We start from the raw sequence: 256,414 nt of genomic DNA, 5'->3' as shown, positions 1-256,414 counted from the left end.
GAGGGCACTTTAGCACAAGCTTGGGCTCTCAAGAGGTCACTTTAGCACATGTTTTGGCTCCTAGAGGGCACTTAAGTACACGCTTTGGCTCTTAGAGGGAACTTTAGCACACATTTTGACTCCAAGAGGGGACTTTAGCACACGTTTTGGCTCCTATGGGCACTTTAGCACATGTTTTGGCTTCCAGAGGGAACTTTAGCACACATTTTGACTCCAAGAGGGCACTTTAGCACACGCTTGAGCTCTCAAGAGGTCACTTTAGCACATGTTTTGGCTCCTAGAGGGCACTTAAGTACACGCTTTGGCTCTTAGAGGGAACTTTAGCACACATTTTGACTCCAAGAGGGGACTTTAGCACATGTTTTGGCTCCTATGGGCACTTTAGCACATGTTTTGGCTTCCAGAGGGAACTTTAGCACACATTTTGACTCCAAGAGGGGACTTTAGCACACGTTTTGACTCCAAGAGGGCACTTTAGCACATGTTTTGGCTTTCGTTGTTGTTGTTATGTCTTTTCGAACTGAACACTTGGGCTTCTCACATTAACACCAGTGACCACTGATCTCACCCAATGGACCAAAACCAAAATCTTAAGGGTCTTCCGTGAAATATTTTGGCATTGGTTTTAAAAGACTTAATGGAATCAAATTATAGACTAAAGACTTGATGAAAACTGAGCTGGATTAACCTTTTAGAGCAAAAATGAGCCCCTTCTGAGCTCTCCATACACAGGCCAACCAGTATATCTACACTGGATAACACACTGCTAAAAAAAATTCATTATCTTGTGATATTTTAATTAAAGACATACTTGTTTAGGAATGTATATCAGCCAAGCATAATATTAACAACATTAAAGCATTGATTTAAAGACAGGGCCCCTCTTTAAGACAGGGTCTCATGGTTGGCCCAAAAGGCATGAGCCACTTTAAAGGCAAAATGAGAAGGATTATCCTTAAAAAAAACAATGTGTAGACTAATACAAGAGTAATCCCTCTCAATCATCACTTAAGACCTGCTAGAAGTGTGTAGTGGTGTGCACAGGGGAACTGATGATTAGCATTGTGAATTCAAACAAGACTATGTAGTTAGGTTTAGACAAGAAAACTACTTGTTTAAGGTTAAGAAAAGATGTGTCAAACAAGTGTTTTTGTGACTTAATAGTAGTACAGTGACGCATGGGAGTCAAAAACCCCGGCCTCCTGGGTGAAAGTCTGGGGTTTGTTTGACCCATCCATCACTCCAACCTGCTTCCAACCTTCAATGCATGTTACTAATTCACTTCTTTCCCGGAGTTTTTTGTGCTTTGTCATCTCCCAGGTCTCTGTTGATCGTGGTGGTGCCTGCTGCCATGGTCCTGTATGACGCTTCCTGCTGCTATTATTACTATTAGTCATATATATTTATATCATTAGTCTTAGAAATTATAAAATTTGTAGCCATAAAACATCATCAGAGATATATGTCATTGTATCACAGCTGTTGTTACTGCTACTCTTCATTGATCATATTTACACCATAATTATTATCATTTTCATATTCTATCACCCTAGCTGTGCTTGTTTCTACTATTCTACTATATTAACTACCATAACATATAAGTCATATTCACATTACTTTAGATATTATTGTAGTTACTGTTACTATTGTGGTTGCTTGCATCTCTGGGACTGTTTGTCTGTCTTTGTGTCTCTCTTTGTCCATCTATCTGTCTTTTCTCTCTTTCTCTCTTCTACCTCCCCAACCGGTCAAGACAGATGTCTGTCCTCCATAGAGCTAGTCCTGTTCGAGGTTCCTGTTATAGGGAAGGTTTTCATTGCCACTGTGTGCACAAGATTGCTGTTGCTGCTCATGGGGGAATTGTTGTGTCTCTGTAAACCATAAATAAGTCATAGAGTGTGGTCTTTACCTACTCCATATGTGTAAAGTGTCCTGAGACAACTTTTGTTATGATTTGGTACTGTAAATAAAATTGGATTGAATTGAACCTAAAATAGCTGGTGATAGATTTACAGTTAAAAGCCTGACACCTTGTGCAACGGTATTTAACGCTGAGGGATGTGACAAAAGCGCATTTTCCGACGCCCTGGCAATGAGAATGGACTGTTAATCCAGCCTTGGATAATTTATGAAATTAAATCAAATTATGACACCTGAGCCAATTTCACTAATGAAGATCATAAGGTTGAAGTCCCTGAAAAATAATAGTAAGTGGACCATTGAGTTAAAGTAAAATTGCATGTCCAAATTTGTATCATGTAAGGGCCAAAAATAAGCGTGAATGTTTGCTCTCTGTGCTAGCAGAGGCAGTAGAGGGTGACTGAAGCCTGCTCAGATGCTGAGCGTATGTTTCTGGGTTGGGGATAGATAGATAGGATCCTTTTTGTTGAGAAACAGAAGGGGCAGGGAGGTGAGCAGAAAAGAAAAGAAAGGAGGGGCTGTGCTTTAATAAATCCTCAGCTCTCATTGCTACAACATTGCAGTGGTCAAGCATTGTTGCCATAACTCAGCCAGCAGAGCTGATGGGATCCTGCTCTGAATGGCCCAGATAGCCTTCATGGGTCCAGCATGGCATGCCGTGGTAGAGCAGACAGAGATAAATCACCAGATGCTCGCCGACTTCCATTGGGGCTGTAATGAAGCACAAGCTGCTCTGTGGTAAACTAAAGGGCCCATAATTCAGAATGAACTCAACCTTCCCACGTTGTCGATCAACGATGGTTGTGTCTAGAACGTAACATCCACCTATACTAACCTTAACAATTCAAGTTCAATGCCTAATCTTAACCCCAATCTTAATAATTCAAGGTCTTTGTCTAACCATAAGCATCTAACCTTAAAGGTTGAATATGTAGAATGAGCAGAACACCTCCATCTAGTGTCTCAAGATCGTATTTGCAACAACAAAAAATAATTCCAGCAGTCGGGTTGCCAGGTTTGTTTCCGAATGTGTCAAGTGATCAGCCTGCTCCATGTCAGTGATGAATCATACAGGGCAACCACTAATTTGGACTAATCAATGAATTTGACAACATTATTTATCGTTAGCCAGTCTTCGACTGAAAGTCTTTCTCTAAGTGCTGTGTAATCAATTAGCTAGCCCTCAACTCAAAATGATTCCTTGTTTCTGTAGCAACAACATACAACCCTGGCAACCCACAACGCCCAACGCTATTGGCTGCTACAATGAAAGCAGAATGTCGAAAAAAAATTCAAATATTAATTCAGACTAAATTATTTTTTATGGAAAAGCAATACTTTCCATCTGTACCCCTCAAAACGCCCTGGTGTATGTTTTTTTTTTTTTTTTTTAAATATATAGTTTTTGATAAAGATTCTACACATTCAACCTTTAACTATTCAATGCCTAACTTTAACCATCTTACCATAACCATCCAAGTTCAATGCCTAATTAAAACCATTTAACCATAATCATTTCAGTTCAATGTCTTACCCTACGTTGGACATTTCTGTATCTCATGATTTATGTTCAGTGTCAGTTCTTCAGTGTCACTGCTGGAGGTACTTTGTTTAGAGAGGCAGAAATTAAAGGCATGGAGATCGGAGTGGTGGATGAGCATGGTGCACATTCAACTTTCAAAGACTAGAACTTATGTTTGATCACAGATCTGCTTCCTGTTTAACACAGACTCTTTCTTAAACCTTAACCATACAGTATTTGAGATGCACATAAACATGAATTTTAAAAAGATGGCATTTGATGTCAAAATATATTATCACATAACATAATAGAGGGATTCACAGAATCCTCCAATATCAGCATTCTTGTTTAGTGCCAGGGTTGCCATATGCCCTAACCAAGTGTGAAACCTTAACCACAGTTTATTTACCATAACCACAATATCCTTTCTAATTCTTATGAATCATTTTAAAAACATCAAGGGATTTTACAGAATCCGTCAGTAGCAATGTTCTGCCCTGCAGTTGGGTGAAGGACCATACAACATAATTTACTTATATCTTAGGTAAATATCTTAGTGTCCCAGTCAAACTGCAGTCCTGATGGTCCAAAGGTGCAGACACAACTTCTGCCAGTCTTCATCCAAAGGTAATGTAAGTCTGTGAAAGCTGCGTAAAGTGGAGCTCCACATGTTGTTGGCACAATTCTTTCTTATTAACAGTTCACACTACTTCCTACATTTTCACTGGAAGTAAATCCTGATGTGTGGCATCATTCAATAAGAATGTTATTCTAAGGGTAACTGGGCGGGTTTAAACTGTTTGGTATAATGCAGCACTTGTGTGGTTAACAAGAGACTTGCAATAGTTGGTGGAATGATATAATGACTCAAATTCATAATAGATGTTCCCTTAATGATTTCTAAAATCTAACAACACCGGCCTCTGTAGACATGGAGGACAGAGACACTTCTCATGTTAAGGCAGTTTGGCCTCGCTATAGTGTCAAGATGTATGTAGTAAAAGGGTGAGTAAAAACACAGAAGCTATTTAGTGCACTGACTAATGCTTCGGAATGGGCTCCCAGTAGCTAGTCAGCGGGGAAATATGAGTCTCATTGCATTTCAAGGGCATTATAGAGCATCAGTGAAGCACAGAGTTAGAACTGAGCCACTGAGTTGTGTCAGTGTCACAGAATGAGAACCATTCACAAGAGGGATGTCAGTGCTTGCCAACCACTCCAAAAAGCTGAGAAAGACAACATTTCTAACTTCTCAATCAAACACCTGCCCTCCTTCCTCTTTTCAGCACCAACTCATCTCTCATTGATAAAGTATAATCAGGTGGTCAGATTGCTAATTTTTCAAGCACACCTTTTTGTGCCCATTCAGTGCTGGGGGACAAAAGTACACAGTTGCCTTTACCTAATAGCTTACCATTGGGCTGTAAAGAGGAGGGGCAAGAGATAAAGACGAAAGAGGAAGAGGATGATTGCACAGCTGAGTGACGCTGGCGTGCGGTAGCATGAATATGTTCGGCTGGCTCCCCTCCATCGCCGATTGTGAGGGCAGATGTTGCTTCAGCCCCTCAGGCGTGGCCATGATGCAGTGGCAGCAGGTTTGCCATGGCTGCTGCCCAACCAGCTGCCATCTGAAGTGTCACTCCAACGCGAGGGATAGGAGTCAAACTGGGCTTGACCAGAAGGGCCGAGGGCGTGCTTCGCGCCATGTGTGGTGACAAAAGGCCCGGTGGTCTGCAGTGTGGGTCGGAGCTGCCGGTGCTTTTCAGAAGGATGTGAAGGGTGGGCGGGCTGAGGGCGAGCTGACAGAGACAAATGGCTGAGCGGAGCATCAGTCACAGGATGCAGCTGCTGCACATCAATTGCTTCCTCATCACAATTAGAATGACTGCCGGCTTCACCATCGAGGAGCGGGGACGGAAGCATCCATTTGGCTTATTGAAGGGTGTGAATACAAGTCTTCAAGTGAAAGACAGCCAGAGATCTGATACTTATTTTTACTGAAAACTTTCAGAACTAAACTTGGGTAGAGGAAAATGACTCTTGTCCTTATGCTGTTATAAACCATTAGGGAGTCTGCCCTAAAAGAATTATTGGGCAAAGGGAGATAGAGCCAAAGGATGAATCAGGTTTATTACAACTCTGGTCTCACGTTTTGTAGCTTTGGCCATTGTTTCTGTTGGTTCAGATAACATTGTTTATGATTTAAATGTATTGTTTAAACAAGTTTATTGCTGAAATTTGAGAATGTGGTGACTCTGCTACCCAGTTTCCCAAGGGAATAAATTCAGAAAGAATGATTATACCTAAGATTTACATCCAATGCCAGTTAAGTACCAGTTTAGCAAGTAGTGTGCCCTTGATTAGCGTTAAGGTTAGAAAAACTTGTGAGACAAGGACCAGTTTGGAACCAGAATCAAGTTATAATAAAAACAAAATTTAATCTTTTACAAGAAGAGAGCAGATAGTACACTTAACACCAGCGTCTCAACTTTTCAACTGCATGTTTAAAAACATAGTAAGTTATCTCGGCTCTTCCATAGCAATCGCCAACTCTCCTGCCGGCTCCTCAACAGGCACTGTGAGAAAAGTCAGAACAATTTATACAGCCAGAGTTCCTACATATTACTAATAATACCATGCCGACTTTTTTTCATCAGTTAGCTGGCAAAAACTTACGAGACTTGCTTCCCAACTTGCCTCGAAATCAATACCTAACCATAACCATCTAACCATTACCATTTAAGGTTAAAGGGTAACTCCACCCACAAGTCTGAGCTTATACTTCTGAATAATCTGCCCACCCCACATTAGAGGGTGTTAACATTTTTAATTTGAGAACATAGAGACGTCCTAATTGGTCAACTTTATATCAGCATGGAATTGCAAGGTTAGAGCTGATTTAAAACAGTAGGTGGCGTGTTGAGCAATTCTCAACCCATAAAATGTATTATTATTTTTAAAAATTTGATGTCAATATTAACACCAGCATTGACATGTTTTATCACAGTACAGCCACATAAAATAGTTTATAACTAAAAAAAAACATGTTTATGTGTGCACTACCTCTTTCATTCTGAACCTTAAAGATATAATATGACCCGCTCATAAAATCACTTGTATTTGCTGCTTTGCCCAGAAATACACCTTAGTGTCTGTGGTGACATTCCCGCACAAAAACCAAATGCAGGTGGAGCTATTTACTAAAGGTCATGCTGCGTTCACTTGTAATCGGAAAGCAGGAACTTCCAACTTCTGAGTCAGGCTTTTAGTAAGGGCAGAAGTAAAATAGGAACATGTGTGTGTATGGATTTAAGAGGGTTACATATAGGGGACGGACAGGAAGTAGAGAGGTGAATGTGTTTCATTAGAGTTTACAAAGAGCAAACATGTCTCCCGTCTGGATATTTATATAATGGGTGAGTGCGGCATTATACCAGGCTTGCTCCTAATGTGTCTGAGTACTGCTGACTCACAATGGAGGATCAACAGACAGAGAAAGAAGACTGCTCAACTTCCAGTCTAAAGAAAAAGAAATAAAAATTAATCTAAAGTGAGGAATTCAAATAATCAAGAAGCATAGCAAATGTGACAAGATGGAGGCTCTGAAAGAACAGGCTCACCTGCAATTACATCTTACTGCCACAGAGGCTGCTAGGAACAAGATATCTCAAATCTTACGGAGTGCAACTTTAACCATCGTGCGAGACCTGCGCAAATCTTGGGTTACCATCTAGACACAACTCTCCTGTAGAGTATGCAGCGATGACGGTGGTGTGTGTAGCATGTCCAGCTTTCATGTGAGAGACATGTGCATGTTGTAGGATTACTGAAAGGTTGGCAAATATGTTATTAAATGGGATCCTTTTTGCAGAGTCGTCCAATTACAATGGTCTTGATACCAGAGCAGTCAGACACTCAAACAGTTGGTAAACAAGCCAACTGTTCATCCATATGAACTAAAGCAGTTCATAAAGTATAATCTAAATGTGATCACTCATGTTTCTAATATAGGTCTGTGATGGACGTTTATCCGGCTGTTCAGTCTGACGTAACACCCTTTCAAAATATGATTTCTGGGTCCAAACGCTCCAGTGAAACAAAACAGACAACAACTGCCAAACATGTGAACAATTAGGATCACCTTATTCAGTTAGACATCTTTTTCATAGATAAGAAAGAGGTCAAATGACAATTACGTTGTTTTTTAAAAAACTCAGATATGTTCAAACAACAGGGAACATGGCACTGCGGCATTGTAGAAATACGAGGCTCGGACAGGCTTGGACTAGGAAATCCTATTTTGAAAGGGTGTTACGTCATGTCTTAACTGGCCCTGCCATATAACTTGACTGACCGCAGGGTTTGAATTGCGCTTCTCTGACTGTCGTGTTTCTTGCTCCATTAACACTTTTTACAAGGCATGTTATAGTGTTTCGTGATCCCAATGAACTTGTTAAGAACAATCTTACTTTTAGTGCATTGATGGATAAACCTACGTAAACAAAACCCAGGTTATAACAAACCAGAATGATGCTTTAAAGGTGATGGAATGCTTGAACCAGAGATGTTAACTTGAGACTTGGTGACTTGGACTTGAAGTGACTTAAGTCACTCTTTTGATGACTTGCAACAATATAATCCCTAAGATATTCATCTAGTTAATTGCCTTTTAAGTTCCTATTTATCACAGAGTGAGTTAAAACAAAGGTGATGGATCATATGATCCACCAATGAAAGCACTTGTTGCCTCTTTGCTGAGTATTCCAATATCCCTGTCTGTTGAGACATTCCCTCACTGTATTCAGATGCAAAGTTAAGGTTAGTGACACTTTTCCCATCAGTCAGCAGCGGTTGGTCTGCCTCGTCACTGCAGATAATGCTGAGTTCAATTGTACTACTGACAAGTAAAAGTGCAAGTTATAGAAGTCAGGCTCACTCTGGAGGATCAACAGACATATGGAGCATGTGAAGGCAACAGCCACATCACAGAGGTGAGAGCTTCCAATCTGCTGACGACACAGTTGACACTGTTCGGTTTCCAAAGGAACTCTGGGATATGAGGCTACATCGTACGTATCTACAACGTCTCTCAATTCTTACAGATTACAACTTTAACTTGACAGAAAATAAAAGACTTGGACTTTCACATACACCGTGTCTGTATAGCGTTATATTGGTGTCTGTGAGGGCTGAGCTAGCATAGCCAGATGCAATCTGCTCCCTCATGACTCTGAAGCTTAGCCTGGTAACAACTGATATTACTAATAAACTCAATTAGCTTCAACACTGGCAATTTGATTACACATATTAAATATTAAATAAATAAGCTTTTATAAAGTTTTTTTTGCTCAATCAGTAATTACTGTAGTGACTAATTGGCCCAATGCTGATAGTCACGGTAGTGTGTTGAACAGTAAGAATGTGTTCTTGATGCACACACCTTTGGTTGTCTGTTCACTGCTTGCTGTGGTGTTAGTAATTGTGCAAATAACTTAAAGTATCTTTTGTTTTCATTCATTGTGTTAAACATTCATACTCTGCCTTTGAATTATGTGCGTGGATGGGGTAAGAACTGTTTTTATCATGCTCCTACCACACACCTGTGTCGTTTATCACTTAATTAAGTGACGTGACCCATCGCCGTCAAGTTACTGCCCTCTTGTGATGTCATAGACCGATACTCAAAGTATCTAATTTAAGCTTTCAAAAAAATTCACCAAAAAACACCCAAATGGCTCCAACAATTATAATACAAATGCAATATATTGACATACTATTTGAACAGGTAAAACAAATTGGCCGAGGTATCAGACAGGAACCTTGTCTTTTCTCTTTATGAAGACCAGATACTGCAGGTAAGTGGAACAGTGTAAAGACTAACTGAGACAGGGTTTTTTTTTACACAAATACCATCACTCTGTATACAACGGTAAAATGAGAGGGTATAAAAGTATGAAAAAATAGATACCGCCCAAGCCTAGAACAAAGGTAAACTAAATTTACACTTTGCTCATGATAGATTTCTTTAGTATTATTGAGGCATTTGTGCAGTGTATGGAAGGTGGACAGTAAGCTATAGAAGTGTCAGGAAATAAGGGGAGAGAGAGAATGACACGCTACAAAAGTCCCCGGCTTGAAGCATGTTGTGGTCACAGTAGATGGTATACATCTGTGATCTGTTATCTTTCTTTTATTGTGCACAATGTGGAAATTTGTCTCTGGCTTCACCACATAAAATCAAATAAAATCACACAATAACACGCATTAGTCATTCAATACACAAAGAAAAAAGGTGATGTACATAGCTCTAAAATGTCCTGGAATGCGTTCATGAATTTAATATTGTAATTGCATTCGGTATGGATGACTTCCTATAAATATTTTTCATTGTTTTGGCAGCTCTATAGCGCCTTCCTGAGGGGAGTTTTTGAAATTCATTTGCCAGGGTTATTTTTATAAAGCACAATTCAACATCAAGGCAATTCAAAGAGCTTCACACAGAACATTTGAAAACATTTGAAATAAACACATATAACAGCACTTACAGTATATATCACAAATAAAATGACATTCAAATAAAATGAATAAGAAATCAGAAGGAGGTTCAGATATAGTACAAACAGTTAAAATGATTTAATGAAAGGCAGCAGAAAACATCTTCAGTCTTGATTTAAAACAACTCAGTGTTGCAGCAGACCTGCAGTTTTCTGAAAGTTTGTGGAGCATTAAAACTGAACGCTGCCTCTCCATGTTAAGTCCCGACTCTGGGGACACAGAACAGACCTGTCCCATGTTTAGTCCTGACTCTGGGGACACAGAGTAGACCTATCCCATGTTTAGTTCTGACTCTGGGGACTCAGAGCAGACCTATCCCATGTTTAGTTCTGACTCTGGGGACACAGAGCAGACCTGTCCCATGTTTAGTCCTGACTCTGGGGACACAGAGCAGACCTGTCCCATGTTTAGTCCTGGCTCTGGGGACACAGAGCAGACCAGTCCCATGTTTAGTCCTGACTCGGGGGACACAAAGCAGACCTGTCCCATGTTTAGTCCTGACTCTGGGGACACAGAGCAGACCTGTCCCATGTTTAGTCCTGACTCTGGGGACACAGAGCAGACCCGTCCCATGTTTAGTTCTGACTCTGGGGACACGGAGCAGACCTGTCCCATGTTTAGTCCTGACTCTGGGGACACAAAGCAGACCTGTCCCAGAGGATCTGAGAGGTTTGGATGGTTTGTAGCTGAGCAGAAGATCAGAAATGTATTTTGGTCCTAAACCATTCAGTGCTTTGTAAACCAACAGAAGTATTTTGAAATCTGGGATCAGCCAAAATCCTCTTTGCTTTCCGTTCAACTCTATCGTCATAAATCCTGTTCCTGCTCCCTCCCTATGATTTTACTGGGCATTTTTTTTAATCATTTTTGCCAGTTTTGGCTCTCGTTTGAACGCCCATTTGACCAAACCATGTACACACAGTATATTGTAACACAGCAGGCTTTTTACAAGACCCTGATAGACCAGATCCAAAGTATTCTTACTCACATGAAAAAAAATAATTTTTCTAATAAGATGCAAGTGCTCCATTGCTTTAAAAAATATATATACTCAGTGTTAAAAGTAAAACTCAAATTGCAATTAAAAAAAAGTTCCTAAATACTTAAACTCCTACACTACTTCAACCTGCTGATTGTCAATCATTGCAGGTAGATATATCTCCATCGATTCTCTGGTGACCGATTTAGCTCCTTAGTCTTAGCTGTGTTGATGTAAGCTCAGCAATATGATCAAAATACATTGTCTGGCTGGCCTGTCGCAATAAGCAATAAATCAATAAATCGCATGATAACTTCTAATGATCCTTTTCCAGCCGTTTCTGTTCTGTTTCCACTGAGCCTCTCTCTTCCTGGGCGTAATGAGAAGTTAACCCTTGTCTCGTGTCGTGTCAGTCACTTGTCAGCAGCGTGGTCTCTGTGTAGCAAGTGAGCCCTGTGAGGAGTAAGTTAGAGGACACGCTAGTTGAGATTTGGAGGCATCAAAACAATGATTGAATTGGTTTCAAAGTGAACGCCACAGCTGCCGTGTGGGAGCACTTCAGGTTCAAACCCAATGACCGCGGTGAACCACTTCACTTGAGCGAGCCGCTGTGACACATTTGTTTAAAACAGTAGCAACTAAACAGCAATGTGTTCAAATAGACAGAGAGTCCATTTGATTTATTGCTTTTGGTTGTTTTGTTTATTTATTTTGTGATATTTAAAATGTCTTCCAGTTCTAGTGTTCAATATTCTTTAGAAATAAATGTTTATTTCTATCTTTGAAAGGGTGGACGCATTATTATTTCATTATCATTATATCAGTTGAAAATGGTCTCAAAACAGCAATATTATCGCTTATCGCAATAATTTCTGGGACAATTAATCGCCCAGGAAAATACGTTATCTTGAAAGGCCTACTGGTTGTATCCCCCACCTTCATGAGACCCACTAACACCATATCATCAGCGTATTTATACAGTTGACAGAAAGGTTTTACATCTTGACCCCTAGGCCTCCATGGTGCCAAGACAGCTCGAGTTCTGTGTAAAAAATCTAGCATCAAAATTCATCTGATCATGCACAAATGAGGGACAAAAACAAAGACATTCCACCTGCTCTAACCTCGTCAAATGAAATTCTGCTCTCAGGTACGGGTCATTTTCCAGCCACAGGAAGATAACATGTGAGAACTTAAAAGCAAAAACATACTGAATTTCGCTTCCCTTGTTCCTTCGGTTTCTTTTGCTATAAATCATTAAAGAGCAGCTTGCTGGTAAATATAAGTGCACTGTGTGCAGTTTTCTCCAGGACTGAGTTCAAAAGGTCCTCCCTTATATCCATCTTGGGCAGTGAAAAAGGCTATTTTTGTCAATAGCTGTGGCCGACAAAAAGAAAGACAGAAAACATAAATGATATTTAATCAGAGATGTCCATGGCTTTCTCTCACACATCACAGTAGTTGCAGCCTTTTCTGAAAGCCTTTTTTAAAACAGACCACTACTTTCCTTGATTGAGGCAGTGCTTTATTTTATCAGGTGGAGATTATCAGTTAAAGGAGACATCTTTTATCTCTGGGCTCAGGGGAGCAGAACTTAGAAACAAAGAATGCTGCAGAGATGATCTTTAGTGTTTGACCCAGCATCCTTAATCAAATTTTTCCGCAGATCTTGATGTCTCTGAGGTCGCGGCAAAGTCACCCGTTTGAAGTGGGTTTTACAACATGACTTAATTGATTAGGGCAGCCTTTTCTTGGCAGAGGGAATTTAATTGGAAGACAGAGACATGATTATGTGAAGTGCTGATTAAATGAGAGGACCAAAACCATGTAGCCTGTCTCTGTTTTACTTCCCAGTATCCGATCATAATCAGGGGCCCTGTTGATAAAGGCAATTACATTACTTCAACAAGCAGAGGACAACAATTTAACCAATGGAGGGATAGAAGAATTACAGCTACTTGTCTATCTACATGACTGTCTGGACAGAATCAGTGTCTTCAGGGTCCAACCATAGCAAAAAACAGAATGCATAATAATTGGGCAAATATCTTTCAAACACAGAATAGTGTGCCTCTCGTTTCTTTTGTTTCTGTCTGTATCACTCATGTCTTATCAACGCATGTTACTAATTCACTTCTTCCCTGGAGTTCTTTGTGCTTTGTCGTTTCTCAGGTATCTGCTGATCACGGTGGTGCCTGCTGCCGAGGTCCTGCATGACGCTTCCTGCTGCTTTTATTATTGTTACTCATATAAACTATCATTAGTTTTATAAATTATAACATTTGTAGCCATAAAAACATCATCAGTAATATATCTTATTGTTTCACAGCTGTTATTGCCGCCACTCATCATTGACCATATTTACCAACATAATTATTATCATTGTCATATTCTATCACCTTAGCTGTGCTTGTTTCTACTATTCTGCTGTAGTAACTGGCATGACATATAAGTCATATTCACATTACTATAGATGTTATTATAGTTACTGTTACTTTTGTGGTTACTTGCATCTCTGGAAGTGTCTGTCTGTCTGTCTTTGAGTCTGTCCTTGTCTCTCTCTGTCCATCTGTCCGTCTTTTCTCTCTTTCTCAGATGTCCGTCCTCCACAGAGCTGGGTCTGTTCGACATTCCTGCCTGTTATAGGGAAGGTTTTTTCGCTGCCAACGTGTACTCATGGGGGAATTGTTTGGTCTATGTAAATTATATATAAGTCATAGATTGTGGTCTATACCTACTCTGTAAAGTGTCCTAACGTTTGTTATGATTTGGCACTGTAAATAAAATTGTATTGAATTGAATTTTGCGTGTGTTTTTCTGCCACATTTCTGTTTCAATTCCTCATGACAGTGGTTGCTTTGCACTAACTCATTTCTTTCCAGCCAAGAACTCCTCTTTTGTCTCTGACAGAAGTGGAGGTTTCACTCTACCTTTGAGCTCAGTTTTGAACGAGTTCTGAGAGTATTGTTCCACCTCTATAAAGGCTGACAGTCCTCTGTCTAGAGATACAAATGAGACAAAATTACCTGAATGTTATTTTCAAAACACTGCATGGATGAAGGCCTCATAGTACCACCCAACCAAATTCCTGCATGCATCAAGCTGAGCACACTGCACACCTTTAGCTGTCTTGTACTGACCTCTGGTGGAGATATTACTGCACTGTTAGACTTGAGTGTGCTTCCTGCAATCATTTAAGATTTCATGGTCCTTATGTTTATTTTATTCAGAGGTCAATACACATTAATTAACCACAGCACTCAAGTTCATCATAAACAATTTGCCAGGTTTACCTTTACAGACCAAATTTTCATCTGCAGCAGTCCCTGGTAGGGTAATGACATTAAAATTGAATACATTTCATTTTTGATATTTAAATATATATAACAATACATGAATGAAACAAATTAACCAACAATAATATCAACATAACTTAATATTTAATGTACAAAGCAGAGTAGGAAGAAGCACTACGTTTATCTGGTCCTACCCCTATTGTTCATTAATTCATCATCAATACATCAGTTACATGAACCAACACTTTTCCCTTGTGTTCATCCTATCAACTCAACCACTATATCCCTCCTCTTTATAAATAATCAACAGCACTACCCAAGAATGTGGAAAAGATAAAAAGAAAACAAATAACCCTTCCTCATTAATATACTGAACCTCGCAAAAATACTTTTTAAACTGTTTGATATTTTTACTTTGTTTGATTTCCTCCTCCAGTCCATTCCACAAAATCACGCCCACATATTGATATTGACATACTTTTAAAAGTGGTGCAAACACAATGTTGTTTCAGATTTAGTTTCTCCCTTTAAATTATGACCCCCTCTCTGAAAAGGAAACATGCAAAAGCAGATAAGCTCAGACATAAACACATAAACACAAATAAAAGCTCAGATTAAAGTTCATATGCAAAGACAAAAAGGAAAACCATAACCGCCGCTAACATCATAAACACTGCTATGAATGTATCACATTATTTTAAATCCATCTATAAGGTTGTACACTTTAATGAGTGAAAGAAACTGTCCCATTGTTCAGCTGAGAAAAAAAAACACAATGCTGATTTCCACTGAATCATAGCCTGTTATTCACAAACAACCCAGAGAACACAGTATGAGTGGGAGAAGAACTGTTTAAGCCAAGGCATGGACAATTTGAAATGTTCAGTTGTGTTAAGACCAGCTATCACCTGTTACATAGATGTTGTGACACAACATAGTTTGTCACAACATCAATATTCTATATCAATTTTAGTAAAAAAGCACCACTTCTTGAGGTCTTGCACTCTTTGGTCTTGTGCCTTGTTGCACCTGGTTGTTGACAATTGGTCAATTTATTCCTGACTGCTGATTCAGATTCAGTTGTACAGAACGTTACCTATATTGTGCTGTTATGATGGATATTCCTAAATGAATTTTGTATAAAAACAAATTACCACACATAAAACCTGGGGCCATGGAGTATTCCAGCAAAGGAATACTGAAAAACAATGTGCATGAGGGAGAGTTACGGGCAGGCCAGGCCACTGTGATACAGTGTTTGTGTCTTTTAATTAATGTGGTAAGTTTCTGCTTGAATCTCAACAGTGCGTTTACATGAACATTAAAGGTTGAATATGTAGAATCTTTATTAAAAGCTCTATTAAAAAAATGAATTAATATTTAAAATAATCTGACAGGTTTGACAATGACTTTCTGTCACGTTCTGTTTCCATTGTACCAGCCAATAGCGTTGGACATAGAGGGTTGTCTGTTGCTGGGTGCTGCTACAGTAGGTAAGTAGGTACTGTTTATTTATTTGTTTATTTCAAGCATGTCAGTTACATGCACACACATTATCTTGGTTTACAATTCACATGACCGAAAGGGAAAGGGGGAGAAGCAAAAACTTATCTAGTCCCGCCCCCGTTACCCACAGAATACATTATCTAATAAGTAGGTACTGTACGTCCAACCATGACCCAACTTGGACGACCTATTGACGTTCATCATTTGCCCATTAAACATTGTCGGATGTCATGTCTATATTGAGTCCGTTGGTCAGTGACCAATTCTGGACATCTATTCGACATCCAAACCTAGGTCCACTCTTTGGACATCCAAACATGAACCTGATAATCAAGTTATTTATTTATGCATATATGTCTTTTTGCATTTGTCTGTTTGTTTTTTTATTCGGAAATGCAATTTGTGGGAAATAAATCCACGATAAATGAAAATGGAGGATTTGATTTCTAAACTAAGACATTTTTCAAAGCTGGACTTTCAGTCAAAGCAAGAAGTCATTTACAAGTAAAGGTAAGATATACTGCAATATACAGTGGCGCTGATGTTTTAAAATGGTTTACAGCATCCTATTCGCTCCTATTCTCTCATCCTATCCTATTGGCATCCTACTGTATGTTTGTAAATCTGACTTGTGAGTCAGTGCCTGGCCATTGTGCGGAGGGTTGGCCATTGTGCGGAGGCTTGGCGGTTTGATCCCCATCCTGCCTTGTTTTATGATCGTTGTGTCCTTTAGCAAGACGGTTCACCCACCTTGCCTCATCTGAATGATGTTTGGGGTGGTGGCTTGAGGGGCCGTAGGTGCTGAATGGCGCCTTATAAAAGTGCCATGTTATTATTATAAATCTAGTTTAAATTTGATGATGATGATGTCATTGTTACTGTCATCCTTTCAAAATGCATTCCTGACAGGTGTTATCATTAAAGCTCATGGAGATCTTGCCCACACATAAACCTGATATACATATCTGACCTACATTATATTGTATAGCACTGATATCCAAAACATAGAATTCACACATACCATATATTTCAAAATAGGGCAAAACTAGCAGTTTTCATATGAGCAATATCTTTTTTGCTCATATGAAGTAAGTTTACACAAAACACATATTTCCTTAACATGTTGATAAATGTGCGACATATAGGTATGTCTTTATGTACTTTTGTACCATAAAATATTATTGATATTAACTATCCATCTACTCAAACTCATAACCTTCTCGTTGTGAGGCAACAGTGCTTACAACTGCATGAACAGTTAGTTACACAAATGTCCCAACTTATGAATATATATTTACTTGTTAGTGTATTGTATGGGCTTCATAATTTTAAAACAGTACACCGTTGAAATGGAATAAGGTGATACTATACTTTTTAATTTAAACCTTCAGCTTCCTCTTTATCTCTGTTTTGTTGTTTACAACAGCTGCGTGAATTTGCTTTGCGTTACCTATGCAAGTTTGATCGCTTGAATTGAAATATTTCAGCTTGCGCAGACGCGTAAATTACATAGATGATGCAAATTTTGTCATTTTTATTGTCCACTATTGTCTTTGGATTGACTTGTATGTAAATGTACCCCGCAGGTTGCATTTAGTGCATGCGGTGATTATAAAACACTACAATAAAATACATTACATTATGGGATAATGGCACCTTTTAAACTTTGCAAAAACAAACAAAAATAGCGTATGATGCTTATTTATACAGTATGTAATGCTAAAGCACTGAGCCAAAACTAAACTTGCATTCCTATAATCTTCTCACCCACATTTACATTTCACATCAGGCTCTGAAGCTTTAAAAAACATTTGACAACACTTTCAAATATTTCCCTTGTTTATTATCAGCAATTAGTCAAATACATATAAACAAACAGTAGGAAAAGGACAGAGTTCATCAGCAACTTTGTTTTCACAAGGTTATCAATATCGCTTTTAGCACACCCACATTCACGCCTTCAATTTTTTTTTTGCATAACATCTTGTGTAGTAAAAAAAGGAATTATAGTACATGAACAATAAATTAAAAAAGAAATATTTAGCACTTATTTACAAGTCATAACCCAAGAGAAATAAATTAAACATTCCATCAACTTACTAGCAACTCCACATAAACTTAAACTGCCATTCTCTGGCAATAATATGATCTCATACTGATGAATAATGTTGTTTTCACTTTGGGTGGCTGGACGTAATCCCTTCAAAATGCATGTCAATAGAAAAAATGGGCTCCTCCTGAACTGAATCTTTATCAGTAGAAAAACATTTGGAAAGGATTTTACAGAATGGGTAGTTTCCTGGTGTACTACAGCATACTACCTTAGACTGGATTTGACATGAAGGCCTGTGTAAATTCAGATGGGTCAAGAATCAAAATGACCTTTTGGTTGAAAAATACCAGAGTAATAACTTATATTTATAGATGAATCTGGCTAGCTGTTTGTGTGTTTTGCCATTTAGTTTGCGTGCAATTGAATGGGAGCTGTCATTAGAAGTGTACCTTTTCTACTTTTACCTGTTCTTTTAATGCAGCATTACTTTTGACAACGATGTATAGGAAGTCGAGAAGAAGCTGTGCAATTTTCTGCTGCTCCAACAGCAGTGGGAAACTTCAACTGTCTGAGGCCGTACGGTCTACATTGATTCAAACCTTTACCTCATGAAGAGTGCCCCTGTCTGAGGCTGTACCGTCTACGTGGAATCAAACCTTTACCTCATGAAGAACGCCCCTGTCTGAGGCTGTACGGTCTACATAGATTCCCTGAGCGTGCAGATGTTCTCCAGAAGTGGATCAAGAATATTAACAGAGGGGACTTTGTTCCCAACGGCAACACGACGAACAGCATGCATCTGCCTAGATTAACACAGTGAAAAAGTAACGTCAGCTAAGCTAACACTGCTTAGCAAGCTCATGTTAGCGCCTCTTTTAAGGCTGCAGTGGTTGAACAGAGTAAATTAACTCAATATATTATCGTGAAATATAACGTAAGTTGCTCTAACTAGGGCAACCTAATGACCACAATGTAAACGTCAAGTAGCTGAGTTAGTAAGTCAGTAATGGAGGTAAATAATTACAAGTACTCTTCATGAGGTAAAGGTTTCATTCAGTTTTTTTCCAACGTTGAGGTTTCCTACTGCTGTTGAAGCAGCTGAGAACTGCACAGGTTATTCCTGACTTCCTAAACATTGATGTCAAAAGTAATGTTGCATAAAATGTACAGGTGAAAGTAGAAAAGGTACACTTATTATGACAGCTCCCATTCAAGTGGGCATGCATACTGGAGGGAGACACGACCGCAGTGATGGAGGCTTGTTCACTTCTGGTACTTTGCCAGATTCGTCTATACCTACAGACTTGTTTGATTGTTTAAAAAAAGAAACTATTAATGGCTCACTACCTTTTAGAACCCAATACCTGATGGCTTATGAAGGATAATATCATCACAGGGATCTATTAAGCATTAATAAAATATCAATATTAATAAAGATATTATTTGTAATGTATAAACCCTTTAGACTGGGTTCTGTATAAGACTGCCAATGCAAATGGCAAAAACCAAAGCAATAAAACGCAGGCTCCATGTTATCCAAGTTTACAGTGGGACATTTTTAGCAAGAAATTATGGACAACTAGTACCCTGTAATACCCTGTTATGAACAATGTGTCCAGGCCGCTAACAAGAACAAACAGAGAAATTTAGGTTTTGCTTCCATTATTTTTACTGGGTAAATAAAGCTATGGTCACAACCTGACAGCAAATAACTGACGAACACAATGGGATGGTGTTTTACTTCCTGACATTACAATTTGCTGACAAGAATCAGCAAAATGCTTCATTAAAGACATTTCTGGCCTACAAAAAATATTGGAATAGATGGGATTTTTCATCCAAATTTGTGAAAAGGAGAGCAATGTTTTCAGTACCTTTCACATTTGGAATGGAACTATCTCATCCAGTCCATCATACTGAGATTTGACTAAACTCTTAGTCTCCATTCTCCATTGACGCGATGTCCAACCAGATGGGAAATCAAGTGTGTATAACTGTTCCAAAACAGCCACAAGCACATGAGATGGGACTGAAATAGTTCTGTCATCAATGAAAAAAAAGAGAGAGGAGTGACTTCTCTCCTCTGCACAGCTGTCCGATCTCTACATAAAGAGGGTGTGATATCGGATTGTGTCTGAAATGGTCACACATGGACCATCCCAATCCTGAGCGGGGAAAGGGGCACTTCCACTTTATCAAGGCATTGGCCAGGTATGTGGATGTTAGAAGTAGCTGTATGAATAATGCACACAACCAAGTATTGAACCGTGGCTCTCAAAGTACTGTATGTGCTTTTATCCCCATTTATTGTGTCCAAACTAAGACAGGCAGCCCAGTCACCAGAAAAAAATATTGCCATTGTAGGTTTCTGTAAAACACAGATGTACAGATGTTTCTCCTTTCATCCAACTGCCCCCCTGTCACTCCACAACAGGGCCATCGCGGCGGTAAGCAGGGGAGACTGCACTTGAGAACAGCAGACACTAGGGGGCAGCAGTGTGCTTGGATTGAAGGAAAATACACCCTCCGACCACAAAGTTGGTTGCAATGACAGAGTGGCTCTGTCTGTATTTCTGCATGTTGACTCCATAGGAAATAAGCAGCTAAAGCAGTAGTAGTAGTAACGTGACACTGAAAACAATAACCGAAATCTGAGATAACCGTGTCTTGCCATGTTTGTGGTGAATGAAACTAACAGGACTTGATGTTGACTGGTGGACTGATATTCATCTTATTTATTCAGACAATTCTCCGCTGTGGAGCTGGATCAACAAGACATGATCGTCCTGAATTTCATCGTTGTTTACATGTGTTTGTTTGTCCACCAAAATCGGCACTTTAACTAGCGTTAATGTGGCACAGAGTGTATTCATATGCATTTACTCAGCTGCACGTCTGTCCACTTATTTTATACCGTCTATGGTCATAACACGATGCCCAATATGGAATTAAGACTGTGTTATGTGTAAGTATACAGTAAAACTCCTGAAGATAATTTGATAGAGTGCTGTGATTCATTCCCAAAATGTTTTCATCTCATTTCTCTCATTTCCCGTCACTCATCTGAGCTGCTCACATGTTCCACCTGGTGGGCACTGAAGCAAATGCAGCCACTGAAACACCTGAATAAATCACGACTGACCCCCTTAATGACGCAGGTCAAATGAAAGGGGAGACATCTGTAGTATAACTATCTCCAAGCACTTAGGGAGAAGGTTTGGTCATACACACTGAACTTTCATCTGGGACACCTTGGTTCCTGTCCTGTTTGTATCTGTCCCATGGCAAGGTGAAGAATGGAGACAACAAAGAATTAGACTTACTTATTTTAACCCAAACCAAAATCTTTTCCTAGACCTAGAGAAGTAGACCTATTAGTTTGAGGCGTAAACCTAAGCAATGACTGTTTGGAAGGAAGAGTTTTGGTTTGGATTAATAATGTTAACCCACTTAAAAGTCCAATAGTGGAGTGTCAAAAAGTGTCACTATGTGACGAGCAGTGAATGAAACCAGTTGCAGTGCTTCAGTAAGATTCAACATATTATAACCATGCCAACATTTTATTCTGGCAACTGGGTTGAGAAAGAGTACACAAAAGACAGAGTTGTTGGATATAAAGGGAGGACGCAGTGAGACGCAGCCAGGAGGCGACTATAACGGCAGGCTTTTCACCTTTTCTTCAAATGTGGCCAGAATGTGCAGGTTCAAACTCTTTTGCCTTCAGACATGGTCCGGCAATAGTTAAGAGTGAATTAGTTAGTTGGAAGCAGAAACACCTTTTCCAAAATCGACTGAGAATGAAATAATTTTGCGAATAATCAAATAAGTCAAAATCCTCTTCAATCTCTGACTTTCTGAAACTTTTAGCTGTCAAGTCTGACCTATTTTAACTGACTTCCATTTGACTAAACTAAAATGCCCACAAATATTTGAAGCCAGTAATTAGTATTCAATTATCCTCCATCAGGTTTTGTTTCCACTTTCACTTTCTTCCCATATCACAGGTTTCTGTGTGTCTTCTGTAGTGCGAGTTGATGACAGTAATGTCGATTAATAATTTACAAAAGTAAGAGATCATGATCTTAAGCCACAGTCAAACAATCGTCAGAGAATAAATGAACTCAGGCAGAGTTTGGGAAGCGTAGCTGTACATAATAGAAAGGTAAAGTTGAGACAAAAAAAATGATATTTACACTGTCCCACTGTATCACACATAAGAGGTAATAGAAGAAAAATATTAACAAACATTGGTGAGTTCCGTTTGCAAAAAATGTCTACTTTACATTTCTAGCACAAGACTGTACACCATCTTGTATTGAGAGAGGCAGTTTCCTATGGCAAAGCTAGACATAAGTACATATCATGCTGCACTAATATAGTGCAATATTATGCCCGAAATCAGAGAAGTCAGAAACAGGCAGAAGTGACGGTGGTTCTGGGAATCATTACGAGTCTGGTTTTTGTTTCTTGCGAGATGGACCCACGTCACATTAACACCGATGAATTTGAATGTTCTCAACGCCAAAAAGAATGACAGGTTAAGAGATGATCCCACTCAGCTGTGACAAAAGATTAACAAAAAGTCAAATGACGATTCGTGCTTTTGGAGAATTTTTTGTTTTGGGGGGACCCCCTTCGACGATCATGATTTCAATGTTACCGGCAGTAGTAGATGGCAGAGAACTAAAGGCAAACTTCCAGAAGAAGATCAAGAATTCATGAAGGCTCTTGTGAAACAAAGTATCAAATGGAAAATAAAAAAAGAGGATGGCAACATTAAGGCTGCCGATGGATATGGATTCTGGTTCTTGAACTTTGAGGTTACTCTTTCCGTCAGACTCATCTTCCCAGGGTGTCAACATGAAGTTTGAACAATGCCCAGAGGCAGCCCTGACATCAAGGGTTTCCATAGCAACCCTGTGTGTCCTGCAGTAGGACGAAAGTCTGTAGGTCACTGTGGTCGGCTGGAAGACTTCTACATGTCGGCGTCTCCGTCGTAGGCCAGAGTCAACGGCTTCAGTCTGTTGTTCATCTGCCGACGCTGTGGCTTCTTTGGCTTTTTGCTACAGAGCAAACAAACAAGGAAAAGCAAGTTTAGAGAATCTGATCACAACTGTAATTTTAACCTTCAGTGTGAGAGGCCTAATGCTGCTGAAAATGAATATCTATTTAGATGTACACTGGAGATCAAAATTAGACTAAAGTTATTAAAACTTGATTTATTCTGAAATACTGTTATTTTTTATTGTTCAGAATGTGATAGAATATCCGCTGTGATTATACCACTGCTGTCCTAGCAACAAAAAACTTTTATGGGGACTCTCAATGGGGAATCGGTTCAACACTGCAGCTGGAGTTGGTCTCCAGTTCAGTGCTGAACAGGACAAGATTCTGTCTCTGCACATTGTGTCTCAATGTGTCTGCCCATTCTGCAGTGACCAAACCTCTCATCAGCAGAAAGAATAAACAGGCTGGACTTGCCTTTGCTGAGGAGCATGTTGTGTGGACAGAGGAGAACTGGTCCAGAGTGACTTCAGTGATGAGAGGACGTTCAGTTTATTTGGGTCTGATGGAAACATTATGTTGGCCGTAGGACTGGGGAGAGAGTGAACCCAAAGTGTGTGAAGAAGTCAGTCAAATGTGGAGGAGGAAGTGTCGTGGTTTGGGGGATGTTTTCTGCAGCAGGATTTGGGCCTTGTGTAAAGCTACATGGCAGAGTGAATGCAAATGTTTATGTGAACCTCCTTCAGCAACATGCAATACCTTCACTGCAATTGTCTCCCAATCAGCTGCAATTTTCATGCAAGACAATGTCCCCTGTCACACTGCAAAACAGGTGAAGCAGTTTCTTTAACTAAGGGCGCACTCACACTGTCCTTCTGGACGGGGCCAAAACCGGTTTTTCAGCTAAAACCTAGTACCTTTAAGCAGTGTGAGTGCACCCGTTCCGCGCATAACTGCGGCCAGCGGGCCGTCCCACGGCCTGCTTGAAAGAGGTGGGCTTTAGCGGGGCCGTTTGCACATGTACGAGCACGAGCGTGCGCACGTGTACGAGCACGAGCACGAGCCCTACGGCAGTAGCGTTATGTCCGCCTGTTCGGACATGTAAATAGAAGGACAGACCATGCACGGACATTTAACAACAACAACAATGGCGGTGAAAGGTTCACGTTGATGTGATGCGGAGGTGGAGTGTTTACTGCAGATTTGGTCGGATGAAAATATTCAATAACAGTCGACAAGACGCACAAAAACTCAGAGGTCTGTGGAAAGATTTGTAAACAAAGCCACACACACGCGATCAATGAGTGTGACGTGTTACGGCGTGATGGTGTATGGACAGCACGAAGCATTGGCCGGCCCTGGCACTGTTAGTACAAACGGGGCTGGGGCGCAGGGGGAGAGCGAGGGGGGACAAGTACCCTAAAGCCCGGGTCGCGGTGCGGAAGGACAGTGTGAGTACGCCCTAAGAATACTGAAACAATGAAATGTCCAGCCCAGAGTCCAGATCTAAACCCCATAGAGAATCTCTGGAAAATCCTCAGCAACAAAGTAATGTCTAAGAAACTCACTACAGTCACTGAACTGTGGAAGAGACTGAAGAAGAATGGACCAAGATCAAACCAGAGCAGTGTGAGAAACTAGTGATGTCCTGTGGGCGCAGATGTGCTGAAGTCATTCAAAGCTGTGGCCTCTACACTTCCTGTTCATTTTTGAATCCTATAAAAGAAAACATTGTTGAAATCCTCTCTTCTGACACAATGGTTACTGTTCTCTAATTTAGATCACTGTTTTTTCACAAAATAAAGGTATTTGTTGAAGTGCCTTGGTTATTTAAAAAAACATGTTAGTACAGCAGTGGTATAGCCACAGCTGATATCCTATCAAATTCTAAACAGTAAAAAATAACAATATTTCAGAATAAATTGTTTATTAATAATGTGTTCTCTAATTTTGATCTCCATGTTTATATCTAAAGAGAGAGAGCCCAGGCTGGAATCAAACCCACAATGATCATCTCTTTCTTTAACCCCTTGACTTGCACCGCCCTGCTGACCTTTTGTCTTTCTGAGGCTGTAGCAGGCTCAGGCTCATGCATGTAGATGAAGTAAGGAATATATTGGTATCAACCATGCGACACTAGCCTGTTGGGAATGGGAGGTGAGCTGAATAATGCTCCATAGTTAGGCCAAAGTTTGTCAACGTTAAGCTGTAATGGCCATTTCCAAAGAGGTCCCTTGACCTCTGACCTCAATATATCTGTAAAGAAGTGGGTTCTATGTGTACCCACAAGTCTCCCCTTTACAGACATGACACCTTTATGATAATGGACAGATTGGGGCAAAAACATGCAGTTTTTCTCCTGAAGTATCAATGTGTTATTTTGTCCTATTCTAAAATGGAGTATTTGAATATTTTTGTATACTGGTGTCCATAAATAGTGTTGAATGTAAGCTGTGTTTTTGATACCAAATCCCTGCATGGATTTTTCTATTCGACCATTGACCATTTGTATTAATTCTTTGTACGTAAAAAACGGTTAAATTTAGCACCAAATCTGTGAAACAAATGGTATCAACCCAAACATTGGGAGACTTTAGTGAGCATGGGAATGGGAATCATTGACTTAAATCATAATGAACCCTTATACATATTTACAGTTTTCTTTGAATTAATTAATTTTTATTTTTGATATCTAACAAGAAGAAAGTGACACACAGTGCTGCGCTGCATCTCAGATTAGTCATCACGTTCCATCTTTCAGATGATGTTCCACTTCGATGGGGCAGCTACTCTTAACCTGTGGACTCCCCCTGAACATCCCCTGTCCCCCACCCTCATCCCTCTGGATAAAGTGGGCAGCCAGTCATGGGTAAAAAAAAAAAAGAAATGTAAAATAAAATAAAATAAATGTAAAAAAAAAAATTCTGCCCTTATTACCTATTTAGTAATGCTTAGTAGAAGAACCTTGTATAAAATATGCCGTTATGTGTGTTTGATGAAAGCTGGATGGCTCACCTCCAGTAAATTATCCACTGAAAGGAGTGAACAGGCACTGGATGTTTTTGGGCACAAATGAATATCAGGCACAGTGAGTAACTGGAGTGAGGTGAGGCCCTGACTAAGTGATGAGAGTTTCAAAGTGAGGTGTTGGGGGTGGCGGTGACTGCTGCTGTGGTTGTTGTGAGGGTGGAAGATGTGCCTCATATTGCTGCTGCTGCTGCTGCTGCTGCTGCTGCTGCTGCTGCTGCTGCTGCTGCTGCTGCTGCTGCTGCTGCTGCTGCTGCGGCTGCTGCTGCTGCTGTTGGAGGTGGATGTGCTGCTGTAGCTGGTCTTGCTCTAGTTTCTGGCAGGCAGGACAGGTGTAAGGCACTGTGTAGTTGTTTGGGTCCATCCAGTAAACCCCATCTGAGGGGGACTTGGAGCCTGACTTGCAGCAAAGGCAACAACCACAACTAAGCAGGGAGAATGAGGATGAACGTGAAGAGAGAAAAACAAGAAATGAAGGGACAAATGATGCGGGAGCTCAAAGTTCAAATGAAAAATGACATGAACTGAATATATGAATAAGCAGTGATGTAATGGAGGATACACAGAATTGACGCAATGATCAAAATAAATTATTAAAGCTGAGGCGATTTAAGGAAAATTTAAAGGATTAATGTGCTCTGGAGTCTAAGGAAGATATTAATGATTTTATAGAACATGTTTGGGTTTCTAAACATCTTCATTACACATCTTTGTCACACATCATTCAGGTTTGCACTTAAGTGAGCAGGTTTGACAAACTGTCTTTCTGACCTGATGATTATAACCCTGATGAGGAAAACTCAGAGGTTTAGATTCCAGAACAGCTAATAAGGGTCAAGTCAATCAGCTCAGTATGTTCACTCTGACTTGGCTGCTTTAATCCAGAGGATTAACATTATTGCATCATATTCAGCGCTGTCCACTTGACTCCAACAACTCAGTGTGTATTTTTTGGAATGGGTCTAAAATCTGGTTGGGACATTTTTCAGACTATTGGTGTGTCAGATTAATGGGCCATCAGAGAAACCAGGACACCAACTGGGTGGATGACATTTGTTAGTTTTTAGTTGTTCATTTATTTTGCTAGCTAAACAGAGATACAGTTCACCTCAACACATCTTAACGTTAGCCGAACTTTACTGGCTACTTTTAAGATACAGGATTGTGTTTGTTATCTTCGCTGGTGTGGGATGAATGGGAGACATTTACTTTGAGGCAGAATGTTATGGGCAGGTTTTAGAGAAATACTGTCCTATATTGGAAAATTAGGATTTAGTATTGTAGTTCAATAAAGTTGGGTTATTTGTAAGAGATATGCTTAAAAAATGATGCTCAAAGCAAATGCAACCATCCATTTCATAGCCCTCGTTAATAACTTCCTGTTAAAAATGTGACGCTTCTAACCCGATAATCTCAGTTACATCACTATCACATTATCAGGGTTATTTTCTTAGACTTAACTTAGACTAAGCTGCATAATACAGTATATACCCAGTTAGTAGTATGTTAGTTTAGTAGCAAGTTTATAGATGTTGATGATTTCTGCACTTTTTGTAAAATTGTGATGTATCGGAGAAGTGAAGAAGATAATGTTCTTGAATGCTTGATGAACTTTGTTATCCAATATGCAAAAAATTCTTTATTCACAAACAAAAATTTGCAAAATCAGTATCTAAATTTGCTCCTTTCTTCCTGGAACTGAGCTCTTTGCTTAAATCAGTAATACCTTACTGAGTCATTATGAAAAGTTTTCCCCTGAAATCCTTATCTATTTCTATCTGTTTATTTATCTTAGTTAGTTTTATTTATTTGTTGTTTTTTTGTTTGTTTTTTGGTACTATATCTTGTATTTATTTATTAATTATGTCACCAATGTGCCATTTATTGTTAACCTTGTATTTTTGTTCATTTAAATTGTTCAATAAAAAAATAAATAAAACTTAGACTAAGCTGTTTAGGACTCCCCATGATGAGTCAATGGAGCGTCATGTGTAAAATTGCTGAAACACTCCTCTAAGTAATACAATATATAAACAATACAGTAGTTCACTAATACAATATTAGTAAACAATACATTGGAATTTTTGTCATTTAATGTTTTAGTTCTTCACTTGATGCATATTTATTATATCAAAGTGGAGATACCCACTGAGACCACACCGATGCTTCATCAGAAACTGTTTTCTTCAAACAATGTGTCTGTTCTTCATTGTGATCTCCATTACATCACTGAATGTAGATGAATGATGACATGAACAATCACTGATGTGATAACAGAAGCAGAAGGTCATGGTCGAGACAGACACTGATAACATGTAAGAGCGGCTACGTTACCATGCTAAGTATGTCATGGAGATTATGAAGACGAGCAGAACAAACGCTCCTGCTGCTACTCCATACACCCAGGTCTTCAGCTTTCCATCTGCACAGAGAACCACACACACACACACACACACACACACACACACACACACACACACACACACACACACACACACACACACACACACACACACACACACACACACACACACACACACACACACACACACACACATTACTGAAATACACTGTAGGGATACACTGGATGACACTCACTTCCTTGTCTGAGGCAGAAGGGGGCAGTAGAGTCATACATATTGTTTTGCTCCCCTTCACTGAGGAAATAACAGTTGGTCACTGGGTCATCAGTGTAACACACACACACAGACACACACACACACACACACACACACACACCCATACATACACAGATCAACCACACAGCCCTTTTAAAGTGTTATTCCGGCATAAAATCATCCCATGGTCTTTTTCAGCACTTGCACACATCAAATAAGCCATCAAGACGGTTAACGGAGAAATCCGGTAAAGTCGCTAATAGCGGGACATGGCTAACACTGATTAGCTCGGGGCAGTACGGTGAAGGTATTAAAACATCTTTTTTAACCACTAATACTGCTCAAAATAACACCAAACCTCTGCAGCAGCATGAGAAGAGTCCCTACACAGAAAACAAAGCACCAATGGACTCCTTCCTTTTGGATTGACTTTGGTAATCCTCTTGAATGGATTTTACTATGAGAGGAGCTGGTACAGGGGCCAGTTGGTAAGTCTTTAAAACACTAACTACGTTGTTGGTGATTAGTTTTCTGTGTAGGGACTCTTCTCATGCTACTGCAGAGGTTTGTTGTTATTTTGAGCAGAATTGATGGTTTGAATGCCTTCACAGTTCTACCCTGAGCTAAACAATGTTAGCCGGCTGTTAGCGACTGTCAGCTACTCTTCAGAATATTTCTGTTAATTGTTCATACACGAAAGTCTCGATGACTTATTTGATGTAAGGGCTGAAAAAAAGACCATGGGATGATTTTACACCGGAATTACACTTTGACACCACAGTGAAATGTGTTGTAGAACTGGAACACCTTCATCTATAAATATGCTGTGTTAACGAGAACAGATAAATATGAGCATGCTCATCACACACTGTCACATGTATGTGCTGCACATGAGCCTTAGTTCTAGAAGTAGCAACTTATTTCAGTTTGCACTCTTATGATGTGAACGTCTGATTAGAAACTATTAAAATAACCTTATAGCTGTTAATGTGCATTCTATTTTAATTCCAATTTTTATTCCTCTTCCTTGTTTCAAACAGATTTTCTTTTTTTTCCACCTTTCTTATCCTTTTTTCTTCTCTTCCCTTCCTTCTTTATTCCTTCTTGCTGCTTTCTTCCGCACCCATTTTCCTGTTTCCATCCTTTCCCACTTCATGCTTTCTTCCTATTTTTATTGCTGTTTTTCTTATTTACTTTCCATCCTTTGTCTTCTTTTATTTTTCCTTCTTCTTATTTTCCATTCCTTCTCCATATTTTTTTTTACTCCCCTTGAACCTTTATCCTTGTTTTTCTTCCTTCCCCACCTTCATTCATTCTTGGGGCTTTTTTCCTTCCCCTTTTTCTGTTGTTTCTGTTGTTCTTCCTGTTCCTGCCTCCATTCCTTGCTCCTTCTCTTTTCCTTTTCACACCCCTATCTTTATTCTTCCCTCCCTTTTTTCTTCTTCCATATTTGTTCCTCTCTTGTATTATTATTCTGGATCGTCTTCCTTTTCCCCTCTTTATTCCTTAATTAATTTCCCCTTTCTTTTCTTCCTTCCCCTTCATTCCTTGCTCTTTCATTTCTTCCTTTTGATTATTCTGTTTCCCATTCTTTCTTCTTTCATTCATCATTTCCTTTCTGTCAAAGGACCTCCTGGCATTTATTAGCCCCTTCCACTCCTCCTTTTATAGCTTAGTAAGCAATAATTTTGTGTTCTCAGCACTCACACACAGCACAGGATGCATTAATATGAATGTATTGTTTTAAGTGATTTTCTTTCTCTCTGTATGTTCTGCTACTGTTTCTGTGTGTGCAATGGTTTCTTCTGCACAACATGAGACTCCACCATTTACTCATTACAATACTTTTTCCATCTCAAAAAAGTCTTCATACAACATGATAAAAACAGCAGTTGTGTTACCTGGGCTGAAGGGCTGCAGGAACCAGGTGCGTCCCGCCCTGCCTGGCGTGCTAGCTGCAGGCTGGGTGGGGTTGAAGGCTCGGATGGTCTTGACATCGGCCCTGTTGTCGCCTGCGGTGGGGATCTCCAGCACCGGGATGACTGTACACTGGTCCAACAGGCCGTCAGACGTCATCACTTCAGTGTAGCCCTCCTCACAGCCACACACTCCGGCCTGACAATGGAAGGAGGAAAGGTGAACTCAATGACATGGACAAATCAGTGACCATATACCACAAACACCAGTCATGAAACACTGCAGCCCTCTTTGATTTAGTGATGTGACAGCACAGCACACTTACTAATGGATCCTATTTCCCCAAACACGATTGTAAAACTCAACACATTTTTAATATCTTGAAAAAATCGAAGTAAAAACCAGTATGTTTTTAAAGTAGGATCCTTTACTAAATATCTTTGGCTTGTGACCATTTAAGCAAAACAAGTACAACTACTCCACTGACATGTCACAGGCTGGGCTGGACTGGCCATCTGGCAGATTGGCGCAGAAAGGCAAGAATGTGTTTAGCACTGAGTGACACAGTGGGAAGAGTAGTGGTGTAATGATGGATGATTTGGAGTTAATCTTTTCCGATTTTTCCAAAAAAGAACAAATGATACTGTGGGTTTTTTAAATCAATCAATCAATCAATCAATCAATCAAACTTTATTCATCCCGGAGGGGAAACATGAAGTGTTTGTTTGTCACAATATAATTGAAGTTATGTTATTACTCACTGTGTATGTACAGAAGTTAAATAAAAATTATTTAGAATGCTTCCACATTATTATTAATTTAACACAGATAGAATAATTAAATTATGTTACAGTTAAGCTCCGGGTTAAAAGGCATCTGGCACAGGAGGTGAAAAGCTAGAGAGTAGGGAGTGTTCTTTCAACAGGAACTGGCTGATCATTGGTGGAATAGTGTGACCAGGGGCGGAGGATTCATCTCGTGAACGAATGAGAGCCATTCTAAAGCCTGAACCAGGGACTGCCTCAGTAACATTCTGAACCAATCACAACAACCCAATGAACTTTACTGCTGTATAAATTATTTTGTGAAGGGAGAGGGCTCTACGCTCTTTCTAGCTCATTGGTTGCAGCAACAGTTTGTCTGAAAGCCAGGATGACTGTGATTTCTGACCCCAGAGAGACCGCTTGGCCAAGCAGAATATTTTGCTGTTTTTATAATAAACTCGTTAAACTTTAAGAAGCAGTATGGCTTTTCTTGAGTAAGAACATGACAATACTAAAAAAGTTAGACTATGTAGCAACTTTTCAGTATTGGTTGAAATTGCCTGAGAAGAAGCAACTGTGCACAGTTAAAACAGGAAGTACCATGACATTGACACAATAAAGTGAAGCAGGAAAAGTACAAATTGGTGCAAACAAATTCACCAGAATGCAGGAAACTCAAACTGTCATGGGGGAGGTCCCCCTTTGTCCCCAAAACAACAATAACAAAAAATCCCCAAATCAATCATGGTGGCCGGTCAGGGCCAAAATGAAAGATCATTTTTCCCAGTCCAGCCGTGGTCATAGATTGTTCATTTCATTAACAATAAAATAACATCTTCATTATGACCTTTATTCCAAGAATAAGATAAGACGATGATGAGATGCTGCCATTTAACACTTAAGCTCTTTGTTAACCAAAGTTCAATGCAATGCAACATGAGTGACGGCTTGTGTACAAGCAATACAAACAAAACATGAATAAGAAACAAATGCAAGAAAATAAGCCTACACAGGCTACATAAACAAGAATGGATGAAGGGAAACCACAGGGGGAGAAAAGATTCTGAAGAAAATCCTGAGTAACTTACTGACAAACCAGCTCTTCAGTAACCCCTCTGCCTTCTTACTCACAGAATGCCATTCTACTTTACGTTCAGATATCTGTATCTTTCATTAGATTCACATAAAATGTAAAAGTATAATTCATCATATCAGACAACACACACCATACATACCAATAAACAATAACTGGGCTTTATTTTTACTGGTACGTCTCTTATAAAGTACCTGTGTTGATGTGCGGTCATTACAACTTTCTCCCCCTTTTCTTGATTTTCCTACACATTCCCAAATTTGCTAATACCTTCTATCTCTCAACTATGTAAACTGAAAGTTTCTGGCCAAAATTACACATTTTATTTGCAAATACTTCCATTTACATATATATATATATATAATCTATATCATTACAAAATGGACAATCAAATACAATACCCAGCTAATAACATGAACTGGTCCAACCTTAGTTTGTACTGTATGCCTGTGTTGATACTTTACACAGATACAGTTTGTGCAAAAAAGGCAAGGAAGCAGATCACAGCCTGAACTGTATTCTTTTCTCCAGAGATGATTTTTACTAGAGATAACCAACTCTGCTCCACTGTTTTGAGACGCTCTGCTGAAATACCGTTAAAAATAAACATTTTATACTTGTGTGCCCATGAACTGCTCTTTATACTCAAAAACCTTTATCGTCCTGCATTAGATTTTTCCATGTCATTCTTTTTCTTTGCTCTAACAGTCATAATCAAGGTTTCAACCTACAGTTTTGTTTCCTCTCTTTTCAAACTCAGAAATGCTGAATCCTGTAAATAAAAATAAATATACGAGCAGCCAGAAAACTTGTGAGTAGAAATGACTTCAAAACACAATAAAGAGTTGGAATACAGGGTGATTTCTATCAGTTGTGAACAGATATTTTTCTTTTCAACACAGTTATTCTAACAGAGTTTTGTGTCTTTGTATGAAATCCGAGCTAACTGTTTTGAAAAGGAGAATGTGTGAAACAAATGAATAAGTGTGATCACGTTTGCAAGAGAAGACTTACGGTGTGCTGAGAAAGAGATGATGAAGATCAAGTGGATGCCAGTTTCATTAGACATGCCTTAGCATTCGAGAAAAACCTGCCTCTGCATTTAGCTGTTATGTCATCTTTACTCTTCCACCATGACACACATGTGCAAACTGTCACTAATTAAACAGGCTAAACTACCGAACAAATAGTCAAATATTCTTAGTGAACAACCAAATCCTGTTCCACTGACGCATTCTAAGTGGGGTACAGCCCTTTCATCTGCACTAGGCCTTTTACAAGGCTGTTCAGAGTCACACTTAGAAAACACAGCTAGCCTCGAGGATTAGGTATTTAGAAATGAGACCCTGATCTGCTGGCAAACAACGTATACAGCTGTGTTAAAGTGAAAATTCCGGCTTAGAATCATTCCAGGGTGTTTTTCGACAAATAAATACATCAAATAAGCCATTGAGACCAATTTTTTTCGTGTAACAACTATTAACAGGGATATTATGGGGAGTCGCTAACAGTTGTATGTGGCTAACAGAGCAGCTGGTACCGGGGCCAGTAGGTAAGTTTTTCAAAACACTCTTTTATATAAACTCTGGGTTCACTAACTACGTTTTTGATGCTTCATTTTATGTGTAGTGACTCTTGCTACTGCAGAGGTTTGGTCTTATTTTGAGCAGTATCTGTATGATTAGTGGTTAAAAAGACGTTTTAATGCCTTCATCTTAATCCCCCGAGCTCATCAGTGCCACGTAATATCTCCGTTAGTAATTGTCTCAATGGAAATACATACAGTATATGCATCTTTAGCATATCATAGAGTACCTGATGAAGCTATGCTCATCATAAAATCAGCTCAATGACCGCACTGCAGTCTGATGCTGTTGTCTGTTCTGTCAGGAAGGGTGTGTGTTTGACTGTGTTGGGTGAAACCACCCCTCCTCCACATCTCTCTCTCTCTCTCTCTCTCTCTCTCTCTCTCTCTCTCTCTCTCTCTCTCTCTCTCTCTCTCTCTCTCTCTCTCTCTCTCTCTCTCTCTCTCTCTCTCTCTCTCTCTCTCTCTCTCTCTCTCTCTCTCTCTCTCTCTCTCTCTCTCTCTCTCTCTCTCTCTCTCTCTCTCCCTCCTCCTGGCTCTGTTCATCACCCTGCAGGGCTGCAGGGGGTCCCCAGCTCCCAAACAATCTCTGGAGGATAATCGGCTCCAAATATCCCTGCCATACAAACAGTGCGCCCAACAGCACACAGAGCAGGAAACGGGGGAATGATCATTTTCATCTCCTCTGAGGCAAACAAAGGAAGAGAAGTGTTGTTCGTCAGCATGTTATCATTTCATATATATATATATATATATATATATATATATATATATATATATAAATGGGTTCAGTCTCTGGAGGGTGCTGCTGTAATGTTCATACATACACAGTATAAACTCACACATACTCCTCTCATTCTCCAGACATGTAGCTTCGTTCCAGCAACCGCAGCTCTGAATCATACAACCACATGCTAAAACAAACACAGTTCATCTTCTCTACTGTGGTGTTAAGTGCCTTGTGGCGTATATATCTGAGCTGTAAAAAAACTCACTCTCTATGAAAACTACAATACTTTTTCAGTTTGACGAAAATAGTTCTTCTAAACATTAATCAAGCATTCTTAGTCAGCAACATTTGTTTGATCATATTCACTGAAACCAACACTCTGCTCCGATAGAACAACATAAATCATCCGGTTTTAGAAAAGAAAACGTGCCTCTACGTGCACCTAGAGCTTGTTGTTGGTTTGCAAAAATCCACCGCACCCATATCACCCTGTGCACTCAGCATGGTTCACAGTTTGTGCACACGCCACAGGTCCCACCTCCCCCCTCATGTTCATTACAATATCACAGGCACACGTCTCAGGCTAGACAGACGCTAAATGATGTTAGCAGTTGCTATTTATGAGTAAGTTAGCCAGCCAGCCTCTATGTAGCGTGTACTCCATGCTGTTAATTGATGAGAGAAGACACAGGCGCATTCACAGGAATCTGGTGCATGCGCACTGATGATCACTTGATTGCAGGGAGGGGAGGAGCTCGGTGGCAGAGGGGGAGGGGCGTGAGAGTTGTAAAACATGTCAACATGTTCTGCCAGGCTTGCCGACTGCAGCTTTAATCTGGGCCCTCTCACTTTGTTTTTGATTTTCCAATGGGCGTTATGAATGGATAGATAGACATGGCGGTGCTTCCTCAATGGAAAACAATGGCCGGGTCCCAAACTCTCAAATTACAGCTAAACAATAACTAAAATGTGTTTCTGAAAACGTTTTACGTGAGAAATAGGACACACGGTAACAGAATATATTTGACCAGCGCTGCCTAGTTTGACGGTTTGATCTGAATTATGTGAGCCTGAAAAACTGCACTGTTTAGACCTGTCAGTCATCGTCTTAAACCTGTCCGTTATGAGATAAACAATGATTTCCCTGTCATTCCTCAAGCTACTCGAAATCTGTACGTACCTGCTTTGAGTGAGTCTCCGGAGGCTAATGTTAGCTGTGAGCTGTATGCTTCAGGACCATCTCCACATCTTAGTTCTCAGCAGTCTTTGTGTTGTTGATGCATGGATAGTAAACTGACTTGATGGACGCACGTGTTGCTGTCTTGACTCAGCTTAGACCCAGCTAGCCTCCAGCCTGCTGAGACCCCTGGTGCTGCTTTAATTTAAGTTGTTACAGCAGCAAAAAAGTCTTGCTCGCTCTTCAGCCTAGCTTGTTTGCCTTCTCTAGCTTGGTAGCTATGAGACAGACTTCGTTCAGCCCACCTCAGCTCTGCCTCTTTGCCTATTTTTGGGGATTAGCCGGGAGCTATTACACTGCCAAGATGGCTACAGATGGGACATCGCCCAGCTTCATACTGGGTCTTCAGAAACCTATGCGTGACATCACGGAAACTAAGTCCATTATATACAGTATACAGTCTATGGTGTTTGATTATAAACCAAAATCTTGAACAAATTAGAACTTTGACCTTTACATATTCTATATGTCTCTGCCTCATTAAAAAATATTTTTTCATTTGCCATAAATCTCCCAATCTAACTGCAAAAAACAGGGCCTTGTCGAAATAAAATGGTCAAATTTACCTATTTCTTACTGGCCTACTACAAGTCCTTCTAAAATCTGATTGGGTTCCACATTACCCTATGGCGGCCCCCCAGAACCACGCAGAACATGAAACAACTGATTTCAAAGGAAAGAAAGAACTTCAGTGATTGCAGAATACAGAAACTCAACAGCCTATTAAAAATATTCTAAAACTGACCACTATTTATAATTGCAATAACAATGTGCTATTTTGGATAGATGGATATATATATATATATATATATATATATATATCAGGTATAACCTGTGGATGGATGGATTTTTTATTTCTGTGTATCCTGAATTGCCCTATTTAGAAGCAGTCTCTCTTTTGCTGCTGTGTATTTCTGAAAAAAACCTTTGCATCTGTTTTTTTTAACCATGCTTTAGTCCAGGTGTGTTCAGAAAGGATAATACGAAAAGCTTAACAACAGGGGGAAACACCAAGTGAGTCAGATTTGTATGTTTTCTTTCCTCTTATTTTTTTTCTAACCCTTTTTTGTTCTCTTAAACTATTCAGATGCACTGCTTTTATCCCAACAGGGAGTCTGGCGCTCAATTGGCCTTCAGCGCACCTTCTCTAAGCCATATTAGAGGTCTACAGACACAGGACTTTGAACTGCTGATTTATTTTGAACATGGTCGAAAGAAGTTGTATATATATCTGTTATGTGTTATGATTTCACTGGGAAATGTATCTTGTATTGTAGTATCTGCAGTAGGACACAGAATGGTTTTTTTCTTAAATTCCCCTGAAGGCTATTGAGGAGGCAACTAAAGCCGAAACAGGTTTGTTCAGAGGAACTCACTATTCAGTGTTTCAGTGTAGATACTGAGGTCAAAGACAAAACACTTTATGGTGTCATATTGAGTTAACATTTGTAAATCAATCTAATTTATGATGTATGAGGGCCATCTGAATCACAGCAATTGTTTGTAGCCCCAACAATGGAAGCGGGTATCTCCGTCATATTGCTGGTCTTGATTATTATCAGTGAACATCTCATTTCCTGTCCTGCAACAAATGTGCAGTGGGAACCTGGATTATGTTGAATCTACTCCAGAGCTACGTTAATGTCCCTCCGATCAAGTCAAGCCACAACACCGGATCATCTACTGGCAGCCATCCGAGCTACACACACCGGCACAGGCCGCAACGCAAGCGAGGCAGACAGGGAGGCGTCCGAGAATGCCTCTTCCAGTGAACCCAAAGATCACAGCTGCCGTCAACAATACTCGTCAACCCGTGATTGCTGACATCACAGTTAAGACAAGCTTTGGGTTATCTTAAGGAGCTGTTTTGAATACCGGAAGGCTAACCTTGTGGTGTTCATGGAGACGTGGCTTCACCAAGGTCCCCCAGATTCCCTGCTTAACTTTGATGGCTTCTCTATGGAAGTAAATCTTTGACATCCAGTTTTGAAATTAAAAAGCCATCGTATTTCTAGCACTGAACATTTATGCATTGAAAATATGCATCTGAATAATTTGACTCTGAATGTAACTTTATTTTAGGTTAGAGAATTCAATGTTTAAAAAAATCAACATCATTTTTTTAATTAAATTTTAACATTGAATTTTTTAACAATGACATTTTTAGCCTTAAGTTTTTTAGCTTTGAATTTATGAACATTGAAAGATAAATTCAGATAGATATTTTCAATGCATAAATTGAAAAAATCTAGATAGATATTTTCAATATCTAGATAGATATTTTCAATGCATAAATATCCAGTGCTAGAAATACAATGGCTTTTTAATTTCAAAATCCCATGACACAGATTTACTTCTATACTTCTCACCTCGAGGAGACCACTCCAAAGCGTCCAGGAAGAAGAAGGGGGCCTGTCCTCTTTAATCACTGTAAACTGGAGAATACCTTGCCAGGCTTTGAACAATATGTGAAATGTGAAAATGAGAAATAACACAATTTTAGATAAATATAAAGGGGGCAAATGCAGCAATACCAAAGCCCCCCTTTTTAAATGAAGTAAACCTGAACATAAGACTAGAGACAAGAGACATCAAACGTCAAAGGACAAAGAGGTACACCAAGAGACTGCAAAAGAAGCCAAAAGTGCCAAAAGACACCAAGAGACACCACAAGAAGCCAAAGTCTATTTACCATTTCCACTCAGTCCCTAATCAAACAGCTTTACAGAAAATACAATCCAGAGCAGCAAAGCAGCATCCATATGGAAGCTAGACCTGGATGTCACCACTAATGTATGTGATATTTGTCATCACTCTATCTAAAACTCACCTCTGTGCACAGGGAGCGTGGCTTGGTGCAGGGCGGGTCACATGATCTGTCAGCCATGGGCTTGGCTGTCACTAGGCATCCACCTATGGAGCAAAGGCCAGAAGGTCAAACTCAAGTATCAGAGGTCGACAGCTGGTGTTTCTGTCATTGGATGATGTTTCAACATGTTGGGGTCATGGAGACCGTTAAACAGCATCAGGAAATAGCCTTCTTTAGTCTGATAGAAGTTGGCAGAGTGTGAACAAGGTTGTGGAGACACTGCTCGACTTGAAAGTTCTTCCTAAATAAGGAATGATATTGATAGAGAACTGCTACGTATGAATTTACGCCATAGTTCGTTTGTGCATTTCTATAAAACTGATCTCAGGTCACTTTTTTTTACTGTGATCAACTCTGTTATACATTTTCAATGAGTCAATGAGTGTCATGATGGTAATCAGGTTCACCCGGGGTTTTGCTGAGTTTTACGCAATGTGTGTAAGGAGCGTGTATTCCCACTGCGGATCAAATAAGCTGGATAACGTAGACAGACAGTACCAGTGACATTGATCCAACCAGCAGACATTCAGAGAAAACACGTGCCTGCAAAAACATGGTAATCCATCAGCACTTCTTGAATATTTATTAGATGGCATGCTCAGGGAGAGATCTCAGTATGAATATGCATGAGGGGAACACCAGTGCTTGTGAGGAAACTACAAAAAGGTAAAAGATGCAATGTGCCAATCAGAGGAACCGCACATAGGCACACCATCTGGAGTAGTGGGTGCACTGACATTCCTCGTTCACTTACACTCAGGGGTTAGTGTTGTTTGCTCACTGAACCCAGAAATAAGACATGGCTCCAGGCCTGTATGATGCAGGGGCTGTAAATAAAAGCAGATGCCCTGATGGGAGAGAGCTCATTCTTTCAGATAGCCCTTCAAATCAAATGGCCTATCAGCTAAGAAATGATGCTTTGTGGAACTGGGAACAAACCCTTCTTGTACCGAGCTTAACCCTGACATGTGATGGACAACAGGATTAAACTTTGAATGTGGCAGTGCTATGGATTAGCACCTCATCTGCTTACAGTTTCCTGGAACTCGCTGCCTAGAAATGCTTTGAGAGCTATCTGGGATTCTAAAACTCCAGAGGAGACCATTTTAAGTAAGCTTATCTACGTTATCACCTTGGCACACACAGTGCAAGACCTCAGGTCATCAGAGCTGTGAAGTGGCAGCTTAACTCATTAGGTCACATCCCTGCTATTTGACTTAAGTCAAGACAATGGCCTGATACTGACACAGGCTGTTTAAGTATTCACATCATCCACGTGGACTAGACTTTGATCCAAATTGTTAGACTGCAGACATCTCATTTCACTGGTTGCAAGCTGATTTTGTTCTGCTTAATTCTGCTGCTATGGGCCTAGTAATACTTTTCCTGATACTCTGTGCTTCTCTCCTCTCTGCTTGTATCATTCATCAGTGCATGTTACTAATTCAACTTCTTCCCCAGAGATGTTTGTGCTTTGACGTCTCTCAGGTCTCTGCTGATTGTGGTGGTGCCTGCTGCCGTGGACCTGCATGACGCTTTCTGCTGCTATTATCACTATTATGAAAAAAGTGAGAAGGCATCTGACCCGGAGAATCTCCTGTTGTGTGCTGTTTGTGTGAAAGAGAACCTCCAGACTATCTCCGGACCTGATTATCCTGACATATCCAGGGTTCATATGTATGTAGAGTAACAGCTGAATTATGTCAGTATGGCAGAGTAGATTCACATTAAATCAGACGGTGGTGGTACCAAATTTCCAGTACCTAGAGTGTTTAAGGCCAAGCTTCTCTGTCCTCTCCTTTGCGTGCTTGACAAAAGGCGGCCAAGCTCACACACACACAAACACACAAACTAGGACACTACGTCACCCCTGCCACTTGTTCATGTCACAGTGAATCAGGGCAAGGGCGAGCTAAAAGTGGTTACAATCTTCAAAACTTTATAAAGACAACGCAGACAATGCTGGAAATGTAAATAACACACAATATTATATGATAGAATGGCGAGCCGAAAGTCTTTGGTTACACTTCTCAGATGGAGGGCAGATGGAGGTAGGGAGGGGGTTTATTTTGAGTTGTGTGTGAAATGTTAAATAAATAAAATAATGTTGGACTTGGTAAATGGACTACTTGTGTAGCGCCTTTCTAGTCTTCTGACTACTAAAGGCGCTTTCACACTACTTGTCACATTCACCCATTCACACAGATGGCAGTGGACATCTACATACCATCTAATCCAACCCTTCACACCACATTCACACACCCACGGGGTTCAGTGTCTTGCCCAAGGACACTTCCACATGCGGACCTGGGGAGCTGGGGATCAAAACGCTGATCTCTCGAATGGAGGACGACCCACTCTCCACTCTGCCGAATTCCAGTATTCAAATTGAATATATAGTTCAAATGTGAATTGTACCAACCTGACTGGCTAAACTACAGAGCGGTCTACTTTGCTTAAAGTGTAATTTTGGCGTAAAATCATCCCATGGTCTTTTTTGGCGCTTACATGATTTCAGGCCATCATCTTGATGGCTTATTTGATGTATACATCAAATAAGCCATCAAGACAGTTTTTAGCTGTCAGCAACTGTTAGTGACTCTCCCGGATTTCTCCGTTAATAGTTCTAAAAAAAATTTTTCTAGATGGCTTATTTGATGTATGCAAGTGCTGAAAAAGACCATGGGAGGATTTTTTTTACACTTTAACCGGGTCCTAATGCCAGTTCACATTCAGCAGCTATCTCCTTTTCACCCAGAGGTGTCTTATGCTTACCTGTGACATTGAGTCCGTCTGAGCGCTGACACCAGACTTGGCGAGATGAACCCCTCCATAGTCCAGTCCTCCACTTGTATTCAAAACACTGACCCTCTGCAGAAAAATAATTACTTTAATACCAATGTACTGTAGATATAACAACTGCACTCCAGGAATAAGCCTGATTCACTTTAGTTTTTAGTTTTTTCACTCTGCCAGACTGACCTGTGCACGGCCGAGCCTCCAGCTCCTGTTCTGGACACTGTAGCAGGTTCTCTGGATCCTGGGCCACAACAGCTCGGGATCGGACCTGGACTGAACCAAAACCCAGGTCGTCCCCGCTCATGCAGCTTAGCTGGCACGGACTCCAGACGGTCCAGTCTGTCAGGTAGCACTCCCCTACAGCAACAGAGAATTTAAAATCACTGGGCTAAAGAAGGTGTTTTTGCTAAAGCTAAAGCAAGTGCAGTGAGTGCAGCCATAATTCACATTATTTAGCATGAAACACCCGTATAACCATCCTTTTTGAACTTTAAAAGCTGACAATTACATATATCATAAAATTGTCAAATCCAAAGCAGCATTCAAATAATGGCTGAGTTGTGACTAACATTAACAAACAAAGGCAAGTAGCTTACAAAGGCCAGGTAAAAAAACACTGAGGGGGCCGAAATTAATTGCACTGTTAAAGTTGTACTCCGTAAGATTTGAGTTATCTTGTTTCTAGCGGCCTCTGTGGCACTAAAATGTAACTGCAGGTGAGCCTGTTCATTCAGAGCCTCCATCTTGTCACGTTCACTATGTGTATTGACAATTTATTTTTATTTTTTTTGCTCTTTTGTAAACTTTATTGAAACAAATTCACCTCTCTACTTCCAGTCAGTCCCATATATGTTCCCCTCTTAAATCCATACACACACATGTTCCTATTACACTTCTGTTCTTACTACAAGCCTGCCTCAGAAGTTGGAAGTTCCCGTTTTCCAAGTACAAGTGAATGCAGCATAACTGTTGGTGACGATCTGGGCCGACAGACCAACCACTGTCAGCAGCAACAAGTAACTCAGTCTTTGATAAATATTACCTTAAAAGGCAATTCATTGGATGAAAATCCTAGGAGTTTAACTCTGACTAACTGTGAAGCTACCTTCAATAAAACACAACACAGTCTACATTTTAATATGTAAGTTAACTCTTGACATTGTAAACAATAGTTTGGCAAAAAGAAAATACATCAAAGTGATGATAGCTGAGTTCATTCTATAACAACTGAGCCAAGTGCATTCAATAATGAAGATAAGGTTAAAAGCATAGAAAAAAACGCTATTACTTTAAGTTGATACTTTTTTTTGGTCAGACGTCTGAATTCATGTGTTTTTCAAATTAAAAGCAGATAGGGAGCAACTACATTTTTTAATGTGACTATTGCTGAATGTGCTGAGTGCTGCTGAATGTTGAGTTTGCATTGAAAATAAACCTAACCAGGAGCAGATCAGGGAAAAGGGAGGGTTACTAAAGTACATATTATAGTATATAATATGTTTATAAAACAGAGGGATCGCAAAAAAGGCAGTTTAAATAAAGCTCTGAAGTTCCCTGCACTATGAATGCCATGATTGCGCCAATTTTCAGCATTTGAAGTGGAAAGCCTCCAATCAGCACTTCAGCCAATCAGGATTAAGAACTACGAGACTAGTAGACTGATTGGCAACATCACAAACTGAATGTTACCCTAAGCTGTATAATATCTGTAAAAAGAGGCAAAACAGGAAAACTGAATAATTGTAGTTGTATCTTTCATTCAGGACCATTCAAATGTCAGCTTTGCTCACTAGCAGTAGAAGGTTGGTCAATAACACACACTGAAGTGAAATCCAAATGAAAACACCTCCTTTGAGATATTTTACCTCCAAAATCCTGATCCATTTTCCATTATGAACACCTGCCCAGAACAATATCTTCAGCAAAGAAAAGATTCTCTGTAAAATAGGTAACACTGCTCCTTTTTTATGTCAATGTCAAGCCCCCACTACAGCAACTTCCTGATTTATCCAATCAGGAAGTGCCAAAAATATCAGTTTGTAATAAAGCAGTTTCTCATTGACCCCCATGTTAAACAGGCCGTTTTCACAGCATAATTAAACCTATTTAAGGCCTGGTACAAAAACACATTATAGTCTATGTTTAGGTCATATCTCCATGACAACACTGAGGGGGTTGAATTTTTTTGGACCAGGCTAGTTTTTATTTAATTGGAGGTTAAAGTTTATGAATAATTAGAGGCTTGGCCTTTTGAGTGACAGCTAGCCCCTGGCCGTGACTTCTTCTCAGAGGTATACGTCAGCCAGATGGACATATCTCCCCCCAACGTCACATACATGCCCTTTTTTGGTAAGAGGAAATGAGGCGGAGTCAAAGTCTGACAAGATGGCGACTCCCGTATGCGAGGACGATTGGATCGAGTTGAGAGAACGGACCTCAACGGAGAGGCTCCATCCATTTTTTGTACACAGTCTATGGCCAAAGCTAATGGGAGCTCATTCCTACACATTCAATTAATCATGAAGCGCTGTGGAGCTGTGGGGATGAATGAGAAGGAAGTTTAACATTTTAGGGGAAGCCGAGCTTCCCTTGCAGTCTTAGAGCAATTGCCACTGTGTCATATAGCTATTTAGTTTTTATTTATTCTTTCTTTCTCTTTGAATGGTGAGTATGTAAGATTTAGGAGTTTACTTTTTTGCATTTATTCTATATTTTCTCAATGTCCATTTTTTCAAGAATTGGTTGGCAATGCAATACATAGTGTAAATATAATGTGTAATAATGTTAAATATTCTTTAATGAAGTTATCTGTTTAAGAAAAGCAGACTTCTGAATAATTTTGCGGAGTCAAAAGGTCTATTTTCATTCCAGTTTTTAAAAAAAAGTCACTATGGGTCCGTTCCACACGAATATGTGTTTTCCTGTAACCGCACAACCTTGGTATTGTTTTAGCCGACCATCCGAGCGCAGCAAGCTGTATCGGAACATGAAAACGATCTTTTGAACCAGGGCCCAGAGTGGAAAATTTTGAAAATGCCCCCATGGCGTTGTCGTCTGGATGGCCAAACCCCATACTTTGTTAAACAATGACATCATCGCCCCACCTCTGACCTCTAACCCCGCGGCTTCACATAACAACAACAGTGCTGCTGCATAAGAGGAGAGAGACGGACCCATAGAATGTTTACTGAGCTGGACTCTGAGCCACATGCTTGGGAATGAATTAGGCTGACCACAGATTTCTCCCTTTTCCCTGATGCTCTGAATAAGTTGCTAAACTGGTCGCCAGTTCCTTTTTATAAATAAAGTTTCTAAGAAGGTGTGAAAAGTCTCTAAATCTAGCGAGACAGCAGCACCCTCTGCTCGTTGAGGACACTAACTGCAGAGGGATTGGTGCATCAGAGTCCGAAACAGCATAAAAGTCTCCACTAACACCAGAAACAGTGACACATTTCTCTCTAGGATGGAGGAGGATTTGGGAAGTCTCAAGATTTGGAGAGAAACTCCTCTTCTTCTCCTTGTTGGTGTATTTCTGTGACACACCCAGGCCTGGAATGTGTACTACAGCGCTTTTAGTCGGTTTCACTGGTTTCGTGTGGACGCAGATATTTCTTGAGCCGAGCCCGAGTGGACAGAAACCTTTTAAGAACGACGGAGAAAAAAAAGGTTGTTTTTGATGGTGTGACATACCCTATTTCAGCCATCATATGGTTAATTGGTGCATTTTCCCCCTAAAATCGTTCTCGGTTGGGCCTTAGATTGGACACAAGCAGGAATCAGATCTGAGAGTCCTCTCTGACCTTGTGGTCTCCACTAAGCCACTTAACTCATTTATGGGCTGATTACACCCACACACAATCCAAGCTGGAGTGGTTAGTGTATGTATACACATGTACACACATGCTTGAAAAAATACTCTACACACACTGCTGCTGCTGTAGCCACAGCCAGTTTTTGAAACAAATATGGGCTTTGTAAAAGCTTCCTGCATTCTCCTCAGCCCCCTTCCTGCCACCTGTTTGCTTTGTTGTGGCGTACTCTTGAGCTCTTGAAGCACCTCCAATCAAACACATTCAACAGTGAGTGCTTCTACTGTCAGGACTTTGTTGTTACTGTGACCTGGACCGAGCACTATTGGAGGTACTAGAGATCAACACACTGAATACTGTTTTTGATGTTGTCCACCAGCAGTGTTTCCCCTAGGATGGAGTTGCAGTGGAGGTGAAGCACATGTGCAGGCAAAAACATGTGAGCCTGCAAAGTGCGTCCTGCTGGGACAGGCTCTTTGGACCCTAAGTACAGTACTTTGGTACACAGTTAGTCATTTGGAAATGAGTACATGTGATACAGGTCAAACAAGAGTTTGTGTGACCTGTATCACCTTGTGTTCATTTAAACAGCCATTTTAAATTTAGTCAAAGTCTTAGTCTTTTAGAGGAAAATGCAAATGATAAGTAAATTAACACACTCTTATTTTACATATTTAAAATGCACTGAATGTCAGGTTATCATATTAAGACACAATATAGGCAAAAATGCCTATATCTAAATGCATTGTTTCTCTTGTCTTAAAGCAAAACATATTATTGATCAAATAAATTAAGGTGTCTTTTTACAGAGCAAACTAATGTTACTGTTGATTAAAATATAGGGCTGACCCCCAAATAGTCATTAGCAGACCCCAAATTTCATTAGTCCATTGGTCGCAGGAAACAAAACATTTGGAGCTGTGTCTTGTCAAAATCTAGTTAAAATCTATGTGACTGGGGCTGGCCTCAAAGGCTGGAGGGCTTTTAATTTGAAGGGCAGGATACAGGAAGTTATGAAACTCACTCACTGTCAGTGTTTTGTTTTGTTTTTTACACAGCAGGCAGCTCCCTTTGTTGTGCATCGCAGTTAGACAGTTAATAATTAATAGCCAATCATATCAGAAAAGACATCTGTCTTTTACAAATAACTTCTGTTTGTGATGTTTCTTTGATATGGGCAAAGTATCCTAACTAACAGATAATAACTGTTTGATAGCTAACTGTAATAATAAATGTCTGAGGGAATCTGTATATAGTCTGAGATGATACCTTTTGTGCGTCAGTCACGTGTTTGCTGTTGAAGTTACTGTGCGATACTCAAATGAAATTGCAGGACTGTTTTCCCTTCAGCGAACGATAATATCTGGGACCAGCAGACGGAGCACCGTGTCCTTACAGCACGCAACACAAGATTAGTTTGGGTACATTGTTTTTTATTCCTTTAATTGATCCCTCTGTTAATTATTTTGTCTGAGTACAATGTGGAACTGATATGAATGACAGCCAAAAGTACATAAGACCAAAGTAGTCATCATTTGAGATGATCTGAGTATGCAAGGCTGCTTTTGTTGTTTTTAAGATGATTGCTGCAGGGATCATACCTGTACACTTTATTCAATGGATCATTTGACTACTCTGGGACCTCCCTCTCTCTCTGTTGGAGCTTGTGTTATCTTCTTACCTGGACAGGGTACAGTACAGGCTTCCTGCAGGACAATGTGTGTATCTCCGTCCACTGAGGGTTCCAGATCTCCACACAGCTCCTCATCCACCAGGCTGCTGTCCTGCTGACCTGAACCATCCGACACAAAGCACGACACATTCCTGAACCGCAGGCCTTCTCCACACCTCGCCCCCTGATGGAACACAATACAAATATATGTATGGGTCAAGTATAGCTTTATATTAAGGATGTATTTAACACATGAAGGAAATGCTATCATGAAGAGCTAGCTAGCTGTTTACACCAAATCCAGCTGGGACTTCAAAGGACTGATGCTAACTTCTCTGCTCTTTTTTATTAAAACGACAGCACCTATGGGCTTATGATCAGCTGCTGTTTGTGAAAAACATTTTAAAAAATAACCAAACAACTGAAATGTATTTTCTCAGAAGTCTAGCAGCATGTCAAAGTAATAAGATGCTTCAGGGAAGGAAGGATTAACCGTGTTGAAGGCAGGGTGGGAAACAGGAAGAATAAGAGGGAAAACAAGTCAGAGATCAAAGAGAGGAAAGAGTAAGAAGACATTTACCAAGTATAACATGGTTCAGTCAATAAAATAATAAGTTGAGAGGAAAAAGAAAAAGAATGGTGGATGGGGCCAACCATTGGCAGTCATCATCTTTACTGAATTTGTTGGGGAAATATTTTTTTACATTCTGGATTTGAATGACCCCACGCCCTTTCCTCTAGAGGTGCATTTCCCCACTGTGGTCGACTACCCTGAATGAGGCCGGTCTATCGTGCCAAAACGCCCCTAATTTGCATGTGAGTCACTCGAGCGGTCGTTTTTCTCCCCTGAGAGAAGCCTGGTTGCTGGTTGGATGTAACTCTCAGTGGGATGTGATGTGTGGTAGTACAGATGCCACAACAACACAGCTAGGTAGACACTTTTATCCAGTGGATTAGAAGAACGCCCACTTAAGGCCCACTTAAGGCCCGTTATGGAGTGGATGAATTTGGGATTTAGACATCCCGGTAACGGGACTGCAAAGTCTGAAAGTCTGCAAGTGCGGTGACTCCAGACTTTGGATTCTGCCCAAGCCCCCACCACAGCGACTTCCTGGTCAATCCAATAAGGAAGTTGCTGTTATCTGAGTTTCCACCACGAGGAATTTGCATAATAGAGCATTTCCTCATTGACCCCCATGTTAAACAGGGCGTTTTCACAGCACATTCATATTCACAGCAATGCAATTCAATTCAATTCTATTTACAGTGCCAAATCATAACAAAAGCTATCTCAGGCCACTTTACAGAGGTAAAGACCACACTCCATGACTTATTTATGATTTACATGGACCCAACAATTCCCCCATTGAGTACGGTGGCAGCGAAAAACCTTCCCTATAACAGGCAGGAACGTGGAACAGACCAAGCTCTATGGAGGACGGTCATCTGTCTGCACCGGTTGGGGAGGAAGAAAAGGAGAGAACGGATGGATCGACAGAGAGAGACAAAGACAGACACAAAGACAGATACAAAGACAGACAGAGAAACACTTCCAAAGATGAGAGCAACCACAAAAGTAACAGAGACTATAGTGATAGCTAAAGCAATGTGAATATGAGTTACAAGTTATGGCAGTTAATACAGCAGAACAGCAAGAAACAGGCACAGCCAGGGAGACAGAACATGACAATGACAATAACAATTATGGCGGTAAATATGAAGTTGAATTAGTAACATGCTTTGAAGAGACATGATTGCTACAGACGGAGAGGATATAAGCTCATAGTATCAGCAACAGGATTATCCCCCGGCAGACTAGGCCTATAGCAGCATCATTAAACGGGCTCGTAAGCCCTAGCTGTAAGCTTCATCAAAGAGGAACGTTTCAAGCTTACTCTTAAATATGGGGACAGTGTCTGCCTCCCGAATAACACTTGGGAGTTGGTTACAGAGGTAGCTGAAGGCTCTGCCACCCATTCTACTTTCGGAGACTCTAGGAACGACAAGTAGCCCTGCATTCTCAGAGCGCAGCGATCTAGTCGGGTAATACTATACTCTATTACTGCACTATAGTTCTGTTACGTCTGCTCATTACACACATGTATCATGTCTGACCTCATCTGAATCCGATCACTGTCCACTTATATCTTTTCGGCACTACAGTTCTGTTCATACCTGTTTTAACAGTCTACTGCATGTTTACATTGTTTACATCATATACACCCGTTCACATGTCTGCTTACATCTGATACATGCATGTCTTTCTACATCTCACGCCGCGGTGTTCTCTGTATCTAACCTGTACTAACACACTAACATCCTGACACTTATTCTACCTGTACTAACACACTAACATCCTGACACTTATTCTTCTCTTACACTTTATTCTTGTGTTAGGTTTAAATGTTTTTGTATAATTGCACTGTCGTTATTTGCTGCTCTGTGTGCCCTGAATTGCCCCCCGGGGACAAATAAAGTTTTTTTGAATTTGAATTTGAATTTGAATACGATACTATGAGCTCTTTAAGATAAGACGGAGCCTGACCAATAAGCGCTTTGTAGGTAAGGAGAAGGATTTTAAATTCTATTCTAGATTTTGCAGTTAGCCAGTGCAAAGAAGCTAATACAGAAGAAATATGTTCTCTTCGATTTGTTTTAGTCTGTACACGAGCTGCAGCATTTTGGACCAACTGGAGACTCTTAACAGACTTATTGGAGCAGCCTGATAATAAGGAGATGCAATAGTCATGCCTAGAAGTAACAAATGCATGGAGTCATTTTTCTGCATATTTCTGAGGCACAATGTTCCTATTTTTTCCCAATATTACGCAGGTGAAAATATGCAGTCCTTGTCGTTACTTTTATGTGAAAAACTGTGACTCTGCATCCTGATCCCAACACTGGGTGGTTGTCAGGAGGTGACAGTCAGGTCAATGTTGGCAGATAAAAGTCTTGACCCCTCCTGGTTAGGGTGCAGGCCGTCGTGACTATAAAGCCTGGGTCTGTTTAGAAAAGCCGTAAAGTTGTCCACAATGGAATCATTTTCCCCAGGCAGTATCCTTTAAGCCACAGGTGCAGCTGGCAGAGGCGGCTTTACTTGACGTCACCAAAATGCAGCGGGGGAAGCGGGCTGGAAATAATCAGTCGCTTCCCCATGTCTAGCAGGCTGTTCACCATGGACCTGAAGTCCTAATTGAGGACCTCGGACTGGCGGTTCTTTAAATCATTGTAAGTTGTGCTGTGAACATAGCTGGAGGGCAGAGGACCTAACCTCCCTGACACGGGCTCCAGGGCGGCAAAAGGTCTGGAGGAAGGTTGGACGAGAGGACCACGGCTCCTGAGTCGGCGGGAGCCACGACCGGCTGGATGGACGGATCCCGGGGGACGAGCTGGAGCACACACCCAGCCTATTTAAGGCCTGATAAAAAAAACACTCTAGTCTGTATGTTAAGGTCATATCTCCATGACACTGAGAGGGGGGAAGGAGATTTTTGTGCCAGGCTAGTTTTTATTTTATTGGAGGTGAAATAATTAAGGGGTGCGGGCCTCTTGAGTGACAGTTAGCCTCTGGCTCTCACTTCTTCTCGGAGGCTAGTTGTCAGGATTTGCATGCTAACTCTGTGATGAACTGTGGGTATTTGTGTGGTGGTGTTGCTATAAGTGACAAGATGGTTTGCTCTTCGGTTTAGGAATACAACACGTTAGCTCTGTCATGCTAATTAAATAGCGGCACTTGCTCCACGACTTGCAGTACAGCCTACTATGGATGACACATTCATCAACTAAATGCTAATCTGGAGCACCGGGACAATTTGGGGCATGAGGGTCGGTGTTTTATAGTCTATGAGCATGGTACTGTGTTGAATATCAGTTTAAATAAATGCTGGCTGTACTTGACTCCCAGAGCCGTTGTGTTTTCCACTAGAGACACAGGAGTGTCTGTACTTGACTCCCGTGTCAGTCTCTACCCTCTAAAAAATTCTGTTCTCGGTAGAAAAAAAAAAGACTCCTGTTCCCTCCCGGTCCCGAAAAAAAAAATCTCAACATTGACTCCCACTCCTGTTTATCTAGTAGCTTGTGCAGTTAGCCTAGCTCCTGAGCGGTGATGGCCTTAGTGTGGTACATTCCCAAAACAATTTGGCGGTAATATCACTCTTGATACCATGTAGCTGTATCTTTTTAAAGAAGAATTTGAAAATCTAAATGACAGTTCCGGAGGGCACAATGATGGAGGCTGACTGACCTCAGACTTGCAGTCAGACCAGGCGCTATATCTCCAGCTGTAGCAGGGCTTCACTAGACAGGGCTTCCACTGCTCCATCTGGGATGGACAGGGCCTCCCGTCACCCTGGGGAGCCTGGATCACTGTTCGCCTCCTCCACAGCTTGCCTGCAAAACAGCAGATAAAAAGAAGGAAAAAAATGAATTATTTATTCATGAGGATGTGACTGAGATGAGGAAGGCAGTCAGGTCGGAGCAGCTGGAAGAGTGTGAAGGTGTCAAGAGATTTGGAATACTATATTGTCTGTCAAGGTGACCTCTGGGCCTTTCAACACTGGAGCTGTTTAGTAGTTGTAATATTCTAAAATCAAAGCTGGTTATTCAAATGATGGCCATCATGAATAAATAAAAGCTAGTTCCTAATAACTGCCAGGGAAAAACACTGATATGGATATATATGATATTACTCTAGTTCACATGAGTAATGGACGGATGTAGAGCTGGCTGCCTGTCTGAGGGACATGGAGAGATAGACAACTCAAGCCATGTAGGACTGAGCTCCAGACGAGGAGCCGCACCCCAGTCCCTCCAGCCCAGCTATCTCCTGGCCACCATAACCACCCGGTGTAACGATACATTTTCATGTAAGGTTGGTGCTCTAGGCTAAGTATTGTGAAAAGTGTAAAGGTGTAATTCTAATTCTCAGCTCTATTATGTCTAATTAGTTGTAGCAAATTGAGTTGATACCATTTGTTACACAGATTTGATGCTAAATTGATGTAGGTGCAACGGGCATCTCCAAAGATTATTGTTCATTTCTGGATTAATGTGAACTTTCAGTTTGATTATGAGAAGGCTTCAGCCTGCTCAGACAAAGGGGAAAGACTAGGCCCGAAAGCCTGGGAGCCTTTGTCCCTGAGTGCATGGTCACAGATCTCCCCCACAGGTCACACCCAGGTGTGAATTCTCCAAGGGACCCCCAAACTGTTCATTGGCTGACCTGACCTCTGGTGATGACATCATCAGTGTCTATAAAACTGTAGGACACTTCCTGCTCTCTCTCTCTTGGCCACTCTTCCTTGGACCCTCGTCGAATCTCCACACTCTCGATCCAGGGACCAGCTGCCCGCTGTCCCTAGGCCCTAACATGGCCAGTATGGTGTAGGATCACCAACTATGTTAACCCACCAGTTACCGACTCAACTGAGCAGAACAAAGAGCGATCTGTGTCCTCTTTTATCTAAGAGCAACAACCAAAACAAGAACCTTTCTTCAACCAGCTTCCTTCACAAGGACCAGCCACTGGCATCAAGTAACGCAACTTATCTTCCCATCTCATGGACTGGTAACTAATCACTTACTGGGCATTATAACATCTTATAAGACTGTATGAAAGGCTAGATATAACTGTAACTTTGTTATAACCTGAATTAGAACTTCTGAGGTCTTCAGCCTGCTGGCTTTTGTGCAACTTAATGTTCACATCTTTTCTGCAGGGGTCCAAGCCCACAACCTTCCTCTCTCTCTCTTTGTCTTATTCTCACACACACACACACACACACACACACACACACACACACACACACACACACACACACACACACACACACACACACACACACACACACACACACACACACACACACACACACACTTTAATATATTTAATGAGACTTTTATATTAGTTGTCATTCCGTCTATGATGGTGGTGCTCCGAGGAGGTCTGGTTTAACTAGAGTAATTTTTATTAACTAATATTTACTTGATTAACGATAAGTTTATTGAGAATACTCAATCTCATAATCTGAACTTGAGTCAAGGCCCTACATTTAATTGGTTCTCCGTGTGAAGTTTTTAATAAATTAAAGTTATTAATTTTTAGTAAATTTTCTTTATTAATTTTCTTTTTCAAATATTTAATTTGATAGTCACACTTTTGCTCCAATTAATCCTAAAGTACCTACATTTAACAGTTTTTTCGTCTCAACAATAGCTAAAAATGATCAACAACCCCTCCAAATTCCACATTAAGACCTTCCAGAACACTATAGAAAAATAAAATACTTTTGCCATTCAGATTTCTGCAAGAATTGCATATTTGGGAAATGGATGGCAAGCACTTGTGTTGCGTGAACAAAGGGACACTCTCCATCCTCTGAATGCTCTAGATCTCTAGTTTGTGGTTTTAGAGTTTTGTGAGGCTGTGATTATCCTAGAGGTTACAACAGCTCATTTTAGACAGTGAAGTCAAGTTTCAAATGCTCTCATGTCTACTATGAGGACTGGGGGCTCATTTAATCAACAAGAGTCTCAGCTTTACGGTAAGACCCACTCTATGTGTTTTCATGAACAGGTTCAAAGGAAATCCTGGGCAAAGTTATGCCCAGAAGTCCATACAATAAGATACGAAAAACACCCTGAGGAACCGCAAGCCGGCACTGACAAAACTGACTGGAAATCAAAAGACAATGAGCCAGAAGTGCAGCAATGCACAAAATATAATGTTACGTCACCGATTTTAGCCAACAAAAAGTGACAGTTAGGGTTAGCCATGAAAAAACTTGGTTCAGATTAAAAAAGGGCTGTGGTTTGGTTTAGTATTGATGGTACCAGGACATGAATGGCCACCACCCAGGATTTGAATCCCACTTCCCTGGCTTAAAGGCCCATGTTTTAGGACCCGTGCCACCACCTGCCATGTTACGTGGCAGATCACTATCTTATACTACGTCACATGCTTTCACTACAGGGAATACACACACAATAAATATGTGGAATAAACATGAATTACCGCACATAACTTTTCATTGTTATATGTATGAAAACTGCTTGAGAACATCCTGGATATTCCACAGTGATTATGGACCCCAGTATGCAGAAATATTCATATACTCCATTTTAGAATGCACAAAATAACATAGAAGAACTGCATGTTTTTGCCCCAAAACTGTCCAGTATCATAAAGATGTCATGTCTGTCAAGGGGCGACTCTTGGGGACACATAGAACCCATTTTTATTCAGATATATTGAGGTCAGAGGTCAAGGGAAAATTTACATACATTTCCTTTACCAACAAAAACACTCTGGCTTAAAGCACCCACTGCAGTCTCTAAAAGATAAAAAAGTTGGTGGGCCCACTAGTGGGCAGTTGGAACGTTAATGCTGTGATCACACTGCCCACCATGGACGCGATAGAAGTGCGATTACATATAAAGTCAATCTACAGACGCACTTTGAACGTGGGAGGCGCGTTCCTCGCTTTACTCGCATTACCCGCAATGCGATAGATGTGAAAATTCATCTATATTCGCATACAATGCATCCAAGGTACAAGTTGAAAATATTGAACTTTTCAGCTGATTCGCGTGACACTATGGCGCGTAAGCCAATCAACATTGAGATTGCGGTAAGCGTCATAATATCCGGCATCAGCAGGGGATCACCACAGCCGCCATTTTTGCATTGTGCTTGACTACATCATGGAAACAGGACTGTTCCTACGGGTATAATGTAACGGATATAACTCACACACACTTCATCTGAGAACTAATTTCTGTTCTTTTAAAAGCCTTCAGATCCCTATTAGCGCTAGCATCACTTCCCATTTTATCACAACAGAGTAGACTGACCTGGGGGTTAGCTTCAGTTAGCCACCCACCTTGGCTGCTACCTGCGATTGAAGCGATAAAGTGATGATCAAAAACGTGACAAATGTGATGCGACAGTGCTAACCACCACACCGCCGTGCCTCCCTCAATGCAACAAGCTTACCTTAAAGTACTTGTATGTGCTGCTTAAAGTCAAATCTGTTCTTGTGAGAATTTCCTGCATGAGGCCCATTGTTTCAGTCACAGAGGGGGCTGGAAGCTCCCTCTCTTCGTGCACATTGGTCGGTTTGTTGGCAGCTGGTGGGACCTGCTGCTTGGGAAACACCACCCAGGGAACTATCACTGATAGTGTTCCACATTAAGTGGAGTGTTACAGGACTTAGCAATAACAACACTGGAGATAATATCAATTAATCCTGCATGTATTTCAAGAATGGATGTTAATGATTTTTCTGAAAAGGCCTTGAGCTCTGACTCTTGTACATGTATTGTTTACATTCAAAAGAATACTGTAAAAAAACACTTTCAGTATAAATGGCAGAATGCTTTATATTTTCTTTTACATGTACGGCACTCAATGAATTTTGGGACCTTCTTTTCTATTTTCTTAAGTAAGATGTAGTATTTATTTTAGGTGGCACAAAGGACAAAAACCACATGCCTCCCTTTGAGACAGCAACTAATTAAGAGTTTTCTCACATCCCTCCCCTGGGGCACTTTGTTAAAACGCAGAGTGAATTTGGTAAAGGGCACTTCTACCATCCTCCCTACTTGTATGTCCCCAGCCTTAGATAGTCCCTTGTTTAATTTGAACACAACAAAGGAATCTGAACATTCAAAAGTTGCTATAAGCCGTATGATGAAGCCCCAAAATTGCACCATATTGAGCTAAAATAAAAGTTTAAAGCTGTAAAAAAAATGGTTAAATTTAGCACCAAATATATGTAACAAATGGTATCAACCCAAAAACTGCTGCAACAACTTAAGAGACATAATAGAGCTGAGAATGGGAATCATACCGTACACACTCTATACTTTCAACCTTTGAACAAAACACAATGTTTATTACAGAGTTATGACTACAAGAACTTGACAGTGCTGAGCTGCATCTCAAATTAATCTTCAGGTTCCAGCTTTTGACGAAAGCAGCATAACCAACAGTTACAAACTCCACCGGTAAACCAACCGCTGTCAGCAGTGTCACTAACATGGCGGTGTATTGAAATAGGGAATGTCGCCACAGACACACACGTTGGAATACTTGGCAAAGAGACAAGTAGAAGTGCTTTCATTAGTGTGTCATGTGATCAATCACCATTGTTTTAACTCCCTGATAGATAATAAATATTTCAGACGCTCTAAACTAAACTTTCCTTTAATCTCGTCCATTGCGCCTGGTCTGAACGTGGCTTTACAAATCCTGAAGTGAATCTGGGGCCCAGAATTCTACTCAAAGTTCACCATCTATGTGTGCTTCTTCGTTCACTGGTTGCTTTGCAGAAGATGCAGAAGCACCTTATGTCGACAGAAATTACTCTCATGCTTCAATGGTCTCCCCGCGGGCTGCCATGGCATTGTTTGGGGTTGAGCAATGGTTGGCAGTGAGGCCTGCTGGGTATAAAAAAGGCCTGTGCCAGCTGTCATTATCAGTGTTTGGCTTGAGAACACACAATGTTATGATTATCTATGCACACAGGTTGAACACATCCAGGAAAATAGGTGTGTTTTTACACCGCCTGATTGATAACAGCACCTTGCCGCTTCCAGGTATGATCATTTGCTTGAAATCACAAATCCACCTCATTGCTATTCCAGGAACAGAAATGAACTCTTCCAGGAAAGTACTGTATGTCCTCGCAGCCAGCCAGGAGATAAAAGGAAACACGGGAAGGAAAGCGACGAAGCCCTCTATTTCTTCGGCCTACCTGCTGTTTCTCCATACAATGAAAAAAAATACCTCTCGCCTGGGGACAGATTAAAGTTACCACAGTAGCTAAAGCCTGTATTGGTTTCATATCTACTATTTGCTCTTGTTGCTTCTGGCAGCTGCTCTTCTCAAGGACTCGTGGAGAGCAAAATGCTCCCTGAGCCCCAGAGCACACACTCATAATGGACCGCCAATCAATTGCCTGATCCTATGGAATTACATGCAGGGCATTATTATCCCTTACTCAGTTGGTTTAGGGTAATAACCCCATTGTTTCTCACATCATAAAGTGTTTTCGGTTTCCACCATTACCGTAGGAGAGGCCGACAGCTGAGAGCTGGTTACTACAGCAGTGATGGATCACTCGCAGCTATGAAAGCACTATGCCAGCAAAGCTGTGTGAAGAGACTGCTATGTTGGAATTTCATTGAAATGTAACCAAATAATATAAATCACTACATTAATCTACATTAAAAATTGTGTTATTTAACTGATAATTTCCTGTTTTCATCCTGTGTCCCTACGGCAAAGTTTATTCATCTCTTGATGCTGAATATACCAACATATGTCGTCCAGTGGTGGGTGCCACTAATGACCAGTTTGTGTGACGCCCTTGTTGTGTTCTTAAGTCCCTAATGTATCAGTAGGCAAGTAAATAAGTAGACAATATTTGTCAATTGGGCTAAAGTTTTTGGTCCGATCGTTCCACATTTCTTACTGCACTTAATGTCACGAACAAAAAGTAAAAGAAAACAGACAGAGGGAATGAGTAACTGTGCTGGAGCTTGTTGCAGGAAACAATCAGCTGTTTTACAAAATCTCTGGGCAGTAAAGTGTTCATAGTTTGTTTTGTTTTTTTACCCTCATGGCTTTTTAAAACTTTCTTGTAACTAACCCTGTTCAAAATGAATGGGAGACTGCCTGATCTAGTCTGAATACCCACTTCCTCCCATATTAAACTAAAATGTCAAGATCTGGTTCTGTCAGTACCCTCCTCTCTTCCGTTATGTGTGAGTTTGTCTCCCCCTGTCTGTGTTTCCCTGCATGTTTCTCTCCCTCGTCTCTGTGTAGGTTCGGTAGGCGTTACCCCCAAGCTGCAGCCTGTTATGCTGATTACCCCACCTCCTTAAATACCTGAAGCTGACAGGCATGCAGCGCCGGACCGTCGTTGACCCTGTATTGGTAAAACTCTTCCCCCCGGACTGACATCCCCTTTCTCATTGTGGTTTTCACGCTCCCCGTAGTAAGTTGATTAATCGTGTTTGTTTTCTGTTTTCTCCGTAGTTTCCCGTTTCCCGTCCGTCTCCCTGATCTTCCGTCGGCGTCCTGCTCCTGTTATTCCCGTGTTCGTTTAGTTAGTCTTTGTATTTGTATTCTCTCTGTAGTGTTTTTGCGTTTGTCCGTTTATTATATTAAACGTTTATTTTGTAACTTTACTTTTTGTCTGTGTCTGCATTGGGTCCACCTTTTGTGTTATACCTGTACCGTTCATGACAGAGCGGTCCGGCCATAACATGGACCCCGCGGACATGGAAACCGAACCCCCCGGGTTTTTCCGTGCGTCACGCGGTTTCTTCTCAGGGAGTACTCCTCGGTAAGCACTCACAGACGCTGGAAGGAATCCTGAAGAGTCTCAGTCAGTTGACTGCCTGCGTTGTTCGTCTGGAATCAAGACAGGTGGGACCTCTCCTTGCTGCTCCTGTGAATGTTGAGTCACCCGCTACTATCGTGAGTACTCTCCTCCCTCGTGAGCCCTATGTTACGATGGCTGGATTTATGCCAGGGTTCCACCAGTGTGGCAGATTACTCTGTTGAGTTTTGCACTTTAGCGGCAGAATTAGGGTGGGATGATCGGGCTCTTCAGAGCATTTTCGTTAAGGGGCTTAATGAGAAGGTTAAGGACAGTTTAGTGGGTATATCTGAGACTGCTAATGTTCAGGAGCTCATTAGCCTCGCTATAAAGATTGACCACCGTCTGCGTGAGAGACGCGGCGAGAGACGTTCAGGGTTTCCCGTGAGTCCTGTTCCTCCTATTAGTTTTCGCAAGTAGATCCCTGTGGTACCCGTCAGTAGTCGGTTTCCTTTATCCTCTGCCCCTGACCAGGAGGAATCCCTGCAGCTAGGACGTAGCCATCTGACCCCCGCGGAACGTGAGCGGCGTTTCCGTAACAGGCTATGCATTTATTGTGGGGATCCGAATCACCAGATCTCTAATTGTCGAAAACGGTTAAACTGTCAGACTCACCAGTCACAGGCGGGGTCCTGGTGAGTCGTTTAGTGGTCCCAAATAATCCCCGTCAGCGCATTAATCTGGATGTGGTGTTGTCTTGTGAGGGCAGGGAATATTCCCTTCAGGCTCTCATTGACTCAGGTGGCGACACTAATATCATAGATTGTGATTTTGTTGCCGTAAATGCCATCCCCGTGAGCACGCTGGAGACCCCCTTAATTGATAACAGTCTCAGTGGGAGCGAACTCGCTCAGATCTCCGCTGAAACCTTACCCTTAACTATGTCTCTGGCTGGTAATCACTCTGAATCGATTGCGTTTCATGTTATGCCTTCCAAAACTCCAGTAGTTCTTGGACTTCCCTGGCTTATCACTTACAACCCGGTCATCGATTGGTTAACGGGTCGGATTGTGAGTTGGAGTAGCTTTTGTCATTCTTCCTGTTTACGCTCAGCTCCTCCTAGTGGTCCTCAAGCTCTCAGTCCCACCGTACCTGATCCGCCTGATTTGTCCTCCGTACCTCCTGTGTATCACAATCTCGCCGAGGTCTTCAGTAAGACTAAGGCGCTATCTTTACCTCCTCACCGTCCTTACGACTGCCCCATTGAGCTGTTGCCCGGATAAACTTTTCCCACTAGTCGTCTTTATAATCTGTCCGGTCCCGAACGGGAATCTATGGAGACCTATATAAACGACTCACTCAAGTCAGGGATTATTCGTCCTTCATCTTCTCCACTGGGAGCGGGGTTTTTCTTTGTGGCCAAGAAGGATAAATCCCTGCGTCCCTGCATAGATTACCGGGGACTTAATAACATCACCATAAAGAATAAGTACCCCTTACCGTTGATCAACTCCGCCTTCGAGCCGCTGCATGGCGCAACCGTTTTCTCTAAGCTCGACCTCCGTAATGCATATCACCTTGTGACGGTGAGGGAGGGGGACGAGTGGAAGACAGCTTTCAATACGCCACCTGGACACTTTGAGTACCTGGTCATGCCTTTCGGTTTAACTAATGCCCCGGCTTTATTTCAGGCTCTGGTTAATGACGTTCTTCGGGATATGCTCAACCGCTCCGTGTTTGTGTATTTAGACGATATCCTGATTTTCTCGAAGGACTTGAATGAGCATGGTGGAGCATGGAACATGGTGCATGTTCGTCAGGTTCTTCAGTGTCTCCAGGAGAATCGTTTGTTCGTTAAGGCCGAGAAGTGTGAATTTCATGTGTCGTCGGTAGCCTTTTTGGGGTATATGGACAGGTTAGGGCTGACCCTACAAAGGTCACAGCTGTGACCGAATGGCCCACACCTACCTCTCGTAAACAACTTCAGAGATTTTTGGGTTTTGCTAATTTCTACCGCCGGTTTATTCGTAACTACAGTCAGGTAGTTTCCCCGATGACCAGATTAACCTCTCCCTCTACTCCGTTTGACTGGACCCCTGCCGCCAACAGCGCGTTCTTGACTCTGAAGAAGCTTTTCTCTTCCGCTCCTGTTCTTGTGCAACCAGACACTAGCCTCCAATTCATCGTTGAGGTGGACGCTTCAAAACTAGGAGTGGGGGCGGTCTTGTCCCAGAAGCTGCCGTCGTCCATGGAAACAGCACAGATCCTCGTGGACCACGTATTTCGCCTCCATGGGATACCTGCGGACATTGTCTCCGACCGTGGCCCCCAATTCACCTCCCGGGTCTGGAAGGCTTTCTGCCAGGCCTTAGGGGCCAAGGTCAGTTTATCCTCGGGATTCCACCCCCAGTCTAATGGTCAACTGAGAGAGCCAATCAGGATTTGGATACTGCTCTCCGTTGCATCTGTGCTCGCAACCCTTCTTCGTGGTCTTCGCAGCTTTCCGGGTCGAGTACTCCCACAACTCCTTAACCAGCATCGCTACAGGTATGTCCCCCTTCGAGGCGTCTTTGGGCCACTTACCTCCTCTGTTTCCGACCCAGGAAGCGGAGATAGCCGTGCCATCCGTCCAACACCATCTCCGAAGAGTGCGTCATATTTTGGAGGGAGACCCGTGGGGCGTTACTCCGAACGGCGGAGCAGAACCGGAAGATGGCAGATCGTCATCGCATCCCTGCACCCAACTACAGACCTGGACAAATAGTATGGTTGAACTCTCGAGACATTCGAGTGTCTCCTCTAAGAAGCTTGCCCCTCGGTTCATTGGTCCTTTCGAGATCGAGGCCATCGCAAACCCCAGTTCTGTCCGTCTTAAGCTCCCTGCGTCTCTCAGGATCCACCCAACTTTTCATGTCTCCCAGTTAAAACCAGTAACCACCAGCACGTTGTGCCCGCCTGCCGTAGCCCCACCACCCCCCCGTACCGTTGACGGCCATCCGGCGTACACAGTCAGTGCAATCCTGGACGTGCGACGTTGTGGCCGGGGGTTTCAGTACCTGGTGGACTAGGAGGGCTACGGTCCTGAGGAGAGGAGTTGGATCTCCAGATCTCTCATCCTGGATCCGTCCCTGATCCGGGATTTCTACCGGGCTCACCCTGAGAGGCCCGGTAGGGCGCCTGGAGGCGCTCGTTGAGTGGGGGGGTACTGTCAAGATCTGGTTCTGTCAGTACCCTCCTCTCTTCCGTTTTGTGTGAGTTTGTCTCCCCCTGTCTGTGTTTCCCTGCATGTTTCTCTCCCTCATCTCTGTGTAGGTCCGGTAGGCGTTACCCCCAAATTTCGTCAGTACATTCAGCACGCAAGACTGATCAATCCCGTGAATTATCATGTAATGGCGTCATACCGTTCAAAAGTTATCCCCGCAAACCTATTTTTGAAGCAGGTAAGGAAAATCTTTTGTGCTGTGTTTATTTGTAATAAACATAATAATATTACTATATAACAGATTAATTAGTACTTAAACATGTTTAAAGGCAAGAAAGGTTTAAATGTCAGGTTTAAATGCTGTCGGGATGATTGAAAAACTTGTTTCAATCGTCCCAACAGCACAACCATGTGTAATCGTGGTCACAATGCGTGCTCAATACCTGCATAAATCACAGAATTAATAAATAAATTATTTTAAAAATTGTTTTGCAATGAATGACAACTGATTTGAGTACCATATTTTTAATGAACGAAACATGTTTATGACATGTAACAACAGATTAATCACCAAAGAGAGAATAAAAAATGCCAAAAAATGACAGCATGTCCAACTGTGGATCACTAAACATGAATTGGAAGGGAAATAAGTCAATTAAATTAAAATGTTGTCGTCCAACTGGTATAAAAGAATAAAAGTGAGTTTTAATCGAAATGTGCATCTTGACAAAAATCATTTTTCAACCTATTTATATTCTGAGAAATTATGTGAAATTTTAGCAATAACGAGTTCACTAGCATGTTGTCTGGTATATTGCATAAAAACAAGAGTAAGTGGTTCAGTACATTATGCTGTTTCAAGTTCAAGTTAAAAAACAGCATGATCATCCGACATATGTATTAAATTACACTTGTAACTAAGAGAATACACATGTGAATAGTTAGTCACATGATAACATTATTTGTATACATAATGTTATCTTTAAAAATAGACGTTTAACTGAAAAGTTTTTCAATCGATCTGGCTCTCCCCCTTTGTGTTATTTCCAGGGCACACCTCTGCTTTGAAACCTCTGTGAAGCACACAGAAATAATAATTTCATAGCAACTGGACTACATCTGCTGATGGAGATGGTGTGACTGAACATTACAGAGCAGCTACTAAATGGACCTTGTGGTCACGTTGATTTCTCTACTAAAGTATTTCATTTCTGAAACCCAAATAGCAGCCAGAAACTCGATCCTGCTCATGTCTTAAAAACTGGTCAAGTGTTACTGCAGTATGGGGACATCTTAAAGGGAAAGTTCTGGTTGTTTGAAGGGTGGTTGTATAAGGTACCTCAGTTTAGAGAAGCAGACAGGAGTACTGACACAGAACATAAGAAATGCACTGCTGTGGATAAGACAGCAACTAAACATTATTTCAGTTTAAGATGACACACTACAGGCAACAACACTGTCTTTTCATGCACTAGTCAATTAAGAGGTCCTGAACATGTCTTTTTCAGACTACTGGACGGAAAAAATATATACCTTAAGGTGTTTATTTGACTGAATCACCAGAACTTAGCATTAGATAATGCCTCATTTGCATATTTAAACGGAACATTTCAGAAAACTTGTAAAACAAAAAAAGTGTCTGAATGTAAGTAATCAGCTGGGGAGGTTTCATGGTTAAACCTTGTACAAGTGATTGTGACTAATTTACACATTTTATTCCTAAAAACATGTTGAAAATGGATTTGTTATTATTGTTGAAAGTATTTTCTGGTTGATGGAGTGATAAAAAGAGATATCTGTAAACTTTTGACTAATATGTCAACAAAATGAAACAAGGATCTATCCAATTTTCACATCTGTTCTAGACATGTATGCTAATTAGCACATATGTCATAAGATAATGCCTAATTTGCATATTTAGACATAACATTTCAGTCAACCAGTTGATTACTTCAGAAAATGACTTTGCAGTCATCAACAGGGAAACGTTCATGACGATATATATTAGCTAAAAATATGCCCTATTCACCTAATCCAGTGTAAAATCATCACAGCGTCTTTATTCGGCAAATACACTCATCAAATAAGCTATCATAGCTAGAGTCACAAACAGTCGTAAATCGAAGCAGCAACAACGTAGTTAGTGAACCCAGAGTTTATTAAAAGAGTGTTTAAAAGACTTACCTACTGGCCCCTGTACCAGCTCCTCTTATAGTAAAGTCCATTCAAGTGGATTACCAAAGTCAATCCAAAAGGAAGGAGCCCATTGGCGCTTTGTTTTCTGTGTAGGGACTCTTCTCATGCTACCGCAGAGGTTTGGTCTTATCATGAGCAGTATTAGTGGTTAAAAAAGACGTTTTAATGCCTTCTTCATACTGCTCCGAGCTAATCAGTGTTTGCCACATCCGGCCATTAGCGACCCCCCGGAATGTCTCTGTTAATAGTTGTTACATGAAAGAAATAGTCTTGATGACTAATTTGATGAGTGTATTTACCAAAAAAGACCATGGGATGATTTTACGCCAGAGTTACACTTTAAGTGTACATATACTGTATACAGAATATTTTCTCGGCTTTACTGTGCCACCAGACAGCTTTTTCTGAGAGGGAACTGAAGCGTCTTTAGACATCTCGTGAAACACATGATCAGATAACTCTATGGTTGCTCCCATTGTATTTTCACCTTAATTAAATCAAACCAGAGTTTTCAGGCGAAACAATGCCATTATTTGTTTTGGAACATCTCAGTAGTATGATCCATACTAGGTTACTTTGGTACACACAACTACACACACATACCTGCCAGCCCACAGGTGTGGGTGCACTCAGACCACGGTGACCAATCAGACAGCTGGCAGTTGACAGGACATTCCACAACACAGGAAGCATTCATCTGCCACTTCTTCTCCAGGCCCAGCTGCAGGAGAGAAACGGGTATATTTACTCTCTATTTTCTTTTTGTCAACAACAAACAAACAAACAGGAAACAAATGCTACACAACCCACCTCTTTACAGAACTTGAGGTCTATGGATTTGCTGTCGCTACGCACACAGTCCAACATGCGGGTTTTGATGCCGTTTCCGCACACTGCTCTGTCACTGAGCTGACATGTGCTCCAATCTGTAGGAAGACGTCTCATCAGTAAAAAAAAAACACTCAAAAGTATTCAATGCGATCCAGCTCAAGAGCATGATTTTACATTGTCCTTTAAATTCTGCTGCCTCTGATAATTGCATATAGTTGACGCTGTAAATGGTTCTCACCGGTGATGTTGTAGGAGTAGTGAAAGCAGTTGCTGTTGAGTTTGCAGAGCTCAGTCTCTTTTGTCGGAGGACACTGCTTCTCCTCTCCAGGCTGGCGGAGCAGGTAAGCACTCCTCTCTCGAGTACTGTTCCCACCGCATGGCTAAGGAGCGGGAGAAAGGATCAGGACTTATGCAGCCATTCTGTTACAGCTGATGCATGTGTTGAGCAAAACACTTTTGTTATCTCCTTCTCTCCAGTGAAATGAAACACCTTTCATATAATTTCCCTTACTAAATTATTTTTAGGATAGCATGTTTTTTTCTGCCATTCGGCTTTTAATGCTCATGCTGTAGTTTGAGGAATTTCATGAAAAGAGCAATGAATGCACGCTATAAATCACAAAACAGATCTAACACCAAGTATGTTTTACTTTAACTGGTGCATCCATGCCACAGACATGGACACATTTCTATACCAGCCTGAATTTTGACAAGTTACGAAAGGTAACGGTTAAGTTTAGACGACAAAAGGTGGCGGTTAAGTTTAGACAACAAAAAATGGTGATGATTTGTTGGGACACGAAGACCAGTCCCCCAGGTCAAAGTCTTGTGTTTTGGGACCCATTCACCACCCCGACTCTCCTCATGCAGAAATTTTGACGCTCTTCTAAGTCACATGATTTCTTTCTTTGCTCTGGGCGTAATTTCTACAGTAATAAATATGTGGATTGCATACACATTAGAGTGTATTTCTTTTCATAGGTTCAAGTACTGTACTAACAGTGAATGAGGACAGCCTGAAGAATCTAGTAGTGACAGTCCATAGCTCTCTGGGATAGCATGTATTGTTTAAATAAGCATTATGAGGATGGTCTAGTGGTTTAGCTGATTTGGAAATTAATATTTACTTAAATAATATTAATACTTAATATTTACCTCATATACAGAGGCTAAAAGTCCTCACCACAGTGGCCCAGGGTTCTATTCTTACCTGTGGCCCTTTGCTGTATGTAGCCCCCTCTCTCTCCCTCATTTCCTATCAAACCTCCAGCTGTACCCTCCAAGTAAAGGCATAAAAATGCCATAATAATAATACAAAATAAATATAAATGTTTTATGTATTATACTTTTTGAATTTACTGACATCATCTTTCCTGACATCTCTAACCTGTCCACTATTAACCCGAGGCATGATTGCCTGAAAAGTACGGGTAACATTCCCAGTGTGGAGACTGTTCAGTTTATATGTGACCAAAAAGCACTGACAGAGGAAGTAATATGTCATTAATACCAGTGGACATGGGCTCCACACTCCCCAGTCTGATAAAACGCAGTCCTCGGGGCAGGGCAGTCGGCTGTTACGGGCCCCCATAGGCATCTCCTCCGGATCACACAGGTAGTCCTCCACCTGCTCAGAGGGCCCATCTATAGTGTTCAGCATACATCTGGACACAAAGGGATTCAGGTAAGAGTTAGTGTAAGCCTATTGATCAGTAGGACTAGTTACATCTGCCATTTCTGGATGTACCTATATCCTGGAGAAGAGGGAATGATTGTTAATGTTGAGGTGCTATTGTGGAGTTGATAGAGTAAGATTTGTTTCTAAGAGCTCCTTTTCATTTTGTTTTAAGTGTTTCAATTTACTGTCTGTTACTTTGCCCTCTTATCTTAACCTGGTTATCCATCTCTATTTGAACCTAAACCTGCATGAAAAGCACAGCAAATGCAGAAATCCAACACTTATACGTAAATGAAAAGCTAATAACCATCATGGTGTCATGAATATTCCCTTGACTTCAAGTGGATTTGTCATGGCAACAAGGATGTTACTACGTGTGAAGATAGGCTAGGGTGAGTCACCTTACCGGTACCAAACACAGCCTCTGTGACCAAAGGAGATCAGTTTTACAATAGGGTACACCGTAGAGGTGGTTTTCTTGCCAGGTTTGGCTCCTGGCTCCTCCACGGTTCAGTCTGCTAATAGGACCACTAGCTGTACGGCTAACAAAGCTAACCAGCTAATGGGGTCATCCCTATGTTTCCCGGGTCCTATGTTCCTTTGTTTATTTTATTAGGGTTAGAGGTTACAGTCAGAATCAGGCTTAGAGGGTAGTGTTAGGGTCTACATAGGCCTATTTCAACTGAAAAAAAACAAAAAAAAACGGGGAAAATAGGAACCTTTTTTTAAAATAGGGTTCCTCGGTCACAAACAAAGCGGGAAACATAGGACCTTTCTTGGGCAAAGCGGAGAACATCTGACCTTTTTTTAAAAAAGAGTCCGATGTTTTCTGGTCTGTGAATCACTTCGGTGCTATATTCTCTGTCCCCTGTTTAAAAATGTTAAAACATAAAGCTTAATATGTTCTTTAAGTTTGATAATTAGCCCTGCTGTGACATATTGTTGACAGGTTAGGATGTCTAAGTTAATGTCAGGTTGTCAAAACACAGCCATCTTAAATTTCACATTAAATGTGTCATAATTTACCCAGTGAAACTTAGTGACAACAGTCATAAATATAATGACTCCTTTATATTCATGACAGGTCTGATGTCAGTTTTATGCACACCCCTCCAAAAAAACTCCTACTGAAGTTTGGCTGTCCTCCATCATCAATTTGACGCTTGGATATTTGAGAACCCAAAGTTCTCACAGTTAAAGCTATTCTTACCTTTCTGGCACATTGCACAGCACTTTGAAAAGAAATGTACATGAACAGCTCCGCCTCCCTGACGCTCCCTCCTCCCCAGACACGTGCGCTGAGAAAGTGAGCAGCAAAAGTAAAACGGCTGGGTTGTTTAAACTACCGCTGGTGTTTGCACTGACACTAACGCTTATCTTACTTGCACAAATAACATAGTATTACAGAACTATAGTAACTGATAACTAAAACTCTGCGACCATCTCATCTCTTTTTAGCTCCGGATGAAGCTGCATTAACCTCCACCATCGCTGGAAAGCAGAGTCGATGTTGACTCTGGTCTTGCCTCTTGATGCGTCAGTTCCTCGCTGTTCCTTGCTGTAGTAGTCAACTGGAAGGTGACGATGACAGGCTGGAAGCCCGACAAATCAATGTACTGGGGCCGAATAAAATGATTGGTCAGATTTTTATCTGATATATATGAGAATTGAATATTGATGAGTTTCAACACCTGTGTGGCCATATGCTTACAAAAGAAAAGTGTAAAAATCCCAGAAAGGTAAGAATTGCTTTAGTGACTGAAATTAGTTACTGAATAGGAACATGAGCCGTGACTGGATAAAGTCCACGACAACACAAATACAGACGAGAAAACTGATTGAGAAAGGCCTATTGTCTGACTGAGTGAACATGGTTTGACATCTTACCTGACTTTCCTGGTCTGAACACCCTCACCACAGTTATCCTTCGGATCCACATTGCTGACCTTCCACACACTCCAGGGCTCTGCCATCCAGACATACTGACCACAGTCACTGAGGCACGGAACCACCTCATACACCTGACACACACAAACATCACCGTTACCTGTCTGATTCTCTACAGGAATGTGTCGTTCAGAATCAAACAAAATACACTATCGATACACTGAATTTTATACGTGTCCTTAAACCCTAAAACTGATCTGCAGTTATCAAAGAGAATATATACTGAGATTAACAATGGTTCATTAGAATAAAATACAGTCTAAATTAGACATAATATAAATATAACATTGGACCTTCCTATACAAAAATGACTAAACACAAGAAAGAAAATATTTTGGAAGTCTAAGAAAAATCCTTACAAAAAGGATAAAAAAAAAAAAATGAATTAACAGAAACCAATGGAAGAAGCAGCAGTGTACTCACCTGAGCCTGTAAATGGATTCATCCATTCATCAAAGAAGAGAAAGGAAGAGCAGAAAACAAATTGTTGTGATTATTGTACTCAGGAACAGAAATCTACCATTCAAGCAACAGTAAAAGTAAACTTCATCTCATTTGGCATTATAAAGAATGAGAACCATCCAACATCACTCACACAAGTGTCCCATTGTGATATTTCTCTCACCTGGTTGACATGATCCAGTTTAGGACACGGTCTTCCACCATTGTAGGGCTTTTCTCTGAGCCACTTGGAGCGAACTTTAACCCCACTTCCACAGGACTTACTGCAGCGGGACCAGTTTGACCACTCACTGAGTTTGCAGTCAGATGGACAGGGGATGATGCAAGCCTCCTCTATGTAACCTGTCACCAGTCACAGAAAAACAAACTTACAATTAATACACATACAACACCATGAGGTGAGACCAACCAGCCTGGATGCCAATCAGAATCTTCCCTCAGATAATTACCATGTTACGAACACAACACTCTCCAACAAGCTCAAGAAATATCTGCGTCCACACGAAACCAGTGAAACCAACTAAAGCGCTGTAGTACACATTGCAGGCCTGGATGTCGAGCTGTAACTGCCACAGAAATACACCAACAACAGAGAAGAAGAGACGGGGAGAGAGAGTTTCTCTCCAAATCTGGAGACTTCCCAAATCCTCCTCCATCCTAGAGAGAAATGTGTCACTGTTTCTGGTGTTAGTGGAGACTTTTGTGTTGTTTTGGACTCTGATGCACCAATCACTCTGCAGTTAGTGCCCTCAACAAGCAGAGGGTGTTGCTGTGAGCCCCGTCCCAAAGCACTCACAGGCGGCACTTTCTCACACCCTCTTAGCAACGTTATTCATAAAAAGAGTCCAGTTCAGTAAACAGTCTATGGGTCCGTCTCTCGGGGTTAGAGGTCGGAGGTGGGGTGATGACGCCATCGTTTCACAAAGTATGAGGTTTCGCTGTCCAGATAACAACGCCATGGGGCGTGGGCATTTTCAAATCTACCCACAATAGGACCGGGTTTCAAAAGAAACCATTTTGCTCCGATAACGCCGGCTATGTGTGGATGGTCGGCCAAAAAGATAATAAAGTTGTACGGTGACAGCACTGACTATAACGATAACTATCACAATAGTGATGTGAGCATCCACACTGATAATGAATGATAACGCTCTGTAAACAGCAAGCACACGCTGCACGCTCCAGCTGTGTCAGAGCCCCACATGTCCCTCATCTTCTGCATTATTATGTTTCCTAAATGCATCAGTTACCTTACATTACAGAGGTAGATAACACATTTATAAAGCACTTGATTAAGCTTTTATTTGTTTTTATTTTTATTAATAAGAATGTGAATAAGAAAAATAGTAAGAAAACAGTTAAAATGTAGTCGCACTCTGTTTATTTCTTTAACTAGCTTACACTTTATTATTAGTATATAGAGTTTGAAGACTTTATTATACTTTTTTATTAGTATGTAGAGTTTGAATGTGTAAATTCAGATGGAGGTGCTACTCTAGTGCTGACAACATTCACCAATAAATGATCTTCTGATTAGAAATAAACCTCCTGAGTGAACTGTCCGTAGCTGAATAGGGCAGGCCTCCGCTACTATATTTTAACGTCAGCCATTAGGGTATTACTTGCAGAGCCTAATATTTCCTGAGATTGTACATGGTGTAAAGAGTTTGGGGACCACTGTACAAACATAATAAAAGTGACTCTGAGTCCAGTAAGGTTCTACAGTTGCAGCCAGTTACCATCAAGCAGCCCCATACTAGGAGGGAAGATCTGACTCAGAAGAAAGGATTCTCAATGAGCAAACACAGACATTTTTCGTTCCCCCTAGTGCTCTGATGTGTTCTCTCTTTTCCCAGGGTTAAGATGCAGAATACGACAGCACTGTGATTTGTAATTCCCTTTTCTGCCTGTTTTGGAATATACTATGGAATGCTAATACAGCTCACACAAAGTGGGCTGACAGATTTGGGCTGCTGACTGCGAATCCATCCCCATGTTCCCCTGGTTGGTTCTTGAATTTACACTGGAATTCTAAGAAAAGGAGGCACTGATAACTGGACCTGAGCTGGGTCAAATGAAATCTAAGAGGTCCACTGGTCCCAAATATATGGAGAGATATATGGAGAGAATTGTTCATTGACTTATTAAAGGTTGTTCTCTTCTGCATGAGGCCTTTAGTATGACTAAAAATAAGATTACTATGGAGACAACACTTACTGGTATTATTCAGTCGGTCACATTTCAGGGTCAATATTTTATGATACATTTAATTCAACAATATGCTGTTTGTCAGTGCCTTCCACAACAAGCTGTCATCTCTATTATTAAGGGAGATCAAGGGGGAATTTTGGTATCTTTTTTAACCTGTATTTCTGTGTAAGTGACTAATGGCAACAACCGCTTTTAGAAGTGTTCCAGTAATGAGCATGACTGCTGCAGCCTGGCTGCTGTGAATTAGCTGCAATGTAATCAAACATGAGTACCGACAGTATATATACAAGGTTTTGCCACTGACAGGCTCACATTGTTTTTAAAAGTGACTTGCATGGGTGTAAATACTTGCCTTGTGAGACCATCCTGATGTTGTGAGCTCAATTCTATTTTACTCACAGATTAGTCCGGTAACGTGCGGCAGGGAAAGTGTGAAGAAGTTTGCCCAAGCGACCAAAACCATAAGCGTTGGTTTTGAGGTGGATTTAAGTGTGACGAACGAGAAGTGACTGTTCAGTGTAAACAACATTGCAGCTTCCATGGATCAGATAAGTACAGATATCAAGCAAGCCGCTCACTTATTCTTTTTTCTCTGTGATTCTTCTGTTGAATATGGACCAGGCTCCTGAATTTGGGCCTTCAATCCGTAGATTCACGTTGCACAAATGACAAATATCCTTTACAGACATGTTGTTTACTTTCTGAGCTTTGCCCCGATGCTGTTAGCACGGCATACGCTCAACAAGCAGAGGGTGTTGCTGTGAGCCCCGTCCCAAAGCACTCACAGGCGGCACTTTCTCACATCCTCTTAGCAACGTTATTTATAAAAAGCTTATTTTTAAGTTTAGTTATTCAGAGGGGAAAAGGGAGAAATATGTGGTCGGCCCAATTCATTCACATGCAGGTGGCTCAGCGTCCAGTTCAGTAAACAGTCTATGGGTCCGTCTCTCGGGGTTAGAAGTCGGAGGTGGGGTGATGACGCCATTGTTTCACAAAGTATGAGGTTTCGCTGTCCAGATAACAACGCCATGGATCTCCAAAAGAAAGTTCCCAAATGGAATTGCTAAGACAATGATAATCATGTAAATCAATCCATCTGGCGGAGTCATGCTATGTAAATAATGGAAGTCAATAAAAGTCAGGGATAAACTCCCATTTTTGTTAAACCTTGACAAATTTTACATGTGGGTTGTTACAATCATTTATGATAGATAAATAGTATGTATGTATTCACTACTTACCTGGTGCATTCTCTGACATACACACTTTTTTGTTTGAAGAAATAAAGGGTTAGGAGTTATGGTAAGTGCATTACTCACCATGGCTGTTGCAGCGAGAGGTCTCCACTATGCGGTTGTCTTGGTCGTAGCACACCATGGCCTGGTAACGATATCCTTGGCCACACTCCTTAATGTCTCCTTGGACCTTCATGCCCAGTTGACCCTCCATGCGGCCGCCCTCAGGTAGGACACAGTCTGACCAGTTGCCCACAGGCTGGGCGTTGTATTTGTTACATGGGCAGTACTGGGTCTCACTCAGGGGATACATCTGGTGGTTTTTACACTGGTCACGCTTTTTACTCTTCCCTGCAAAAATAAGCAAAAATATTAACTGTCAACCACTTCACAGTTTAGATTATTATTAGATTATTGGTCCTTAAAGTGTAATTAGTGCAAAATCATCCCATGGTCTTTTTTGGCACATACATACATCAAATAAGTCATCGAGACAGTTTTTTCGAGTAAAATATTGTAAAGTAAAAATCCGGTAAAGTCACTAACAGCCGGAACTGGCTAACACTGATTAGCTCGGGGCAGTACGGTGAAGGCATTAAAACGTCTTTTTTAACCACTAATACTGCTCAAAATAACAGCAAACCTCTGCAGCAGCATGAGAAGAGTCCCTACACAGAAAACCAAGCACCAATGGGCTCCTTCCTTTTGGATTGACTTTCGTAATCCACTTGAATGGACTTTACTATGAGAAGAGCTGGTACATGGGCCAATAGTTAAGTATTTCAAAACACTCTTTTAATAAACTCTGGGTTCACTAACTACATTGTTGGTGCTTTGTTTTATGTGTAAGGACACCTATTATGCTACTGCAGAGGTTTGGTGTTATTTTGAGCAGTATTAGTGGATAAAAAAGACGTTTTAATGCCTTCACCGTACTACCCCGAGCTAATCACGTCCGGCTGTTAGGGACGCTCCTGGATTTCTCTGTTAATAGTTGTTACATTAAAATAACTGTCTTGATGGCTTATTTGATGTATGTAAGTGCCAAAAAAAAGACCATGGGATGATTTTAAGCTCAAATTACACTTTAAGCAAGGCATGGAGCCCCTAGCTCTAACACTGAAGCTTCTTAGTTGCTGTCAGTAGGAGCCTACAGGGATTGGAGAGGTCCCTGTGGAACTGTAGGAATTTAGATATAAAAAAGAACAGGGTCGTCTGGAGCCCGTTCAGGCAATTTTACACATATAAAAAGCTCAGCTTATCAACATCCACTAATCTTGCTTTAGAGATGGACATAACCTGGATGTCATCTTGAAATCAAAGTCTGTCACTCACCCACTAGCATCCTCTTGCGGGTCCTGACGCCCACACAATCGGCTGTGCAGGAGGAGAACTTGGACCAGCTGCTGAGTTGACAGTCTTCCTGGCAGGGCAGCTGGCAGAGGTGCGTGAGAGGCGGCATGGAGCTGGCAAACTTAAGACAAGCTTCGACGTCTGCCTGCCCCCCATCCTGCTTCCGGCACGAAACAGCTACGGAGGAAAGGAGCCAATAGAGTTTTATGAGGATGTGTGTCCTTTTGTGGGTGTTGGTGTATTAAATGATGTTCTCCATGTGAGTCATTCATGTGTCTGAGGTAGATTTCTGAGTCTGATGCTCCATACTACTCCAACATACACTGAATCATCAGACAGTTAGCCGCATGCTCTATCTAAACACTGCTCTTATAGTAAAATCTTGTTTGCGGTAAATGTGGCCTGAATACTGAATAAAACATTGTGCATACACAATGCATACATACATTCAGTATGTTAAAAAAGTAAAGCTGTGCTTTTAACACGACTGGACATCTAAATGTAATGGAGTTAATAAGTTGGTGGTGCCACTTACTTACTCTTATTTTTATTGTTTTACTGTGATGTATTAGCTACCAAAGATATTTCTTATTTTCTTTTGTTTACTTGAATGAACTGCCTCACGAGAGGGAGAGGGATCCGTGCAGATTTCACAGAGAGGCCCCTTTTCCCGTCTCAGTCTGCTATCAATGGACTCTTGGTAGGTCAATTTGTGCTACGCTCCACCAAAATACTTTTCTTTTTTATTGGTAAAAATGTGTTTTATTTGCTTTAAATGTGGAGATAACGCCCCGAAAACCCTAACTCATTTTCTGTGATAACGTTGAGTGATTGGAAGTTATGTGTAGCAAGTTGCTGTGTAGTTTACTGTGAAGGTAACTTTGTTAACTTGTTAGCCGTCAGCTTGTGGCTAATCCATGTGGTGTGGCTATATGAATGGCAGCAAACCTAGTGTGTTTTGTTTCATACTGTTTCAGTGTATAGGCTGAGCTACATTGTTAATGAGCTGGCTGTGGAGGCTAACTGTATTGTGTTGATTCACTAGATACATGTAATATTATTTTGGTTTTTACATTTGTCATTTTATTTTGTTCCTATGTTCTCCATCTCAGTCTGCTATCTCTGGACTCGTGTGTACATGGTGAGCTGCATTGTTAATGAGAGCTGGCTGTTGAGGCTAAATGTGTTGTGTTTATTCACAAGTGCCAAAATAAATGTGGGTCCAAGCTGAACAGTGACTGAGAGTGGGTCATCATTAAAGAGTACTACCGCTACATAAACACCATTGACCATTAGTAGCCCATTAATCTTATTAAAAAAATGTTTCACCTCTCAAAAAAAGTACCGATAATTCCGGACTATACCCCGCTACTTTTTTCCACACTTTGAACACTGCGGCTTATACTACAGTGCGGCTTATTCATTTTTTTTCGTGCCACCAAAAACATTTTGCACTCTGGGGGTTGCCGCACGTAATCTGGGCATAAATGAATCAATGGTAAGAATGTGGAGACGCCCGCGTGAAGAACTGAGACAATGCAAAAAGACGAGGAAAGCTTTCAGAGGTAATCATAGCAGATGCCCCGAGCTTGAAAACTTTCTGGAAGACTGGGTTAACACACAGAGAGCAGGCGGACGCGGTGTTTCCACTGTGCAGACCAGACTGAAGGCTAAAGCAATCGCCACCTAGATGAAAATAGAAGATCTTAGAGGTGGGCCATCGTGGTGTTTTAGATTTATGAATCGGAAAGGCCTGTCTCTCAGGGCACACACGACTTTGTGTCAGCAGCTCCCTCCCTTGTGTTTCTTTTTGTCCTTTTGGTGTGCTGGGTGAGTTTGCTTTTTTGTCTGTCTCTGTGTTCTTTTCTCTCCCTCTCCTCTGGTAGCTGCTGAGGGGAGGGCGTGGTTACTGAGGAGACAGCTGTCACACCCGCAGCCAATCGAGGAGAGAGCTGACACACCTGCTGTCTATCACCGGCAAATCACCCCAGCTACATATGCTCAGAGCAGCCTTCCAGTCCCCGCAGGATCATTGTATCAATGCTAGTGAGAAGACGCTAGCCACCTGACAACTTGTGAGCCTATTCTTTAGGGCGTTGCTTATTCTGTTTTTCCTGTGTATGCCACAGACACCAGCCCAGAGCCTGAACCCAGCCTGCCTCGCCAAACGACTCAAACCTCCAGCCTGGACCCTGAGAATCGCCGACCTTCACAGTCACCACCGCAGCACTACCTCAATCCATATCTGTGTTTCGCTCAATAAATTTTCTTGTTTCCACCAATCCCTTGTCTGCATCTGAGTCCCTGGTCCCCGGAACCCTGGCAGGATTGGCTCAGAGAGTAACGCAAGGCGACCAGGGGGCTTTTTTCCGAGAAAAAAAGAATTGGTATGGACAGCATGAGGGCCCATATGAAATATTCAGTGAAAGCTGCCATCAAGAGCACAAACTCACTTCCAGGTGTGATTCCTGGGGGCACCACTAAGTATCTGCAGCCACTGGACATCAGCGTGACCTGGGCATTTAAAGTGGCACTGCGCAAAGAGTGGGAGGCTTGGATGACGTGCAGCGAGAAATCCTTTACCAAAACAGGGCTCATGCAAAGAGCATCTTTAACTCAAGTCTGCCAGTGCATCCGAAATGCGTGGAGCCGTGTCAAAACATCAACCATTTTGTGTTATTTTGAGCATTAGTGGTCAAAAAAGACGTTTTAATGCCTTCACTATACTGCTCCGAGCTAATCAGTGTTAGCCACGTCCGACTGTTAGCGACTCTTCAGGATTTCTCCGTTAATAGTTTAAACATGAAAAAATTGTCTCGATTGCTTATTTGATGTGTGCTAGTGTCGAAATAGACCATTGGATGATTTTAAGCTGGAATTTCACTTTAAGATGCTTATCTGTGTTACTGCTCTCCTTCTCCTTGCTACTATTTTCGATGCATGTATGTGTACTGTAAGTAGCAGTATTATTGCTGTAGTTCAGAAGGTGGGTTTAAATTGAACTAATGTGTTACGTTCCACCACTGCAGTTAGTGGGCCACACACACACCAGCCCACAGATGTCACTGGAGCATACACATTTTAAGAGAGTTGCTCTCTAATGGTTTAAATGTCCAGGGGGGTGTACTGGGGATTATGAGTTCACATGGCTTGACTTGAGTCTTAGCAGTGTGGTTAACACACTGCTGGCTGGTTCGATGGCTAAAGAAAATGGCTATTAAACTGCCCCATAGTAAAGAAAACATGGGCGACAATACTGTATGTCAACAATAAAAACACCAATACCCCTCAGTCTCCTTCCCTTATACTTGCAACATTTACTACACACCCTGACACACACTTGCACGCATTCATGGGAAATACTAGAAGTAAGTTCTGTAAAATGGCTATTGCCTTCCACACGTTGTATGAGTGGATAAATAGTAAGAGCCTCATATTGAATTGTGTCTCTCCAGCTCAGAGTATACTATTACAGCTAATGGTACATAATGACAAGAGCCTCCCAAGATGGAGGAGCAGGATGCTCATCATTGGAATCCAATAATGGTCTCTGTCTCTGAGACTTTAATAGAAGTCTGAGTGTGTGCACTGATAACAAGTCAACTGTCTGCCTCAATTCTCACTGCAGCCACAGGTAATAGTGCTACACTCAGCAAGCCACCTTAAAGGGACAGATCCCCCTAAAATCTAAATGTGTTTTCTTTTACCTGTAGTGTTATTCAACAGTCGAGATAGTTTGAGTGAGTTGAGTCCCGGTAATGGAGATATGGGCCATAGAGATCTCTGGAGTTCCAGAGTTATGTCGTTTCAAAAGCTGTGCTCATATTTTTATAACAGCTCAAAAACTTTATTATATTAGCCACCATATCAGTAAATTTTGAATATTTAGGCTCTTGAATCAGCAATGGTATCAGCCTCAAAAATCTCATATTGACCTACTATTGACCCTACTATACACCAACAGTATCGCTATTATAGAAGAAACCATACTCATGGATGAGAGGCTCGTGGTCGTAACAGCCCGAGATGTAAGCATCAAAGACGTCTTCATCATCTGAGCTGTACCGTCAAGATAGCAATGGTCCCCGATCCCCACTAAAACCCCATACCAGTGGTGTCCAATGCCTTTATGCATAAGCTGTTCTTCCTGCTCAATTTAACTAATGTGTTCATAAAGAGAAGAAGAAAAGGTGTGAATGTTTGTGTAGTCTGTGCACATATGTGTGTCTGTCCTCACCCCGAACCTGTAGGCCTGGCCCACAGGTCTCCTGAGCTCCAGGACTGTCCTGACGTACTGACCATGGAACCAGCTGGCATCGTCGCCACTTGTGGGTTTTCCATCTGCAGAAGAAGAGGTATAAGAATCAAAGGTGTCATGAACTAAGATGCATGGGGTATTGAATGGTTACTAGTTTTATGCCTCAGACAATATGGAATATCAATATCACAAAGAGACACCATACAGGCAGGTGGGAGTGACAATGATAAATTCCACCCTGCAAGATTTAATACTCGTGAATACTATGTTAATGTAGTGCAGACTTGAGTTGACTGCCTGAACTAACTCCCAGGCTTCAATTCCCCAGGATGGCAACAGAAAAAGGTCATATGATCAGGAAATTCAACTGGGTGACTGTGAAGGAACATGGAATCCACCATTTGTCTGGTTTGGTTCGGCTTAGCCCGTCAGCCCAGCTCAGCAGGAAGATGCGTTTCCATTATAACAGGGCTACCTACCTTAGGGTGTGTATTCAGTGGAGTTTCAGGGTTCTGGCTCTATAGTAGCTCTGTGAATTTTGACTGTCTTTGTATTTCAGTAGTTTATATTTTTCTCTAATAAAATGTAGCTGAATTCACAGACATGAATCTTTTCTTGCAGTGTCTGCATTTAGGCAGCTAACGGAGCAGTTGTAAAGCAGTGGATAAACATATGAGATTTCCAATAAATTCTTCACAATAAAATTCCCCTATGATATTGTTATTTAAAAGCTTTTATTTTGAAGAAGCAGAATCAGGAAATGTTGGGTTTTCCTTGGTAGTAAATCAACGCATCTCTGATACGGCTAAATGCAACCATGAAAGTAAAAATAAAACAGACATCTGAAAATACAAACAGGTGAGAAACTAAACTTTAGACCATACAGATTCCGGACAAAGGAACGGACCATCTCAGGTGTGGCTTCACGCACTTAAAGTGGTAATGGGAAAGCAAACCCTACATGGTTTGGCTCAGCGCAGACAAAAGTGCCAATGGAAAAGCCCTACCATTACTTTTGGTAAAAAGCCAGAGGACTACGATCAAGAGTCCACCCTCTAGAGACCATGTTAGCAGGGGAAGGAATTGGAAAATGCTTCATTGATACAACTTGGGAGCCTTTACAAATGATTCCAAGATGTTTACCAACACTGCTATCTAGAATTCAGTTACACAACCTGGTTTGCATTGGGTTTCAGCCTGTTTTGTTTGCAGAAACCTTCAGGCTCAGATCAGGTTCAGGTTTAGTTATGTTCAAATGTCATTTAGAAATGTATTTTCTTCTTATTGAGGGCATACATGTCCTTTGTTGCAAGTATATAATAAATGCCCATAGAAAGAGGTCAGTAATGTGAAATGAATGATGGTATGCTAATTGAGTCAGTGTTGGTTTGGGCTGAAGAGTTTAAAAAAATAAAAAACAACTTGGGTTAGTAATTGATCTTACCAGACCCCTGTAGCCGGCTCCTTATCTCACCCAAATGGAAACCCAAATCAGTGCAGTACTCTTTCAAAGCCTGTGCTTGCATCAATTGTATTTGTATTATTAAATTAAAAAGAACTGCAGACAATGGTGATTGTGTTTACCTTCGTAGTTCTTTTGGCCAATTGAAGGATATCAGAGCCATCACAAATTCACAATAACTCCTACTTTCAACTACAACTGGGAGTTTGTCAGAGTGTAATTTGTGCTGGTGTTTAGTTTAAATAGAACCAGCTACCTGTATCCATGACAGACAGATGGAGCCTCACACTCTCTCTCTTGGGTCACTACTTCAGGACAGTCCTGTCCCCCATTGGCTGGTAACTGGATGATAATACGTTTCCTGTTTTGCTTCTTCTTGGCTTTACCACCTAGGAAAAGACACAAAAAAACATATATGTAAAGTTTAGTACCTAGTTTGAGCTAAGTTAAACTTATAGACTAAAAACTGAGGGTAAATGTGAACTACAAAAAGCTGCAGAGTAAACAATGCTGGAGTGGCATTTTGAGTTCCAGCATGTCCCAGAATTGAAAGGTTACTCAAAAAGGAGGTTACTTCAACATGAGCTGGAGATGGAACTACAAACAATGCTGTTAATAGATGATCCGCTAAGATACACACAGAAACATGCACAAGTTAGACTTTAACCGGATCAGCCAAGCTCATGTTCCATTTGCTCTGGCAGATCAGTCTATCCAAAGATGGAGGACATGTCTCCACTTCCTCCCACTGTACAAAAGTGAAGCCAAAAGATCCTGAATACTGTCATGTTGTTATTTTGCCTCGGAAGTCTGCGCAGTAGTGATTGCACTGTAAAGTCATGTCACTGAAGATGGCCGAAAGCATCACCATCCAGTCTGGAGGTCCAGACTGTGTTTGCACATGGCAGGATGTGCCGGCAGTTCTGATCAAATATGAATCAAGATTCTGTTTCTATTTCTCTCCTCAATTGTTTTCAGAATCACATATTAGTGTACTGTTTAGCTGTAATTTGAGAAAGTTTGTGACCAAAAAGTTCAAAACAGACAACTCGAATGTGTCATTTCATAGATGTGATTGGTTGTAGGTCTATCTAATTGTGTCCAGAGGCCCATTTGCTCTGTACCGTTGATAACTGGCACTCGGCTTCTGGCACTCTGTTATCCTTGTTAACTTTAACTTAACTTACTCTTGTTAGCTCTACTGGAAAGACCCCCTATAGAGGTCACTTGATCACATTTTCTATACTGGAAGAGCAGCATATATGGCACTGCATCTCGTTTTCTCCACTAGAGCGGAACTCTGGAGGGCATTTTATCATGTGTTCCCTACTGGAAGTGCACCATCTAGGGTACATTAGCAAATTTGCTCTACAGGAAGGGCACTATCATATTTTATCAACCATAGGGGCATCCAAAGGACACTTCTGCTGTTTTTTTCTCGAACATGCGTGCATGTTCCCCACAACCCCCAACCCTGAGTCCACCAGTGATTCTGTACCAACATCGTAATCATTTTTAACCCCTTTATAAAATAATACCTTGAAGATCCGTAGGAAAATAATAATATAAGAGCACAGTTCTTGCTCACTAACCCTACTTACCAAATTCCTTGCTACTCACTGGTATTTTCCTTTTAGAAAATAGTGATTTGAATCATTGCATTTCCTTAAAATGTATTAAACATTTCAAAATCCAAACTGAATTGGATTTTTTGACATTCTGACTCAGTATGCATGATGATTTAATTATCTCTGCGGTTGCTGAAATAATGATGAGCACATTTGGTATGCTTAATTAATTGAGAAACACAGTCATACAAGCTTAAATGAATCCTCTCATTTGACTGTGGTACATTTGGCCTTCGTACCACCCCACAAGCCCTCACTGTGTGTACTGGAGCCAACAAAGAGCCGGAGCTACCTGCTTGACATGTTGATGGACAGGGGCTCCAGTCGCTGTATGGCGTGACGATACAGTCTCTCTTGCATGGCAGTAAGCAGGGCCTGACGGTGTCTGGGCGCAGACTCTCCGGACACCTGAAAGTACATCATTGACATGCTCAGACAAACACACAGAATACCCTTAAATATTTGAGAGATCTGCTGGATCAGAGCCAAAGGAGCATGCTGGGGTTCACTTGGAGACTCCCAATGTGCCTAACTTCAGCACTGGATCTTTTTGAGACTGTGAGTGCAGTACAGGATAGTGAAGATAGGCACTTCCATTCTTAAAATTGTGCATGTTTCTGATATGTTTTTCCATGTTTTAGCTCTTTACTGCAGCTCATTACATTTGAAATGAAACAAATACTGTGAGGTTCAAAAACAGTATCAGTTGTTTGCAATAGATACATTATACCTAAATACTACAACAGTGTATTTTACTTTAGCTGACAAGCTTTAAATAGTAATGTGAATTACTGGGTGAATGACTCATCTGTAAGAACAAACATGAAAACAAGAAAACCATGTATCTTCAATAATGGCTGTTTTTAGATAAGTTAAAGAAGGAAAAAGAAATAAATGAGATAGGAAGGGGTTAATGGAGCATGCTGTCCTTGTTCACTGCTTGTACATACACCTACGCAAAATAATGCACTGTAATTTGAATGTAATCCAAGTATTCATTACTGTAGAAATTACATCCAGAGGAAGAAGGGAATCAAGTGACGTAGTATAAAAGTGCCAAAATGCACATATTGAGGTGGCTTGGGGTGATGGATGGGTCCTAAAACACAGGAGTTTCACCTGGGGGACTGGTGTCCAGCAAGTACTAAGCCAAACCACAACCTTTTTTGTGATCTCAAGCGTCACCTTTTGTTGTCTAAACTTAACCATTAAGGTCACGTACCAGTAGCTGTTTCACAGCATTAAAAAGAATGCCATATTTTGTGAGATACCAACAAACCCGAATATGTTGCGAGTGATGTGAGAAAAGTAACATTCTACTGATCCTCATGCATTGGGATGTGTGTTTGAATACAGATGTAGAAACTTGAAATGTGAGTGTTAACCCATTCCCGTTCCTCAACGTATTTTCATCAACAGGTTTGTATGATATCTTACGCAATATGGCATTCTATTAAATGCTGTGAAACAGGTTCTTATGATATCTTGTGAAATATGGCATTCTGTTTTACGCCGTTAAACGGCGACCGGAAGTGGGCCAGACCATTTAAAGCTGTAGTCGGCAAGTCTGGCAGATTAAGTTTACTCAGTCAGATTTGGAACATTTACAACTCTCACGCCCGTCCCCCTCTACCACAAGCTCCTCCACTCCCTCCCATCAAGTGCTTGTCAGTGCGCGTGCACCAGATTCCTGTAGACGTGTATACGTGTGTCTTCTCTCATCAATAACAGCATGGGGTACACGCTACATGGAGGTAGGCTGGCTAATTTACTCATAGATAGCAACTGCTAATGTCATTGAGCGTTTGCCTAGCTTGAGGCGTATGTCTGTGATATTGTAATATGCACGAGCAGGTAGGGGGATCTGTGGCATGTGCATGAGCTGTGAACTGCGCTGAGTGGTGGATTTTTGCAAAACAAACATTTTTTTTCTCCTAAAACCGGATGATCTATGTTGTTCTATCGGAGTATCATGTCGGTTTCAGTGAATATGATCAAACAACTGTTGCCGACTGCATCTTTAGGTTTCGGGGAAAAGGTGTTGGTTAGGTTCAGGTACCAAAACTACAGGTACGTGAACAGTTAAGCTTAGGCAAGAAGGTTAGGATTAGAAAAAAATATTTTGGTTTGGCTTAGTACCTCCAGGACACAAACACAACCTGGGACATGAACACCGGTCCATCCAGTGAAAGTCCTGTGTTTTGGGACCCATTCACTACTCACTACTGCCTCTTTATGTAGACTTTAAGTTCTCTTACAGCTAAAATACATGACAAAGGGACGTGCAAAGGGATCCAGATCATCTTTAAACATATGATACTCATTTTTCACTCAACACAGTTTAACCTGTTGAATGGTGGCATAGCTGCTCGCAGAGATAGAAAAAAAAAAAGCGGAGCAACGCGGGCCTAGGGTTCTTTTGCCCATGTTGCTGCTTTAATAGGATATAATGGATGTGTTCAGCTGTTGGCATCCCATGACAGCCGTATAGCATCTAGTACGCAGCCCATGGAGTTTAGCCGTTATCACCTGATTCCCTTCTTTGCTCCGGATGTAACTTCTACAGTAAGTTATGAATGGATTATGAGTTATAGTGCATACTTTTGGTATGTATACCAAATGTGTATGTGTATGATATGTACTGTATATACAGTGAAGAAAATAAGTATTTGAACACTCTGCTATTTTGCAAGTTCTCCCACTTAGAAATCATGGAGGGGTCTGAAATTTTCATGGTAGGTCCATGTCCACTGTGTGAGAGATAATCTAAAAAGAAAAACCCAGAAATCCCAATCTATGATTTTCTAACAATTTATTCGTGTGATACAGCTGAAAATAAGTATTTGAAAACCAACGTTAATATTTGGTAGAGTAGCCTTTGTTTGCAATTACAGAGGTCAAACGTTTCCTGTAGTTCTTCACCAGGTTTGTACAGACTGCAGGAGGGATTTTGGCCCACTCCTCCACACAGATCTTCTCTAGATCAGTCAGGTTTCTGGGCTGTCGCTGAGAAACACGGAGTTTCAGCTCCCTCCAAAGATTTTCAATTGGATTTAGGTCTGGAGACTGGCTAGGCCACTCCAGAACCTTGATATGCTTCTTACGAAGCCACTCCTTGGTTTTCCTGGCTGTGTGCTTTGGGTCATTGTCATGTTGGAAGATCCAGCCACGACTCGTCTTCAATGATCTGACTGAGGGAAAGAGGTTGTTCCCCAAAATCTCACAATACATGGCTGCAGTCATCCTCTCCTTAATACAGTACAGTCGTCCTGTCCCATGAGCAGAAAAACACCCCCCAAGCATGATGCTACCACCCCCATGCTTCACAGTAGGGATGGTGTTCTTGGGATGGTATGCATCATTCTTCTTCCTCCAAACACGCTTAGTGGAATTATGACCAAAAAGGTCCATTTTGGTCTCATCTGACCACGGCAAACTTAAGACGGGCCTTAACATGTGCTGGTTTAAGCAGGGGAACCTTCCGTGCCATGCATGATTTCAAACCATGACGTCTTAGTGTATTACCAACAGTGACCATGGAAACGGTGGTCCCAGCTCTTTTCAGGTCATTGACCAAGTCCTGCTGTGTAGTTCTGGGCTGATTCCTCACCTTTCTTAGCATCATTGAGACCCCACGAGGTGATATCTTGCATGGGGCTCCACTCCGATTGAGATTGACCGTCATGTTTAGCTTCTTCCATTTTCTAATGATTGCTCCAACAGTGGACCTTTTTTCACCAAGCTGCTTGGCAATTTCTCCGTAGCCCTTTCCAGCCTTGTGGAGTTGTACAATTTTGTCTCTGGTGTCTTTGGACAGCTCTTTGCTCTTAGCCATGCTGAATGTTTGGGTCTTACTGATTGTATGGGGTGGACAGGTGTCTTTATGCAGCTAACGACCTCACACAGGTGCATCTGATTCAGGATAATACAGTGGAGTGGAGGAGGACTTTTAAAGGCGGACTAACAGGTCTTTGAAGGTCAAAATTCTAGCTGATAGACAGGTGTTCAAATACTTATTTTCAGCTGTATAACACAAATAAATTGTTAAAAAATCATAGATTGTGATTTCTGGAATTTTTTTAGATTTTTTAGATTATCTCTCACACAGTGGACATGGACCTACCATGAAAATTTCAGACCCCTCCATGATTTCTAAGTGGGAGAACTTGCAAAATAGCAGAGTGTTCAAATACTTATTTTCTTCACTGTATATATATATATGTAGGAACAGTCAATGAAAACAGTCTGCCCAGGGACACCTTAGATTTGAAATACACTCTAATGCTTTTCCATTTTGTAACAACTTGTCCAAACTGTCTTGTTTCAGAATCGTTTCTGGATCGATTTCATCTCAAATGATCCCTTTTTGAAAACAATTATAATCTGAAAATAATTTCCTTTAAAGAAAATCTGCATTTCAGTTCATCAGTAGTTGTTTCCCTGGCTGCACTGATACAGTACTTAACACATTCCCAAATTCTGAAAACCCTTCCCCATAGGAAAGCAAGGACGTCTTCTATTTGCAAAGCAAACCAGAAAATTAACCCTGCTCAGCATTCCCATGGCAGCTTTTCTTGCAGAATTAAAATTATGTGAGAAAAGAAGCTCTATAGCAAACACAGATAGAAATAGATGTGCTCACGTTCAAAATAAGTATGCTTTTTTTTTAACTAATCACAGTTTTTACCACAATGGATCCACACCTAATTAATATCCTAATACATATTTCATATTTGTTATCATGCTTATGCATTACAATGATCTAATGCCAGTGTGTGTTTACTGGTGGCAGTCCTCACATCCTGGCCACAGCTGGTGCTGCTGGTGAAAGCGGGTGCCCTTCTCTTCACTGATGTGAAAGTGTGTCCCAAGGCTGCAGGCGCACTGCTCAGCATGTAACAGTAGGTTTAGGGGTAAGCGCAGGAATAAAGAGTGAGATTAATTTCCATACACAGCATGGGGGCTAGGGGGTTTGCCTGCGTACTGCTCCCAGAATAATGCTCCCGTTCTGTTGAATAAATAAATAGATAATTCATGTTCCCAGGAGATGCCTTCAGCTCATCAGCTAACACCTCTGCCAGACACCAGTAACAACAGACTAACACAACCTGCCATGTGCAAACAAAGTCTGCAACCATAAACAAAGGCTGCCTTTCACTTATACAAATGGAAGCTTTAGAATGGAAGCACTGTTAATTATGTCACAACCTGGGGAGTTATGGATTACCCTAACCACTCAGTAGTGAATGATGTATATGCCCAGCCGATAAGAGGAACAGTGAATGTAACAGTTTTGAAAGCAATTGGAGACATATGCTGATTTAATTTAAGGTAAATAACACCACATCTGTGTCAAAACAATTGGTGGGCACAACACCAGAACTATTTGAATCAATGAATAAATCTAAAGGTACGTTCATACAATTGAAAACGACCTTTTTGTTTCACCGTTGTTCTAGAAAAGTTTTCTGTCCACGCGTCCTCAGCTCAAGAAATATCTGCGTATACATGAAACCAGTGAAACCAACTAAAAACACTGTAGTACACATGCCAGGCCTGGATGTGGCACTGTAATTGCGACAGAAATACACCAACAAGGAGAAGGAGAGACGGGGAGACGCTGTTTAGAATACAAACACCAGAGAGTTTTCTTGCCAAATCTATCTGACTGTTTCTGGTGTTATTGGAGACATTTGTGGTGTTTTGGACTCTGATGCACCAATCACTCTGTAGTTAGTGTCCTCAACGAGCAGAGGGTGCTGCTGTGAGCCCCTTCCCCGTCCCAAAGCACTCACAGACGGGCACTGTCTCACTAGATTAAGCGACTTTTCACACCTTCTTAGAAACTTTATTTTTAAAAACAGACTAAGGACCAATTCAGAAATCTGTGGTCGGCCTAATTCATTTCCATGCATGTGGCTCAGAGTCTAGTTCAGTAAACAGTCTATGGGTCCGTCTCTCTCCTCTCACGCAGCAGCACTGTTGTTTTTATGTGACGCCGCGGAGTTAAGGTTGGAGGTGGGGCAATGACACCATCATTTAACAAAGTATTTCACCGTCCAGATTACACCGCTGGCCCGCTTTGAGGCTCCGATTAGTGTGGATGGTCGGCCAAAACGATACTATAGTTGTGCAGTTACAGGAAAACATGTCTCCGTGTGGACGGGCCTTAAGCTTTGGGAGGTGATTGAGATTCTGGAAGAGGGTTACTGATTGCTAATAATAAATGCCAAGATTCTAATTTGTAAATTTTCATACGGAAATACGATGGGGTTGTCTTTTTCACTTTGAAAGGTAAAATGTTCAAATGTGGGAGGAGCTGCTGTTTTTTACCCATGTAAATTCACATTTAAAATGGATTTGATATCTTAATTTTACTGATCAGGTTTCCTGGGTAATCCATGACACTGTGACCTATAGGTTTATGTTGTGGTCATTAATGTTCATTACTCCACCTCTTTTTCTGAGACACAATGTCTTTGGTGTCAGTTCAGTATAATCGATGGCAGGGGTTAAAACTAACTTTTTTTCACCACCGTCCCGGAATCGTCCCGAAAAACACTTTTGAATCGTCCCAAATTTTTCCAAAAATCTTTTTGGCATTTTGAGTTGTTACTTACTGATAATATAATAAAAGCACAATATATTATGTTGATAAAATAATATATTTATTTCCAGACTATATTTGTTTAGCTTGTACCTCTTTTATATTGTTTTTAATTGTTCTTATTGTTTGTTTAATGTACCAAAAGGAGTTGCACAATTTTATAACAATGTCAATAAAACCTATTATATTGTATTTAAGATGACAACCAACACCCTTAGCCACAGAACTGTGGTCTTCTGCCACTACTCCTCCATTTAGTGACTGCATTTTTTGAGTTGAATTTGTCATGAAGACATTGTACCAGCAAGTTAAAGTATCAGGTGTTTTATAAACCAAAATAATGAAAATACACATAGATTTAGAGCTGGCTATCTCTGAAGCTAACATACTGACATTAAAAGCAATTGGTAATAGCCCTGCTAACGTAAACTTTGACAGTCTACCTGTTTGTTGATGGTGGATAACTTGCTTTTACCACCATAATCAGAAAAGTTGAGTATGATAACCAACAATCTCAGTGTGGTGAATACAGTTTAGTGTGTTATTACCTTGTTTCAATAGTATAATAGTGTACATATGCTTACGTTCGCTAGCTAGCCGACAATGCTAATCAGCTTACCAGTTACTACTAGAGTCTAGACAATAAAATGAAAGTGATGGAATATCTTACACTGGCATCGTTAGCCACTAAAAGCTTCCTGCCCCGAGACTCACATGCATCGTTATCGTTGCCGAAAATGGCGGTGCTGATTTAACGTTACTGGCTAAACGTTACCTCAGGCTCTGTGGGTCGTACTGGGGGGCTGGGCTCTGTGCCGGGTGCAGTCAGACTGCCCCTCTTTTAGCTTCAGCCAGCGCAGCATGGCCGAGCACCACAGCACAGTGACAGCAAAGAGTAACACAGTACGGTGACAGTGAAGTACCGTCGTTTAAGCTCGAGCGGCAGCAGTGCGAGAGCAGCCCGTGCGTCTCACTGAACAAAAAAACACAAGCGTGCAGAGCGCGTCAGCAAACTGAACGAAGCTCCGTCATTTTCCATTTTTTTCCACGGACCACAAACCAGTTTTGGTTTGAAGAAAGTGTTAAAAAATTCAACAGAAAAATTAAGTCAGTGCCCACAAAACTCTCTGCGTCCCGAGGTCGATCCGAGAAAGAAGATTGAACAACCCGGTGAAAAATAATTACGTACCGAGACGACAGGATGTCGTTAATCTAAGCCCTGGTCGGTGGCTTTAAATGATAGTCATAATCCTCATATGCTGCTGCCATCGGAGAAGGAGCCAGTCAGATATGCAAATCAGAGACCTAACAAATTCAGAATCCTTTGTGATGCAATTGGGATGGAAACTCTGCACCAAAGTAGCCTGATCTATCCAAAACTGACTCTGAATCTGAAAGAGAGCTTATTTAAAGCGTTAGCTACAACATTTTAAACTTAGTGATTGGATGGATGCATCATTGCATTACTGAAATGCACCTCTCACAATGTAGATAACCTTCCTCCTTCCTCCTACAGATGATTTCACTGGGGACGTTTTATGTCAAGTCTTGAAAGTGCACCAACTCTCATCTTCATTGTCTTTTCAGGAAATAAACGATGCATGATCCCTCAACCCCAAAATAACCCCTCATTGCTAAAAGTAATTATTATAAGGATCCAATAAAAATTATATTTACATACTCTCACATCCTGGTGGTGGGTGGGCTGAAACCTGCCCCACAAGCCAGCCCGTTCTACCTGAGCATCAAGGCCTAATTACTTATACCATGTTAGTCATTTGACACCACTTACATAGTCCTGTTTAACACTCAATTTAACAGAGATGGCATTCATGTACTATTAGCAGTTATGTGAAATCTTACTTCTTTGGAGGAACCTGGCCGACATTGACCCGGACACAGATAACCTTGCGGGTTTGCATCCCCACTGAGCAGGAGGCATCGTCGCCACGTGTTCGGCCCGAGGACATGTTGGTGGCTGGGATGGAGGAGTCTTCTATGCACTGCCCCCATGGGCCGGTCTGCCAGTGGTACACAGTGCAGGGATGGTCATTGCAGTTCCTCACCTCCTGCAGGGAACTAATATTGGGACATTGTATTCCACCTGAGAAATGACGGAACACAAACTAGCGTTAACGTTGTAGCTGTGCAAAAGAGGAAACCAAACATCAAACAAGACATCAACACCAATACAAGAAGATAGAATACTTGCTGGAAGCTTTTGGTATAAAAGGGTAGTCTAGAATCACGTAGGAAAAGACAGCATCAAGGTACTCAAAAAAAGTCTGTAGTATTCAAGTCTCTCAAGGCCGGTCTGAGACATTTCTAATACATCTTGATTGTCGCTGTCTGATAGGTGGTTTGACTCACACTGGTCTCTTTCTTGGCCTCATTTGAACATAGTGTAGACCCAATGCATACCCGATTTTGAATCAATCTTGAAACTGCTCTAACTTAGTCTTGTCCCTAACTGGATTTAAGTAATATTGCCACAGTCCTGTATTTGGCCTGCCAGAGCTGTAAGGCAGCATTGTCCAAGTTGTTTTGGCCCCATAACCTCTATCAAAGTATAAACCCTTGGATCTCTCATGAGCCAGAATCAACAACTAATGAAATCGATATAAAGAGAAACAGAGCTTCAAAGGTTGCCAACACATTGGTATATTTATTTAGTGCTAACCAATGCTAACAGGAATGCTGCACCGAGTTTCAGAGTGAGCTGCTAGCTTTTAATAGATTTGTTTGCAAATGGACATGAAAAGAGAGACTTGTACAAAGAAACAATCAATACACGCCAGAACTAGAGATGCACCGATCCGATACCCGGATCGGATACATGCCAATACACCAGTTGGAATGGGAGTCCTAGCACTGGCTTCCAGTGTCCGGTGTATTTAAATGTGTTTTTAAGTTATGCTTCTTGTATATAAAGGTCTAAACTCAAAGACTTCCTGTTGCATATTCTCAATCAATCTTTTTTTTTTAATCCCATATACTTTTATCTTTGAGTTGTTTTATTATATTATTATTCATGTTGCATTGGCTTCTTATTCACTGTTATTATTGTTTTAACTGTACCTATTTTCTATGTAAAGCAGTTGGAGCTGCATTTAGTGCATGCATTGTGCTATAAATAACATGTATTTAATATGTAGGTAGTCATTGTGGTACAGCACTGTATCTTTAAATATGGAAGGCACTGGTAGTAATCTCCATGGAATATAAAGACAAAGCGCAATTTGGATGCCCGCTTTTTAAACTAAAAATTAGCAGTGGCACACTCCATACAAATATAAAGCACCTGCTGTGTGGTGGGACTTTACTGAGGAGATGAATGACTGGGCTGTTGAAAGAATTGGCAAACCTGGCTGGACTATATTCAAGTCAGATTTCACAGAGAAGTTTAACAGAAAATCCAAGCAAATAATGCTACCAAGTTCTGAGTATGATGCTCAAGTTTTAATGTGATGCCTGCATTGTAGTTGGCCAAAGATGGCGATAGAAAGTTAGAGGAATTTGCACATTACTGCTTTTTAAACTGATTGTAAGGGGTTAATTGTTTGAAACGCTTCGCACAGGTTCTATTTCTCTCTCTGTGTAAAAACAAGTCTAAACCCAACACTGCCTAAAAAGTACAGTATGCAAAATGTAGGATATTGCCCTATATACCTCGTCATCAAGAAGAGGACACTTCTCTTTTACACTAACTTTCTCTGTGTAATTTGATCAATAATATTTTAGGCATCAGTCAAGCCTCGTCGTTTAAGTTAGTCCTCGTGTTTTTGATCCAAGCTTTCTTTTTTAAAGCCAGTCAACAGTGCAAAGTTACCATGACTAAGTTTATATCAAAATCCAGCATTGCCAAGAGCTTGCAAAAGAAACCAACTTACTCTCATCCACCTACCTCTAAAAGTGAGGTAAGTTGAGTTGGTAAAGTTTAATGAGCAGATGTGGTGACCACTGGCTATTTGATATCAAACTTTTTCTTTCAATAAAAGAATGATTTTGAAAAAGTGTTAAATATAGTCTTGTTATATTTAAGGGCTCTATTTCATATCATAGATTTTGCCATCGCCCATCCATTTTCTGTGTTATTTTCATGTGTGTAATTTCATGTTATAGCCTAATATATAAATGATATAAATAATGTATGAATATATTCGTAATTAAAATAAATAACCAAAAGCCTGACTGTGATCTTTTATTCTGTCTTTCTGTCTTTTGTGGTCAATGTTTTATCAGAACAAGTGTTTTCAGATTGAGATTGATTAACAAAGTTGATTGAAAAATGGATCCTTATAAAATGACTAGCGTCTCTTACTTTAACAGGTATTAAACCTTCGGCAAAGTTTAATAAAATCCAGTAGATACCGATGTGGTGCCCTTTTTAACAAGGAAAAATTAATTAGCCTAATTTAGAATGAATAAGATGATTCATTTATTTCTTAACACTTATTCATGGAATATCTAATCTCCTCTCTTCTTTTACAAATGAACAGTAAAAGACTTAAACCCACTTCCAGGATCACACTTCTTCTCACTCCACAAGGACCTGGGTTAAAACTAACATCGTTAAGAACTTTCCCAGCATTCAGATGCCCTAGCTTAGGAAAATATCCGTAATGTAAATTTATAAAAGGGATTAATATAAAAATTATATAATGCTACGAACAGCTAAATGCACCATAACTTTACACGACGTTAACATAAATGTTTGAGAAGGCCTATTCATAGACTCATGCTGTTGAAAATATTTCATTGTGTGTTTTATACAACACATAGGCTACATCAGTTCAACCCCAATGCATCATGTGTTGGCCAGATAATGGGGATCTCATACACATGTATTGGAAGTTCACATACGCAATATTTATGATATTTATATTCATATAGACAGACGCAAAAAAAATGGATATCTATTAACTCAACCTATATAATAACATTGGTGGAGATAACTACCATCATGCATCCATAAAAAATGTACAATATTAAAGAGCAAACAATTCAATTTGACAAGGTATGGGGCAAAATACAGGGGGCATTTATCTCAATAGAAAAGTATATTTTTGTATGTGAAGTGAAGCATTGATGGGATGTTTTTATCAAAGACGTTGAGACAATGCTAAATACGTAAATGATGTTGTGAAGGGATGAGGCAATGGAATTAGTAAATGATGCATGTATTGACACATGTAAACAAAAAACATTCAAATGTTCTCTATCAAAGCCCAGTAACAGACAGTAACAGAGTTCAGGTTGGCTGGCAGTAAGGCGTTATCCCATGCTCTATGAGTCTATGCTATAGATTAGCTTTTAGCTTTGATTTTCCCATGACTTGTTGGAAAACAAACAAGGCTGAAGCAGCATGAGGGATCAATCAGAGTGTCTCTTGATGATGACTGGCTGCAAGGATTGACAGAGCTGAGATGACCTGGGGGGCAGAATCTATACAGAGCCAGAAGCCTGGATAAGGACCCAGGTGGGGTCTGCACACCATGTGACCCTCTTAACCACAAAACCTTGTCATCTGCAGCAGCTATCACCTTGGCAAAAGAGAGTCCCAGAGGAGAACGTCAGCCATTAGCGCCTCAGAAGGCACTGAAGGATGGAGTGACTGAGTGTCTGAATTGGACATGAGAAAGAGCCTTATACACAAGATGTGACTGACCTCTGTGTAACAGAACAGTCATTTATAAAAGAAATTGTATTTCATCAGGGCTTTCATTTATCACACATGGAGCACATTAACTCATAGAAAGTTACACATTATTACTGCACTGGCTAATTAAGCCATTAAGTGCTACCAATCAAACTCAACATGTATTTGAACTGAAATGATCGCCTTGTGGTTGTTTGCCTCCATCAACCACAGTGTTTCCCAAACATAGACCAATGTCCGCCACAAATTGACTCCAGGTTTTTTGCAATTTTTCAATGCGCTTTTGAAATATTGTTACTTTTTTCCATCTCCGCATAGCACTCTTTCTCCCTGTCATTCTCGTACACACACACAGGGACGCACACCTCACTACAGCCTGCTTGTGTGCTGACGGTCTGCAGTGTGTGTGCACAGTTTCGCTCTGACATCTGGTTGGTTCTGAAATCTGAGCTAGGGATGTAACGATGCATTTTTGAGACAGTTAAAATCGATTAAAATGTGTGACGATTCCAATAGGTTGAGATGAAAAATGAATAGCATTGCGCTATCTACTTTTCACTTTGTTTGTTAACATCGGTGCAAAGATGGCGGCGAGCACAGCAGGTCGCTCCGGTCTGTTTTATCAGAGGTTCTAACTGTTTGATTTCCTGTCCTACGCGCTGTCAGTGACACAGACTGGCAGCGGTGCGGAGCAAGTTATTACGTAAATCATTTCAAGAATAGCTCAGTACGCTACGGAGGCTAGTCTGTGTGTTCAGTTCAACTTTTGGAAAAGAAAAGGAAATGTGCACTGTTTTGCAGTTTATACCTCAGAAATAATCATTCTTAAATTTGAGAATAGCCTACACATTTGGTAGAATTTATCACTTTTTGTTAAAAACATCTTATTGTGAACTCAGTAACATAAAATGGAATCCAATCGTGAGTTGAGTCAGTGTATCCTTACATCCCTACCGATCAGTCTCCTTAAACTGTGTTTAATAACAGGCTTCTGGTCCAGCTGCTGTATTGCTATCGGTGTTACGGTTACTGTTGTCAGGCACCTGGCCTTGTTAAAGATTGTCCAAACATACACAATAATAAAGCAAAAGAAAAGCTCTGTCATTTCCGTCATGGTGCCAAAAAGATATTTCAGTAAAAAAAAAAGGTTTTTCTGAAGGTCAAAGGGACTGGGTGGCTCTAATGTGTCCCACATAAATATATACAAGTATAGCCTAATAGATGCCACATCCAAACTGTCAAGACTTCATATATGTATGAAGACTTTGAAGGAATTGAATCAAAGGTTGTAAGTGTATTTTTCTTCAGATCTCTACATTCAGAACAGTTTGAAGATCAGTGTCACCAGTTCAGTTTCTGAGTTATGAAACATTATGATGTCACAGTGAAGCTGACCTTTGACCTTTTGGATAGAAAATGTCATCACTTCATTATTTGTATCAGATTTGAAGACATTCCCCCAGGGGTTCCTGAGATAACTCGTTCACAAAAATGGGACATGACATGAGGTCATTGGTCATTGCCCATTATTTCCAGTTAACTTTCAGCTCCTCTCAGCTGAAGTACAACTAACTGATAGAAATGATGCCAAATTGTGACATGTGACAAGACCCAGGTTTTATAAAATAAATAAGAAGTCACTGTAATCATATTGCTGGCATTGAGAATCTGCATACATGTATTCAATAAAAATGTGCGTTATTTCACTCCTCTCAACTGCTTTACTCTTTATTATGTGAACTACGTTGAATACTGAAGTCATTTCCAACTCGTCTCTGTTAGCGATAGCTAATAGTCAGGAGAGGTCTATCTGACTTGATGCCTCATTCAGCACACCACTTCAACCTGGCTCGATGCTCTCATCCAACACCACAGCAGTTTCTGTCTCCTAAATGCTAGGAAAGCTTTTAAACAAGGCACAGCGTGCAGCCTGCAGCCCGCATCGTGTTCTGGCAGGGAAATCTTCCTGAAGCCCAGCATGAGCGATGGAGTAGGAGTATCCATTCACATGGAAATCTATTATGTACAACCAGCTCCTTACTCCAGCGTGGATGCTGCGTTGTTGTGAATATGCAAAAGACAGCATGTCACTGTGGCCCACAACTCAATATGACAAATGCTGTTAAAATGATTGCAGGGATATAAAAGACAAAATTCTGATCTGCTGCCAAGCCAGAGGCTAACCATATGTGCAGCCTGCCTTTTTTTTTATCCTAACAAGGATCGGTGAGAATGTTCCAGCTCTCGCAGTGTGATTGGCAGCTTGGAGGGTTGGGCTTGAACCCAGAGGTGCTCGCTTCAGTGTCATTCCAGCACCATTTAGATACCTACTCTTTACCTTGGGGTTTGAAACACTTAATGCTAAGGAATACTAGTTTCTACTACTCATGTGTAAGAGTGTATTTTCTATTTTAAAGCACAGGGATTCTGCTGGGCAAGTAGAGCGGCAGGAATAGATTACATCAAGGTAGACACATTTCTACAACCCTCTAGTTAAATATACGGAGGCTATGTACTACATCAGCAAAAAAAACACACTTGCTGTCGTCTAAGAACATCAAATATTAATGTACCGAAGATTGGATTGACCAATGACAGCAGGGAGGGACCTTGAACAGAAGTAAAGGCAAAAACTGTGTGAACCTATTAAAAGAACATATTATAGAATCTAGCTAGACAATGTGGTTATGAACACAGTGCTTTGAGCTTGCTACAGTTCAGCAGGCGTGTTATTTTTCCAGTCACTTCTTACCCTGCATCACAGTGACCCACGCCACAATCTTTGCAGTTGCTGTAGAGGAACACACAGAATAATTCATTTCACTTTGACATTTCACTTGTGGTAAAAATAGAGGATAGGTAAATGTCATACGCAGCAAGTTTTGAGACTTGCACTACGAGCATCACTGTGGGACTAGACAACTATAGGTCTGTCAAAGCAGATAATGATGGTCTTTGTGGATAGCTGGGTCAGTGCTAAGGTTACCTGGTGTCTCTGTTCATATCAGATGACAATTATTCCTAATTGACTGAAAGGTAGTATATGAGTCCAAACCAAATATCTGTCCGACACCAGTGTGTCTTGCACTGCTTTGTTCACTGTTCCTACCTTCTCCTGCGTTGTAGGCGAGGATGGAGCGAGCTCTGGTCTGCTTCCCCTCCGTGTTTTTCCCAGAGCAGGTGTGGGAGCACAGAGACCAGGTAGTCCAGGGGCTCAGGGCACAGTCCTTTGGGCAAGGCACCTCACATATGGCTGGCATTGGCAGGATGGCATCACGGCAGAGCTGTCTCTCCACATACTCACCTGGATGGACACATTTAGAATATTGAAAACGTATCAGAAGACAAAATCAATTAAAAAGAACCTAGACAAGACCCAATTCCAGCCTGATTCCAGCCAGCCAAATGTGATGTAATGTCACGTAGGAAAAAAAAAATTGACTGTTGCTAACAGGACTGCAGCTGCCAGCGCTACTGTGCATGACCATTACATTCTACAATAGAAAGAATCCTGAATCACTTAAGGGAATGGGATGTTTCTGGTTCATATCGGAGGTCTTTTTTAAAGGATCTGATTTTGGAGGGATGGAGGTGCTGACATGGTCAATATTGATCCAGATCTGCAGGCTGTCTTCATTCCAACCCCATTCTATCCCAGCCCATTCTCTCACTGAAGTACCATTTCTGTGAAAATCTCATTGTGAAAGGCTGGGAGAATGGCAACCAGTGAGTCCAATGACATGTCTGGGGCCCCGGGGAAAACAGATCCATTTTCATCAGAAGGAGACAACAAGAGATCAATAAGAGGCCAGTCAAGAGAAACTCTGAGGGATGACATATGGCTGTGGGGGTGGGGTTGTGATGGGGGACATATGGAGCCTTGACTTCCATGTGATAGATGCCGAAGGTAATCATTAAAGTGTCTGTATGGAACTGATGGCTTTCATGAGTTCTTTGTTAGTGGGGTACTGCATGAGTTGACTGTTGATAATTAATCACAACCTAAAGTCTAAACTAGTAAACTCAGAACAGTGAAGCAACAATAAGTAAGACATCCAGCTAGAAAGGAAGAACTATAACAATACATACTGTACATGTTGTGGTTGGTCATCTTTCAGATGGACCATTATTATAACACAAATCAGATGGAGTTGCTAAGTTACTGGAAAACGGCATTGAGAGAGCAAGACCTGCATAGTGACTCCAAACCAGACATTAAAATAGATGTAGTAAACAGTATGATCCCAGGAGAGCTTACCTATGTTCCCCAGGTCCTACGTTCCCCGCTTTGTATACGATTGGGGAACATCGGACCCTTTTTTTTAAAAAAAAGGTCCGATGTTCCCCGCTTTTCCCAAAAAGGTCCGATATTCCCCTCTTTGTATTTGACCGGGGAAAATAGGAACTTTTTTTTTTTTTTTTAAAAAGGTCTGATGTTTACCACTTTGTATGTAACATAGGGATGACCACCAATCTCAGTTGGCTGTTAATTTGTGATCAAAATTTTGTCTACACCAGCGATTTTTAAGATCTGAGACTGTGGGCAATTTAATTACATAGTCACCTGTCTGGATCTGATTGGATCTGACCTGATGTATTTGCATGACATTAAGTGGTGTGTTGGCATCTGTATAGACGCTGAGGAAGTCAGTTTGGTCAGATTTGGGTAAACACAAATACATTGTTTCAATTAAATAATGGGTTATATATTATAAATATTATTTGCATGCAAAAATATGCCTACTTTACTCAACCCACAGACAAAAATAAATCATCCTGTGGAGACACTTAAAAAGTAGCCCAATTCTGCATTACAACTGCGAACCTGGCAACTCAGCAGAAGCCACTGCAACACGAACGTGTGGCGTGTGCTGCAAGGTTCAAATGGTATGGTCCACTATAGGTGTGTCTGAAATCGTTGGGAAACATATATTAAATATTTTGGGGGGGGGGGGCATTTCCCCTGCATCCCCCCGAAATCTAGGCCTATGATAATGCCACACTTCCTCTCCACCATGACTCCTTCTTGGCAGTGATGTCCAGATGAAGCTTCATGAACCATTTTCTATTATTTTATCAGTCCACTAGATAGAGCTCTCTGATCAACAAAGGGTTGAACACACACTGAATTACCACTGAATTACCATTCGTTCACTTCATTGTTTTGCAATGAACTGTCAGAAAACTGGTTTCGAATCAAATTTGCTACCAGTTCTCAACTGGAACCAGTCCTAAATTCCCATTCCCATTCCCAATCTCTGCACCATCTCTTTAACAAAATCACACATATTTAGGCTATTCTATGTGATCTACTTTTAAAAAACAATTCCATATGGCATGTCTCGCACTTTGAAAACCTCTGGTCTACACAACAGATAAATTTGGTCTTCCACTACTGACTTATCTATTGTAGAATGAAGCAAGAAGGAAGAGCTTCAGAGAAAGCACCTTCCTTTTCTCCTGTTCCACATGGTGTTCGAAATCATTCTGCTAAACTCAGCGATCTGAGAAGCTGAATTGATATGAGTTTGCCCTGAGCTCAGCAAGCAATTGCCGCGATTAAAGGGACAATTTTCTTTACATGAGACAAGTCAAACTGCTGTCTGAACCTCTGTTGATGGAAATGTACCAGACGGAGGCTGACATCTCCTCTATTCAATTCTGCCACATCCGGTGGAGATTGCCTCTCATGTAGTCAGAGGTAATGGGAAAGAAAGGCAGACTAAATCCAAGATGACTGTGTTGAGAAGGCTGTGCTAATCTAATTTACCAATGGCTGATACAACAAGGTTCCATAAAAGGAAGTCTACACCTCTTTAGCTGAGTGCCTTTGAGAAAAGAAAGGAAGAAAAGAAAGATGAGGTCACCTTGGAGAGCTTTTATGGCTGGGACTGAAACTACTTACCTGGATGTATTCACCAGCCATTTAAATGGATCCAGGTAATAAAGAGTGTAACAAGGAATAGAGGGAATGAATAAAAGATGGAGTGATTAATCAAGAACACATGACAGCTTCACATCAGACCAAAAAACATTCCTCGATATAATATCAATATACCACGACCTAGATGAGCTGTTGCTATTACAAAACAGTTGTCGAACGGTTGTCAAGAATGGCAATGTAAATTTTATATACACATTTAAATTAAACTAGATTTGCATTAATAAATAATAATGTTTGCAAAACAGTGGGCCCTCCTGGGTAGAGCTTTGATTCCCTGCCCAAACTCAACTGTACGGTAATCTTTCAAAATTCGGGCTTGAATCGAGTTGGGTTTGCACAGATTATGATTTAAATAGCAATCCACAAATCTGGAAGAATCTCGCTTGGTTTGGCAAGAAAGTCTAAAAAGATATAGGAAGGCCCTCCGTAATGCCAGAGCAGCCTATTACTCATCTTTAATAGAGGAGAATAAGAACAATCCTAGATTTCTTTTCAGCACTGTAGCCAGGCTGACAAAGAGCCACAGCTCTATTGAGCCATGTATTCCTATAACCCTCAGTAGTAATGACTTCATGACCTTCTTTAATGACAAAATTATAACTATTAGAGACAAAATCAACTCGGTTGGCACCAATTATCTTCAAACCCAGGAACCTTAAAAACATCTGTACGACCTGATGTATTCTTGGACTGCTTTTCTACTGTTGACCTTAACAAATTAACCTATACTATCTCTGCATCAAAGCCTTCTACTTGTCTCCTAGACTATATTCCAACTAGGTTACTTAAAGAAGTGTAACCTTTAGTTAGCCCCCTTGTACTAAATATGATTAATATGTCTTTATCAGCAGGTTATGTACCACAGTCTTTTAAAGTAGCTGTAATCAAACCTCTTTTTAAAAAGCCCAGTCTTGATCCAGAGGTTCTAGCCAACTATAGACCCATATCTAACCTTCCCTTTCTGTCTAAAATCCCTGATAAATGTGTCACCTGTCAGCTGTGTGACTTTTTACATAATAATGAGATATTTGAGGACTTTCAGTCAGGATTTAAAATGAATCATAGCACTGAGACAGCGCTGGTAAAAATTACTAATGACCTTCTAATAGCTTCAGACAAAGAACTTCTCTCTGTACTTGTTTTACTAGACTTCCTGAAGATGTAGGACTTTCACCCACTCTGACCACTTTTAAAACTAGATTGAAAACCTTTATGTTCACCTTAGCTTTCTGCTAAATCTTTGCACTTTTAACGTCTGCACTGTTTTTATTATTGTCTATGTTTTTATTCTCTTTGTCTTTCTGTAATGCATTTTAATTCATGACATGTTGTGCTGTGAAGCACTTTGAGTCTGCCTTTTGTATGAAAAGTGCTATACAAATAAAGTTGCCTTGCCTTGCCTTGCCTAGATCTTAGTGCTGCCTTCAACACTATCGACCATCACATTCATCTAATTGGCATTAAAGGAACCGCATTAAGCTTGTTTAAGTCTTATTTATCAGATCGATCTCAGTTTGTACATTAATGACAAATCCTCCGTGCACACCAAAATCAGTCACAGAGTTCCACAGGGTTCTGTCCTTGGACTGATTCTATTCACCTTATAGCGTATATGCTTCCATTAGGAAATATTATAAGGAAGCACTCCAATTTTCATTGTTATGCTGATACACAATTATATTTGTAATTGTTGTAATTTGTAGCCAAACTTCAAATGTGCATTAAGTAAATAAAAAGCTGGATGACAATTTTCTGATGTTAAACTCAGAAAAAACTGAAGTTATTGTCCTTGGCCCCGAAGGCCTCCGAAACTCAATATCTAAAGATATTGTTACTCTGGATGATGTTGTGTTTTCTTCCAGCACTACAGTAAGGAATCTGGGTGTTATTTTTGATCCTCTTGTTATGGGAAAACACTCTCTATCTGTATAATTCGTGTCCCATTAATTCATATTACCAACTTTACTTCTTCGCCGAAGTCGTTTTGCGTTCTCGTCTCGCAGGTTTCTGCTGATTGTGGTGGTGCCTGCTGCCGTGGTCCTGAATGACGCTTCCTGCAGCTATTATTACTATTATTCATAAATACTATCATTAGTTTTATAAATTACAAGACTGATAGCCATAAAAACATTATCATCTGTATCCGTATCGCAGCTGTTATTACAACTACTTGTATCATTGATCATATTTGCCACCGTAATTATTATTATTCATATTTCTATCACCTTAACTGCAATTGTTTCTACTACTCATATCACTCTGGTATATTAACTACCATAACTTGTTAGCCATATTCACATAACAATAGATATTTTTATAGTTAATGTAACTTAAGTTTGTCTGTATGTCTTTGTGTCTGTCTTTGTCTTTGTCTGTCCATCGCTCGTCCTCTCTCCCCAACCGGTCAAACAGATGGCCATCCTCCATAGAGCTGGGTCTATTTGAAGTATTATTATTATTAAAGATAGTGGACTTGTTGCTGTTCATGGAGTAATTGTTGGGTCTACGTAAATCAAAAATAAGTCATAGACGGTGGTCTTGACCTACTCCATATGTAAAGTGTCTTGCAATAACTTCTGTTATGATCTGTCTTCCTTTGCCCCATGATTAAGTAGCCTAAGGGCTTATGGGCTAAGGTCAAAGGCATAATCCAGTTTATACCATGGTCAATTACTAAATAACTTGTTTTTTAAGACCAGTGAATTTATATTTATAAAGTGCATTTCCATCTGTTTTACTTTGTTTATGGCTCCGGTAAATAGGATTTATCATTAAACGTTTGTTTGTACTTTTACTTCGTGTCCGTGTCTGCATTGGGTCCACCCGTTTTTGTGTGTTATCTCTGTACCGTTCATGACATTACAATTTCAATTTCAATTCAATTTTATTTATAGTGCCAAATCATAACAAAAGTTATCTCAGGACACTTTACAGAGTAGGTATAGACCACACTGACTTATTTATGATTTACATTGACCCAACAATTCCCCCCTAGAGTACGGTGGCAACGAAAACCTTCCCTATAACAGACAGGAACGTGGAACAGACCCAGCTCTGTGGAGGTCAGACATCTGTCTTGACCGGTTGGGGAGGAAGAAAGGGAGAGAGAAAGAGACAAAAGACAGACAGATGGACAGAGAGAGAGACAAGGACAGACACGAAGACAGAGAGACAGACAGACTTCCAGAGATGCAAGCAACAAAAGAGTAACAATAACTATAATAACATCTATAGTAATGTGAACATGACTTATATGTTATGGCAGTTAATATAGCAGAATAGTAGAAACAAGCCCAGCTAAGGTGATAGAATATGACAATGCAGTGTGTGTGTTTCAGTCTCCAACCTGTGGTGTTTAGAGGATGAGACACCGAAGGACTACACTCAGTGTGAAAAATAAGACATTAGCTTGTTGTGTTACTAATAAATAAGAGGTGCATTGATTTAGAACAGTGAACAGACAGTTTTACCAGAACTACTTAGCCGTCCTATATCATGTTTCAATGGACAATGCAGCAAATCAGAACTGAATATTCATCCAGGCCATGGTATAAATATCTAGAATTGAGCCCAGCTACAATATTGATATAATGATAAGAACACCAGAAGATCAACTCCAGCAAACAGCATGTTAAGCATGTCTGCCATGCTTCGCTACATAGATCCTACTGCTTCACAAAAAATTATTTTCCAAGGACAGCTTTCCTTTAATGTGTCAGGAAAAAGGAAACTAAAAATAATTAATGTACAGAGCAAGTGAGCTTGGAATGAGGACCGGGGTAATCGCTGCCACTGCAACAACATGGAGCACTGCAGCCTGTGAATATGCTCCTTGATTATGAGTATAATGTGGAATCTGATGAACAACCCCCATCTCTCTCTCCCTCTCTCTCTCTCTATCTCTCCCCAGAGCCATCATTAGCAGCTACTGTGTTAGTGTTCAGGATCTACCCATAATTGCCATATACCAACATACACACACACACACACAGACAGACACACACACACACACACACACACACACGAAAGCACGCATGCACGTAGGCACGCACAAGCACAAACACACACACACACACACACACGCACGCATGCACGCACGCACAAACACACACACACACACACACACACACACAAATGCATATTTCATTTTGAAAAGGAAAATGGGAACTTAAAGGTTGGAGGAAATTACAATATTTAGGTCATAATTGATTCACTAATGAAAGGTGAGTTCTCATATATGGTATGATCTGAAAACAAAGCTGTGCCCACCACTCCTCTATAGCTGCTTTGTATTTTACCTCATATCAACTTTACTGTTAACTTCTTCCTCATTTTAATTATCTAATTTTGTTGTTTTCAATTGTTAGCAAAAATATGTTTTTAAAGGTTGAATATGTAGAATCTTTATTAAAAGCTATATTTAAAAAAATAATAATGATACACCCACTGGGCGTTTTGAGGGGAACAGAATGAAAGTATTGTTTTTCAATAAAAAAAATGTATTCAGTCTGAATGAATATTTTAAAAATGTTTTGACGGGTTTGACCATGACTTTCTGTCACATTCTATTTCCATTATAGCAGCCAATAGTTTGGGCATTTTTGGGTTGCCAGGGTTGTCTGTTGTTTGGTGCAGCTACTGTAGGCTGGCACTGGGTGAAATGGGGTTCAACAGAATTAAAACGCACACCCAAATGGCTACGTTTCTTCTTGATACTAAGCTGTAGCAGCGGTAACTGTCAGTCAAACTCCTCTGCTACAGAAACAAGGAATCATTTTGCATTGAGAGCTAGCTAATGGATTACACAGCACTCAAAAAAAGACTCCCAGTTGAAGACTGGCTCACATTAAATACTGTTGTAAAATGAATTGATTCGTGCAAATTAGTTGTTACCCTGTATGATTCATCACCGACATGGAGCAGGCTGATTGCTTGACACACTCGGCAACGAGCCTGGCAACCCGACTGCTGAAATTATTTTTTATTGTTGCGACTACAATCTTGGGACACTAGATAGCGGTGTTCTGCTCATTCTCCATAGTCAACCTTTAATGTGATAATTATCTGATGGTATTTTGTGTTTAATGTCTTTCCTCAGAGACATTATGAGAATCTGTGAGAGTTCTTGAGGTAAAGGTAACAAAAATGAACAAAAATCAAGGGCAAAAAGTATTTCTCACAATCATACATGTTTTCTGTTCCCACCCTTCCCTGGAGATGAGAAACATGTGTTAAATTATTTTTCAATGACATATTATTCCTTTCCCTGCAGAGGCTCTGGAAGTTTGAGCTCCATTCATGCTAGAAGTACAAAAGTCCAGCAGATTTAACTTTTAATTGGACCCAGTGGCATTTGATGTTTAATGCAGCGTAACAGGCTGGTAGGTCGTACTGCTCGCTGCCTTGGCTTACGGTAGATCTGTTCTCAAACTATTTATTGTTATGTAAATGACAAACATGATCATTATGAACATTTCTCAGTAATGTTGTTTCACTGTAACTGGCTGTATCCTCTCTTCGTTATCGAACCAACAGTTCAGCCAGCTAGGCCACGTTTTTTTGTATATTTTCCAGTTCTGACACTGTGCTCCTCCTGGCTCACTGCTGAAACTCAACTCTGAAATGTATGTTGTGACTAATGCTGGCGGCGGTGAGTGGGTCAGAGGTGTGGATTTGGACTTCAGTGTGCAAAAACATTTCCGTTTCCTAAGGAGATGCCAAAGTTTGATCTGTTTGACAGCCAAATGGAAAAAGTTATCAAGGCAAGTGATAATCTAGTTTAAATTTGACTATGAACACAAGAAAGAAAGAAAGAAAAGCCCTAGTTTGGTTCATGCAGTAAAGCAACGTATTCTCATCAACAGGTCGATATGATTTCTTTTAAAAAATGTCGTTCTGTTTAATGGTGTGAAACTGTTTTTTATGATGTCTTACAAAATATGACATTCTATTTGGTTTGGCTCAAAGTGAAAGTCCTATGTTTTGGAACCCATCCACCCAACAGGTTTTGGTTCTCTTAAGCCCAGTTCAGACCAAAGATTTGCAACGCAAGGAAACCATTTTAGAATGTTGCAGGGGAAAGTTGCAGAGTTGTGAACTGACCCGTCTCGTCTGGATTCAAACCGGCTGATGTTGTTGCCTGCGATTCAGCTTGTCACCTCACCAGCAGCTGGTTTTAGAACGTAACACACACCACCTGTTTTAACAGCCAATTAGGCCGTTTTGGACGGAGACTCAACATGCATGTGTGTGTGCGATAGAAGAAACGGAGAGAGGGAGAGGGTCGAGTCAGCGATACAATGAATAAGGAAAGGGAGCACCGTAATCAGAAGAATCAATTCAATTCAATTCAATTCAATTTTATTTATAGTGTCAAATCATAACAAAAGTTATCTCAGGACACTTTACAGAGTAGGTAAAGACTTCACTCTATGACTTATTTATGATTTACAATCAGAACAAAGCAGTGAATCAGGGAAATAAAACTGTATTTTCTCTGTTTCATCTTTATAGAAATAGAAATGCAGCTGTAAGTATCTCACTATCTCTGTCCTCATTTGTATTATTTAATGCTACAAATTATATCCAGTTACAAAAAAAAAGCCTGAGAAGTCGGAGGTTACAACAGTAGACACTAGAATAGTACAGAGAGCTGTTGCCTGGTCTCACTGGTGTGAACTGGCAGGTTTAAGAACGTTGCTGACCTGAACATTGAAGGTAGTTGCAAGTTTCAACTTGTCTCGTTGCGAATCTTTGGTCTGAACAGGGCTTAACAAGACATCACCTGATAACTTTTTTACTCCAGATTCAAATAATTTTGACAGTAATAAATATGTGGATTATATAAGAATTATCAGGCTACTTTTTTTATATGAGTGAACAGTGAATAAGGTCAGCCTGGGTAAAGTAACAAGCTAGCAGCAGCTTTGTTAATTGCTCTGCTGTTTTAAGTTGTTTTAACCCTCCTGTTATCCTTGGGGTCAATTTGACCCCATTCAGTGTTTAACATCTCTAAATACATGGTTGACATAAAAAAAAAAACTTGCTGGGGAAACCTAAAATTGACATGATTATATTTTTTCATTGTCCTGTATACATACTTGTCACATCAGTTTTCCTTTCTGTAATTTGGATAATTTTGATGATTTATTCATTATTGTTATTATCTCCAATATTTTTATATATATATATATATATATATCAATTTAAATATTAAGAAATGTTAAAAATTGTGTTTATTTTCCTGAGGTCAAATTGACCCTGTACGTAATACATGCTACTGTTCTTGATAATGGAAATTACTTTCCTTCCAAATATTATAAATAACACAAAATAGTACTTATAAATGACATACTTACTTTGAAACACACAAACAAATATCCCTTTATCCAATTTTAGATCAATCAATATTGTTTTTCCGTATATTTCCGAAGTCACCTTATAGGTATTCTGGATGTATAAGAAGGTGTTGGGGTGCTGTGTTTGATTTAAAATGCTATTTAGGTAGTTAATGAATACACACAGAGAACCTGACATAACAACTTGAGTAACAACTTTGATTATGTTCATTTTCTGGATGTTTATATTGCTGGGGGCAAATTGACCCCAAGGATAAACGGTGTTATTCAAATTTGAGGGGAACAGGAAGGTTAAGCCTCAATTGCACTCTCCTGTCTTATTTCATTGGCTTCCTGTTTGTTGTTTTCTGGTTGTTTTTGTCCATTGACAGGTGGGATAGCTGGACATAAATTCAACTCAATGGCTAAGTTAGCCTCTCTGTTCTTAGTACAGACCCACCCCTGTATCTTCACATGGAAACGTGTCAAACCATTATCATCCAAGCACATTTTATATGTAGTTTTTAAAGTTTAGCCTGAGTGAGTGAATATCTTGGAGTGATGGATGTGATGTCGAACAAACTTTTTCTGTAACAGTAGATACGTGGTGTTTAGAGAGAGCACACAGGCAGTGCCAGCATTGTTCTCATGGTGCCACACAATCTGTCCCAGGGGAGAGAAGCTACACATACACATACATACACAAACACACACACACACACACGCAAAGCACACGCACACACACATGCATACGTGCACACACACACACACACACACACACACACACACACACACACACACACACACACACACACACACACACAGGAACACAATAAAATTGCTAAGAATAGCACCAAAATAGATATCTCCCTTCAACACACCACATTAAGGCCTCTTCCACATGAAAACAATCTGTTTCTCACCCCCCGTTCTTAAAAAGTTTCCTGTCCACACAATCCCGGCTCAAGAAATATCTGCATCCACAGGAAACCATTGAAACCGACTCAAACGCTGTGATACACATACCAGACCTGGATGTGGTGCTGTAACTGTCACAGAAATACACGAACAAGGGGAGGAAAAGACAGGGAGATGTCGACAGTTTCTGGTTTTATTGGAGACTTTTGTGGTAAACGGATGGATTTGTACTTATATAGCACCTTTCTAGTCTTCTGACTACTCAAAGCGCTTTCACTCTACTTCGAACCACCGATCTCTCGAATGGAGGACGGCCCACTCTCCCACTGAGCCACTGTGGTGTTTTGGACTCTGATGCATGAATAACTCTGTAGTTAGTGTCCTCAACGAGCAGAGGGTGCTGCTGTGAGCCCCTTCACCATCCCAAAGAACTCACAAGTGGGCACTTTCTCACTAGATTAAGCGACTTTTCACACCTTCTTAGCAACTTCATTGCTTTTCAGGATCTATCCATTCTGGGACCTGGTTTCAGACTCACAAAATAAATCTGGCCGTAGTTTATCCAATGTGAGGATTTGCTGCTTCGACATTTTTTTGACATTTTAGGGTGTTTTCACACTTCAGTTTCAGCCCTCTAAACAAACTCAGATCGATGAGTCAGCATTTTTTGCGCATATGTGAACACTCCAAAAAACTCTGTAGTGCGCTCTGTAGTGAGCTGAACTCATACCTGCTAAAGAGGTGGTCTGAGTTCGATTTGCTTCAAGAGCGCATTGCGGTCTGCTTAACCCATGCATTGTGAACACAAAGCACTTGAGGCTCACTTTGCCCTTTGCCGATGTATTTCAGCCCTCTAGGCTTGCAGAAGACAAGCGCTCGGAAAAATGAATAGACAGAACTGTCTGCTCGTAACACCAGCAAGACTAGTGGATGAGGAGTAGTTTGGTCAGAGGAAGAAACTACACACTCAGGATTTTTAAATTGTTCAAGTGGAAGCAGAATTAATATCACAGATGACAGCGCATCATCTACCCGGCATTCTGTTGGAATATGTGACGGCCACCGGTTTTGATGAAACCATATCCATCACATGAATAGAGTGCCAACGAGCACAAGTCCACAAAGAAGGGGAAGATGGCGTACCACACTGAGGAGTAGTTGTGTGTGTCGGGAGCTCCACCTTTATCTTGCTTATTAATCTCACCCATAAGTCTTAAATAAGCTATCAACGGTCAGAAACTGAGCCATAGGAAAATTACAAGAAAAGTCAAGGGCCAAAAAAACGAAAAAAGCCCATGTGAAGAAGATTTTGTCGAAAAAGATGCCGACGCTGAGATGGCTGAACAGACAGATGCTGTTGCGGCTAGTACTACTGCTGTTAGCTTGGAGATCCCAGCTACCAACGAAAATAATCTAGCAGCAATACACCAGATGAAAAGCGCCGTTGACAGTGGATTTGACGAGTTCAAAGGGTCCCTTTCCAGCCTTAAATCGGCTCGAATCGACTGAATTTTGGCCGGTAATGTCAATTTCACTGTTGTGTGGGTGAGGTTAAATGCCTTATTATCTAATGGACATTTTTTTGTTTTTAGATTTTTAGAATAGATCTTTATGTAAACAGCCGAAAAAAGAAAATCTAAGGCTAGGTTAACTGAAATAGATAGTTAACTATCAAATCTAGAGGCATTATATAGAGTGGATAACCAGCCTGAACTACTGAAAAAGATCTGAGCATTAAAATATGAGTACAACTCTATACTGTCCATCTTGAGTTTGGGGATAAACCCCAAAGGTTACTTGCACGCCAGTTAAGACAATCTCAGGCATCCAGGTCCATACACTCACTCAAGAAGGGTGATGGGTCTCCCCTGACGGATCCCAAAAAAATGAATGAATGTTTTGCTAATTTTTACGAACATGTCTATCAGTCACAGGGAGGACCTGACCCAGAGACTATGGAAACATTTTTTGAAAACTTGGGACTGCCTTGCTTGTCAAGAGAATCTTCCTCCTCATTAGATGCAGGCATACATTTGAATGAGATAAAAGAAGTGATATCCTCTCTCCCCAGCAATAAGGCTACAGGGCCAGACAGCTTTTGCATTGAATTTTTCAAGGTATTTAGTCTTAAACTTTCCCCACTTATACTAAGAATGCTTAATCAGTCATTGATAGTCTATAAATTGCCCCCTACTCTATATAAGGCCAATATTTCTCTCATACCCAAACCTGGGCGTGACCCTCCCTGCTACCTATTGAAACCAAAATACTTGGGAAAGTCTTAGCCAACCGATTAAAGGAGCACATCTGCCCTATTATTCATCGTGACCAAACGGGTTTCATGCCAGGCAGACATATGTACTTTAATTTACGCCGCCTGCTCCACATTTTGTATACCGAACATATTGAGGAATCAGTGATAATTTCATTAGATGCAAAGCGTGCCTTTTCAAGTTGAATGGCCCTATATGATGTTTACACTAAAACAATTTGGTTTCGGGCCCTCCTTTATGAATTGGATTCTCACCCAACTGCCTCAGTCATAACCAACCAAAATATCTCACCCCCTTTTGTGATCAGTCGCGGGACCCGTCAGGGATGCCCCCTCTCCCCTTTCCTGTTTTCAATTGCTATAGAACCGTCAGCAGTTAGTATAAGACAAAGTCGTCTAATATCTCCTATCGACATTCATGAACAGGAACATCATATTTCACTGTACGCGGACGACATTCTTTTATTCATCTCTCATCCCCAAGTCTCCATTCCTCATATTTTGACATTAATTAGTAACTTTGGCAGACTCTCTGGGTTTTCTGTTAACTGGAATAAGAGTGAGTTAATGCCAATCTCTAATGAAGTTGATATGACATATATACAGTCCACTCATATCTTGGTATAATTGTCACAAAAAACCCTGAGGACCTTCTACAAAAGAATTGGCATAATGAAGTGGAGCAACTTATCGGAAGAGTCTTCCGATCTCTCTTGTAGGAAATATTTTATTTTTACTTTGGATAGCCTATTTAGTATATATTTACCACTGCCAAAGCTCATGACCACTGAACAAGGTTGGAATGAGGATCAATTTGTACAACGAAAGTGTTAATCAAGTTGTTTCCTATTGTTTATCTTTTGTTGTCTAAACTTAACTGCCACGGACCCGTACAGGTCGACGTTTCACAGCATTAAACAGAATGTCATATTTCATAAAATAAAAAAATATTTTTTGTAAGATTTCATATGGTCTTGTTGATGAGAATACATTGAAATCTGCAGTTGATGCCAGAACACAGTAATCCTAAACGTTGCGTCATGATTAAATGTTTCATGCCTACTCACCATCACTGTTGACACACTGCACTTGTGGGATCTGGGTTCCTGGTCCACATTCTTTCTCATTATCAGGGATGCACTCCTCCAGTTTAACCACCAGCCAGTCATAGCAGCTGGGGTCTTCACAAGGTATTGCCTCTACCAGGTGGGGACAGTTGCCTGTCCCACCTGTCGGCTCATTGACGATCTTCCTCTTCCTCAGTTTGAAGCCTGTCAGGAAGGACAGGAGCTTAATGAAACAAATGAACACAAACCAGCCCTGTGCTAATCAACCACATCCCTCCCTCCAACAAAAACTTGCTGCAATTTGACACAATCTAATGTGCAACCCAAAGCACATTAACTTCACTCCATGGTCACAGTGTGTCTTTGATGATAACCATAATATTGCGTTGAACGTGACAGTCCATTAAGTCTGAAGTTGACAGAGATTCCAAGAACTTCACATAATTAATACTTTTATTCTCCTCTAATTACTGTAGCTTTTATCCAAAGTGGCTAATGCATGCAGGAATCCATTAATTCAGCAGACATTTGTTCTCATGTGTGTCTTCTCCTCTGCTCAAGGGCATGGGATTCCATGACCCAGGTCCTGGGCGGGGGGATGTTAACTCAAGCCCAGCCAAGGTCACCCACCCCCTAATCCACACTCCTGCTCCGGCCTGATAAGGCAGACGAGTCCTGGAGTGCCTGCAGGACTCAGGTAGAGATGGCAGGATCTTTTTCTTTCCCCCTGTTTTTAATCAGACAGGTCGGCAGAACGTGTACCACAATGTGTCTAGACCCTTTGATGGAGGTTTTATCTGGGGGGTGGGGTGGGGTAATAAGAGAGATGAGGCTTGGGGTGCAGGGAATTCAATTCTTTCAGGCATCACTCACTTGCTATCTGCAGGGTACGTTATGAATGGTATGGCTACAAGATAGCAGCATAGGTAGCTTCTGTCAGAGTGAGAGGCTTCATTTTGACTCAAGTCACAGGCACATGGAAACAATAATATGCGAGGACCTATTATGTACACAACATCAGCTCATGATGCCAAGGCCAAGCAATAATTCTGAAGAAAAAGTGACAAAAAACTTAAAAGCGTCTTATATGAAATCAAGAGTAATGTTAATTGTTTTAAGATTAAATCACAATTTCAAAGAGAATTTTCTGTCAAGAGTCGGTTCTGTCAGTCCCTCCTCTCTCCCTTTTGTGTGAGTTTGTCTCCCTCTGTCTGTTTTTACCTGCATGTTTCTCCCCTGTGTGTTGTTTGTCAAGGAACGGGTAGGCGTGGTTCCTTCCCAGCGTGTTAGGCTGTGTTAGGCTAATCACCTGATGGAGTATAAGAAGCTAGAGGTGACAGGCATGCAGCGCTGGACCGTTGTTCTCACTTACTTGGTAACTCCCTGCGGTTGGCTCCCGTTTCTCGTTCGTTCAGGTTTTTTGCGCTCTGTGTCTATTCTTGGTAATAATTGTTTCTTTGTTTCCCTCTGTAGTTTCCCGCGTTCCTGTTTTCCTGTCCTGATCCCTGACCGTCCGTTGTTTCCTTGTTCCTGTTTCCCTCAACCGTTTAGTCTCTAGTGTTCTTGTTTTTTCCCTGTAGTTATCCTCGCTTGTTTGTTTGTATTAAATATTTGTTATCCGTGTCTGCATTTGGGTCCAGTCCCTTAGTGTTATTTCCCCGCACCGTTCATGACATTTTCAATGCTTCTGGATATATAACTGCAGCCAGAAATAACACACCCTGTTACATAAAATCACTTTAGGTCTCTATAGCTCATTGTCCTATTCATGACAAATAAATAAATTAATAACTCGTTTAAATGATACTAAGGCTTGTAGTTCTGCATAAATAAGGGTGTGGTGTGCTTGAGTGACAAGTGGCTGCCGCCTCAAGAGTCTAACAATAACTGTTAGCTGCCTGTCTGCTCTGCAACCTTCACGCCAGCTCAGCTCTAAGCTGTGTTTGTGCTGTTGGTACCTAAATACTAAATTGATTCAATGGACACATTGGTGAATTTTTGGGAATATTTGGTTAAAATAACAACTAGCGTTAGGTGCTAAATGGACATCGCAGAGTTGGATGTTAAGTCTCTTTTGGTTTGTCTCTACACCTTATTAAACTTATGGTCTACGATTTTGAATATTGATAATTATTATTAACATCGTCGGCATTAAAATGTCTTTTTTAACCACTAATACTGCTCAAAATAACACCAAACCACTGCAGTAGCATGAGAAGAGTCCTTCCACAGGAATGAAGCATCAACAACGTAATTAGTGAACCCAGAGTTTATTAAACAAGTGTTTTAAAGACTTAACTACCGGCCCCTGTACCAGCTCCTCTCATAGTAAAGTCCATTCAAGTGTATTACTAAAGTCAATCCCAAAGGAAGGAGCCCATTGGTGCTTTGTTTTCTGTGTAGGGACTCTTCTCATGCTGCTGCAGAGGTTTGCTGTTATTTTGAGCAGTATTAGTGGTTAAAAAAGACGTTTAAATGCCTTCACCGTACTGCCCCCGAGCTAATCAGTGTTAGCCACATCCGGCTGTTAGTGACTCTACCAGATTTCTCTGTTAATAGTTTAAATAGGGAACTGCGTATTGCTCCAATGATCGCTACGCGTTTATCCAATGAATGAATGGGGATGAATGAGCCGCTGTCAGACAGAGAGAAAGCACGCAATGTTGGAGTATTGGATTTTCTTACAGTGGAAAAGGAATCGGATTTGCGTGTTTGATTTGCTCAGTTACACCTGATGGAGGGCAAGAAAAGAAAGGAGAAAGGAGGGGCTGAAAAGGCCAGAATGAAAAAGAAGCAGATGCTGGAGGAGAGTGCATCAAAATGGTCAAAAATCACAGATTTATTCCGAAACAACCAGGCGTCAACTAGTGCTGCAGGTGAGTGGACAGGAAAACGGTTATCTCAAGCTTTGACATTGTTGAGAATTAGCAAAACATTTGAGCTAAGTTCTTCATAGCTCCTCCTCAGTGGGGCAGTGTCGTCATATCACGGTCTGCACTGCGAGTTTTACACACAAACACACACACACAGACACACACACACCCATGGGGTTGGGCCCGGATTTTTCCCACTCCCACCGCCCCTGCTTGAGAATGTGTGTGTGTGTGTGTGTGTGTGTATGTGTGTGTGTGTGTGTGTGTGTGTGTGTGTGTGTGTGTGTGTGTGTGTGTGCTGCATGTTCACTTTCCATTATGTACAGCAGAAGACAGCAAGAGCAGAAGTAGAGGAGTGAGAAAACAAGCGTGAGGAAGCGGATCCATCATTAAGATGCATGGAGGAGAATTTCAGGCCGTCCCTTTCATGTGAGGCGCTTCATTAAGGAAGAGTCAACATGCATTAGTCATGGAGGACGCTGCTGTTCCGGGGATAATTAAGGGCTGAAGCAGCGACTGCGTCAACGCTGCTAATGGACTAGCACATGATGACGCTTAGGCTCCCACTCCAAACTTCTGCTTTTCTCTGGTGCCCTCCCCTAGGTTTACATTTTGCTTGTTTTACACTTTAGTATCGTTCTGGCCGAAGTTATCGGAGCCTGAAAACGGTCTTTTTTATAACCAGGTCCCAGAGTGGGAAAAATTTGAGAACCTCCCCCATGGTGTTGTCGTCTGGATGGTGAAATCGCATACTACTTTTAGACCTCAGTGTTACATTTGACTAGCCTTTGAAACCATCTTGATCTCTAAACTCCATTGTATTTTACTCTCACATCAGTCTGGTAACTAACCAGGGTCTGTTGATTGTTCCTCTCTGTAACAAAAGCAGCTCAAGACCCACTGTCTTTCCCATGTTTAGACTTATTTTTGTTGTTTTGTTTTTTACGTATTATTTTTTCCTTGCACCGTGAAGCACTTTTTGATGCCGTATCACGTATAGTATAATGTATTATTATAACGATTATTGTGATTATTTTGATTATTTCGATTATTATAAACTGCGGTCTTGTTTATAAGGGTTCCTACACATTTTCCATTTTGAAATTGGACCTGGAAATACTCAAATTAAATTCCATACTTTTACATACTTTTACAAACTTTTTCATACTGTGTAGGACCCTGGTTTATACAAAGGGAAATTTCAACATTCATCAATCCACTGGTATGACATGTTATGTGCCCAGCTTTGGGAAAGCCAGGCCATAAGAGTTGCCAAAAGAATTCCATTAACTACTTGACATAGTCATTCTAATTCTCACAGTGACTCCTCACCTTTTTTGGCTGCCTGATCCTGGCAGTTTTCATAGGTGCAGGGTCCCCAGGCGCTCCACGAAGACACTTCACACTCCACGGGACAGCTGATATGGCAGAGCTGGGTGGTGTTTGGGGGGATACCCAGACACAGATCGCTGTCCATTGGTCGCAATGCTATGGAGACACAGACAACAGCTTAGGTATGATGTAATGTGGTGAAACATGGGTTTTCATCGCAGCAAAATTAAACAGGATACAGTAAAATGAAAGAGAACAGAAAAACATGGGACATTAACCATGAAAATCTACAATTTAAATAAGTCCATAACATGTTCCATACTTCTTGTCATTGCAAACACAACTCTATTGGTTGCTGAGATGGTGAAGGAGTTTTTCTGTCTGCACCATCAGCTGCCAAGTTCTAACCTTCAATTCAGGACCTTGTTCAGTTTTAAAGCTGTACAGAAGAGCTTGCATATACACTGTGCAGGGACAACAGTATTTCAACTTGAGTCTTCAGATGGATGTGAATTTACATTTCTAACATTTAAAAAAGAAACAAGACATAAGTTGGTCTTTTAAACCTTCAGAATTCCATAGCCCCCAGAAACAAATCCTTTCAGCTTCAAATCAAAGCCCAAAACACTGTTCAGTGTCATTCAGAGCACCCAAGCCAAAACCCCACATCTTGGAAAACCAGTCAACATTACAACAACACTTTTTAAAAAACATTCTCAGAACATTTTCTCTACTGACACTGGCATACAGTACATCCCCCCTCTGCTCTTTCTGAAGCAGGACACAGGGAGGCTCTTGTTGAGTTTGTTTCATGGTGTGACAAAAACTACTTAGACTTAAATGTGTATAAAACTAAGGAGCTTAGAATTGATTTTAGATGCAACAAAATCCTAGCTGTAGATAGCACCATCCGTGGCAAAACTGTGGAAAGAGTTCCTTCATATATATATATATCCAGGCACCGTTTTTGACGAGGAGCTGAAATTTGATGTGAACACTGCAGAAATTGTGAAGCGAGGGCAACAGAGAATCTTTCTTCTATGCAAACTGAACTATTTTCTGTCAGCAATCAGTGCATTTACATGCACATCGGTAACCTAAAAATGTTCTTTCCCTGGTTAAGGAACAGATTATTGAAGTTCCCCTCGTATACATGAATATGGCTTTATTTCCGGTTCACCTTTGTCAAAATCACAAGCGGGGGCTGGGGGGTGGGAGGTGGCCGACTTTTGGACAGAAAAGAAATGGGTCTTCTTGGTAATTTGGTTGTTGTTACTTGCTTGGTTTAATTTCAATTCAATTCAATTCAATTTTATTTATATTTTATATTAAATTTTATATTATATTATTTATTTTATTTATAGTGCCAAATCATAACAAATGTTACGTTTTTCTTGCTCGTTCGATGCATTTTATTGACAATTTTAGCTTTTTCTGGGACTGCAGGCATCTTTTAAAGGCAGACAGACTTTGTCTAAATAAGCTGGGAGTAAAGCTTTTCATGACCAACATGTCTTACTTCCTGCGTCATCCATCTATCATCACTGCCAAGGACAACAGACAAGAGGAACCAACGGAAAAGACGGACACAACACAGCTTATCATGAACGTCGAAGGAGGACCGCCATTGCAAAAGGAGAGTGCTGGCCATGAGAGACACCGGAGCAAAGAGGAGACGTGTCCATCCCCCTCTACCTCCCCTTTCATTTCAAATGGGCGTGAAGATCCCTCCCCCACACCCCCAAGACTAAATCCAGGTCTCCATCCTTCTCCCTTCCTCAAGTAAGCCTTTCTCCCCCCTTATCGCCCTTGGAGTTCCGGGAGCTACCCCCACCCACTCCCCGCCCTACTCCTATTTTTACCCCCCTTGACCGACCTCAGCGATCCCCCCCTCAGCGTCATCTCAGTGGCACCTCCCTCCCACCTCCTCCCCCCCCTCCACGAAGGCGTGCTTCACAAACCCTCAGCCCTACTCCGCCCCTCTTATGTAAACCCCCTCTACGCCGTCAACGTCCACCTCCAGTAGTTCATTCCAGCTCTGACGCTGCCCACTCCTCCTACCCCTCATCGCCACCCCCGCCCCGCCCTGACAGCAGTCCTGAATACTACTGATACAGAAAAGGGTTCAGCAGTAGACCACATTATCAGCTGGGCCCAAGGCTGCCTACGTCAAAGCTTGGCACCTTCTACATTCCTGTTGTGACTACCAAGAGAGTGAACATTGGGAAACGTAGACACCCTGCTAACCTAAACAATCTCATTCCTATCCTCTCCAAATCAAAGTCAACATCGAAGCCTGTCAATAACACCATTAGGATGGGTCTGCTCAATGTTAGGTCTCTGAATAACAAATAATTTTTAGTCAACGATTTCATTACTACTTCCAAACTTGATTTTATGTTTTTAACTGAAACATGGCTGGAGCAATATAACAGTGCAAGCATTCTGATCGAGACAGCACCCCCCAACTATAACTTTATTGATGTATGTAGATCTGGGAAAAGGGGGGGAGGGGTTGCTGCTATATTTAAAAACATATTTCAGGGGAAACAGATGTCACTTGGTGATTTTACATCATTTGAATACCTGTGTGCTGTGTTGAAATGCTCTCCCAAAATTCTTCTGTTAATTATTTACAGGCCACCTAAATACTCAGCAAATTTTTTCGAGGATTTTACCGAATTATTGTCTAGTATCTCCACTGACTTTGACTGCCTAGTTATAACTGGTGACTTTAATTTTCATATTGACGATTCGAATGACAAGGGTGCAAAGGAACTTTTTACTATTTTAGATACATTTGACCTTTCTCAACATGTGAAAGAGGCTACTCATTGTAAAGGACACACCCTGGACCTGATTATCACAAAAGGTCTCAATGTTTCTGATGTTCTTGTGACTGATCTTTCATTGTCTGATCACTTCTGTGTTTTCTTTAATATTTCTCTAATTCCGGAGACACAAACAGAATCAAAGAATGTCAAAAAGCGCTACATCAATGAACATGCTAATGTACTCTTTAAAAATGCCATCTCCTCGCTACCACCTCTAAACCCATGCCATGCTGATGATCTTGTAAACAACTTTAATTCCAAAATTGTGAATATCATAGATGTCATTGCACCGGTTACAGTTAAAACGATTTCTGGTAAGCAAAAGGCACCCTGGAGAAAAGCTGCTGTTGTAACAGCCCAGAGAAGAGAGTGCAGGAAGGCTGAACGAATCTGGCGAAATACAAAACTTCATATTCACCATGACATCTATAAAGAGAGGCTCCAGGCCTACAATTTAGTCTTAAAAAGTGCTAGAGAAACATTCTTCTCCAATATCATAAACAGCAACACTAATAAGGCCAAAACCCTATTTGCAACTGTCGACAGACTGACCAACCCCCCGACACAAATACCAGCCGAACTCCATTCCACACAGAAATGCAATGAGTTTGCATTCTTTTATACTGATAAAATTGAAGGCATCAGACGTGCCATCAATATCTCAAACAAAAAAGTTGGATCACCACCCCGTTTAGGCCAAAATAACACAGCAATGATGGCAAGCTTTAATGCCATAGACTCTAAAACTCTAGTGGAAACAGTGACCGATCTAAAGCCAACCACCTGCTGTCTCGATGCTTTACCTACCAACTTCTTTAAGAATGTTTTCGACTGCCTATCAACAGACGTATTGCAAATAGTTAATAACTCTATTCAATCGGGCAATTTCCCAAAGGCCTTCAAAACTGCAGTCATTAAACCTCTTCTAAAAAAGCGGAGCCTAGATGCCTCTATTATCAACAACTACAGACCAATTTCAAATCTACCATTCATAAGTAAAATAATTGAGAAAGTTGTACTCCAACAACTAAATCACTTCTTGGCTTCTACTGGCTGCCACAACAACCTCCAGTCAGGATTTAGACCTTTTCATAGCACCGAGACGGCCCTTATTAAAGTTATAAATGACATCCGTCTTAACACAGACTCTGGCAAAACTTCAGTACTAATGCTATTGGACCTCAGTGCTGCATTTGACACTGTCGACCACTCAATACTTTTGGACAGGTTGGAAAACTGGGTGGAGCTCTCAGGCACAGTCCTAAACTGGTTCAAGTCATATCTACAAGATAGGAACTATTTTGTTTCCATTGGCGACTTTGTATCAGAACAAACCAACGTAACGTGCGTCCCCCAAGGTTCAATCTTGGGGCCGACTTTATTTAACATCTATATGCTCCCACTAGGACAAATCATGCAAAATAATAACATTGACCACCATTGCTATGCTGATGACACCCAAATCTATGTAGCGCTATCACCAAATGACTATCGCCCCATAGATCTTCTGTGCCAGTGCATTGAGCAAGTCAAACACTGGATGTGCCAAAATTTCCTTCAACTAAATGAGGATAAAACTGAGATAATTGTTTTTGGTGCTAAGAAAGAAAGGTTTAAAGTCATCCAACACCTTCAATCACTGTCCCTGAAAACCTCAAATAAAGCCAGAAATCTTGGGGTTATTATGGATTCTGATTTATATTTCAACAGTCACATCAAATCAGTAACAAAATCGGCCTATTATCACCTTAAAAATGTAACAAGACTTAGAGGGCTCATGTCAGCTCAAGACTTAGAAAAACTTGTCCATGCCTTTATAACCAGTAGGCTAGACTACTGTAACAGTCTCCTTGCAGGTCTTCCCAAAAAAACTGTCAGGCAGCTACAGCTTGTTCAGAACGCTGCTGCTCGAGTTCTAACAAAGACCAAAAAATGTGAGCACATTACACCAATTCTTAAATCATTACACTGGCTTCCTGTACGTCAGAGAATTGATTTCAAAATCCTCCTGCTCACATATAAATCACTACATGGTCTAGGGCCGAGGTATATCACTGATATGCTCCCATTACATAAGCCTTCTAGATCACTAAGATCCTCTGAGACCAATCTGTTAGTGGTTCGCAGAGTAAACTCAAATCAAGGGAAAGCATCTTTCAGTCATTATGCAACAAACAGCTGGAATAAACTTCCTGAAGATGTGAGACTTTCACCCACTCTGACCACTTTTAAAACTAGACTGAAAACTTTTATGTTCACCTTAGCTTTCTGCTAAATCTTCGCACTTTTAACGTCCGCACTGTTTTGATTATTGTCCATGTTTTTATTCTCTTTGTCTTTCTGTAATGCATTTGAATTCATGACATGTTGTGCTGTGAAGCACTTTGAGTCTGCCTTGTGTATGAAAAGTGCTATACAAATAAAGCTGCCTTGCCTTGCCTTGCCTTATCTCAGGACACTTTACAAACTAGGTAAAGACCACACTCTATGACTTATTAGACCCAACAATTCCCCCGTAGAGTACGGTGGCAACGAAAACCTTCCCTATTACAGGCAGGAACGTCGGACAGACCCAGCTCTGTGGAGGACGGCCATCTGTCTTGACTGGTTGGGGAGGAAGAAAAGAAGAGAGAAAGAGAGAAAAGACAGACAGATGGACAGAGAGAGACAAAGACAGACATAAAGACAGAGACAGACACACTTCCAGTAACTATAATAATATCTATAGTATGTGAATATGACTTATATGTTATGGCAGTTAATACAGCAGAATAGTAGAGCTAAGGTTATAAATTATAATAGCAGCAGGAAGCATCATGCAGGACCCGGCAGCAGGCACCACCACTATCAGCAGAGACCTGCGAGACTATTTTTTTCACGTGTTTTCCGCGCTGTTGCTGTGGTTTATTCTATTTACGGGTCAAAAGCCACTGCTGCTGAGTGGGGAGGGGGAATAATAACCCCCCAAGCAGAATTTAAGCGGGTTTTAAACTGCATGTAAACACCCTGGCTGTTATTCTGTGTCATTTTGTGTCTGCTGGTTTTCCAGCCTTACACTGAAAGATAAATACAGCTTGTACAGCATTATAAAAACATGTTCCAAGATCACAGGAGTGAAATTTATGGTCCTGATCAGTTTTTTGTGACCAACAAACTCTGAGGAAAGCAAACAATATTGTCATCATCTGGTCGCATGCTTGCAAGTGAATTTCCTCTGTAGCCCTCAGGTCTTCGCTGTGTCTCACCTGTCTGTAAGACCAATTGTTTTTTTAAATATTTTATCCCCTCTACTATTTGTCTCTCAAATTATTTATGATGATTTAATTCCTTTTACCATGTGCATCTTGTTGGTCGGGCATGTGTAACCTATGTTTTTCACTTTGTTCGGCTGATCCTTGATGACACTGTATTCCTTGGCATTCTATTCTATTTATTTACTTTATTAACTTATTCCCTGTGTATTATTGTGTGTACTGTTTTTTTGGAATGTGCCAGTATGCAAATTGCTGAAATCAATTGTCCCTTGTGGGATTAATGAAGTTGTCTGAGTCTGAGCACAGCAGGCCAGTCTTCACATTGGCCTGATTCTCGGTGGACCGCAGCTCCAAACAGCTGTAGGTGACTCTCTGCAAGGTCATCAGGTTGATGAATCATTCTTGCTGTGCCACAACAAGACTCAGCCTCATTCACATGCAAATTGCCTCCATTGCAAAGGTGCTTGCTTTAGTAGTGTCGCTTAAGTATGCATACACGTGGCATGCCCTTGAGTACTCCCGTTGGTTGTAACACAAGAGCGCTTGATATGTCAAATGGTGTGATGTCGTTAGGTACTCTTTCATCTGCGTCAAAAATGGATATATTTTTAATTATTTGACATAGTTTGATATGTATCACTATCATCTTTATAGTTGCTTAACACGTGTTCAATAAAAACTTGAATAGACAGATAAATGGGACCAACTTTATTGAATCAGCACGTCCAAATGGTTCAGTTTTGGAATGTAATGGCAACTTTACATGTCACTGTTATAATACTAATAAATGGTCATTTTACCCATAAGACTATTCATTAACCAAATATCAGTTATAAATCAACCATTTTTTCACAAATAAGAGCCGGCTCTAGATTACAGGTTATTGAAGTGCATGGAGAGAAATCAACATTATGAGTAATCAAAATAACTGTTTGTTGTTTTTAAACAGTTTAATACATTGGTACTTAAATTTGCTTGGTATTGAAATGGGTTCAGAAGTAAAAGTAAAGAGTTAGTTTCAGGAAGAAGTGGGTAATATAAAAGGTCACAAAATCATGTGCAAAATTCTCAACAAATTAAATTTGAAAAGCCATCTAGCTCTGGCTGCAGATCTGTGGTGTCACATGTTCTCATGTTGCCATTCTGAACCTTCTGTACAGCAGGACTTTCTGCTCCCTGCCCTCTATTTCATGAATCATTTCTGTCATGCCCCACTGTGACTGGCACAGTTGTGTGAAAGGTATGAAGACTGCAATGTGACTGGCTGAGAAGACAATGATTAATTACAACACCCTGAATATTCCACTATATGCTGCCCATGCTTCAATGTGATTGGGTATGCCTCTATTGAACCTGCATACCTGGCACTTTGCATCGCTCTTCACAATTCGCTATATACGACTCAATTTAAACAGATGTTAGTATAAGTTAGTATAATTTGAGCTAAATGCTAGCATGACAGTATAATGCATTTGCCAATTAGCATGACAATTATTTCTTTGTTGCACTCCTATTGAAACCTAACCTGACTCAGCCAGATGGATTGATTCTTATTTGCTCAGCATATCTATCTGGGAACTTCCGTTTGGAGATGTTTTGGGAAGGGGCGAAAACACTGGTTGCTGATTGGATAAACTAAATATCTATCACCAATATACGGGCCAAATCAACCAATCAGTTCAACGAAGGGTATGATGTACTAACAGCGTTGAGGCGAAGCTCAGAAAGTAAACAACATGTCGGTAAAGGATATCTGCCGTTTGTTTAACGTTATTTACGGGTAAAAGGCCCAATTTCAGGTGCCCGGTCCATATTCTAACAGAAGGATCCAAGAGAAAAAAGAGTTAGTGAGCAGCTTGCTCGATAGCTGCGCTCATCTCATCTGTGTAAGCCGCTATGTTGTTTACACTGAACAGTCGCTTCCTGTTTCGTCACTTAAATCCACCTCAAAACCAACGCTGATTGGTTTGGTTACTTGGAAAACTTCTCCAAATTTTCTACGCCACATGTGACCAGACTGATCTGAGAGTAAAACACAATGGAGCTTGCAAGATCAGGCTGGTCTATTGCTGACAATATTGGCAGAGAATATCAAGTACCACACCAAATGCCATTTTCTAACAAGCTATAACTTACAATTCTGAGATATTAAACGCATAATTATCAAATGTGCCCCTTTGCTAACAGGTTCCGAATAAGACCATCCAAATGACCTGTTCATGACTTTAATTCCAACATGTCCATGTGTTGTTACTCTGCAGGTATTATAAAAAGCACATGGTTTATTCAGAACTTTGGGAGGACAGTGGTCTTTTTGTTCTCCTCCCTCCATCTGAGCAGCTCTTACAACCATAACAAAGGTTGATTAATGGAAATCTCCACACAGACTGACCTTCCACAGGAATATCTGTGCCAGATGGTCTAGTCTTCCCTGTGCTGCGCTTCCAGCTGTCACATTAGGAACCTGTGCTGGCACGTGCCACCTGCCATTAATAACCTGACTCCCAGTGCCTTTACAGAAGGGAATACCTGGCATCACAGTGGTACAGCTGATATACAGCATGTCACAGTTTGCTCCTAGTAACAATCAGAAGAAATTGTTGTCTTCAGAAAAAAGGTGCTTTTGATAATCAAAAAACACTTCATTTGAGAACGTGGCATTGTTATAAACAGTAATGCTGTCAAAAGTAATCTTTGCACGTGTGGCAGAATTTTCAGGACCATCTGTGAGTAAATTAAATCAAGAACAAGTAGTGATGTGAGATGGCAGTAGCTCTCAGTGATCAGACTGGGAATGATGTGTGCTCACAGATATTCCAGCCGAACTATCCTGTCTAAGTCACTCTGAGATTTGTTGATCATCCATTAAAGCACATGATAAGATAACATAAGCTCAATTGGGCTATAGATTCGATTAGATAGATAGATAGATTAGATCTAATTAGATTAGATATAGTTTTTACTTTTCACAATTCTGAGAGTCATTATTCAATTAAGATTCCAGTCGGTATTGTTCCTTAAAGATAAAAAATGTTACGGAGCCTATCAGCCTTGGGATTGAGATTGTCTGGCTTCTAGAAGGCTGTGAGTGGCAAACACAGATCCTGATAATGAAGATTATTTTCTTTATAATTATGTTACATGCCACAATCGTCATGCTCACTCCCTCTCAAACCGGCGTCCCATCATAAACAGAAAGATAGGTTCCATGGAACACGCCATTTTAGTTTGAAGGCAATGCAGCCTAATTTAGGAGGTATACATGTTGCTGTTTTGTGTGTGGGATGATTTTTGAGCATTCCCCAGCTATTGCTCATGCCTGATTTGTGGTTGGTACTATTTATGGCACTCTTGATTTTGGTATGTTTCATGTGAGAAGGAAACATGCAGAATAGGTGTTCCTAAAGTTTGGTGTTTGCCAGGACCCAAACTTCCAAAACCAGTAAGGGGTGGGTGTTCAGGGGCTTTCAAAGACTTAACACATAAAAAGAAAGGTTGTGGCAATGGATGGATCAAACACACACAGGACTTTTAACCTGGGAGACCCAAGTTTGCTAACCTGACGCCAGATGGATTGATTCGCATTTGCTCAACATATCCAACTGGAACTTCTGGTTTGGCTGAGATGGAGTAGACACGTGCCGAGTCTTGCTCCCACAACTTTTGATAATTTCACGTGTCAGGACCCCAAAAGTCACTAGAAATAGCAATATTTTTTGTTAGACGGATACACCAAGGAAATACTGTATGTTGACGTATGAGACCAGACAGACTGTAAAAGACCAGGGGGCGAAGGCTAGCACCGCAGGTGAGGCATGGTGGCTATTGCTAACCTCTTGGAAGAGAACCGTACAGCCCTATCCACCGAATTCAAAGCCCTTAAAGCCCCCTTCAAAGCCTCCATTTCAACACTCAAAGCATATCCATCTGGGAACTCTCTTTTGGAGATCTTTTGGGAAGGGGCGAAAATACTGGTTGCTGATTGGATAAACCATCACCAACATATGGGCCAGATCAACCAATCAGATCAACGAAGCGTATGACGTACTAACAGCATAAAGGCAAAGCTCAAAAAGTAAACAACCTGTCTGTAAAGGATGTTTGGCGGTTAGATCCAGTAGCACCAAGACTGTGAGTTCATTGTTATCCAAGTTGGGTGAAGAAAGATGGCTGCCGCTGAGACAAGCTGGATTGTTCAGCTCTGACAATCCACTAACTATCAACCGGAAAACTTTCCATCCAAGCTTAAAATTAAGTTTTGTGAGTTGTTAAACATTTCTATTCTCCAATTTGGGGAGTATTTTGGCATAAAGGTTATCTGGGAGCCCTCTGTAGGGCATTTTTGGACAGCCATCTAGGCCTGGACTCTGACCTGTTTAACTCAACAACACAAGCTGAAAAAATACAGAACAATGGCAAAGAAGATAGCAGAAGATTTGAAGGAGGTGAAAAAATCACTAAACTTCATGACTGAAGAACTAAATTCTGTGGTCAAGCAAAAAGACTTGCTGAAGTTAATTGATAAAGTGCGGCAACTAAAGGACACAATCAAAGAAAAGGACAAGAAGATCGAAGAACTACAAAAAAATGCAGAGCTTGCACGACAGGCAAGAGTGCTGAAAAAACAAAACAAGATCCAGGGTACATGGACAAGGAATTGCAAAGTATGATCAAATGATCAAACTTAATGGATCTACAGAACAAGCGAAGATAATAATAATACGAGAAAGTGAAGACTTGGACAGATTTAGATAAATGGTTTGCTCATGGATTGGGAAATTACCTGCATGGTATCAACCTTGTAGGATAATAATATTAAATCAACAACATGGAGGAACAAACAGACTTCAAGACTTTTGAGTACCAAGAATATAAATCAGACGATCTAGAAACAGACATTGATCCTGATGGCTATTTGTTGGAGAAACTAAAACTGGACTGTGGATATAACTCGGAAAACGAAATTAAAGCATCATCAGAACAATTTTCAATGATTCACTTCAACAGCAGGAGTCTCTATAAAAACAGCACTAAAATACAAGACTATTTAAATGGATTTAAATTTAAGTTTACTGTTGTAGCAGTGTCCGAAACGTGGTTTCGTGATGATAAGGAGTTTGATTTTGAACTGGAAGATCATGATTTGTTTAAACAAAATCGGACAAACAAAAGGGGGGAGGAGTTGCCCTTTTTGTGAAAAAGGGTATAACATGTAAGATTATTAAGTATATGACAATGGCTGTTTATGAGTTGTTAGAGTGTGTTTCTGTTTAGATACAAAATGAATCGGTAAAGAAAAGTATAATAATTAGTTGTATCTATAGAACTCCTGGATCATGTATTGATGATTTTAATAGCAAAATATTAGAGTTATACTCCAAACAAATTAACAAAAGTCTTTTGGTGTGTGGTGATTTTAATATTGATTTATTGAAATCATTTGAACACACCAAAACAAAAGATTTTGTAAATAATATGTTTGGTCTTGGAATGTACCCTTTAATATCAAAGCCAAGTAGAATCACAACTGACAGTGCTACATTGATCAATAATATATTTGTTAACCTAATGGACAGGAAAATTCAAAGTGGGTTACTCTTAATAGACATAAGTGACCATTTGCCAGTTTTTTAGTTCTAGAAAACAAATAGAAGATTCTAAAAGGAGATACATATAAAGTAAAAAGAACGAGAAACCCACAGACAATTGAAACCCTTAAAGTAGTGCTTGCTAATTATGATTGGAGTGAAGTTTATGTTGAAGATGCAAATGATTCATATAATGCTTTTCTCAAAACATTTATGGCATTTTATAATTATTTTTGGCCACTGAGGAGAGTTAAAATAAAACACAAGCATAAACTGAATCCATGGATGACAAAAGGCCTCCAAAAACCTTGTAAAAAGAAAAATCAGTTGTATAAAATATTCATAAAACGGCCAACTAAGGAAAATGAAGACAAGTATAAACTTTATAGAAACAAATTGACAACCCTTAAAAGACATCAGAAACAACACTACAATAGTATCTTGCTGCAAAAGCATGAATCCAACATAAAAGCTACCTGGGATATAATCAAGGAAGTATCGTATAGTATTGATCACCATTATTCCAAAGATCAATTAACACACATAATTAAAAATGATGGTAATGTAACAGATCATGTGCTAGAAATTGCAAACAAATTTAATACATTTTTTGTCAATGTAGGGCCAAACTTGGCAACGCAAATAGCGCATACTCTTGCTTCAGATGTGTCTCTTGAAAACAACAAGAAGTCAATGTTCCTTAGGGCAGTGTGTGAAAGTGATATCTTAGAAGTGGTCAACAAATGTAAAAAAAAAAAAGAGATCTATGGATTGCAATAATATTGACATGTCATTGATCAAGGAGATAATTGAATGTATTTCTAAGCCTCTCACACATGTGTGCAACAGATCATTTGTAACTGGTACCTTCCCTGAGAAAATGAAGCTGGCCAAAGTGCTACCTATCTACAAAGATGGTGAAAATCACCTATTATCCAACTACAGGCCAATCTCATTATTGGATGCATTTTCCAAAATACTTGAAAAATGATTTGTTCAACAACTGGATAGTTTTTTAGAACAACATAACCTACTGTGTGACCAACAGTATGGGTTTCGATGTAATAGATCGACATCCGAAGCTGTAATGGAGTTAATAGAAAATGTAACCTCAGCTCTTGACAACAAACAAAACACAATTGGCATATTTATAGATTTACGAAAAGCATTTGATACCATTGATCACAAATTACTTTTACAGAAATACAATTATTATGGTGTCAGAGTTGTGGCAAATGCATGGCTAAAAAGCTATCTGAACAATAGACTACAATATGTTGAAATCAATCAGACAAAATCACAATTTGAAACTCTAATTTGTGGGATCCCCCAGGGCTCTGTTTTGGGGCCGAAATTATTTATTCTTTATTTAAACGATATTTGCAAAATATCTAAAATTTTGAAGCTGGTGATTTTTGCAGACGATACCAATTTATTTTGTTCAGAGTATAATATAAATTAGTTAATACAACAGGTTGAAACTGAATTGACTTTAATTAAGAAATGGTTTGATTTAAAGAGGCTATCGTTGAATGAGAAAAAAATTTCTACGCCACACGTGATCAGACTGATCTGAGAGAATGAAGCTTGCGAGATCAGGATGGTCTCTCAAGGCAATGAGTTTGCATCCCAACCAAGCAATAAAAGACAAAAGAAACATAAAATAATATCCTGACATAGACTTGACACAGACATTTATGCAAATATCAAATTTCAGCTCATTTCAAGCTTCAGCTGGCAGAAATAGAATCTAAGGCAGACTGTCAATTACATTATGGCATGTGCAAGTTAGGGGGTGGCTAAAATTGTACATGACATGACACAACAAAACCTGTCTGAGAGCAAGGCCAGGTGCAGCGTGAAAAGAAGGAGGATGAGGCATTCATTTATCGCATCTATTCCACTTCTCTTTCAGCCTTTGTTAGTGGCACCTTGAAACCACTTTTCAGCGTCATAATACCTTCGTTAATGTCCCCTTCTTCCACCCAAAAACGCTTTTAACAATTACAGTATTAACATATTTATTACCTCATCCTGACAATATGGAAAGGGAAAACTGTCAATGTGGAATCTTGACATTGAAAGGATGAACGTGTGTAGTTGGTTGTGAGCATCTGATCTGAATAATTCCTGGCAGCAGATGCCAGTTCAGCCTCCCCGGCCAGATGGACTGAGACTTATTGTGTCAGTGCTGGATAAGCATTGGCGTGCTACCAGGCCACTTGCAGCCTCTGTGTGCTCAGCTCAAGGCTACCAATTTATGTGAAAGCTCATATTTCATCTGCAATCCTCTGTGTGTGGCTTTTGCATGCACATTAACGTATTCATACAGTTCAGTCCTAGATTTAATGAGGGGAAAACCTCTTTAATTCTCCACTCCGGTTAACACATGGCTGGTAATGCAGGGGGAGAATATCAGTGACTGTGTGCAGAGCTGGAACAGATGACATGACTTGTGTGTTTGTGTGTGTTATAAACAACTTTTTTGTCTGTCACTAGGCTCTCACAGATGTCATTTAAAGCTGTTTTTAGCCAACCTGTGTCAAAACATGTGCTATTAAAAAAGCTATAATTTAGCCTCTTTGCTTTCTGTCGCTCATATACTGCTCCTACTTTTCCCTGATGTTATTTGAGCTGAAAAAAAAAGCCCTTAATAGACCATATGATATCTGTCCAATATGATGATTATGTCACACGGTAGAAATAAAAAGTGAAAAACAAGTTTAATGTATTATGAATTTCATTTTTGTTCTTGTTTTAGCATGCTTTTAGTTTCAATGTTGCTTTAAAAGCAAGTAGCCTTAGGGTACTTGTCCCCCCTCCCTCTCCCCCCCGCGCCCCAGCCCTGTTTGAACTCACACTGCCAGGGCCGGCCAATGCTTCTTGCTGTCCATACATCATCAAGCCGTAACACGTCACACGCATTGATCGCGTGTGTGTGGCTTTGTTTACAAATCTTTCCACAGACCTCGGAGTTTTTGTGCGTCTTGTCGACTGTTTTTGAATATTTTCATCCGACCAAATCTGCAGTAAACACTCCACCTCCGCATCACACCAACGTGAACCTTTCACCGCCATTGTTGTTGTAAATGTCCGCGCATGGTCCGTCCTTCTATTCACATGTCCGAACAGGCGGACATAGCGCTACTGCCGTAGGGCTCGTGCTCGTACACGTGCGCACGCTCGTGCTCGTACATGTGCTCGTACAATTTTTTCATGTATAAACTATTAACGGGGAAATCCAGGGGAGTGGCTAACAGCCGGACGTGGCTAGCACTGATTAGCTCGGGCAGTATGGTGAAGGCATTAAAACGTCTTTTTTAACCACTAATACTGCTCAAAATAACAGCAAACCTCTGAAGTAGCATGAGAAGAGTCCCTACACAGAAAACAAAGCACCAACAACGTAGTTAGTGAACCCAGAGTTTATTAAAAAAGTGTTTTAAAGACTTACCTACTGGCCCCTCTACCAGCTCCTCTCATAGTAAAGTCCATTCAAGTGGATAACCAAAGTCAATCCGGAAGGAAGGAGCACATTGGTGTTTTGTTTTGCAAGACGTTTTAATGCCTTCACTGTACTGCCCTGAGCTAATCAGTGTTAGCCACTTCCAGCTGTTAGTTACAAATTGCATGCCTCAAAAACATGGAACTAAAATGATTATCTTGTTATAATAACAGATTTGTGTTTTCTCATGAACACATGATAATCATTCATATCTTGGTTTGATCTAAACATAACCTATACCATCCACTCCTTGACCATTAGATATAAATGCAAGATTCAGTGTCACTTTCTAAGAAGTTACCCTTTAAGGGTTTAAAAATTGCTATAGATTGCTTCTAGGGCTGTGACTTCTAGTGTTTTACGAGATTAAAAATAAGTAATGTATCACTACTTGTTTGGCGGTTAACTGCAGTCCTCTCTTATTTAGTTGACTTTACAGTGCATTTATGCTATTTAATAACATGTACAAACGACAGGCACGAGCATTCAAGCCTAGAAATTATTATTAATAATCAAACACACACGAGTAGAGAGTGTTTTGTGGGTCCCGGTCCCGAGGCGTGACTAAGATGAGCATGCACCAAGCCGTGAGTCTGCAGGAACACGCAGCCGCCAGTGCACACAGCTGCAGAGATTAAAATGAGTGTATCTGTTGCAATCCATATAAAAAAACCTTTTTAGAAGCTTTTTTGAAATCCATCACTTGTGCATCTAACCGAACTGATCAACTTTCATTTTGTTTAATGTATCAATGCTTACTGACGCACAATGGCTTTTAAGCATCAAGTCTATATATTTTTTTGTGTTGAGTGAAGCATTATCTGCATAGACACTTGTTTAAATCACACAGATATGCCACTGTATGTGTGTTTTTCGTAGTGATAGACCGATACATAGGCCAGCTGATATTTGTGTTTTTTAGGTTTATCGTATCAGCTGATGCGGGCTGCTGCTTTTTGTCGATAGTTTTTTTCCGGCATCATTTACAAACAGGTGTCCACAGGCAGCTCTGTGTTGCTGGAGATGCCTTTTTAAGTTCAATAAACGTTCCTTTTTTAAAAAGCAAATTAGTATCAGCTCTAAATATTGTCTCAAGAAAATCAGTAGTCCGTATCTGTCATCAGCTAAGGCTGATAAAAAAAAAACGGCATCGGCCCTAAAACATCCATAACGGTCGATCCCTAGTGTTAAACTTGTTAACCATATCTACATTGACTCAGCCCACAGTCTGTCTGTGAGTATGTTTGTTTCACAATAGGCAGATTCCCCTAACTCGCTAGAGTAGGTGGGGAATAAAATCAATGAATCAATATTTAATAAACATTGATTTCTTATGGAGTCAAAATGAAAACTATTTTGTAAGTCAATGAAGATAACTAAACAATGAATATCCACCTCGTCACAGCAGTTGTGGCTGCAGTAATGCGTGGATGCAGTTATCGTCAAAGCCCTGATTGCCTCCTTAATTGTTAATTCATAACTTACATAGGTGCCATCAGTGGCATGTATGAGGTGATGGACTAAGCTACTTGTCCTGCCATCAAGAAAAACAGTGCAAAAATTTCCAAGTCCGTTGAAGTTATCAACAACCGCAGTAAGCAGACGAAAAGGTGGGCTGAGCACTACATGGAGCTCTACGCAACAGGACAAATTGTCAGAGGAAGCTATGAATAGCATTGCAAGTCACCGTGTGATAAAGGAACTAGACAAGGAACCCACACAAGAAGAGCTCAGCAAAGTCAAGTAATTGCTTGTTGCAAGGCCCTAGGTGCTGATGGGATAAAAACTAATGTAATCAAACTTGGAAAACCTTTCTTAGTGCCTCTTCTTCATGACCTCCTCTCTCTCTGTCCTCAAGGAAATTTGTGATGCCAAGGTCGTTATGCTGTACAAGGACAAGGGATAATCCAGCTCTAGCAACGTGTTTCTACAGTCAGACATGATCTTCACCCTTCGACAGCTGCAGGAGAAATGCTGGGAGCAGAGGAGACCCTTGTATCTCACCTTCATTGACAAAAGCCTTTGGAAACTTCCCTCTCCTGCTGTCATTTGCATCTGGCTCATTTCCTGAAGGCGTCTACCCTGACACCAGAGCTGATAGCAAACTTTTCAACCTTGCCTGCCAATCCAAGACCAAAGTGACCAGCTTGCTCCTGAGGGAAGTGCTATTACGAAATAACGTTATTATTATTATTATTTTGAAGTTTCACTCCCAGTCTCGCGTCTGGGCGACGTCACTTCCTCAATCCCCACACGCGCATTATTAAGCTATTGGCCGCTGCTGTGGGTTAGCGTTACTGTTAGATATAGGGTTAAAGACAACTAAAGAAACATGAGAACAAAGTGTGGCACCAGCCGGGGGTCGTCTTTGGGAGGAAAAGAAGAAACACTTTCATTACACAGACGTGGAAAGGAAAACGGAATGTGTTGTGGAAAAAGAAAGACCACAAAATCACAGGAAAAACACGTGCTCACACTGTCCTCCCGGACTTTAGGGTACTTGTCCCCCCTCCCTCTCCCCCCCGCGCCCCAGCCCCGTTTGTACTCGCACTACCTGGGCCTCGGCCAATGCTTCTTGCTGTCCATACGTCATCACGCCGTAACACGTCACACGCATTGATCGCGTGTGTGTGGCTTTGTGTGAGCACGTGGAGAAGAAGATTGGGAAACATTGTGGATATGTTTTTTTTCATTATAAGAAAAAGTCAACTTCTGTCAAATCAACATTGACTTTTTTAAAACTTACACAAGACCGTTCCATAACCCTAAAGGGAAATTCCAGCGTAAAATCATCCCATGGTCTTTTTCGACACTTGCATACAACAAATAAACCATTATTAAACCATTGGCCCACTAATTGCAGTGGTGGAACGTAACACATTAGTTCAATTTAAACCCAACTTGTGAACTACAGCAATATCACTGCTACTTACAATACACATACATGCATCGAAAAATGTGTCGGGTTTTAACGCTAGCTTTAGACGTTAGCCACTGGAGCTGCGAACAAGTGTGTGTGTGTGTGTGTGTGTGTGTGTGTGTGTGTGTGTGTGTGAGACTAGCGTGTTTGTGAGAGAGACTAGCATGTTTTTGTGTGTGTGTGTGTGTGTGTGTATGTGTGTGTGTGTGTGTGTGTGTGTGTGTGTGTGTGTGTGCGTGCGTGCGCTCGCGGCTAGCGTGTGTACGTGTATTTATTTGTGTGAGAGTGTAAAGTGTGTTTTTAGTTCCTACCTGACTGACTCACTCTATAAGTGCACTAAACTGCCCCTTGTTGGCCAAATACTTTCACTAGTTTTCACAGAGCAAATAACACTGAACTGAATTTAGCATCAACATAAATGGGATTACTTATTCTAGACCTGTACATGCATGTAAACTAAAGATATCTGCATGGGTTTGGCTAAAAGAAAATGTTGGTTTCATCAATACTACTAGGTACTTTTATTATATTGATTAAATATAATTGCATTACTAAAAAAAGACTAATATACAATTTTCTCTAACTAAAACTAGACTAAAATGTCATAAGTTTTAGTCGACTAAAACTAGACTAAAATGCTCAGACTTTTAGTCGACTAAAACTAGACTAAAATGCTCAGACTTTTAGTCGACTAAAACTAGACTAAAATGCTCAGACTTTTAGTCGACTAAAACTAGACTAAAATGCTCAGACTTTTAGTCGACTAAAACTAGACTAGACTAAAAGTAAAACAGGCCGCCAAAAACAACACTACTCTTTAGGCGCCACCCTTCATCAGCACTGATGGACACTACTACCCACTATTCCTACAGGGAAAGATACAGTAGTGTGCCTGTGGTTATCAATCATAGTGACATAAGGTGCGTTTCCATTAGGGTCGAATACCCCAAATGAGGCAGGTCTATCTCGCCGAGTTGCTCGTGCAGCCGTTTGACCACCCATTTGTTGGCCCTGTGGGGGAGAAGCCTGGTTGCTGATTGGATATACGTAACTCTAAGCGGGATGTGACGTGTGGTAGTACAGACATCACAACAACACAGTAGACTTTTATCCAGTGTTGTAGCAGAACAAATGAGAGCTGCAGCAAAAGGGTTGGATTCTAACCTGTGATCCTTTGCTGCGTGCTCCTTCTCTGTCTCCCATTTTCACACACACAACACGCATCGTACTGCAAGCAGGGTGATAGCCTGTCTGCCAACAAACACTTTTACAGCTCCCAGAATTTTTTAAGGTTGAGGGTTTTCTTTCACGTAACTCATTAGATAAACACTTGATGATGGTGAATAAGGCACATATACAGTAGATCAAATCGAAGAGAACAGTAGAGAAAGTCACCTTCTTTGCTTCTGAGCGAGCTCAGGTTAGGTGGTAAATCAGTGCTGGTCTGGACACAGTAGACCTCTCGAGTCTGAATCCCACCTCCACACAACCCGGTCTGGTTTCCACGTCGACGGTCCTGTTGGCTCAGCAGCACATCCACCCTGCACTCTGTCCACTCTGTTGTCTTCCAGTTGTAACTGAGGACAGAGTTGGAGTTATTGCGATTGAGAATATCAGCCCCCTATTGTCTTTCTGTAATATAAATGATTGGATAAATAACTGGATTCATATTAACAGATTGATCAATACAACAAATGCTCTTTCAAATGTAATGGGATCAGTATCAGCTTTCAAGAAAAAGATTCAGGGGAAAGGGGGCCTCCCGTTGTGTGTTGTTTAGTTGCTGCCATACAAACTTTTGGTGCAGCCTCTTTGTCCTGTCCAAACACTATTTATTTTGACCAGGGTTTCATCTGACAAATGTAAAACCTTTCATAGGGCAAACAATGCAAAGTGCATACATTTAAATATGTGTATTTGGCTTCACCTAGCTTGGCAACTTTGGACTAATTCAGAAATGTGTATAAGTTTTGAAACACTCCTTTTCAGTTTGTAAGGGGGGTTATCAACATGGCATGACCAAAATGCCTCTGAATGCAATTAAAACAGACCTTCAACATTTCAAGGCAGTGAAAAGATGTAGCGCTGAGCAACATATGCATGTTGGGGCAGTGCTTGGTCCATTTTGACATGGAAAAAAATGGCGCAGGTGCCAGAGCAAATGATCTGTTTTATTCCAAACTCATTATGGTCGTATTAAAAACAAATCCAAAGCTTATTGTACAGTAAAGAAAAAAATGGCAAAGTGGTTAAAGCAGTCCCCCCCCCCCATGTAAGGAGGCTGAAGGTCCTCGAGGCAGAAGCCGCGGGTTCGACTCGGACCTGCAGCCCTTTGCTGCATGTCTCCCCCTCTCTCTCTCACCCCATTTCCTCTCTCTCCTATATAATAAAGGCTTGAAAACAGCCCAAAAAAATAACCTAAAAAAAAAGAATGTTACATGAGTGGAACAACACTGGATTTAAAGTTGTACTCCATAAGTATTGAGAACACAGCACAAGGGAACACAGCATAACAGTTGGAGATCTGGGCCGCCAGACCAACGGCTGTCAGCAGCGTCACTAACATGGAGGCTTATTTACATCTAGCCTGGGAATGTGGCCACAGAAAGAGTTATTAGAAGACACAGCAAAAGAGGCAACAAGTGCTTTCATTAGTAGGTCATATGATCAATCACCATTGTTTTAACTCACTCTTTGATAGATATGAACTTAAATAGATGGAAATCTTACAGTACAACTTTAAGCAGCCAAAACTTAAATTTCCTTTATTTGGAGGGAGTTTGTTCCTCCCATTGTTTCCCATCAGTGAGGTCTCCAGAACTTCATGTGATGTTGTCATGTTATGTTGTAGACTGCCCATCTTTCAAAATTATTGTTTGTATATTGCTTTATGCAGGCACTGAACGGCATCAGTTGGCCAGTGTGGTGAGTAATTCTGAGCATTCTTAGAGTGTCTTTTTTATGTGATTGACCTTAGATCTCCGTTTAAAACATTCCTTAGGGTCTGCAATTCAACCAGACTTTCTACCGGAGAGCTCTCTAGAACTCCATTTCTGAAGCTGAAAGGAGGTTGTTAATTGTGGCATAGATGGGTTTGTGTCTAGTTAGTGAATTGGCAGCAGTCTGCGTCAGCAATAATTTACTGTGGTTTCCAACCTGAGGTCAGAAACTGTAAACCCAGCCTCCATTTCTGCTGATAATGGAATTCATTTGAGGTCACCAATGAAGAGTGAGGCTCCATATTCATGAGCATGGTCTCTCTGTCTCTCAGATGTCTCTGCTCTGCTGCAGAAGAATGAGGCCCTTGGGACAGAATTGCATCTTGGGGCTTTAAGTTGCCCAGATGGGGACTCACCAACAGAGCAGGTTTTCAGTACCATGGACAGGGTTGCTGCCTGTCTTCCTGCTTCTGCTGTAAAAATCAGCAGGATTCAATGGACATTGATTTAGTGTTTTACTCTGCCCATAAGCAGAATCTAATATATTAAAGTTTAATTCCAGCGTTAAATCATCCCATGTTCTTTTTTGGGCACTTACATCAAATAAACCATCAAGACATTTTTTTTCCTGCATAAAGTATTAACTGAGAAATACCGTAGAGTCCCTAACATTCGCTAACAGCCAGACATGGCTAACAGTAATTAGCTCGGGGAAGTACGGTGAAGGCATTAAAACGTCTTTTTTAACCACTAATACTGCTCAAAATAACACCAAACCTCTGCGGTAGCATGAAAAGAGTTCTCATGTCTTTCTGACTATAACATAGACCCCACAGACATGGAAGTCGACCCTCCAGGCTTTTCCGTTCGTCAAGTGGTATCCGCTCAGGATGTTCTACTCAGTCAGCATTCACAGACGCTGCAAGGAATCCTTGAGAGTCAGAGCCACCTGTCCGCCTGTGTTTCTTGCATGGAGGGAAGACAGGTTGGGCCTCTCCTTGCTTCCTCTGCGAATGCTGAGTCACCCGCTACCACTGTGAGTAAGATTTTCTTATTTCAATGCTGGCTAGTGCTCGGTCAGCAGCCCCTTACCTACGCTAGCAATAGCTCCAAGATAGCATATGTGCTAGGTTTGCTCACCGGTAGGGCCCGAGTCTGGGGAGAAGCTTTTTGGAACAACCCTCTCACACAACATGCTACCTTTCAGCAATTCTCTAACGAGATCCTTCCCGTGTTTGACCACCCGGTTTCTAATTGTGATACTAGTAACCAGTTACTCGACCTGCGTCAGGGCTGGGCCTGTGCGGCGGATTATTCTGTTGAATTACCTTAGCAGCTGAATTAAGGTGGGATGATTTTTCAAAGGGTTGAACGAGGGGGGTAAAGGACTGCTTATTGGGGAGATTTGAGACCAATAACCTTCAGAAGCTCATCGGCTTTGCCATCAAAATTGACAACCGTCTCTGTGAAAGACGCTGTGAGAGGCGTTCATCACCCTCGGTAATACCAGGCCCACTCACTGTTCCTCTCGACCCTGTTACTAGCGTTCCTGCTGTCCAGGAAGAACCCACGCAGTTGGACCGCAACCTTCTGACTCCTGCCAAACAACAACAGCGTTTTTTCGAGAGACTGTGTATTTACTGAGGAGCTCCTAATCACCAGTTGGCTACCTGCCTGCTTCGGTTAAATTTCCAGGCTCTGGCTCAGGGTTCTGGTGAGTCGATCTGTTGTTCCTGCTATTCCCCGTAAGCGCATAAATTTGGACATTGTTTTGAGCTGTGAAGGCAGAGATTTCCCCCTTAAGGCTTTAATCGACTCAGGGGCGGATACTAAGGGCGCACTCACACTGTCCTTCCGCACCGAGCCCCGGGCTTTAGGGTACTTGTCCCCCCCTCCCTCTCCCCCCACTGGCCAGCCCGTTTGTACTCATACTGCCTGGGCCTTGAGCAAATGCTTCTTGCCTGTCCATACATCATCACGGCATAACACGTCACACGCATTGATGATGTCATCGCGATGCGTCGCTTTGTTTACGAATCTTTCCATAGACCTCTGAGTTTTTGTGCGTCTTGTCCGACTGTTTTTGAATATTTTCATCGACCAAATCTGCAGTAAACACTCCACCTCCGCATCACACTAACGTGAACCTTTCGCCACCATTGTTGTTGTTGTTGTTAAATGTCCATGCATGGCCCGTCTTTTTTTATTTTTTTATATGTCCGAACAGGCGCACATAAATGACGTGAGAGCCGCCGTAGGCGTCATGCTCGCGCCCTTACACGTGCACACCTTCGTGCTCGTACATGTGCAAACGCGCTCTACAAAAGCCCACCTCTCTCAGACGGGCCGTGGACGGCCAGCTGGCCGCAGTTATGCGCGGAGCGGGTGCACTCACACTGGTCAAACGCGCTAGGCTTGACCCCGAAAACCTATTTTGGCCCTGTGCGGAAGGACAGTGTGAGTGCGCCCTTAGAGAGAAAAGGAAGGTTAGATATAGATCTATAGTTGGTTAGTACCTCTGGATCAAGACTAGGAATTTTAAGAAGAGGTTTAATTACAGCTACTTTAAAAGACAGTGGTACATGCGGAAGGACAGTGTGAGTGCGCCCTAACATTATCGACTCAGAGTTGGTATGTACTAGACAGTTCCCGACTGTTTCTCTAGATACTCTGCTGGTGGTTAATGGTCTCAGTGGTGAGGAGCTAGCTCAGATCTCTGCCGAGACGATTCCCATGACCCTGTCGCTAGCAGGTAATCATCCTGAGACCATAGCCTTTCACATTATGCCGTCCGCTAATGCTCCCGTTGTTCTTGGTCTCCCCGGCTTATCACTCACAACCCTGTAATTGACTAGGTAATAGGCAGGGTTGTGAGTTGGAGTAGCAGTTGTCACTCTTCCTGCCTTCTTTCGGCACCTTCTAGGTGCCCCAGTGACCCGAGTCCTCCGTTGCCTGAACCTCCAGACATATCCTCCATGCCACCAGTATATCACCAATATATATATATATATATATATATTGGTATATATACCAATGCATTATCCCTGCCACCTCACCGTCCCTATGATTGCCCCATTGAGTTGCTACCTGGGTCAACTTTCCCTACCAGTCGTCTATATAACCTGTCAGGACCTGAACGTGAGTCCATGGAAACCTACATTAACCACTCACTTAAATCCGGAATCATTCGTCCTTCTTCCTCTCCCCTGGGAGCTGTTTTTTCTTCGTGGCCAAGAAAGACAAGTCATTACGACCCTGTATTGACTATAAGTACCCTCTGCCATTGATTTGAACGCGTTTGAACCGCTGCATGGTGCCACTGTCTTCTCCAAACTAGATCTCCGCAACGCTTATCATTAAGTCAGAATTAAGGAGGGGGACGAGTGGAAGACAGCTTTCAATACCCCTCTTGGCCACTTCGAGTACCTGATAATGCCCTTTGCTTAACTAATGGCCCAGCTGTCTTCCAGACATTAGTGAATGACGTTCTCCATGATATGGAGAACCTCTCTGTGTTCGTCTACCTGGACGACATTTAGATTTTTTCTTGTCAAGCCCGTAAATCACGTCTGTCAGGTTCTCCAGCGCCTACAGGAAAATCGGTTGTTCATCAAGACATTGTCATTGTGGAGGTGGACGCCTCGGACCAAGGATACCCGGGAGTATCTAGTCCTCTCATCGTCCTCCAGCTGGTCTTCTTTGTCCTCTTCCTGTGCCCGGTCATCCTTGGTCTCATATCGCATTGGACTTTGTCACTGGTCTTCCTGTCTCTCAAGGTAACGACACTATTGTGAACATTGTTGACCGGTTCTCTAAGATGGTTTACTTTGTTCACCTGCCTAAACTGCCGTCAGCGATGGAGACAGCATCCCTCTTGGACCATGTTTTTCGACTCCATGGGATTCCTCTGGACATCGTTTCAGAACGAAGTCCCAAGTTCACTTCCCGTGTCTGGAGAGCCTTCTGCGAGGCTTTGGGAGCCAGGGTCAGCTTGTTCTCGGGCTACCACCCTCAGTCTAACGGGCAGACGGAGAGGGCCAACCAGGATTAGGAGACCGCTCTTCGCTGTGTCTGTGCCCGCCATCCCTCGTCATGGTCGTCTCAGCTGTCCTGGGTGGAATACTCCCACAACTCCCTCTCCTGCTCTGCTACAGGTACGTCGCCCTTCAAAGCTTCATTGGGTTACTTACTTCCTCTCTTTCCCTGTGAGGATTCCATTCCTGGCAGTCATCCCCTCCTTCCTTTTGTGCTTGTGTTTGTCTCCCTCTGTCTGTTGTTCCCTGCATGTGTCTTCCCTCTCGGTGTCTGTCTGTCTGCAGCTGGAAGGCGTGGTTCCACCCAGCTGTATCCAGTTCAACTGATTATCTTCCTGGAGTATAAGAAGCCGGATGTGGGACGCATTCGGTGCCAGACTGTTTTCCTCATTTACGTGGTAACTTCTCGTCAGTTAACTCCCGTTCTTTGTATGCTTGTATTTTCGCTCCTAGTAGTTTTGTTTGTTAATTATTGTTTCTTTGTTCCCTTTGTTCTAGTTTCCCAAGCTCCCTTTCCTGCCTACCCTCGACCGTCTCGTCACATTTTGTTTTGTCCCTTTTCCCCTGTTTTTGGATTACCATGTTTACTTTGTTTATTAAATATTTGTTTAAACCATTCTCTGTTTCCTTGTCTGCATTTGGGTCCAGTTCACTGTGTTATTCCCTGAACTGGTACTGACACCTTACACATAAAACAAAGCACCAACAACGTAGTTAGTGAACCCAGAATTTATTAAAATAGTGTTTTAAAGAATTACCTACTGGCCCCTTTACCAGCTCCTCTCGTAATTAAGTCCATTTAAGTTGATTACCAAAGTCAACTCAAAAGGAAGGAGCCCATTGGTGCTTTGTTTTCTGTGTAGGGACTCTTCTGATGCTACTGCAGAGGTTTGGTGTTAATTTGAGCAGTATTAGTGGTTACAAAAAAAACACGTTTTAATGCCTTCACTGCACTGCCCCGAGCTAATCAGTTTTAGCCACCTGTATTTTGTGTTTCTACTAGAAAATGTTTGCATGTTTTAATGTTCTAAAATACTTTATGTTTTTCCACAAAACTATCTAAAAGCTTTGGAAATTGTTTGGAAAAGGGCAGGCACTTTCAAAAAACACCTTGCAGGTAAAAAGGTAATGAAAGTGCAAAACTGTTTAGCTTAGCAAACATGAAATGAATACTCCTAGCCAGCACCAGCAGCACAACTAGCAGCACTTGTACTTTAGTTGGATAACTCCTTTTCTCTATGTGCAGTACTTACACAATGCAGGGTGGCACTCCGTCTCCCTGGGGGCTGCAGGACTCCTTCTCCTCCAGTTCTGGACAATCTGCACCTCCATCAATTGGGAACTGGGACACTTTTCTGGTGCGAATGCGCTCCCCCTTGGGCCCGTTGGGGTCATAGCACTCCTTGGAACAAGCTGACCATTCAGACCATTCAGTCACATCACAGTCTTTAGTCATGACACAGGCCTGGAAGGTCACCGGCAACGACTCCTGAGAGCACAGGCTGGAAATGAGAAAACAAGATACTGTTAAGGGAGATGAAACTTTAATACTTTAAGGTATTTGTGGGATTTGTGATGTTACAGTTTAGAGTTGTTTCTCAACAGATGTGTCACGCCGCGGTCAGGTTTGTCCTGTCTTAGGGTTTTTTGTCTTGTGAATTTCCTGTTTTATTTTGAAAGATAACTCTCCTCTCGTTCCAGGTCACTTGCCTTTCCTCTTGTGTCACCGGTCTGATGTCATTCCCTGATTCCCAATTGTTTCCACCTGTGGCTCCCCTTCCCTCATGTGTATAAAGTCTGTGTCTTTACCCCTGTTCTGTGCCAGATTATTTCGTACTGTGCGACGAATGTATCCAGTGTTTTGGTCCACAGTCTTGTCCATGTTCTTGAGCTCTTTGTTTCTTTGTTCAGGTTTTTGTACACCTTATTTTGGTCCAAGTAAGTTTTCCCCTTTTGAATTCTCTTGATACTTTGTTTTTTCCTCCAGGTTGGAGCGTCTTTAATTAATTAATTTGTTCACTTTGTATTGTTTATTCCTCCCATACAGAGTGTTCTTATTTTGAGATTTATTTGGTAACTTTTTGTTCTTTCTTTTTCTTTGCGCTTTGATTTGGTACTTTGGTTTTACACTGACTACATTGGTTTTGTTCCTCCTGTGCGGAGTGATTTTTTTGTTTGTGGCTTTTTTCCTATGTCACGTACGAGTCGTCAAGATAATAAATTCAGTGTTGAACCGCAAACCTCCGCATCTGAGTCCTCTTTCCTGCCCTGGGTCTGACAAGATGTTTGTCATTTGTTTTATTATTGTATATGAAGAGACATTTTAAATGGAAATATCTTGACATTGGAGCCACATTAGCAGACACTAATGTAGCTGCACCACCAAAGGTCTATTAAAAAGGGTGTTCAGTCCTGCTTTATTTGGTTACATGTGTGACTGCTGGAGGAGAGGTTCCTGAGATCTGTATGAAACACCACCCAGTAAGTCCACATTCATTCTGGATGGCTCTGCACCTCAACATTTTCGTCCAGTGTCAACACGGTGCCAACACAGGATGTAGTGTGCCCTTTATGGAAGTGTGGAAGTTAGGATGATGGGTGAAGACTCATCTGAACATCATTCAAGACAACAAAGTTCACACACCATCATAGACCCAATATTAATGTGTGGTAGGAAGAGAGAGCAACATTTGCTGGCCTGTTAAAATTCATCTACCTTCACGCAGTGGATGATTGAGAACCAAATAAAGCGACTGTAGGGATTACACCAATGTAAAAGATGCTGCTGTACATCCTGGAGCTTTCCTCGTCTGGCCAGCCAATGTGATAGAGTTTAGAAACTCTAGAGTTTTGTGAGGGCTGATAAGCCATTTGGGCTAATGACACACTGCTTCTCTCCTCTTTCCTTTGAGTCTTGACTGTTATCAACCCCCCTGAACTTCTAGAGGCTTTCTGAAGCTTCCCGTACATACAAACTTGGCTCATTTATTTTTTCTCTTTCTTTTTTAAATCTTTTAAATCTTTCTACATATCTGCTGCAAACATTGAGGTTCTTCCTTTAAATCCTTTTATAGCAGTGCTAGAGCAAAAGTGTCTGGACAGATGTGATTATGGAAGTATACTAAATTTTCACTTTGATTTAATTTTGACTAGGATTTACACCCCACAGTAATCACAGGCAGAACATTGCCGGACGCATCGTCCCAATTCCAACCCAGCGTGTGTTTGTGTGGGATGAAGCGTACAATATGACATGCTTCTTCTCCAGCAATGCCTGTAAAATCTGCAGTGCAATATTAAAGGTTGAATATGGCGAATGAGCAGAACACCGCCATCTAGTGTCTCAAGATCATAGTAGCAACAACAAAAAATAATTCCAGCAGTCGGGTTACCAGGTTGGTCAGATCCAGCCTAGTTAGCTTACAGGAGACCAGAGTCAGTTTTAACAGCCTTTCAAGCCTTTCTAGTCTTCTGACTACTCAGGGCGCTTTCACAGTGTTTGTCACATTCACCCATTCACACAGACATTCACACTGATGGCAGTGGACAACTACATACCATCTAATTTAATCATTCACACCACATTTACACACCCTTGCACAGCATGAGGAGCACATCGGGGTTCAAGCACAACTTCGACATGTGGACCGGGGGAGGTGGGGATCGAACCGCCAATCTCTCAAATGGTGGACAACCCACTCTTCCTCTGAGCCACACACATGGAGTGAGTGCTTGGTCTATATTGAGTCGGGTTTTTGCCCGTCTCCGGTCACTCAGCTGCTTGGACAAATAAGGCCCTCTTCACTGAGGCTCCGAAGCAGCTGCAGGATTGGCAAACTCCATTTCACCCAGTGCCAGCCTACAGTAGCTGCACCCAACAAAAGACAACCCAAGCAACCAGCAACGCCCAACGCTATTGGCTGCTACAATGGAAACAGAACGGGACAGAAAGTCATTGTCAAACCTGTCAACATTTTTTAAAAATATTAATTCAGACTAAATATATATTTTTATGGAAAAAGCAATACTTTCATTCTGTGCCCCTCGTGGGTGTCTTTTTTTTTTTTTAAATATAGCTTTGAAAAATGTTCTATATATTCAACCTTTAATAAGTTGATTCCTGTCTCTGTCTTTCTTACTTGGGGAAAAGTGGCTTTTCAAAACCAACAGAAGAAACAAAACTGAGAAAACATTATCTTCTGCCTTCTGCTTAGAATTGGGGAATTTACAGCTCACTGGCACTGTTTTTTATTTGATAACTTATTTAAAAAAATTCTTGCTCATTTCCGATCTGTTGCTTGCATAGTTAGCAGGCATTAGGCTGGCTTGCTTTGCCTGTACCTAGCTGGAGGTGGTTCTAGGGCACATGAACCCCATAGGACGTCATATCCAGCAGCAAACTGACTAGCTTGTTGTTTCACATGTTTTCTGATAGATTGTGCAGGAGAAAAAGAGAGGATGCTCTTTCCTCCTACTTTGGGAGTCGACTCAAGTCACTGTTCTGATGAAATGCAACTTGACTTGACAGAAAATAAATGACTTGATTTGGGATTTGACTTGCCTTAACTAAGGACTAAACTCAACTTGACCAAAAGACTGAAGCCACATGTCTGCTCTAGACACACTGGAGACATACTGTATAGTTATGTTTAAAAAAAAAAGCCATTAAAAGGTGCATATCTGTCATATGTCACCCTTAAAAATATTTCTGTAATGAAAATAATGGACACTTTGGGATCATTTGAAATTTTAGCCCACTGATGCCTCCAACTCTAAATAAACTTGACTCTTTACTCTGGTCAACATTAATATGGTTATCACTATAAACTAAGCCTCTTTGAAGCTTTCAACCATCTGTGCATTCTGTGACATACTCTACTAGAACAGGGTTTCTGAATAAAGTCTTAGAGCTAACTAGTAAATGTCAATCCTAGTGTGTCGTTCAAATACAATATGCCACTTGAATGAAACATGAGAAGTGGCATCTGCTTGAAGTTTGAATGGTTTATATAATTCTGACCTTCTTGCAGGCATTAAAAGCAAATGTATCAAAAGAGCCTTGATTTCTCAGGATGTAATGGATGCTGCTCAGTGGCCTCTATTAGAGCCGCACAAGCACAGTGAGACAGAATGAGGCCATTCATCTGCTAATAAAGAACATGGCTCTCAGAAACCACACGGACATTGACCTAGCTGGAGAAAAGCATGTATTGAGACTGTACGTCTTAGGATGGATCTCAGTGGAGCATTGTCAAAGCTCCACTGGGATAAGCTGCACGTACATTGAGTAAGTAGAATAGACAAAATGATGTTCAACATTGACTAATTGAAAGTGACAGCAATTATCATTACAACCATTATTAACGAGGCCCTGCACTGTGGCATTGTAGTAAATTACAGTATATATGGATACCATTAACAGTTCCACTAATTAAGCTCAAGCCTTCATGTAGGATTTTGAAAGATCTCCATTAGCTTTGACTAAATGTTAAATTCAAAGCAGAAAATAGATAAAGCTGAGGGCTTGCAGGGTTTCACAAGACATACAGTATAACTGTAATGAGCCCTGACACTTGAAGCCATTGAGTGTCAAAGCACTCTAACACAACAAACAAGCCATATTCCTCCCTGTGAAACTATGGCTCCGTTCACACTGCAGGTCTTAATGCAAATTTCCAAATGAATGCTCAAATATGATTTTTTGTTTGGCCGTACACATTCCGTCTTTAAATGTGGCCTGTCCACAAATTGGTGTGTGAACAGCTCATGCTCCTAAAGGGACCTACAAGGAAAGCGGCTGTGGCTCAGAGGCAGTGCAGGTTGTCCTCCATTTGAGAGGTCTGTGGTTCAATACACAGCTCCTCTGGTCTGCATGTTCTTGGGCAAGTTCTTGGGCAAGTTTCAAGTTACCCTGAATTGCTCCTTGTTTAAATGTAGTGTGAAAGATTAGATTAGATGGGAGGTCGGTGGTTCAATCCCCCGCTCCTCTGGTCCGCATGTAGAAGTGTTCTTGGGCAAGTTACTGATCCCTGAATTGCTCCCTGTTTAAATGTAGTGTGTCCACAGTCTGAATGTCTGTGTGAATGTGACAAGTAGTGTGAAAGCGCTTTGAGTAATCAGAAGACTAGAAAAGTAAAAGACCATTTACCATTCAATTCCAGCTTGTGTCACCCCAAACATTAATGAGGTCTAAACCTTCACTGCTGTCTTCCATGTTTGTTTTGATTATGTTCCTGGCTCCCACCTAAGGCATACTTTTTTTCAATCAACTTTATTTGTCATTCATTTACAAAACAGTGCAGTGCGGGTCAGAATGACGCCAAAGTCGCATTAAATGCGACCTGACTGTTCAGATTGCAGTCATTTTCAAAACAATCAGATACGTATCCGATTCAGTAGTTTAATTTTTTAACATTTAAAAGTGGCCTAATTCTGATTGAAAATGTCAGATTTAATGCAACTTGTGCTGTTCACACTGTCAAAAGCAAATCAGATATGGGTCACATATCAGCGAACAAATCGGATTCAGGTCACTTGGACCTGCAGTGTGAACGGAGCCCTTGTCCACAAGCTTAGCAGCACAAGCTCTTCAATGAGCAATAAAGTTCAAAACAAAAGATTAATTGCGTCCTGTCCAGGGTGTGCCCTCACGCCCAAGTCAGCTAGGATTCAGGTCACTTGGACCTGCAGTGTGAACGGAGCCCTTGTCCACAAGCTTAGCAGCACAAGCTCTTCAATGAGCAATAAAGTTCAAAACAAAAGATTAATTGCGTCCTGTCCAGGGTGTGCCCTCACGCCCAAGTCAGCTAGGATCGGCTCCAGCCCCCCGCGACCCCGTCAGGGACAAGCGGTAGCAGATCATGGATGGATGGATAACACATTAATGTATGTGTGTCATAAATATAGCAATAATATTGTACAATAAAAACGTTTAGACAGTCAATACATTTTGTATATTTATTCATGTCTGTTTTGCTACAGTAGCGTTCTTCTTCTTGAACTTTGGTATGGGTAAGGATTTTGTTTTGGGGGGAGCATTTATTTTTGAGACAGTGGATAATAGAGAGATTGGAAATGACTTGCAACAAAGTTGCATGGGTGGCTGCTACCCCTAAACCCTAAAGAGAATTAAGCATGTGCCTGACGGGTGTTCCTGTATTAACTGCTGTAAATGCACAGGAGAGGCAGCCAGGACTTACCAAACCCTAACCCTTACCTGGGCACCTAATCCCAACCCTAAACCCTCCCCCCACCCCAGACCATTCAAAGCTTTCAATACAACAACCCTATTCTACCTTAAAGTAAAGTACTTAAGACACAACTATTATTCTAGTCTAAATGCTGCAACCAAATTGTCACGCAGAGTAGCCTCTAAAGAAACGGAAGTCAAGTCAAAGACAAGCCAAAATGTTCTCTCAAAAGTAGAGTATACCTTTGAGAGCATACAGTCCCATATCATTGTAGATGACATGCATGTGAGGTGATACAAGTAAATGTATTGAGTCATTCTTACCTGAGTGCTTCAACATTCCCACTCTTATGCACGCAGGACACTTCTCTGGTCTGATAGCCGACCTGCAGGTCCCAGAACTTTCCTCCTGGGCGGTTCTGGCGGTTCCTGTTCCTTTTCTTCTTGATGAGTTCTCTGGTCTCTGGATCCTTCACCTTACCCCTCTCCCTTAACCTCTCCCTGACTTTCTCTCTCATTTTCTCTTTTTTCTCTTTATTTTTAGCCTTTTTCTGACGTTTTGGCCTGTCTGCCTGTCGGGATGGCCTGTCTGGTTTCCTGTTTGCCCTGCCGAATTTTCTGTTGGGCCGGGCTGGTTTGTGTCCATCTCTGGACAGTTTATCACCTTCTTTGGACCTTTTGTCCCCTTCCTTGTGCTGTTTGTCACCTTCTCTGCTCTGTTTGTCACGTTCACTGGACAGTTTTATACCTTCTCTGGATTGTTTGTCACCCCCTTTGGAGGCCTGTGCACTCTCTCTTGACTCTTTGTCACCCTCTTTCGAATGTTTATCACTTTCCTCAGATGGTCTATCACTTTCTCTGATTGGTTTATCAGCCTGTCTGGCTTGCCTTGGCATTGGGACAGAACACAGCCCCCAGGGCCCCACCCTGAGGCTGTAGAGGCTCTCCTCTCCCTCACAAGGCCCTGGCTGGCATGTCTGAAACTCTGTCAAGTTTGGGCAAGATGCCCCGCCAAACAGTGGCGGAGCCAGAACAAAGCGGATCCGGTTCTGTAAGCCCATCCCACAGGTTTTAGAACAGAAAGTCCATGGGCTGAACATAGATACCACACAGTCCCGTGGACAGGGGATTAGACAGGCCTGCTCTAGGCGTGGTTTGGGCTCAAAGTATTCACAGATTACATCCTCTGCAGGCTCGCCATTCACTGTCTGTACACAGCCCACCTCACGGGTCTGGATGCCCTCCTCTCCCCGGGTACACACAGTGGGTCGCTGCACCCCAGCACTGCGCATCGAAACAGGGACACACTGGTTCCAGGCACCCAGCTGCCAGTCGTACAGATCTTTGTGCCAGTCACAGACTCTGAAGCAGCTCTGCTGGTTTTCTGGCCGTTCTGTATGATCACAATTGGTGTGAAGGGTGGTCCAGCCTTCTGAGTGGGCACACCATACCGCTCTGCTCTGGCTGCCACCAGGTCCACACTCACTGCCCATACATCGTCCCCAGGGACCTGTAAAAAGAAGGACAACAAAGAGATTAAGGAAAGGTAAAAGTGTAGAACAAATCCCCAGGTTGATAAAATAAAATACAATCTTGTACCACAAAAGCCTGGAAACCAATCCATCCATTACATCTAATAGCATTTTGCTCTGCATCATTGATAACATCCCTCGAAAAATCAAAAATGCTCACATTTGCGATGATGCCAGGCTTGAACCACAGATAGTATGGTTAAAAGAGAAAGAATGCCTTTATTCATCCCACAAGGGGAAAGAAAACATTTTTTTCACTCTGTTATTATATTATTCACGTTACAGACTTAGGTAAGATGACCCAATGTTCCCAGATCCCAGTGGTAGTATCATAACCAAGCCTAGAACAGTGGGACCTAACTTTTAATTAAGCAGAACTATTTTGAACAGGCAACAATCAAAACAAGATTTAGTAGTCCACAGAAAAAAAAATTATAGTTCTAAAGTGCTTCTAAAGACAACACTTAAGTGCCTCTGAGTGCAATACCGTGACTGCACTCTACTGGATTTATGAGGATGCAATTATAGATCAAAGTAAACATCGACTTCAGCAAAAAACCCTGTTAGGAGAGCAGCAGATGGAGAGCCAGAGCAGCTGAAGACTCAATCAATACAACATAAAAATGAATTGATACGAGGAATGGCATGGCCTTGCATATCATTACGTTTCTAGTGTTACAATGCTGGGAACCTTTTTAGGTTCAGCTTCCAAAAGCATTAATCAATCATGATGAAACTCCCATGATCACAAAATAACTATTTTACGATTACAAGATAGCTAAGTTCATTATACTATAACCATAATAATAATTATTCCTCAATGTCATTGAGGAAACAAGGCTGTTACATCAAGATGAAATAATACTGACCTGGGGCGCCCGGTGGCTCAGTGGTTAGAGCAGGCACCCCATTTCACAGGCTAAAAGTCCTCACTAGAGCGGCCTGGGTTAGACTGCGACCTGCGGCCCTTGTGTTTGTGTGTCTGTGTGTGTGTCAATGTGTGTCCATGTCTACCACAATATGTGGTATGTGACTTCATTACATCCATCTTGATCTTGAATGTCTACACAAACAACGTGATGGATCAACCAAACCTGCAAACAGCTGTTTAAGTAGCTCAAAAGTAGAATTTCATAAAAACGGCAATGCAAATTTGTGTTAAATTGTAAGATTTGCCAAATTCCCAGCGAGAGTAGCCATATAAAAGTTAGCTGTAACGGTCTATCACTAGACAATACAGTCATTTATTGTCCTCAGAGTATAAGGTCAGAGGATACATTAAACAGTGCTTTATGGTTTCACTCAATAAAGCTGACATACAGCAATGAAAATGTCAACGGGAGAACCAGCAGGCTGAATTAGCTTACAGCTGCGGGCAGAGGATCTGGATCAATACAAATCAATAGAGGTAGCCAAGAAACTGTCTCAGACACAAGAGACAGCTGCAGTCACAGATTGGGCATCTTTCAGTGCCTGTCATTATCCTCTGTGGCTGGAAATGAGGAAATAAACCACAGGAAGAATAGGATTTCTGAGGTACTACACCGCTCATTTGATGCAACATTTAATGTGGCATTCTGTCAGTGATGAGATGGAGAGGTCAGTGATGAAAACAACAGTATTGATTTTGTAATGAACAATATAGGCAAAAGTCTGCCTCTAGAAGTCATTCAGAGTTGAGGGTTCTGTGAGAAAGTCTACGTAATGATGTCATACTAAATACTGCACAACATAAATGTTGTTTTCTATTTAATTAATGGCTAAAACAATATACGACCGTTTTTAGAACAATTTACACTACAACAGACAGCAAACCTGAACACCAATATACTGTATGTCAGTATAGGCAGCATAGTATATGGCAGCAGAGTGCCCTATTCAGGTATATTGACAGTTCAGCAGCTACCATAGAGTGCTGCAGGGATAACATATTTTTGTAGGCTGACCCTGAAGTTAGCAATATCCTGGTTCCATCTACAAAAAGTAATGGGTTTTTTCCACTGGATTTTGGATTGTTGCAGAAAAAAAGCTCTGTCCCATACAAAAGTTTATGATAATTACACCAGGACTTGACAGTAACAGTTGCCATTTTGAACTACTGACAACCAATTATTGGCCTTTGTTTGCCAAATCGCCACCATTTTTTTAACATGGTGATAGCAAACATAAATATGTCTCTACCATTCAGAACCAGAACAGGCTGAAAGCTCTTTGGTGCCTTTACTCACATGTACACAGCATTCTGTTTTGGAGACAATGGTGAAGCAAATTCAGTTGTTTGACTATGGAAACAAACTATAGAAAATACTTCTGCTGGTTACTGCAGTGAGGCATTTATTCTTTTATGTCACACTTTAATTATTCATCTGACGTATAATTGCATAGTATCTTAATTACATTTTAGAATGTGACTTCAAATGGCAAATATATTTTCAGTTTCGCCAACCAAAAGCTGACACCTGGTTGCCAGCCTGGGAAACACTTCTAAAAGTTAGCGTTGAGCCCTGTTAAATGTTTTGTTCAGTAAGATCATCTTTCACAAATGTACACCACTGGTATGTGGTAAATGAATTTGCCAGAAGTAGAAAGCTAACGCTATAAACCAACTACACTACCTATTAGCTTCCAAATGATTTTGTCAGAGCATGATTCCATTTGTATACTGTCATTTAGCCACTTTTCAGTCTGTTTTTTAAAGATACATAGAAGCTTCTAAATTAATTAGTTGGATATTTACTGATGTATTCTATATCATAGAAAAAAACCTCTAACTCATTTACAGGTCTTCGAACCTAACACTCTCTCACACACACAGACAGCAACAGAAAACATTAACAAGTAACTCTGAACCAATGGCACTGCTTTATACATAAACACACACACACACACACACACACAAACACACACACACACACACAAACACACACACACACACACACACACACACACACACACACACACACACACACACACACACACACACACACACAAAACCAGCCACCAAAAACATAAATAATCACTCAGACTTCATTGAAGACTGCACTCCAAAAATGTAACATTACAAAGACATCTGTGATAGAAACATGCAGTATCATCATTTACTGAATGATGTCATCAGACCTGTGTGTTAAAAACCATAAACCCCTCACAAAACACACAGCAAACCCATACATAATATAAGTATTACCAGTCAGTGATTTTTTTTATTTTTAACAGGGGATGACCCAATGGCAGCATGATCAGATGTCAAAGAGTATATACAGTAGGCTACAATATAGTACAGAAGTGAGTATTTATAGTCTATTGTTCAGAGTATATTATAGATCTAAAATGAAACTGACAGAAGAGTAGGGGAAAAAATTAGTTTTAATTCGATTTGTTTCGTAAACTCTGTTGCATTGCAGTTAGTGCCTCATCTACATGTTGCAAGAGTACACATCAGGGATGGGATATTCATCCATATCCAGCACTTAAAAGGCCGGCATGTTTATAGCCATAATTACCTGCCTGGCAGGCAGTGTTGTCTCAGCTCTACGCAGATGTTCGCTATAATTCATGAACATGCCACTGAATGACAGGGTTATCTCCGGGCCGACGGTGAGTGTAGAAAGTAAATGAGGATGGTTGTATTCATGCTGGCCTACATTGCCTATCACCCACTGTGAAGAGCCAGGATACATGGAGGGCACTGTGCCAACAAGATTGAAACTCCAGGAGGAATGTCACACGTCTAACACCACCTCCATCCTTATACTACACACTAGGGCTACCCCAAAATAGTCGACCAAGCACTGGTCGACTATTTGTCATTAGTCTATTTGGTCGCAGGAAAAGATAACATTTGAAGCCGTGCCTTGTCAAAATTAAGTGAAAATCTAAGCAAGGATGACCCAAGAAGGTCACATGCAAACTTTGCAATAACCATTACTTGTCCACAACAAACATGACCAGCCACCTTAAAACATGTAAGTAACGTTAGACAAACATGACCTCCCACCTTAAAACATGTAAGTAACGTTAGACAAACATGACCTACCACCTTAAAACATGTAAGTAACGTTAGACAAACATGAACTACAACCTTGAAGTAAGTAACGTTAGACGAACATAACCTACCACCGTAAAACAGGTAATTAACGTTAGACGAACATGACCTACCACCTTAAAACATTTAAGTAACTTTAGAAGAACATGACCTACCACCCTAAAACATGTAAGTAACGTTAGAAGAGCATGACCTACCACCCTAAAACATGTAAGTAACGCTAGAAGAACATGACCTACCACTTTAATACATGTAAGTAATGTTAGACAAACTGACCTACCACCTTAAACATGTAACGTTAGACAAACATGACCTACCACCTTAAACATGTAAGCACGATAGCCTAGCTACCTGAAAACATTCCAACAGTCTCCTTGCTGATTTTTTCTGACACATTCAGAATAAGAATCTGAAATAATTTGCTGGTGGCATTAACAAGCGGGAGACTGAAGCGCGGCTGTGCGCACTTGTAAAATAATGGTTATTAATTATGTTGGCAGCCCTACTTCACCCAACAGTAATGCCACTATTATACTGACCACATTTACCAATTTATTCCCCAGGGACCTGCCAGCACCTTGGTGCGCAAAAAAAACCCCACTATGTGGACAAATGCCTTTAAACAGTTTCAAAGCCTCCACACCTACACATCATACAACATGTGTTCAACAAGTTTAGGAATGAGACATTAGCTTTTAACAAGCGCAGAAAGTAGGAACTAACTAACAGCTAACGGTCACTGTGGTATGGCTAGAAAGGATCCCTCGTGTGTAAAACTCTTGCAATAGTTTTCAAGTCCTGGGGTTAAATGTATGTGTTCATGTTCAGCAGGCAGCCTTGCAGGTGCTATATAAAGTTGCTATCAATGATATAGTGACAACTTGATATAATGTGTCGACTTATTAAATAATATGCAAGCTTTAACAGGGACTGTGGCCCAAAAATATACTTATGTCCTAGCAAAACATCAACAGTTTATAGACATGACCATGATATTGAACTCAAAATAACAAATAATAAGATGATTATCCCCTGGAACCATCACCTTATCGTGGTGGAGAGATTTGTGTGTCCCTGTGAACCTGAGGGCTGTGTTTTCTGGAGTCTAGTGCTCCTGGTAGGGTCTCCCATGGCAGAGTGGTCTCAGGCAAGGGGCCAGACTAAGAATGGTTCACAAAGACTCTATAGACAAACGAGGAAGAGGAAGAGAGACCCTGCACGGGGCCCGCCGGCGAGCGCCTGGTGGCCAGGTTTGCCACGGAGCCCGGCCGGGCACAGCCCGAAAAAGTGACATGGCACCTCCCTTCTCTCCATCCTGTGGGCCAACACTCGCAGGGGGAACCACTGGGTCGGGTGCGCTGCTGCACGGGTGGCAGTGAAGGTGAGGGGCCTCGACGGACCAGACACGGGAAGCAGAGGCTGGCTCTGGGGACGTGGAATGTCACCTCTCTTTCGGGGAAGGAGCCAGAGCTTGTGCGGGAGGTGGAGTGCTACCAGTTAGATCTGGTGGGGCTTACCTCCACACACAGTCTCGGTTCTGGAATGGTACTCCGGGCGGGTGTGGGGATACTCACAAATCCCCGGCTGAGTGCCGCGGTGTTGGAGTTCACCCCGGTGGAGGAGAGGGTTACCTCCTTACGCCTGCGGGTGATAGGAGGGAAAACTCTGACTGCTGTTTGTGCATATGCACCGAACAGCAGTTCAGAGTATTTGGCCTTCTTGGAGACCCTGAATGGAGTCCTGCATGGGGCTCTAGTAGGGGACTCCATAGTTCAGCTGGGAGACTTCAAAACCCACGTGGGCAATGATGGAGACACCTGGAGAGGCATGATTGGGAGGAACGGCCTCCCTGATCTAAATCCAGATGGTCGTCAGTTATTAGACTTCTGTGCTAGTCACGGATAGTCTATAACTAACACCATGTTCGAACATAAGGATGCTCATAAGTGTACGTGGTACCAGAGCACCTTAGGTCAAAGGTCGATGATCGATTTTGTGATCGTATCATCTGATCTGAGGCCGTATGTTTTGGACACTCGAGTGAAGAGAGGGGCAGAGCTGTCAACTAAATAACATCTGGTGATGAGTTGGGTCAAAGGATGGGGGAAGCTTCTGGACGGACCAGGTAAGCCCAAACGAGTGGTGTGTGTGAACTGGGAACGTCGAAAGATATTCAACTCACACCACCGGCGGAGCTTTTCTGGCATCCCTGTGAAAGTTTGGGGCATTGAACCGGAGTCGGCAATGCTCAAAGCTTCCATTGCTGAAGCTGCAGCGGTGAGCTGTGGCCTCAAAGTCTTAGGTTCCTCAAGGGGCATTAACCCTCGAACACCGTGCTGGACACCGGTGGTCAGGGAAGCTGTCTGACTGAAGAAGGAGGCCTTCCAGGATTGCAAGGTACCGACGGGCCAAAAGGGCTCCAGTCTTTGCTGTGTCAGAGGCAAAGCAGCGGGTGTGGGAGAAGTTTGGAGAAGTCATGGAGAAGGACTTTCGGGCGGCACCAAGGTGCTTCTGGAAAACCATTCGACATCTCAGGAGGGGGAAATGGGGAACCGTCCAAGCTGTTTACAGTAAGGACGGGACGCTGGTGAACTCAGCTGATGAGGTAATCAGGCGGTGGAAGGAGCACTTTGAGGGACACGCCCTCTTTTGTAGAGGCAGAGCTGGAGGCTGATGGGGAATCATTGTCAATATCTCTGGCAGAAGTCACTGAGGTAGTCAAACAACTCCACAGTGGCAAAGCCCCGGGGATTGATGAGATTCGTCCAGAAATGGTGAAAGCTTTGGGTTTGGAGGGGCTGTCTTGGTTGACACGTCTCTTCAACATTGCATGGAGGTCTGGGACAGTGCCAAGGGAGTGGCAGACCGGGTTGGTGCTGGAAAGGAGGGTTCGTCCTATAGTCGAACCTCAGATTGAAGAGGAACAATGCGGATTTCTCCCTGGACGTGGAACAACGGACCAGCTCTTCACTCTCGCAAGGGTCCTGGAGGGGGCCTGGGAGTATGCCCATTCAGTCTACATGTGCTTTGTGGAGCTGGAGAAGGCATATGACCGGGTCCCTCTGGAGATACTGTGGGAGGTGCTGCGGGAGTATGGGGTGAGGGGGTCACTTCTGTGGGCCATCCAATCTCTGTACACCCAAAGTGAGAGCTGTGTCAGGATCCTCGGCAGTAAGTCGCATTCGTTGCCGGCGGGGGTCGGCCTCCGCCAGGGGTGCGCTTTGTCACCAATCCTGTTCGTGATTTTCATGGACAGGATATCGAGGCGTAGTCGTGGTGGGGAGGGGTAGCAGTTCGGTGGGCTGAGGATCTCGTTTCTGCTTTTTGCAGAAAAATGCCTGATGGCATCGTCAGTGACCTTCAGCACTCACTGGATCGGTTCTCAGCCGAATGTGAAACGGCTGGAATGAGGATCAGCACCTCTAAATCTGAGGCCATGGCTCTCAGCAGGAAACCGGTGGATTGCTTACTCCAGGTAGGGAATGAGTCCTTACCCCAAGTGAAGGAGTTCAAGTACCTCGGGATCATGTTCACGAGTGAGGGGGCGATGGAGCGTGAGTTTGGCCGGAGAATCGGAGAAGTGGGGGCGGTGTTGCGTTGTGACGAAAAGAGAGCTGAGTCGGAAGGCAAAGCTCTCGATCTACCGGTCAATCTTCGTTCCTACCCTCAGCTATGGTCATGAAAGCTGGGTCATGATCGAAAGAACAAGGTCGCGGGTACAAGCGGCCGAAATTGGTTTTCTCAGGAGGGTGGCTGGAGTCTCCCTTAGAGATAGGGTGAGAATTTCAGTCATCCGTGAGGAACTCGGAGTAGAGACGCTGCTCCCTTGCGTTGAAAGGAGCCAGTTGAGGTGGTTCAGGCATCTAGTAAGGATGCCCCCTTGGCGCCTCCCTAGGGAGGTGTTCCAGGCACATCCAGCTGGGAGGAGGCCTCGGGGACGACCCAGGACCAGGTGGAGAGATTATATCTCCACTCTGGCCTGGGAATGCCTCGGGATCCCCCAGTTAGAGCTGGTTAATGTGGCCTGCTAAAGCTGCTGCCCCCGTGACCCGACCCCGGATAAGCGGTTGAAGATGAGATGAGATGAGAAGATGAAAAGCCACTGTACCACTGGTACAGTATAAAACACACTCTGGCCTCTGTCACACTCCCAGCAGCCCACTTTTCTGTTGCTGGTTTTTCAGATTAACTACTACTATTTCGTATGTATGTTAATGTTAATATTCACTTATCTTAAAGTGAAATGCCGGCATAAAATCATCCCAGGGTCTTTTTCTGCAAATACACTCATCAAATAAGTCATTGAGACAATTTCTTTCATGTAACAACTATTAACGGAGAATTCCAGGAGAGTTGCTAACAGTCGCTAACAGCCGAATGCAGCTTAAACGAAGCATGAATGAGCTCCTTTTTTTGCATTTGGTAATCAACTTGAATGGACTTTATTATGAGAGGAGCTGGTACAGGGGCCAGTTGGTAAGTCTTTAAAACACTCTTTTAATAAACTCTGGGTTTATTAACAGAGTGTTATAGTTGTTACACGAAAATAATTGTCTCAATGGCTTATGTGTGAGTGTATTTGCCGAAAAAGACCCTGGGATGATTTTACGCCGGAATTACACTTTAAGATGCTAAATAAAATACTGTATTATAAATAAATATTGTTTGTTTAGGCCTCATTCTGTTCTGTATAGATCTACTTATCCTTAGACAGATGAAGCAGAATGTTTTAAAGGAGGATGATTGTAATGGGAGCACTGCGGTGTCAGGTGTGGCTGTGTGGCAAATGGTTTACACGGCTCACAGGTCAGGTAGGAGGGCCCCCTAGCAGAATCTTGCTCAGGGCCCCAGGGAGGTCAGGACCGGCTCTGATTAGACCCTTCACTAAACCCCATCTTGCTTAGTTAGTGTTGCTACGTTTTGTCAAGCTTTCAATTTTAGGAAGGCAGGAATTCAATTTTTAGTGATAACTGTGGCTTATCAAGCAACATTTGTACTAGATTTCTGATACAGTGGGCCCTTTTTTTGGAAAGGAGTAGACAAAAGCAGCTTTTCATACCTAACTACCGACCATAAACTCTGCTGACTGAAATGGCAGCCGGGCCCCCAGAGAGGCTTTGGGATGCTCTGCGATACTCATCCCCTGACTTTCACATAAACAATGTTCTTCCATTGAGGATTTCATTTGATCTGAGTTAGTTTCTGAGCAGATGGATACAAATCAGTAGTGCAAAAAAAGGTTGATCTTTAAGGGAAGTACAGTAAATGATGTATTTAAAGCTGCAAGTCCATTTAATAGCTACTACACCACAGCTTGGTGTTTCTCAACCGGTTTATCTCCTCCGCTGCTTGCCAGCACAAGAAAATTGAGATCTGTGTGAAATGATTTCACTCCAATAATGGGATTGCTCTTTTTGGACGCACTCCACCCTGCAAACCACAGACCTCCAACCTGGTTCTCCCTGCATTTCCCCTGGTGCCAAACAGAAGATTGGCATTGGCATTTACAGGGATAATGGAAACCAGTGTGAGATGTGCATCCCACCAGCGGCTTTTGGATGGAAAGGCGAAATAAATGAGAGCAGCAGCAGGCAGTCAATCTGTATTCATATGTTGAACACATGTCCATGATAAAGAGACTGTGAAAAGGTCAGGGATGCACTATTAACTACTGGATGCCCTCATACAGAGAAAATATTCCCATAACACAGTGAAATCAGAATTCTTATTCCAGCTGTAAATACATAATAGCAGGCCTTCTGCAGACTTGAGCTGCCAACAAATGGTTAAATCCTTTCTTTTATGTTTTACATTTACTGGTACCACAGACTGAAAATTGGTTTAATTTACCTACAGTTTTCCTACAATGGACTCCTTGACTTACTGATCTGCTTTTGGATCACACGTGAAAACAGCATCATTGAGTAACTGTCATCAAACTGCATGAGCTTGTTTTTCTTCAATATTAAACAGTTTTCATCCTTGACTATGGAAATAAGCTCTTAGCTTTCAACCATAACGCACAGGCTCCTGTGGAGAGTTTGCTCAGGTATCATAGAGAGACTTAAGCATCAACATTTCTATGATGAAATCATATCAGTTATTGAGCTTACATGCCAACAAAATCTGTCTTCATATAAACAGAGGAAACGTCCTTCACTGATGGGGACTATGTCTTTTGGGTGAAGGCTTTTTAAATCAAATTGAAATATAAAATGAAGTTGGTTTATTTTTTTCAAACATGTAAGAAGTTCTCTAATTATATGCCAACATAACGTCAAATAAAGTTACTTTCATGTTATCCTTTATAATTCTTGAAAAATCCCCACCTACACTTGTCTGACTTTAAAACCAAACAAAGTATTGAATAAAGGCAATTCAGACTGGTTTAACCCTTGTTTGCATCTCCTGATAGTCTTAGATTTAAGAGTTGTTGTGCAAATTCTGATGCAAAGATGTGAATATTTTGTGTGCATAATAGTCTGATGGGCAGCTCATGTGGGATGGAGGCCAGTGTAAAGGTGCCTATAACAGCAAATGCTCCCTTATGAGAGGTATTAAACTCTAATAAAATTTGACCTAACAAGATATACCACCTTGGGGTTGTACAGAATGCCTTCACCAACCATTCAAGGTGCAGTTTGGATTTATATAAGTTAACATAACATACATATACATCTCTACAATCAGCACAGTTTCAAGAGTATTGTTAGCAGTTCAGTTTCTGACCAAATGTCTCCATTTCTGTTCCTGAGTTATGAAACATTATAATGTCACAGTAGTTGACCTTTGACCTTTTGGATAGAAAATGTCATCCCTTCATCATTTTATCCTGTAAGACATTTGTGTGAAAATTGTTAGAATTAGTGCAGGAATTCTTGAGTTATGGATAAAAACACATTTTGTGAGGTCACAGTGACCTTGACATGTGACATCATTGAGGTGATCCTGAGATATCACGTTCACAAGAATAGGGCAGCTGGATGGACGGACAGTTGGGTTAGGTAATTCAGGTTCTAAAGTTTCCCAGACCAAAATATAGAGTTGCTTTTATAAACTGACACAAAAGCCCATGGAAGTCAATTGAAACCAATGTTAGAAGCAACTTTTAAATGATAGCCAGTGAAGCTACAAGCTGCTTCACATTAAGAAACATTTAGGTACTAAGTAATATATAAACATGAACTCCTTATTTCGTGGTGTGATTTATTAATTAACAAAACAAAAAAATATATATACATAGTGGTGTAGCATTTTGTAAAGCTATAGAGAATAGCATGCTAACCATACACTTACAGGGAGGAAGGTATATTTGCCACTTTAGCACATGCATGCTGTTTGCTTTGCTATATAGCCTGCTATGTTAGCCTGCTAAACTGGGGCATTATCTCAAGGCAGCATATTTATAGAGACTTTACCATCGTAATGAAGCTAATGGCCCTAAATCGTCTCAGCCAGCCTGTGGTGCATTACGCAATTCTTCCTAGCAGCTTTGACTTTAGAATTGCCAAGCCTTAAAAGCTCAAGGGAAAGCGATATGATACTGATATCACTGCAGGCCGTCAAGCTAACTTACTTCTCTCTACGGTTCCTCTGTCTTTGCCAACGTTGGCACTCGGAGCACAAGCGGTTTAAGTGACATCATCGGCCTTGTGAAAGGTTAAATACCTGGATCTCCACACCAGTTAGTTGGACCAGTCCCAGCCTGGTCATATGCGTAAATGAACTGATGAAGCCTCTTGGATGAGAGGTGAAATGTCTTCCTAGACAAATAAACAAGTCCAGTTGCTTTTGACTGAAATTGCTTTTGGGATAACGATGACCTGGACAAATGAGAACATTCACAGGCCTACTCTCCAGTAAAGATCATTAAGGTTCAAGCTCTTGTTAATTCTAGCTAGTGTTGTTGTAGATACTTATTTATCTTCAATGGGTTTCCATTGTATCACATGAGTCCTGCTACTTCAAGGCATAAAAATGTTTGCTAATGTAATAGAGAGGCTATAAAACACTAATTTGACCACCAAATACTGCCCGTTTGATATGGCCTTCAGCCTTTTTGCGTCAACTGTAAACCTGTCCAGTGAAATTAGACGCTTAGAGCAAGTGCTCCAGGATTAAGAGAGCCAAACTCATAAGGAGGCATGTTGGGCTGGTGGATGGATCAAACAAACACCACACTTTCCCCCAGGAGACACAGGTTCCTGTCCCATTCATATCCAACGAGTCACTTTAGTTACATTACAAACACTTATTTTAACCTCATCTGCGTTTTTTTCCTAACTTTAAAAAAATCCAACCACATAATTTTGTTTTAATTCACAACGTTAAACAGGTGTCCCCTGTATTTAAAACAGTGACTGTAGTGGAGCATAGTGTTTGACAAATAAGGCAACCCAATGTGTTGACAAGTTACACCAAAGGGTCCCGACATTACGGCAGTATGTGACGAGTTGGGATAAGGACAGGTTTACTATTTATGACAGAAATAGAAATATTTGCTTGCAAAATGGGACTTCCATTCAACCCCACTCTCTGCCAAATTAAGATGGTGATGCACAATTTTGCTGTTCATCCACCAGAAGAAACTGTAGCAGAGGCATACAAAAGGAAGAGAAGACATTTACATAGGGAAATACTTTGGTTGCACTGTTCAGTAACTTGCAAAATAGTAAATGTGTAAAACGTGATAAAATTGTGATTGTGATTTTACTGTAAAAAAAATTGTGATAGGATATTCTTGCCATATTGCCCACCCCTACTTCTGTGGCTAAAAATATTCAGATGAGCAGCACTGCTTCTACATTGTTGGGCCGGTAGAACAGGCACACTATGATTTCAACTTACCAGCTTTGCTATTTCTGGTTTAGCGCTTGGGCTAACTTTAATGGGGATTAAATGATTTAACTGTGCAGCACTTCTAGACTTTCAAAATGTTGTTGGACCGAAGACATCAAATTTGGATTGTGATGTCAAATGGGCTTCAAAGTCCAGCACACTTCTGGAGGGCCTGATGAAAACAGAACCCTGTTTCAAACCCTCGTAAACATTACCTCACTTGTGGAGAACAGTGTTTCTTATCATCGTATGTCACTGCAGCTCACTCTGTCCGCTCCAATCTGTTTCAGGGTGAACTCCTTTCAAGTTACCTATATTTCAACTTGCTGAGTGCCTCTTGTCTTTGATCTGCAGATCTCATGATAAAGAAAAAAGCTTATGTGGAAATGACAGGACAGTGGTCTGTTTTGTCTTTGGTTACCAAAGACCCCCTGCCAGCTTGATGGACAGTATAGCATAAAAAAAGGTGTCTGTTTCAACAGGATTTCCCAGCATCAGCCTTCCAAACACAACAGCCCACTATGGTCAATCTGTAAGACCTAGACATCACATGGTGAGGGCTTTATGAAGCAATACAGTCTACACATGAAAGCAGAAAAACACTAATCCAGAGACAATACATGGTATTTAGACACTGTTTAGTTTGTAACCTAAGAGCATGGTGAGAATAATGACATAGCTAATTTGCCAGGTGTATTAGATAAAGGTATGCAGAAGCACCAGAGGCTCAAACAAACCAGCGTTCATGCATCTTTCATAAGGCTTGCAGAAGCGAAGCCGTCCCTTTTAGGGAGGGACATTACACGGCTCATTTGGGGTGTCTTGCTGCTACATGGAAAACAGCTTCAATACAGCCGTACGGAGCAGACTGTTGCTTGTTAAATGCACTGTTTGGTTCTGGATATTGTACCACAGACCTGAAGCAAAACAGGAACAGATGGTATGGAATTGTATTGTGTTTTGTGTTGATGTTTTTCCCAGGTCACAATTTCAAGAACGGCATTTTAAGACCAGCAGCTGTTACTTTTTTATATTTTTGAAATTATTATAGGCCCATCCATATGGATTGAATCAGTTGTGGACTGCAGCTGCTGATAGCAGCTATGTTGTTCGTTGCAAATTTAAAAAAAAAAAAATCAGGTATTTATTATTCATATGAATCTTTTTTTTTTCTCAGCAGCATAATCAATCACAGTTGCAGGTATTCCATTTCTAGTTAAAGGGTTGCACTTTTCAAGAATGCAATAGATAGATAACTACAACACTTCTCATGCATAAGTCAATTTAATCAGAGACCTAGAGGTATAAAAATGTTTGTACCAACAAAAACCAACAATCCACATTTTATGCTACAGTATATGCTTGCTAATTACAAGACACACAAGCATTGTGGCTTAAGGTATGGCAAAGCTGTTCAGTCAGACCACCACTTTGGTTCAGACTGAAATCAACTATAGTATTCGATGGGTTGCCATGACATTTTGTACATACATCAGATCATGAATCCTCCTGACCTTTGAGATGCCTGATTCAATGACCTTTCAATTAGTGCCAGCACATGGTTTGATTTGATTTGAATTAAACCCAGATATTGGGGGTTCCCTAGTTTATTGAGACCCATCGATTTAAATTTGGCCTGTGTGAAAATGTTAAAGCTCTTTCAGTTTCCTTACATCTATTTTGAATGTGTAGAAGTCTTAATCCTATTCCTACTACGATTATTTTCACCTTTTCTTGCCATGATTCTATTATTTCTTTCACCTTACACTGACCTTAAAAAATGTCATTGGTAAAAAATAATAATAGGACTACCTTACAAGAAGAGATAAAAGGAGAATGGTGTTCAACTGTTGGAATGATTAAGTTTGCTTTGAAGCAGGAATACGAAGTATTTAGAAACATGCCAAGAAGCAATAGCTCCTTGAAAAGTTTTTGAGAATATACACAAACTTGGCATTTTATTTACTATTTACATTAAATTACAAAATAATACATCAAAATAAAAAAAATAAAAAAACATTGTTATCAGCTGCATTGATTTCTGGGCACTAAATGGAAAAGGGTTTTTCTTATTTGTACTAAATGCTGATATTTACAGAAAGTGTTAATTATTCCTCTTGTCTGTAAATATGATTGATATGAGTGAGTATATCAGGTTCAGTCCACATGTCGAAGTATCTTTGGGCAAGATACTGACACAAAAGTGCTCCTGATAGCTGCGCCATTGGTGTGGGAATGTGTGTGTGTGTGTGTGTGTGTGTGTGTATAGGTGAATGTGGCATGTAGTGTAGTTTGCTTCGAGTAGTTGTAAGGTGCCATATAAACGCAAGTGCAAGTCCATTCTACACACAGTTATCACTTAACAATGCTTACAGTACATAATCTCTTCTGCTTTTTACAAGCTCCACAGCCATGCAGTGTGGCTGAAACTAACAATAATAATAATTTATTAAACACCTGAACCCAACCCAACCCACAAACCGCCAACTTTATGCATTACAGAAATTATGAGGACTGAGGATGGAGAGCATGGCTGAGTGCTGCAGCACTTGCGTGTGTTGGAGAGAAAGACAAAAAGAGGGGAAAGGAGGGTAGACTATTGCATGTGATGTTTCTGTTATTACCAACCCCTGAGTCAATCTGCAGGGCCCACGGTGGCTAGATACACACAAAGTACTGCACACATGAAAATAACGAGTACACAAGTGTTGGTGTGAGAGTCCGTGGTGGAGCTTGTTACGTGAGGAACAAGCCTCCAGTACCATGACAGACGCACAACCAATACACATTAGTATCATGCAGATGTCTCAATAACATGAATCTTGATCTCACAATCTGTGTGAGAGTTCTGAACTTTGAAGAGAAAGAAAACAGAAAAAAGCATGAATTAACATGTTATACAATGTGTGAGTGTACAGCAAGCTGTTTTGGCCCTGACCCTGTGTAGTGATTGCATGGACCTGGCAAGAACAACCACTATCAACCAGTCTTCCAGTGCATGTCTTTTCAGGAGGTCTAATGGAGGAAATCCAGAAAAGTGAGTTTTTCTGCAGAATAATTGGTAGGTGAAGTGTAAAAGCATTATCAACGAGTTTTAGAACTGCACACAGCTGTGTGTGTGTTTGTGTGTGTGTGTGTGTGTGTCTGTGTGTGTGTGTGTGTGTGTGTGTGTGTGTGTGTGTGTGTGTGTGTGTGTGTGTGTGTGTGTGTGTGTGTGTGTGTGTGTGTGTGTGTGTGTGTGAGAGAGAGAGAGAAAGAGATTTGTGTGAACTGACCCTTTAAGATATGTAACCAAACTACTTGTAGATGAACCATTTTTAGATATACCTTGCCTCATAAAGCCACACATACATGGCTAATAATGTATGTAGCTGACTAGTCCCTGGACAGTCTAACTACATCCCAGTGGAGCTTAGTTGTTCAGAGGAGGGAAGTGGCGATGCATGAGTCGGCGGGCAGATGATGCAGCCTTCTAGCTCAATGGCAATGCAGGGGGTTGTTTTAGTTCAACTACGTCTCTGTTATCACCATAACGCAGCTATCAATGTGGTGGCTGGTAATCCACAGTCTCATGTCATAAAACTTATTGAGGAGAAAGATACTGGGTACAGCAGGTTTATGCCGGGCTGTTGGTCTCCGTGTGAGTACTCTCCACCGGGATGGAGCTAGCTACAGCTACTCTGTGGGGACCCATCCATTGCAACAGTCTCTTCAATGGCTTTCACAGCACCGTACAATCGTGATACCGGTACCGTACCGCCTCCCATCATTTCAGTGAGGGAATGCGGTTTTGATCATGGTGCAGGTGTATGAGGAGGTTACTACCCACAAGAACACACACAAATTTGCTCTGTCTACTGTCTGTTTACCGTGCTGAACTTCCAATGGTAACCACTCCGTGACAGGAGCTGCTTTTTAAAATGCTTTGCTTTTTTTTTGTATGGGTCGAGTAACTACACATTGCACCTTAAAAATGACTTGTTCAGTCTGCTGATATAGATCCTGGCTGACCTTAAAAGAAAAGCAGTCTTATCTTATCGGTATGCCACCTATATATCAATTTAAAAAAACCATCAGAGGAGGGGCAATCACATACTATAAAAGTCTAGTTCATGCTCCTGCACTACTCAAACAGAAAACAGATGCTAGTTATCAGACTAGCCAGTGTGACTGGGGGGAGATAAGAGCACATTTATCTCAAGTGTTTTCAAAAGGATTAATTACAAGCTGCCACCCACTCACAGAACTCACAGCTACACAAAAAAACACACATATACCATTGTTATGATTTCTGATTGATATTCACGCAGCAGGCATCAAATAAACGACTACATCAGTGTTAATTTTATCAATCTGTAACATTGCTGGGGTGTTCTGCAGAGGGATGGGCTATCTATGCTAACTATGCAGCTGCTACATTACCATTCATGAAACACAAAGAAGCTGGAAACAGGAATCAAATACACATAGACATGGTTTACATCTTCTGAAAGCTAGGAACCTGCAGATTATGATTATGATGGATGCCTATTATCAGCCCTATTATGTTGCATAAGTAGTTGTAGCAGTTTTTGTGTTAATACTATTTGTAACACAGATTTGGTGCTACATTTAACGATATTTTATCATTTAAGAATTGATCAAAATGGTCAAACTTCCCTCAAAAACACCACATTATGACGCCCAGATCTTGAGGAACACCACAGAAAAATCCATGCTGTGATTTGGAATCAAAAACCTTTGACATTTGGAGGTGTCTGCAAGAGTTACATTGCTGTGATTGGATGGAAAGCACTTGTGTTGTGTAAATTTGTGTACATTTGTACTGCATGAGAAAAAAACAATGTTTTTTGCCTGAAGTCTGGATTATCATAAAGTGGGCCAGTCTTTAAAGAGGAAACTTGTGGGTACCCACTAGGGATGGGAATTGACAAGAAATGATCAATACTAGGGATGGCCGATATTATCGGCCGATATTGAGTTAAAAATGTAATATTGGGAATTATCGGTATCGGGTTTTTACAACCGATGTTAGTTCTGTAGGCTTCAGCATTTCCGAGTGTACCTGAATGCAACACGGGCCGTTTACAGGCGCGTGCTTGATGACGTATAAAAACAACAACACGCTTCACTCGTAGGTTGCTAACCGTGGCTAACAAGCTTCAGCTCTCCTGGTGCATGAGATGTCCGTGGTTTGGAAGTATTTCCAAGTGTCATCTACTAACAGTCAATGTGCGCTTTGCAATGACTGCAAGGCGTTGGTTATGAGAGGAGGAAACAAGGCGTCTTCCTTTAAAACATCAAATTTGATCACCCACCTCGAGAAGAATCATGCGGAGTGATACGCTACATCTGTGCAGCAAAGTGATGAAAAGAAGCATTAGCCGACACTGAGAAACAAACTTTTTCTATAGTTCAGGATGCCGGATTCACCAAACTTGTGGAGTTCCTCGAGCCCCGTTATGCCATGCCCAGTCGCAAGTATTTCTCAGACCAGTGTTTACCCGAACTGTACAGCGTTGTTTACAGTCACGTCGAAAAGCTAATTTCTGGTGCTGTATCCATTAGATCCACTACAGGTTAGCATGTTGAGCTTAACTGCTGATTTATTGATTGTATTATTTGCCAAGTTCCGGCTCAGTCGTTACTCAGTCTGGAAAAAGAGGACTATGTTTGTTTACTACTCTGGACTGAAGCTATGCATCTTCCTTGTTGTGATGTTGTCTGTAGTATTGTTTGAGGCAAAATATTCTCTCTAAAAACACAAACAAATAAATGAATGGCACTTTTTTCAATAACTTATTTTGTACAGACTGTGTTTACATTTGAAAAGCCGTGTTGCATCTATGTATGCATCCAGTGGGGCATCAGAATAAAATTAGGCATAATGTGTTAATTCCATAATAGGTGATATGTGATGAATTTTGGTGTAAAAAGGCTGCATATATCGGTATCGGGTGATATCGGTATCGGAAATTAAGGGTTGGACAATATCGGAATATCGGATATCGGCAGAAAAGCCAATATCGAGCATCCCTAATCAATACCAATGCAATTGTCAATTCTGCTTATTGATGTGCTTCCTTATCAATTCCAGATCAGTGTTTTATGTCCCTGGTGTGCAGGGGATAGATAGGGGGGTAACTAATGTCTTATATAAGTCTTATATAATACACTTGATTAAAAGTACAAGTATCTTACCAGAAAATGACTTTGGTAGAAGTGAAAGCCACCTTTTAGACTATGTGGTATTATTTAAATATGTATTCCCCTGTAAGGAAGCCATATTTATTTATTTCTGTGTAAATTTATGTTTGGAGCGCTATCCCGCAATGTGGAAACGCCTGGAATCATTAGAGGAATTGATAACATGTAGACGTGTACAATTCCATTGGAATGGAACATTTGGAGCAGGTTCCAAATAGGAGCCAGTTCTGGACTCCCAGCCATGGAACCCATTTTCATTGTGATATCCTGGAACATTGGTAATCTCCCTTCCGAACAAGCTGGAATCTCATGGTCGGTACCAATGGATTCCTTGGAATGTCTAGTTTGATACCAATGTCTTTAGTCTGTCTTTAAAACTGAGCCATTCGTATGTTAGTATGTTAACTGTCAAGCTCTTGGTATTGTTCAACATTTGAAGTTAATGCACATGTTAATTGAAGTGAAATTCCAGTGTAAAATCATCACACTGTCTATTTTGGTCTTTTTTGGCAAACACAGACACTTTTTTCGTGTATGAGCTATTAACAGAGATATCCCAGAGAGTCACTAACAGCCGGCCGTGGCTAACACTGATTAGCTTGGACAGTAAGGCGGATGCATTAAAACAGCTTTTTTATCCATGTATACTGTTTAAAATAACAGCAAACCTCTGCAGTAGCATAATAAGAGTCCCTACACAGAAAATGAAGCATCAGAGTTAATCAGAGTTAGAGAATCCGGAGTTTATTAAAGTTTATTAAGTTTATTAAAAGAGTTGTTTTGAGGGGCGGCCGGTGGAACAGTGGTTAGAGCAGTTACCCAATGTAAAGAGGCTGAAGGTCCTTGGTTCGACTCTGACCTGCGGCCCTTTGCTGCATGTCTCCCCATCTCTCACACCCCATTTCCTGTCTGTCCTATATAATAAAGGCTTGAAAAACTGCCAAAAAAATAATCTTAGAAAAAAGAGATATACCAACTGAGAAGTACAAAACATCCCTTCACAGGCTCCAACTATTACTCTAACCCCACTCTGCAGGCCAGCTCCCCATTAGCTCACCCACTGACCATGCCTGCTGTGACAGCTGAGCTCCACTGAAACAATCACTCCCTGTGTGTTTCACTTAATGACAGCAACTGCCAACCCACCCCCGTCCAAACTGTTCTCGTTCCCCCAAACCCTCATGCTTAAAACTGCCAGACCCAAGATGTAAAGAATTTCTCCTTTGTTCTCTAGCGTACTTTGGTGAGCATGAACACAGGCAATGTGACTGAGAGATGTGCCAGGTATAAGAAAAAAAGCACCGATTAGGTTGAACAGCTGTTACAGAAAGAAATGATGTGAAGCAACACGAAGGAACTGTAAAATGTTAATAAGTCTGCATGCTGTAGGAACCTAATAAAAAAGCTGCTGATAAGGTGAATGCAGGCTGTTTTTTAAAAGCTTATTTGGTCAAAAATATGGAAGAATACAGCGCTGGGTGTCGGTGTGCTGATGTATGATCTCCAAACAGAAAGAAAATATAAAGAACCATCATGCTTTGACTGGTTGCCAACCATATCAAGACACCTGAGGGCCTGGCTGAGCTGAGGCTGATCTGAAAAGGCTTTCCAGTGAGAAATAGCAGCCCCAAGGGAGGAAGAGGAGGAGAAGACACATAGCGATTGGGTGGAGAGGGAGAGGCCAATGGCGTCAAAGAGGAGATAGCAGGGTGACTCTTTGGCGAAATCTGCCCTTTAGATGAAAAGGCATTTGTCAACCAGGACCAGGGAGTGGAGAGGCTAACATGATTAGATTTGGCTAGAAAACATGGAGAAATACGCTCCCTGAGGTGGAGGGAGAAAGGATTGGGGTGGCAACAGAAATACGATTGACAGGAAGGGAGTTTCAGCCAGGGGGTGTTGATGGGAGAGAAGCTTGGGGGCTGAGGCTGTAGTCACCAGCTTTGCAGTCAGTACTTGCACTAATCCACTTATCCTGGTCTAATTATGAGGCTCTCCTTGGCAACATGGTAAATGCCAACAGTGGCTTCAGTCCATGCCCAGCTCTACCTGCTCCCAACTGTCATTCTCATATAATTATACACATTACATGCAAAAGTCCCTTCCCACCAAACAGTGCCACAGTGCAGTAAATGGGGGTCAAATAGAATCAAACCCTAAGAAAGGGGTTGTGAAGCCATTTTGGCATAGGGGCACAGTCTGAACTGAAAGCCATGTGGCGCCCATCAACCCTAACCTGACTCGGCAAGATGGATTGATTCTCATTTGCTCAGCATATCCATCTGGGAACTCTCAGTTGGAGATCTTTTGGGAAGGGGCGAAAATACTGGTTGCCAATTGGATGAACCATCTGTCTATCACCAACATAAGGGCCAAATCAACCAATCAGATCAACAAAGATGTGATGTACTAACAGCATCGAAGCATAGTTCAGAAAGTAAACAACATGTCGGTAAAGGATATTTACTGTTTGTGTAATGTGAATTTACAGATAAAAGACACAATTTCAGGTGCCCGGTCCATATTCCAACAGAAGGATCCAAGAGATTAAAAAGTTAATGAGCGGCTTGCTTGATAGCTGCCCTCATCTCATCCACGGTAGCTGCCATGTTGTTTTCACTGAATAGTTGCTTCTTGTTTCGTCACATTTAAATCCGCTTCAAAACCAACGCTGATTGGTTCTGTCGCTGGTCAAACTTCTCCAAATTTTCTCCGCGCACGTTACTAGACTGATCTGAGCGTAAAATATAATGGAGTTCAGAGATCAGGATGGACTCACAAGGCTACTACTTACGGGGTTGGCTTGTTGATGCTGTTAATGTCTAGGGCATACTAAGCAAAGCCACAATCTTTCTTTGTAATCCCAACCAAGTCATTTTGTTTGAAAAGTCACCTTTTGTAGGCGTAAACCGGTTATATAACCCTAATGTTGGTACCTAAACCTAAACAACAGCAAAAGCAACCATTGTGGTCAGTTTTCAGTCCATCACCGTCTCGCGACTTCCGTTTACCGTTTCATGAGATGCAATTAGGAATAGTTCAAAAACAAGCGTTATCTGGGACAAAATGGGTAATCCTCGACATTTAAATGGGAATGCCTCTTAGTTGTATGGGAATTACATTTTCAGGAGATGTAAGGCCCAAGATTACAATAAATGCTAATGTATTTTCTTTTACAGACAGTCTTTTACAGTGAGCTCATACTACAACAACAGCTAGGGTAATTTAAGCAAAAAGCGACCCAACAGCTGTCAGTTCATGGTTAGGTCCCTAGGGATACTGAACGGCAATATATTCATTCTTTACTGTATTATCATCACAAATACAGTATGCCAAAATGATTCTTTGCATTATCACATTCTGAGTCATTGGGTCAGGTAATTATGGGATCTTCAAAAACTGTATCTACTTATGAGAATACATCCATTGATGTGATGAAGAGAAGGGTGCAGCAAAAGACTTCACTGATGTGACTTAAACATTGTACTCATCAAAGTATTTGCTGAGATTTGGGAACACAATAAAGTCTGACAAAGGAAGAAACATAACGATAAGACAGGATATAAACAAACATTTTATCCAATTTATTTGGAAAAACTTAAAGTGAGCACAAGTGAAATTATCAGTAATTATCTCTCACTGTGTGCACACAACTTAAATAAGTACATCTGGTCAAAAGTGAACTGGAAAGTGAGTCTGTAAACTGTAATCCAATTCTAAAACAAGTAGTCGGGTAATAATTTTGCTGTTCAACTCTGTTTTCTCTTTCAGATCAGTTTGACTCAATTAGGGGTTTGCTCACGACCTGACTGCTCCTGTTTCCTGCACTTTTTGGTCAGACTTTTTATTGATATGGCTGTTTCACAAACATCCCAAATTCACACCAAGAGTACAAAGTTATTATTAGGCAAAACTTCTAAATCATGAAAAATTTGAATTATCCTTTGAAATAAGTACTTGTTTGCTATTCTGAAAATTCTGGTTCATAACTTGGTTTCACATATTCAGTTTGGATGAACTGAGTAATTAGCATGAACAGTGAATGCTACAGGGTTAAAAAAGTGATGTGACAGAAAAGTTCACCTGAAATCCAAGATGTTATTGCTCTGGACACACACGTCCTCTAGGAAGTGCAAAGGAATGGATAAAAATGATCCTGTCAAACCTCTTGTTTTAGTGTGCATAAACTATTCATCAGTCCAAGAAATATAAAATCATCATCTTCCTAAAAGCTGCAAATTCACAAACCATCTAACCAACTACATACTCAACACAACTCTTTCCAAGCAAATAAAGGTTCACATGGCAAATAACTGTATGTGTCTAATGTGTATGCAATGCTTAGCTAATAAGCGTAGCTTAGCATGTTGTTAACAGCAACAAAGAAGCATGTAGTGGGGGAAGACCAAATCCAAACAGTGTGTATGAATGTGGGAGGATATATTTCTATCATCTTTAGCCATCCTCAAATGATGATCACCATAAGTCAGTGTTAGGAGCCAGGTTATTAAAACATTAATATCAAGGTTCAGTGAATGGAGGTCAATCCCTCTCTCGTTTGAACTTAATAAAAGCTTAATAAAAGGCTCATATGGATCATATGAATTGGGGGAAAAGTAGGTTATTAAATCCTGTTTTGAAATGAAGAAGAGGTAATTTAAAGGTGTAGGAGAAGGGTTGCAGGGTAGAGACAGACATGTGCAATGTGAAAAAAGAGACCCTCTGCAGACTGTTGGGAAACAAAGGGTGGCGGGGATGATGTTGGCGGCGGTGGGGGTTGGGGTGGGGGGGGGGGGATTTCGCGTGGGGGGGGTTGCTTAAATGTCACTACTGGGAGTGAGGTGAGATGAGACAAAGGAGAAGGAGGAGGAGGGTGGGTTTGGTGGGTGGATGGAGGTGTCTGCTTACTAAAAGACACAAACGCAGGAAAAAGGAACCTTCTGTCTATCTAATCAGAAGGTCAATAATAATTTTACAAACATGCACTCATTTGAGTATCTTTATCTAGTTAGCCATTTTGATGTGGATAGCAATTTAGGGATCCAAAACCAGAACCACGCTTGCTTTAGTCAAAGATGCTGCACAGAAGTAGCCTCGTGAGACCATCCTGATCTCTGAGCTCCATTTTATTTTACTCTCAGTCTGGTTTTGTGCAACAGAAAAAATTTGGAGAAGTTTTGAGGCAAATGTAAGTGATGAAACAAGAGGCGAGCAAGCCGCTCACTAACAATTTTTTTCTCTTGGATCCCTCTGTTGAAACATGGACCTGAAATTGGTCCTTTGATCTGTAAATTCACATTACACAAATTGAAAATGTATTTTACCGACATGTTATTTACTTTCTGAGCTTTGCCTCAACGCTGTTAGCACGTCATATGCTTCATTGATCTGATTGGTTGATTTGGCACTTATGTTGGTGATAGACAGATGGTTTACCCAATCAGCAACCAGTATTTTCACCCCTTCCCCAAAGATCTAACGTTATAACGTTCACCACGGTGCATTGCAATATTGTATTGTTGGTTATTGTGCACACTTTTCCAGGTGTGTACAGTATAAGCAGCCTTGCATCACCATATCAATGGTAAATGTATATTTGTCTGGCCCCTCAGTTCATTTTTTATTTCCAAGAGGTGTTATCAACGGTGCAGAGCAAAATGCTTCTGGACGCAATAGAACTACAGTGCAAAAAATAAGAGCCATAAAACATGACTCAAAACCAATCACAGCAACAAACAGCAGTGCTTGTTCAGTGGAAAACACTGGCGGTCGAGTAACAAACTTTCTCTTTCTTTCTGAAAAAGGCGATTTTGTTTGCATGCACATTTAAGATCAAATCAGTGTGTATATACAGTACATGTACGATTCATGAGTGAGGCATTATTTTCAATCCAAATCTGACTCTTCTTTAATTTATGTGCATCAGTCTTCCTCACTGGGTACATAACAGAAAATGCCTACTGCTCCCTGTCAGGATACAAGATAGTAACACGACAAGATAATAACACTTGGATGCATTTACACTATCAGCAGCAGCCAACAGCAACAATAATAAACTGTTGACTCTAGGGACAGTATAGACAAAGCCCAGCAAAGCACAAACAGATGATATGAAATCTAGGAAAATCTGTTTGGATACCCAAGGGATGATGAGGTCCACAAAGACATTTTAATACAGTTTAAATCTTGGTTGTTGACTAATCTGTGAATTACAATTAGCTGACCATACCATATTCCTTTTAGAGGGGTAAAAATATCTATCTCTATATCAAGTACAAGTTGATACAGATTTTTTAAAACTAGAATTACCGCCTTGTGGTTTATGCCTCCACCAAACAAGTTGTAGTTCATATCGAATTATTTACATAATATATGTAGTGAAGATTTAGGAAGAAATTAATAAATATGTGTCTTTCTGGTGAAATGTGGATGCTTTACACACATCTTCAGATATCTGACATATATACAAGCACAGTTTGGAGATCAGTGTCACCAGTTCAGTATCTGACCAAATGTCTCCCCTTCTGTTCCTCAGTTATGAAACATGATGTCACAGTGTCAAATTGGCCTTTGGCCTTTTGAATAGAAAATGTCGTCACTTATCCTTTTCGACATTTGTGTGAATTGTTGTCAGAATTTGCATAGGAAGTCCAAGTGAACGTTGTGAAGAAAATGTGAAGAAAATCTCTCCAGGGATTCCAGAGATATCGTGTTCATAAGTATGGGATGAACAACAAGGACAGGGCGGAGGCATGATGCAAATGCAGAGTCTGTCGTGGAGTCTGTGACGCAGAAGGTAGAGCAGGTCATCCATTAATCACAAGGTTGGCTGTGGCTTTGCATGTTGAAGTGTCCTTAAGCAAGATACTGAATCCCACGTTGAATATGGGGAATGAGCAGAACACCTCCATCCAGTGTCTCAAGATCATAGTCACAACAACAAAAAATAATTCCAGCAGTCGGGTTGCCAGGTTCGTTGCCGAGTGTGTCAGTGATCAGCCTGCTCCATGTCAGTGATGAATCATACAGGGTAACGACTCATTTGACTAATCAATTCATTTGACAACGGTATTTAACGTTAGCCAGTCTTCAACTGGAAGTCTTTCTTTGAGTGCTGTGTAATCCATTAGCTAGCTCTCAATTCAAAATGATTCCTTGTTTCCGTAGCAACAATAGACAACCCTGGCAACCCACAACGCCCAACGCTATTGGCTGCTACAATGGTAACAGAATGTGACAAAAAGTCATTGTCAAAACCCTTCAAAACATTTTTTTTAAATTAATTCAGATTAAATATATCTTTTATAGAAAAAATATAATGTCATTCTGTACCTCTTTAAAATGCCCAATGGGTGTATTATTTAAAAAAAAAAAAAAACTCAGTATCCTGGACGTGCTGAGTGAACCTTTAACATCTTTTAGAGGTTCCTTGGACATGCTAGGAAAATCGGAATAGGTCATCACCACATGTGGTCTATTTAGCTATTTTGCTAAACTTGATGTGAACGGAAGAAGAAGAAGAAGAAGAATTCCTTTATTAGTCCCGCAACGGGGAAATTCGATATCCAATCTAAAATGCTGTCAATTAAGTCTCAAAAGAGCTTGTAAGAGCCAAGAGCCTTTTCCCCAGACTTTCATCCAGGAGGTTGGGGTTCAAGACCCATGTGGAACATAATGTCAACTGTAGAAATTTTTTCGTATTTTGTTGGGGTGCGTACCTACTTATGTTCCCAACTTTTCACAGAAAGGTACCTATGTTCCACGGTCTGTTATTTTTTCCACAATCAGTGCCGAATTCCCCCAGGAAATAGGCCTCTGAAGACCATAACACTAACCCCTAACTAACCCTGACCCTAACCGTAACCTATAGCCCTAAAAAAATGCTATGCAGTTGCTTATGCGACCGGGCAACATAGGACCCTTCTGGGGGAAAAGGGCCCTATGTTCCCCGAGCATCAACATAGGGATGACTAGTAACGTCTAGGAAGGATGTCCAGCTTTCATGTTGGAACTGTTTTAAACCATAACAGAACATTCTGATATAAAATACTATTATCTCTTGTTAATACATTTCTACTATATTATCATTTCTTATTGCACAGATACTTTGCTGTTTTTTTTTTGTCTTTAGCTTTTAAAGACATGATTAGGTGCAGATTTACCCAGGATGAGAAATTGGCATAAGAAATACAACTAGAAGCAAGGTCAACTTTGTCTAGAGGGACATCATTTGTACTTGATCAATGAGAAATTGTTGAAAAGTCACATTTCTGTGGGGCTGAATCACTCACACTATTCTAGCAAGGGTAAAAGCATCAACTGTCTTTGGTTAAAATAGAAGGATTTATTTCACACTGTTTGGCTCTTCTCGTCTCATGTTCTGAAGTTAGAAGGAAAGATAGTTTAAATACATCCAAAGAGTAAAATGAAAAGTAATAATATTTATTCTGAAATGGTTAAATGACTATAAAACTAATAATAAATTAGAACAATGAGGCAGATAGAAGTGAGCATCCACGGTGAATTGAATACTAATGATCAGTAACTGCACGACAAGGTCACAAAAATGAGCGTGCTGTGCCTTAGTTGCTATGAATCAACATTAAACCCCTCCTAAAAAAGCTTTGAATATTCATAAAAGCAGTCTTGTCTGCCTGCGAGGTAGAGGTGAGGGCTGCTTGACTCGGTGAGCACAGCAGGGTGGAGACGGTGAGAAGAGGGGATTCCCTGCATGAGTAAAGACAGCAACACAGCACCCAGAGGCTGTGATATGACACACAAAACAGCGATCTCTTCAGGGTGGAGTGTCTCTGAATCCAAATCTGCTTTGGCATGATTTCAAATTCAGTGATTTTTCCAGGCCTAAATTTAGAGTTCTTCAATGAGCCACAAGCGAGAAAGGATTTGTCAGGCTCATCTCTGGTTCTTTTGGAGCCTTTTACTCTCTTTGAACCGTAGTGATTAAGGGAGTGTGAAAAGGTGAACGCTGAGAGGGCCCGAAGTATGAATATTTCATTGTTTATATTTGACAAGCTCTCAGTTATTGCCTAACAAGAGAGGAAGCAAATCATTTTTTTGCATTTTCTCTCTGTTTAAGTAGAGTGCTCCATCTGGCTGTTTTTGCTCCGTGTGTGAATAATTTGATCGAAACATATTTTTTCTTGAGCATGGCATAGACTGAAGAAGTTTATGAACCAGCATCTCTCCTTGTCACAGTCTACTGCAGAGTCAATTAGCCTAGGTCTTATTGTCTCATCTGTGTATTAAGCATGTAATACGATTGGATCAGTAAATAACTGCCTCCACCAGGAACATTCTATTTTTATAGCAATTTTCCTAGTTTCCAGTAGAGAAGTATTCATCCGATACCCGGATTGGATATCGGCTCCGATATTGACTAATTGGCTGGATCGTATATCGGCCGATACGCTCAGCCCAGGTACCGATACCTGATTGGATCGGGAAAAACTGGTTTCCAGGTGACCATTTGCAAATTCCATTTTCTCCTTTTCAGGCTCATACTTGTGTTTTCCTCATAGAACATGTGTACATGCTCCCTCTTCAGCCCCCCTCCTGAAAAAGTCTGGTCTGCTCTGACTGGTCAGTGTTATACAGTATGTCTCTGCTCCGCTGCTCAGCTCCTGTCATCTCTGTACTACTGCTGTTCTGCTGCAATGGTATTGGAGTAGATAGCTGTACTTTCTACTATGGAAAATCACCAATAAAGCCTTGTAAACCAAAAACTACACAACAGAACATGTTCCAGCAGGAATGTGAGCTGAAACTGTGGAGAAATGAACATCAACCACAAAGATTACAGCTTTCTCTAGCATTAGCATGTAGCTACATGTAGCAGTGTATGCAATGTAAAAACACACATGCATATAAAGACACAGACTGATGTCACTTTAAGCTGAGAGCGGGGGGGGGGAAATGTACGAAACGGAGCATTCAGGATGGTCTGAAATCTGATGATTTGCTCACAGAAATTACTTTTACATATATTTCATTATTTGAAGCTTTGGTCACATTTGATATGAACATCTGACATACCAGTTAACCACGAGGGATCATGTTGCTGTCAACACCAGGCAAGGTGCTCAATCGGATAATCCTGGAGCTGGATTTGTCACACATTAAGAAAAGGTAAAAAGTCCATAACCAAATAGGCACTAACATGGAACCCACAAGGCAAACGGAACAAAAGAAGATCCAAAAACACCTGGAGAAGAAGCGCAGAGAAAGAAGCTAAAGAAAGAGGACTGACATGGAAACAGCTGGAAAGAGTGGCCCAAGACAGACGAGGGTGGAAAAGATTCATCAATGGCCCAAAGGAATTGAAAGGCCTAAGTAAGTAAAGGTCCTGTTTGTAACATTTTACATGTATGAATTGTTTTTGCACCTAACTTGCGAATAGGTGAATGGGTTGATATGTAACTTAAAAATTGAGACCTTCACTAACTTTCTCAGTTGTCTAGCTTGTGGACTGATTTCTATGTTATAGTTTTGGGATGGACTTTCCAGGAAACTGGATCTGATGTTTTGTATACTAGAGAGTCGCAAAATGGAGTCCGCTAATCTCCACACATTCTGTTGTTCCATTATACATTCTGCCCTAGGTTGACCGCTGACCTTTACCAGCAGCAACTAGTTTACTGCGTAAACAGTGACGTGTGAAATATAATTTTCTGTTAGCTGACTGATGTTAGCTCGCTTGCTAATTAAGCTGAATTGGTAGTTAGCCAGCTAGCCAAGCACTTTCTTGAGTGGATAACATAAGCTAATCTATCCAGACTCCAAGGGCTGGTCTGGACGTTACAAAGAGAACCTTTAAGATAGACAAATCTTAGATCATGATGATCAATCAGTTGCATTATCATCATGTACTGCTGCTGAGGACCATTAAATAGCAAAGCATTCCATTCATAAACTCCTGTATGTTGTCACAAAACCAAATTCAGTAGACCAAACAATCAGTGTTGGGTACATTATTAAATGTAATAACTGTGGTGTGAATTTATCATTCTTTTGTAATCATTTGTTCATATATGTTTGTGATAGGATGCATTTCGCTGTCAGCTGACACATGACATGATTAAATAACACAGATTTCATGGTTAACCTTCAGCCACCCAGGAACAGTTGGTCACATGTGCATTCATGGGTATCATCCTCTGTCCCGGTAACCTTATCATCCACTTCACCCCATATATGCTGTGTGTTGCCCTATGTTTTTAGTCAGACCTCTGAACCAAGTCCATGATGTCGGAGCTCTGAACCAGCTGTTAAATAAGTCAAACACAAATTTATTTAATGGATGATTCATTTGTTCATTTCCTAAGGAAATTAAATAGCTTGACAGGTTCAAACTCTTTCTCACTGAAATGGAATCAGGTTACTTTATTACTAATTCTGATCTGACCTATGCAGATATGGGTGTTACAGCTAATCCTTAGGCTGTAGAGGCTCAGGGAGGAGATGATGTGCACGTCCAAAATCTAAACTACAAAATGCCGACTTCATTGCATTTCACGTTTATTTGATGGGGACATATACATATATCGGGAGAATGGTCTAACAATTAACCAATGCATTGTATCATAGTATAAATAGACACTGGTGATGTCCAATGGCCGTCCCTAGAAGGGTCTTTAAAAAGCAAAAAATGTAAATGTACTACAGTAGATGAAAGAAAGGTAGACACTCCAATACACATTTTCCTTATGTGCAGCCTAGAGAAGCATAGTTCCATCTTTACCAAATGGGAAAAAGTAAGATTAACATTAACTGTATTTTTTTACCCGGCAGTTCTATCAAAGGTGTCCAGTACCAACGACTCCAAAGCTTCCCCACCCACACATTATATCTACTTTATTAACCGTGTAAAAGAAGAAAACCTGACAAGCAGCCAGTGTTCTTTAGTTGTAGTTAGTGACCATCAGCGGTTAGCTTAATGTTAGCCTTAGTGACTGAATGTAGCCCATCAACAAAATATTTGATTCATGAACGTAGGCTAACCAGTGGCTAGCGAAGACACAGCATGTAAATAAGACTCAACCTTATTTGGTTGAGTTTGCCTACTCCAACCACTTGCACCTTTCACACAGAGATTCAGCTACATTGCTATACGCCAGCATAGTTTATTCACACAGAACCAAGCAGAGGCGGTGTAATGCCGCCTCAGTGTCTGGTTTCACATAGCAGCCAGCATTCCGGACGCAAAAGGGGCGTTTCTCTTTTTTACTAACTATGTCCACAATGTTTCCCTAACCTTAACAATAGTCATCAACATGTACATAGAGTAAATTGTCAAAAGGAGAATTTTAAATGTTGGAATTGGATATTAAACATTGATATTGTCATTGAACTTAACAAAGAGTTTTGGTTTCCACATATGACATTCGACTCTGGAGGGCTGAAGTAACCATATAACAAGCATGTTACCCAGTAATGTGTTACTGCCCAACATTGTGAAAAACAAATTTGGTAAACGTGTACTTTAAAAAGTATGCTGTTCATCTGCCGACTGTGAAATATCAGGTGTGAAATAAGATTGCAACTGATCGTATGCTTTGGAAGGCTGACAAATATTAAACCTTGGCATGAACTCATTACTGTGTGATCCTTTGTCTGAATTAATGCATTTGATTTAGTAGTTATAGTAGCAGTAGTCATAGCAGGAGCAGCAATAACGCAGCATTAGTAATATTATCCGTATAATTATCTGGGGTATAAGTGGAGAGTTCTGTTTCAGAGGCATTTCCCCTCTGACAGGAATAAAAGTAGCACAGTGTGCACAGATGCAACCTTGCCTTGTAGCATTAGCTCAGTGGATCAGGGCCACTGTGTCAGTGAGCACACAAATGCACTGGCCTTCTAAATCAGCCCGTCTCCCAGTGACTGTTACAGAATCATGCATTCCATAGATGACAAACCATCAAAACAGAAAACACGGTTTTACAAAGAGATCAATTTTGGCTGCTTTTGTATCACTATACTTTTTGCTGTACAAGTTCAATTTAACACCTTTTGGAAGATTTTCAAACATAAAAATAGTCTACCGGCTCTTCTCAATGACCTTGATAAGAGCGAATAGAGCTGTTTAAATTCAAAGCCACTGATGAGATCTCCTCTGTGTTACTGGAGTAGGAGAGTGGTTACCTTGAAGGCACCTTGAAGTATAATGTGACAAAAACTAAAACCTCATTGCCATTTCTACCCAGTTGCTGGCAGCACAGTTGTCCTACTCTAAAATTGTCTCCTGTTCCAGTCGATGTCTGGCAGCGTACTGTAACAGATGAATAATTCAGAGCAAGGATCAGGCTGTGTTGTTCCTGGATGGTGGCAAACACAAATGAAACGCAATATGACACTTAGTGTTTAAGTTATCAGTGTAAAGAGTCTGGGAATCATTTAACCACAGTGTGGTGTGTCTCAAATACAAAGCCTTCATATGGAGAATAAGTAAGTTTAGGTTTTATTAAATCGGCTTAGTAATGTGGCCCTCCCCCCTGCTGCATGACGCTTTATGGCCCTGGGGAGCAGAGTGCCTGAATTTCCATTAATAAATACATTCAAATTTCTAAGGAGATGCAGAAACTGCACATAATTCATCATAATGCAGAATATTTGTCTGTTTCTAAATATGCATATTCACCAGAAAACTAAAACTAATGCAGTTTAGATGTTTCTAACAGTGGCAAAATGGTTAGAGCACTCCTGCTCTGACAGGCTCAGATTGTTATCAGAATTCAAAACTGTATTATGGAAAGACGGTGAAGTCAGACACTTCTGATAACAACTTGAGCCTGTGCAAAAACTAATACTTTTAGTGGAGATACTTGAATACTGTTGGCCAATATTCCCCTTTAAGGAAAAACATATAATTTCATTAATTTTCATTGTGCCCTCACAGTTTAAGACCTAGATCTAAGTCTTATGAGCACATAGTTAGTTAGTAGTTAGAACTTTAGTTAGCATCAAGCCAAGGGATGTCGCTGTTGGTTTTTTGTATGTTACTGCCGTGGAACCGGTCTGTGGTACATCATTCATATTCAATGATCACATACCACTTCTCAAACACAGGTGCTACTGCTTATTAGGATATTCTGTGTGCGATTGTAAATAGCTTATTATCCCAATTCCCTTGCTACGTAGCAGTCAACTGCTGACCCACAGCTAATAGTGAAAAGAGTCCCTCATATTACATATTAATACATATTAAATATACATTTGTATAAATATTCATGCTCAGAATGTCCTGACAGTGTTAGCTAATGTAACGTCATTGTGAGCTACAACTGGTCCAATTCTCTAGATGAAGGTGGACTCTTTTAATAACTTTTCATTCATGATTTTATAATGTCCTACTTTATATACATAACAGTATACGACCAAAGTAACAAACAAACATTACTGGTCACGATGTGTCGCCATGTTTGGGAAGAGCTGTCATTTCCTGTTTGTGTCTGCCAGCCAGCCCGTGGGGCATGTTCTTCAATAGAAGCTACATGCTGACATGTGGGGGAGGGGAACCACACACACACTCTTGTTACCAACTGCAGACTGTTAAAGCCATTCCAGTACCCAGGGTCAGCAGTTTATTTACACAATTAGTATTAATAAAACGTTTAAAAAATAATCTGCATCAAACAGTATTTTTGATATAAACATCCAATCAAATCAGTGTATGTAATGTTAAAAGTCACCTAATATCGTACAGTAGGTGGTAGCATGCCGCCTACAGCACTCGTGAATACATTTAGAATACAATAAACAGTGCGAATAAAAGCAAAAACGGAGAAAAGGTTAAATCTTCACACAAGGACTCTTTACACATAAATAATCCCCCAGCATAAAAAGCATTTACTCTCAATGTGTTGGCCAGCAGCTCAGAAGAATTTGATCTGAATATGACTGAAAAAATAACAACCATAACAAAACGATTTATCAATGGTTTAGCCCCAGCATGTCGTTTTGCAACAGCATGTGCGATTTTGCCAAAGTATCTTCACTGTATAAGTCTATGATAAAGAAGAAAAAAGGTGTAATTTTCTATTTATTTATTTTGGTTCCTTTTCAGTTAATAACAAGGTGGATGGAATGGCAGGTAGGAAAAAGAAAAAGATTTCTTAGTGAGCGGAGGTGTATCGTGAACCTGCATTAATTAGGGTTTATGTTAAAAAAAAAACGTGCCGCACTGTGGAAGCCCTAAAGGGTCATATATACAGTACATACATTTTATTTCCTCTGTATTCCCTTGATAACGAGATAATTAATTTGAGATCTGGAGAAAACAAAATGATAGTCTCGTCTATTAAATCATTGCAGGAAACATCATTTAGTCTAGCAATGTCAGAGGAGCAGGAGAATATCATCACTGCATCACACATCTCTTCAATCAAGGCCTGACACAGGCTGACACATCTTTATGCCTTTTTATTAAAGATAATATTCACATTAGTGTGCGTCATCTAAGAAGGCGGTTAGTAAGGCTTCAGCTTTATCAGAGGAGCAATGTAAATGAGCCCAATGTCCTCATTAACTGCATAGGGTTTTTTTGTGTTGTTCTTTTTAAACAAACTTTATTGTCAACAACATTTTATTACAACAACATAAATACCAGTACAGGGAGGACATATGGACATAAGTATACAGATTACAGTTTATTCAGTGTTGTCTATAGTGTTTTTCAAGATATGAGTCTTTACAAGGCATGATATGTCAGGTTTGATGGAAATCTCAGGTCTGTCACCTTTCATTCATTATCTCTCAAATTAATTTTCTTGTTATCTCGGAAAAACAGAGAAAAATTATCTCGTTATCACGAGAATATGGAAGAAAATTATCCCGTTATCACGGGAAAACAGAGGAAATAAAATGTATGTATGTGTGACCCTTTAGGGCTTCTGAACCATACATTACCTAACATAACATTTTTTTTTTTTTTATGTCCAGTTTTTTTAATGTCCAGAGCAAATCAATCAGATTTTGACAGTCATTTTGCAGAGGCTCAAAACTGTATCTACCATTTTACAGCTGCAATGATAGCAACCACAAACTGTATGGTAGCAACAGAGTGAACAGAGAGAAGGCTGGAGGAGCCTTTAGCTCTTATCCAGCGGGATTAGTTGTACGTGGGGACGTGGGGTAAAATAATTTGACCTTAGGATGTTTGTAATATAAATGGCCAATTCGCACAGGATTAAGAAAACCCTGTTTCTACCAGGAGTGGGGGGGGGGGGGGGGGGGGGTTACTCAATTTACGCACTACGTCACCTCCCTGTCACCATGTGCGTGCTACATAGCTTTCTGATATCGAAAAATTAAGTAAACAAGAAACTAACAGACCGAATTGATTATCTAAAAAAAGTGATAAGAGTACTTCTTCAAGCTCCTGCATGCTCAAAAAAATTGTTGAAACTGCATACTTATGGGATATGACGAAATATCAAAGTATGTTTTACAGAAGGTCGTAATGAGATGGAACTAGTTTTACCTAAGGGATTTTTCCCGGGCTGTTTTACACAAAGTGAAAATCGCTGTAATTTTTACTGACATTCATACTGACAATAATTGCTGATATGGTGCATACAAATCAGTCAACTGTTGAGTGGGCATGTTTTTTTAACTTTATATTGTTTTACATAATGCGGATTTGACCAAATGAGAAATGAGAGTACACATAAAATAAAAAAAAGAATTCATCCAGCCCTTATTAATGATTGGCCTTTATCTGTTTAGTAGTTGAGAAGTAGATCTGGTTTTATTATCAGTAGCATTAGCACTGTATCATGTGTCTGAACCATACCATATTTGTCTTACCACGACACGACATTCCATATCTTTTTGCCAGAACAAAACAGAAGAGGTCCAGGCAGCTGTGAACTACTCGACATATACATGGGAGTAGTGCCACCTTTAGAATTCATGTGCATGCAGAGATGAGGTGTATAAAAGACAATATGAAAGAGAATGAGAAAGGCACTCTGGGAAAATAAGAGAGTGACCCCCTGCTGCTGCACCATCTCTTCCTGCTCAGGCTAATTGCAGTAAACAGACCAGATGGGGTACAGCGGCACCTAAGGGAGGGCTTTATGGAGGTGAGGGTGGGAGTATGGAGGGGAGGAGGGTAGTTTGATGTAGATGGATGGGTGCATGGGAGAGGTGTTGATTAGCCCAACATAGACTCACTGGGACTTGGCTGAAGCACATTGCCAATGATATATTTAGCTTCATCACTCCCAGTCAGGAGTGTTTCTCACATATATACAGGCTGAGAGGTGTGCGTGTGTGTGTGTGGGTGCGTCTGTGTGTTGGGGGTGGGGGGGTAGGGCAGGTTTAATGCATTCACTTGGCACAAACCTTCTGCCCGCCTTTTGACAATCCGCAAACTAGATGCTTAATCCATTTTTTCTCCCTTTTTAAGAAATGTATTAATACACATAATGTCTGATCCATTTTTTCTGTGGTCTTCATGCAGCCAGTTACACACAAAAGCTTTCAGAGGATCCCATCTGCACTGCTGTGGCTGAGAACAGGGATTTCAATTAAATCCTACAGTCGTGAACTCTTCAGGCACTGTGTATTATTAGATGAAAGCATCGTTGTGAATGTGTTTAAATGGGATCTGCAGATGAGATAATGTTCTACTTCAGACATCTATGAGATATATCTCCCCATAAGTGGGGCGTTGTAGATGTACAGATGGCTTCTATGGAGTACAATCTATGCCAAATACATATCCTTATTGATTTTACTCAACTACTCCTCCATCTCATGCATGGCACGTGAACATCTTCAAATGAGCTATGCTGACCGCTGTTTATTAATATGTTCAAATTAGCATATGGTATCACTGAAGTATTAATGCGCAAATAGTTGTGCTTGGCATACTGATAAAAGGTTGAAAATAAGCAGGGCTGCAGCCTTGCAGGTGGATGTGCTGAGCAGTGAGCAGACAGCAGTAAGGTACCCCACCTCACGCCCGATGTCAGCTGGGATCGGCTCCAGCCCCCCCGCGACCCCGACCCCGGGATAAGCGGTTGAAGATGAATGAATGAATGAAGATGGGAAACAGACAACTGAAGTTGTGCAGTAAATTTCTAATTTCTAACCAAGCCCCCACCACAGTGACTTCCTGGTTGATCCAATAAGGAAGTGCCAAAAACTGCAGTTCTCTGAGTGTCCTCTAAGAGCAGGTTTCATAATAGAGCAGTTTCTCATTGGCCCCCATGTTAAACAGGCCGTTTTCACAGCATAATTAAACCGATTTAAGGCCTAGTACAAAAACACATTCTAGTCTGTATGTTTAGGTCATATCTCAATGACAACACTGAGGGGGTGATTTTTTTGTACCAGGCTTGTTTTATTATATTGGAGGTTAAACTTTATCAATAATTAGGGGCGTGGCCTCCTGATTGACAGCTAGCCGCTGGCCCTCACTTCTCCTCGGAGGTAAACGTCAGACAGATGGAGGTATCCTCCTCCCCCCAAACGTCACATACATACATACCTTTTTTGGTAAGAGGAAATGAGGCGGAGTCAAAGTCTGACAAGATGGCGAATCCTGTACGCGAGGACGATCGGATCAAGTTGAGAGAACAGACCCCAAACAGTATGCTATGTCCATTTTTTATACAGTCTGTGTTTCTAACAAGTGTAGTTGTGCTAAGCGGTCACAGGACAATGGTTATTAACTCATTAAACCCAGGGTTTCCCCAACTTAGACATGAGTGTGTTCACATAAAAGGGGTGGGGTTTACAACATGAGACCAATCACAAACATGGACTAGTCTACTGGCAGCAGAGCGAAGAGCAAACTATAATTTATTAGACAAATTCCAATAAGTTAAACATATAAATCAGGTAAAAAGCAGCACAGTTACAGGGGCTGAAGAGCTGGCAAGGATATTAAAAAGGAAACAAATTCCAGCAATCAGAAAGTAAGGTGGTGGAGGTAGTGGAGATAGTTTGGGCATAAAGCGCATCCTACAATTAAAGCCACCGTTTGGTTTAACTGGGCCTCTCTGCACAAGACTGTGGACACCTCCTGGTGCTGAAATCAAGTCTCACAAACCAAACCAAAAACGACAATAGTGATGACTATTCAAAGAATAATAAAACACCTGTATCTATAATTATTTATGTAAGTTATAATCTTATTCACAATGCAGACCATAGTGTGGTGTTCACAGCTTACACTTGAGCTGGCAAGAGCTCTTGAGGTGTACCCAATAGCATTACAATGATGACATTAGGGCTGTAACCAACCAACTCATTTTCTGCTATTTCTTTGAATAAACGATTCCTTGTTTGGGCTATGAAATTTTAAAATTAAGTGAAAAATCACAATTTCCCATGTGCCTTCTTCAAATGAGTTGTTCTGTCCAGAGATATTCCATTTACAATTTTGTGAAAAATAAAAGCAGTAAATCCTTACTGAAACAAGAGACAAAATTAATTAGCAAAATTAATTAGTTCACTGTTGATTGATTAACACTAATTGAATAATATTTTGTCCACTACACATTTAACTGCATACAACAATGGTGGAGAGGTTTATTTTGAGCGTGCATGAGTTCCTGAGGATACATGTGTGATGCCAAGTGGGACAAAAACAAACGCATAGAGAAGACACTCCATATCTAAATATGTACACAGACAAAAACAGTACTTTATAAAGGGAGCATTTAAAACAAAGAGCCCCACATTAGATACAAATAATGGGCATCCAGCACCAAAGAAGAGAAGAGAAAATAATGAAAATCAACAAGGCTCTTGTACTGTATTTTGTTACAGGTCCTCACTTTCACTAGTAAAAGGCTCTTTCAAATCATTGAGAATTTCAGTGGTTGGTTACAAGGAGCCAGATGGACACATTTTGCATTTACAGCAGCTATATACTGTATTTTAAGCCATTTAATAAAATATTTCCTAAGAATATGTACATCATTTTGGGGAAGAAACGTGACATTTACAGAGGGGAAAAAACCCTCCTGTAGAGCCTACTTTGTATCAAATTGTTTGTTAACTGTCGTCATCATTCTGAAACCAGAACACAACTAATGTTGTTTATTCTTCATTATACTATGGGGGAATAGAGTGCACAAAATTAATATTTAGCTGAAAAATCTGCTACATTTGAATCCATAAATTTGGATCCCCAACATTGCAACAAGTAAATCTAGTCTACGACTCTGAATTTGTCCAGTCAGAGCAGAGCTGTTCAAGACCATCTTAATCCAGCCCAAGTCAAGACCTTGTCAAGAACAAATTGAGTCCTGTTCAATACCATTATACGCAATAGTGTCAAGAATGAAGGTATTTTATAAAGCTAAAGGATTCAGGGCTGAAGCAGCTGAAGCCCGACCGCCCCCCGTTGGTAATGCCCTGAACACTCTGGCTGCTGCTGACACCAAAAGTGTAAAATGACAAATGTGGGTTCCATGAGTACATCACTCTTATGGAAGGCACCACTATCAGACGATAGCTTGCATTAATATTTAATGTTAAAGTATCCCTTCATGAGCTGGCTGGGAAATGATTGTGGTGATATTCACCTGGCTGGGCATAATTGGAAGCTTCCCACAGGAAGTGCATAAAAAGCTAAGAATGGACGGCTGCTCTTCTTAATCCATACTGAACCTGCTATTCTAAAACAACATACACACAACATACTTGTCACTGGTTAACACAAAGATAATGCACGGGAGAACTCATATCTGCAGAATTACGAATAATCCCAGGACTCAGTCAGCCATAATCACATCGATGCCCCACCAAGCCAATTGCTTTTCACAGCAAGAGACTGTCTCTCCCTGTTTTGCTGCCCTTTATTTCATGTGAGATCTATAATGCCATTACAATCCTTTTTTTCTACAGCAGAGAGCTAAATGTCTGATCCAAATAGTATATTATTGTATCACTTGTTACAGCTGTATTGTATGACTGAACTGTTTTATCTGCACAGCACGAGAGCAACCAATTAAAACAATCACAGCATTATCTGAATGTCAGAAATCTATACAATGTTACAATGTTATGATCATCAAGTATATCAGATATTCAGCCCTGTGTAATAATAATGATAAAAAAGTGTCTAGGCAAAATGTCTAAACTGTATATTATGAAATAGATTTCAAAAGGATTTGAATGTGATAAAGTTTGGAAATGGAGGAGGGGTAGTATTAAATAGATTTCTTCTTACTACTCCATTTCAGACATGTTTACTGTTTCAATATTTTGTTGTAGCAAAAAAAACAAAAAACAAATTTTGTTATTATTATTATTATTTGTTGTTTTTGTTGACTGCTGACTCTTTCAAAAAAGGCCAACTCAAAACGTGTCCATGCTATTGTAGATTAGCTGACATTGGTAGAAAGCTAGCTAGAAAGCTAATAAGTCATGGTTTATTCTGAGACCCCACATTGTAGCCAAACAGTGAAGTTATTTTTGCGCAATGGTGCAATGCGTAAGATTTGTCCAGATTTTCAGTTTAGTAAAAAATGTCAACAAATTATCAACAGAGTTTGGAAAAGTAACATGTAATGTCAAAGATGTCTGTGTGTTGTGGTGCAGAGATGTCTACTGAAATTTGCATGCTAACCAGCTAACCCTGGTCTGTCCTGTCTTGTTATACCACTTGTGCCTCGAGAGGCGGTAGTGAGTCACTGTAGCATCTGATCTGCCAACATCAGAGGACAAAGAAGAAAAGCTACCCTGGTTTACAGCAGTTAGCAGCTTTACTACCAAAACTAAAACCACCTAAACCTGAACTTAGATTATATGTAGTTAATTTAGGCTTCTAGGACTTCCTTTGAAAGCAGTCAGTGTCTTAAAACTCTACAATTTTAATTGTTCCTTTTATTCTTGATAAAAATAAAAGTAGGCTACAGCATTCTGTGGTTTAGCTCCACCTTTGTTTGATGTCATTTGGCAAAAAAAAGAAGTACTCCATTTTAACCGACAGCAATAAGGAACGATGGCTAATTGGCTAATAATGGTGTTCTTGCCTGCAGGAGTAGTCGGTATTAACCTTAATTTAGCTGCTGTAATCACACAGCACACTCTTCCCAGGGTTAGTAATCAGAGGGACAACACATTCATTTGACAACCACAACAAGTTCTCTGTTTTCAGCACTAAATTTAATTATGGTGGTATAAAATTACCCACAATGCCCAAAAGTTCTCCTGGGAGAGCTGCATGGCATAGTTTGGGGTGGAAGCAGAGGGGGGGCTGAAGGCTGGAGGCACCATCTGAACAGGGGAGAAGGAAATCTACATGCAGGAAACAAAAGCCTCGGTTGTTCAGATCCTTTAACGTGTGCAGAAAGATGTTGGAGATTTTCTACCAGTCGTTTGTTGCCAGCTCCATTTTCTTTGCTGCTGTGTGTTGTGGCAGCAGCATCAGAGCCAGTGACACCAACAGACTTGATAAAACTATCAAGAAGGCTGGCTCCGTACTTGGTCTCAGGCTGGAGTCTTTTGAGTCTGTGGTGGAGAGGAGAACGCTGAACAAACTGTGATCCATCATAGACAATGATCAGCACCCTCTCCATCACACAGCGGTCAGACAGCGGAGCACCTTCTCACACAGACTGCTCCAGCTCCGCTATCTGTACACTGTACAATATCCGTTAAACTGTTCAAAAACAATACAATCAGAAGCACCTTATGTTTTTTCTCATAATCTGTCCACTGCACCTTAGATTATTGTGTGTTTACATTTGCACTACAATAAGTCCGCTTATTTATACATATTATTTTTTAGGTATCTTTTATATTGTATTTTTATATTACTGCTTTGATGTGTGTGTAATGCTGCTGTAACACTGCAATTTCCCAGCTTGGGAATATTTCTGTTCTATTCTATTCTATTCTATTCTATTCTATAAATGTGATCAAGCAACAGAGTGTCTTGTGTTTGATGCACAGGGCTACCCAGTGCATTGACAAGTGATGCCAAAAGGTTGTGACAAAACAGCCGTACATGATGAGTCGGGATGAAGACGGGTTGACAAGCGTATGCAGCAAAGCCAGTTCACAACCTTCCAACTTTCTTTCTTGCCTCAGGTGGAAGCAACACTACAGTAAATGTGTTTTTCTGCAGCAGGTGACAGAGCTCTGATGGTTGTTTTTTATAGTTGTTTTAAACATTAAGGTCTGACCTCAGTACAGTGGGAATTGTTGCCATACAAAATCCTACACTTTATCTTTGTTGAATGACAAAAAGTTACACTAACTGGTCGTGACATACAGTATATCATGATTGTATTCTGCACATGTTACTTTGTATGTGACATGACAAAAGAAATGATAAAGCCAGAGAAGGAACAGCCCTTGAAACACACAGTAGTTCTTCAGGTAATATTCTTCTACCAATAATAGATGTTTTTGTGCAATATGTGTGCATACCAGAAGTTTTATTGTCCTTCACCTATGTAGTTTAAACGCTCTACAGCTTCCATTAAAATAACACCATAATGGAGTAAATGGCTTGTAACCACCATCCCAGTGTGGCTGCTTTCTCACACTCTACTGGGACAAGAAGTGAGTTATTTACACAACCTCCCTTATATAATACCCTATCATACAGAGTACAATTGGACTGCTCTGTGTGTTTAATGGTTAAATACATAAATGTAACTTTTACTAGAATCATGCTTGATGATGTTCTTTTTATATTGTTTTATGCTCTTTGAGCAAATCAAATCCCACTAGGGACAGTCAAGGTTGATTCATTGTGATAAAAAAAAAATAGCTATAGGTTTACAACTGAAACAATGAAGCAGCCCAGCATCTCTTATGTCTCTCCATACTGGACAATTCTTCAACACACCATTTAAATCCAGTACAGATATTGATGTAGAGATGCAAAAAGTAAGGGAGTTGAAGTAACTCTTAATATCTTTAAGCTACATTAATCATTTTGGTTTCTGATTTATTTTGTTGAGAAAGAGCTTAGCTTAGATGCTGCAATAGCAGTTTCATCAGAACTGGAGAGAGTCACTGAAACCTTTTTTTTTTCTCTTCTTCTGATTGATCAGTGAGAGTTTGATTGACAGATGATTTATCCAATCACCCCCCATGGATGGTTTGAAAGTGCCTGCTCTTTCCCAGTCAGTTATGACCAGGGGCCTCATTTCTAAAACTGTGCGTAGGATTCACGTCAAAGGTGGCATACGGACAAAACGTAGGACGTGCGTACGGACAAAACGTAGGACGTGCATGCGCATTAAAATATTGGGATTTATAAGACAGTGCGCATACACGTCCTGCGCCGGTTTCCCTTTATAAGTCACAATCAACTCTAAATGTGGCTTTTGCAGATCCATGTCACACCCATAGATGCCTATACATATTCAATGAAACGCCCCAAATTAATATTCATTCATATTGACACATAGAGGAAAACAAAAAAAAAGACATAACAGTCAATGTGAGGTTGACGTTCTTGTTGGAGAGTTGGAAAAAAGAAAAAAATATGTTGTTTGGAGTCAGTGTGGGCATTACTAAAGACAAAACAGCTGTAGAGCGGCAGCATGTTGCAGACATAGTTAATGCAGTTTCAGAAGGTCGGACTGTGGCCAAAATGTAAAAGAGATGAATGAAAGATATTCATTCTCACTCAGTGCTCTTACGGCGACATGAGTGCAGTCAACAGCACCGAATACATTTGAGAAACAGGATATTGCTGCAACTGGGGCTTTTTATTTACCTGTTCTCACAGATCCAAATGAACCATGAGAACAGTACATGGTAGGCAGAGCGGATCATAAAAGCGTGGTACTGTAGCACTCGCCTGTTTGTGTGGCGGTCCTGTGTCCAGAAGCTAATTCGTCCATTCACTCCCATACATGCGGGGAAGAGGCGATCACCTCCAAAAATGTTTTGGATACCAATCAAAAGGCTCATGATTATCTTGAGACCCTCTACTAAAAATATGTACTGTATGTGTGCATAATTTTAGACCCTGGGCAGGAGAAGGAGGGTGCGTGGTTTTAAAGAACCGTAGTAAAACACATTCAGCAGCGTAGTTCCCACCTCCATGCAAGGCTCAGGCAGAGAAGATTTCTACATCCCATTCTAAGTCCTCTCGCGTTCACGAGAAACAAAAATGGTGGCGTCCTTAAGGGAGACTTCGCCACTGAGCAGCTTTCCATAGGAATGAATGGGCGCAATTTTTCGCATCCGCCGTCCATTCTTTCTTCTATGTCCATGGTCATGACAGATTCTCAGATGGTCCTGTTTAACAAACTAACTGCTTTTTAGCTAGTCTAGTGGCTGATTTTCTTCACCAGCTACTCTTTTAACTGTGAGTTTATTGAAGCTTTCTCATTGAAAAACAACTGACTGCCGCTGCTGAAAATGAGAGTATAGTAATGTTATAAAGACTGTTATTGAGCACAATCCAGGGTCTAATATCAATATTCCATCTGGGGTTGTTGGCTGTTTAGTAACCATGGAAACAGAATTTTGCCTTTTAATACCTAACTAATTTTAGAAAGTAACTAATGGCATGTAAATAGCACAAATCCCACCTTTTCTATCTCATCATGCATCATCATGCATCTAACAAACGGATAGGAAAATTACCAGGTGCTGGGCTATGTTTCTACAACGGAGATGGTGAATATCAGTCTCCAGCCACAATAATCTAATTTTATTCCTTTGGGGAAATTAATTTATTATCTCTGCCAGGCCTATGCCTGGAAGGGGATCAAGAGCTCAGTCTCAGCAGTAAATGGAAACATACGCTCCCAAAGACTTAAATTGGACTGTAGCAGCATGTGATGTTAGTGGTGCAGCTCTCACACAGAGGAAAGGGTTTACTATAAGGTCTTTATTCTACTTTAACTGTCAATACCACCGTTCCTCACTGCAAGTGCAAAGTACTTGCAGTCAGTGGAAAATGTAACATTAACATAACCTTTCCCTGTGCTGCTAGTGTCATGCCTGTGCTCCCTCAGTGCCCTCTGACTCCACGCAGCCCGGCAGCTACATACCTTTATAGATCCTCTCTAAAATAACTACAACTCTCTGAATAATAACTTAAAACTGGATCATGTGGGGAGTCCAGGGAGATCAGACTCAAAAGGTGCATTCTTGGTGATGGGTGGCTCTTTTATACCCCAAAGGAGACAATCTCAAAATGGCAAATAAAATATCTGTTAGGACTATAGAGCAGATCTGTGTGGTCTCAGGCCAGCCAGCTTCAGAGAACAATGAAAGAAAGCCAGGGTCAAGGTGTTACCAATTGCCTGTGTGGGCAAGCACTACAGAATAATGACTTCATGGGAGCGAGAAGCCAACGTTAGAGGGTTAGAAATATTTGATTTACTCCTCGTGGGGATATCCTAATAATCGGACAGCACTGCTTTTCCATATAACCTCATTATGTACTAATCACATTCATGGTTGTTGTTTACTTTATTTAGGAGGGCCTGTCATTTTGCCCTCAACAGACTATATTCTAACCTGACTCTCGCCAGATGAATTTTGTTCCGCCTTGCTTCACTCATCCATCTCGGATCTCTCCATTAGAAAGTGATTTCAGGAGACTGGGCCTTATCAAAAATCATTGCATATAATTGGATAAACCACTTGTCCGTCACCTTTATTGACGTGCTACTTCAACCACTCACATCGAAACCAACCCGAGACGCAGATGAGAGCGACGCAGGGAAAAGCCAAACAGAACAGCCGATATCGTTTCCATCGACAAAAGCATTCAGAGCCGTTCTCTGGTGTTCTTTTAAAAAATAAATATTCACTAGATTGGACAACGGATGAAATAGCAGCATCCATGTTGACGCCTGCTTCCTTGATGCGAGCCGCCACATTCATTTCTTTGCTACATCACATCTATAAAACCCCGCTAAGCGGTCCTGATTGGCCTGACCATTTTTTGCGTACCCTGAATTCACTTTCCTACGGAGCGAATCCAGATGGTTGAGTGGAGCTAGGCGGATTCAAGACGGAAGCAAGGCGGAACTAAAGTCATCTGGCGAGAGTCAGGTTAACAATAGTCATCCAACATCATAGATTGATTGTCAAGTCCTGCACGCTAAATTACATTAGTTATATGTCATTTGTAAGCCCCTTCCAAAATGACCAGAATTAGCATCTTGATCTGATGCCATTTGTGTCTTTGTTAACTTTGTTTAGAGAAAATTTGGAGAAGTTTGCCCAAGCGACTGAACCAATCAGCGTTAGTTTTGAGGTGGATTTAAGTGTTATGAAATGATAAGAAACTGTTTAGTGTAAACAACATGGCGGCTTCCACGGATGAGATGAGCGCAGCTATGGAGCAAGCCGCTAACTAACTATTTTTTCTCTGTGATCCTTCTGTTGAAAATGGACCGGGCACCTGAAATTGTTCCTTTTATCGGTGAATTAACGTTACACAAATGACAAATATCTTTTACCGACATGTTGTTTACTTTTCTGAGCTTTGCCTCGATGCTGTAAGTATGTCATACGTTTCGTTGATCTGAATTGGTTCATGTGGCCCGTATGTTGGTGATAGACAGATGGTTTATCCAATCAGCAACCAGTATTTTCTTCCCTTCCCCAGGAGATCTCCAAACGAGAGTTCCCAGATGGATATGCTGAGCAAATGAGAATCTAGAGAATCAATCCATCTGGTGTGGCCAGGTCACTGGCTGCAGCTATGGTACCTAAATAGAGTTAGGAGGGAACTTGTTTTGGTGGAATATCTGCACATAGGGAGGTGAGCCCTGGCATTGACATGGATAATTACCCACAAAGCTACACAAAAATATTAAAAGAAGTATATTACTGGGTTGTGAGACGTTTCCTGAAAGAAAGAACAGAATGTGATGGTCATTGACCTAGTGGTGAAGCCTGTCTATACATCAGCTCTGAAGGAGCTCTCTTTCTGAAAACCACAGACCATTATCATCTGTATGTCGCTCTTGCAGAAATGTATTAAACCATTGTCACAGAAGCTGGTGTGAAGTGGAACCGATTGATACACTGAACAGTGCCAGTTAACAAATGTTAAAACATCAACTCAGACTGATGATGGCCATGTCAGAAAACAGATCAACATGGGGCGTGAGAGTCCTTTATTACTGGCCTTTTCCCAGGTGAGGTCACAAGGTGTTATAGTCCTGCAACTGCAAACTCAGGTTCATACAGAATAGTTAAAGTGTACTCGATAAGATTTGAGATACCTTGTTTCTTCTCTTTATTGATCCCGTTGGGATGACTCCCGCAAGGAAATTGAGTTTCCAGCAGCTTACAAAAACACGAGGGAGGTATAAAAAAATCCATTTTAAGATAAACAATAAACTCTTAGCTAAATAAATATAGAGAGTAAAACAATAAACAGTAAACAATAAACTCTTCTTTAAATATATATAAAGAAGAGATATGAAAAATGAAATCAGATAAGTGTAGAGAAAGCTTACAGAGAAAGATTACAAGTGAACGCAGCATAACCGTTGATGACTCTTTGATAGATAGTAACTTAAAAGAAAATGAAATGACCAACTTTAAATGTAGGTTGTTAGCTCAAAGGTCGTTGTTGTTTCCTGTAGTGAAGTGCTTTTGAGACTTGCAGACAGCTGAAGGGGAGCAAGCAGCGGGACAAAGCCTGACATCTGGCCATGCGTCGGAGTATGGTTGTTGTATTTCTTTAAACCAATCACAATTGTCTTGGGCCTGACATCTCAGCTCCATCAAAAGTGGATAAAATGATCCTCAAAAACTCCAGTGCTGTCTTAACGATGTACTCTGTAAGATCTTCATCTGTTTAATAGTCTTTTAGGTTCCTATCTATCACAGAGTGATTTAAAACAATGGTGACTGATCATATGACCCACTAATGAAAGCACTTGTTGCCTTTTTGCTGAGTATTCCAATCTGTGTGTCTTTGGAGACATTCTTGAGCTAGATGTAAATAAGCCAACAGCCGTTGAACTGCAGGCCCAGATCATCACAGGCAGTTATGCTGCGTTTACTTGTAATCTGAAACTGGGAACTTCCAACTTCTGAGTCGGGCTTGTAGTAAGGACAGAAGTGTAATAGGAACATGTGTATGTGTGGATTTAAGAGGGTAACATATAGGGGACGGCCTGGAAGTAGAGAGGTGAATGTGTTTACAAAAGAGAATTTAAAAAAAAGACAACACACATAGTGACTGTGAATGTGACAAGATGGAGGCTCTGAAAGAACAGGCTCACCTGCAGTTACATCTTACTGACAAAAAGGCTGCTAGAAACAAAGTATCTCAAATCTTAAGGAGTACAACTTTAAATGATCTTCTCAAGAGCCCTACCTCTAAGTAATAACAATAGCACATGTGTATTGATATTGATCTTCACATTTGACCTAATTGATTTGACAAGCAAGCATATTTCCCAACATTTTTAAGAAGCTTTTTTTTTAAGTTGAGTGTGTCCCTAAGATTACAGCTTGTCATTGATAGTGGAATAGCAAAAAACTTCCCCTTCTGTAAAACTGAGCACTCCCGATCAGTTCTGCTTCATCCGTCAGTCAATAAGCTCTATTATGCGTTTAAATCCTGGTCTCTGTCAGCGGGGGAAAGATCAAAAGTAGCCACTGACCCACCCGGGCTCTCACCCTCTCTCTATTATCTACCCCTCTGCACTCACTGGGGATTTAGCATAAACACTGCAGAGCCTCTCCCTCCACCCTGGTAAAACACAGCAGAATATTCAGGGATGAGAGTGGCCCGGGGAGGCCAGCCCCAACCACTCCCCACCAACAACTTCCTGCTGATGCACAGATATTTTCTTGATGAGACTGAGCAGAACAGCACAGTGGGAGGAACTAGATGAAGAAATGAAGGATCCTGCCTGAGCTAATGGCACATTTCAGCAAGCTAATTACAACGAGGCAGTTTGCTCCTCATTTGCTGTAATCAGAATGTGTTGTGTTGTCTGTTACTGTGTAAATCCAGAGTTACAAACAGTCAAACGCTCATTACATTTCAGAAGATGGGAGTTTTACGGGCTGATATGAATATATGACAGTTAATGCTATTCTCAAATTTAAGTGTCAATATGTCTTAAGCCCATAATGTGTTTTTAAAGACCATATTCAATCAATATAAGATAAGAGAATAAGATATTATAACACAAGTGCATAAAAGTGCAAAATGTGTTTCAGCTAGTGAGAAAGTGTTCAGAGTTTTGCTAAAGGAGTGAATGTGAAATTCAGGGGGTAAAATCATCCCGGGGTCTTTTTGGCAAATACACATATCAAATAAGCCATTCAGACAATTTTTTTCATGTAACAGCTATAAACAGAGAAATCTCAGACAGTCACTAGCAGCCGGACGTGGCTAACAGTGATTAGCTCCGGGCAGTACGGTGAAAGCATTAAAACGTCTTTTTTAACCCCTAATACTGCTCAAAATAAGACCAAACCTCTGCAGTAGCATGGTAAGAGTCCTTACACATGAAACAAAGCACCAACAACATAGTTAGTGAACCCAGAGTTTTATTAAAGAGCGTTTTAAAGACTTACCTACTGGCCCCGGTACCAGCTCCTCTCGTAGTAAAGTCCATTCAAGTCAATTACCAAAGTCAATCCAAAAGGAAGGAGCCCATTGGTGATATATTGTATATATATGCTGTATTTTTTGTGCCTCGTGTGAGCTGTTATGTCTTTGAATCATGATTTCTTATTTATTCTTCTGTACAGGACTTTGGGCAACTTTGGTTGTTTTTTTAAAGTGCTAAACAAATAAAGTTGAGTTTGATTGCATTGGATCCATGGTCCATGCCAACCTCTCAAAAATCACGTCGAAACACAGATAATGGCCATCATTTGAAGTAAATAATAAGCATTAGTGGTAAAAATAAATGGACTATGATGGAACAAATAATTCACTTTTGACAGCAATCCGTCTGTAGACAGAAAAGCCCTTTATGAGTGTACTTACTGCTAACCCTCTCTCTCTAGTTTAATTTATCCCAAAGAGCAGGTGTATGTGTAGACAGAGATAACCCCAGTAGTGTTAAGACAGCTGCTTTTACAGGCAGGATACGCTACTGCCAATGGCCCAGTGACCGTGCAAGCACAACCCCTAAAGGTTAATGTCCAGCAGCCCTAAACTATGTCACCATAAGCTGCTTTAATGCTTTCCTACTTTACTGGCTCTTCCTTCACTGGCTCTTTTACTCCCTGGTCTCAATGACTAGTAGTCAGTGGCCACCGAACACATCATACAGACAGAGGCAGTCGATAAGGTGGAATGTATCAATCAGGGAGGTTGGCTAGTAGGATACAAGTCTCACTGAGGATTTCATTAAGCCTCCTACCAACAGTAAACATTGTTTTGTTTTTTAACCATGACCCAGCCTGTTCTCATTTCCAGGTAGTCAAATACCGCAATTTTGTCATTTGATACCATTACACAAGGCGCCCTGAGCATTGGTATAAAATAGGGATGCACCGATCCGATATAAAGATTGGATATCAGTCCCGATATTGGCATTGTGTGTGCAGCATGCAGGTTAAGGGGGCGTACTTATGTTCACCGGGTCCTATGTTCCCCAGTCAGATACAAAGCCTCTTTTAAGAAAAAGGTCTGATGTTCCCCGCTTTTCACAGAAAGGGTCCTATGTTCCCTAGTCTGTTATTTTTGCCACAATCAGTGCTGAATTTCACAGCAAATAGGCCTATGTAAACCCTAACACTACCCCCTAGCCTCGACCCTGACCCTAACCCCTAACCCTAACAAAATGCTCAATAAATCAGTGAATGTATAGGCGTATGCAACCAGGGAACATAGGACTTGAGGAACATAGGACCTGGGGAACATAGGGATGACCACCCAGTTGGTTAACAGCCAACACCAGCAACAACATGGAGCGAGCAAAGGCTCAGCTGTATGGAGGTATTTTACCTACTTCAGTAAACTAATATAAAGAAATACAGATACAACTGTAGACATTATAATGTGTTCACAACACTGTAACAATAGCCTGTGCTATGGTTTTCTTTCATTAATAGTTATGAAAAATGACAATTAGCATGAATACTAATTTAACATTGAAAATGCCATAGACGGGCTAGCTATCTATAAGGCATGAGTCACTGACACTGTTCTATGGGAACATACCATCCATCCTTGTATACTGACCTCTCCAGCGATGCAGCAGTCAGGTTTTTATAACTGTTAGGGTTACTAAATCATTAACCTGTAGACTAGGCGTATATCAGCAATCGTCACACACACGTCATGGCAGAAGTGCATTGTGAAAAAAAAGATGCTACCTGCTACTTGGAGTTGGCGAAGTTGTTCAGAAGTGACACCGAGGAAGAAGAGTTCATTGGATTTAGTGATTAGGAGTGACAGAGTGTTTGGTAAACATATAGCATGTTCTATATGTTATAGTTATTTATATGACTCGTTCTCAGTTCGTTGTTTATGCGTCATATAACGTACACTTATTCAGCCTGTTGTTCTCTATTCTATTTTTATTTTAAATTGCCTTTCAAGATGAAAAGTCTATTCTTGGAGTTGGATTTTATCAATTAAATGCGACTTATACTCTAGTGCGACGTATATATGTTTTTTTCCTTCTTTATTATGCATTTTCGGCTGGTGAGACTCATACTCCGGAGCAACTTTTAATCCGAAAAATACGTTACTGTAGTCTGTTGATGGCAGTGGCGGCTGCTGGTCTTTCAAGGAGGGGAAGATCATTTTTTCCGACCTACATCATAAATGTGTTTTTTTATTTAAATGTCTGAGTGCCGGGCCAGCCCACTGCCCCATAGACCCCCAGAGACGCTGAGCGTCCGATGGGCGGGACAAAGCCTAGCATTTATCCAATGAGCATCTAGTTTGGCTCCAGTGGAAAAAACCCACTCTACGCTTTCCAATTTAAGTCAGTAGAAGGTGAGCGTCCAACTTTGTAAAGCGCTGTGGGGATGAATGAGAAGAAAGTTGGGCCGGTTACCTGTGATAAGTAGCTGATTCTGAACAAAAGATGAAGGCTTTCTAGTGCGTATTTAGTCAATGAAAAGTATACACAGCAGTACATATTTCCCCACTTTTTTGGTGACATTTTAGGGGAAGCTGAGCTTCCCTTGCACTCTAAGAGCAATTGCCACTGGTTGATGGTGTAGATGGCAAAAAAATCAGCAAAAAAGATGTCATGGATTTTACTACAGGTCAAAAGAAACCTCAAGAAATGTATTAAAATATCAAATTTAGATGGGATTTTGTTAGCGGATGGGGCAAATCTAGAATGTAGTGCAACTCTTTATGTACCTACAGTGTTGACTAAGTGGAGAACAGCCAAATGACCAATAAATGCACTGTGATTTTATGGGAATCACCTCAAACTACAAACACAGATTGAAGAGCAGTTAACAGTTTATGCAGCATAACAAAAACATTGAACTGTGCTTTCTTCTCATGTTCCTGTGGGTGTTATCTGATGACTACACATTCAGAAAAAACCCTTTGGCCCGGCCTGTTGCCCTTTTTGTTTAGTGTGAGCTAACATTGACCAATTCCAACTGTCATGTTTGGTTGCCATTAGCCCCTCAAGTGGTGAGCAAATTACAGCTACTGAGGAGTTGGAGCACTTGTCAGCCTGTGACATACTGTTTAATGTGCTGGTAGTAAATGATGAAGTGAAAAGAATCATTTTGTGTAGCAGCAAGGTAATGAAGGGCCAGACAGACTTGAGCGTCTTAATGATGCGGATGTGTGTGTGTGTGTGTGTGTGTGTGTGTGTGTGTGTGTGTGTGTGTGTGTGTGTGTGTGTGTGTAACAGAGAGAGTTTGGCAATGTTTGCGTGTGATACATTTGTACTTGTGTGAGTGTCAATGTGTCAGTGCAGCGTACAGACCATTTTATTTGCTGGCCAATGGTGCGAAACAGACGTGTCAGGGAATGGCACTAGATGCCACATGTAGACACACACACACACACGCACACACACAAACACACACACACACACACACACACACACACACACACACACACAGCTCAAAGATCTAACACAGTGTAGTGAAGTTAAATAGAAGGGAGGCCTGGCAGAGTGTGCAGACACAATGTTGGCTCTCTGACATGAGCAGACAGGCTGAAGCAGTGCACCAACACATGGCCACATGAGGACCATGAGGCCTCAATGAAAGCTGGATGAAAAAGAGCAGTGATGATACAGGGAGTTTGTGACTAATGGAAATACACACAACTCTGAGCATTCTAACTTAAGTTTGAACCCCCATGCTGACAGAAAGAGCAGCTTGTTTTACACGTAAGGTTTGCATAACATGTTTGGGATGTGTTTGCACCAGTTAAAGAGTGGGTCCATTCCTTTTTTTTGTCATGGTAGCTTCCCAGTAGTGTCCCTTTTGTATCCAAAGCAAAACATTTACATTTTGGTTTAGTATGTATGTTTTAGAATCAGTCAATGAATCAATCAAAATATTATTTTCTTAAGCTCTTCTAAGGGTCCACACGATCAAAAACAACATTTTTTTTCTCTGTTCTTAAAAAGTTTTTCGTCCACATGGCCTCCACTCAAGAAGTATCTGCATCCACACAAAACCAATGAAACCGGCTAAAAACGCTGTAGTAACATGCCAGGCCTGGATGTGGCACTGTAACTGCCACAGATATACACCAACAAAAAGAAGAAGAGACGGGGAGACGCTGTGTAGAATACAAACACCAGAGAGTTTCTCTCCAAATCTGGAGACTTCCCAAATCCTCCTCCATCCTAGAGAGAAATCTGCACCCCCTAATATAATGACTTTCAAGATTCCATATCTTGTAAGTAAATTGTATTTAATTGTATTTTCTGAATAGCGTCAGATCATTACAGGAGTCATTTAAGGATCATTTTACTATAGAACAGCTTGTCCTTTTAGGAAACAAACTAAATCGCCTCATTTTATTTCTACATCTCTACATGATTGGGTGTTTACAATTCTCAGAAAACTCAGACAGCGTTGGAGATTCACTTGTTCAAAGATCGTTTGTTAAACTGTAGGGAAAGGGCTCCACTCGGGGGGAAAACGAAACTCAAAACCTTTCAGAGAACCTTTATTATTTTGCGTAGATGATTCACTCCTAAAAAAAACAACTAAAACAGTATTAAACAAACTGGAATTCTGTCTGCCCCCCGCGACACCGACAGGGACAAGCGGTTGAAGATGAATGAATGAATGTGTTGGCGCGCGGCTGCAGGAAAGCGCACTGCAGAGCCAAAGTCATCTCCTCTGTAAGTGGCTACCCTCGATAAATTGCATTAAATCAAACAAGGTATCAGATGATTAACATTTTGGTATGGTTCTTCTAGGTGACAAAGGTTATCCTCCAAGAGAATACCTAATAACCCCGCTGGCAAACCCTGCTAAAGAGCAGGAGCGCAGGTTCAACAGTGCGCACACACGCACACGGGTCAAAGTGGAGCGCTGCTTCGGGTTGACTGCCTCCGTTATTCTTCCATACAGCGTTTTTATGGGCCCCTTTTATTCGACTCTTAAGACTGCCAAAAAGCACATCTTTATTTTGCTCCATCTCTGATGTCAGGATGCCGATCTGTGTCTGAAAGGTTTCTTTTTGTACCAGCGTTTCTCCTCTCCATGTTTGTCCTCAGTGGGCGGGGCCTCCGAACCAGGAATATTTAAGGGCGTAACATATTAATGACGATCGAATTCAGCCGCCGCATTTATCAAGGCCCGCTCATTCGTACGCTGAGATTGGTCAGATACGAATGTTTCATAAATCACACGTGTGTCCTGTCATACGACCAATTCTGCACTCAGATCTGCACCCGTTTTCAAGCAAGATTGATAAATGAGGGCCAATGTGTAGCTCATTGTGCAATACACTGATTTTGCGACTCTCGTAGGTGAGTACGATTGGATCAAGTTGAGAGAACGGACCCAGACAGGTATGCTACGTCCATTTTTTATACAATCTAGGCTAAAAACTTTTTCCCACGAGACCTGACGTAGGTTTCTGTATGATGATGTTGCTTCAGTACTGTACCTTACAGTAATATAATTCTGGTGGCTTTGAATAGAGTTATGTGCTGCTGTGGACGAGGGCAGCAGTATAAGGTATTTTAGCCACCTCAAAACAGGACCCCTTAAATGTATGCTATATTTAGAATATTTTCACCACTTTACCTTGCTGTTCGTCAGTCCTTTTCGCCATTATATCGCCACATGACTCCTTTGAGAAACATTTTACATTGTGGAACACAGGAGGTGCTCTACCGGTTCCCAACATGGTGTCCGCAGCAGAAATGTTACATCGCTTAGCTTCTGTGGCGTTATTTCCAAACTTAGCACAGCTAACGTTGACTGGCCTAATGCTGACATTCGCACTTTTCATTACCTTTTTGATTAGCTGTGGTAACCTTCATAATTGTTTTTTGCTAAGGTTTAGTGGGCCAAGCCATTTGAAAAAGACAAGGAAGAATTGGAAAGATCGCAGATAGAGTTACCCTGTAAATCTGCACAGATGTTAACATGTATCTTTGAAGAATACACATCAATGTAATACACAACAATAAAATCACAAAATGATCTGATGTCAGTGTTAATAATACCCTCAAAGGCCTTACTAATGAAGCCAAAGCAACCACCACATCACTACAAAGGTTTTATGACATCTTGTAATCAGGGGAGCAAAAACAGAGTCAGTGTAAGCAACACACACCTACTGGGGAGTAAGCATGAGAAAATGGGTTAAACTGGGTAAAAAAAAGGGAGCCGTCCTAAAAAATATCTGCTCTGACATGGACTGCAGGTCCTTGTACATAGGCTGTCAGTTTGAGGATTAAATTACTGTACACCTTTCAACAGAGCTCTAGGAGTAGAAGTGCATATCACCTGCTCTTCATATCCTCTTAAAGCATTCTAAATAAGTTTTTGTTGCCTTTAATAATCTGTAAACCTTTGATGCATATTTATATCAGCCGTGTCTGGGAGTGTAATCATGGTCATTGGATTAATTAACAGTATTTCACTGTGACTGCAGCTCCAACTTGATGAGTGTGCAACGAAAACCATGACAACAAAACATGAGGAAAGCTAAATGAAGTCTGAAAATGGGGATTTGGCTTGGGCCCGGAGGGTAGACGGTTCAAGTCCCCCATGGACCAAAGTACAGTGTGGACAAGAGGTGCCAGTTCTTCTGGGCAATAACGAGGTACCCTTGAGGAAGGCATCAAACCCCCAACAGCTTGGAACCTCTCTTTTAAAGCAATGGTCTACAATTTGGAATATTGGTAATTATTATTAACATCGTTTAGATGTCGATTATGGTCCTGTAGTCCGATCTACACAGTATGAATAGCATCAAGAACCAAAAAAAATCCATTCAGTGTATCAGCCGCAGGCCTGCATAGAAATTGACCAATGGGAGCCATTCGTCCCAGAAGGCGACGGCTTACGTATGCTAACATGTCAACACATGTTTGTTTTTTCAAATCTGTCTCAGAGGCCCAACTGATTTTCCGAATGTAGACCATAGCTTTAATGCATGTCTATGTGTCAACAAATTCAAATATTGTGTATGTACATCACACAGAGCCAACTCTTTTTGTTAGCAAATACAGTAAAGACAAATGCTGAAATTACAATTGACATACAAATCAGTTTTTGAATACTTGGTTTATTTTGTTTTTGAGCTTTCTGTCATCCACATTTGTATTATATCCAAATCCACACCGACTCTTTCTCCCGTAAACGTCTCTGCCTATCTCAGCCGTCTGACTATTATTTCCCCGCCCAATGTTCAATGAGAGTATTCTGCCTGTAGTGAAGCAGGCAAGCTAATAGACAGATGTGGAGCTGACAGAACAGATGGTCGACAATGCCCCCTTATTCTTTTCTATCTATACCATATGATATGATGTTAGCAGTAGGAACAGTAGAAATATGTTGCATATTAAACACTTGAAAAGAGAAATCCAGGAAAGAAAGCTGTTTTTAATTATGTTATGAGGCACCAGGTGCACACAGAGCCACCAACTGGTGAGTCCTATACTGTGTGAACCTGATGAGCCAGAGGTGCCAGAGGACGGCTGGTGGGTTTTGGGTAATGGTGCATTGTGGGAAAGAGGAGGATCATTTAAAGGAGCATTCCTTCTGGGAATATGGCTCTGTGACTGCTGTTAGTATGATGAATCGACCAGTGCCTGTAACTCACTTAACTCCAGGCCTTGTAGACATCCGCAGATGAAAAACGACACAAATGAAACCAACCTCTTTATCTGCAAAGTTTGTCTTCTTTTCAGTTACATCTCTTTCCATGTGCTCCAAAGGAGCAATGGGTGTGGACAATTGGCAGTAAAGATGAATAATGGACACAGAAGAAGAAGTACAGTAGTAACCCTGACAGCTGAATAGGTCAGACCTCATCTACTACTGAAGAAATATAGTGCTGTTCTCAGCAGGGGCCCAGACAGCAATTTCTAGGTCATGAGCTAATTCAGGTCACGGGGAAAGAGTGTACAAAGGCATGAAGTAAAGACCAGCAATATCATCACACAACATGTCAACACATTTGGGATCATGACTGACCACGTTGGACCAGTCCGTTCCAGTCTAAGCCAGTTGCTGTTAACAATCCCAGGAAACATCATGAATCATTTATTTTAATTTAGGGATGTCACAATATGAAATTTTGATATCCTAATTATTGCCAAAGGAAATATTAAGTTCTTCACGTTTATGAATCAATTAATTTATTATTCGATGGTATGGAAGGAAAAAGATCAAAAGTAGTTTTGAAATAAAACACCAGTCCTTGTAATAGAACTGGAGTTACATCCAGTTAACTATTTCTCTCTCTATTTATCGTCATCCAGGTGACGTGTACTGTAAGGCAGGAGCGCATCGGTACTGCTCAGTGAAGCCACAGGGGCTGGCATCTTTCCATTCTGTTGACAAAAAGCAGCTACCTTATTGGTGTAACGCAATCATGTGTTGAACCATGCCACCACCCACGACCAATATGTTATTATGCTCTGATGAAACGTAGACAAATGGATAATCGAATGGAATTTAGGCAACTAACTTTTTTTGGTAGCTTAGCATCACTCATTCTTTTGTATGAACTAAAGATTGTGTAGATGCCAGGCAACATGGCCTAAATCATTTTCTAAAAGACTTTTTGTCGTTCACCTTATGGCCTAATTGCAAGTATTGAGCTGCTGTAAAAGGTAAATAATCGCTCAAGATCTCCCAAAAGCATTCTCCCGTCAGCTCCGATCCAACTGATATCAACATTTAATTAATTCTGCAAAAATACTCATGCATTCTGTAGACCAAGTGTCCAAAACTGATTCACTAAAGGGCCGCCGTGCCTGCGGGTTTTCATTCCAACCAAGCAAGAACTGGTTGCTTGGTTGGAATGAAAACCTGCAGCCACAGCGCCCTTGACTGATCAGTTTGACATACCTGCTGTAGACCCAGGAGTGTCTACTATCCGACGTGAACTTGTGTTTGCAAAGTCCTTGCTTGTTTCATGTAGCTGTAGGATGGTGACTAGTCTGATCTCTCAGTAATCAAATCACCAGGGTCAGGAAATAACCCCCCCATCAATCAAGGCCAGAGGCCAAATCTGACACACAGCACACTGAAGCTCCTGCAGAGCTCCTGATTGGCTGCTGTAATTATTCCATTTCAGATTAGGGCTGGGCTGTTACATCCAAATATAGGTCATCTCATATGTCATTAACGATATAAGTCTGATATAACATGTTTTCTAGTATTTCTTTAATAGTCTATGTAATAACAGTACGGTTAAGCCTATTCTGTGTGCTTGTGTGAGTATCAAATACTTGACAAATGAAAAGTATAGAGATTATTTTCCCATTTTACAAATAACTTTAGTGCAAAATTAACATGATCATCACACTCACTCACTTCACTCAGCTTATCCGGGATTGGGTCGCGGGGGCAACAGCTCTAGCAGGGGACCCCAAACTTCCCTTTCCCGGGCCACATTAACCAGCTCTAACTGGGGGATCCTGAGGTGTTCCCAGGCAAGTGTGGAGATATAATCTCTCCTCCTAGTCCTGAGTCTTCCCCGAGGCCTCCTTCCAGCTGGACGTGCCTGGAACACCTACCTAGGGAGGCGCCCAGGGAGCATCCTTACCAGATGCCCGAACCACCTCAAATGAACATGATGTAAAGATCAAAACGTAATGTGTATTAATATTTCTGTAAAGCAGTTCAGCAGCTGTTTTGTTGACATGGCTGTAGAAACTATAGACAAATCTAGCGGGGCTGCCATTACTACGGTGGCGTCTCCCTCAAGTACTTGAATGGGAGCTGTCATTAGAAGTTTACCTTTTCTACTTTTCCCTTTACTTTTTATGCAGCATTACTTTTGACAATGATGTCTAGGAAGTCTGGAAGAACCTGTGCAATTCTCTGCTGCTCCAACAGCAGTGGGGAACTTTTGAAAAAAACTGAATGAACGACACAAAACTTTACCTAATGAAGAGCGCCCCTGTCTGAGGCCATACGGTCTACATGGATTCCCTGGGCGTGCAGATGTTCTCCACAAGTGGATCAAGAATATTAACAGAGGGGACTTTGTTCCCAACAGCAACAGCACGCTCAGTTTTGGTTCACACTCGACAGTCTCACAATGAACAGCATGCGTCTGCATGCGTCTGCATGCATACAACACTAAAGATAGACCAAAAATGGCTGCCAAGGCCCTGATGACACTCAAATACTGACACAAATGAGACTTGCCAGATTATAGTGTAGCATACATAGATATATTGAATAAGCTATTTTGCAGCCAATCTCATCATCTTCTGCTTAACGGCCCCTACGCATGTTAGTGGTAAAAGCACTTTGCGCCGGCTGTACCATTCACTTTCTATGGAAGAGTTTCCTGTGTTCCTGTTTCCTCGTCCGTTTCCCTGATCGTCCGTCGTCTCCTCGTTCCTGTTTTCCTCAACCATCTTGTCCCTAGTATTCCTGTTACCCTGTAGTGTTTTACGTTTTCCTTGTATTTTATATTGAACGTTTGATTGTACTTTTATCCCGTGTCCGTGTCTGCATTTGGGTCCAGTCTGTTTGTGTTATCTTTGTACTGTTCATGAAAGTTTACAAGCTAACGGTTGTTACAATATTGACATTGGTTTAGCCGTTTGAGTACAAACAAATTATTTTATGTCCAACCTAAAGTAGTATTGAATCCTGTCTTCATGAACTCGTAGCTCTCTAATAAGATTGGATTCCCCCTTTTTCCGAGAGACGCAACAATGTATCATGCACCCTAGCTCTTTTTTGCTTCATTTTTTCGCAAGTCTAACAGAAAAAGCGAGCACAAGAGACTTCTTTTCAGACAAACTTAAAAACATTTTGAAACCAAAACATATTTAATGCCTGTTACAAAAATAATGTCCGATGCGCTCTTTTTCTCTTATTTTTTTCTCTACTTTGCTGGGGGTGCTGCTGTTGCCTAGAAGCGCTGACTGGCCCCGGGAGCCACGCTGGGTTGCTGAGCCCAACCTCATGTGAGCACAGCGCAAAAAGCTTATTATGTGAAGGCTCCTTAACATTACCCAGCCATTTAGTCAGGATCATGATGGATGAATACTAATCAAACTAGAAAAAAAGTAAAAATGTCTGAAGCTATTGCAGGTGTGAAATGATACACTATAATGCAATAAAAACAATGAAAAAAATACCGTACATACGTACATAAACCAGTACTAACACAAGCTAAGAAGGATGCAAAGATCTGGGGCCTCATGTATCAATGTTGCGTACGCACAAAAACATGGCGTACGCCATTTTCCACGCCAACGTTCGGATGTATCAAAAGTGAAATGACCGTGGAAATGTGCGGTGCGCCACGCAAACTTCATGGCTGTCGTACGCACGTTTCTACAGCTATTGTTTCGTTGGCGACACTTAGAGGTGATGCTGGGAAACTGTTAGTTATGTGAAAACAATTCATCCTCAGTGTAATGTGCGCATCAGAGACACATTAATGGACAATTAACACACACGTGTTTGCAATCGTAAGGATATAAAATAAGGAGAAGGATATAAAAGCATGCGCAATTTAATAAAAAATGGAATTAACAATGACAGCCTTGGCCTTGTTAGAAGACATCGCAAATGGTTATGTCAGCCGTGAGAGGGTGTTTAGAGAGCGGGAAGATCTGTTTGCAAATGACGACAACTGGCTCATGAGTCGTTTCGGGTTGCCGAGGCCAGTGTTACTGGAGCTGTGCGCGGAGCTGCGGCCAGCCCTAGAACGACACACAGCCAGGAGCCAGGGGTTGTCCATTCCCACACAGGTGCTGACCACTCTGGGATTTCTGGCAACGCATGACTCGTTCAATCTAAACAATAGCATGGTTGGTAACAGGTTGGAGGCTGGCACGGTGCGCGATGGGTGGCTTCTCGGTGAGTAAATCATGTATCCGTTTAATGCGCCCCGAATTTAAACCAGCACAATGCCCGTTTGGACACGCGCATTCAAATATGTGTATTTGTTTTTTTCCCTGGTGAAAAAAGAATGTCTCCTTGTGTTCATTATTCGTCTCAATAAACGCGTGCGTGAAGTTGGAACCTCTGCAGTCATTAATATAAGTGTGATCAGTCTTGTCAATCCTTGTAATGCAGTTATTTTGTCCTGTTTGTTTTTCCCGCGAACAGTAGTGTGATTTATATATATATAGTTACCCCCTGAGAACGTGGCTGTTGACCCCTCTCACTAACCCCGGCACCGACCAAGAGGGGAGATACAACGACCGCCATTCCCGAACTCGTGCAGTGGTGGAGAGGGCAATTGACCTATTGAAGGGGCGCTGGCGCTGTCTAGACAGGTCGGGCGGGGTGCTGCTGTACACACCTGAGAAGGTGTGCCGCATCGTGCTGGCCTATGGTGTCCTGCACAACTTGGCACACCGCCATGGCATACCACTGCCAGAGCACATCCCCCCCACCAGAGGAACCGGATGCCGGACCCGTCAACCTCGACCCACCCCGCAAAGCGATGCGGGCCCGTCAGCGTCTGATTTCAATGATGTAAAGAGGCATGGACACGATTTACTTTGTACGTGCATTTATTGCATGATAAATATCTCCCAGTGCATTGACAATTTGATCTAGAAGATCACTGACGCCACGGATTGCTCTCACTATTTCCTCCTGTGATTCCAGCACAGCTTGTGAAAGGACACGGCCAGTCGGGCGGACGTCAGCTGGCGTGGAGTCGCCGGGGCGCGTGGTGCTGGAGGTGCCGGTGGAGACGCCAGGGCGCACGGTGCAGAGGGAGGAGCCCTCTCCTGTCTCATCGTCTATTGAGAAATAATGATTAAAAAAATGAAGTAATTAAACATGATTCAATGTGTTTATATCCTGGCAACTTAACGCACGAGCATGTGTAATGTGAGCAGCCGAGTATAATGACATTTCTGAGTTTAACACATTTACCTTGAGGATGATCTGTGTCGCCTTCATGGCCCCCCACAACTCCGCTTAGAGCTGTTCCCTCCACAATAGCCGCCACTCTCTGGTCAAAGGGGGTCAGTTCCTCCCCTCCTGTCACCCCGCCCGTTGCGGTGATACTTCGGCGGTGGGCCGAAATCCTCCGCTTCACGTCGGACCATTTTTTTTTTTATTTCAGTGGTTGTGCGCTGCTCCGACCCAACAGAGTTCACTGCCTCACACACACACTCCCCAGAAATGTCTTTTTCTTTGTGTTTATCCCTGAAAAGAGGCTACCAAATAAAACCGCTCTTCGGTCTCCACTTCATTTAATAAAATTTAGAGCTTAGACTCGTTGAAGTTGCGCTTCTTACCTTTACTCATCGTTTAAATCTGATTGCAGAGAGGGAATCCCCGGTGCAGGCCCTATTTACATTGATTTGCATATTTAAATGGGGGCGTGGACAGGGAGGAGTTCAGCACTTCTACATGTGCGCTCAATTCCGCGCTGATTGGGATGTACAAAGGAAAAGTCCTTGGATCCATGCGTACGCACACATTGATACATCTGAATTTTTTTGTGCTTACGCCAGTTTCTGGATTCTAGCGTACGCCATGTTTTAGTAAGAAAGCCACGCAATTCTTAGTACATGAGGCCCCTGGTGTCTAATCACTGTAATCAGAGAAAGGTGCTAACACGCCAAACTGTTCTAGTATAAAAGATATGTACTAAATGAAAAGCTTTGCAATCAGTGATAACTTTTAAAATGTGAAATGTTTGACAACACAATGGGACCCTCATTAATCTCATGCACTTATAATGAATCTACTTTCCTCTCACCTCAGTTAGTTCATTTTGTGGGGCTAACAGTGAATGGGGAGATTAAGCAGGCAAGATGTGGAGTGACATTGCTGTGACACAATGCCAGCTCATATTTTATACAATGAATTGGGATCTGGATTTAACCTCTCATACAGAAGAGAGTGTGTGTCTCTTCCTTCTAGTTTTATTACAGGCTCATCATTTATTAAAGGGTCAGGGTGTCTCTTTTCACCGTGAAATAGAAAGCTCACTTGCTGCGCTCTGGCTGTGTTTTGACTTCAGTGGCCTCCTCAGGGCCTAATTAGGTCGAGGACAACTGGTTTAACTGTGTTTGTGTTCTAGGGAGCCGCTGCTTCCAGGACCTGATGTATAAAACAGGGATGACAACAGTAAAGTGCTGCTATTTACAGTAGTTTCCATGATTTTTATTGCCATAGAGAGGAAATATTTCACATGTTGTATATTTACATATTTACATGGACTATTCCATGTATGCATCACACTCATCATTCTGCACATATGCGGAAATGATTGTGCCGTAAAATCCAACGGTAAATAGAGTTAAGAGAGAGAGAGAAGAGATAAACCGAGACAGAAATTAAGCAAATATATGAAAGCAGGTCACAGAAAAAGAAGAAGAGGGACCAAAGGCAGGAGTTTATATCAAAGCTGCCAAAGCTATCAAGCATTTTTACAGGAGCCACGGTGGTAGCGGGGCCGGCGATGGAACAAGAGCAGCTATCTACACTGTTTGCTTTCACGGTAACATTACAAATGAGGAAAAGAACAGTCCAGTAAGAGGAAAGAGGCAAAGAAACAGTGAGACATGTGTCAGCCATAACGAGTCTTACGGTTTTGTATGCTATTCTCACTTTGCAGGTGACACAAGATAGACCACAAGACGCTGTCCAACCCCCTGCTTTGACCTATTGGAAACCTCTTTTTAGTGTTTTAAAAATATGTTCATACACATTCAGTTAAGTATTTCATTACTGTAAACAATGGTCATTTCTTTGTGAAGTGCCTATCACAACCTGTATGAAATAATTAACAGTTGACTGAAAGAAGGATAGTGACTTTTGTTAATCCCTTTTATGGAGTATCACATTATGCGATGTAAGGTAAATAAGACCAGTAGATGCACGGGCCCCAAATGATAAAAGGCTAAGTTCGCCAACCTTGGTCTAAACCTCTTTAGAAGTTATAATATAGTTTTCATACCACGATACAAAAGTGTTGAATAGTATGAGCGATATAGTATATTGTTGTGAAAGTTTGGCTACTCTTGCATCTTAGAAGTTATAATAGAGTTTTCATACCACGATACAAAAGTGTTGAATAGTATGAGCGATATAGTATATTGTCGTGAAAGTTTGGCTACTCTCGCATGAAATGAATGTGCAGTCCATACATATAGTTTAAAAGGAACCACTTGCACCATAGACTATAAGGGCGCACTCACACTGCCCTTCTGGCCGGGGCCAAAACCGTTTTTTCAGCTAAAGCCTAGTACCTTTAAGCAGTGTGAGTGCACCCATTCCGCGCTTAACTGCGGCCAGCGCCCTAAAAATGCATTTAGCCTCTCCATTGGGGTCCATTCTCTCAACATCAGAGGGGTTCATCCCCTTGGGAGTAAGAACATGCTCAGTAACTCAAATAGCAATCTGATAACCATATTATTATGAGATATATGTACAAAAGTGACATATTGTCCTGATGAACACTCAGTAAGTGGCAGGGCTAGAAAGGGTTCATCATACACTTAATTTGATTGTATACAAGAAGAAATTGCTCCTTTCTGAATAGTTAGGAGGATCTCTTCGGACTCATCCTCTGTGGACCATGAATATCCACAGAAAATGGTAATAGAATGAGTTTAAAGGATAAGGTCAAGCATAAAAAAATCAGAAGGGTTCATCCCCTTGGGAATATGAACAATCTTACCAAAAATTGTCAGTCTGCAAGTTTCATTAAATTCATTTTTCGATCTTAAGGATAAAGAAGCTACTTACTTACAAAAATAATTGCAACATCATATTATGCTTTCAAATGTCTTGAGAATCATATAGGAACTATTGGCTAATGAGGGGTCAAGAATTTCCAAAAGGAGTTCATGGAAATCCAATAATTTCCAAGATGCCTGGTCATGGACCAAAGTGCTTAAAGTGAACTGGCACTGCTCCTGCAACACGCCATCATACCTAAATGACGGACTAGAATAATTGCCAATGACTCCCAAAACAATTTTTTTTTTGTTTTATGTGCTATTCAGCACAGTGGCAGTTATTATCACGTGACTGCATCATGTGACCGCATTGACAGATTTACTCACATGGCAGTGGCTCCGGTTTGAATCTGACCTGCAGCCCTTTGCTGCATGTCATCCCCTCTCTCCCCACTTAACTGTCTTTTTTTTTACCGTCTAATAAAGGTCCAAAAATAATATTAACCTTTATTGAGAAGCTATATCCATAGGTATTGACACAATACTAGAAACCTCCCACTGTCTATGAGGTGGGATAAAAAATAATGATAATGAATAAAGTAATTTTAGAATTCTTCGCCATGTAAATTGGATATTTTGTTTCTTACTGTTAGCCTCATTATGTTTGTTTTATTTCTCTTACTCTTTTTCAGCGTGGTGACATGTTTCTGCTCTGTATTCGTATTTGTGTAGCTGCACAGTTTTGACTGCCAGAGGTGAATCTTTGCTTGTGTCAGCTCCATGACTATATATAAAACATTACACAGAACTAAAATAGTACCATCCGCCACATCAGACTGTGTGGGTGTGTGTGTGTGTGTGTGTGTGTGTGTGTGAGAGAGAGAGAGAGAGAGACAGATAAAGGTTCTGCCAGCACCGCCTCATAATGTAAAGATACTATCCAGAGTAACACTAACATGTCCAAATCTGATGCCCTGCTACTGCATGACTCAATCATCAAAACCATGGCATCATGTTGCTGAGCCCCATTACTATTGACTCATTCCCTATGGATTTCCCCCATTAACACAAATTAAATTATGGTGTTGTCTCATGTCTCCACACAAAAGAGGTAACAATGGAATTTTAGAAATAAAATTCCAAACTGTTGTACAGAGAAAATTGCCCAGTACATCTTCTCCCTCTTCCATCTCTTTGAGGACTTTGGAAAAGTGTATAACTTTGATGCCTTGAGACCTCTATTTGTATGCTACCAATTAACCATGACTACTATCTCCTCTTACCTTAATCTAGTCGTTTTATTTAAATTTAAAAAGACATTCTAATGATTAAAACACAGCTCTGTGTCATGGCAGGGTGTTCATATGGACAGCGGGGAACATATGTGAACGCTGTTCCAGGATTAAAAGTCAGGAGGGTGGCGACGTTCCCTCTCAGATTTTGAAAATCTATTCATTGTTTGTTTTTTTTCACTGGTGGGACTCATATTGCTGTTTTACACTGTTGCTAAAGTGTGTTAATTTTGCTGAACATACCCGAACACACCACGAATCCTCGCTACAGTAGAGACAGCCAATAGGGAGTTGAATTGCAGGGCATTTTGGCATTTTTAGATGACTTGAGACTGGCTAACAGGTAAACTGTTGGTGTCATTGGTTCATTTTCTGATTTCTTAATCTAACAGTGGTGGAGTCTTTGACATATCTAGGCATTTAAATGTTACATTAATCTTGCTTTTTAAAAGTTATACCCCGTAAGATTTTCCTCTATTTAATTGCCTTTTAAGTTCAAGTTCACTTTTTATCTATATAGCACAGTTAAGAGGACATGTAACAGTCATCCAAAGTGCTGCACAGAGCAGAGACAAAAACAGGAAAACATGCATATCATCACACACTCACACACAAATGCATGTAGCACCTGCACATAAACAAACACACGCGCATACATACACATACCTGCACGGCTACAGTAGTCATAACAACAGTGCAATAAAATTTTAAATGCACATAGACAGTCCCGCATGTCTAACATGTAATGGCAAGCGAGTTTGGTAGCAGCCACAGAGAAGGCACCATTGCCCTTGGTCTTCAATTTGGATCCAGCAACAACTCATTGGATGACCAAAGATCTCTCCTATAAGTTACTATTTATCAAAGAGTGAGTTAAAACAATGGTAACTGATCATATGACCCACTGATGAAAAAACTTGTTACCTTTTTGCTGAGTATTCCAATATCTTTGTCTGTGAAGACATTCCCTCTCTAGATGTAAATAAGCCTCCATGTTAGTCATGCTGCTGACAGCGGTGGGTCTGTCGGCCCAGATCGTCAACGGTTATGCTGCATTCACTTGTAATGAACTTCAAACTTCTGAGTCAGGCTTGCAAATACATGCCAATTACATTAATTTATTTAAGTACATGCACAGAAACTTGTGTCAATGCATTTACTGTTTAAAGTTAAGAACTGAAGATACCCAACACTGAGCTAAGTATCTGAGTAATAAGATCATACCGTATGTCAGGTGAGTTAGCTTTGTTAGCTGGAGGTGCGCACTAATAGAGGATGACATGCAGAGGAAGAAGCAGGTTGGTGAAAAGCTCTTTATGCTGCTTAGGTCAATCCTCCGGCACGTTTCCCAGTGCTAATGAAGCCTGACAGGGAGCATGAGTGGGCCAGAGGGAAACAAGGGTTTATCTAAGAGCAGGAAAACATGGCTTATCAATGTAATGTGGTTAGTTGGACTGCTATTGTTCAAGACAACTAGCTGTGCCAACACACAAACTGTTGCTTGGCATTCAACAATGCTTCCACTTGACCGTGGCCTCTTGCTTCTCATGCCTCCACTGTGTCGCTGTCTTTTCATGATTAAGTCTGTTTGTAAATGAGCAGCCATTTTAAGGGGAAGACACTGATAATAGGTGATACATGATAGATTTAGAGATGAATGACTCTGAAGAATAACTCTAATAACAGAGATTACAGTGAATAAAAATCAAGGAAATAACTGGTCAAACTAAAATTATAGATGTCCTTATTTACTCTGATTTCAACCCTGTACTTACACTAAAAAGCATATCCATAATTGCTGAATGGAAAAGGCAGGGACAGCATAGCTACAATGTGTTGGATGATCCAAATTCTGGGCAAGTGTTCCAGTCATAGTCAACATGCAGTACAAGTCAGTTCAGGAAGCTTGCAGCTAACTATCTCTCTATTTCCTTCACTTTTGGTTATACTTGCCATGTTAACAGTGTAGCTCAAGGAATGACGTGGTCTTCCAGCTGACCGTTCCACCATATATTATATATTTGTTTGATAGATTGCCTTGAAATTCAGTTCCAAAAAAAATGATAGAAATGGGAAGTATCCTAATGACCTTAGTAAATCTTTATCTAGCACTGCCAGCAATATTGAAATCCTCATTCATTCATTCATTCATTTTCAACCGCTTATCCCGGGGTCAGGGTCGCGGGGGTGCTGGAGCCGATCCCAGCTGACATCAGGCATGAGGCAGGGTACACCCTGGACAGGATGCCAGTCTATCACAGGGCACACATAGACAGACAACCATTCACACCTACAGGCAATTTTAGAGTTATCAATTAACATGTGCATGTCTTTGGACTGTGGGAGGAAGACAGAGAATCCCCAAGCACACACGGGGAGAACATGCAAACTCCACACAGAAAGGCCTAGGCCAGTATCCGAACCTGTAACCTTCTTGCTGTGAGGCAACAGTGCTAACCACTACACCACCGTGTAGCCCTACTGAAATCTTAATGGTCAATTTATACGGTGGTATAATTGTACGTCACGATTTCTCGATATATGATTTTATCAAGATACGATCATATCCAATGAGACGGAGATAGAAGAGAGAGAGCTGTGGCGCACATAAATGATGTCAGAACCGCCGTAGGCATCGTGCTTGCGCTCGTACACGTGCGAGCGCGCTCGTGCTCGTACATGAGCAAACGCGCTCTACAAAAGCCCAACTCTCTCAGGCGGGCTTTGGACGGCCCACTGACCGCAGTTATGCGTGGAGCGGGTGCACTCACACTGGTCAAACGCACTAGGCTTTAGCTGAAAAAACGTTTTTTGCCCGGTGCGGAAGGACAGTGTGAGTGCACCCTAAAAGGTCCGGCTGTCCAACCAATACTTGATTCAATATTACCACAAGTACTGGCCAGTTCACCATAGGATTTAGTGTTTAAATCTGTGGTCCCTACAGGATGAGCCCTAACAATTTGGTTATTCCTACTGCCAAAGCAGAACAAAAATTACCAATGACAATATAGCCCATAATGACAGATTTTATAGTGACTGAAATGAAGGAAAAAGATGGCCAAACCTAAAGATGACATTTCTTGATCACTCCTGGATATTTGATGGTGATTGACCTGACATTTCCTCTATTGTCATAGTCAGGCCAAAATGTACCCATGAACAATATGGTCCATGGCAAGGTATCTCAAACACGAATTGCTACATTTTTATTAATTCCTGACTGTTCCTTTAGTTTCAGCAATAAGGCCAATATTTCCCCTTTTATACAATAAATATCAAAAACTAATTTGCAGATTTCCTTAAAAATTGCTGAGCAACATTAATGCTTCTTAGGGGATGAACCCATGTTATTTCTGTGGTGGAAATCTAGAAATAAGCAAGCAAAGGCACATTATATTAAAGTGTGTCTCTACATTTTTCAGCTACATAAGATGTGAAGTGATAAGATGACTTTTTCTTCCAGTAACCAGGGTTGTTTCCAAATCATAGTCACGACAGAACATGTAGTGTTGCCTCGCAGGAGACAGAAGACAATGAAGGTTTGAATATCACATAATATCCAATTGAGAGGCTTCATTAGTTCATGTAGTCCCAGCCTGGTCATTTGCTTACATGAACTGATGAAACCTCTTGGATGAGAGGTGGAATGTCTTCCAAGACAAACAACAAAGTCCAGTTGCTTTTGACTGAAGTTGCTTTGGAGATAGATAAATAACACTTCCATGTAAAGTGCACTGCAAACAGATATTTTAAAATGTACTATAAAACCCTAACTGGTGTTGCAAACATAGAACTGAAGTGACTAGATCGCTGTAACTGTATTGCTGTGTGTGATATTAATAAAAAATAAATTACTGGATTGGCCTCATTCATCAGATATCCCATCCAGCTAATTAGTCAATATCAGAGCGGATATCTGATCCAGGTATCTGATCGGTGAATCTACCCCATACATTTGTAAACCCATTCATCAGTAAAACCTGAGTGTGTATTTTGTCTGTACTGGCCTCTTGTCAGTCAACGGACAAGTGGCGGCCATGCAGTAAAGTCCCACCCAGAACAAACCCCACTCCCATGCAATTACTCAGCCAACCTGTGTCCACTGCCTGCAGGTGGGATACTGACAGCAACACTCCTCCCCACTGTCAACCCTCTCAATGGGAGTAATGAGGCACACCACACACACATGCACACCCTCGGCATAAAGCCCATCCCTACCTCTGTGTGTGTGTGTGTGTGTGTAAGTGAATGGGTGTTGCTGTAGCTATTTGTGCAAGTGACACATTAGCAACAGCAGACGGCTGAGAGAAAGACAAAGACACAGCACTGAGTTCAGTGGAGTGATGGTGTGTACATGCACCTGTGTGTATGAGTGTTTACCCCTCCTCCACCTGGGATGGCCTGCCAGGCACAATTGAACAGCTGGATGCAGCTTCTTCAACCCCACACAGAATAATGGCAGCAATTTGGCACTTGATGAATCCCAGGGAAAACAGAAATAATTGCACCTGCCTCCATTATGCCTTGATAGCACTCCTCCAGCTCTGTCTGCACAGGCCAATCTGACACTCAAATGTCTGTTCAGAACAACAAACGCTGTTTAATCACTTGTGAACACCCATATGTTTTTATTGAAAGAGGTGCTAGACATCAGCAGTACTCAAAAAAAGAGAAAACAGGTTTTCATCCGACAAAGCTGCACATGCAATGAAAACATCAGGTTCTTTTTTACAAGTTGTACATTATCTATAGAAAGTCACTTGTACACGCAGGAGTTGAGTGTATTGATCAGAGTTACCAAAAGGAAAATATAAACCTTACTCTAAGGACAACAACTTTAAAACAGCAGTGGTAGTATTCAGACCTTTAGCTTAAATGAAAGTCGTATTGCACTGAAATATGAATTTACTAAAACCAACGAATCCTCTGCAGACTTTTGGAAGGAAAGGAGATGTGAACAGTGGTCACTGTTGTCAAAGTTGAACATCAGTATGTATGTATGCCCAGCCATCTAATCCAACCTCCTTCATTTGAGGTTTTGTGGTGCAATAAAAGCACACTACTTAAGTGCTTTGCTTCTGAATGACAACAGTCATTATTTGCACTGCAACCAGAGGTCCCTATGAGAAAGTACCTGCTATGTGCAAGTGTAAAGTGTAAATGTAGTGATGTAAAAAGTAACATTTTTTCGTATACAGAAAAGTCATAACATCAAGACCATACTGAAATACATCTCAATTAAACAATACAATTCAGATTTTATTCATCTGACTCTGGGTAAGACAGACTATTCCCTAAAATATCAGCCCATCTCCTTTCCAGGGCATCAAATACCGCTGTTTTGTCACAGCCGTCATTGTTTGGCACCAACACGGATTGCCTTCTGCATTGGTGCCAAACGTACCAGGCTTTCAAATGTAAACTTGTCTGTGGTGACATTAGACGCTAAGAGCCAGTGTTAAACGATTAAGAGCACCATACTCTGCGTAAGGAGGCAGGTTGGGATGTTGAATGGGTCAGACAAACACATGACTTTCACCCAGCAGGTCATCGTTTGTGTACCAAAACGTCAGTAAGTGATGAGTTGGGATGAGAACAGATTGCAAATATACAGTACATTAACCAGTATTCTTGCTACACAACCCTACAACAACATTAAAGTCAACCACATCGGTCTCTATAGCTGTTAAACTGGGCAGATAACGTACAGTCGTACTATAAGAACAATTTCAAGAAAAAAAGAGAGAGGTGAGACTGAACAATATTGTAAAAAACCAAAGCAATAAGATAAAATAGGCTAAAAAGTTATTCAGCGTTGATGGTAATGCTCTTTGTGTTTGTTAGTACAAACAACCCCTTTCACGTTACACATAGTAATTTCAGCTAGTGAATATAAACATATTGATCAGTTCAGCTTTTACAAAACACATTACTGGCATCTCTTATCAAAACATAGTATGTATATGTGTCATCTAGGGCTGTGTATTGGCAAGAATATGGCAATACAATACGTATTATGATACAGGTGTTACGATAATTCAAAATACCGTGATATGTTACGATACTGTAAGCAACGCAATATATTGCCTTTTTTAATTTAATAGTCATAATAGAATTAAGAACACACCGACATACACATGCCAGGCCTATATGTAGAGCTGTAATTCTGCCACAGAAATACACCGACAATGGAGAAGAAGAGAAGGAGAATGAGCATAAATCTTGCACGCTCTATACAAACAGTGTTGCCAACTTAGGCCAAATCTGCTGACTTTCCAAATTCTCTTGGCAACATTTTTTGTCAAAAGCGTCTAGCGACAGATCTAGTAACTGTTTCTGGTGTTATTGGAGACTTTAGTGGTGCTTTGGAGACTCTGACCTGAAGGCACATATCACTCTGCAGTAACTGTCCGCAACGAGCAGCGGGTGCTGCCGTGAGCCCCTCCCCCAAAGCACTCAGGCGGTCAGCAGTGTTGACAACTTAATGCCTTTCTCACTAGATTTAGCAACTTTTCAGACCTTCTTAGCAACTTTATTTAGAATGAACGACTAGAGCCAAATTTAGCAACTTATTCAGAACAATTACCCAAGAATTATATGGTAATTCATTCCCATGCATGCCTCTCAGAGTAACTCCACAGCTGCTAAGGCCCGTCTCTTCTATCGTGCAGCAGCACTGCGCAGGCACTCAGTAGGGGACGCACAAAATATGTAAGCTCTCTGTCCAGACGACAAGGCAAGTGCAGCATTCTGTGATTTATCCACTCTGGGACCGGGTTTCAGAAAATAATGTTTTCAGGCTACCATAATGCTGCATCCGTCTGGATGATCGGCAAAAACGTTACAAAACTTTTGCGGTTACAGGAAAACACATCTCGGTGTGGACGGCCCCTTAAACATTGCTAAATACACCAGGTTAATTAGAAATTGATGCAGTGTTTTTGAGAATGGATACAGTATAACATAATATTGTGATACTCAAGTGTATCTTACTGGGAGAAATGGCTGAATCAAGCACTTGACACTTGATCTGGAGGAGCTGCAGTATTTCACCCTCCTTTTCACAGTTGATACCCTCAGGAGACCCCTCTCAGCTCAGAGGTCAAAGGTCACCATGATTGAGGGAGAGGGCTGTGGTGGTTTGTCGGGATCGGGGGGGGGGGGGGTAACTATGGGGACATTGGGTGAAGAACAAAGAGTGGGTCATGTGACTGGAGGTGAAGCCTCTTCTTTCCTTTGTGCATCACATGGACATGAGCATCTGCGGCAGAGGGCCTGAACAGAGCTGCAATAGGACAATACAGAGACACTGTGTTGTTGTTCAAACAGGCCTAAATGGCCTCCATTCATTAATACTTTCAGAAGCTGACTGCGTCTTCACAGGGAAACTGCCCACCTAATTACCATCAGTGGTTGCTCCAGCTTGTTCGGCTCTGCAAAGGTTTTTGTTGTCTTGTACCAGGAAGTGTCAAGCCCCGTGGTGCACACTGGAAGTGGTGGTGATGGGTAGGGGACTGCAGTGAAAAGATCAATAAATGTATTCTGGAAGTATACAGCGACAAAAACAGTTTTTCAGACCACTGTGATTTCTCAGCTTTTATTTGTACAGTCTGGATGCTATTCACCCTAAACCTTCTAGTCAACAATTCTCGACTACAGTGCAGTAATGACAAATCCTCCATGCACACTAAAGCCAGTCACGGAGTCCCACAGGGTTCTGTCCTTGGCCCGATTCTATTCACCTTATATATGCTTCCCTTAGGAAATATTATAAGGAAGCACTCCATAAACTTCCATTGCTATGCTGATGATACACAATTATATTTGTCGATCAAACCAGAAGAAACCGATCAGTTAGATAAACATCAAATGTGCATTAAGGAAATAAAAAGCTGGATGACCTGCAATTTTCTGAATCTAAACTGAAGTTTTTGTACTTGGCCCTAAAGGCCTCCAAAACTCAATAGCTAAAGACATTGTAGCTCTGGATGATGTTGTGTTGTCCTCCAGCACCACAGTAAGGAATCTGGGAGATATTTTTGACCAGGATATGTCCTTCGATTCTCACATAAAACTAACGACAAGGACTGCATATTTTCACCTGCGTAATATTGCGAAAATTAGGAACATTGTGTCTCAGAAAGATGCAGAAAAACTAGTCCATGCATTTGTTACTTCTAGGCTAGACTACTGCAACTCCTTATTATCAGGATGCTCCAATAAGTCTGTTAAGAGTCTCCAGTTGGTCCAAAATGCTGCAGCTTGTGTACTAACTAAAACAAATAGAAGAGAACATATTTCTCATGTAATAGCTTCTCTGCACTGGCTACCTGTAAAATCTAGAATAGAATTTAAAATCCTTCTCCTTACGTACAAAGCTCTTATTGGTGAGGCTCCGTCGTATCTTAAAGAGCTCATAGTACCGTATCACCCGACTAGATCTCTGCGCTCTGAGAATGCAGGGCTACTCGTCCTTCCTAGAGTCTCCAAAAGTAGAAATGGAGGCAGAGTCTTCAGCTACCAAGCTCCTCTCCTGTGGAACAAACTCCCAAGTGTTATTAGCAAGGCAGACACTGTCCCCATATTTAAGAGTAAACTTAAAACTTTCCTTTTTGATAAAGCTTACAGCTAGGACTTACAATAAGATTTTCTTCTGCTTAATTATGCTGCTATAGGCCTAGTCTGCCAGGGGATAATACTTTTCCTGATACTCTGAGCTTCTCTCCTCTCTGTCTGTATCATTCATGTCTCATCAATGCATGTTACTAATTCAGCTTCTTCCCCGGAGTTGTTTGTGCTTTGTCGTCTCGCAGGTCTCTGCTGATCGTGGTGGTGCCTGTTGCCGTGGTCCTACATGACGCTTCCTTCTGCTATTATCACTGTATCACTCATATATATTATCACTAGTTTAATAAACTATAAAATTTGTAGCCATAAAAATACCACCAGTGGTATGTCTCGCTGTATCGTAGCTGCTATTGCCACTACTCATCATTGATTATGTTTGCCACCATAATTATTATCATTGTCATAATCTATCACCTTAGCTGTGCTTGTTTCTACTATTCTGTTGTATTAACTGCTTTAACATATATGTCATATTCACATTACTATAGATATTATTATAGTTAGTGTTACGCTTTGGTTGCTTGCATCTCTGGAAGTGTGTCTGTCTATATCTCTCTGTCCATCTGTGTGTCTTTTCTCTCTTTCTCTCTCCTTTTCTTCCTCCCCAACCGGTCAAGACAGATGGCCGTCAAAGAGCTGGGTCTGTCCGACGTTCCTGCCTGTTATAGGGAAGGTTTTCATTGCCACCGTACTCTACAGAGGAATTGTTGGGTCTATGTAAATCATAAATAAGTCTGAGTGTGGTCTTTACCTACTCTGTAAAGTGTCCTGAGATAACTTTCGTTATGATTTGACACTATAAATAAAATTGAATTGAATTGAAGAGAGGAAGGGTCATAATAGGGAACTGATGTGACGCTTACTGGGCTTGGCCGGTTTCTATTTTTTTCTATATCTACATATCTTCCTGACATTTATATATTTCAGGAATCTGATACTCATCCCAAACAAATGATGCTCCACTATGGTCACAAGACATGAACAGGACATGAACGGTCTCCAGGGTTGGTTTGAACCGTCTTACCTACTTACGAAGAGTACTCTTAATCAAGCAGCATTTGTTCTGAGTGTCAAATATCCCACGAATGGGCTTACAGTTAAAAGCCTGGTGCAAAGGGCCCTGACAAGATGGCGCCACTTGATGCCCTATGAATGAGAATGGTCTGGTCAGGAAGGTGGCCTTTATTCTAGGCTTTTTGGCGTTATTTGTTTAGGGTGTCACAATTCTGATATTTTCCTCCTCTTGTTGATGATATCTATCATTAACACTGTAAAAATGAGTTGTGAATAAGCCCAAATTTTCCACTGAGAGAAAAGTTTAATTTAATCATACATGGTTTCTAAGGGCGCATCCGTACCGTGCCCTGTAGTTTAGGGTACTTGTCTCCCCCCCCCCCCCGGCCCATGCCAATGCTTCTTGCCTGCCTAGGCATCTGATTGACGATTGACGTCATCGCGATGCGTCGCTTTGTTTACAAAGTCTTTTGGCCACATAACGGCTTTGTGTTTTTTTTGGACTCATTAGACTCACCTCTGCATCACACCAACGTGAAACTTTCGCCGCCATTTTATTAACTGTCCGCACATGGACCATCCTTCTTTTTTCTATGTCCAAACAGGCGCACATAAATTGACGTCAGAACTGCCGAAGGCCTCGTGCCCGTACACATGGGTGATGTCAAAAGCTGTCCTCCCGGTAAAGTAGGATATATCTCATTAATCACATTATCATAATATCACATAAAAGGTTACACTACAGCCTCACCCTAGATTGATCAAAATGTAGCGTCCAAAGTAGATGTAAACCTACAGTTGCTTCGTGAGGCTAGCAGGTTAGCATGCTCTGCATGATTGATTGGTTGTCTGCTGACCTGTTTTGATAAACTGTATTTATCCATTAACTGAAAAATTTAATAAACAGAGATGCTAAATTCGCCATTAAATCTGACAGTGAGAAGATATCCCAGAGAACAACCTAAAAACTCCACTCAGAGAGGAACGAGATTCTAATCCTCCAACCTTCTGTCTGTGGCTTCTGTGCTCTGAATACTGAGACAATACAAGCAAGTCCTCTGCCAAACATCACACACACTGCCAAATTACCATTATCATATGAAGGTAGTGTAGGGGAGTAATGTGACACACATAATGCATATGTTTGTCTCATTTAGCATTTTGAGCCTGACATTGGCCCTGGTAGTAGTCCACAGGGGGTGAGTAAATTGATTAAATAATTATATTTCTAGGGAGCATTTAGTGTAACTGTACATGTTCCCTCGACACATCAGCACATATTGCTGGGAACAGAAGTCTCTTGAGAACCTAACTCCAGCCTTACTCCAGCCTTACTGGAGTAACCTATTTGCAGCCACTGGGCTAATTTCAGCCACCCATCTGTACGAGGGGTGTTGATTTACCCAATTATTCACTTAAATAAACACATATTACACTCCCCTTTAACACGTCCTTTTCTGAGATGTTAACACCTCCTTGATCCTGCCCCCATCTCCCAGACAAGGTGCTGAGGTGGAGGAAAAAGCCTCATTCATTGTTGTGTGAGTACGTGGGGAAGGATGGGAGCTCCAAGAGAAACGCAGAATCTCACATACACAACAACACACCAGCATTCAAAAATGGTTTGCTGACATTCATCTCCGGTCCTGTCAATGAGCCAAACTGGCATTAGGGAGCCAAGTGCCGACACACTTAAGCCAAGAGGACACACATACATAAACATGTCTATACCGTATCTAGGTTAACTTTGTCTGGCCAATCTGCTCTGGTTTCACTACCCTTAATCTCCTCCCCTGCCTTAACACGGTGGGAGGTAGAACACATAATGCCATAGGATTTCCATTCCTTTGCACAGTGTGTACAATGAAACTGGTAAACAACAATAATGGGAGAAGAAAACAAAAATGATCATTTTAGGTGCAAGAGCATTGACTATAACAAGACTTTGACCGTTGACTCTTTTATTTAGGTGCCTGGTATTCTGTGCCAGAATAAAATATAATTTACTCAATAATGGTCCCATAGGACTGAAGGGAAAAATAACAGCAATTCAATTACTTCAATTGTAAAATAATTGACTTTACCAATCAGATAAAAACTTGACATATAATAAATATAGCAAACTATTTTTAGTGCCAATGTTATAACGGCACATACACCATCAACAGTTAAAAATACATCAAAACAAACACTAAGGTTATTTGTTGATTTCTGAACAAACATTCATTTCACTGTCAAATGGCCTATAAAGAGGTAATTACGTCCAGTGCATTCTAGATATCACAAACCAATTATTAACACAATATAGATTACATTTAAGACTCCTCCCAAAGCCAGTATTGATCCTATACATGCTGAGCTGCATTGTGAGGACTAAACCCATTGATCAGCTCCCACTGGTGTTGGTGGGGGGAGTGTTGCAGGATCCCACTGAAACCAGTACATTGATCCAGCAAAACAGAGAGAGATTAGACAGTAGAGAAAGAAAACATTGATCTCCAGCTGCCTCCAAAGGGCACCCCTGTCCCAAATTGGCGGGGGTTGGGGGGTCCATCCAGCAACTCCTTTTCCCATCACTCTCCCTCCATCCTCCTCCCATCTCTCACTCTGCTTGCTGGACCGTACATCTGCATTGTGTCCTCCTGACCATGTGCTGCTCTTTCACAGTGAATGAGCCTCGACCAGAGAGAGGCACCACCCAAAAAAGCAGCAACGGGGAGCCTTTGTATTGTACCGCACAGCTGCCTACACTGTAAAGCTGCTGTACTCACAACACTCTGGTTGAACTCATAGACCTCCACTTCTGGGTTACTTTTCCACAAATGAAACACCTGCATCTGGACTAGAAACACTGCTGGGTGTACGACTGAGTTTTCACCGCATCCTTTGCCGCTTGCTTGTTTTTCCCCCCTCGCCACATGCAGCTACAGTGCACACACCATTTCTCATCAACTGCACATATGTCAAACTGTGATAAATGAGTGAATAGCGGCGCAGGGCAGCCGAGGAGTCCCAGCTGCCCCAGTCCAGAGCGGTGGGGAAGCGCAGCCAAAAGACAGCCAGCACAGCCCGCTCCTCTAACACCCAGTCTGGGGGCAAAGAGATATTCACCTCAGGGACTGCAGTAAATATGTTACCACACTATACAGTAGCAAGATGGCTCCAATTCATCAACCTCTGCCATATGCATGTCTGCAAGACGAGAGGCACTGGAAGAGAAAGTTTTGCTTTAAATGAAGGTTATCTTCATTTGCAGGAATGTTTGATGCTTGATGAAATCCTAAAAAGTGAATAATACAATATGCAAATAAAGCTATTAAAGACCACAAAGACAAACACTTTGAGCAAGTTCACCTGCTATATGCTACACATGCATTTAAATATTAAGGTGATTGCAAGAGTAGTAGTCGATGGGACTTTAATACATCCACTCATCCTCTCCAAGACCCCCCTTCCCCAGGAGGATGGTGGTCAAATAGTAGTGAGGGTTGACCGTACCTGTCTGCCAGATGTACATGGGTTTAGTTTCCACTGCGGTTTGTGCATCCATCTCCCAGACGGAGAGAAAGAGCACCGCTATCCTCCAGAGAGAGGGGAGCGGTGCCCCTCTTGAGACCCCCAGCCACGCCACAGCTCTGCTGGCCAGCCCCATGGCCACCGCACGGCAACTACAGTAGTTCCCAATGCAGTCAAGAGGAAAAAAACAAAACAAGCCTGGCCCGAGATCGCTGGACTGAAGTGCGTCTTTTCTGCCTCTGCTTTGTCCACACTCGTGCATCCAAGAAGAAGTAATCCCAGGCGAGCAGGGCTGAGGTCTCTTCTCGTTCTCTTCCTCCTCTCTGTTTCTCTTTCTCTCTTGGATCCTTAATGACGAGAAGAACGAGGTCTGGCAGTAATAAAAGAGGGAACAATAGATCCCTAAACCCAGCCTGCTGCTGCTGCTGTATGCCGGATTGATGCAGCACCTCCCTCTCTCCCTTCCTTTCTATCCCTCTCTCCTACACGCACAGACACATGCACACACGCCCGCCCTCTCTACCCTCACTCCCCTCCCTCCCTCCCTCCCTCTCACTCGTCTCTCATCCCTTTTTCAAAGGGCTCACTGAAGCTGTTGTGCACTTCGATCGAAGTAGGCAGCTGGCATGGGCAGGTAGAGATGTGTTTGTGGATAAAATGCACAAGTGGCAAAAAAAGACAAAAATTACCAAAACATGTCTGTCTGTCTGTGGACAGAATTCTTACGTCGCAAAAGCGTCCCAACCGTGCAAGATATCGGCTTTTGAGTTTTATTTTTAAGTTATCACTTGTTAGTGTGTGTAAGTCACTAACTTGATAGCAGAAGTGTTAGTCGTTGGTGGTAGCTAGCTAGTATGCTAGCTGTTTTCTTCGGGCTATAGGATTCAAAAATGAATAGGAAGTGTAGAGGCCACAGCTTTAAATGACTGCAGCACATCCGCGCCCAGAAGACATCACTAGTTTCTCACACTGCTCTGGTTCGATTTTTGTCCATTCTTCTTCAGTCGCTTCTACAGTTCAATAACTGTAGTGGGTTTCTCAGACATTACTTTGTCTCTAAGGATTTTCCAGAGATTCTCTATGAGCTAATAAGATGTTTTTTTCATTAACTTTATTAAAATGTCCTGTTTCTATGAGACCACCTTTTTTAATATGCTATGATTGAATTTTCATGAGCTAACTTTTGATATTTTTATTGAATCTTTGCTTACATGAATGCAATCATTAAATTACAAGTTTTCACGATATAACATATTTGCCTCTGCAATAAGTATGTAGGCTGCTGTGTTCAAGGTGTTATCCTTGATGCATTATTGGTTGTGAATGTTTTGCACTCTTTCCACCACCAGGTGGTGCATTTGAGTAGGTCAAACGTTTTTTGACTCCGCCCACATTGAGCACCTTCCCGATCTGCGGGCTGCAGTCAAGGGTACTTGAAATGGAATTCAAAGATGGGTGTAGGGTATAACTGATTCTTTTAGTTTACGCTCATGATACTCATGAGTCATTAACTGTATGTTTTATATAGATTTGTATGTATAAAACTGTTTTGTGATTTTGGTGAATGACCACAAGTAGTGTATGCGACATCATTATGCAGATGGCTCATTGAGTACTATGAGTACTTACTGCTCACTAAGTTGCCAGCTATATTTCAGTGAAATTCCAGCTTACATCATCCCAGGGTCTTTTTTGGGGAAATACACTCAAATAAGCCATCAAGACCATTTTTTTCATGTAACAACTATTAAATAAGATATCCCGTACAGTCGCTAACAGCCGAATGCAGCTAACACTGATAAGCTCTGGGCAGCACAAAGAAGGCATTAAAATGTCTTTTTTTAACCACTAATACTGCTCAAAATAACACTAAACCTCTGCAGCAGCATGAGAAGAGTCCTGACACAGAAAACAAAGCACCAACAATGTGGTGAGTGAACCTGGAGTTTAGTTTTTTGAAAGACGTACCTACTGGCCCCTGTACCAGCTCTTCTCGTAGTAAAGTCCATCCAAGTCGATTACCAAATGCAGTTCAAAAGGAAGGAGCCCATTGATGCTTTGGTTAATGTGTCCAGGATTTCTCCATTAATAGTTGTTAAACGAAAAATAATTGTCTCAATGGCTTATTTCATGAGTGTAATTGCCGAAAAAGACCCTGGAATGATTTTACGCTGGAATTTGTTGCAGGCTAGGCCCCCAAAAAAGTGCGTCAGGCTTTGAGGCCAATTTGACATAGTGGTCAGAGGTTGGAAATGCAACTACCGGGTCTGTCACATAATGTGCTTTGGCCAGGAAATACTGTTTCCCTTCAACTTACAAGGCAAAAAAGACATCTGTAGATCAGTAAATACGTTTTTCTGAGCATCACAACCCCTGTGACATGATTCGTTTTGCTATCAGAATTTGATCTATTTGTTCCAATAACATTTAATAATTCTAGAAAAGCCAAACGTTTAAATTATTTAATCCCCATTCAAGTTAACCGGAGCACTAAACCAGAAGTAGCCGGCTAGGCCATTAGAAGTCTCTAGTGTATGTTTATTACCGTTGACAAGCACATTGCTCTGTCAATGGCAAAGGCATTTCTGACATATATATTTCAAATAATTCTTTTTTAATTATTATGAAATGACTGCTGTAACGACAAGAGGATTTAGATAAATAAGAACAAAAAGTATTAGGTTGGTGGTGTCATGATCTACATCTTGGCAGTCCCTACTCTCCGTTGTGTCTGCTCTGTAAATGTTTTGATCCTCGTCTCTCCCCTTCCCTGTCAGTGTTGTGCATGGGCGTGGTCTTCTCTCTCCAGCAGGTGGAGCCAGGTGCATCTCATCACACTAATCAACCTCTCCATATAACCTCCGGATTTCCAGCCACTCGCTGCCAATTCATACTCTCAGCCTGAGCGGTACCTAGTTTGACACCGGCCTCTAGTATTCTCTTGAGTGTTTCGCTTGTGTAGCGTTTTCTAACCTGTTGATTCCTCTGTCCAGTTAATCCTGCTTGCCCGCCTGCCTGCTTGCTTCCATGCCTGTTCGTCTCCTCCTGCCACTGCCGGTCACTGCAACCACCCGACCTCCATGTTGAGGAAGCTTCCGACCAGCACAACGTAGACCGCGTTAAAACGCGGCTCCGCCATTACGAGGGGAGATCACCACGTTTTCACCCAGCACCACCAGCACTCTTCGTGGGACCCCGGGACCCCTTCTGGCATGCCATTATTACTTCCTGCATCGTGGTACTTTCACCGGGTCACAATAAATATCACCTTTAACTGAGTCGAGTTGTGCATTTGGGTTCAACCTCTGTTGTGCACCATAACAGGTGGGTCCAGCACAATCCAGACAGTATGGAATGAAAGCATTATCACATTATCAACAGCAGCATTCAAAGACGTACTAATCACAGTTGCTTTTTAGTAATCAGTTAAGTAATTTTGTTACTTTTTAATAAGATAACCATTAACTGTAATTAATTACTATTTTTTAGTAACCAGCATAACATCTTTAAATTTTGTAAGGTTATAATCCTTAACAATTGAGATATGTTGTTTTTAGCAGCCACTTGCAGTAAGATGAAATTTCAGGCGAACCTCTGGGACCTCATCTCCCAGAGTTCCTTTAGAAACCGAACAGTGTCAACTGTATGATATTGTTAGATTGGCAGCTCTCACCTGCTGTCAGCCATCAGCCATGAGAAATAACTCCTAAAATGGAAAACCAAAAATCTTTTCTTAAAGAGGATAAATAATAAAGGTCACTCAGTTTGACCTTGTATAATGTTCAAACCCATTTAGAAGAGGTACTTAGTATTCATGAGGAGCGACCACTCCACTCAATGAAAGCAGATGATAAATTTGATCAGTAGCAGATCAATTAATCAAATGGACAATGTTATCTTCACACTCCCACAAACCAGCCATGGGAATGGGATAGGTTTTGAGTTGATTTGACTTACAGTATTATTACAGCATATTTTCTCCTTTTACCCTTTCCCTGACATTTTTTTAAAAGTTTTCATTCCATTATGTGGCTCCCTTCCTCCTTCTCAACCATCATTATTAATTGTCTTTCAAATATGTTTTGGTCATTACCATTTTTTGTTATAAACACAACACACACAAAAAGAGTAAGAAATAGTATAATGAATCATATAAACATTATTAGTATAATAAATAAATTATAAATAATACGTAGTTGCTGGTTATTTGGTGAATTTTTTTTTTCAACCTTGCTCTTAGTTGCACTTCCCACTTCCATTGTAAAGATTTGGGGAACATGACCGAAACAGATGTTTACTGGCAAAAGCAATCACCAGCCTTGTTTAATCCTGAAAGCAATGAGTATTGTTTGTGTAATGTAACCAGATTTCTAAAAATAATAATATGGACATTTCCAATTCAGCGGTCAATATATCACTAAAATATCCAATGCTATGGGATGTCTGGTTACACTATGTTCGAGGCAAATAAACAGGCAGTTAGCTAGTTGGCTAGCCAGCAAGTTGCCCTTTAAGTAGATCCCTATGACCTTAGCTACAATGCTCCAGAATAATCAAGGGGGATACTCTCTGGATTGACTTTCAATCAGATTTTGGGGTTTTGAGGTTTGAATGATTCAGTCTGTGAAAACATGGCAACTTTTCTTTCACAATTTATACGAGCTTAAATGACAGTAAACAGGGGTGTGTGTGGTCAATTCTCACAGACGCACTTACACGATTGTAACTGATAATTAGTCTCTGAACAACAATCCACTGGAAAAGAGGTCCATCAGAATATTTTTTCCACTGCACAAATGTTGTCTAGCAGTGTGCAAGGTTTCATAAGGACCTTTGAAGTTTTTATATATTCCTGTTATCAGTTTATCATCAAAACCGTGCTTCTTGTGAAACGGCTTTTACTCAGTCTCCTGCAGGTAGCCCTGACCTCCACAACATCCCAGATCCTCCCTGCCCTCCAGACAGCCTACCCGATCCCCCAAGGCCCCTTCAGTCATTTCACAGCTATTAGCTTAATAAAGGAACATTCACCCGCTACTCAATGTGGTCCTCACAACAAATTAGCAGCAGTAGCCATGCTGGGCCCCCTCAATCTCAAACTACCCAGCTGGTGTATTGCTTCAGTTAAGACAATGTTGTCATTCAGAATCAAATACAAACACACACATGCCAAAACACACACTTTGAGTGGCCATTATGCATAAATGTTCTAAAATTACAAGATAACATAATTGCTAAAAAATGGAAAACTATATATGAAAACAATTTCCTTTTTATTGAAAAAAAGTGTTGAATTGCTTCTCTGGAACATCATGACATGACTTGTGCTTTCCTAAAACTTAACCCTGAATCCCCATGCTAATTTCCAGATAATGAGACAACCAGACTAAAATCCTCATCAAAGGTTAAATGATCCTCTTTTCTACAACATGACTCTATGTGGCACTTAGCACAATCCCTGCTGCCATTCAGGACGATGTGCCCATTTGGTAGTACAGCCTATGCAGCACGGAAGAATGGTAACATGGGTCACTGGGGCATCTCAAGGAGGAAGATGGAGAAGGAAAAAAGCCAGTTTGAGTAAGAGCAAGGCTGAAAGAGGGCTTATCAGGGCTCTAGGGGATTTGAATCTGAACCTGATTAGTGGGAATCTGCTGGGTGAGATACTGTATTGAGGATGACAAACAGATACTGGTAATGAGAACGAGTGAGAGAACCGATACCAGTGGAGGAACTGCACAGCAAGTCAAGGACAGCACTGTATGATGATGTGAGAATGACGACAATTACAGCCGGATGATACAGCAAAAAAATGATCCATAGGCAAGGTTTGAGGTGGGTCATCAAGGCGATTCTTTATTCATTGCCCTTGGCAAACCGTATAGGCACATCAGGATCACCAAACAAAAGAGAACCCCAGGTTGCCAAAATGGCGCCTATTTATAGGGTGTCAACCTATTACCCTGGAAGAAACCATTCTCCAGGATCCCTGGCCTAAAACATTTTTAACCCACCATTGTTTTTATTTCTGTATCTGCACCCCATCATCTGTGACTTATATATATCCTACTCTACATCCACTGACAGAGAAAATACACCAATACACTTCATATTACCTCCACTAAAATACAATGCACACATTCACCACCCCCACACCAATTTACACTTGGCTGCCCCTGGAACTATATAAGTGGCGTCCGTTTCCTGGGGAAGCCTTTTGCCTGCACACCCGGAAGACAAAAGACTGGTGAGTACACAACACTCTTGATTTATCCACTGCACACTCATTAAGCAACACAATACACATTTTAACTTAGCTCCTTGTTTGATCAATTAACAACTTAATAGGCACATTTAACCCCATGTCCCTCTGCTCTAGGTAAACTGCGTGGCCTACACAGCACCTATCAGCCAGATCAAGACCCGCCAAACATCAATCACATGGCTACAAATCCAAAAATAGTGTTAAAATGTATTGTGCAAATCTCTAATAAAGTGCTGTTGCTCTTCTTAAAGTGTCTGTGCAATTATTAAAGTGCATCTGTATTCATACTCGGTCTAAAGTGCGTGGTGCCATGTGTGCAAAACTGGTGACGATGTGCTCTTCGTCACAGATGACCTAAAGTAAAACAGAATGTCAAATTATAATGTATTATACTAGATACAAATGAAACTTAAATATAACCATGTGGAGAAGAACAGTTTAGTGTAGTATATCATAGTGAATGATCTACAACAGGATATGGTACAATTAGGGCTGCCCCCGACCAAGGATTTTCTTGGTCGAACGGTGGTCATTGAAAGTGATTAGCCGACTTATTGATGTAAAACTCCCCCCAACCCCCGCCCAAAGTATAGCCGCTCACCATAAGTCTGCTGCCTGTTAATGACACCAGCAAATTATTTTATTTCAGTGATAGCCAAAGTTTTTCTCGCCAAGTTTGCATGTGACCTTCTTTGGGTCATCCTATCAATTGTCTAACCGTGATGTCGAAGGGACCTGCCATGTTAAAAAAAATAAACAATAACAGTGAGTGAGTGTCATGACTTCCTGTATCTGGCCCTTCAAATTAAAAGCCCCCCAGCCTTTTAGGCCCAATACTAGCCGCCAGTCACATAGATTTTCACTTAATTTTGAGAAGACACGGCTCCAAATGTTTTTTGGTGGATTTTCTGCTACCAATCGACCAATGAAATTTTGGTCTGCTAATGATTTTTTGGTCGACCAGTGCTTGGTCGACTATTTGGGGGCAGCCCTAGGGACAACATAGTATATTCATATTTAGGTATACTTAAAGTAGGAGGTATGGGTGGAGAGAGATGGGTCATGCCAAGTTCCCATTACATGACTTTAGCCCTGACCGCTTTTGGAGCTCCCAGATAAAGGCTCCCAGAGCTGAGGCAGATCAGGGTTGGCTCGGCGTCCACCGGTTACAGCTCTAATGTAACTCACTCACACACTCACTGGTAGGTACCATACCTCCTACTTTCATTTGTCTTTTAAATCATCCATTAATCTTAAAAACATTAATCATATATTCCTAAGTGTGTCTTTCTGAATAGAGACATCATATGAATACAACATAATATAGCAGCAGTTTTCAGTTTTTCAACATCAATCATAACACTGTCAGATATGAAAACGATTTTATTACTTACCACTAATTTGATAACTTGATTATCTAGCAGGCTGAATATCTGGAGTTGTCAGGGACTCGAAGAGCAAATGAAAGTGCAAGACATGGGCTGAGGGGAAATAAGGAGCTTCTGTAACTTTGGCACTTGACCGTATGTAAGGCCACAGTCAGACCCAGGATCAGCAAAGCGGCGAGGCGAAGCTCAAGCCACTGCTGCCGGAGTTGTCATGGTCCTCGGTGTTTGATACCTACGCACAAGACAAACTTGAGTATTGGTTTCAAATACACCGGGCTTTCTACTGTAAAAACAACCCCAGTTAGGAGACAAGAAACGCATCAGGGTTTCCTCATGGTGAAAGATGTTGTAGTTGGTGACTCCTTGTCTGTGAAAGTAGCAGGAAAACCACAACTTCAAGACTCCCGACATAAGACAGCAATTTGTGTAGTTTGAACAGCACAGCAAAATTTCCACTTTAAAAGTCTTGTAGTGGGAAGTTTGCATTAAGGGTAGGCAGGATAAGGTCGGGGGGGGGGGGCGTATCTATGTTCCCCAGGTCCTATGTTCCCGGCTTTGTATGTGACTGGGAATATCGGATGTCACCGGGAACATCAGATGTGCCAAATTCCCTGGCAAATATGCCTATGTCGACCCTAAGGGTGCACTCACACTGTCCATTCGAACACTGCCCCGTGCTTTTAGGGTGATTTTGGGCTTTACAAAAGCCCACCTCTCTCAACTGGCCGGCAAGCGTGCCGAACCTGGGCGCAGTGCAGTTGACCTCGCACTGTTCAAACAAACTAGACTTTAAGAATGGACAATGTGAGTAACCATAAACCCTAACCCTAACAAAGTGCTTAATTAAATCAGCAAAGACATAGGCTTATGCGACCGAGGAACATAGGGATGACCCCCACAGGGGTGAGTTGTATGTCCTGATGTGGGCAAGGAGCAGACAAACTACCTTTGCTGTTGTTATATGTCATGTAAAATGCCCTGCTAGAATCAAACAGATGCACTGAGGGAGCATGCCTGAAGCTGGATAATTTGCTTCATGAGGTGTTGGATGTCCTCCTTCCTCTCTGCCACCTTGTAGTTCTATATATTTTCTTTGACCAGTAGCATCTCCTCCAGGTCTCTCTTTTATTTTCCCCTATTGCTGTGCTCTCATCTCCCTACTCTCACCGAGTTAACTGTCTTAGTTCATCAGAGAGCTCATTGTGGAAGCTCTCTTTTTTCAGTGAGAGCTCTTTCTGGTGGCTCTCCTCTTTCTCAGCAAGCTGCTTTTGGAGTTTTGCCTCAAGAGCAGAACACCTCAGTTTGCTCTGTTTCAGAGCTGACTGTGTCTCATTCAGCTGGGCCAAATTGTCCACATGAGCATTAGTACAAGCTTGTCTCTTTGCATTGGCCCTGGTGCTCAGCTTGTCTTTCTTAGTGAAGAGATATCTAAGCTTCCTGACCTTTCTCCACCACTCCTCCACGCTTTTCACCCCACTGGCCTCTTTCCACTCATTTAGCAAGGCTCTCACACTCTCAGTTTCCTCTTTCTGAGCATGGAGCGTCTGTTGAAGGTGATCTGCCAATCTTGCTTTTTTATTTCCTCCTCCACCTTCTCAAGCCCTTTATTGAGTTTCTTCCACCAGGCAACTATGGCTTCATCATAGTTTTCCACCAGAGCAGAGAGGTCGTGGTGAAGAGAGCTAATCTCTTCTCTCTGTCCAATCTCCTCTTTTGCGTTCTGGAGGTCATCATTAAACTTTGTGTTTTCTTCTTCAGTGGTTGACATTTTTCGCTGCGTGGTCTGTCTGTCCCTTTTCCAAGCCTCCCTTTCCTTTAGGACCGTTATCTTTCAGCGGTCATCAACGTTTCTCCCATTTCTTCCATCTCAGCCTCAGAGCAAGCAACGATGTGTGTTTTTCTTTGAGTGACACTAAAGGAAAAGTGTCAATCATACTGAGATAATATATTTAGACACAAGTCTGAATAGAAAACCTACCTTTTTAATTTTATATATCCTATTTATGTACAGATTAGGAGAAATGTCTGAAATTATGACCACATTATTCATAACTGGTACAGAAATTAATTTAATAATTGATTGATTTAATTAAATGAATTGTAATTGTTGAAGCTTTAAAATGCTTTAAAAAAACAGTTTTCAAACAAATGTAGGCCCGTTTATAAGTACAGTGATGGATAAAATGTATTGTGTCTCCTGGTTTGAGCTGCATCTTACCGTGCTCTCTCTGCTCTCTCCTCTTGCCATGGTGGCTGAAAGCATTGAAAATGTGAGATAGCTGTCATATATTGGATGCTATTGGATCTGTATCTGACAGATAATTTCCTCTGAACGCACAAATGTTTCTCAGTTTAGTTCAACTGGTGAGTCAGTTTGAAGTCAATATCTTGGTTCTGGGAGAATTTACTTTTATAGACAGTTCACGTTCTAGAATGTTTTTTATCATAGTTGCTTACATCATTAGCCTGGAGATCCAGAGCCACATCAATCCAGACGTAGGGTCTAGGAACAATCAATAGACCTTCCTAGCTCACCAGCACATTCATTCATTCATTTATCTTCAACCGCTTGTCCCTGTCGGGGTCGCGGGGGGCTGGAGCCGATCCCAGCTAACATCGGGCGTGAGGCGGGGTACATCCTGGACAGGACGGCAGTCAAAATACCACTGCAATTGGATAGTACTACGACCGACTACGACCAATCAGAGCAATGAATAAGGTGACGTATCTGGTTTTCACTAAGCCCCCTTCGTTTTAGTCATCAGCAGGGCTAACTGGTAAATTACATTTTTGCCATATGCGGCATAAAACAGCAAATACATATTTCTTGCAGACCAAAAGATTTAAGTGCCGTCTTCTGTTCATTTTTTAAGTCGTTCAGATTTGAGGCCAAAGCCGTTTCAAAGAACCACCGTTCATCATCCGCAGCCAGCTTTATTGTTTACTTTTTTTTTTTTAACAAACTTTATTTAACAATTTCACATATACTTGTTTACTATCAAGACTATGATGGTGCATCACAGTCATCATCGGTAACGCCCGCTAATAACAGATAGTACGATTTGATAGGTGAGGGTCTGGATTTCCAGGGTATTACATCATAACAGACATCCGAACATTCTTTTGTAGAACAGAAAATAATAAGAAATACCACTGACCAGTCTATTTGTAAATAGATTGAAGAGACTGGGTTGAATACCCCAATCACACTACTTGAGATTTTGAAGATGGTTGTAAAACCTCCATCACAATCTTTTACCAATCATTTCTAAAAAAAAAAAAATTATATATATATATATATATATATATATATATATACAGTATATACTGTATACTAAGACATCTGATTTGCATTAATTCATTTCTTATTTTTGAATAATTAATATAGGCTACAGATTAAGTTTATAGGCTTGATGATGTATTTATAAGGCCATGGAGAGAAAGGATGAAGAGGCATGGTGTATTCTCACAAAAAGGGTAATGGACGTTGCACAAAATGTTATGTACAGAAATTGGTAAAAAGATAAATGAAAGTCGGCCAAAAGACAGTGAAGTTGACAACTAAAAGATGCCGGACCGGAAGTGGTCAAGGCACCAAAAACACCATTATGAGGCCAATCAATTTTAGTCAACTAAAGGTGAATGCTAGGGTAAGGCATGAAAACCACTTGGTTAGGATTTGAAAAAGGCTGTGGTTTGGTTGAGTATGTCCATGACATGAACAGCACCAAAACAGAAACAGCCACCACCCGGAAAACTGTAATTGTTGAAGCTTTAAAATGCTTTAAAAAAACAGTTTTCAAACAAATGTAGGCCCGTTTATAAGTACAGTGATGGAAAACGAGGAGACGACGGAAGATCAGGGGAGACGGACGAGGAAACAGGAACACGGGAAACTACGGAGAAAACAGAAAACAAACACAATTAGAATATACTTAACGACGGGGAGCGTGATAACCACAACGAGAAAAGGAATGCCAATCCGGGGGGAATAGTTTTACCAATGAACGAATACAACGGTCCAGCGCTGCATGCCTGTCAGCTCAGGGTATTAGTAGTAGACCAGGTGATCAGCGTAACAGGCTGCAGCTTGGGGGAAGGCCTACCGGACCTAGGTGACAGAAACAAGAGGAAAGCACACATGCAGGGAAACACAGACAGAGGGAGACAAACTCACACAAAAAGGGAGAGAGGAGGGTACTGACAGAACTGACTCTTGACAGTTTAGATGAAGTATTGAAATTGTCTACCTCCGCGCTGAAATCTTAAATGTAGTTCTATGGAAGCTCAGTGGCAATGTTTTCAACTCCGTTCAACTCGACGGCAGCAGAAGGGGTGCGTTTGATTTCAGCTCAGGGCCGCAAACTGATGTTGACGCGCTGCTTGTGTTCCCGCAGGGAGCAGAGGGGCTCCACTCATGGTTTCATCTGCTGCTTGAAACAGGAGAGTTGAATAAATAATAATAAATAAAAACACACAGTTACATACAAAAACCCATGTTTCACCAATATTTTATGCTTTGCAGACCTCATAATGTCGCGGAAAAACCATAATCAGATCTTATTTTTTGACATAATCCATTTTGGCTTATGCAAACAAGCGCGATGCTAAACCTTCAGGTTTTGACGTGTGGGTGATATTTTGTAGGGAACTGTTATGGTTCTTGGGCTGTGGTGAATGAAAACAGGTGGACGTGGTTTTGTGCAAATAAATAGTAAATAAATAATTTAAAACAAATAATGTTAGTTCAGTATTCAGTTACTTGACGAGTATGCACGCATTTAGAAAAAAATTTCCCACTGATTTTTGGTGGAGTAGAAGTACAAAGTAGCATGAAAAGAAAATACTTAAGTAAAGGACGAGAGCCTCAAACTTGTACTTTAGTCCAATAATTGAGTGAAAACTAGAGATTAGCCGGATACTCGGTCAGAAACGAGTACGAGTATGATACGAGTAATACGCGTCAATATCTGTGCTCGGATTGAATGAAAATCCTCATTAGCGGACTGTGTCTGCCTTCTGTGATATGCTTGACACAGCACCGCTCCGCTGCTGTGTTCCCCTCCGCTACACACGCACACGCACACACACACACACACACACACACACACACACACACACACACACACACACACACACACACACACACACACACACACACACACACACACACACACACACACACACACACACACACACACTCTGTCTCTACCTCACTCAGACTCATAGGTCTTTTCCTTTAACTTTTAAGTTTCTTCAATTCAATTCAATTCATTTTTATTTATAATGCCAAATCATAACAAAAGTTATCTCAGGACACTTTACAGAGTAGGTGAAGACCACACTCTATGACTTATTTAGGATTTACATAGACCCAACAATTCCCCCATAGGGTACGGTGGCAAAGAAAACCCTCCCTATAACAGGCAGGACAGACCCAGCTCAAGTTTTTCTGTATAGTTCCTCTTCTGTTAATTTTTGATTTAATGAATATAGATGACCGTGAGGCACACAGCGTTTGTATAGGGTACTGAGCTGGAAAGTGATCCACAGGGAGCACGGAGAGGTGTGTAAACGTGCAATCACACCAAAAGCCATGGAGGCGATGAAAGCGTAAATGACACGATGAGACAAAGCATATCCCGTTCTGATCTTCAGGGGACCGGGCAGCACCTGTACAGCTATGGAGGTTAAATCACTGACGGCCTGATCTCACTGCAACACAACAACTCTTTTAAGAGCTACACACTTCCTCTGAGAGCTCATTTCTTTTCTTTTAAAAGCATTCAGACCCCTGGTTAGCACTAGCATCACTTCCATTTAGCACAACAGCAGAGTAGGCTGAGCCAGGGGTTAGCTTCAGTTAGCTAGCCGCCTTGGCTGCTACCTGCGATAGATGCGATGAAGGGATGATCAAAAATGTGACAAATATGAGCAAGCGACGCATAACTTGCGTTTCGGGCGATTTAATCGCCTCCATCGCTTTTGGTGTGAATGAGCGGTATGACTGCAACTCTGCTTCCTGTGCGTCTGTGGTAAGGTAGGCGCAGAGAGGTGTATTAAACTGTGACTCTGCATCCTGATCCCAACACTGGGTTGTTGTCAGGAGGTGGTGGTGGTGCAGGACTCGACAGTCATGTCAATGTTGACAGCTTTAGGTTTGACACTTTTTTGCTGAATGCCATTAAAAAATAAAGGTAGTATTGTTATGAATATGCCAAATTAATTAAGCTGCACACACACACACACACACACACACACACACACACACACACACACACACACACACACACAAAGACTCAATGGACAAATGAGGAAGAGGAAGAGAGGCCCTGCCCAGAGGAAGCACTGGAGCCACGCCCAGACGGAGGGCTCACCGGCAAGCGCCTGGTAGTCGTGTTTGCCACGGAGCCCGGCCGGGGCACAGCCCCCGAAAAAGTGACGTGGCACCTCCCTCCTCTCCATCCTGTGGGCCCACCACTCGCAGGAGGAACCACTTGGGCCGTGTGCGCTGCTGCACGGGTGGCGGTGAAGGTGAGGGGCCTCTACGGACCAGACACGGCAGCAAAAACTGACTCTGGGGACGTAGAATGTCACCTCTCTGTCGGGGAAGGATCCGGAGCTTGTGCGGGAGGTAGAGCGCTACCAGTTAGATCTGGTGGGGCTTACCTCCACACACAGTCTTGGTTCTGGAACTGTACTCCTGGATAGGGGTTGGACCCTATTCTTCTCTGGAGTTGCCCAGGGTGTGGGGATACTCACAAACCCCCGGCTGAGTGCTGCGGTATTGGAGTTCACCCCGGTGGACAAGAGGGTCGCCTCCTTACGCCTGCGGCTGGTAGGGGGGAAAACTCTGACTGTTGTTAGTGCATATGCACCGAACAGCAGTTCAGAGTATTCTGCCTTCTTGGAGACCCTGAATGAAGTCCTGCATGGGGCTCCAGTAGGGGACTCCATAGTTCTGCTGGGAGACATCAACGCCCACGTGGGCAATGATGGAGACACCTGAAGAGGCGTGATTGGGAGGAACGGCCTCCCTGATCTAAATCCGAGTGGGCGTCAGTTATTAGACTTCTGTGCTAGTCCTGTATTGTCTATCACTAACACCATGTTCAAACATAAGGATGCTCATAAGTGTACGTGGTACCAGAGCACCTTAGGCCAAAGGTCGATGATCGATTTTGTGATCATATCATCTGATCTGAGGCCGTATGTTTTGGACACACTCGAGTGAAGAGAGGGGCAGAGCTGTCAACTAATCAACATCTGGTGATGAGTTGGGTCAGAGGATGGGGGAAGATTCTGGACGGACCAGGTAAGCCCAAATAAGTAGTGTGGGTGAACTGGGAAAGTCGGACAGGAGGCCCCTGTCCGAGAGATCATCAACTCACACCTCTGGCGGAGCTTTTCTGGCATCCCTATGGAGGTTGGGGGAATTCAACCAGAGTGGGCAATGTTCAAAGCTTCCATTGCTGAAGCTGCAGCGGTGAGCTGTGGCAGCTGTGGCCTCAAGGTCTAAGGGGCCTCAAGCGGTAACCCTCGAACACTGTGTTGGACACCGGTGGTCAGGTTAAGCTGTCCAACTGAAGAAGGAGGCCTTCCGGGATATGTTATCCCAGAAGACTCCAGAGGCAGTTGCAAGGTACCGACAGGCCAGAAGGGCTGCAGCCTCTGCTGTGTCAGATGCAAAGCAGCAGGTGTGGGAGGATTTCGGAGAAGTCATGGAGAAGGACTTTCGGGCGGCACCAAGGTGCTTCTGGAAAACCATTCGACATCCCAGGAGGAGGAAACAGGGAACTCGGAGTAGAGCCGCTGCTCCTTTGCGTTGAAAGGAGCCAGTGGAGGTGGTTTGGAAGGATGCCCCCTGGGCGCCTCCCTAGGGAGGTGTTCCAGGCAAGTCCAGCTGGGAGGAGGCCTCAGGGAAGACCCAGGACTAGGTGGAGAGATTATATCTCCACACTGGCCTGGGAACGCCTTGGGATCCCCCAGTTAGAGCTGGTTAATGTGGCCCGGGAAAGGGAAGTTTGGGGTCCCCTGCTAAAGCTGCTGCCCCCGCGACCCGATCCCGGATAAGCAGTTGAAGATGAGATTAGATGAGACACACACTCACACACACACACACACACACACACACACACACACACACACACACACACACACAGACACTCCCTCTCCTTGCAGGCCGTCTGAGTTGAAACCGTCAGCTGTCAATGCACACACAGGCACACAAACACATTCTCTCTCTCTCTCTCTCTTACTCACTCACACAAACACACACACACACAGACTCACACAGACGCACATGAAAATAACCTATTTTTTAAAAATCACAAAAAGAAGTTAAAAAAAGAAAGTTATGTTGAGTATGGAAACTCTATTCATTGTTGTAAACTTTGTTTGTTTGCTGTTGTGATCAAGACCATTGCTCTGAAGCTCAATGCTGATGCTGTCTTGGAAATAGTTTTCTAATCAGCAATAAATAGAACTATTTCTGATCAACCATATCAATTGCATGCTAAAAATAACATACTGGTTATAGCCCTGGCCATTCTTGTTAGGCCCTGCCCGCTCTGAGTACAGATACCATGATTGAACATGTTCTTGTCCATGGCATGAGCATGAGGGAGGCGGGACAAAGGGTACAACCAAACATCGGTAGATTCACTGTGTCCACCATGATCCGAAGATTTAGAGAAGAGAATAGGTAATAATCTTTTTTGACATTATAGTACAGTATGTACATGTTGAGAGCAAATTATTGTATGACATATTACAGTATATACTGTACCACAGTATACTGTAAGTAATTATATGTTTCAGTACATCACTGTGCCAATGTACTGTAGTATTGTAATGGAGGGTAAGTCTAACTGTCTGTAGGCCTAGTATTCCATGTATATTTTTTGTGACTGCATGTTCTCTTTTTGTAGAATTGAAAGACTGCCACATGGGGGTGGGAGGACAGGTGGTACATGTGGCAAATGCATACGATTTCTGTTTGTTTTGTACAAGTGCTACGTGTAAATGCACAAGATTTCTGTTTTTTGTCTTTGTGTACAAGTGCTAAATGCAAAGGTTTTTTGTTTTGCAACATGCATTCAGCTTCATGTCCTGAGCATTGTGTTTTCTATTTTCCTATGTAGTGTTTTTAATTTTGATTGACTTGGGGCACGATTTGACAACAAAGTTCAGTTTTGGGCACAGATTGAACTGTTCTGAGGTGAAAGTTTGGTTTTGCAAGAAGAGTCTGAGGTTTTGTGAATATAGCTTGGAAATTGGGGTTTGTGTTCACAGTTTAGAGAAAAGAAGAGAAGCTTTCAAGAAATGTGTCTTAGCATTTGAGAAAAACTGTAATAACAGAAGAGAATACGTAGCTGTCCCTGTGAATGCCTTTATGTTCTGTTTTTAATGACAATGTTAAAAATAGCGTAACCTACCTGGGCAAAATTATTTTTTTATCCGATTATTCTATTAATTGATGGAATAATCAGTAGAATACTCTATACTCTATATATAGAGAGAGAGTGTGTGTGTGAAGGGGGGGGGGGGCTGCATAAGTAGGGAACATCCAAGCAGAGACAGAATAATGAGGAAACACTTTCCTCTGATGTTTTGTGATCAACACAGAAATGCATATTACATCTAATGCAAATCCAGCACAACACATTAACTCCATTGTTTGGAACACTCAGCTTACCAGCGATGTGCATTGTGCTAAATACTGAGCATATCACAGCCATGTAATATAACCCTCCAGGCACTCATGGGCTGACAGAAGCACATAAAAGAGTTATTACTGTCTCCATTAGTAGAGCATCATCATAATTCAGAGCTGCTTTCATAACTTGAGGCTACAAATGATAAGGGGTCAATTTTCTACTGACTTTACCATCTAAATAGTCTCACCCTCACAAACACATTTCACCAGCATAGTTTAGATTAGAAGAGACACAAAGAAAATGTTTCTTGTAGTGCTTGAACACACCACAAACCAATCATTTGTCATTGGTAAGGAACACTGATGAAGCATAGTGTTAGCCAACCCAAAGGAAAATTAACATATTTGTCATCATTGTATATGTATATGTATATGTATATGTATATGTATGATGAAAATCCCACCCAGACTTAGACCCAGGACAAGAACTGCTAAATCAACGATGCAAGGCCAAGCCAAGCACATCCAATTTAACTATGCAAATGTTATTGCAGGGAGAAGGATGGAGAAACAAGGTGGTAGTGAGGGAGAACGGAGAACAAAACCATAATGGGATGGCATAATGTAATTTAATTAAATATTTACTATTAGTGGCTTGCAAGATCAAGAAATCAATTATCTCTATATTTGAAATTCTGGGACACTGTCTCTTGTCAAGTCAACAAGGAGAATATGATCAAAGATTAGGTCTATGTTAAAATGTGAGTGACATTTGCGATAAGAAAAAGGTTAATTTATTCATGTCATATAGGAAAAATTGTCAGTCTTGGGAGCCGCTAACATACAAACAACAACCTTCATGTAAATCAGCTCATTTAATTTTTTTTGCAACAAAGAAATATGCATTGCCAACAGGGTCTTTCTTGTTGAGTTAAAGGAAGGAGATCCATGCAGTAGTGTGCAGGGCACAGATATGAGCAACAGCATCGGTGCTAAAAATTTAAATCTGTCAAAGGACATGTTACATGCAACTGCTAAGCTCTCAGGAGCTTGTTTTGACCACTTCCCCAATCAGAAACAAAGAGACTCAACAGTAATCCAAGCAGCTCATATCAGTCAAAACAAATCATCCCTGAAATGAGTTCAGCCAGGCGGAGGCAGCGACTGCAACCTGCCTTTAGTCTCATCCCCAGCTCTCCATTGTCTTACGCTTCAATGGCTCAGAGCCGGTAACCCGATTGAGGGGACAAAGCAGGGGGGATCTTGCTTTTAGTCCCAAAAAAGTCCCACTTCAGGCTGTCTGCTGGTACACCCAAAAAAGAGGGTTTAACGGGGTTACTACACACAACATAAGAGGAGCCTCTAAGGAATCAACAATAATATTTAAGTTGTACCTCGACAGTTACAGATTTTTTTTTACAACTTTATGTTGACTGAACAATTTTCAACACAAACATACATTCCATGTCTTACATTCCTTTTTAACTTATTTTAAATCCAGATATTTAATTATCCTGTCATCTCCTCACAATGAGAAGATGGACAATTAACTACACCATTGCGTACACACAGACACTTCTTACTTATAACCTTATACATCATCTTTTCCCCACAACAACATCCTTTTACACTCCACCCACCCAGCAACAGTTACAAATTTTTGAGACAGATACAGATACCAATATTCAAGTATTCTCAACAACAGATTCGTACGATATCTTACGAAATATGACGTTCTATTTAACACTGTGAAACTGTGACTAGTAGGTGACTATGATGGTCAAAGGTAAAATATGTACAAATGTTTGTATTAAAATGTCTAAAAATGACTATACCTGTTATGTAGTTTCTTTAGTTGTGTAATTATACTATCCCAAATGTTTCCAACAATATGCAAACCCAGAGAAATCCCCCCGTCGTCCCAGCGTAACTCGCACACAGAGAATTAAGCCTTCAGGGCCTCTGTCAGAAAGCCAAACAGGAAATAGGAAACACCGCCAACATGAGTGATTGTAAATACAATACAATATCACTTGTCAATGTCACAGAATTATACTCAGTAACAGTAATAAATATTTTTTTTCCGGCCACACAGCATTGTTTTTGCATTAACTATGGGCTATCTTGTAACACGGTAATGTATATTCAGTAGAGACCTACAGTAATTTATTGATGTGATATTTCCTCCAGTTTACTATGATGATAAGATAAAGGCTAATGCTTGGTGGTTTAACCTTACAGCAATGTTACAACAGCAATCAACACACTCTATATATATTTTTAAGACGATTGTTTTGTTCACGCACAACAGCACTAGGCTACCCCACAAGTAGCTGTAACCTATGGGTAGTGGCTCATCTGGCAGTGCCAATGGTTCTAACAGAAAGTTTCAATGACGGAGGGGAGGCGGTCTAGGATCAGATTGTCAAGATCAGACTTGTTCCTGGCTCTATCTGAGGTGCTACCTGCCTAAAAAACCAGAGGTCAGTTTCACGAAGCAGGTTCAACAAACTCTGAGTTTTCAGTTCCAGAACAGCAGATTTGAGTTGGTTTGATCAACTCGGAGTAGTTTGACCTGGAGTTAAGCGCGTGCGCCACAAGTATAAAAAGACAGCATCAATGGAGCCCTGATTCGACGAGTCACCATGGCAACGGGGAAGAGGAGGGCTACGCTACCACGGGAATTAGAAATATTAATGAAGAATTTTTAGAAGAAAGTGTAACACCGCTGCAGCAGCAAAAGAGAGGGAGACGGCGTGGGAGAACGAGAGTGGTAGCCTATTTATTTATTTCATTTAGGTGCATTCCCGTGGGGGAGAAGCGCACTTGGCAGCAACTTAAGATGAAACATAAAAAAAATGGTAGAGCAGGTAAAACCTCAGCGCAATCTCATGGTGATACCTCATTTTGAGCATGTTTTATATTGTAAAGTAAATTTTACCGTAAGTGGCTGTTTTATACGTTGTATATAAAACTCCCATTTGCAAAAAAACGCAGCGCAACACATAATATCTGCTGGGATATGAGAGCATTACTGGTTGTTAATGTTGGAAATGTAAGGACGGATGAGGTTGTGTATGTAAATGATGGACTGTGACGTGAAACTGTACCGCTCAAAAAGATAATGGCCTGGAAATGCAAGAACATCTATAATCAATAGTTTGATAATCATCTCCAGACAATTATTTAATTCTCTGCGCAGTAATGCTGCACCTTCATCCACGGGATCATTATCAAAAGGACATGCCATGGTAGTGGAAATAGTCGCCACCTAATATAACTTATAATGACTGATTTTTGCAATGATTTTCTGAAAAAAACAGACGACAGAACTATACTACGCAAAAACTCGCCAGCTGACTGAATGAATGCAGAAATACCGTGTGTGGCTGAAAGAGGGCGGAGACAGAGAGAAACTCGAGGTTTGTTGAGAAAAACCTGGTCCCGACCAGGTTAGGTTCAGAGAGCATGTTACCATGGTAACTGACCGAGAGTTTAAGTTACCTCTCTTTGTGAAACAGGCTAGAGTTACCCCTCTGTCTCTGGTTTGAGTTACCTCCCTTTGTGAAACGGACCCCAGATCACATCAGATAGATTTTCACTGCAATGGTGATTGAAAATAAAAACAACTCCCATGATCCCATGCTACACAACATCATCAAAACGACTGTCTCTTGTCATTGTTTGGACCCATAGTGGCAGAAAATTACATATTGTACGTTTAAGTTAAGGCAACAAAGAAACCTGAAGATTAGAAAAAAAGGTTGTGGTTTGGTTTATTACTTGCGCGAACACCAGGTGAAAGTCCTGTGTTTGGGGACCCATCCACAACCCTGACCCTCGACCCCTATGTTGATTTTCTATTTCATCTGATTTCCCTCTTTGCCAAATACATGGATCACGCACAAATTACAGTGAAATACTTTTCACAAGCAGTGTAAGAGGAGAGGTGAGATGACTTTACCATGGATATTCTCCAGTTGTCATACACAACATAATTATCTGTGTAACAGATGCCTTCAAATGCAATTTTTAGCTCAAATGACATTGACATGCAAATAGGAGACCTTTCACTGACCATCTGAGGTGTGGGGTAACTTTAACGTTGTGGTGGTGAAGCCAGTGTGTAAATGTTTGAACACTCATTGAAACAAATTAAATTACATTTACATTAAGTTCACTTCTTTGGGGCAATAATAACAATAAATGTTGGGTTGGGATGTTTGTTCATGGTATGTGTATAACAGAAAGAAAAAATACAAACAGTTACACTTCTGTAACACGTTACCAACATTGTTACCATGGTATTGGTATTAGTATTATTTCCAAATATTTATTATGGATATCTAGCATTACAGTACTTTGTAAACATCCCAGAAAACTGAAAACATACACTGATATATTTTATTCATTAACATTAATTATTTGTTTTTGCTTTTTCATTTCATAAAAAAACGGTTTGTATATTGTCTTAGAATCTTTTTCAGTAAAAAACAATGGTTAAACCAGAGCATGATTTTAGATTTTTTAAAAGTTACATAAATCTGTTCAGTAAGACCTACGACCTAAGACCTAGACCTAGCAACTATGTGGAATAAATATGTCTTAAAATGTGTCTATAACAGTTCAGTAAGACCCAGATTATCAGCAATACAAAAGCTTTTACAACTAACTGTAAAAGCTAATAGGTGCTCTGCTCACTGATGCTATGGTTCTGCTAACCTCAACTGGCGTCATCACTAATCTCAGTGTCACTGTGTGCTCCATAGATTCCTCCTGCAGTGACCTTGTGTACATGATGTAGTGACAATGGATGATTTGCAGACTGTATAGGGCGAATTTATGCAATGCCATGTAAATCAGCCCTGATCAGAATGGGGCCTTCCCTCTCCAGAAACGGGGCTGTCACATAGCTGTACTCAGTGTCAATGCAATTATTCCATTGTTGTTGGGATTGGGTTTGAATCTAAAAGTTGATAATAATTAGTTAATATTTCATTCCCCTGTTTGTCCCTCCTCAAGCCAGGGCAGATGGATCCTTTTATACCCTCATTAGGTTTTGTATCCTCTTTAAGACCTTGACCTTGCTTCTTGCTGTCTAAACTATCTTAGTTTAAAAGCCGAAAAGGCTGAGGCCTGACACACTGGAATACAGTGGCGGCTGCTGGTCTTTCAAGGAGGGGAAGCTAATTTTTCCGGCCTACATCATAACTGTGTTTGTTCATTTATATGTATGATCTACACTTCGTTCCTTTTCAAGAAAAGGATCTGTGACCTTGTCGTACCAACTAGGCGTCTTTTCCAGGGACTTGACCAGTGTCCTCTCATTGGCCAGCAGAGCTAGGCTGCTTAAACGGCCTTGGTCCAGCTGGAGGTGCTGCGCCAGGCTACTGTTAAGTGTGACCGCCTGTGAGTGTGAGTGTGAGTGACTGGGGGAGAAGCTCCTCAGCTGCCGCTGCTCGTTGGGGAAAGAAACCGCAAAGTGACAAAACAGGGTCGCCAAATCCAATCTTAATTCATCATAATTGATCAATGAACCTACAGTACTAGACCTAATCTGATTTACCCTACTCAGACTACTTTAATCGACTTATTTTTTTCAAATAAGAAGGGTAAAATAATTTCTAGTGATGTCTTCTATTTAAGTGCCAGTGATCATTGCCCTATTGTTTGCATTAGGCATACACATTTGAGGAAAACTTCCTCCTGGATCATGTTTAAGAGGAATTTAAGACATTTCATGACCAAGCCTTTTAAATGATCTTGACAACAGTGATCTTTATCTTACCTCTTTATTACCTGATGTTGATTTAGCTCTAGATTTTTTCTCTCCGTTTAAAATAAGCATGCCCCTTTTTAAAAAGTTTAAATTGAAAACCAGATCTCATGCCTGGATCTCCTCTGAACTCTTGATGGTTGCTTCATCTATGATCTCAGTGAAATTTTGTTCTGGATGTACACATTTTTCAGCTGCTGGACATATTTTCGAGGAGGATGATTGATATTTCCTTACTGCCACCCTTTACATTATGTCTACTGATTTTACTGCCTCTCAGTTAACTCTCTGTCCCGTTTCTCCTAGTGTAGTGTTTTGTGCTCTTCAAGCCATTGATCCCAAGAAGTACACAGGAGAAGATAATCTGGACCCTGTTTTTCTGAAACTAGCTGCCCCTGCAATTAAAGATAACTTATCTTATATTTTACTCTCCTCTCTTACTGGTGCATGGAAGACCGCCCATGCCCTCCCTCTGTTCAAGGGTGGTGGTAGGTCTGAGCCAAATAAATACAGAGTCATTTCTCTGTTATCTTGCTTGACCCATATTCTGAAATCCCTTGTAAATCACCAATTTAAAGGTTTTCTTGCTCAGCATTCCATTTTGTCTCAGCATCAATCTGGTTTTAGAAGCAACCATAGCACTTTTTCTGCAATTAGCCAGACAGACTGATCAAACTTATCTCAAGATAACTACTGTGAATGGTGTGGTTATTGAGAGGGTAACGCTTAATAAATATATTGGGATGTGGCTTGATGAAAATTTCTCTTTTAAATATCACGTCACTTAACTTGTTGGGAAGTTTTGTCAAAAAATCGGGTTGCTGTGTAGGAACAGGGACAGCTTCCCAGTGTTCTGCAGACAGGGGATTGTGCAAGCAGTTTTTCCTTTCTTTGTTAGTCTACGGTGATATTATTTATAGACATGCTGCTCTATTTGTTTTTATATACACTTGATGCTGTCTACCACTTTGCCATTTGTTTTATAACTTGGGATAGATATGATGTTCATCACTGTGTCCTGTGCTTGGTAAGCAACCTGGTTATATTTCTATGTTGCTTGATTGGAACTTGGTTTCCTGTCTAACCAGTGTTGTAATGTAAAGTACTAAAGTAGACTTTTCACGTACCTGTACTTTACTTTGTTATTTATATTTTTGACAACTTTCACTTTTACTCCGATACATTTCCCATCAGCATTTTCATGATGTATATGTTACACTTTTAAGAATGAGGGATCACTCACTCTTGGAATAAAACATTTATTTCCTGTAGGAAATATATGAAAACACAGTTCAGATTAGGAGCTGTAGCATTTACACTTGAACTTGCTCATCACGTACTGACGACTTATTCTGCTCTACCGACGTCAGCTACTTTATACTTTCATAACTCATATACAATTACTATTGTACGGTTTTATTAAGCTAACTACATTAATCTAATAACTCCCACCGTAAAGGGTGTGTTAAACCGGGGAAACAGTGTCACACTCAAACTCAGACATCCAATTATTGTCTTCCACTTGTTTATTTGCATAAGCTTTCCTTTACACACAGGCTATGCCAACTAGCACCTGGACAGTAACCGTGCTCTTCGCCAGGTAATCAACTGAAATGACAAAAAATAAAACAACACCACAACATTAATGACACGGACATATTATCTACTGTATAATCCGCATACACGAACATGCTCAAATATTCAACATAAGGTGTAATCACATTACATCGCTTAACTCACCAGCTCAGCTTCAACAGTCAAAACAACAGCATGAAAACAGAAAAATAGGGGTCTTTTATATATAGGGGTAGACTATTATAGTAAATCTAAGGAGTAGTTGTAGGTAGGTTTCAAATGTTTTTAGACTTTAGCTTCACAGAATTTAAAGGGGGGGGGGTAGTTATCTGCTATTTAACACACAGTGCCACATACACTAAAAAAATAAAATCTAAAGAAATTGGCAAGCTGCCGTCAGACCTAAATGAGTAGGTGGATGACATCACCGAGAACTACGGTGACGCTTGGCGCCTCCTTTACCGCAATCTCAATGCTGATTGGCTGTCGTGCCACAGCGTCACCTGAATCGCTTTTTTTGGGGGGTTTACTTTAGTTTTTATTGCACATATAAATAATATAGAACACATAGTGATAAAAAATAAAAGTGCATGTGTGGGCTTGTATGAAACCACACCCCAAAACATTTTAATATTAGAAAACAACACAAAAAAACAAAACAATACAACAATTATAAAGTTTAAAAACAAATACAAAACAATCAAACAAAAAACATTTTGTCAACTTGTGCAATGGAATTGTCATCACCTCCATCGCTTCCTAATCATTTCTGTACATTGACTTATGTGTATGTAATCACGTCGTGTCTGGTCTGGTCTGGTCTGAATGACATTTAAAGACAGCTGCAGCTAGTCCCCCAACAAGTCCCCTTGTGGCGAAAATTGTTATAGTGCTCTAAACATTAATTTACTAAAATCACATCATCAATTAAATCACATTATTGCCGGGCGTAATTACTTTTGATACTTAAGTACAGTAAATAGACGATACTTTGAGACTGGTGGAGAGGTTTGTGTGTTCCTGTGAACCTGAGGGCTGTGTTGTCTGGAGCCTAGTGCTCCTGGTAGGGTCTCCCATGGCAAAGTGGTCTAAGGCGAGGGGCCGGACTAAGAATGGTTCACAAAGACTCAATGGACAAACGAGGAAGAGGAAGAGAGACCCTGGAGCCAGGCCCAGACGGAGGGCGAATACCTGGTGGCCGGGTTTGCCCCGGAGTCCGACCGGGCACAGCCCGAAAAAGTGACGTGGCACCTCCCTCCTCTCCATTCTGTGGGCCCACCACTCCGGGAGGGACCACTTGGGTCGGGTGCGCTGCTGCATGGGTGGCAGTGAGGGGCCTCGACGGACCAGACACGGGCAGCAGAAGCTGGCTCTGGGGACGTGGAATGTCACCTCTCTGTCCGGGAAGGAGCCGGAGCTTGTGCGGGAGATGGAGCGCTACCAGTTAGATCTGGTGGTGCTTACCTCCACACACAGTCTCGGTTCTGGAACCGTACTCCTGGATAGGGGTTGGACCCTATTCTTCTCTGAAGTTGCCAAGGGTGTGAGGCGCCGGGTGTGGGGATACTCACAAACCCCCGGCTGAGCGCCGCGGTGTTGAAGTTCACCCCGGTGGACGAGTGGGTCGCCTCCTTACGCTGTGTCCGGATTCGTTTCCGGTGGGGGTTGGCCTCCGCCAGGGGTGCGCTTTGTCACCAATCCTGTTCGTGATTTTCATGGACTGGGATATCGAGGCGTAGTCGTGGTGGGGAGGGGTTGCAGTTCGGTGGGCTGAGGATCTCATCTCTGCTTTTTGCAGATGATGTGGTCCTGATGGCATCGTCGGTCAGTAACCTTCAGCACTCACTGGATCGGTTCGCAGCCGAGTGTGAAACGGCTGGGATGAGGATCAGCACCTCTAAATCTGAGGCCATGGCTCTCAGCAGGAAACCGGTGGATTGCTTACTCCAGGTAGGGAATGAGTCCTTACCCCAAGTGAAGGAGTTCAAGTACCTTGGGATCATGTTCACGAGTGAGGGGACGATGGAGCGTGAGTTTGGCCGGAGAATCGGAGCAGCGGGGGCGGTGTTGCAGTCGCTCTACCCCACCATTGTGACGAAAAGGGAGCTGAGCCGGAAGGCAAAGCTCTCAATCTACCGGTCAATCTACGTTCCTACCCTCACCTATGGTCATTAAAGCTGGGTCATGACCGAAAGAACGAGGTCACGGGTACAAGCGGCCAAAATGGGTGTTCTCAGGAGGGTGGCTGGAGTCTCCCTTAGAGATAGGGTGAGAAGTTCAGCCATCCATAAGGAACTCGGAGTAGAGCCACTGCTCCTTTGCGTTGAAAGGAGCCAGTTGAGGTTGTTCGGGCATCTAGTAAGGATGCCCCCTGGGCGCCTCCCTAGGGCGGTGTTCCAGGCACTTCCAGCTGGGAGGAGGCTAGGTGGAAAGATTATATCTTCACGCTGGCCTAGGAACGCCTCGGGATCCCCCAGTTAGAGCTGGTTAATGTGGCCCGGGAAAGGGAAGTTTGGGGTCCCCTGCTAAAGCTGCTGCCCCCGCGACCCGACCCCGGATAAGTGGATGAAGATGAAATGAGACTTTACCAAAGTGATTTTCTGAAAGGTGTGTTTAACTTCAACCAAAGTCATTTACTTTACACATAAACATGTTCTTTTACTCAAGTATTGCTTTAAAGTACTTTATACAAGACTGACTTAATTGATCTACTTCTGCTTAAAATCCTGCAAGTATTTTCCAATCCTGGAAAGTCTGCTTTTTGTTTAAGTGCTCCAAGCTCGGGGAACTACTGAATAAACCATTTAAAGTTTGCTTTTATTCCAAGTTTTAAACAGTTCAGATCCCTGGTTACTAGCCACTCTAGATTTGTTTGCAAGTTTTTTATCTGATTCAAAACTATAAATTATTTTAACAAATTTTGAGACATTTTTATTAACAAAATTTAAAACCCTTTGTGTTTCTGCAACTGTTTCTTATTGCATTTTTTTATTGTTGTTTTGAACTCGTCGTCATTTTAAATGAGGAAAACATCAGTGTCCAGCAAGTATAAATAAAGTAAATGTATGGTTTAATTACTAAAATGTTTATTTATGTTTATATGTTACCATAGGCGATTAATTCACTCTGTATAATTAAATCAACCAGATGAAAATTTCCTAAGCAGTAATGGCTCCCATCTAATAATCGTAGGAGGCTAGGGTGAGGTTAAACTTTGGGGTTAGGGTGTCTCCACCATTTTTGTGTTGACACTAGCACTGCAGCAAAACAGGTATGACACTCCTTTGTCAAGTCAGGAGAGAGATTCCTGCTTGTTTTGTAAGCTCCTTTTAAACTCTCATTAGGATCAGGGTTAGGGTTATAGGGTTAAAGCCTGCACTGTGACATTTCATTCTCCGAATATGCCAATCCAGTGTCATTAAAAGCACATGAGGCAGTGAGTGATGTGG

At 41.2% G+C, this 256,414-nt stretch overlaps 1 protein-coding gene across 1 annotated transcript; it reads right to left on the bottom strand.

The window, feature by feature from the left end:
• Nucleotides 1-25,860: 25,860 nt before the first annotated feature.
• thsd7aa (thrombospondin, type I, domain containing 7Aa) lies at nt 25,861-228,439 on the bottom strand (the record flags this gene model as incomplete). Its single annotated transcript, XM_083925993.1, has 29 exons — nt 25,861-25,867; nt 26,096-26,287; nt 28,197-28,284; nt 30,382-30,595; nt 38,637-38,719; nt 41,451-41,546; nt 41,658-41,831; nt 46,965-47,139; nt 51,199-51,344; nt 64,284-64,401; nt 64,491-64,606; nt 64,750-64,891; nt 66,022-66,175; nt 68,077-68,210; nt 68,762-68,940; nt 72,129-72,395; nt 73,380-73,574; nt 77,635-77,738; nt 79,374-79,506; nt 81,038-81,153; nt 89,216-89,456; nt 95,764-95,802; nt 96,121-96,315; nt 110,550-110,753; nt 114,755-114,910; nt 134,251-134,432; nt 141,082-141,330; nt 147,342-148,527; nt 228,286-228,439. 29 exons carry the CDS (start codon nt 228,437-228,439, stop codon nt 25,861-25,863), a joined length of 5,439 nt encoding a protein of 1,812 aa, XP_083782119.1.
• Between the last annotated feature and the right edge of the window lie 27,975 nt (nt 228,440-256,414).

This window comes from Echiichthys vipera, assembly GCF_963691815.1.
Source record: "Echiichthys vipera genome assembly, chromosome: 13".
NCBI classification, from domain to species: Eukaryota; Metazoa; Chordata; class Actinopteri; order Perciformes; family Trachinidae; genus Echiichthys; species Echiichthys vipera.
The sequence above is the reverse complement of the archived record's forward strand: the minus strand, read 5'-3'. Positions and strand labels throughout refer to the sequence as shown.